Source organism: Cuculus canorus, chromosome 1 (assembly GCF_017976375.1).
Source record: "Cuculus canorus isolate bCucCan1 chromosome 1, bCucCan1.pri, whole genome shotgun sequence".
Lineage (NCBI taxonomy): Eukaryota > Metazoa > Chordata > Aves > Cuculiformes > Cuculidae > Cuculus > Cuculus canorus.
Genome location: NC_071401.1, coordinates 12,082,742 through 12,371,099, shown reverse-complemented (window position 1 = coordinate 12,371,099; position 288,358 = coordinate 12,082,742). Strand labels below are relative to the sequence as shown.

Sequence of the window (288,358 nt, the reverse complement as noted above, 5' to 3'; positions counted from 1 at the left end):
AGAAGAATGTCTGTCTTCCTGACTTCTGTTGATCAGTGTTGATTATAAAAGAGAAATGGGTGTATGGTTAAGAGGGTGCTCTTCTTGGAAAGAAAGATCTGTTCCTGAAGGTGTGTAAATGAGTCCATACTAGTGATTTCATTGGAAACACATTGTTCTGCTCTAACTGAGAATTTGGGCCAGCCTCTCTAAATTTATCTTCCAGGTGCCTTTGCAAAAAGTCATATATTCTAAATAGATATGGAGCTCTCTTCAGTCCCCAGTTTGTGTAGGTCATTGAATGAAGAGAAAATACCAGACAGTAATGTTGTGTGAGTGTTAAGAGTGGTAGGATGTGAGTTTTGGAGGAGTGCAAAAGGAAATTGGAGAAGGGCAGGCATCTCTAATATAGGAACACAGGAAGAGTGGGGAACAGGGCTCTCTGAAGAAAAGAAGACTGGTTGAAATGTATTTCATTCATCATCAGTGAGAATGCGGTGGAAAGAAATGTGCCATAAAGGAGATAACTCAATATTACTGGAAGCAAATTTGTTAGGGGGAAAGGTTGAAACATATCAGGTGGAGAGCAAGACTATAAAGGAAAAAAGAGGAATAGTATGGACATTGCAGCTGTGAGGAGACAGGATACTGCAAAGTGGAGTTTCAGTAGCTATGTATTGAGGGACAAAGGGAGGAATTCAGTCAAGGTCAGTGTGAGGGATTTTAGAGCCCATCATATCATCATCTCAGACACAATAAAGACAACCAGTGGGAAATATTCTCATCAGGTACGTCCTGTGTAGAGCTGTTACATATCATTCCCATAGGACTCTCCTCATGATGAGGAGAACTGATCCTAGAACTGATGCCAGCCAGAAACAACAGTACAAAAGGCTAAACCTGCTCCATCTCTATCCTTCACTAGCCTTGAAGTCCTTGGGCTGGAACAGAGAGCACCAGCAGGTTTGTGCTTTCCTCCTTTTGTGAAGGGATGAAAGGCACGGAGAGCAAGCCTGAGGCTGGAAATCTTAGTTAGCATTACATGTTCATTGTGAGACTCGCCAGGCAGAAGCCTCTAACAACTTTCCAACATGCAGGTTCTCTTATACAGAGTCTTGCCTTCAGGTCTTCATCTCAGATATCTTGTTTCCTAGTCCAGATAGGTTACTCCTATCTCATGCCAAAGGGATGTCTGTGTGCAATGATTCTGCTCCAGTCAGGGACTTTACATTGGTTTTAATATGGTCATAGATCAAAAACAGTAGGGAATTTTTTCACTGCTATCCATTCTGAGCAGTCTTATATACGGACCAAAGCCAAGGAAAAAGACACACATGCTGAAAATAGATACATAGCTCTTAGAGGGAGAACAAGTTTGTCACTCCTCAAGCTGCTAAAGAACAACTGATTATTTATGTCCATGCTCAGAAAAGATTTTATTCCTAAGCTGAACCACTAGCAGTTTATAAGACTTGTCTGCTACGCTTTCTTGTTAGAATTTCTTTATACATCTTTATCCTAAATATTTTCCTTTTATTCAGTTAACGATGGCTGCTCTGTTCAGTTCCATGCTCTGCCTAAATTCTTCTCATCCTGTTTTGTCTATATGCTAAAAGTATTTGTAGTTATTTTTGAGAGAGAAACCAAAAACTAACCAATAACTCTACCAGACTTATTCTGCTCAACCTCCCACTACAATGTAACACTTGATGACATTTTCTGTTCCTCTCTTACATACTGATCTAGTAACAGAAACATCTACCATTATTGTTGTAACGTGGATGTCTTCATGGTTTTCTGACTTAGGAGCTTCAATGCTAGAGCACTGTTTGTCACTGAAATAGATCCCAGATGGAAAAGAATAATATTTCATGGTAATTTTTTGGATCTTCTCATCCATTCTATTGACTGTCCACAGTGGAAGACATTAATTGACTTTAAGTGTTATAGAACCACAGACTACAAGGGCCAAAGTCCCCTTCCCTTGAAGAGTTCTGCTGCACAAATGACATGCTAAAGAATTTCAGTATGCTAAAGCAATGCTTCTTAGAGTTTTATGCTTTAAGGACTAAATCTTCCATTCTTGTGACTTTTTCTATTTTCCTGTTTCTTCAAAAAAACTTGTCATGTGTTTCAATTCAAAGTCTTGGAAAGCAATCACTGTAGTGACAGGTAACTGAGTAGTGTTTATGAACACTCATTAACGAATTATGAAACACATTTTCTGTTGAAATTCAGCATTTCAGCTCATACAGAAAAAGAATATATTTTTAAATTTGGGAAGAATAAGTTCTTTGCCATTGTTGTAGTGAAAAGCCAGACTTAATAAAGATTGAAGACTTAAGGTTTATTCAGCATACACTGCAATCTTCCACTTCTTCTGTACTCGTGGACTCATATCATCTGCTTATGAAACATATGCAGAATCACATAATGATTTTTCTCAAATAGTTACATCTCTTCTGAACGTTTGTAGTTCCTGGATTATCTAGAAAACAAAGACAGGGAAATGTTCTTTTGATCTGCATCATTGCATGACACTCTTAATATTAATGAATATTTTCCCTCAAAAGTGATGATTTTCTGCATTCATGTGATTTCACTTTTTTGTGTAGGCTAGGGAAGAATACGTCATGCTACTAATATGTTGGAGGTCCTTTTAAGTTTTCAGCAGTAACCTTTTCATCAGAAACTACACAAGTCTCCTTGCAATTGTGTGTGTTACTACATTATTAATAGAATATCTTCGATAATTGTGTTGCTTCTTAACATATTTTCCAGCATGCAATTCCAAATGTTCATGGCTTGGCTTCATAGGAGATATTCTGATCTTTTACAGATAACAAAACCCAGCTGTTTTCCAGCATGGTCAGCATTTTTATTCACTTAATAAATCTATCAATCATATAGGTTTAATAATATAGGTCTATAATCTTAGCAAAGCTGTCAAATGTTCAGCTCAGTCCTGGTGGCTTTATAACTAGGAGGTCATTTTTATAATATCATGTAAAATTAGTCGTTCAAAGTCATTTCTCAAGCTTATAGAATCTACATGTGAGTGTCCTGTATTTCAGATAGTTATTTGAAGAAGAGAAAGGAGACAGCCACTGATGCTTGATTTGTGGTCTTCCCATTCCAGAGTGGAATTATTTGAAAGACTGCTAGAGAACACGCTATGTGTCATGTTCAAATGGGGGTTCCTTATAGACTCATTGAACTCAGTAAAATCATACTGAGGAAGACCATTAACAAAACTGTTCTTAGAATCCAAAATGTTGTTTGGTTGTCGTATTGACAGCATCAATCGTTCTCACACTTTCTTACAAAAAAATGTGTAAATTATGTCTTGTATCAAAGTCGCAATAGACCGCATATTGGTTACATACATACTGTCAGACAATTGTAAATGTTCATCATGAGATTTGACTTCCATTGGTGTCTCTGTCCTACATCAGCATATCAACAGTGTCATAAAGTCTGCATGGTAGTCCAATTATTCACTGGCATGTTCCCTTTTGAAAATACTGTAATACTAATGAAATACAGCAAATAAAGCTGAAGCAAGAAAGTTGAAACGACATTTCTGTGCCAGCTTTGTTGATCTGCTTCTTCCAGGTTTCAGTGGGTCTTCATCTATTATGACACTGTCTTTTTGTAGTATGTAATTGTTAATGAAATCTGGGAGATTACTTCTGTTGTTGCATCAGCTGATCATGTCCTGTGGCTCCATTCCTGCAAAGATATGAAACCCACAGACAATTCTGTCCCACACACTCCGACCTCTCAAAGGACACAGATGAGTCATAAGCAGATGATGCCTTGCTTCCAAATAGCCTATTGTTGTAGCAATTGCACGGTAGATTTTGGGTATTTTCCATCAGAATCAGTATGTACTGGTACTCATTTCTCTGAAACCTTTATTTCTGACAAGATAATTACTGGTTTTAGCTACTCTTCTGGAACATTTAATAGTTTTACTGATAATACGCAAAGAGAACTAGTTATTTTGATCATCGAATGACCAGACAAGAGTCAGCCCCTCTTTAGCCCTAAATTTAATACTTATACTTTTGTACACATATTTATTGGCAATATTTAGGAACATATACAATGCTTCTTTATGTATGCTGTATCTCTGCATCCTCCATGGCAAAGGACTGAAGCTTTGGCAAAGGACTACACAGATAATCTGGACTTCCTGGTTCTTATTCTCCCAAAACTGCTTTCTCTAGCTCAGGAGGTGTTTCCTGTGCCCTCCTAGGGCTGACCGCAACCTTTCCTCCTCCCCCTCTCCAAGATGCCTCTTAAAGATTTTCAGGTGGAGATATATGCAGACTCTTGATGCTGCCCTGTGCTAGTCATTACCAGCAGATGTAATGGAATAGAAGATTCTTTCAACTCAAAATGTGCCATATAAATCTGCACTAACTTTGATCAGACTGTTCCTCTTCCATCTACAGAGGAGTAAGCCAGAACTGTGGTACAGATTTTATATCTAATTACCCCTGTGATTTATAATAAACCTATATAATCATGTAGTTATCAAAACAAAGTTTAGAGCTCAGATTTTCAAGCAAGATTTTTACATGTACAGAAAATACCCTACATGTTGCTCTAAAGACTTAAAGAGGCCTTAGAATGAAGTTCATTGTGGAACTTAGAAAGGGTCAACCCAGGGACATTTTACCAGGGAAGACAGGATATTCTTGTCTCTTAGGTCTTCCTGGAGTCAGAGTGTTCCTGTTCAGATGAAGCCATCAGCTTACTCTCTGCCTCCACTCAAGCCTGGATGCAATGATCTTGCATTGTTAGATGATGAATTTGTGTGCTGCTCTAAAATGCATTTTACACTGGTACAACTGACTGCACAAAATAGTGTTCCCAACCTGAATTATCTTCAGATCCTGTGACTGCATAATAACTTTGACTGTCATCAAGCAAAAGACTGCCTGTGGTAAGATTAACTTCACGTGCAACCTAGGGCATTTATAGAGGACAAGTCACTAATGGCATACAGCTGACTCTGTGAGTGAGCTCTCTGATTTAGCTGCATGACATTTGTATATTTATATAGGCAAATCATAGTCTGGTGCTGTCCCTTTTTGCAGCGTTTCAAATATGAGCATCTGGGAAAGCCCATACTTAGTCATCTTTCTAGATATCTTCTTCCAGGAACTCTACAGAATGGCCATATGTTACCCTATCAAAAATGGCATTGCAGTTATCCACAGAGTAGAGAAACAGTAAGAGGCATGTTCAGAAAGCCTGATGCTAAACAAGATCTTATTTAAGTAACCCAGGTCTCTTTTTAATCTGTGCTATCACTAAATCTAATCTAAAGTGTGGCTCAGTTAAATTATTTAACAAATGAAGCACATGCAGCTCTGTGAGGCTGTTTGATACTTTCTGAACTCATACATTTGTTTAAATCTCCCCAAGTAACAGAGCAATATCATATATCTCTCACACAGTTTTTTCAGTTACAGTAACCAGCCAAGATGTAAACACGTGACTTAATTTAAGCATAACAAAATGATATGAGCATCTAGGAGTGCTAGAATCTGTAAACATTATTTTTAAACACTTAGGCCAACATATGTTGTCCTGCTTACTAGGAGAGCATACGAACAGCAATACACCTAACTGTAAGTGAAAGGTTGGTTTGGCTTTTTAGTGATGCCTGTCATTATACACAAGAGAGAAGTATGTTTTCTGTTAGTATCATTAGAAACATAGGAGAACTATGAAACTAACTGATGAAGTCTCTGAATTACAGAGAATTTTTTTCATAATGGGAACATTAATCTCCTTGACATCTGCTGGAAAAACAACATGATGGGATGAAAGTAATCCAGAAGATTTCTGAAGGGTGTCAGGTCTCTGGCTGAGTCAACTAGGATGATGAGCAGCTGAATCTGCTATTCACTACCAAAGAACTACTCGGGGAAGTAATACTTAGTGGAAATACTGGCTGTAGCAACAATGAGATAGTGGGTTTCAAGGGTCTGAGGGACAGAGTATAGAGCCTGGACTTCTGGCAAGCAGAATTCAGTTTGTTCAAGAAAGTGGGAAGTGGAATCCCAGGGGAGACAGCACTGAGCGAAAAAGATGCTCGGGGCAGTTGTCAGGTCTCTAAACAGAGATGTAGATAAACTGGATCAAGTCAGCATGGTTAGGAGAGGGAACACTTGATCTATGAGAAGAGGCTGAGGAATATGGGCTTGTTCAGAATGGAGAAGAAACAGCTTTGAGAAGACCTAACAGCAGCCTGCCAGTACCTATGTATAGGTTTTTGAGGAGGTGGAGCCAGGCTCTTCACAGTTGCATGAGGTCAAGAAACAATGGTCATAAACTGAAGGAAGAAAAGTTCCAGCTGGATATTGTAAGAAATTTTTTAACATTTGGACTGGAAAAACTGATCCATAGAGGCTGTGGAATCTCTATCTTTAGAATTTTTTAAAGATCCAACCGGAAAATACTCTGAATACGTTAAAAAAAATGATCTCCTGGTTGACCCTGCTTTAGGGAGCAAGTAGAGTAGTGATTTCCCAAAGTCCCTCTCAACTGGAAGATTTTGTGATTCTTGTGCTTCTGTCATGTTTTGTTGCAATCAACGAACAACTCCAGGCTGTGTCAAATTCAGGGAGCAATGAGGTACAATTTCCTGTGATAATACAAGAGATATACAAGAACAGAAGATCTGGAAGTTACTGAAATAGATGTACCACAGCAAACCATCCTACTGAAGAAGAAAAATATAGAGATTGTTATGATTGCATCACAGGTCTTTATAGACTTGAAAATCAATAGAGAATCATACCGAGTGGGAACTAAAAAGCATGACTATGGCAAGGGATAAAGAATGCATAAATTTATATGAATAAAAGACCAGAACACTGAAAAAAAATGAGTTTCCTTTAGTGGGTTATATAAAAGCAATAAAAAAGACTCTTACAAATATGTTTGGAATGAGAAAAACAAAGAAGAGCATAGGTCTAACAAGACCTGATTTTATTTGCAGAGCAAATAATAGATGATGCAGAGAAGGCTGAAATACTCAGTAGCTTCTTAGATCTTCGTTTCAGGTAAAAAAAACTTAAAAATGATTCATGTGAACTTCAACAAGGAGATCAGAATGTGGGCTAGAATGCAGAAAGGACATATTAAATAATGAATTTTAATTGGCAAACCCCAAAGGAGTTCACACCTGAAATTAGACAGAACCTGTCAACTCTGAACCAAGTTTTCCTAAGAAGTGGAGAGAAGCAAAAACAGCTCTTATGTTGTAAAAAGGAACAGGACACTCACATAAATAAAAGACCCACCATTTAGAAAAAAAATTTGAAAGATTTGACAGTTTGAGCTACACTTTTGTAAGTTAATAGCACCTGACTTCGGTGGAATCAGGAGTAAAGAATCAGCCATGCAGTATTACTCATAACTTGAGTCCTGATTAAAAACAACCAATGGAAAAAAAACTTTTATTGAATTCAGCTTTTTTAACAAGCCAGGTTAAGTTCTTATAAATTTAAATTGAAATCCAGTTTATGACAAAGATAATAGAATCATAGAATCACTAGGTAGGAAGAGACCCACCGTGTCGTTGAGTCCAACCATTCTTAACACTCCTTAAACCATGCCCCTCAGCACCTTATCCACCCATCCCTTAAACACCTCCAGGGAAGGTGACTCAACCACCTCTGTGGGCAGCCTGTTCCAGTGCCCGATAACCCTTTCCGTGAAAAATTTTTTCCTGATATCCAGCCTGAACCTCCCCTGGCACAGCTTGAGGCCATTCCCCCTTGTCCTGTCCCCTGACACTTGGGAGAAGAGGCCAGCTCCCTCCTCTCCACAACCTCCTTTCAGGTAGTTGTAGAGAGCAATAAGGTCTCCCCTCAGCCACCTGTTCTCCAGGATAAACAACCCCAGCTCTCTCAGCCGCTCCTCATAAGACTTGTTCTCCAGCCCCCTCACCAGCTTCATTGCTCTTCTCTGGACACGCTCCAGAGCCTCAACATCCTTCTTGTGGTGAGGGGCCCAGAACTGAACACAGTACTCAAGACGCGGTCTCACCAGTGCCGAGGGAGAATCACCTCCCTGGACCTGCTGGTCACGCCATTTCTGATACAAGCCAAGATGCCTTTGGCCTTCTTGGCCCCCTGGGCACACTGCTGGCTCATGTTCAGTCACTGTCAACCAACACCCCCAGGTCCTTCTCCTCTAGGCAGCTTTCTAGCCAGACTTCTCCTAGTCTGTAGCACTGCACAGGGTTGTGATGCCCCAGTTGCACGATCTGGCATTTGGCCTTGTCAAACCTCATGCCATTGTTCTCAGCCCAGTGGTCCAGCCTGTCCAGGTCCCTTTGCAGAGCCTCCCTACCCTCCAGCAGATCCACGCTTCCACACAGCTTAGTGTCATCTGCAAACTTACTGAGATGTTCACTTGTCAATTACAAAAGCTTGTTCATACAATTCTCTATAGACCTGCAGGTTCATAAAGAGGCAACAGCTAAACACCAGTTTAAAGAAGAATGAGCTAATGCAAAACACCTAGACTTTAGTACCCCTCAAGTTTAGAAAATCTTTGCACCAGGTACATTTTTTTTTTCTGAAAGCTTATGTCAATCTCTATTTTAAGCTTTATTTTGAATATATTGCTGATTTTCTATTTCAATGAAGCCTAAGCTACAGAACATATCACTTTGGATGCTTCCTACTCCCAGCTGATTTTACATGATTCAACATAGATCGTTTTGTGAGGTATGTTCATTTAATGATCTCATAACTGATTAAATTCTGGGACTGAAAGATATCCTGTAGCTCCCCTTAATAGAGCCCAGAGCACATGATATCTGGTTACATTTTGATGCTTAGGTCAACTAGTAACCTCAGCAAGTCCTCCAATCCATACATACATTCAACTTCCTCAACCAGTTCTTCAGTTAAACAAAAGATTTTGGCACAACTTAGCCAAAAGAGACCTTGAATTTAAAAAAAGGTTTGAATCTGGCAGATTTTCCTCAACTTCATTCCAGAATTGATCTTGCCAAGTCCAAGAGTTAAGTCATTTCCTCAGCTCCTAGAAAAATCAGAAGAGATTGTAAGGTTATGCCATAATTTTTGTTCATTCACTTTTCCAGAACTGACACATTAATACTCTAATCCTAAGCAAGACAAATCAAAAGTATTGGGCAAATCACCAGCTGGCATATGTTACAAGTAAATTAAGCTGCAAGAGTTTATGTCAGCAGAGGGTCTAGCATTCCTCCTGAGATAATAAAAATTAAACAAGTGTGATCATCTCATAGCTCTGAGTCTTATTACGCGCTTACAGCAGCTCCTGCTGTTTTGAATGCTAAGTGCTAAATACCTTTAAAATCTCTGCGACACTGTGGATTTTCATAATACCAAAGAGTCTAGAGAAGCGTAGTATCAGCACACAGTTTATCAGATAAGTGTTATTTGCCTGTTAGATGGTAATTGCCATTTTAGATGATTGCTGGTGGATTAAATGCTAAAAGTAATCCCCTCTCATATCCCTTTCTCAAGTGCCTTCCAAAAGCCAAGTCTGATTAAGTATAACTTAAATTTTATGGATAAATCAGTTAAGAATAGCTGCAAATAAGCATAGTGATTTTCAGACTAGCATGAAAATACATGTCACTCTATGAAGATTCTATATGGTTTATTCCAGTTCCTTAATTATGACTTATTGCAGTTTCTGGAGCTTGAATAATTTTTTTATGCTCTGGGAAATAATAACAAAAACACTACAAAGACCTCAAAGTACTTAGAAAGTCTAATTATATCAACATTGAAAACAGCTCCAGTGACTTATTCTACTAAATATCCAGCAGATTTCATTGATTTTAGCTAATGTAGTCATCCTAATATCACTAAGACATTTTAAAAGTTAGGAAAAAAAAAAAAAAGAAAGACTCCTAACTCATTTATCTTATCGGTCTTTGAGCAGTGCATTATCATACAAACAGTAGTCACATTAGAGAAAAAGTAATAAAAGATTGTACCAAAAAAATTAAAATTTTGTTTTATTTTCCTAGTATGACCTGACTGAATAGCAGAGCAAACATCCAACACCACTGTGCTGGAAATAGGGAAGCCTGAGGGGCCATTAGGTCCAGCAAAGCAGATGAATGGCATTCCTGTAGACTGCAGGCCTGAATCCCCAAGGACACGGGAGAAAGAAGAGAGGATTCAAAACAGGTATGCAACGGTCATAACTTACAAACCACTCCAATTCAGCACTGGCTTGAGAGACAGCAAACATGTTTCCAGCCTGCATCTTGTCTGGGTCAGTCTCTCCAGGTATGGGGGTGCCTACAAGGCACAGCCTTGGCAAAATAACGTGGCGAAGAGTATCTGCTGAAATAGCAATGTGGGTACAAAAAATCTGTGTGTGAACGGAATACCCGAAACTGCTTGCGAGGGTGTTTGCCCAAAAATGGGTGATGCTAAAAAGAAGGGCAGCCATTCACTGAATTAAACAGAAACTAAAGAAACTGAAAGAAACTTTTGAACAAAATAAAAATCAACATGAAAAGAAATACAAAAGAATGATCCTTTGTAACAGGGAAAAAATCTGAAACTTAAATAGCAAACAAAGCCTGGTTTGTCACTGATGGAAATTTCTCCGCTTGCATCAGAACCTCTGTCAAGGCCTGAGAGCATTCTCCCCTTGGATGCTATGAGAAGGTTTCATCCAGCTGGTAGACTGACGACATGATGTGCAACAAGTAGGGACCCATGTAATGGATATATAACTTTGTGGGTTGTTTTCTCACCACTGTGTGGATCAATGGATTGCAGGGAGTATCACAGCTGTAGGTAAAACTAGAGCACCACATCTCCACCGAGTCTGAGGTGGCCAATTCCTGTGGGCTACAAGCTTCAGTGGGCTTCCTCCTGTCGCAGTGGTATTGATGGAGGTTGCTGCAGCTCTGTGTCCACATAGGATTCGGTAGTACAAGCGTGATGACCAGCCCCTACATCTTAGCTCCTCGTTCTCTCTTTCCAAATGGTCTTTGCTCTCCGTTCCATCCTGATCCTCCCATTTTCTTGCTTTTGATTCTTCTCCTAAGCAGACCATAAGTCATTTTACACATTCCCACAACTCTTTTAGACATCCCAAAAGTTATACACGCTACCCCTGTAAGCAATAATCCACTCAGTCTTCACAGCCTTCTAGGCAAAGATTTCCTTTGGCTGCCTCAGGTTTGATGAGCTGATTTTGCTCCTTCGATGGTCCTCTAGGACAACAGTTTAGGGTGACCTCCTGATTAGATTACTAGGGTTCCTCTGCCTGTCACTGCTCTCCCAGGATCTTTATATTCATTGTGATTGCTCTATCATTCCATACAAATAAAGGACCCCACACCCCAAAAAAGGAGGTTCATACTTGTAACCCACACTTCCATGTATTTGTGTCTGGAAGTGGTTAAAACGTTTTAGGATTAATTATGGAAATATATTTATAAAGGGAGTTACCACCTGGATAAGGCAACCCCGGAGCAGAGATTTTGAAGGTAATTAACAACCTGGATAAATACAAACAACTAGTGCCACCTGGAATTTCCAAGTATATGCTGGCTGGCCTCCAGCTGTTGTACCTTCCAGCCCCAGATACTGATATCTCAGACATCAAGGCCCCTCAAATCAATGCTTAGATTTACAGAGCTTTTAATTGCTGAATTTTGTTCCTAAATAGAAAGCTTAATATTAGAGGATTTAGTTGTGCATTTGGTTTGCATGGCAAGATTTTGGTAGTGGGGTTGACTAAAAGTGTGGCTTCTGTGAGAAGCTGTTGGAAGCTTCCTCTGTGTCCTTCGCTCATGTCCAATGGAGCCAATGCCAACCAGCTCCAAGATGGACCTGATGCTGGATGGGCAAGTCAATCAGTGACAGTGGTAGCACCTCTGTGATAACATATTCAAGAAGAGGAAAAAAAACTTGCTGCACAGTAGCATCCAGGAGAGAGGAGTGAGAATACGTGAGAGAAACAGACCTGCAGACACCAAGATCACTGAAGAAGCAGCAGGAGGAGGTTCTCCAAGCACAAGAGGAAAGATTACCCTGCAGCCCACAGTGAAGACCATGGCTGTCCTTCTGCAGTCCATGAGGTTAATGGTGGAGCAGATATTCACCTGCAGATCACAGAGGATCCCACACTAGATGAGGTGGGCGGATGCCCAACAGAAGGACTGTATTCTGTGGAAGGAACCCATGCTGGGGCAGTTTGTGAAGAACTGCAGTCCATGGGAAGGACTCATGCTGGAGAAGTTCATGGAGGACTGCCTGCCATAGGATGGACCCCACGATGGAGCAGGGAAAGAGTGTGAGAAGGAAGGAACAGCAGCAGCAGAGACACCACGTTGTGAACTGACCACAACTCCATTCCTCATTCTGTTGCATCATTTGGTGGGGAGGAGGTAGAGAAAATCAGCAGTAAAGTTGACCCCAGTGAGGAACAAAGTCGTGGGGGGAAGATGTTTTAAGATATATTTTTCTCATTTCCCTACTCTGATTTGATTGGTAATAAGCTAATTTCTCCAAGTTGAGCCTGTTTTGCCAGTGATGGTAATTGGTAAGCGATCTCTCCCTATCCTTATCTTGACCCACAAGACTTCTATTATTTTTTTTCCTCTTCCCTGTCCAGCTGAAGAATGAGAGTGATAGAGTGGTTTGGTGTATACCTGGCATTCAGACAGGGTCAACCTGCCACAGTTGGGTGAGAGCAATTACAGGCTGACTTCCAATCCTAAACACTTCTGTGCGTGTCTGCATAGAAAGTAAGCTCCCTTTATAGTCTGGGGGCTCTGACAGCTCAAGTTGTTTGTATAAACAATATGCTGTAGTGCTGTTGCAGATACTCTGTGGTATTCAAGATACCCATGTGCAACTGGCTAACACAACACAGAACCTGTGAAGCTGTGTTGTTCTGGACTTGTAGCTGATAGCAAACCAGGATACCTTGGATACTCAAGGGAGGTAAGCTGTCTTTCAATAACTGAATTGAAGTCTCCATCAGTGCCATCAATAAAGTCTGCTGAACGACTAGCCACTAGGTGCCTGCTTTAGGATTAAATTAATTACTCTATGCAGACTTTCCTGACTGAAATGAAAAAAGGCTCAATTTGTCCATGGAAGTAAATGTGTCCAGTGTCATTTGAGGTGCTATAGGGTTGCTGTTTGGAGATGCCACCACAAAGGGGCACAGATTTGCTGTATGACCATTGTCACCTCTGCCACCCCTAAGCAGAGGGTTTGTGCAGCCTCAAGGATCTCAAATAACAGCAGGTATTGGAATGAAAACAACTGAAAGGAGCCCTAGATCTCTCCAAACTATAATCAGTGCCTAGACACAGCTCACATATAGGCATTTGGGCAAAGACACCGTAATTCAAAGAACGTATTTTCAAATTGAATCCTTCACAGTTTTGTCTTAACTCTGGTGTGTACTTTACAAAACTTGGTGTACCCAGATGCCATAGATGAGATCAGCCAACTTCAGAAAACTGTAGGATGATCTCAGACAGTCAATGATGCTTAAAGCAAGAGAAAGAATAACTACTAGCTGTGTAGGAGAGACAGAGATTACACTCATGCCCATTATACGGTATAATGAGGAGAAGTGACACTCAATGTAATGAGCAGTGGTGACTGGTACATAGTCACACTCTCACTGGCAGTCTGAGGAAGAGAGCATGAAATACATGAACCCAGTGACCTAGTGATCTTGAGTTACATGTCATGTCTCACTCATTAACACCTCTGTGAGTCATTAGACCATGGTGAAGTTACATGAACTTTTATGCACTACCTGCTGAAAACTGCATTATTTAGCTGTTCTTCTGACTATAAAACTCATTTCTACTGTTCTAACTATAAAACTCATTTCTACTAAAAGCTGTGAAAAGAAAAATGTAAAAGAAAAATGAGAGTGAGAAACATTTCTGTTTGTCAAGAATAAACTGCCAGTCAGATACCCTCTTCACTGTGGTACGTATCTGTCAGCTTAGTTAATTAGCAAGTCATCAAAGAAAATAACTTTTCACCTTCCACATAGCTTAAATTACAGCTATAACTTGACAGGGTGGACTTCAGTTCAGTCATATGTGTGACAAATGCAGTTATGTTGTGTGAGAGATTTTTCTCATCATCATTTCAAGGAGTAGATGTTATTCGGTCTCTAGGTGCCAAACTTACACAAACCATGGCAAAATGGTTTACTGATTTGTATCAGGTATATACTGACAAAAGATTCCTGCTCTGGTGAATCATTCTGGACATACTGCATTTTTTCCTTCCTACAAAAGGATTTTTGTAGTTTGGGGAAGGAATTGTATGGACCTACAGGTGTTATGGGACCTTGTGCTTTTAACACAAGTTACACAGCTCACCTCATTTCATTTCATGACCCCATTCCTGTGTTCCTATAAAACAACAGAGCCCATGCTCATGTTGTTGTACTGACTAATGTTTGGGCATTGGCTATAATCTTTTTTAAAACTTCTTTTCTAAGTCTAAAAGGTAGATCAGCAAAAAACCCTAATAACCTAGGAGAGCCTTGAGAAGTACAGCCCATGTTTAAGCATGCCTGAACGCAATAGCATATGCCTAAGATACATTTGTTTGCCTAAGATACCCTAAGGTTGAGATTGCAATCTTTAAAATGGTGAAGAGCTGAACTATGCAGAACTGTGTTGCTGTTTCCTTGTACAGAAAAATAAATATGTGGAGAGTGATATTTATCACAAGCTGTATTATAGGAGGGAAGTGCTGTTTTTACTGAAGCAAGATATCTATGGCATGACATGTTTGCAGAAAGAAGCTGAGTTAAGAAAGAAGTGGTGGTTGTGGTGTCCTCAGATCACAAACAACTGCAGCTAGAGCACTGGATCTAGGTAGCAAAGGTAGATACATTCTTTTCCCACTCAGTGGACATTTGCTTCCCCCCTCACTTCGGCCAAATGCTGCCTTTCTCACCTCATCTACTTCATGCTGCCTTATCTAAATTGAATTTAATCTTTGCAGGTCATAAAAGTTTGTAATAATAACTTAACACTCTCAGAGACAGACTCACGTTGCTTAACTTTAGAGTTAGTGATACTAGGCTTCCTTTAAAGAGGGAAGCTGGTTTTTCAAGCGCAGATGTCAATCTAGGCAGTCCTTCTCCCTGTATTTCTGCACTATCAGACACTAGCTAGTCTGGGTTTCCTATCCAGTACTTGCATAACACAGTACAAAAGCAGTTAAATGCATATCACTAGTTTAACAATATCTGGTATGTAATTATTATTTTAAAAAAATGCATACTTCCCAGTTTTCCCATTTATCTGCTTCTCTGAAGGCCTATGCTGTGTCCAGAATGCCTCATCTTGCACCGAGCCAGAGCAAGCAATTAGTCATCATAAGGAATTACACTAAAGAAATGTCTGCTTCACTAATTTGTGGTTAAAGGGATTGTGAACAAGTAGTTCAACAGTAGTTGAAAATGCCCACACTCATTCAGATTAATCAGCCCTAAGTTTCTCTGATACATTTTTTGCAACGCAGAAGGCACTTAATCTGCTGTGCTAAAGAATGACCTTATAAAAATGGAGATAAATGGAATTACACAGTTCTCTTAAGCTTTATCCTGGTTTCATTGTATTTATCCACACTGTCTTCAAGAAAAGGGTCAATAAAAGCTATGGAAATGCATAAATAAATTGTGATAATTTTTATTTTGGAGTTTCACAGCAAGATTATATATTGCATACCAGATTCCTTTAGGATTTAAATTTCTAATTGCAATGAGCAAGATACCTGCAAATATTCATAAATACTCCACATCACCTTGCAGATATTCTGGAAGAACAACAACTGAAAGCATCAAAGAATTAGCATGAGTAAGAGTGCTGAATCAACACAAATACCTTCTGGCTTGTTGTCTGTTTATGGACAGCCTGTCATGGTTTGCCTGCACTTAGGTTAAAGCAGATGGAAAATAAGAAAGAATGTAATGAAACTGAAGAATCATTCTGCTCCTCGGCTTAAATATGAGTTCACAAGCTTACCTTAAGGGAAAAGATTACTCACGCTGACCTCAGATTTACTGTTCAATCATTCTGCCCATGGCAAGAGGGTTGGAACCAGATGATCTTTAAGGTCCCTTTCAACCCAGACTCTCCTATGACTCTATGATTCTGAAGCATTGGCATTCAGGCAGGTTGACACTAGTAGATAGACTTTGAGACATACATTAGCCTATCGTAAACTTTCACTGAGATCATGAGGCCTTGTCTTCACTGGATAATAAGCCCTCTGTTTTTAGCATTTCTCACCTTATTGATAGAGGAGCATCTATGTACTGCTGTCCTCTGGAAAAATGTGTTGATACATCTATTATAAGAGCAAAATGTGAGAAAAAAAACACTTTGTTTTAAACATGATTTCCTTAATTTCATGAATTCACTGATATAATGGTTTGGTCGACGGTGGGACTGAGTTCTTCAGTGCACAAAGATATACTACAGCTACTTTTCTTTATATTAGTAACTTGGACTTTTTTTTTTTTTTTAAATGTAAAGGGATTTTAAATTATGTCCTCTTATTCTCTGCTCTTTAAAGTTCTTACTGCAATCTACTGATCAAACAAAGCATACTCATACACGTTCTTACATCTATAGCTCACAAAACAGCTTTACTTCTGGAGGAAATTTTCCTTTGAATGTATCAGAGGCAAGATTCCACAAACTTTGGGAGTTCTTCAAACAATAACTAAAGATCCACATACCTGACTCACACAGATGTCAGTTCCCCTCATGTAATTCAAAGTTGAGCTAACTGGCATTTTACCCATTGTATTTACTTATACATCATATTTCACACTTCAGAAGACTCTTCCGGCAGAGAGCTGCTCCCCACCAAACATCAGAGGTGGTTTTCTAATACAATTATCCATCCTTATAGAATATCTCACAATAGTGTAAATGACACACATTAATTATCTTTTCCAACACTTGCTGTTCTCTTGTTACCAAAACCCAGCTAACTTTGGTTGACAGAGAACCTGTCCTTTCCTTCTTTGCTCCTAGATCCCTCCTTTCGTCAATAAACCCAAGTGTCTTTTGTCACATAAACCTCCTTGATAGTTGTATTTCATCCCTAGTGGCATTCATAGACAGGCTCAAATTAATCAGTGTTAATTTGCAGGTAATACCACTTCCAACTAAAGGATCTTGTAATAGCTTAGTAGTCCTTCCTCTCTTCACAGGCACACACATTGCAGTTGACTGCAGCCCAAAATACAATGTCAACTTCTCCAATAGTTTCCTTTCCAGCTCCACCCTTTTCCCTTTCCTATTCAGGCTGATTCCTGATGTAAAATGCGAATGGAACAAAATGGGAGCACAATTACAATGCAAAGAAGAGTACTAGTGAAGTTGTGTCATCTTGTGCTCTGCATTTCCATTCATTGACTATTCCTTGTTTAATATGCATTCTGCTCCATATCAGGCTCCATGTTTCACACTGTGTGTCACTTCTTATACAGTCACTCTCTTTAATATCAGCATCATCAGGCACATGAATAATTAATCGCACATTTTCAAGGCTTGTCTATGGGAGGACATGAATGAATTATGACCTTCTTTGATTTGTACTTAAGAGCCTCCACAAATTCTGCTTTAAAGTACAAATTCGCCTTTTTCCTAGGACCTAACTCTCTGTTAAGCCTCCTCTCTGAGCCTTGTTTGCCTCTCTTAATCTAGATTTTTCATCATCTCCACACAGAAAGATGTCTATCCCCAGTTAAAAACTTAAAACAATAACTCAATTTTCTTTACTGCAATTAATCAGATTTCTTGTTCCTGTCTCCCCCAATAACAGTGAATATGGAGAACAATTGTTTGTTGTCTATTTTATAACAACTTATTACAATCAGAATGCTGCCTTCATAGTTTCTCTCTTGTTTTCTTTTCTTGACTAAACACGTTGAATTTGTTTAGGCATTCCTTTTAGGTCATGTTATCTAATCCTTTAACTATCCTTGGAGAGAGCTCTGAGAGCAATGAGAATTTGTCTACATTTTATTTAAAATATGACTTTCAGACTCTACACAGTATTTCAGTAAGGCTTAGCCTAGCTTATGCTTAGTAGACTGAAAAAAATATTTCTATCTTATCATTTCCTCTTCTGTTAATGCAGAACAACTTGGATTTCTGGAAAAAAAATTGCAATGTGCCTCAACCTCTCTGATATGTTAACTTGTTGAGTTTGTTTCTGATTTATTGCACCTCTAAATCCTTTTTCCGCAGTTCTTCTGATTTGCTCACCATTTTTATATTTGTGCATTTGATTTCTTCCTAATGGCCATTCTCCACAACTGCCTTTATTGAATTTAATCTTGATTCTAAATTTTGCTCTCTGCAGTCTGCTGGGATCTCCTCACTTACAGAAATTCTTGCAAGTAATTTTTAATGGTTAAGTTCTTCAATGACTTCAGAGTGAATTTCAGTAGGTCTGAAGAAATTTAATCCATCTAACTTATCTAAATGTCTTTAATGCCTCCCTGCTTTATCTTGCTCTATATTGTCATTAAAATTGATTTAAGCACCTGGTGACACCGACATTACATTTTTTACATTAACTCAAATGAAGTACTGCATACTTTAGTCATTTCTGCAGTAACAATCATATGTATCTCTTCACTGTACTTTTATTTCACTTGACCATTGGGAAGACACACAATACAGGTAGCAAGCAATTGCTCAAATTATCCTCCCCTTTTAAAATGAAATCTAGCTCTCTTATCACAATGAGACATCAGCCAGCTAAAACACATATTTCTCATCCCTAGCATGATTAAAATGTAACCAAGGTCAGACAAGAAGATACCTAATCATGTCACTTTCTTACTTAGCAGAGTTTCCCACACACACGCACACCATGTTTTTGAGATGGTAGAACACTTACTGAGCAAAAGATCTTCCTTTTCTAATTAAGCTGCATTGGTTCTGATGTGCTAAGGAAGAGAAAGACACACTCAGCTCTCCTGGATTGAAAGCAAAATTCTAATGAAACAAATTACTATTATTATTATTAGTAGTAGTATTACTATTACTACTGCTATTGTGAAGATCAAGAAACGGTCAAGAGAAGAGTCTCATTTTCCCTTTTGAAGATTTTGTGTCTGTTGCTGGATACCAAATACATCTTTTGAAATCTGAAAAACATAGACAAAATATGGAACAGCATGTGACTACCATGTTATATCATCAGGCTTATATTCATTGGTGTCCTGATTCTGCTATGAACTAATTATGGGTGCATTTTTGTACTTGAAAAATTCTCATCACACAGAAATCACAGAGTCCTCTATATTGGAAAAGATCTTTCAGATCATCGAGTCCAACCCTCAACCTAACACTGCCAAATCCACCACTAAACTATGCCCCGAAGCATCACATCTGCATATATTTTAAATACCTCCAGGGATGGTGACCCAACCACTTCTTTAGGTAGCCTATTCCAATGCTCAATGACTCTTTCAGTAAAGAATTTTTTGCTAATTTCCAGTCTAAACCTTCCAGGCACAACTTGAGGCCACTTCCTCTCATTTGTTACTTGAGAGGAGAGACCAACACCCACCTCGCTACAACCTCCTTTCAAATAGTTGTAGAGAATGATGAGGTCTCCCCTCAGCCTCCTCTTCTCTAGGCTAAACAACCCCAGTTCCCTCAGCCACTCGTCATAAGACTGGTGCTCTAAAGTAGCCATGGGCTAGAACAACAAATGTATGAATTGCCTCTGAGATGTTCAAAGATAAATATATGAGAGTCTCATAGAATCACAGAATAATTCAGGTTGAAAGGAACCTCAGGGAGGTCTCTAGGCCAACCTCCTGCCCACAGCAGTGCCAGCTACAAGGTCAGGTTATTCAGGCCTTTATCCCATCAACTGCTGAAAATTTCTAACAAACCTCATGCTTGGACTTACAACTTCTCTGGGCAAGCTATTATAGTGCTTAGTCACGCTCACAGTAAAAAAGCGTTTCCTTATGTTCAGAGGAAACCTCCTGTTCCGAAGTACTGACAAACCAATACAGTTTAACTGGAGGGAAAGTTATTGGCTTGCTGCCAGCTAATAACAAAACTGACCAAAACAAGTAGCTACGGTGGGTGATAACAAGGATGTTTGTAAAGTCATCTTTTTGTGTCTTGTTGCAGCCTTGATTTATTTTGTATATACTACCCTGTTGGCTGCTTTTCCTGCCACCTCTCATCACTCTTGCTTTCTCATGTAAATTACATCAATTTATTAGATTCCAATTTTCTGGCATGTAAAAAACCTTGAATAGTATCCTGAACCTAACTCTGATGAGACAAAGTCACAGGCACTCTGTCCATGGTGGAGGCAATAAAAATATATGGCCGTAACAGTGTGATAAATCACATGGTGATAAAGTAGAGCTAACAGCTGCTTGAACCCTCCACAATGAAAGCACAGCTATGATCTATTAGTTTTGAGATGACCTTGAGAGCAGTTTTGCAATCCATTATCTATAATCCTATAGAGGGAAAATTTTTATTAATTTGGTTTCCCACAGTTTTTGCAAAACCTTGAACCTGTAGTGTATAGTCCAAGGAAGTCTGCAAAACCCTATTAAGCAGTAGAGTCTATGGACCTGCTGTATGTCACAACATTGAGAGCTCATAAGAAAGTCTGAGGTGTCCTCTGAGTTAAGAGTTTCGCATGTAGGACATTCTCACAGTCAGTCTAATGGAATCTGTTCACCGTCTTCAAAACCTTTATTGGTACCATAACTTTGTTAACGATGCATCTAAAGCTAAGGTTGACTGAAAGATTCTTCCTTCTTCTTTTTCTGATTAGATAAGGAAAAGATAAGATCTTGAAAAAGTGCTGCTTGTGACACTTACTGATTAAATAAAAACAATTCCCTGTTTTGAGAATGCCCAGTTGGAACAATTCTTTCTGAATCACAACTACACGCAGGTTAGCAGGTTAGAATAATAGAGCTTGGAGCAAAGGGAGTTATTTGCCTGTTCACAGAGAGAATTTATCACAAGCTCCTATGAGACCCTTGTGATCTTTGTGCTCTATGTTCAAAAAAGTAGAACTAGAGAAGTAGCAAACTACTACCCTCTAGTACACTTTCCATGTTTGTTTTTTTTTAAATAAAAAATTTAATGCCTTCCAGAACCTGATCTCCTAACTATTTTGTGGAAAGGAAGAGCAGCTTCTGAAGAAACAGTAATTGAAAAACATTTCTTTTCTGATCCAGTTACTATCTAATCTCTGAAGCTAGTAGATAAGGAATGTGTCTTTTTAAACAGACTGCATGTAGGTGCACTGGCCTGTGAAAATGGATGTAGAGGATCTGCATGAATTCTGCCACTATAAACAGTGATCCCTTGTCTAAAGGTAATTAGCTTATTTAAAACAAATCATCCTTTTAGCTTATTAAAATATATATGAGAAAGCAAACCAGGATATGTAATTTGGAGCTTGGCATTAAACAGCCTCATGCAGGGTTTGTTCATCGGAGCTCACATCTCTGCTCTGACCGATTCAGATCACTACCAAGATTACCATTTACCTCTTGTGGAGGTATTCAGTCACATAGTCAAACTAAAGTATATTCAAATGTAAATACTACTTTTCTGGATTAAAATTGGTGCTAAATCAACTTAAATATTACAGAAATCTTCAAAGTGTTTGGAGTTCTGTGTTTATCTTTGATTGATTGCAATAGCAATTTTCTTAGCTCTAAGTTTTAAAAATGACGGGGCTTTTAAATTGCAGGTCCTGTTTATTCAACAGGGGCTCTGAAAATCGAGATGAGCCTTCTCCCTGCTAATCATAGTCTCACAACGAGTTCAGAAATCTCTTCATGGAGAAGATAGGAGACTATCAGGGCAATTTCACAGGTAATAAAAAGAACATAGCATAGTGGAGTGCATTTCAAAGAGTTTGCTTCATTAGTGGTGGTGAAAATTGGGTAGTCAAGAGCCCAGATGACTATCAGAGTTGAAACTGAGTTTGCTGGAATAAAAGTTAGACTTTTTCTGTGGACTCAGCAAACCTGTCGCTGAGTCAACAGAGACACAGAAATATGGCATCTCCTTGTTTTTCCCTGATAGACATTTTTTCAACCTTTTTGGTAATGGTTCAAGCCCATTAGGGATAATATGCTATCATTTAATAATTAATAGCACAATAACTAGTTTTACTGAAATCTTTCTGCAACAAGCTGTGAAACTGATGAAGGAATTAATGTACTTCCAGTCATTCATGAAAACCTATGGTAAAACTCCATTTCCTACTGATGAGACAAAATCCTCACTTTTTCATATCCGTTCTACCACCAAAGTCTTGCAACATGTCTTCAGATTTGTATTCCACTGCAATACAAATTAATCTAAAATTAACCTTCATTTGCCATTTGTGGGCAAGCTGTATAAATATTAATGTGTGAACGCATTCTATTTATAATCAGTTGCACTCCCAAAATTGGTGATCTCTCCCCCTCACACATATCCCCTCTGACAGCCCACTGCTGACCCCACTGACAGGAAAGAAGCAAGTCAGGAACTTGCCGAAGACAGGAACAGCACTTTGCTTACTTTTACATTGCTCCTCTGAGATCAAATGCTCCCTCCTCTTTGTACACCCTCTGCCACTCAGCCTTGCCATTTCTGTTGGGATGTATTTTTCAAAGCAAAAGTAAATCCAAATGTTTGAGAGGGCACCAATGCAGGAAAGCAGCATTTGTTTGTTCTTCTAGTGAGACAAGATGCAGGCAGGACGGAATGGTTGCCTGAAGGTAATGTACATAGCAGTGTTGCACATGCTTCGTTGCATCTAGGGTTGAGACTGTTCCTCCTAACACTGTTGAACTAGAACTTCATTAGCGTCATTGTGAGGATGCCACCAGTTCCCAGGTGTTTGATGGCAAGTGGTCAGGTGCACTTAAGTGATCCTGGTCAGAGGAGACATTTTAGAAAAACAGGCTTGAATTTAGAAGAATGTACCAAACTGGGAAGTGCCATATTTAACATTCCCAAGTGGGAAAGCGGCTGTTTCCTCAGGTTATAAATATAAATGGTGTAAGTTGTCTAAGTAAACCTCCTAGTACATTCAGTGAGGGGGAGAAGTATGAGAGAAAACAGAAAAGACAGTACCAGAGGCCCAGGTTGTAAACATAAATCACAGTAGGGAATTACTGGTTGCTAAACGAGTGCACCCTTCTGGGTCAGGCAAAACTGGCTTAGGAAAACAAAAAAGCTACCAGATCAATAAGTTTAAGGCAGATCTGGGAACCAACAAGGGAAGTACTAGCAATTTCAAAGTCATAACAGGTTTGTTACAGCTCTTTAGGAGGCCCGGCACACTAGGATGGAGAGAGACAGAAATCCAGACCCTTCCAAACTAGGGACTGATTATAACAGTTGTGAAGGGGAATCTGCAAAAGAGTGGTTACTCACCACAATAGGCACGTTTGCAAAACCAGATCTGCAATATACATAGTCATGCAGAGAAAACCAATTGCTCTTTTAACCATCAAGGCTGTAGTAAACAGGAAGGGTTAGAGGTGTAAAAGCAAATTGTTGTCACAAGGAACTGAGGTCCAAGACAGACTAAAGCAATAACAAAAATAACAGCACTCTTAAACAGGGATATCTCTATGGAGAGACAGGTTTAATGAGAGACAACCATTGGGTAGCAGTATTGGAACCTAGCTTGAGCAGCAGCAACCACTGAATCAGACTGGTAAACATTTCTCCATTTGCATTAGCACAGAGGTTCCAAGAACCAAGGTAAAATCTGAGGGATGAACAAAAGGCTCAAAGGGATAGTAAACACAGGAATGAGTCAGGGCTTTAACATTTACTAACAACGATCTGCAGCAACTGGACCTAAGAAAGAGGGATAAGAGTGAAGCGGTGTACAAATAGGAGACCCACATATGGTATGAATCCCAGAATTAGAAAACAAGAAGAGAAAAGGCAGCATCAACTTTGTGGTTCTAACGTGCATTCTGAAATGGTTGGGAAGAAAAAGAGAACCACATACGAAAGAATAATTAACTGGTAGAATAGGTAAAATGTTTAAAACTCCAGAACAAGCCAAACAAATGCAATACAATTAACATGAAAACAACTAGTTCAAGCTCACAGAAAGTATTGTTCAAGTCAGTCACTCATGTGAGTATATGCATGAAATGTGATCAAGAGTAACTATGAAATTGTCCCACCTATATCCAATCAATCTGTAACTGTCTACACAGGCTCCAATGTTCTTTATGTGTGTTTTGTGTCCAAAAATACTGTATGCTCTCTAATTTACTGTATGTATATATGTATGTATAAAATCTATGGAAGGACATTATTTCTTATACGCTTTAAAGTAACACTTATTAAGGAAGTCATTGCAATTGTGTGCTACAATATAAATTTTGGGGTGAAATTTAATCAATTGCAACAAATGCTAAGGGTACTTAAAAGGTGGACTGAGTTGTATTTCATACCTGAAGAATCATCAGGGTGATTTTGGTAGTTCTGCAAATTGTATAGACTATAGCAATAATCAATACTTAAAGATAAGGATGAGCTCTCCTCAGACCTTTGCAAGTTATCACATCACAAGACCAGACAGGAAAAAGTGAAAGCCTTGAAGAAGAGCCATTGTCCTGCCCTGATCCTGATCTCAGGTACAACAGTTTAGAGTCTTAATATTAAAAACACTTGATGGGATCTTTGTTTCAGTAAAATCTTTGTTTTATATAAACATGAATTTCAGAAAGGCTTTGCTGATGTAAACATAAATTTTAGACATACACTCCTTTCTTTTCCAAACAAGTAGAGCTCTCACAATTCATTTTTAAATTTACTATCTGGCATGAGATAGCAATACCAGAAGTACAAGTAGGCAGCGCTAGCAAAGTGCAGGTTAAGGGTCACAGGCACTATTGATTTCTAAGTACCAAAACCTCATTGCAACTTGGCAGTAATGGCATAGTGAACTTGCAGTATTTCTGCAGGAGTTACAACAGCAGGGAAGTCCTATGATATGGCAGTGCAGGGCTACTTTTTCCTTTGTTTTGAAGCCTTTCTACTACAGAAGACAAGAAGATCCTAATTTTGGTGAATAAGAGCATATCTTACACTAAGCTCCTTAACCTCTCCAATAAGATTTTTTTTCACTGTTTTGTTATGTTTCAGGGACACATTTTTAATTAAGACTGCCTAAAGTAGCATAAATTCTGCCACTCTGCTAGACCCATTAGGCTACCCTCCTCCAGCTTCACCTACTTGGTCCCATGGTCTCTGAAACAATGCAGCCTCCACCCTTCATAAATGGAAGACTTAAAACAGCAAATTTACATAATGGCATGAGCCGTCATAATTCAAACACAGGATAAAAGATAGGAGAAGACTTGTCATTTCAAAGGTTTCTGATGAAGACTTTGAAAGACCTTTCTAAAATTACACTGATGGGGAAAAAGAAAAAAAGACAACCTCAGGATCAAAAAGTTATGTTTGGTCCGTGATCAGCTGATGGGCAGCAAAGGTGGGTTGGTGATTTTCTACTCTTACAGATCCAGCATTAGCATTGGCTATGACAAGCTTGATGTTTACCATCCTGAAGTCTGGCTGGCTTTATGACAAAGAGTAAGAAAATAAAGGAAATCCTTGTGAAGTTATGAAAGCTTTGTCAAAGACTGGGACAGAAATTCAGAATAGGAGAAACTCTCTACTATAAACATAAGGATAGAAGGATTGTGAAGCCAAGAAAGGGTAATCACAGTTACTAAAAAGAATGGATGAGAAAAGGGATCCAGTTTGTTCCAAAAGGTGACAAAAAGAAAGAGCTTTATGATGACAGAGCAGGCAGACATAAAAAAACATATGCCTGCAAGATGTCAGATTAGAGACACTATGGATAGTGCTTCAGAGAGAACACTAGAGCTGCTGTTCCGTCTCTACCTTCTTTTCCCAGAAAATGCAGTAAACTCAAGGCTCACAAATCCTTTTACTACAGATCCTCCAAAGGACAACATTAACTGAACCCCATCACAACCCCACACCATAGAGACCTGTTGACAGATCCTGTGGAAGTGAGCTGCTCAGATTCAAATTTTAGGTGAACATCATTCTGACCCTAAAGCAACAGGGCAACCCTGTCTGTAGCTCCTATTCTCCCCACTTATGCATGAGTTTTCTCTCTTATAGAGATTCCGCACTCTCCCCTCTGCCACTATGGCATATGTCACCTCACCCAAGTGATTGAATGTGTTTCATCCCTTCCTTATCACTCACACAGATCTGACTGTTCAGGCTACAGGCTCTTCCAAAAGTCTCCCCTGAAATGGCTCTTGAGAGAGACTGGACTGGGTTTATGACCGGAAATGAAAGCAAAAAGACTTCTTTGTGCTCATTTGCCTCAAACCATGCTAACATTCTTAATGCAAAAAGGAAGTTTTCTTTACTTAGTATGGAGAGGACAAAACTAAATCCAATGCAAGTCAAAAGCAGGACACAGTAAAAGGAACAGGTAGGTTTGGAAAATCTGCCAGGCAAGGCTGGTGCGAGAACTAGACTGTTCTAGAAGCCTAGGCCATAATTTCATAAATGAAAAGTAAACAAAGCAGTAAGACAAGATACTTTGAGGTGCAGGTATCTGAGGAGAGAAAGAAGGAGCAGCATTAAGATAAAAAAAAATGAAGGACAACAGAGTGGTGAGATTGGGAAGCCAAATAAGTAAAGCAAAGGCTAAGATGAAATTTTCATGGTAGTGAAAGGAGAACTGAGCTTTGGTAGGCAGGGAGAGTTCCTGTGCATGAGGAAAGGGAGGTACTGGGATCTCAAACAGAGATCCCAAGAAAGGGGACAAGGACTGAGAAAGCAAACAGGAACAAAGCAAGGAGGGGGAAGAAAAGAGAAAAGAGTAGGAACAAGGCATAATGCAGCACAAGGGAGTAGATATAGAGGAACAAGGCAAGATAGAGCAGAAGGAAACAAATATAGAAGAAATAGGTTGAAAGGTCAGAACTGTTAAAGCAAATCTTTTCTCAGCTCCAGAATGAAGCTCAGATTCCTAAGCATCTCCATTTTTCTGCTGAAAGCAAGCAGTCATGAAAATCAATAGCCTCAGACTGATTTAATGCTGATGGAAAAAAAAAAGAGAATGACAACTAATTATGACTAGTCATTATCTCATTAATTTGAAGGGAAGAGAGCTGTAGAGAAAATTTAAATATATAACGTTCACTATCAGTGACAGCCCATACAGAGTTCAATAAATCCTGAATGACAGAATATTTGATGTTTAATTTTCCTTCTTAGAAAGAAATCTAGAACATAATATATAAAAAATTCTAGAAAATTGCAGCATAGGGTTGCAACTGAAGAAATTGTCAGACAAACAGCTAAATTAAGGTTAGTAAAATCTGAATTCAACCCTTTTTGTGTTACCCTATGACACAGTTTTGGATGACCACTTATTATCTGTAAGGGACAGAATTGTTCTACAAATGAATGAAGTTTGGAGTGTGCCAGCAGTGGGGGAAGTGATTATTAGGCTTCTTCTGCCAAAATAATTGCTTATTGTCAATTTGAGTATCTCAAGGGCCTACTGTTGGTTTTGGTTTGTTTTTTTTTCCCTTTTTGTTAGCTTTAAACACAGTGCCACTATAACATATTCCAAATTACTTCCTGAATTCTTCATTTTGTGTTCTGCTTTCAGTTATATTCTCCATGCCAGTGATACCAAGTCTGGCAGTATTTCATTTCTTATTGTTTGAGTTAATAGTCATACCGAGTTAAAAAACAATTCTGAACCACTTCCACAAATATACCTCCAGGCATTCGTCCAGCTAATGAATTCCAGTCAATGCATGAATAGTTAACATTTACCATAAATATAACTTTGTACTTTAATATGATTTTGCCCTTTGTGCTAGGAGACTGCCAGAAGAAAGGCATGATTATTACTGCACCCTAGATGAAAAAGTAGTTTGAGAATCTTTGGAACCCTTCTGAAACCAATATGCTAAAATCCCAAAGTAGATGTGTCCTTTCAACATTAAGCAGAAGATTCTAGTGCAGTGAATGATTTAACATCCATTAAATCACACTTCACCTTAAAGACCTTGATAGCTAAAATTCACCTAGAACGAAGACCATCACAAGAGCTCTACACCACTTCAGGTCTCACAATAATGTTTCTCCCTTAAACACTATTACAGTAACTGAAGTGGTGTTTAGACTCTATGATGACTGTAACTGAAGAGAGATACATGGCTCTAAATGCATTACTCCCAAACAGCAGCTACACCCACGGTGGTAGATAATTCAGTGGGTCAGCTTTTGCTATTCAAGCAAGGCAATGAATCCAGACAATAACTTTGAATTTGCACAATGATCTATTGTTCTGTTTCCCAACCCTGAAAGACGTGTTTCATCTCATACCTTAACTGAAAAGCACCATGCCATCAACCACTGTTGACTCACCGGTACTCTTGTCAGTTACCAGAGTGAAAGGGCTGGGTTGTTGCCTCTGACTCACAGGTAGCAATGGAAATACAAATCCAAAATTTGTTTGGTGTGATGGTCGTTGTCAGGAAATGATCTATTCTAGTCAGGCTATCCCCAAGTGTGACTTGCTTTTTTATTCCCATCAGTCCATCATGTTCCAGCTCCATTCCCAGTCCTTACTTCCCTGGCATACAAGAAACAAGTGGATACAGCACCAGGTAGTCTAGATGAAGGCACCCTAAGTACCAGACCACAGTAATCTAAATTTCCTATGGAAATGGAACTTATGATAACCAAACCTTTTACTAATACAACTGCACTTTTGTTAGCCCTTCCCAATAACTTCTAAAATTTTGCTGAATTCCACCAGGTCTGAGTCATGACCTCAGGCTTGAGGTTATTATACTCCTAGAGGTTTTGTGAAAATCAGGAGATGGCTAGAGGAGAAAGAGGCAGACTTCCACTCCTTTGAGAAAAAGGTAGTTGTAACTCTGTGTCTTGCACATATTGTGTCAGCCATCTGACTGACCTCAGGTAAAACCTCATACCTCAACCGATACCTTGACAACAGAGCTTAAGACAGCACAGTTCATACTGTCTTTGCGACAACACTGGTGAAAACTGGTGGTGAAGAATGAAATATGACCTCTTTCTTCACAAAAAACTTGTACTGAAGTTGTGAACTTCTTTGATACACCAAATTCAGTTAGTCCTTTGTTCTAAATTTCAGCTCATGTTGAACTCAACCATGTGAAGTAGACCACCTGTTACTGCTGGTAATGGCAGAGCATTACAAGCTGTTTTTTATGCAGCTTAGGCCACCCATGACAGCTTTGCATTAACTTAAACAAAAGACAATAAGCTGCATAGCAAAATTTAATATATTTTAAATAATTAGCCAATTAACTCTCAATTTCCTAGCAAAAAGTACATAACAGAATTTCCTTAGCCTCACTTTAAGATGGCAAGAGACAAAGAAATGAAGTTAGTTATCCCCTGTGTTGTGGCAAATCCATGGGATAGTCACTATTAGAACTTCATCACCTCCTGAATGCCAGTGCAAAGCTCCCTCCCCAGCCCATCTTGGCCTTCTAGCAGTGAAAAAACTAGCAGCTGCTTGCAAAACAAGCTGAAGGACAGAGATAAGAGCACCTGAATGCTACATGAACAAGGCATTGTGATAGCTCCTTCTAATAATATAAACCAATTATTTTCTTCTGGCTCTGTTTTCCATCTTAAAAAGGATTACTCAAAGGGTTATGTGGGATTATGGAATTAGCCTTTCACCTCTGAAAAATGTAAGTTCAAATATTCATTTGGGTTACCAATGAAAATTAGCTTTTTCCATTCCAGTCTGGCACTTTTATGTTAGAAAAGAATAACAGGAAGTGGCAGAAGAGTCCCAGGAGTGGAATAGCAACAGTAGCTTGCACACAAGTACGTGAAAGTGTGTGTGTATATATATATGCATATAGTATAGAAAGTATATATAAAAAATATAGAAAGTGTATATATGTCTATTAACACTAAAGAATAGGGAAGGTGGGCATGTTTAGAGATAGGATAGTTTTGAAATGTTGAAGCTGAATCTAAATCAGGAGATCAAAGGTTAGTTTTAGCCTTGCTATGACTCCTTGGAGTAACCTTTACCAAGTAAGAGTCACCTGTAATCCCCTAACACTCAAGTATCTGGTGTAAACTAGTCATCAAAGCTCCTCTTCAGTTTCAGCAGAAAGACATGCACAAGGTTATCCATTCCACCTAACTTCAAGACCAATACAGTAATGACAGTACAATGAATGTACATAGTCCTTTGGAAGTTGATATATCTCTCTCTCTTAGGTTGAGATGTACCCATTCTAAATCCCTTTCCACTCCTCATTTTTGTTTTGCCCAATCTACTTAGATTAAAGTTTAAAACCCAGCTGACTTTTTTTATTGACAATTCACAGCAAAAGGATTCTCTAATGTGCCATGGAAATTCATTGTGACTAAAATACCAATAAATCATTGAGAATTAGATGACAGATCTCATTTTATGGGCAATTTCCAGCAGGAAAAAGGGGCTGGAAAATTATGAACAATGAAATAACCCTTCCCCGCTAAGGCTATAATTTCTACCTTAAATGTATTAACATTGCACAGGGGAAAGATGAAACTCAGACTGGGAAATATTACTAGGTGGGTCTTCTGCTTCTGTGGAAAAGATAGACTTCTGTATTGAAGGAGATACAGCTTTTCTGTACAGGCTCATGACAGCAGAGGAACGGCAATCACACTTTCATTTAAACAGCAGTACTGGGGCTTGAGTTGACTCAAAACCAGATAGAGAACCATTTAAAAAAAAATCTAAGTTGTATAGAAATGGAAGAGGTATAGAAGTCCAAACTCCAGCCTCTTCCATGATGTACACTGTCAAACAGTCAGCTCAAACTGAGATAGTTAAAAGTAGGAACATTATTTGGAGACTGTATTTTACGCCTGAGCCTCCTTCGGTCTTGTAAAAATGTGTGATTACATAGCAAACATAGCCAACATAGCAGAGACATAATTTCTTCCTTTGCTCTGCTGGGATACCCAAAATTCAAGAGATTTTACCAAAAGGAATATGTGTCCTGAAATTTCATTCATGATCATGAAGAGTTTTGTCTTCCATGACCCAGTTACAGGTAAGTCCTTCCAAAAAATCAGACCAACAAAACACAGAAAACAAAATATATGTGTATCTCTAGGAAGCAGTTATTTGTCCTCAGGAAAAAAAAAAAAAAAAAAAAAAAAAAAGACAACAAGAGGCTCAACTCAATCACTTCACTCAGTATAGGTGGATGCATGTTTAAAGTCATATAGACACTTTCTTACCCTTGATCAGAAAAAAATCAGTGCACACCAGTCCACAACTCATTGTCTGTGAAGCACTTTTTAGCTAATAACAGCATCACTATGCTTTAGCATCCACCCTGTTCGACATACCCAGCTCCCTCTTTTCAATGATCAAGCTGGTGCCCAAATCAGCCCGCTTTTTGTCAGAGGAAGATGTGAAAGCAAAAATAACAGAGATCCTCAACAGCCTTTCAGAAAATGATCTGTGGAATTGCATTGAATGTTGGCAGCACAGTATGCAGCTGTGTGTCAGCTCAGAAGGGAACTATTTTGAAGGTGATCACAGTTGATTTACTTAATTTAATAAATAAAAGGAGTTACAGGCAGAGTCTCAGGTTTTTTGTGTCAGACCTCATTGTTTGCCTTAGAAAACTTAGATTGGTTTCAAAAAGAAAGACACAACAGTTAGTATTCCAGCACACAGAATTAGAAGAAAAAAATCCCAAAAATTAAAAATAAAAAGATCATAAAAATTGAGCTGTGAAGAATATACCACTTTCTTTGAGATGGAGTGTTTTCTGCAAAGAGCTATTTCATATTGACCATAACAATCAATAGGCTCAAACCCACATTTTTGAAATAAGGCTACTAAAAAGCTGAATAAGAACTTCCACAGATTGTTTAATGCAGTTTGATCAATCATTTTAAAAAGCAAATAAGATTAACATTTATAACCTATCCTTTTATAGATTACCCTAAATAAGAATTCAGACCGATGTTACTGATAGAACTGAAGAGAGCAGTTCAGCTCAGATGAAGAACCTGCTCTTCACAAGTTGCTGAGGCAGAAAAGCCATCATTTTGATTCCTACCTACTTGTTTTCCTACTGTCAAATGCCAGTGCAGCCACAAAAGACAGACTGTTGTTACAAAGCCAGCAACACTTATTTTATTTAACATTGTAGTAGGCTCATGCTTCAGGCCAAATTCAGGCCATAGCTTTCTAATTTTTCTCTAAATCACTTGGCACCTTTGGGGAGCTATAAAACAAAATGAGTGATGATACATAACAATTGTGTGTGGCAGGGAAAATATATAGTGTTCTTTTTGTGTGGACGAACAGCAAACTGGAGAATGCCAGGAGCCAAGCCTACCTTGAAAAGTCACATTTATGCTCAGAGACAGTTTAAGCTTTTGACAAACAGTTAAAGATAAATCTTTAGTAAGTAATAGCAGACAACAAAACGGTACATTTCTCCTAAAAGCACTTAGACAGACTCTGGAAAGATACCAGAAAGAGCCCAAGGTATTAAAAAAAAAATAAATAAATAAAAAATGATAATATCTGTAATTTTTCCATAAAATTCAATAAGACTGGAGCAGTACATAGATAACGGGTAGAGAGGATACCAACTTTCTGAAAAGGGAAATTGGAACAGAAGCAGATAAAGGGAGACACTGTAATGCGAAAGCTCTTCTCAAAGGTAAATTATTCTTCACTAGAGGAAAATCCTTCTTTGCACTGATGATTACAGAAACCAGGCATTTCCTTGGATAAACTCCTTTTGGAACTTTTGCTTCCATCAAGAATGAGCATGTTCTGTCAAGTGTGCAATTATTACTTTCCTGCTGGGGAATTCAGGGGTGATAATTCTCAGAAGACAGTCCTTGGGTTCAACCCATGATAACTCCTTTTGTAGTCTGAAAAGGATTATGATGCCTTACGTATTGCCTACAGTAAACAGAAAGCATCTGAGGTATGATTTTTTTACTTTTTTTTTTACCTCAGTGTAAATAAGACTGGTGCAAAACTCTACATGTGCACTTTTGTGTTCATTCCAACCAGGACTACTTCAGAATATCTAAAATTTATAAGGATGCATTTAAATTGAACAACAATAAACTATTTGTACTTTGGAAAAAGAAGTCCACACATAATTTGTAGTATTTTGATTACACCGGTGCACATTTGTATAGAGATAAGTCTCAAAGAAACAATGTGCTGTAATAAATTAAATGCTGTTAGAAAGGACAGAAGCTTGCCCCATTTTTCCAAATTAACTCAACAAGACAGGTAATCTCAAGATCTAATTCATGGAATCATAGAATCATTTGACTGGAAAAGACCTTTGACATCATCAAGTCCAACCGTACCTGTCCGCTACTAAACCATATCCCTGAGCACCTCACGTACTTGTCTTTTAAATACCTACAAGGATGGTGACTGAACCACCTCTGTGGGCAGCCTGGTCCAGTGCCTGATAACCCTTTTGGTGAAGAAATTTTTGCTGATGTCTAATCTGAACCTTTCCCTGGTGCAGCTTGAGGCCGTTCCCCCTTGTCTCATCACCTGTCACTTGGGAGAAAAGACCAACATTCACCTCGCTACAACCTCCTTTCAGGCAGTTGTAGACAGTGATAAGGTGTTCCTTCAGCCTCCTTTTCTCCAGGCTAAACAACCCCAGTTCCCTCAGCCTCAGATTATTATTATTTTTTCTTGATACAGCTACAGAGTGACCTCTTCTGCAGGTATGGTTCCTGCATCCTTCTCAAAAGTGGGGCAAAACCTGGGAGCAGGACAATGATCCGCTGTGGTCTGATTGTCCTGAAAACCATGCAAATTAGGACACAAAATCCTTCAAAGTTATGTCTGCCGTGAGCAGCCCTAATTGTCAGCATGCTCTGTGTGAATCCACAGATCACTGTCAGTGGCATCTGGTAACTATGCCAGCCGTGCTGGGGGCCAGGCAGGGTCTGTCCTTCTCTGTCCCACACATCTTATTTATTTCATGCAAGTGAGCATATGGCGTCTGTCAGTTTGGGATCCCAAACGAAGCTATATGTTTCAAACTTAATTTCAGAGTGAAGTCCATTGATTCCCTGCTGCCTACGCCTGCAGCTTTGAAAGGAAAAACCTCTGACATGCACGCATTCTTTAAAGATGATACTGGCTTGGAGCATGCACTGTCTGTGACTTTCGCAGTTATCTACCTCCAGGCATTGTTCTTAGTGTCGATCTGACAGATTGTTTTCTTCAATTGCAAAGCACGAGGGCCAAAGCAGCATCAATGTAAAATCTTTGTGGGTCAGTAGCCCAGACTAAAGGAAGGAGGATTTGAGTACCCTTGAGGGTTGCTCATTGATGAGAACATTCTTGCAGCCCAAAGGCCAACCATATCTTGGGTTGCATCCAAAGGAGAGTGGCCAGCAGGTCAAGGGAGGTGATTCCACCTCTCTGCTCTGCTCTCATGAGACCCCACCTAGAGTATTGTGTCCAGTCCTGGAACCCTCAACATACGAAGGATATGGAACTGTTGGGACAGGTTCAAAGGAGGGCTACAAACACAATCAGAGGGGCTAAGCACCTCTGCTATGAGGACAGGCTGAGAGAGCTGGGGCTGTTCAGCCTGGAGAAGAGAAGGCTCTGGGAAGATCTTTCAGCAGCCTTCCAGTACCTGAAGGGGGCCTGCAGGAAAGGTGGAGAGGGACTGTTTACGAGGGCACGTAGTGATAGGAAGAAGGGGAATGGCTTTAAATTGGAGGGGGGAAGATTTAGACTAGACATTAGGAAGAATTTCTTCATGACAGCGGTGAGGCACTGGCACAGGTTGCCTAGGGAAGCTGTGGCTGCCCCATCCCTGGAGGTGTTCAAGGCCAGGTTGGATGGAGCATTGGGCAGCCGGATCTGGTGCGAGGTGTTCCTGCCCATGGCAGGGGGGATGAAACCGTATGGGCTTTAAGGTCCCTTCCAACCCAAACCATTCTAGGATTCTAGGATTCTATGAGTGTAGCAGGAAAACCTGTCTGAGCCTCTGCCCGTGGAGAAGGGCAGGGGGTTCCCTGGCCTCGCAGTGCCGGTAACGCGCTGGACCGAGATTCGAGGGGACAAACCCCAAAGGTTTCCCCCTCGCGGGAGGCGGAGACGGAGCTGCTCCGAGAAGAGGCGCTGAGGACGGGGGTTTCCCCGCCGGGCTGGAGGCGGGGCGTGGTCTATGCGATGCCCCCGCCCGCGGGCTTTCCCCCGGCCCCGCCTCGGCTGCTCGGCGGGGGAGAGGGAGGTTAAAAGCCCCAGCGCCCTCCCTGACGAGCAGAGAGCCGGGCGCGCAGCGATGCTGGAAAACGGCTCCCTGCGGAACTGCTGCGACCCGGGCGGGCGGGGCCGCTTCGGCTCTGCGGAGCGGGAGGCGGCGGCGGCCGCGCGGCCCGCCTGGGTGGTGACGGCGCTGTCCAGCGTGCTGATCTTTACCACCGTGGTGGATATCCTGGGCAACCTGCTGGTCATCATCTCCGTCTTCAAGAACCGCAAGCTCAGGAACTCAGGTAAGAGGGATCGAGAACCTGCGCCCACAGGTGGGAACGAGCAGTCCAGAGCCACATGGACAACCCTAGTCCTCGCTTCTGGCTGCCCTGGCGGGGACCGGAGAATCCCCGTCTGCCTGTGCTCGCCTTACCACGCTGCGCTCCCCTCGCCTGCCCTAACCCTTAAGGGGGGAACGCAGGTCATTAAGTGGCTCTTAATGAGGCGCTATGTAGTCTCTACGGGGCTCCCAAGGAGGGGAATCGGTGCCACCGAGACCAAAAGCCTGCCCGGAATGATCGGAGGAAGGAAGAAGAAACTTTAAAACTTGCTCTGAAGTCGAGGTGCGGGGAAGCGGCTCAGTCTATGCTCCGGAGTCTTCATCGGAATTTGCAATAGTCTTTCACGAAATCGTCTTTTTTTCTTTTTTCTTTTTTTTTTTTTTTCGCTTGTCTCCTCAACCAGAAGGCAGCAAATAAAGTGGGGTGTTTTCCTTGAATCGTGTCTATAGTTTTTCTTAGTGTGCACTAAAATGTGGTTCTGCATGATTTATCTGCTCAACTTTATAATTTGCTTTCCCTTCTACTCTTTGCTGGGTTAGTTACACGTCTCAATCTTCAAAACTCTGCAGTTAGCACTCACCTCTTGCATTTGCCTCCCAGCCAACTTGTTACCCGGTTCACGTGTGTCCCACTGCTTGGGGACACTCTTCCCTGCAGCCGGCTGCAGGATGCTGGTTGGTACCATCAGGTACCAACACAGAGTTTAGCTACTGTTCGCATACCTGCACTTGGCTGGCTATTGCATATTGGTGCAGTGGAAGATGCTGATCCCAAAACAGCAGTGTACCTACAACAATTCTCATAGCACTAAACAGTTGCCAAAACTGCTCACTTCTGCGGGTGATGCATGTGATTGTTTCATGATGCGCACACAGGTCAGGGTAACAAAACTTTGCTGAGAGTTGAGGGAGGAGAGGTGCACAACATCCCCGACATTCTCAGGGTTCTGGTCCAGCTTCTGCAAGCAGGCAGTGATTCTCCCTTGTTCTATATTTAATGATGCTTAGGAACAAAAGCAATTTATAAAGGGCTGAGACTTCCTAATCATGACACGTCCTGCTGCACGAGAGGGATGACAGCGGGTCCCATTTACTGAGAGATCCCGAACTTCAAGACGTCTGAAAGTGTGGTTTGGGGACGCAAGGGAAGAAACGGAGATAGACCCGCTCGGTTCTTCAGCTTGGATTTAGTCTGGTTTCAAGGAGCCGACCCGTGCTGACAGCAGCAGAGCCGGGAGAGGTCGGTAAAGCCTTACTCGGTGCCGGGAGAAGGGCATCGAGCCGGGAGCCGCAGCCACCCGTTCCCCGAGCGAAGCCGCAGCGGGGCAGGGAGCGCCCCCCCGCTTCCCGGGGAGTCACCGGAGAAGGAGTATTCCCGTAGGGAACCCCGCCTGGGATCCGCAGGGGGGCGGGCATCCCGGGAATAGGTTCTCGGTGGAGAGTGCACTCTGCCCCGAGCCATCAAATCCGAGGGCGGAGCGAGAGAAGGGCTTTCTTTTAAACCTTATTTCGAACGGTAGCAAAGAGGAGGGTTTGGACTGGAAGAGGATGCCTGGAAGAGTAAGTTCCTGATCAATAAGATAGTGATGAAAGTACTCCGTGGTGTCCCAAGACTGTTGAAATAAGATATCTAATTTAAATTAATTACCTAATTTAAATACCTCCTAATTGATCTCCTTCTAGGTTCATCCTTAATGTGATGTCACTGACCCTGTTCAAGGATCTCTTCTTCTTTGATAAGTACCATGAAGAACAGCAGGGACTTCCTTCTGCATAATCCCCATAAAGTTAAATAGCTTTAATTAACAGTCTTAGTTTTCCATTAGGGGCTCTTGAGGATGAAGCTGAAAGAGGGTAGTTTGGTCAATGTCCACAGAGGTCTGAAAATTTCGCATGGAAGAAGGACTGGAGGAATTTCTTGAGGAATTTCTCGAGGAATTTCTCATGGAAGAGGAGTGCGAACTGATATGGGTGGGGTGATGGGATGGGGAGAGCTAAGGCTGTGCTTGGGAGCCCTTAGCCTCTGACAAGGAGAGAAGATGGACAAGCAGGTGAACTTACAGATTTTCCTTTCTGAGCAAACCAGAAGAAACATGTTCATACTTGCAAGGGAAGCAGAGGTGATAGAATGAAATGATGAGGAAAAATGACATGGGAAGGGTTAGACTTGTGGTGATCAGTGCTGGAGAGAGACGAGGTGAAGCTCTTGTAATTGTTGTGACAAGAGACAGGATGTCCTGGTGACTGAAATAAAAAAGGAAGGGCTGTAGCACCATGAACACTCATTTCTCTTTGAAGAAGCTAATGAGAGATTTTCTTGGATAGAGATGAGAGTTTGGGACTTATGAGGAATAAATTAAGCAGCTCTGCCTACTTCTCTAGTACAAATAGTAATCTTCCCTTCAGAAAGCAAAATAGGGCTTTCGTGTACTTCCAGGATTTATTAACACTGTTTTGTCCCAGGCTTTACAGAGAAATCTGGTAATTGCAAACAATGTAATTATGCATCACTTTCCTTAAAATTAAAGCGTGATCAAAAGCAAATCCATTTTAATGCTGTTATATAATATGAGGCATAAGAATAGAGTGAAATAAAACAACCCATTAGCCTTTGCCCTGGTAAGTATTATGCGCAGCAGGAGAGAAGTGGAGAATGGGTAGGACTGGTGCTTTTAGAGATTGCTCATTCACTCCTTAAACAGTGGGATTTTTGCCAGCCTTATAACAGGAGGATTGTTTCATAGCATACAGAAGTCTCTTTCTCATGTTTAAATTTGGTTTTGGAGGGAGAAAGTTGTGAAGGCTTTTCCAAGTAATGCATAGCATAATTGGTATGAATAAACACACTTGTCTTCTAGTCTTTCTGTGAGAGACTAAGCAACTTCTGATCTATAAAAGTGTTTCAATTTACAGAAATTAATGCTTTTATCATTTCTAATTTGGAAGGAAGGTAACTTCATCCTACACGCTATAAAATTAAATAAAACTTTGTATAATGAAATAATAAAATAAATTATCTTGTCTTTCTCTTTGAAATGTCAGAAGTATTCTGAATTTTCAAAAGTGACTATTGATTTTGGGTGTATTCATTTAAGCATGCCCAGCTGACAGCAGCTTTTAAAGTGCTAAGCTTTTGAAGTGTTAAAGTTTACGTATGTTCAACAACCACTGCTGGATGGTCAAGTGTCCTGAAGGTGCATCAAACCAATCAAAGCCTCTAAATGTCTTTAAGATTTTCAGGATATATTTGTATAGCCATAGCTGTCACCATAACATTGTGAGCTGGGGTAAGAACCTGGTAGGAAGCACTTCAGAAGATGGGAACTGGCAAGGCATCTCCCACAGGAGAGAGATAAAGTAAACCATTTGTATTTCATTGGCTTTAAAGACTGCATCAAATCAGCAAGGGGTGAGAATTAGGCACATTAACTCAATACTGTTTCAAAGAGCAGTGAGGACCTGGGAAGCTTTTACTTTTGGTAGAAGGCCTAATATTAACCTTGGTGCTCTACCAAAGAATACATTAGCAGAAAATTATAAATTTAGAACTTTGCGTCAACCCTCTTCACTCTTCCACTACTTTATTTTCCACATATAACAACTAACACAGTACAATGAGAGCTTGATATTAATTTGAATGACAAGGTGCTCTTGCAACACAAATTAAATCAAAATTCATATTTCTTTTACATGTAAGAACACGGATGTATTTGCATATTTAGTTCTATGTAATGTCTGTGAGGATGTAAAGATAGGTAATACTTCTCATATGATCTTCTGTACAGGATAAAATATTCCTGCTCATAGAATTGTAAATTTGGTACTTGTTTGCCTACTAAATAAACATGGTGGGCAATACAACAAAGTCTTGCATTCTTTTTCTTTGCTGTTTCCCTTTTGTAGCCTTCAATGCACCTCTTTGTAATATAAATGAGGGTGTATTTTCTCCTCTGTTACATACTTTTTTCAGTCATTCTTTATCTCTTTGACCACAACAGTTCTCTTTCTCTCTTTAATTCCTCCCCTATTACCATTCCTGGGAAGAGGACAGTTGTCTGTTGGGGTGGAGTTCATTTCTTAGAAGACTACAGTGGAGATACCAAGTTTTGAACTTCTTCTTTTGTGCTCCCTTTATAATATTGGAGAAAAATAAGCATTCTGAGGGCATAGTTAATTAACCTCTTTTTGACATCTACCTTAGGATGACATGATTCAGCCCATAGAAATGTGTATTTCTCTCCACTAAAATCAAATTGATTCAAGAGTAACTATCTCAATGCAGTCACCTACTTTTAGGTGAGGGAAAATCAACATATAATGTCAGAAGTCATCTTTTAATTCTTCTAGTAACTTATCAAACTCCATTTTTAAATTTGCATATTTTCCTCCTCCTCACCATCTGTCTTCTGAGAGATCATATTGATCAAGATAAGACTGATATCCACAAAAATACCATTATTGATACAACTGAAATATTCAATATGTTTTCTGGGTCATGAAACTGCTCTGAAAAAATTGTCTTTTAATATCAGCAGTGATACTGATGAAGATATATTTTGATGAGCAGAGCACAACATCCTATGCTTATGGTTTCAGCTTTCGAACCGTGGATCCATGTACTCATTAGCCCTGCGACTGCGTGTGTTTGGCCTTCACATTCTCTCACATTCAGGATCTCTAGCTTTGGAGCTTCCTAATACTAACAAATTTGTGGTAACCGGACTTCAACATTCAGAAAAGTTCACTGAACCCAACACTTAAAATAAAGCTCTTCTATATGTTTGTAATAGTACTATGGTTCAAACGTTATTTTATTTTAACTTTGTGCTTGTTGGTTTCTTACTTATACTGGATATTTTTATTTGTAGAACTGTAATTGTTATCTAACTTGCATGGATTGTTTCTCTACCTAGTGACAATTCCGGTGCTGTACTATTAGAGAATAAACACATATTTACTTCTCAACCTTCCATGGTAATAAAAAACACCAATTCTTTTAGTTTCCTCTGTTAACCAGGCTTTTAATTTCCCTGATTATTTTAGGCCTTTCAGGTCACATATCCCAGCTTAATTAATCTGTCTTGAACTAGCGAAAACCAAACTGTTCACAGTGATGCAGCTGAGGTATCAACAATACTTTAAAGAATATAATAACATTCTATTCTGTCTTGTCCTTCTCTGGATGGGCAAAATGAACCTGATGTATCTTGGAGCCAGATTTTTCTTTCATGTTATAGCATCGTATAGATGACACTTCTTGGTCCAGCCACTTTCTTAATGTTGCTCTTCTTTCTCTTTTGTCCTTTCAGTCCACAGAATCACAGAATGACCTGAGCTGGAAGGGACCCACAAGGATCATTGAGTCCAACTTCTATTCCTGCATAGGACAACCCCAGAATTTACATACAATTGTTATTCCTTTGGTACCTGACCTCATACCTCATACACTACTGACTTTCTGCTCTTTTAGTCCTCAAGGAAAAAAAGATCTTGAAATTTCCCTGTATCTATGTGGGCTCTCAACTTTTTATTATCACAAAATTTCATTAGTTCTTTCCTTTTCTGACATAGTACTTGTGAATCAGATAAAATTAGTTCAATATAGTTTATCTCCTTCCAGCCCAACAATTTTCTTTCATCATCATTCAGGCAGTGGTAGTTACAGACAGTGCGTGGTACCCTAGCATATGAGCTTCCAAGGCGAGATCAGTTTAGAGTGACCCTCCAGATACTGAAAGTCCAAGTGCAGCTTTTGCTAAATAAAGGTGATCATATTAGTTGGTACAGCCACTTTGCATAAGCTCTTATTGAATTTTATCCCATTTGTCTTTACCTGTATCTTTAATTTGCCTTTCCTTCCCAACTTGTTTCTGCAGCCTTGCCTACAATTAAGGTGATATTAAGAAGCATAAAGATTTCTCAATTCATTCTTTTTTTGCAGCTAATCCACGACCTTAAATACGAGTGCCATGTTAGCACATACTCTAAGGTAGACAAAATAATCTTCCAGAGGCAGTAACATCATTTTAGTTTTTTCATTATTCTCTGACTAATTGTTTTTCTGGCTTATTGTGAGCACCATTCATACAAAAAGAAACAGCAGTGGTGCCAGCACTATAGCAAAGGAGGAGGAGAAGGGTAGTAAATTCTGAGAGCACCACAGATGCAGGTGAGTCATGGCAAAACTGCTCCTTGGGATGCATATGGAAGTCATGCTCTGTGCCACAGCCTGGGAGAAATCAGCTATTCCCTTCTGGCAATGAGGACCATAGAACACATTTGGCTCCCTTTTACAGGTTCTTCCTGTCCTTCCAGAGCCACAATGCTATCTCTGAGATAACAGATGTTAAAAAATTCCTCCCATCAAGTATATTCAATCTCTCTGACATTTTTTCTTTATTGTAGATATCTTAATTCCTCACCTGCCAGCCTGCCTTGTCCCTAAGCCCATCATTACTTTCCTTATCAAAAACTGTAGCAAATGTTCCTTCATACCAGCAGTCATTTTATGTTGATTTCCAGATTTCCCCTTCCCCAATAACACCTCTTTTATTAATGTGGTGAAAAGGCATTTTATTAATTTTAGAGGCCTTCATAAAGCCAATTAAGTTTAGGGCTTTTGTCAGCACCCATTTTATCAGGCTTTTTCTTTCTCTCTAGCAATTTTCTTTAGTGGACATATCCTCTCCTTTTCCTTCTGCCCTCATTTCTTGCCTCTGGTATCCTTGCTGCAACTCTTCCTCCACCTAGATCTGGAACTTCTTATATTTTTTCCATCTTTTGGATGCAAGTTCCAGAGGATATTTTTGTATCTTTAATATGGAGAAATGCCAGACTTCCTCAACATCAAAGTCTCTAAGCTCCTCAACACAGTTGACTTCACTTTCCTAATTAGCTTCTTTTATTTATAAAAATGTGCAAACCCCCTTCTAAGTTATGTCTGTTTCATGTATTCTTCCATTTAATTTAAACAAAATAATCTCATCTTCTTCCAATACAACCTTATTTTCCATGACAAGCTCTTCAAGGATGCCTTTGTTTTTATCAAAACAAAGGCCAGAGTATGTTGGCAAGTAGACTCTGTACTGAAGAAATCTGCTGGGTGTATGTCCAGAATTCAAAAGTGATTAATGTATTTGTTATCTCCTTTACGTATGAGGAACTGCATCGCCCTGTCATTAAAATGTTCCTATTAGTATTTCCCTACCTAACCAGAGGTGATCTCATCCTACTGCAGTTTTCTGCATATTTCATTGCACATTATCATTGCAACTCTTCCCAATGTAATTTTGGCTTTTACCAGAACATCATCCTCTATCTCTCCCCACCTTTCCCATTTTACAAAGACTACACTCCTTGCAGTTAATATTTCTCTTCTTTGATCATTGGTTCAATTCCATTCTAATAGAATTATTTCCATAAAGTTTGATTTTAATTTCTCACTGGTTTTGGATCCCCTATCTTGTGTCATAGGTTCCTGGCATTCTTTTACTGGCTCTACTGCTTTTTTAATTACCACTCCAGTCAGACTGCTCAGTTTTTGAGCTCCTAGTTTCTATAGCTGCTGCCACCACCTTCCTGAAGCCAAAATTACCCCTGCCCTGGCGGTTAAATGAAGAAACTATATGATTCCTTCTCAGGCTCAGTTCCCATCTCTCAATTTCAAATTCTTTTTAGTCATTCTGCCAGCTTGGATTGCAAGCTGCTGTCCCATATGCTTAGGTGAATTCTGTCCGTGAAGATATGAAACCTTTTCTCAGAGAATACCTCCAAATGATCAACACATCTAGTCTTTCTATATCATTTCTAGAATTATTCAGTCGTGTGCCCATGACTCATCTCATGCTTCTAGATACACTTCTGATCTCTTCTTGGAGAAGAAACAGAATAAGTTCATCATCTATTCCATCCTCTGTTCTGTGAGATTTGGTTCAAATGTGACAAAGGCTGAGGTACTTAATGCCTTCTTTGCTTCAATCTTTAATAGCAAGGAAAGTTGTTCCTTGTGTGTACGCACCCAGGAGCTAGAGAAGCAGAACAAAGAGGAAGTGGTTAGAGACTTGGCCAATTAGACACACAAAAGTCTATGGGACTGGATGGGATCCACCCAAGAGCATTGAGGGAGCTGGTAGACATGCTTGCCAAACCCCTTTCCATCATCTTCCAGTAGTCCTGGCTGACTGGGGAAGTGCCACTTGACTGGAGGCTGGCTGATGTTATATCCATCTGCAAGAAGGGTCAGAGGGAGGATCCAGGAAACTACAGGCCTGTCAGTCTGACCTCAGTGCCAGGGAAAGTCATGGAACAGGTGATCTTAAGTGCTGTCATACGGCACATCCAAGAGAACCGGGTGATCAGGCCCAGTCAATACGGGTTCATGAAAGCCAAGTCTTGCCAAAATAACCTGTGACAAAGTTACTCCACTACTGGGTGAGGAAAAGGCTGTAGATGTAGTCTTCTTGGACTTCAGTAAAGAATTTGACACAGTTTCTCACAGCATTCTGTTTCAAAAACTGTCTGCCTCTGGCCTGGACAGGCGCACACTCTCCTGGGTTGAAAACTGGTTGGATGGCCGGGCCCAGAGAGTGGTGGTAAATGGAGTTAACTCCAGCTGGAGGCCAGTCACAAGTGGTGTCCCGCAGGGCCTAGTGCTGGATCCAGTCCTGTTCAATATCTTTATGAATGACTGGATGAAGGGATCGAATGCACCCTAATTAAGTTCGCCGGGTGACTCTAAGCTGGGAGGAAGTGTCAATCTGCTGGAGAGTAGGGAGGCTTTTCAAAGGGATCTGAACAGGCTGTACCGCTGGGCTGAGACCAATGGCATGAGGTTTAACAAGGCCAAATGCCGGGTCCTGCACTTGGGGCACAACAACCCTGTGTGGTTCTACAGACTGGGGGAAGAGTGGCTAGAAAGCTGCACAGAGGGGAAGGACCTGGGAGTCTTGGTTGACAGCCGTCTGGACATGAGCCAGCAGTGTGCCCAGGTGGCCAAGAAGGCCAATGGCATCTTGGCCTGTATCAGAACTGGCATGACCAGTAGGTCCAGGGAGGTTATTCTGCCCCTGTACTCGGCACTGGGGAGACCACACCTTGAATCCTGTGTTCAGTTCTGGGCCCCTCACCACAAGAAGGACGTTGAGGCTCTGGAGCGTGTCCAGAGATGAGCAACGAAGCTCATGAGGGGGCTGGAGAACAAGTCTTACAAGAAGTGACTGAGGGAACTGGGATTGTTTAGCCTTGAGAAGAGGAGGCTAAGGGGAGACCTTGTTGCTCTCTTAAACTACCTAAAAGGAGTTTGTAGAGAGGATGCTGGCATCTTCTCCCAAGTGTCAGGGGACAGGACGAGGGGGAATGGCCTCAAGCTGTGCCAGGAGAGGTTCAAACTGGACATCAGGAATAAATTTTTCCCAGAAAGGGTCATCACTGGCAGAGGCTGCGCAGGGAGGTGGTTGAGTCCCCATCCCTGGAGGTATTTAAAAGACAGGTAGACGAGGTGCTCACGGACATGGTTTAGTGGTTGATAGAAACGGTTGGGCTAGATGATCCTAGAGGTCATTTCCAACCTAGTGATTCTGTGATTCTGTGAAACAGTAACTAGCAAATAAAATAAATATTCAAAGTTAGTTATAAAATGCTAACTGTTAATTTCGTTAGCCTGTTAATAATTCCAAAAGTAGAAGAGCAAAGTGGAAATGCAGTATTGTTCTTTTGCAAACTAAGAAAATTACTTTAACAAAGGAAGTATCCTTTCACGAAAGGAAGTAAATCTTTTAAGTAAATTTGGAAAAAGTGAAAATCAGAGACCCAAGAAAGTCATAGATAAGAAGAAATCTAAAGAATATAGAATTTTAAAATATTTTGGAAATAGGAATTTTGTAAGGAAATTATCAACCTAAAGGGATTGAAAGAAACATTTAGGAGTACAGCAGCACCATAAAGGAGGAAAATAACTTTTGCATCAATCTGCTTTACAGGGAATCTTGAGGAGACAAACAGTTTCTTTCAAAGCAGTAGGAGATGACTTTACAGGAAACTGCATATAAAAAAATGGATAACCTTAGAGAAGATAGACTAGAATAATTTTTTTTTTCCATGATCTAGAAAATCTTGCCACTGGTATCCTTGCTGACACAAGAACAAGGATATGTTCAACATAATCTGGAGATGGAGGGTATTAAAGTGGAAGTCACTTTCTGAAAAGCTAAATAAACTGTGGAAGTAGGGAATTTCGTGAATTTAAAGAACTACTTTTCCACTGACTTTTCAGTGGATACTTCGAGAGTTCAGAGACATAATAGCTAAAGCTACGAGAAAGCGGAGAAAGCATGGAATGTGTTAGTGGCAGGTATAAACCAAAACCTAGCAACTAAGGATTAGGGTAAATTTGTAATCTGATGCAGGTTATTTTACTGCTATAGGTACTTTATATCCTCCTTTGAAGGATCTGGCAATACCATATCTGGTGATAGCTTGAAATTATAATTTTCTCTTATCTTGTAGAGGAAGTGATCGATATATTGATAAGTGATTAAGAAGTATCACCAGGATCTGCTCCAAGACACTTACATTTTTGAATATAATTTTAAGTTCTATTCCACTTGGTAAACTCAACTATTGATGTACTTCTCTTTAGAGGAAATAGAATGATGATCATTTAGTCAAACTGGAAAAGTGTATGGGCTTTCTTGGACATGTAACATCAGAATCTAAGTGTATATTTGTGCTGTGTATTTCATTTGGCACAAGTTCACTCTACCCATGTTCTGAACAGAAAGAAAACCAAATGGTGATGTTAGCGTGACGCTTTGCCTGAAACACCATAGCCAGGCTCTCCATAGGTCCAAGTCTGACACAGTCACACAGCTTTTTTATTCGTCTCAGAGTATGAATAGGTTTCTTTTTATCTCCTCAAAATAAGAAATGCAAACACGACCTCCAATACAGGAAAGTAGAAGAACATTTTAGCAGCTGCAGCATGGCAATTCCAACGTTTCTTAGCAGCACTCCCTTTGCTGCCAGCTCTCTCCTGGACTCTGGACTGGTGATTCTTTTGCAAGACTCACCGACCGTATGAGATATGACCTCTCTGCAGGGAAGCTCTATTATTGGATGGACCAGCAGAAGCAATTCAAGGTTCATTATAGTCTTTGACACAATCAGTCAAAGAGCTAAAAGACCAAGTCTATTCACAGAGAGCCAGGATGGCTCATTTTAGAAGAGTATTTTTTTCAACTATCCCTAGCAGGTACATATTCACCATGTGACTTGAGCCATTCTGTTGAGGAGGTTATGGGAGACTACATTCACCTCATTAAATCACTGATAATTTGCTCTTTGCCTCCAGGAGTATATTCTGAGTCCATCCATACTCCCATTCAGATCTATTCTGAGTACCAGTATGCTCCGCATTTTAGCTCCTTAGAAGTTATCCTTTACAAGCACATACTGGTACCTTGACATAGACAGTCTAGTACATTGCCTTGTTTCCGAGAATACATGTCAAAACAGCTATGCTATCCCAAGCTAATAAAACAAGAACATATTTTTCCTTTGCAGAGAGTTAAAAATGCTATGGTAATTTTCATCTTTCTAAAAATCAGTCTGAGCAGTTGTTCTAGCTTTTGAATTCCCACCTTATTGTGGGCATTAAACTGATTTACTGACAACAAAAGCTAACAGAACTATGTCTAAATCACTGTGGCTGCAACTTCATTGTCCTTCTTAACAACTGCAGCTGCATTGGAATATTCTGGTTTACTTTTGGCCTCAATACTGATAAGGACTGAGCTCTATCACAGAGTCAACATTTTTACTGTCATTTCAGCTGCATATGGGACAGCCATGTCTTGACATGACAAAAGATAACAACAGTCTAAACACATTCATGAAATGGCTATGATATCAATTGTTTGGATTATTTTTAAATCATTTATTAAATATAGAGATATTTGGTTATACTGTTTAATAAATTCTGCTTGAATTATGTCTGAAGGAAACACATAAACCTCCTCACAAAGTTACTGTTTTTTTCAGCTGCTTTTTATTGGCTTGGCTCATTTTCAATGTTTAAATATCCATATGAAGACTATAATAATATTGCATGACACTTCCACAAACATTGTCATCTTTCTGCTATAGAACAACATCTGTTCATCTATTGTTTCAAATTGCCATATTTGCACAGTAAGGGCAACAACTGTCAGAAAATATGACATACAGCCACTGGAGCCAGCAATCTGACTAACAGAAAAAATATCTGCTTGCTATATCAGCCTTGTAAATATAATTATGTTAAATAATTATAAGTTCAGAGTTAGCATTTCATTGTAAAATATATCACTGCAAAAAAAAAAAAAGACAGGGACTTATAAAGGGCATCCTTGTGTTTCTTAAAATTTTCTCAAATCCTGCCTGAAATTCTCAGTATCCACTCATTCTAAAGCAAGTGCAATTTTTCTAATTACCTCGGCATATACAGCATTTCATTTGAGTTCCAACAAGGAAAAGGACCTTATGTCAGACCACTATCATCTGTGAATATGTGTAATCTACTCAGTCCAGGTGTTTTTATTTCCTACTTTTCATTCAAGTGAAGATAATCTACTTACTGAATATTATCTGCATAGGTTTTTTTTAAAAAAAACGTGTCTATTCAGGCTGCTCCTGCTGTGCAGATCCTGCCCATGATGAAGTTCATCAGCATTGTAGTCTTTAGGGCTTTATAAAGATGTTCTGAAAAGTAGACAACTCTTCAGCTTTTCTACTGACAGGTTAAAGGATGTTGCATTAGAACACACTGCTTCATTTCAGGACAAGTAAAGACACACAGGTGACATAGTCACTACCTGCTAAGTGGGAGCTATCCCATTCATCTGTTCTGTGAACTACTACTTACAATTCTGAAGGCTCTCAGGAATCTATATTCAAGAGACTGAACATTCCAGCCAACACATTTGAAATCAGATGTTACTCACTGGAATGCACATCGTGTAATCTTTGGATAGTTACAGAGGAAAAGTTTCATGCAACACTTTAGCTGGAATTTCCGTCTTCACTTAGAAAAACATTCTAGTCTGCAAACTCAAGACAGCATGCAGCTCTGACACACCTTTCTACTTTCTTCCATGTTATGTTTTAAAAATAGAATGCCATCCTTTTTTAGCCTATCAGGTGAAAGTTAGTTCTACAGTTTTCTTAAAAGCTCTTTGGCAAATCCCTTCTGATGTAGTAACAGCAACTGCGCTGTTGCAGTTACTGAAGTGAAGCCACTTGTTGCTGAGAGCATTTTTAGCCTCACTCATTGAGGCTGTTAACAATTCTGAGTTCAGGCTTAAGGATTGCATCCTTCATGTATCCAAGAGCTGCTAAGAATGATGGCTGTTACCCACTGTACTGAGCACAGAGATACACAGATGTCTGCACGCCATTGTTTCTACGCAAGCATGAAATGAAATTACCAGATTTCTCAAAATGTTCACAAGCCAAAGAACTTTTGGGCATCAAGCTGTTCCAAAACAATCCCCACTTTACACTGATGTAAAAAATTGCTTAATTCTATTTTCTACAGAGTTAGAATTCACAAAAAGCAGACGTGAATTGTTTTACACAAGGAATACTCATGTACATTCTGAAGGAAAGAGGTGACCTTTCCCAAATCTTTCCTATAGGAACCAGCTAACTACACTACTGCAGTATAGCTAACTACCAGTTAAAACTGGTACCTTCACTGGTAGCTTCACTAATACAGATAACTAGCCAGGTAACTAACCGGTAACTACACTAAACCAACTAACTATACTACTCAAAGCTCCACCAAAGGTGACCATGCATTCTTTTCTGAGTAAAATGCTGTGATCATTCAAATCCCCAGTGCTTCATTCATGAAATGTAAATAAAAATTGCCAATGAAAGACTGAGAGGTGTGTACTTCTGAAACAGTAAGAGATGCAGCTACATAGTATTTCTTTTGCCCCCAAATACTGCCAGTCCCACTGAGACCAAAAGTGCTTATTTGAAGAGTTGAAATGTCTTTCACAACATTTCCAGAAATTTCATGTATAATTTATTTTCATGACAGGATTACAAGCCTGTGGGTAGCCTTAGCTTATATGTGACATGTTTCCATTAGTGTCTTTCTTGCCTATTGCTTTTTAGATTAATTATATCATAAACTATGCAAAGTTTGATTTAATTAATGGTTGGAAGACAAGCAGTCAATAAAATTGCAGGATGTTATAAGAAGGTACTACGGCTGATTCATTAATAAGGTAATGAATAGTTGATGGAGTAACTAATCCTGGAAACCATTTCCAAAACTCTGAAAGACATGTAAGTGGTAGTAATCAGCGTGGATTTACAAATGGAAAATCATGTTTAAGCAATGTGATAGCCTTCTACAGTGAAATGATTAGATTGGTGGCTTGTGTAGGAAGGGTTGGGTTAGGTGATCTCAAGAGTTGCCTTCCAGCCTGAAAGAGTATGTGCAATGGTGATTCTGGAAGGCTTGAGCATGACACCGTAAATTGTTGTAAAATACTTGTATTTTGACCTAAATACTGGTGGAAAGATCTTCATTTGACAGAACTGGCATAACTCTATTAATAGCCCTGGCTTGCCAACATTTAGGCTCTAAGATTCATCCTGACTTTTGAGATCCCTGGTTTGTGAAAATCTTGTGGGTTTTTTTCAGTGTATGTTTAAAGGTGATAAATATCCCATGCCTATGATGTGGTCATTTATTGCTTACTGTCACTGGCTTTTGATTCCTTTGGAAAAGACCAAACAAGAAAAAAAAAAAGTGAAGTTGGAAATATATTTTCAGTAGTATTATTGCCTTTGTTTGCACATCATCTGCTAAGCACAGGACAGCCTTTCGATAAGTAATAGGAAGTTAATATTTTTTGGTGGCAGAACTCTGTATTTGAGCTATACAGTAACACCGAAAGCAGCTGGGAGGAGAACTCTAACAAATCTTCTGCATCGGTAGGTCCAACCCTTAACTGAAACATAAAAATAAATTTCAGAAGAAAAAAACAAAGCAGCACACCTTTTTACACTTTTAACTGCATCGGCACAGTCACCTGACAGAAAATGTTGTATTTAAAGAACTTCCTGTTAAATAGAAAGACCTAATACTAAGATAATGCACAAATCTTTGATTATTAGGGAACTCGTATCCTCATATGCTTTTGTCTTGTTACATTAGAGGTCATGATAGAAATAAAATTTAAAATTCAAGGTCCCCTGCTTCAAGTCAGGTAGTAAACTGGCATATTCCAAATCTTTTACAATCATAAAATATAATGATATAGAACTACTGTTGTGCTGTGGAAATACAGAGCAGTTCTACTCAAGGACAGAGAGTCTACCCTTGAGACCTCTAATATGACTGCAGAAATAGTTGTTGTTCAGTTCACAGGTGGGATTAGAGCCCATGGTCAACAGATTGTTTTCTGAATCAGTTTTCATGTTAAAGAAGAATTTCCTTTGGTTTTTTTTGTGCTTTCTTTTGCAGTCATTAGAAATAAATTGTGTAAATTTTTTAATTAGATGCTGGAGCAAGCCTTGTAAAAAGATGGTTTAATGATAGTCATTTGCCTAGAAAAAATTACCTACTAGTACAGATGGTAAAACAATTTAATTTAACCTATGGTTACAGTTCTAGGTCCGAAACATTAACCAAGCAATCCAGAGTCTAATTTCAGCACTGATTTTTTGTTGCATTAAAGTTTACCAAACTAATTTGAGGTACTGTTATCGTGCGTTTTGTTAGGTAATTTCAAAACAATACAATTCTCTTCAGTCACTCTTATGAAACACCTAGAAGGCTAGGACTATAAAAATTGTAAAACTTGTTATACGGTCAGCTTCCTGGAAGCAAAAATATCTGGTCTGCTCACAGAAAGCAAATAGAGTAGTGAAACACATGACCCTGAATCTCAGAATTCCCATGTAATATATACAAAAATGATTTCCATTTGAGCCTGATACAATAAAAGTTACATTGATTTGTTGCAGTTTGTAGGTGTTTTTACCCAGCAAAATAGAACTGCCCATAGGTGTGACTCGGTGCACTACGCAGACAGAAGTCACTCGCTACTGTTTCTGGACGACAGGTCACCCGGTTGCTCACTTGCTTTACAGCTAGGTCTGCCACAAAAAGTGAGTCTGAAGGGCTAGTTTCAGTTAAAAGTGCTCAGATATCATCAAAGTAGCATGTGGAAAGGGATTCTGTATTCTGCATCCTGGGCAAGCTGAACCTCGTGTTTGAATATCTAGATAAGGGAGGAAATTCTGCCCTTGCTAAAGCCAGTGGAAATCTTTTCTACAACTATTTTTGTTAGGATTTGGTGCCTCTTCCTTCTTTCAGTGCAACCGTCAACACCTTCCATGGTCCCAATCTGTAAATGTTTGTTGTTTCAGAGTCTCTGTTGGACTCAGATTTTTATGTCCATTCAGAGAGTGTTCAGATTCTGATGCCACAAGGGGTCTGACGACAGAAGCATGTCCAAAACAAGGCCCCACCTACTCTAATCTGTACTTCTGACCAAGCAACTCTAGCTCATTAATGACCACAAAATTTCTCTACCTACACAGTAGCAGGTATGATCTTAGATGCTCTCTGCTACTTCTAGTAGATCAAGTAAAGCACTTATCTGGTCCAAAGTCAACAAAATATCTCCTCTCTTTCCTAGAGAAAACTGTTAATATCCTGTATAAATACACATTCCTTACTAGAACAGTTCACCCAGATAGGCTGTTGAGTCTCCACAGTGGAGACCGTCAAAACCTGACAACACGGCCCTGAATGGCCTGCTGCAGTTGACTCCTCTTTGAAAAGGAGAGTTGGACCAGATGATCAGATACCCATTTCAACATAAATGATCTTGTGCCTATCACCCTTCATTTAACTAGCTAACTAGCTAACCAATATCATGACTCCCAGTCCCAGCATGAACAGAGCTTTTGTCTCATCATTTTGAAAGGCTTTTATTGACTCTCAGAAAAGACCTTAATTCAGGAAATGATCATTGCACACTTTGAGTTGAAACACAAACCTGACAATGCTTTGGAAGAGAATAAACAATCACTTTTTGTAAATGCATGTTATTCACTCGTCTGTTTCCATGCTACTTACAAACCTATGAGTATCATTATAAGATGAATCATATCAGTGTACTTTGGTTTAAGACCTCGTTTCCAAAAGAAGTAGATGGAAGAGACTCACAAGAACTTCTGAAGACATTCATCTCCCTATGCATGTACAGTGATGAGACCTTCCAAAAGCTCAGAACAATAAGGGTAAGACTTTTCCACACTGAAAATTTATAACGGCCATTTTCATCAAGTATCATCTATTTTCTTGCTTGGCTAAATAGGAAATAAAAAGGAAAAAGAAGATTATGACAAAGAGACTTCAGAGAATGTTAGAACCATTGGCAACTTGTCAACGGAAGTGTTTCCCATATTAGAACTTCCCATAGGATATATTCACAGCAGTGTATCAGATTCCATTTTATAGGATTCCAAGACCATCTTAGGATCCCCCTCCATGTCTGGGAGTTGAACATGGGAACCCCTAAAAATATATAGCAACAATAGCCTGCTTAGATTAGATTTCTTTTTGCAGCTGTAACCAGTTTGCACGCACGTGCTTTGTATGTGCTTGTTTCTCGTTGCGTAGCTGTCAGATGGGTCTTTCATCTGTAGCCACACTGAACAGTTGAGTAAATCACTGTGGAAATTGCCACTTGCTTATCTCCATTTCCATAAGGAGAGATCCCAACATTTTTATTGGTCAAAATTCTCTGTTCTGTTTAAGCGAGTCTACAAAGCAAAGCTCAAAGACACACCTTATCATAGCTAACCAAATCGCATTTCTAGCAGGTGCTGGGCGTGTCTTATAGCCTGCAATGGGGTCAATTTTATTCACTTGATATATATGATATATATGCTGGATGTTTTTAATATTCCTGTAATATCTTGAGCTTTATATTTAAAAATACAGTTATTTTGTGTTCTGAGTTTTGTTACTTGTTTGTTTTTCTTTTTTTTTTTTTTTGGTGTTTATTTTTTTTTTTTTTTTATTTTTTTTTTAAGGTAGTCTGCTAGTGAATATTTTTTAAAAAAACAACAAAAAACACAATGAAACAGCTTAACGAAACAAAGCATGGGTTTTATTTTCATTCTTCAGTTTTCTGACCTCCTTTCTAAAAGAAGGTGGAAACTAAGTTCTTCTAAGGACCTGAACATTGATTTGTTACCATAAGAGAGAAAAAAAAAGCAATGTAATTTCCTTTGACACAAATTCAAGCTAAAGACAGTAGCAAAGATGAAGTTGATAGAAGGTAATAGTGACAGTAATAGAAGATGAACTAGTGTTTCACACAATATAGATTAATATCTGCCAGGATGCAATAAAGTTTTGCCCAGAGCTGTTAGCAGTCAAAGGGCCATACTTTGTTTTCTTCCACACACCAGTCTTTTTTAGTTGATCTGAACCTAGTTTCAAGTTTGTTTTTTTTTTTAACAAAATAACATCCTACAAAATGCTACATATTTCTTTTTTTTTTTCTATGAAATGCAGTATATTTTTGAGGGACTGAAAAAAATGTTATTAACAATAATAGGTTTCTAGTTATTTATAGGATTTGACTAGGTTGCACCTATTGGGTTTTACATCTTTTCCTATCAGCCCCTTTGTGAGCAGCAAATGAGTTTTCATACTTGAAGTTGTTCATGTAGGGTTCCTGTTCTTTGTTGGCTGAAGAAATAAACAGCTGTGGTTACTGCAAGTGAAGAAAATTAAGCTGATGTATACCAACAGGTACAGTAAATATAGTTCCTTTAATGAATTTATGAAAAAACGACCTGTTTTTATTGTTATTCAGTGATTGTGCTCAGCAACTGGAGATTTTGAAGCTAGGCCGTCAGTCACGCCTATGAAAGTAAGCGCTCAGAGTAAGTGTCTTGGCTTCATTCCCTGCATGAAAAGCAGTAGTACCCTAGATAGAGACATTCTCTCAGCGACTACAGGGGCTTTTCACCATTCTAGACTAGATAGCTTCAATGTGAGGGCAGTGGTACAAGGGACCTTCACCCCTGAACCTTCTGCAAAATGCAGCTCAATTGCAGGTATTACAGCTAGACAAAGCGAACAAGGTTATTGTCCATTCAAAAATTTTGTCAACAAAACCAGATTGGTTACATAGAGGAGTGTCTGAAAAGGACCTGAATTGGAATGTTGCATCGTACCACTCAGATCAGCACAACAGGACAGCCCAAGAAGGACCTGTGCTTCTGAATGGTATTACTGAAACCTACTGTCCTCATCATAAAAGCATCTGTATTGGTACAGACCAAGGGCATAGCTAGCTTCATACTCGGCTTTAACTATATGTAAACAGGCACTTCTGAGAACAAAAGAACAGAGCAACCCTATATGATACTTCTGTATTCTCTGAACTTGTTATTCCTGCCAGCTCAGAGTATTTCCTGAACCTAGCCTGTTATGTCTGTTTGGTAACCTTCAAATGATGTCTCTTTCAAGTACTTTTCCAGCCTTCCCTTGAATATAGGTAAAATTTTGCATCTGCAAGATCTTTCAGGAGTTCCATAGGTTTACTTCATATCACAGAAAACATCCTTTTTTGTTTGCTTTGATTTTGCCTAGCTTCACTAGATAGCTCCAGCTGTTCTGTAGGAGCTATGCCTCAGTGCCGTTATACCACTGTAGTGTCATATTTGAGCAGTGAACTGGACAGGCACTGTTATTTTTTCCGGAGTGTGCCTAACAGGGGTGACACTATCTAACAGAGAAGAGCAAGGCTGATGAGCTAGAGTGTTCTTCCTAATCTCTGTCTTGGAAGAGTTCTTGCACCAGTCCATCTCAGTTTCCCAACCCGTCAAATCTTATGAATGATTTTCCTTTCTTTCTTTTTCTTTGAAACTCGCTGATCAAGAGCTCTCTACAATATAAGTGATAGTTTGTGTATTCTGGTTCTAGGGTGAAATTATTGAACAAAACCTAGAAAGAGACAAGCAGGCTAACCCCAGAAGAACTGCAGGGCCGGTGAGTAGGGCACTCTCTTGGGACTATGGAGACTTAAGTCTTAAGTCTTCTTTTCAAAGAAGGTCTCTTCTACCATGGAAGTGTTCTAATCACTAGGCAATCGGGAATTCTCCAGAAGAGCCTGTCTTGCCTCATCTGTGTCCCCTTTTCTCTCTGAAACCATCCAGTACCAGGAAAGCTCCTGCAATCTTAGAAAGTATCAGAAGTCTAGAAAATAATTTATTACCTTGCGAATTTACTATCCAAGTATCAGTAAGACTTTTGCTCTGGAAGAACCAACCACTTGCTTTCACCTTCTACCATGCTAGATGGTGCAACGTATTGTCTCTGTTGTGGCTGGTGCTTTAGGTGTAGTAGAGTCACCACTGCCTCTACTCACACCAGAGGAAGCCACAGGTAAGCAAAATTGCAAATCTCAGAACTTTACTAAATTTTTAACAGCACAGCATTGGAAATATGTTTTCATGCCTGCAGTCTGTTATGAAATTCATGGCAGCAAACTCTCAGCAAGTACCGGTGCTCCTGTAATTAATCACAGGGAGAAGAAGCTTAAGCACACGGAAGAGAGGCTTTGCTCATTGTATTATACTCACACCTAGCTGCCAAGCATGCCAAAATTACAAACAGGAGCGGAGACATAGACATGTGAAGGCAATTTTATACCAATTTTCTGTTAGTTGAGTATGCTCTTATTTTATCTGGTCTATACCTTGAGACTCATTAATTCAATAGAGTCGGGAGCCAGGAAATTATATTTATGCCTGGTTGTCAAAAGATGGCATTGAACAATAAAGTTCAAGACAATACCTCATCAGAGCTGCATAGTTTGAATTACTATTTAGTAATTACAGACAAGGGGAAATTAAAGAGGGACAACTTTCTTGACTGAAGGACTGATCAATATCTTCATGACATTTTCTACACCTCTTCAACCTCCACATTGGTCTAGACTCAAACAAAAGATCCACTAAACCACTTGCTGTAGTGAATCTTGTCTAACATGCCTTGGGATTAACGTGCTGCTTTTTTTCTTTGTCTGAAGGTAAGATTTGCTCCTTTAAAAGTTGTTGAAATTATGAAATTATTTGATTTTTCTTCTTTTATCTCCAGTGACATAGCATGACACAACATGACATGACATGACACGACACGACACAACAGAATAGAATAGCATAGCATAACATAGCATAACATAACATAGCATAACATAACATATAACATAGCGTAACATAACATAACATAACATAACATAACATAACATGGCATAGCATAATGCAATATAATAAAGAAGTAATTAAGATTAAATCTATAAAATAACATCTTATTTCCACAAATTGCTGGTAGTTAAAAATAAATATTGTAAGCCCCCAGCAATAGCCGTACCATGCCTAGTATCAGGATCAAGGTTACCTTTATTAGAAAGAAATGATGTCACAACTGAGAGAGGATTTTGTATGCAAGCTGTGTAGCACTTGCAGAGACTTAGAATTATGATCAAGACCATAAAACCTTTTTTTCCCTTTAACGACTTACAGAAAAAAATTAAAACATTGGATTCCTCTTGCATATTTTGTGAATGTTTTAAAAGCTACAGAAAAAAGCCCCATTTTGTATGCTTAGTGTTTATATAAAAGTAACTTACAGAATGGATGAAAGCATGCATCCCTGAAGTGGTATCTTGTCTTTGACTATAAGACTGCCTAGAAATTGAGCTTTGTTTCTGTCTTTATACATCAACCATAACAAGAAAGCTATTGGGAGCCTTCCAGAATTCTCCTTTTTAAGTTCATTTTGAGTACAGGGGCTATGGAGTCTGGCAAAGGAATAAAAACAGGGACTGAAGAGTCAATTAGCATTAAATAAATGCCTGTCAGCTCAGCCTCTTCTTGAGGATGTGTATTGTGGTGAACTCAGTAGAGGAATGATTGGCTTCATTTTGTAGTGTGATAGAACTCCTATTCACTTCATTAAAGTCAAGACCTTGCTCCTTTTCGTCTAGTACAGACAAATAGCTACAGGTAGTTGTCAGAGTTGCCATTGAAAAACTCTAGTTCTTGTCATTCTAAGTCAGTAAAAAAGGCTATTTAATTATAAACATATCACTAATTGTTTGAGGGATTTTTAAGACTTAAGCCCAAACAAAGTGCTTTCTGCTTACATCCTAACTAAAGACATAATGAAGTAAGAAATGTGAAAGTGTGACTCTGAGTTTTCCTTTAAGATTAGGATATGGAAATCGAAAAATATATAAAATAACTATCCTGGGTTACCAGTCCTCAGTATTGCCAATACTTCATAGTTATATTTATTCACTTTCTGCCATGCCTGTCCCTACCTATTCCTTACATTTGTTGCTACACAGCAACCCAAGTTTGACAGTAGAAGACGAAGGACAGCAAAAAATTAGGACAGTCTGCACGATAGCCTGTGTAGAAACAATTTTCCCTAAACTAGGCCTTTGAATGCTGAAGAAGACAAGAGTAACAGATGCAGAAGAAGACAAACATGACAAGTAGAAACATGACTACAGCCAGTGGGAAATAGACCCAAGAGGATGGTGTTTGTATGTAATGGGTGGGAACTTGTTAATAAAATGTGCAACAACCAAAGCATTATCTGGTCAAAAATCAAACACCATGTATATAATTAATTATTTTATCCAGTTCAAAATCAAGAAAAGAAGCAAAACCTTTAAAAAAATGGAGGTTTTTTGCAATTGCTTCTGTTTCTTCTAGAGACAATAGGACCCAATTTTCTTTTCGCAAGGCAGATGCTCAGCCCTTAAAAATCTTGACTTTATCAAAAAGTTTGTGCCTACATCAAGACTGCAAGATGATATGAAAGTTCCCTTTCACTTGTTAATTGGGGTAAAAAAAATCATGCTAGAATGATATTTCAGACTAGTTCTGTTGCACCCAAAGTCAATGTAAGAACTTATTTGATTTTCTATGCACCCAACTATCAGTGTTTAAAACAATGCAGATGTGTACCCTTTCGAGTTCCTTTGGCTTTTAGTAGCTTCTGCTTGTAATTAGAGTCTTTCCATTCCAGTGAGCAAATGTATTTCTTATAAATGAATATAATCTTCTGTTTGATGAAACTGAAATTTAGGAACAAAGTCCATTGGGTGTATGTGGCAATAATAATTCCAACTACATGAGCATTTGGTGGTTTCTGTTTTGTTACAGACAGTAAAAAGTTACCTTTTGTATTATCTTATTAATTTAGTCACTCCAAATGGTATGTCTTAGGTGAAACAAGGAACATGTACTTCCTCCAAGCCCTTAAAAAATATCCAAGATCTTTGATTTGTCAGAATTTTGACTATGTATTTTTTACAAATTAGAAAAGTTTATCTCTACTTCTGTGTCTTATTCATTGCAGTAATATGATACTAAACTTCATCCCAGAGTCAGCCAAATAGAAAAAAAACAAACATTGGACAGTACTTTGTAATGCACAATGTGAACACCTGACCCTGAAAGCAGCCATAAAAAAGGCTTGAGGCCTTTCTAGATGTTGCACCGTTTTTCTTCTATATTGTGAAGTGGTATGCTATGTTTTTGACAAGTTCATCACTAATTGTCTTTCCTCATTCCAGCTGGAACTTTCAAGAAGTCCTAAACAGCACCAAGATTTTCAAGTTTTCTGGACAAATATATTTTTCAGTACATTTCCAAATATGTTTGAAAGAGCTGAATGCCCACATGATTTTTACTGAAGAATTGCATCTTAGATATAACTGACGCAGGGAGGCTTTAGAGATTAGATTAATCTCAGCACATACTCTGGACTGCACTCTATCTTTCTCTAAAAGGCATTCTAAAACAGAAAAGTCAGTATTTTTTTCTTTTTTTCTCTTGACTCCTCTATCTCCTAATGTCAGATACAATGATTAAACAGAGGAAGAGAAATTGTTGTTGCCATAATGTAAGTAACGTTCTGATAAAGAAGCCTTTGCTCCTTTGTAAGTCTCGTCTTTTATCCAGTTTATCAAATGGCTAGAAAATGTCTTCAAAGTCATCTCATCCTTCCCATGCTCAAGACAGGGGTCCACTGTAGCTAGGCCAATGTTGACAATATTGATTTAACTTTTTCTTACAACCTCTAATGGCAGACTAAAAGTAACATGTTCCAGCATTTCCTTCTTCTTGCCATTAAAACGTTCTTCTAATTTGGAATACTCTCAGTAATGTCTGGAGTTTGTCGGTGTTCACCAGTCATGGAAATGGTTTATGTAATTTTTGCTTCACCTATTTGAAGTTATTGTGTCTTCCTCAACACTCTATTTATTTTGTTCAGTCTTTCCTCACAGAGTGTAAAACTAGCAGATATTTTCTTTGATCTAGAGCAGCTCTAATTAGGGTTTACTTCTTTCTTGAAGTGCAAAGTCCCAATCTGGAGTAATTTTTTTAATGCCTTAGCAATCGTGACTAAGATAGAAAAATTACTTTATGTGGGTTTGCATCTAAAAATTATGTTTACCTTTTTCACAACAGCATGACACTCTATTACTGAATTGTATTCAGTATAGTGCATATAAAACAACAAGAAATGTCTCCTTGTGCAGGTCCAACAACATACTCTGATAGACCTGCCTCAGCTTAAAGCAAGGAGTGACTGTGGCTTGGGGGGGGCATGAAAATCAACAGTACTATTTGTTTTGCATCCTACTTCTAAGACAAATAGCATGGAATTGCCTTACATCCAGTAACACATCACTGAGGTGTAGCTATGAAAATACTTATATCGTCTTTGTAGTATAAAGAAAGTGTGAGACAGGCTGGTAAATTTATGACAAGCAACTATGTAAAATAAGCTGTACAGCACTTCTGAGATGAGCTGTGTTTCTAGCTACACATGGATAATCCTCCTTTCTGTTAGGTTCACCAGCTGTTTTGCAAATTCTAATGAGTGTGGTCTTCCTGTTGAAGAAACGGAACTGCCCCTTCCTTAATTCAGCCTAAGCAAGCCACAGATGCAGAGCAGGTGGAGCAAATGGTTTGATTCTACAAGGGTGTTGGATTTATGGCTTCCAGCTAGTGAAATCCTTATCTACAGTATTATTTCTGTGCTTAAAATGAAATGGAGAACTGCTTTCCTAAATAATGGCTAGAAAGCTCAGAATTTGTAGGACTGGGCATCTAATTGCTCTTTCAAAAAAAATAAATACATTTACACACACTATTTCAAAATGTACTTGGGTCTTCTGCACATCTGTTCACACTGTGAAGGACTTTAAGCAAAAAAAAAAGTGAGCATGCAAACTAGAAACATGTTTTATGCTACCTAAATGACAGGAATTTAAAGTTAGTATCTCTCTTTTCTGTCTCCTGATAATACTTCCATATTTTTCTTAAAAAGCAAGGAAGGCACTACTTATCATGATAAAAATCTTGGTTTTTTTCAGGAATGCAACTTAATATCTCACTATTTTGTTGTATCCTTAGATACAATGAATAGAAATTTCAAACTGATTAAAAGGACACTATTTAAAGAGACACCTTTAAACAATGTAGCTCTAAACTACATCACTAAAATGTCCTTAAACGTCATCATCAGAAAATAATCTAAATGCTCCTCTCATAATTTTGAATACTTTCTCTTGCATTCACCCATTTTTTCTTTATATAGTTAAATCTGCCTTTCTAATGAAGATGATGAAGGTAATTCACTCTTCTTTAGTCAAGCCAATGGGATGATAACTGCAGTGTGAGTAACTCATTGGTGCAGAAACTATCTATACTACAGACTATCATGTGACAATTTAGACATAAACTAACATATCCTTCTAATACCTACAGACTTAATATTTGTATATCCTTCCTCTTAATACCTGTTGAGTCTGTTGTTATTGCCCAGTGAAAGGTTAGGATGGAATAATAGCCTGCCTACCTGGCACAATTTAGACTTTTTTTTTCTTTTTCACCTTATCCGGTCTAGCTATGGAGCATGTAAACAACTCAACACATGCTTATGTAATAGCTCACTGATTATTACTGTTTTTTTAAAGATTAAAATAGAAAAAAGTCCAGTCACCAGTAGCTTTAAAATATCATGTTACTGCAGGTATTTCCATAGTATTCAACTTAGAAGTTGAATTGTAAAATCAAATTATTTCTCGTAAAGACCTGTCGGACCTACATTCTTCCTTCTTGCTGACATCATCAATAATTTAGCATCGTAGATATCCAAAATAAAATATATTTTCTTCTTGTTCACAACTCTGCTTTCTTTTAGACTTATGTCTATATTTTTTTCTTTTTTTTTCCCCAGGTAATGCATTTGTGGTGAGCCTGGCTTTGGCTGATTTGGTGGTGGCCTTGTATCCATACCCACTGGTGCTCTTAGCTATTTTCCACAATGGATGGACTTTGGGTGAAATGCATTGTAAAGTGAGTGGCTTTGTGATGGGACTAAGTGTAATAGGCTCTATTTTCAACATCACTGCAATTGCAATAAACCGATATTGCTATATATGTCATAGTTTTGCCTATGACAAAGTGTACAGCTGTTGGAACACAATGCTGTACGTCTCCTTAATCTGGATATTAACAATAATTGCAACTGTGCCAAATTTTTTTCTTGGTTCTCTAAAGTATGATCCACGCATCTATTCGTGCACATTTGTTCAGACTGCAAGCTCCTACTATACAATAGCTGTTGTGGTAATTCACTTCATCGTCCCTATCACCATTGTGAGCTTCTGCTACCTTCGCATTTGGGTTTTAGTGCTTCAAGTTAGAAGACGAGTCAAGTCAGAAACAAAGCCAAGACTGAAGCAAAGTGACTTCAGAAACTTTCTCACCATGTTCGTGGTTTTTGTGATTTTTGCTTTTTGCTGGGCACCTCTAAATTTCATTGGACTGGCTGTAGCCATCGATCCTATGGAAATGGCACCAAAAGTTCCTGAATGGTTATTCATTATAAGCTACTTCATGGCCTATTTCAACAGCTGCCTTAATGCAATAATATATGGACTTCTTAACCAAAATTTTCGGAATGAATATAAACGAATTTTAATGTCACTGTGGATGCCAAGGCTTTTCTTCCAGGACACATCCAAAGGAGGAACTGATGGCCAGAAGAGCAAGCCTTCTCCTGCTTTAAACAACAATGACCAAATGAAAACTGACACCTTGTAAATATGTGATAGTCAATGCAGAAGTCTGTCAGGAAGACCTCCAAGAATGTAGTTGTAATGTTCCAGCCATTTTTGCTTACTTTGGGGGCTTTTCATTTGGATGGCACTTTGTGACTGGAATACTGTATTCTTGATAAAGCACATTGCTCTTAGTTCATGATTTATACAAGATATCAATTGAAAACACATTTCAGAATTAAAGCAGCAGGTGAAAGCAAGCTGGTTTAGTTCTGAGAGTTGAATTCTACTCCCAGATACATGCATGAGGCATTTTTCACTTCAGTGTGAGTTTTGTATTCTTTATACAAGGTCAGAATTCATTTCTTAGAAGACGTATTGATGGTACTTTTCTATGGGCACAGCAGCTCACCAGGGCTCTGGAGTGATATATTCCTCCCTCCTGTATCTGAAAAAAGAGGGTGAAGTAGATATACTGCTCTTCACACATAAGCCAACAAGACGTTTCTGTGCATGTACTGATGGCAGCAGTAGTATCTTTGAATCACACTTGTAAATCAAAGAGAACAATGTTTGTGTGAAAGCAAATATTAACACAAGGGCCTTTCCAGATAGTTTTTTTTGTGCTTACGTACACTGAGATTAGGAATACAGTTTATTAACACTATTCATCTTCTGTGGTCAATTTTATGGTAGATAACATAATACAAATGGTTGATTTCTTACACATTTGCTTTAAAATATTTTTCCTTTAGAGAGGATTGAATTTTCATTGTGTTCCATTTATTTATCTAAATATATACATCCAGTGTCATCTGATGCACTATAGCACACCTTACACATTTGCAGAAGGTGGAAATTATGGTACATGACCTGTGATTGTCTGGAGTGGCAAATGGACACCAGGCAGGATAACCTAGATCATCTCAAATGATGCTAGACCAGAAAAAGCAGCTTTTTTTTTTTACTATAATAGTAGCTGAGATATTTGTATTACTTGTCTACACCTAATCTTGAACTAAATCCACTGTTGGTGTCTAAGCCAAGCTAACCTTCAAGGTTCCCTGTAGAGGAGATATATTTCCTTCTACCTGTTACAAGCAGACTTCCAAGGATGAGATTAATTGCTTTGTGAGGGTACCAGTCTCCTTTAATAGACTTTAGATGAAGCTTTGATTACTAGTTCAAACATCTCACTTTGGATAGCTAGACTGGGATTTATCTGTCTTGCTTAATTTGAGATGTCTCCTGTGCAGGTGTTTGCACACTACTTATTTTCTAAATTCCTACCCTAGGCCATGGAATTCTAGGAAAAGATTAATTTTATCTTGAAACAGCCATCTTTACTGTTCAGGAGAACTGATTGGCAGAACTCACTGATTGTATCTTCATTGACCATAACAAAGATCAGGTAGCTCGTGTAGATGCATTTCAGGCAAAGACAGGCAATCTCAATCCCATTGTTAGTGTACCTACAGTTCATATTTGCACAGTTCATAAAACAAAAGGATGATTTTCCATTTTCTTTTCAAGCTCAGCTCAAATTTCTTCTTTTTCAGGCAACACATTGTAGTAGTGCCTGTTCAGATCAGATTACAATTGGTGTCGTACTCCATAGCATCATAGTAATTTACGCAATGTGATCTGCATTATCTCTAAATTAGATTAGCAATCTGTGTGCAAATATATAATCAGTGGAGTTATTTTATCATTAGGCTTGAAATGCACATTACTCTTACTAGCACTGTTCAGGGTGGAGGAAAGAGGCCAATTACCTTTTCCCCTGATAAAATCATCTCAAACATTGAAATAGTAAAAGAAGAATTTAGGTTGCTATCACATTCCAGTTTGGGCTTCCTGACTTGGCTAGTATTGGAAATATTTCTGCGGTAATGTTAATTAGTACAGTCAATATATTGCTTCTGAAGCCACAAAGACATGTTAAACATCAGCCGTATGTTGCTATGCTTCTAGAAAAACATCAAAGAACAACAGTATTTTAAATGCTTTATTTGCTTGCCAGAAGTCTATCTAAAATACAGCAAAGTAACAAATGTGATGATTCTTCTAGCTTCTTTCATGTTCTTCAAGTAATTTCTGATAATTTCTGAAGTTCAGTACCTTAGGACTCATATAGTATTAGCCTGATGAAAGCTGAAAACTCTGTGAATAGGGATGAGATCTTTCTGATGGTACAAATTTAACCTGGTAGTAGATGATAAGAATATTGTAGCTGAAAGTAGCAATCATTGCTATGTAGGTTCTACTTGGAACACAATTTTGGAAGTCCAACACTGTTCCAATACGCATTGTCTTTCTTCATGACATCTACATCAAGATACTGAACAGAGAACAAATATACACATATGTCTATGTGTGACACTTCCCCCAGAGTAAATAAGGACTTTCAAGACTCTCAAAAACTTGCACAAAAGAGCATCAAGTTTGCTTCATTGACAATTCTGCTTTTTCTGCCTTCAAAATTTCTAACTAAAAATTGTGACATGAAAATCAAAATTTATTTCCTGACTTGTAGATGAACTAGTAGTAGAAGGAAATTGATTGACCTTGGTTTTCCACTTGCTGACATGAGTCAGAATACAGTCCAGGATCTGGATCAAGTTTATTGTTTTAGCTCCATAAACCAGATCTAAACAATGGAATCACTTGCTTATCTGTATAAGCGAGCAGCTATCATTCTGCATACTCATGGGAAGGAGATTTGAAATTTTTATGAAGTCATTTTACAAATTATCTCTGCACATTAAAAATTAAAGATCACTTTTAGGAATCCTTGTGCTGGTATCTCCCCAACTGTCCTAAATGATGTTTGCATGAGTAATAGCGTAGAAACATGTAATCATAAAATCATGAATTGGGAATGGAATTCAGTGATCTTTAAGGTCCCTTCCAACACAAATCATAGAATCATGGAATCATAGGCATAGATTTGTAGAATGGTTCCACCCCCCCTCCATGAGCAGGGACACAAGATCACCCCCCTACCCTTCCACAAGATCAGATTGCTCATACCTCATCCAACCTATTCTTGAACACTTCAGGAATGGAGTATCCACTACTTTCCTGGGGAGCCTGTTCCAATGCCTCACCACCCTCACAGTAAAAAATTTCTTCATAATATCTAATCCAGGTCTGCCCTCTTTCAGCTTAAAGCCATTACCCCTCATCCAATCACTATGTTCCCCGATAAACAGCCCTCCTCATCTTTCCTGTAGGCCCTCTTCAAGTACTGGAAGGTCTAAGGTCTTCCTAGAGCCTTCTCTTCATCAAGTTAAACAATGCTAATTCTCTCAACCTGTTCCCATATGGGAAGTGCTCTAGCCATCATCATCTTCGGGACTCTCTCATTTGGACCATTGAGCAGGTCTATGTCTTTCTTATGCTGGAAGCCCCAGAACTTAGCACAGTAACATATTATTCAGAGAAAGAGGTTCCAAAATTTTATCCTTCCTCACAAATGATGGGAAAAATTTGGAATAGTGCTTTGTTTTTAGGTATGGATTCTACCACCACCACGTTTTCTGAATGGGATCCTGCTCTGCATAGTTTCTGCAAAGCCAATGGTACTATTTAGTGTGCCAGACACTCACGTTTATTGAGTTCTGATGTGTAAACAATAGCTCATGTTTGTTAAAGTAAATTTTTATGCCATGTATTACTACAAAGAGTTGCATTTGCATTCGATTTGACTTGGAAATCAATCAAGTTCATAAAAATAAAATTTACCTCAAAATCAATGAAATACAAAAAAAATTATATTAATTTAGAGGAGTAAAAGAAAATCTGACATGGTAAAACTTGTTCATGTAGCAATGTTTTATTTTTCCTTATACTGAAATATCCACCTACCTACATCAAAAACCTCACATTAATTTCCCCCCCTGTTTTGTTTTAATTCGAAATCTATTTTCCCTTAATTAATGTTTGAAGAAAAAATTAGAAATGCAATTTAAAATGTAACTGACTATCAAGACAGGTGTTATGGTTATAACATGATCTGAAAGTATATTGAGAAAGAACATATCAGCTCTGTACAGACTTATGCATCTTTGCAGAAATTATGATTTCCACTATATAAAAGCATTTATACCAGCATATCAAATAGAGACACTTCAAGAAAAAGGAGGAAGGAAGTCAAGTACACCCTATGTTCTGCACAAGGTTACTAGTGACAGAAAAACTAGGGCCTCAGGGACAAAGTCTGTTTCCAGGAAATTTTGAGTGTTTTCAAGCATTTAATATTATCTTCATTAAAAAGTGGTGTGTTTTCTTTTTATTAAAAGAAAAGAATGTATTCTAGAATTGCCCTTACACTAGAACTCTAATAAGAAAAAAACTTATGCTTGTATGAATAGGTGAAGGCCACATGTAGATTCTATTGCAGTAAAGAGGGAAGCGGAGATCTAAATGACACTGAAATGATGTGTTAGTCTTATCCTGTCTCTCTGTGCAAATGAAAATTTCACTCTCAAGAAAGAATCAAAACTAAAGATTCAATTCTATTACTGTTGAGTTCAGTGAGATCAGGCTTTCACACCAAATTCTTGACTGAATAGAATAACTCTGGCTCATTCTCAGGCCCTCTTCACTTTTTCCTTTAAGAACATATTTAGATAAAAATTATTACTTTTATTTACCAATTGCATTTTTAAATAAGTGCACAAGTCTGGGAATTTCACAATGAATAAATATTTATGGAAGATTGTATATATTCCTCCACATGTACATAACACCATGTTGGTCATCTGAACAATTTCTTGCATTTAAAGGCATTTAGACCCTTAATTGAAAATGTAGAAGACAACTTATTTTGAGTCATCTATAGATGTGTTGCTACTTCAGCTGGATCTTGCACTCCTGGTCTATGATAATCTGTCAATATTCTGCCTCAATTTATAATGAGCATGCAGACAGACCACTACAGATGTCAGTTGTAGAACACATAACTGATTCCTGTTCATCTTCATATTAGTAACACCTTGAGCTGCAGTAAGAAAGAGATGACTAAAAACATTTTTTAATTCTAAATTTTTAAGAATATTTTTGTGGCTCAAATTTACCCTGTGATAAGAACCACATTAAATGCATTGTCAAAGAATGTATACTCTGAATTTAACAACTGCAGCTGGAGGTTGAAACCACAAAGACTATGACCCATTATGTGCCCCAATGGACCTGGTCGCAGAGGTGTGACTGTCGAACAGAATGAAGCCTTGAAATTCCTGTATAAAGAATCATTCTTTGGGAGAATAAAGAGGAGCTGGCTTAGGGTAACAGCACTTTAAAAATCATATTTTATGTCTGAAATATATGCCAAAGAATATTACTCTTCTGTAAACGTATTGAAGTTCTCTTTTACCTACAATCACATTATAATATCAACTAACTGCATGCCAATAATTTAAGCAGTGATAAGTCAGGTTCATGGATGTCAGCTGCAATTTTAATTTCAAACTAATGAAAAATGAGGGTTTGTCTTTAGAAAAGAGACAACAACAACAACAAAAAACCTGTGAAATCAAACCATGTGATCACAACTTTAAACTGCTTCAGAAACAAATCTTGTGGCAAATCTCCTGCTTACATATTTGGTGTAAATGTAACCATTGCATCCTGGAAAAAATAATCAAAAAGGATTTGCAGAATTTAAAAAAAAAAAAAAAGTAAAATAATCGTATCCTGTTGCAAGGCTAAAGTTACTCTACTGTAACATGCACTTTGTAATTCCTAACTTTCAACAGTCCCCATAAAACACTGAAGACACATGGATTAAGATGGCAGCAAAATGTGGAAGACTGCATGACGATCTCCAGACACAGAGACTTCCAGTGATTTTATTTTGTCCACAAAACAGAGCTTGCCTAATTGCTATGAACAGAAAAGTTAATGAATATGCCAGTCCCACGAAGCACTCTGGAAATCAACATTTTTGCAGAAGCTGCTGCTGGACAGGATGGTGTCACACCCCGAGGGAGACAGAGTAAGACCCAGAACTGTATTTAAACATTTAGTTTACTACCTATAATGTTACAATCCTAAGTCAAGAATATTAAGCTTAAGTCTAACCAATATTAGCATCCTAGAAGGATTTGTGAGTGACCACACGACCTGCACGGAGTTCGGTGATAAAGTCTTTAGATATTTCCCTGAAAAAGTTGCTGCCAGTGAAGTTTCTGCAAACATTCTGGTGTTCGGTGTTAGTAGATTGTTGATGTTGATGGGGGATCTCAGACCAGCTGAGAGGGAGCTCCGATTAAGGCTTGCTCCTCTCATTCTCTTATAGTCCATTCTGGAGTGATAACATCTTGGGTACCAGTCGGCCCAACTCCTTCACTTTGGTCAGTGGCGCCTGATGGTATGGGACACAGTAGATTGCTTAATCCCCACCAACCGTGTAGGAATACAGAAAATCCAGGGTCATAGACAGGGATGTTTCCATCACAAAACCTCATAGTCTAAATCACCCAAGTGCAACATATGTAGATTTCTTTTCACAAGTCTTACTAATACTTCTGTTTTAAGGATCACCTCTGAGTCTTTGTTCTGAAATCTATGGTGTAAATCTGATAAGGAAGGGGATGACCAGGCACTAGTTTAGTCATCCTGGTAGGCAAACCAATGTCAGAGACATAATGGCTCATTCTCCCCGACTCTTTCTTGCTGCACAGGTGAGCTCTGATATGGACGCTGATGTGGACTGGCCACCAGACCTCCATCTGGCCCCTCTCCACACTGCGACTCAGAAAGACAGCAGCCCTCTTCAGCAGCTTCAAGAGGGGGAGGGATATGTCAGATGGTTTATGGGAGGATATGGCCACAGGTATTGCTAATAGGACTGTGGTTCTTCTAGCAGATATTGTGATTGTTCACTCTCTTTCCTCTGCAGACAGCAAATTTCCAGGGCTCTATTTTTTAACTCTTCACTGCTTCACTGCATTTGTAACTCTTGCTTATGCTACTTTTTTTCACGTCAGGAGCACCTTGGTCTAGCCTTGTTTCCCTGGTTTTAAGGAGAACAATTTCCTTATATGGCTGAGGAGCTTTAAGCTTCCTCTACAACTGGCAAAAAAAATCCTTTTCTAGGAAGAACAGTCTGTCTCACAGTCTCTTGCTTTCAATGTCAGCACTTTTTCTGGTTTTGAACAATTACATATTACAAATATTTTCTGTCCCTCTTAGTAGCAGCCCTGCCCTTCAGTATATTGATGCTTTCTCCGATTTGGTGTTGCAAATATATTTTCTAAGGATCTAGGGACTTCTAGAAGAAACTCCTGACACTGAAAATATTATCATGCACTGCACTTCTCTTTGCTCTCAAACAGAATCTCACCAAAAGTCCACTTCATCAATCTGGTTCCAGCAGTTTTTTGTTTCCTAATGTCAAATTTGCTCTTAGCCAGAGAAATTGCGGCAAACATATTTTCTATTTCCTTTCTTATTCACTTTGTTTAAAAGGTAAGGAAGTAGAAATATTTATATGAAGTTTGTGTAATACATATAATTTTCAAAATTCAAGACAGATTTTTCCATTTGTTAATGTATTCACAAGCTTCACAATCCTTAGTTTTTATGTGATAATTCATAAATCCAAAAGCTACTGATCTCAACGTATTTCATATAGTAAGCTGTAATTAAGCCTTTAATCAACTGCGACCTTTCTGTTACGCTTTAATTGCTATGTCATTGGAAATCAATGCAAATTTTATGTTCATAGGGCTAGATTCCTGCAAGGGTTAATTAGTCTCAGTGCAGCACTTCACACAATAACACAACAGGAAACAGGAATTTTGAACAACGATTGAATAATTGAATACAGAGCATCAAAAAAATCATAGAATCACAGAATCACCAGGTTGGAAGGGACCCACTGAGTCATCGAGTCCAACCATTCCTAACACTCCCTAAACCATGCCCCTCAGCACCTCATCCACTCGTCCCTTAAACACCCCCAGGGAAGGTGACTCAACCATATCCCCGGGCAGTCTGTTCCAGTGCCCAATGACTCTTTCCGTGAAAATTTTTTTCGTGATGTCCAGCCTGAACTTCCCCTGGCACAGCTTGAGGCATTCCCCCTTGTCCTATCCTCTGTCACTTGGGAGAAAAGGCCAGCTCCACCCCTCTCTACAAACTCCTTTCAGGTAGTTGTAGAGAGCAATAAGGTCTCCCCTCAGCCTCCTCTTCTCAAGGCTAAACAACCCCAGTTCCCTCAGCTGCTCCTCGTAAGACTTGTTCTCCAGCCCCCTCACCAGCTTCGTTGCTCTTCTCTGGACACGCTCCAGAGCCTCAACATCCTTCTTGTGGTGAGGGGCCCAGAACTGAACACAGTACTCAAGGTGCGGTCTCACCAGTGCTGAGTACAGAGGGAGAATCACCTCTCTGGACCTGCTGGTCACGCTGTTTCTGATCCAAGCCAGGATGCCATTGGCCTTCTTGGCCACCTGGGCACACTGCTGGCTCATGTTCAGTCAGCTGTCAACCAACACCCCCAGGTCCTTCTCCTCTGTACAGCTCTCCAGCAACTCTTCTCGTAGTCTGTAGCACTGCATAGGGTTGTCGTGTCCCAAGTGTCCCAAGTGCAGGACCCGGCATTTGGTCCTGTTAAACCTCATGCCATTGGTCTCAGTCCAGCAGTCCAGCCTGTTCAGATCCCTAAATCCGTTCACTTTGCTCTGAAGTGGCACTAATCTAAAAATGGTTGTCACTGCACACCATGAAAGCCTGTTCTGCTTCTAAATTTCAAGCAGACATTTAGTATTTTAGAGTATTTTATATAATTACCAGATATGAATATCAAAAAGCTACTGGAGTGATCGATCTGGATACTCCTCAGCCATTGGTTACAATGCCCAACTCTCAGCTGGAAATACAAAAAGTGAATATAATGGCTCTCAAAGCCCTCTCTGGTGTATATCACAAATTAATATGGCATTCAAGTCTTCTGTATTAAAGCAGATTCTGAATTATTTTTCTTTATTTATTTGAGTGGAGAACAATTAAAAAAAAAAACACAACATGGCAAAATCTTATATGTAGAGACCTTATTTCAAATGCATTACATGCAAGGAACTAAATGGCCTCAAATACCATTTCTTTTGGGGGAGAAGTATACCAGTCCTGGAGTTTCATGCCTTGTCTCATTCTCTAGCTATTTTGCCAAAAGTTATATTTGCTTGTTTGACAATTTCTGTCATCATCAGAACTTCTCCTATGCAAAAAAAAAATTAAGAAAAAAATTGTGGATTGAACTGAAAACGAATCAAACCCAGTGTTATTTGAAAGAATTTGATGTAATATTGATGCATGGAGTTCTGTGTTCCCCCACCTTACCTCAAATGACTGCATCTTTATTATATCATGGCTTTCATCCTGTGCCCTTTTCAGCCTGACCCATGTGTGCTCATTTTCATGCATCTAGGAAGGGATTTTTCTGTAAATTTGAATGTGTCTCCCTCAGCTAAATATAATTTAAAAGCATGTCAGAATAAGTTATGTATTCTTCATAGTTTCTTAATAAAAGACATTTGAAGTTGCAGAAATTACCAAAGAACATGAATACAAACCATCAACCTTTCTGTTTGTCTGTAGCCCAGAATGCAACCAGCAGGAGACAGGGAATTTGTTGTTGTTGTTATTAAATAATATATCTGTATTCCTTCCACGAAGGTTCTCTCTAAAGAAAAGAGTGGTTAAATGTCTCATGATTTTTATTCATGACATATGAATAAAAATCATAAAAGGTGTCTCTAGAGCCTTAAAATTCAAAACATGGGATGGGAATCTCCTAAATGTCACACACCATGCATATGTGATTACTTGCATACACTGAATACTCTCCAGAGCGGTAGGAATCTCTGGTAGCATAAAAAGTCCTACATGGCTCACTGAAAATGAATTCCAGGTAAGCAGATTTTATGACTTTGCTTTTTTCCATTGATCTCTACAGATTTGCTGACATCATAAATCATACTGCCTTATAGAGCAGAGATCCAAATAAAAGGTCAAATTAGACTGGCTATAAGGACAAATTTTTTTGTGAGCTGCTGTAAGATGAATGTTCAAACGAACAACATATTTCTGTTCCTTAAAGTAATAAGAAGCTGGTTCTTGAAATGGCCTCTGTTCCCATCATATTCACAAAAATAGACACCTTGGAATCTCTATGAACTGCTGACTTCCTCCTCTGAGGGACAAACAGATGTCTGCAACACAAGGTTGCTCAGAGAAAAGTTAAGTAGGCTCAAAATTCATCAATGACTATGTATGTAATATTTACTGTCCTCCTGCTTTAGTGCTACCATTAACATTTGTATCATGAGATTGAGTGCTAAAGAAATCATCTAATTGTCATGAGATCTGTGATAAAATCGCAAATGTTAGAAACAAACAGAATAAAATGAGAGTATTTTGTTTCTTTTTTTTAGACATTTCTTTTAAGTCGTTTGAATGGGATTCTTAGTTTAATGACATGAACTAAGTCATGCAGTTATTTTTCTTGGTCCCGTGGAAAACTCAAAGCAGAGAGTATTGGTTTGATGTCATCCAAGTGTTAGCATTCCCAACTTAGACAACGCCTCCTCATGACCAAGGTAAGTGCAAGAAGTCAGCTCTTCTGCTGGCTTTCAGTTCTGGCTTCCTAGATGTGCTCCACGGAGGTCCCGGGCTCTGCACACACACAAACCCTAAAGGCGCTCTGTAACCTCAGGCATTTACAGGCCACGCTGAAGCAGCTGAAGAGAGAAGAGGTGCGCAATGTGCGGTTCCTTATTCCTCAGGATTTGGAGGAACTCGAATCTTTTGGGGATCTGTGATCCTCACTTAGCACTGTGCTGTCCACACGTGCACGAAGACCTAGCATGCCGAGCTGCTGTAAGAGTTTAGTATGCGGGCAGCATATACACAAGAAATATAGCATATAGCTTAGAAATTTCAGCTATAAATATACGACAACATACAATCTCATATATAAACATACAATCTCCTTAGAGTTATTATTCTGTGAAGACTCAGCTCAAGCAAGATGGGATTAAACTGTTATTTATTAGCTTGCAGACCACTGTGAGTGACACAATTTAAAAATCGAAATGTACTGGCTGTTAGAAGGTCTAATCTTAGAACACCAACTTGTCCTATAATGTAGAAAATCCAGTTTGAAATTTCCCACTCCATCCTGTAATTTGATTTTCTCAAATTTAGGATAAAAAGATCACTTACGCTGGCAGAAATGGGATAAAGGTATGAGCAGTTCTTTAACAAAAATGACATCTTGCCCTCTTTTATGTCTCAACAAAACCATGTGGAAATAATCTCCTTTTTCCCCACTGGAAATACAAAGACACCAAAGTACATTTACAAGCATGAAGGTAAAAACCAGTTTTTTTGTTCTTCCCTCAAACATCACTGCCTATTTTTATTTTTAAAAAGCAGTATAGGTATTGACAATATGTAGCTTTGATTTTATAGAGTTTTTGTATTAAGTAATTAGTTATTTCTTTGGGTTCTCTGTCATGAAAGATGTGTGTGTTTTGGAGGGTAAGCATAATCTTATCTCCTTAGGCTATAAGTAATTAACACACTTTGTCTCCGAGTGGCTGACAGCTCGTCTGTTGTGTTTAAGCAGTTTATTCATAGTCTTAATTGGATAAATTGTAAGACATAGTATTTTAAAATAGAAAAAAAAAATTTAAATCTTTTAAAAAAACCCACTTGACAAGCACATTTTTTTATCACCTCATACTTAAAGTATAGGTTCTCTTGCCTTTGGTTGTGGCGGTAGACCTCTTCACCTGCAGTGTGAAGAACCAGGACAAGAAGAAATAGGCATCCATGTGATGTTTAGGAAAGCAGGATAAAATATTATTTGTAATGTTCATATTTCTCCTCTACTACATGAGATCTGACAGCAACAAGGGCTGAATCATTTCCCAGGGTTCTTCAGAGACATTAGCTGCTAGCAGTATAATGTCTATCTCCTCATGCAGAGACAAATGCTCTGGATTTGACTGAGGGTCCTCTCATCACCCGAGTGTAGCTTATTTTGAAAGAATTAGTAAACTAAGCCTAAGAGACCTTTTTCAGATGCCTTTATTCCACGTAGCTATTGCATAGGTCATTATGGAGCCCCTGTAAGTCTTCATCTTAGACCTTTCTGTTTGTACTTACTGGAATGGCATAGGCTGCAAGTTTTACCTTTCTTGCTTTGAAGATGAAAGTGCCCTTTGTAAAAAATTCACATCCTCAACTTCGAATTTCAGCAGCAGTCCATTATTTTTTACACTTCATTTAAATGTTAATGTGTTATTTTCTGGAGTTCAAACTTCTAAACTGCTGCACAACTTCCAGACTTCACAATGAAGGTTTCCACGTTGGAATGAGTTTCCCTCTAGATTACACAGAAACAAGTCTCCACAGTTACATGGACAAAAGAGGAAGAGAAGGGCTTCAACAGAAGAACGTATACCTGTGGTCACAGCCGAGTTGTTTACTGATTAACTACACCAAAATTAGAGGGCAGTCATTCTCAGGTTATATTTAGTATTTATCAAAGGCAGCCACAAAACAAGCCAGAAACCTCATTCCATGCTGCATAAGAAATAGCAATCTATTGGTACAGTTGATGCATTTACACAAAACACAAGTACAGTCTCCAGACACGAGTAAGTCCAAGCTACCATTGGTACTGGTAACAGTGATGCTGCCTTTGCTGCAAGAGGGAGACTCCACACTACAGATTTCATTTTTCTGTAAGGTAGCAGTAATCACACGTGGCTACTACATGGCATCCATTCTGCTGCAAGCATGGGTGTTAAGCAAATAAAAAGCAAGCAAAACCACCATGGGATTTCATCCTATAAATAAAAATAAAAAAAGAAAATAGGAGGGGGGCCTTTTGATCAGTGTAGAATCAAGAAAAAAATCTTCAGAATCTCAAAGATAACATAAAAAAAAAAAAACAGTTGCCAATTCCTTCAATTATGTATTTTTTACTTCAGTCAGCATGTCCACAAAATTCTACCTCTGTTTTCCTGCAAGAGAAACTAACAGCAGGATATATTTGGAAAATCTAGCTACAATCTGCGTTTCTCCCTGAATTCAGGGCTTAGCTACAAGGGCACAACAGTTATACTTACTATGCATCCTTCATCCAAAAGTCTGGATTCGGGAGCATCCACAAGCAAACGTGGTTTTAGATTTGCTTGATTCTTGTGCATAAGGCTGTCATATGAACATCCACCAGACAGCGTGTTAATCTCGTTTTGCTAGTGGATTAAGCCATCTATCTGGCATATTAAGCCACCAAGTGCACCAAGGTATACATGGTCCTACAGATCTCCTGGTATCACCTCCTGGTTGCCACAAGGCCACATTTGTAAGCTGCATGATGAATCTCCACACAGTCTTCAAGATGCAGTGAGTAGATTCTCAGGTTTTAGCTTGGTTTTTGTTCACCTACATTTTTGTGATTCGTCTTAACAGGCTCCTGATATGAAATACCAGGTCCAATCCTCCTCTATGGATGAATTCAACCTCCACGTAAACTGACAATTCTAGAATCTTGTTGGTAGAAATCCATAATAAAAATCCACTGCCAACCCAGTACGATCAAACATATTTCTTATTTTCATTCATCCTTATTTTTAGGTTTTGAACTCATGGACACATATACGCATCTTTAATCTTAAACTGAGGGTATTTCACAGGCTAAACTGATATATCAGTTTCATGAAGGTGACTGGGTCTCCTTTCAGATTAAATTACTATTTACTATAATCAGGAAAAAGGACTGAACCCGTATTTACCAAAACGCCTACTCAGTCCCTCACAGGTTCTTTCATTTCGGTCAGACATAGGTGTACTTTGCTATAGGCCATGCTCTCCTGTGCACCAGAAAAATCCTTTCTAGAGGACAGCATTTTCACCGTCTAGAAGATAAAACCTCTCTACAAGCCAGAATGACTCCCAGGAGCTCAGCATAGAAGCCAACTTATTCCAATGTCATAAGACTAGGAAATCACCCCCTGTATGGCACAGTCTCTGTCACTACACTCACTTGGAGATGACGTACATCATCAGGCAACAGTTTGGGCGATTATTGAAAGCAATACTCCTGGTATTTTTCAGCCACTTAAGTGCTAAGTGACAAGTCCTGCACTTGGGGCACAACAACCCTGCGCAGCGCTACAGACTAGGGGAAGACTGGCTAGAAAGCTGCCTGGAGAAGAAGTACCTTGCGGTGTTGGTTGACAGCAACTGAACATGAGCCAGCAGTTTGCCCAGGTGGCCAAGAAGGCCAATGGCATCTTGGCTTGTATCAGAAATAGCGTGACCAGCAGGGCCAGGGAGGTTGTTCTGCCCCTGTACTCGGCACTGGTGAGACTGCCCCTCGAATTCTGTGTTCAGTTCTGGACCCCTCGCTCCAAGAAGGATGTTGATGCTCTGGAGCGTGTCCAGAGAAGAGCAACGAAGCTGGCGAGGGGGCTGGAGAACAAGTCTTACGAGGAGCAGCTGAGGGAACTGGGGTTGTTTAGCCTTAAGAAGAGGAGGCTGAGGGGAGACCTTATTGCTTTCTACAACTACCTGAAAGGAGGTTGTAGAAAGGAGGGTGCTGGCTTCTTCTCCCAAGTGACAGGGGACAGACAAGGGGGAATGGCCTCAAGCTGCACCTAGGAAGGTTCAGGCTGGATATCAGGTAAAAAAATTTTCATGAAAAAGGCTATCGGGCACTGGCAGAGGCTGCCCAGGGAGGTGGTGGAGTCACCATCCCTGGAGGTGTTTAAAAACAGGTAGACAAGGTGCTCAGGGACATGATTTAGTGGCAGATAGGAATGGTTGGATTTGATCCTAGAGATCTTTTCCAAACTAGTGATTCTATGATTCTATTATTCTAAGATAAAACCACATATAGATTGACTTGCTTCTCATCTTAGTTTCACAGCATACGTGGTCCTTTCTAGCTACAAGAGCCTGAAGAAAAATTGTTACTCATTATGGAAAAAGTAAGGTATCAGTCCTGAGAAACCTCAATTTAGGTGCGAATATCTGCATGTGATCTGTGTATCCAAGGTCTCATTACACAAAGGAGTCTGTACATCAGTTCACCTCACTCCACAGTAGATAACCAACATATCATTCAGTTGCCTAAAAATAGGTATTTAATTGTGTTTTGACTAACTTGAGATATCTGAGGCTATATCCTAAGGCATCTATGACAAAGGACCTGTGGGAAATGGGTACTTTTTCTGCAGAAACTCTAGGGAATTCAGATAATTTTGATATCTTAATTTAGAACAAAACACTATTGCTAATGACTTCATCTGATGTCAGATATAACCCACCAAATTGTCAGTTATCTGATCCCACTGAAGTGTCAAAATCATACCCAGTCCAGAAAAAAAGAAAGTTAAACCCAAGAAATAGCAGATTTTCTAGTGACCAAGAGGGACGGATGGACAGGCAGCTAGACCCCCTCAGAGTTGTTAGTTTTTTTCTTTTCAAAAGCAGCAACAAAACCAAAACAAAAACTCATCATAGGAATAATTTTTGCACTGGATTAATAGGGAGGTTTAGTCATTATAAGCAGAATTACAGAGTTCTCTGGAGGGTAGTTAAATGCTTTCTGACATACTGTGCAGTTGTAATTGAGGTCTGCTGCAGCAAAAAGCCTTTGAACAATTATTATTTACTCACTAATTCAGAAAGGTCCTTTTTATTTACAATCATTTGGGTTTATTAAGTAACTACACAGAATATTTATAGTATCCACAGTCTGTTCACTATTCGTTTGGAAACAAATACAGCACATCCATAGTATGTAAGTTAAAACCCTGTATTATGCCACCAGGATGGAGGCAAGAGCCTTTTACGCAGCATTTAGGGACAATCCCACACAGATCTGAATCATACTGTTTGAGGAGATGTGGGCAGCCCTCCCTGTTGCCTCTGCCTGGCTGACTCAGAGGGGTGCTCACCCCCAGAACAGGAAGGATTTTCTGCAGGGAATCTAGCAAAGAATCAAGTTAAATCAGGTAGGAAGCTGACATGAAAAAATCAATTGAAAAGGTTAGGATATTAAATCTTTCCAACATTAATAATGAAAGTATAACTTTCATTAATTAGCAACATTAACATAAATTTGCAACATCAATAATGAATGACTGACACCAAAGAGCTCCTGAAATTTACACTTCCGTATTGTTGTGGGCCCTGGAGATTTGGAGAGTGATGCTTAACTCCATAGGCAACAGACAAGTTAGTTCTGAGCGTTGTCTCTAAGTGGCATTTTCAACTTTATCTGTGTTTTTAAATCACCACTTTCCTTGGAGAGAACCATTCCGATAATGAGTAGTTTTTCAGATTCATTTCACACAAATATCTTTAATGCAAACACCTAGCAGCACAGCAGCTACATTTAACAGGTGAATGACTTAAAGTGATTACATAAAATTGACAATAACAATGTCTAATGTAATTTAAAGCATGTCAGTGGGTCTTCTATTTTTTTCTTATGAAATAGCCTCAAACCTCTAAAACATTTTGCAACAATATTGTGGACCCTTACCAAATCAATTAAGCTGCTCCTCATAAGACATATTCTCCAACCCCTTCACCAGCTTTGTTGCCCTTCTCTGGACACACTCCAGGACCTCAATGTCCTTCTGGTAGCGAGGGACCCAGAACTGAACACAGTATTCAAGGTGTGTTCTCACCAGCACTAAGTACAGGGGCAGAATCACCTCTCTGGACCTGCTGGCCACGCTGTTTCTGATACAAGCCAAGATGCTATTGGCCTTCTTGGCCATCTGGGCACACTGCTGGCTCATGCTCAGTTGGATATCAACCAACACCCCTAGGTCCTTCTCTGCCAGGCTGTTTTCCAACAGTTCTCCCCAAAGCCTGTAGCACTGGATGGGGTTGTTGTGTCCCAAGTGGAGGACTCTGCACTTGACCTTGTTAAACCTTCTCCTATTAGCTTCAGCCCTTCAAACCAGTCTTTTCAGATCTCTTTGCAGAGCTGGTTCCCAAATGGTTCCCAAAATAACCGAAGGAAATTCCTTCACTCTTTATCAGGAAGGGAACTATCCTAAAGTTGAGCATGAAGTTTCTATTGCTCATGTTCTCCCTTTAGATTGCCTGTCAGGCTAGATTCAATCCCAAAAATCACTCAGTGCTGACTTTTCAGTAATTTATATTAATAGCTCAAAGTCAATTTTAAACCTTGCTGTGCGTTCAATAGTAGGATCTTTTCTCCAAATGTCTCTACATCTTTCCTATATGGAAAATACCATAAGATAAGTGTCAAACATCCTGTCTTTGCCTGTGGCTGACTGATTAAATTTTTCTGTCCTTGGCCTGTGCCTAATAGCTAGTCATTGTTCTTAACATTCACTGACATAACTTTCAATGTAATTCCTTCCTAGCAGAACTCATTCAATACAATTAGGACCACAAGAGATCTATTTTAAACTGCTTAAGAGATGGTAGATCAGGTTTAATTAATTGCACTAGTTCCACAAGCCTTTATGCTGGCAGATCAAAGGCTCAGCGTCAGCACCAGTATCTCAACGAAAGAAGTGAAGCTCTACAAAGACCTGGACACATCTGAACTCAGGTGAGAGACAGCATGGGAGAATCCTTTTATACAGGTAACTCGTGTGGTATGAAATCACACAGAACAATCTGCTTTAAGAGTCTCTCTTCAGGAGTAAGAAATTGAAGAAGAATAATTTTAGTTTGGAATCATAGCAGGAAAAAACAGCATCCTTCCACATGCCTTCCAGGCAGACTGGAGTGCTTGGGCTTGGTGGCAACTTGTCCTCCAGGTCGGCACCTCTGCCTGATGGTAGGAAGTGCAGAAGCAGGTGAACATAAAATATTATTACGTGTTGTTGAAACATCTTCGCAGTTGCCAAATAGACTGTTTCAAACTGTCTTGGGTAAAAGTATGAGTTCAATTTCCACTTTATTTCAAGGTTGCGAAGAAAAGAAAGAAAAACAATGTTAATGCAGGTTTAGAAAAATGCAGCTTAGTGTGCAGCCTACAACTCTGATAGCATTTATTCTTCTCAGGAACGTCTCTGCTGTCTGCTTAGAAAAGCTAGGAGGGACCAGAATATGTCTTCAGACTCCTGTTCTTTAGTTCTGAGATATCTAACCAAGAAAAAGATCTGCCACTCAGCAGCAGGTGGTATGTGTTTTCTGAAAAAGTAGAGTTTATTCTTTCAGCACTAAATAGGTAGACTTCAGAAGTCTAATAGTAACAGTTTCAAGAGTCAAGGGTCCAGCCACAAGCTCAAGACTGAAATGGTGATGTCACTCCATCAAAGTCTGAGGAATGAAATGTGCAGTCTTATAGCTCAACCTGCCCATTGGAATGTTGCACAGAGGTAGAGTTTCTGCTATTTATCTGTCTGGCTTCTAAAAAGTTAGTGGTAGTGGTTCAAGTGCTAGGCTACAATGATTATATATATACCGAGATTCTTGCTGGTGGTCTTGCTCAATCATTGTCTCGTAGATGAGTCTTAAATCAGAACAATCCTGTAAAAGTAGTAAAAAACAATGGAGCCTCCTACCACATCATTTGTTAGAAAGACATGTGAAACTGATGAGCTCTAAGAAATGACTGGCCAGATCATCTCTTGCACTCTTTGCAGGGAGCTGAGATCCATCTAACTGAAGAATTTACACTCAGTCCACATAGACGAAACCACTTGTAATTTTTATAGAGAGCCTGACAGAAAATCAGATCAAAGGAAGAGTTTGGGCTGGAAGTAAATCGGATTCAGGCTAGGAAGATTAAATGCACTGATTGCTGGTGTTTAGCTTTTCAGGTTATTAGCAGAGGTAAGCAGAGGTAAGAAAACCTAGTCTTCTGCTTCATAGGACAGAGACTTAGTTGACTTGAATTTGGAGAAGAGTTAAGTGTTCAAGTTTCAGTCTTTGGGTGACATTTGACACATTGCTTCTGATGTACAGAATTACAACCAGAAACATATTTCTATTGCTAGAGGAATAACAATGAGAAACATTCTGACAAAACTAGGAGACAATGAGGCAGAGTAAATTTACCTCCAGCAACAGAGCTCTGAACTCAGCATTCACTCAACCAGACAATACTGAAGGCAGAATAGAGAAGGGGAGTAAGGAAGAAGGAATCACAAGTGATAGGCCCATAGATTTATAGTGACATTAAGAAGGACCCAGTAAATTCTCAACTCACCTTTGCTTCTTGTCTGGGTTGCTAAGTGGAGCAGAAATGTGCTCGACCAGCTTTCACTTCCATGTCCCTTTCTCTTCTGGTCATGTGCAGCCGTTTCCAATGGCTGCTGACTGTGTTAAGGATTAGGCTCTACAATCTGAACTCCATTGCTTCACTATGTACAGCACTTTGTCAAACAAGATAATCATCCAAAGCCACTGATGGGCATAATGAACAAAAGTGTCTATATGGTGACACAGACACATTTGTGTTAAGAATACATTTTCAGTGTGCTGTGATGTCCTTCACAAGACAAAATGAGGGTTTATTAAAGTGTTTCTTATTTTGAAAGAAATTTTATGCAGTTTAAATGAATGTTGCTCATCATTCTTACTTTTTCCAATCTCTTTTTGAGGTAATTGATCTTCTCCCTCTATTCTACTCTGCTCTGCTCTGCTCTGCTCTGCTGTACTCTACTCTACTCTACTCTACCCTCATGAAACCCCACCTGCAGTACTGCATCCAGCTCTAGGGTCCTTAGCACAACAAAAAAACCTGATCCTGTTAGAGCAGGTACATAGGAGGGCCACAAAAAATGATCAGAGGGATGGATCACCTCTCCTATGAAGAAAGGCTGACAGAGTTGGGGTTGTTCAGCCTGGAGAAGAGAAGACTCCAGGGAGAACTTATTGTGGCCTTTCAGTACTTAGAAGGAGCTTATAAGAAAGGTGATCAGTAACTTTTTACTAAGGCTTGTAATGACAGGCCAATGGACAATGGTTTTAAACTGAAATAGAGTAGATTTAGATTGGAAGAAAGGAAGAAATCTTTTTCGACACAGGTGGTGAGACAGTGGCACAGGTTGACCAGAGAGTGGATGCCCCATCACTGAAGTGTTTAAGGTCAGGTTTGATGGGGCTTTGAGAAACCTCATCTACTGCAAGGTGTCCCTGCCCATGGCAGAGCATTGGACAACGTGATTTTCAAAGGTCCCTTCCAATCCAAACTATTCTATGATTCTTTTCCTTACTCAGGGTTAAATTTACCAGATGGTGACAACCCAGGTACTCTGTGCATAAGGCTCTAAAGTGACAGTTCTGTGTTTCATTACACTGGAACAATTTCTTCCCATCAGACCAGAAGGGCTGACAGCATCAAACAGCTCTCATCATCACAGCCAGTGGCTCACTGACTAATAGTGCTGTCACTGTGCATAGGAAGGCGATAATGATTCTTTGAAGAATAATATTACAGCTTTGAAACTACCACATTCGTTTCCAAACCACGTAGATCTGCATGTAGATACTATTTTAATATCCATTCAATTAGCAGTTAGGGGAGGAAACTTCAAGACCACTTGTGAACTGTTGGAGAACATGAGCACTACATTTTGCAGAGACTGAAAATGAAACGTCCCTTGAGTAACTTCTGGCATTGTCATTCCCAACTCAGAAGCCTTCACAGTGCTGGACAGCAGGTAATACTCTCTTGGATGGTTACCAACCTCTTAGCCAGATTTGTTATACCTCACCTCTACATTTTACTACTTGACTAAAGCAAAATGAAGATAAAAACTTGCCTTTAGAAATAAACTGTAGAGTAGGAATGATTAATCTCTTCAATTGCTTTATTTCTATGTGGAAAACACAGAAATATCTTCTACAACAACAGAAAAATAGCACATGCCTTCACATCCTAGAACACTCTAAATCCCCTTTCCTCTTGTATGGTATCCAAATAAAACTTTCTTCAGGCTTGCTAGGCCTTCCCAACGGGATACACTACTTCCCAACAAAATTATTGTGGTACCTTTTACATTCTTCAGATTACCAGAGATCTTATACATCAGTACCTCCAAAGGTGCCATTTTAGGTCATCTCTGCAAAGGGATGCAATTAGATATTAGGATGTGCACTAAAAAACCTGCTGTGAGATAAGAGACTGATAACACAGAGTTGTGTGATATCAGCTGCCGATTTAGAAACAGAGAAGGACCACGAGATAGTGGAAGAAGAAGGAAAGAAGAAAGGCTATTATACTAGGGCATATGCAAGACTTATCCACTGTTCAGGGACGTTGGTTTCTTTAAAGAATGAAGCACTCTGCCTTTTCCTAAAAATCTCACCACCACACTAATGGATCAAACCGTGGCCTTTGTACAACATTTTCCCTCTTGACTCTTTCATGTGTTTTTCATGTCCTTTTTTCCCGTGTCTTTTTACTATACAATCAATATATTTTCTTGGTTTTCAGTAGAAGAAAATCTCTAGTATTGTAATAAAATGCAGCCAACTTCAATACGCTGCAGAAAGCTATCAACACGCTATGTTATGTAGCTGTTACTGAACTTTATTAGAGAAAAATTTACACCAAAACGTGTAAAATTATTATTATTATTATAAATTTATTGAAGGAACTTTGCTTATGTACTGCTGTCCTGTCTAGTTTAGCTGCTAGATATTAAATATTGGCCAGACTTTCAAACTATCTTCTAGAGCAAAAAGTCTCATTTTGCCTTGAACTTCTAGAGGTGCTTCCAATACAGAACTAACAGTTCACCAGCAGTGAAGCAAATCAGGTCAAATCAAATTCTCAATTGCTGCTATTCACGGGTGAGAAAAGTGTAGGCTTAGAACTTCCAGCTACATTGAATAATTCTCTTTTTCATTCTTCCTATTGGTATTTGAGGAATTGAGCTATAAATCAACAGTGGTATAATTTGGTCCAGAGCAGACCATATGCAAGGCTTCCAGAACATATTAGTAAGACAAATCTTTGCTCACTAATGAGCACACTGGATACAAGAAAGGTTTATAGACAAAAGGATATAATCAAATTATGTACTTTCAGGCTGAACTGTGGTATAATTGGAAAGAAAAGAGCCACAGCTCTTGTTTGTGTCTTTGACATTGACCTGCAGACAGAGCTCAGATCTTGAACCAGACTCCAAGAATAAATGTATATTTGATCTGAAGGTCAGCTCTGGCTTAGAGGTGGAGACACTGGCCTGAAAAGCTGCAAAATGCCATGAGTCTGAACGTTGAAGCTTATCAAGGACAGCAAACATTAGCTGGATACACTTGCTAAACAGAGGAAAAGCAGAGAACCTGCAGACTTATAGAGGACAATGACTACTCTTCTCCTTTCCCTGTTCTGAACAGAGGTGATAAGTGACTGTGAGTTTTTATAGTAAAAAACCCACATTCTTAAAAAAATGACTAATGACATTCTTAGCCCAGCATTTACGACTGTTAGGACCATCCTGACAAGCTCTGAAACTTGTCTTGGTTTTGTGACTGCTTGGCCTTTACTGGGTTTTTTTCTTTGGTTGTCATGGCATTCGAGTGGTCTAGTCTTGTCCAGAGAGAGTGAGGTGCTGTAATACAAATACACATCAAAAAGAGAGTCTTTTCCTGAAGAGCTCCCTGATAAAATGATTTGAGAAAGGAGCTAATGCTTATTTACTATGCTTATATTTTTTTCTTCTTTGAGCTTTTATGTTATTAAAATAGGATAGAGGTTTAACTAATTTCAGTAAATTATCTGAAAAGTGCATTAACCTGAAATTAACCCGAAAGCCCATGACAAGTAGGTAAAAAGCTTTCCACAATGCAACACAACCAATGCTAGAAGAGAAAGCAATGGTGACTGCAGCAATGTGACCGGACCCAAGAGTCATGCAAAAGGCCAGAGATACAACTATTGTCTCAATTAACTGTTTAGTTAAGTGCCAGTTCAATTTTAGAGACCTAAGTTTCTGTCCTGCTGTCACTCAGCATGTAACAGAAACCTTACATAACTATACACAGCGTTATAAATTGTTCAGTGTTTTTATATTGTATCTCCAGTACTTGTTGACGCATCTGATTTCAGACCAGTTCCTTTCTTACTTTTAATGCCTGATCACATTCCTAGACTTCTAACAATGAATGCAGTTTCCAGTTACTATAAAAATATTTGTGGTCATCCAAAGAGTGTCTCTTCACTCCTAACTATCAAAAGAAAATAGAGGAATCACTGAAATTTGAAGAAGAATAATTTTAGACATATTTCCAGCAGTTGTGAGCAGATTGAGTTTGCATAAGAACCGCTCCCTCTCTTTAAGTCCTTCACATGGACCTATACTGGTAAAACCAGTATTTTCCTACGCAGACCAAATGATTCTGTTCAGGTGTTGAGGAAAGGGGAGATTTTTCTGACTCCACAATTTAGGAATCTTAGTGCTGAAGGACAAAGGGAGTAAACATATTTGTTATGTCTCATAATCGGGACATTTATTTAAGAGTCTAAATATGAAAGCAAAATTCAAATAGGCAGACTAAACTGACCAGTGTGTACATGAGATTCTTAGAGGCTTGACACATTCTCAAAGCACTCAGAGAACACTTGCCTGAAAGCCCTATACCTTGGACACAAAATGCAGTCCCTTGTTATCCCATAAGACTTCTCGCATCTTTCATAATGACATTTGTAGTCTTAAAATAAGTTCAGAGTTTGTCCCTGTGACTCATATTTGAGGACTTCTGTAGAAATGGTGGTGAGAAGTGCTCCATTGTAGACCTTTATGACACGCACTAGTTTCTAACGTTTTGTTGTATTTGATGGCACCATTCCATCAGTAGAAGATTTCAAAAAGATCTTCAGATCATTTCAATTTCTAAAAATGCTCAGAGGATTTAGTCTATTGGTGATTTGGATTAAGTCTTGATAATTTGGATTAAGTCAGTGGAAAACTCCTCTTACTCCAGCTGAAGCAAATTGGGGAAATATTTTTGAAAATTCCAACTTTGGACTTTATAAATCTGATTGTAAACTCATTGCAGGCTGATTACCTTGACATGGTCAAATCATGAAGCAAATTATAAAGAAAAAGTACTAACTTTCATTCCATACATGTATTGAGGATCTTTTCTGGTTGTATAAGCTCAGTTTAAGTCTTTAATAGCTCTTTGCCTATTAGCTACAGAATAAGAGCTGTTCTTCTCTACCTTTCACACTTATTTCTCAGTAACAACATAGAGTTGAAAAGGCAAAATCCATACAGAACTAGAAAATACTATATACACTTTTGACAACAAAGGAATTGGGAAGTAAGCAGTTTATGAAAGCCATATAGAAAGAAAAAAAGAAAGACTAGAACAGAGTAGTCTTTCCTCTTTTGTATAGGAGACAGCATCCCTGGTGCTGTCAGATTACCACGGCCACACTCCAAGTGTTGTACATTTACAGAACTGCACAGCCTTTCATTTTTAATTAAGTCAAAACTTGTGTTGCTCAGAGGCTGGTGACTGCAAGGATGCTCAGAACCCTGTTGCGCTCAAACACTATCCACACAGCACAGTCTGACCTGCAAAACTCACATCTACAGCCTGACAGCAGGTGGAAGAAAAACAAGATTATAATCCCTCTTTCATAAACAGGAAAGAGGGTTCAGAAAAGAGCAAGCATTTTGCTCGAAGTTGTGCAAAGCTGTTGCAAAAGTAGGAAGTGAATATGGATTTCCTAAGCTGTAGGCTACTGCCTGGGAGCTGGTTGTGCCCCTTCTTGTCGAGAGGAATCTAACCTTTGAAAAGCAAATTCCAGTCATTTAGTTATGTCCCCTTGTTACTGAGTAATATGGTGTAGTTGTGACATTTGTTATAATGATACAAACTGTACTCACCCCGAAAAGTCAGGTATCACGCACCAGAGCATGACATCATGAGAGGTAGGTAGGTCTACTCACTATGAAGAAGATCGTGAAGTTTTACAAGGAAAGAATGCTAAAAAATAAATAAGTCTTTGCATTCTGCTCAGTTCTCCCTGTGGGCAAGTGTTAAATCAATATTTTAATTAGCTGTAATGTGTCACTTGCTCTTACTTCCGTTGAAAATAATTGCCTAATTTCCTTATCACAGACGGTGAAGGAGGAGAGCTGGCTGAGCTAGTTCTTTGTATAAGAATGAGTAAATTACACTGTGAGTAAAGATAGTTCTTGATGATTTTGACCTTTAATCATTATAACTTTTCTTAATATTGTAATTAGAATATGTGCTTCATTTAACAAGAATGTGATAAAAAGTAATCCCTTCAAGGGTATTTTTATGCACAAGAGATGATTGAGAATTCAGTGAATGAGTGGTTTTCAATTTTCTTTCCTGTATCCTCTTTTTCAATGTGTTTTAATTTCATCTCATGAGAACTATAAAGTTAGGGGAAACCTCAAAATCTTCTATCCTTTTACTTGGCATATTGAAAGACATTGCTAGGATCATTTAGCCTAACTCCTTGGGATCATCATTTGGGGCAGATAAGACCATCACATTTAAAAAAAAAGTAATGGAAAAGGATGAATCGGGGCACGTAAAGTGCTCCACTGGTTGAATAAGGGAGGCAAATCCAATACAAAACTGAAGAAGCCTGAGATATGCCAAGATAATTTTCGAAGTATCTTGGCCACTTGTAAAAAAATTTAAAAAACACCTTCTGAAACAATCTTTTAATCAGTGGTGGAGGTTTGCTTTTCATTCATCACGTTAAAGATTTCGCTGAATGTTCAGAAATTCTCTTGATTCCCATCTAATATATTACCTCATGCCTGCAAAATCTAAAGTAAAGAATCCTTTGTCAGTTGCTTGTCCCAAGACATCTTTCCTAAATATATATTTCCATAAAATTGTCTGTGGATGTGGAAGTGCAAATTGGAGATTTTCCTCTGTTCCTTTCTTATATCTTTTTTTTTGTTGTTTTCCCCTAACAACACCATTTTTTGACTTTGCGGTCAGCAAGTTTCACAAAGAAATGACCTTACCTGTTTTTGAGGCAGATGAGCAGGAGCAGAATCACAGTATGGAAATCGTGTGAGTTGTGCATAATATGAAGCATCCCTATTCTCCATCTATACAGAACTACGAAATTTTTTCTAGTTTACTTTAAAGTATTGTGTAAAGTATTGTGAGGAAAACCCTGATACAGGAAGAAATTAAGAAATACTAGTTTTATCTGAAATTACCAGACACAAACCTAAATAATTTATGTACCTAAGTAGAGAAACATAAAATTGTAAATTACCCTGCTTGTGCCACCTCACTCTTTTTATTTAGAAAGAGCTTAAATTTCTCAGTTCTAGAAGTGTGTTATAAGACAGAGGCACCACATTCAATGCTTGTGAAGTTTATCAGCAAAGCATAAAGCATTATCTAAGGCCCAGGGAGAGTGTGTATGTCTTCTCTAATTATATTGCTTAAAACGCACACTAGTCAAGTATGTACTTTGCTTTACAAGAGACATTTTCCTTGGTAGCAGACACGAGTGCCCCATCATTAATTCTGGAGCATCCACTCCTTTGAACTAAGGGGTTCCAACTAATTTTGTGCTGCAAAATTCTGCTTGCTATTTCTAGTAAATCACTGCCTTTTTATTTTCCTTTTCCAAAGCAGAGCAGTGCAAGTAAACCAGTTCTTCTCATGACTAGAAGGATGAAGCAGCCAGCACCAAACATCAATCAAATATTGAACACTGTGGAAGGAGGGTCGCAAAGCCAATCCATTCTTAAAAACTAGTCTGTATATCTTTGCTGGACCTGAGAAAAATAGTTCAACATGCAATCCTCAGGAAGATGTTTGTCAAATGTGAGGCTTCCTAACAGTTCTCACCATCATGACTGATGAAATAAAGATATTTTTAATGGCAATAAGTTATTTTTTAACAGAAGAAGATGTCTAACAATCCTTTCTTCAGACAATCTCTGTATAGTGCAAAACTATTAGCCATGTAAGAGATTGTGTGGAGTACAATGCAGACAACTATTCTAAATCAGTTTCTTGCCAGGACAGGAAAGGAGTGTCTGGTTAGTTGTATCAGCCTCACTGCAAAGCTAGTGGGAAACTCACCTGGCTCCAGCCTGTAAAGTGGGGAAAAGCATGCTATGCCACAGTCTGAGGTAGTTGTACACAATTTCCAAAACTAAGTTAGACAGTCAAGATAGTGCTGGCTTCAGAAATCTCCTGAAGTTGAATAGATACAAGACTGTGTTCAAAGAGAGGAACTCTTTCCTGCAACCCTTGAACTGACACTGATATCCTAATAGTAGCACAGGTTTTCCTGAAGACCAGACCATTTAGTAAGAATTTAGATCACTGTAATAAAGGCAGAATCCAGACTCTACAGTGATGACAACTGCATGGTCTTGGGATTCTCATAGGCTGCCTTGTTGGCGAGCTATACCTGAGGAATTTAAGAGGAGCATGCAGACCCATGCGGTGGTACCAATTGTCTTTTAGTACACAACAGATACACAGATGCCAAGTGATGGCCCTGCAGTAGATGGGTCGGTAAAAGTCATCCTCTTACAGAAATGGATATTGTCTGTGTCGAGGGAGATATGAAGTTTCTTCCTCTGAACAGAGCATTAGTGTGACCCAAGAAGCATTACTGGGAGACAAGTCAGTTTGCGTTCGTTTGAAATGAAGGTGATTAACAGTTCACTTTGGAATTACTTGTAAGAATATCTATAGGTGTGTATCAGTACTGTGCATTCTGATTACACAAGGAAAGGTACCTGAGCCTCTAGGGTTTTGGTCTTACCTCTATTTTTCTCAGTAGCTAAATTCAAAATTCCCTCTGGGTTTCTTGGATCCTTTAGAGAGTTCATTTATTTGTAGAAATTTTTAGACAAATAATAGAGCTACCTTGCTGGTGCTCTATGCACTTTGTACATTAAAAATAGAACACGAGTGCAGCAAACAGACACAACAATCTCCCAAAACACACATTGATATCACAAATGCTGATAACCGTTCTCTTTCCAAAAGCCAAAAAAAAGATAGAGGTTTTCCATATGTCCTATTTTAAACCAGGAGTTGCAGGGATTTGGTGAGATTTCAGAAAACGCGTGTGTACAAAGCCCAGAAAGAATGCATAGACCCCCAGCTATGGAAAAAGAGCAAAAAAGTTAAACGTTGAAGTGGGAAGGTATGAAACATCCACATTTTAGGGACATTCATATTGTCGTATTATTTAAGACTTTCTGACCAAGAGTTTGTCACAGAAAATTGTTTAGCAAAATATCTTTTTGTAGGAGAACACCTTTATTTCACTTTTAAATTTGTCACTGGAAACATAGAGATGGTTTTACATTTTTTTTATTTAAATTGTTCTTCACCAAATTCATAGTTTTATTTTTATTTAATTTGTAAATTTTCTTCTCTCTCGTCTCCGGTCGCCCCCTTTTTTTTGGTCAATAAATCAAGGATTATCAGGAAAACAGAGATTAAGAAGCTACCTGGGTTTTACTGCTCTTCCAAAGGAAGGAACACCTAACCTAAACCCCACTTGACAAATGACTGTGTAACCTGTTTTTGAAGTCCTCTACATTCATACATTACCTCAGGGTAAGCAGCATGTGCTCTGAGTTTCCCACTACGAAAGCACCAGCCTGATGAGTGATAACAGAACCCTTGCATTATTTCAGATACATTGACTTGCAAAGGAAGATATCATACAAATTTATGATTATGCCTTCGGCCACAGGGGATCACAGTAGACTCAGGATCGAGTGCTGTGAATTGCAGATGCTGTCCATCTGCTCTAAACGAGGTTTTTCCTCAACAGTAAGGAAGCAAATCAGTGTGCATGCTTGTCCTCAAAAGAAGAAATTTATCTGTGTCTCCTCCTCTTCAGCAAAAGAGGTATAACTTCTATGTTCTTTTATTCCTTTCCCAGCTAGTGAAGTTTCCCCACTATATAAGATTTGTGTTTGGTTGATTGTGCTTTTTTCTCACAAAGGCTCATCGGCGTTCTTCATTTTGTGGCCCACTCTTGTGTCATATGTATTTTTTTCCTTTTCATCCCTACCCAGAGATTTTCAGCACAACTCACTTCCAACTACATACAAGAACTCAGATATGGCCTAAGTCTTTGATACTCAAGGAACACTTCCTTTTCTCCATGAACACAATAAGCCCTTTTATACTGATACATAATTATGTGAATTTTCTCACCAAGTCTGCTTTATAAATTAGGCCACACTCTGATCATCTGTATGAATAATTACAGGCTTGCAGATATATTCCCCAAGGTTCTTATCATGTATATGGAAACCTAAAATGTTTGACAGCCTACTTCATGTTCCCCTTTGTTACTCCTACAGTCTTATAGTGAGAAAACATCAATTCTAGATTCTCAGCCTTTGTCCAAACTGCTTATACTTATTTGCAGTCTACTGTACCTTATTAGTCTTGGTGCTGAATTAAAATTCTACTCAACAGATTTGCAGAGAAATGTTGAAAGTTCCTCTTCCCTTTTAATGTGTTTTAGACTGTCATCAGTCAATGAATGACTCATGAAATATTCTTGGATAAAGCAGCTGAAAGCTCTTCTGACTGTACCATCTGCTCAGCCATACATTTGTCTGTTGGATGCCTCTTTATGAGGATGTGCTTTGTCCCATCACTGGAGGGACAGATGGGAGTCCCCAGTCCTTCACTTTTCCTTCCAACACCTTGTGGTCATTTTGGATCAGTGTAGGATCATTAACAGGGCTCACATGACTGAGCAGAACCGTACCTTGGCCAATGGTCTGGATGTGCCTCAGCAACCTTCAATAATATTTCATCTACCAAGTGCTCTCTGGCACATATCAAGGAGTCTCTGTGCCTCTAGGTAGAGGCTTTCCCAGTCATCCTCACAGTGCTGACTTATTCACTTGAGGAAAAGCTTAGAAACTAGAAGAGATATTTGCTAGCAACAACGTTTACTCATGCCACTGCAGTTTAGAGTAAAGAAATTCCCTCAAACAAGGAGACATTTGCAAAATGCACTGTCTTGCAAATGCCTGACAAATATGAAGTCTGGCACAAAAAATACGTGAGACTAACCCTGTAGCTTGGGAAATAAGAGTGGGAGAGGAGAGACAAAGAGGTGGTTATAGAACATGTTCTAACCTGTTAAAGTGATATTAGGCTCAACTTGATTGCTTCATTCAGTACAAATGTACACATGTTTAAGTATAGATGTTTTCTTATCCTTGGCTGGGAAATGTCAGTGTGCAAGAGTGAACAGCGAGTAAATATCACTTTTCTTTTGCCGCTGAAGACATCCACAATGGAAACTTTTCAGTTATTGACTGAGGCTTATGGTGGAGAGATCCCAGATGTCAAGGCAGTCTTCAAAGGAAACTAGTTTTTATCGGTAGAAGACACAAAAGAGAAAACAATGGAGATCCTCAACAGCCTTTCAGAAAATGATCTGTGGAATTGCTTTGACCGTTGGCAACACTGCATGCAGCTGTGTGTCAATTCAGAAGGGAACAATTTTGAAGGTGATCATTGTTGATTTCCTTAATTTATTAAATAAAAGGATTTACAGGCATTGTGTCTTTCTTATTTGTTGGACCTCGTATCCTTCTCTGAGGTCTTCAAGATGAAGCTCAATGTAAATAACACTACGGTGATTAGTGGAGCAGAAACATCATGGATCGCAGCGACTGTATTCAGAAATCTCCTTGGCAAGATGAGAAATGAGAAAGTACTGTGCTTTCATATGAACCCTAGTGGTGCTGAGGGAAGCGAGATAACTCTTAGCCATCTGCTACCAGAAGGAAGAATGCTTTTGACTGCCTGTTGGGAGGACTACCTCCCCAAAAACAGGTATCTGGTAGTGCAAGCTCCACTCATATAAGCACTTCTCATATGGATCAGTTCTGGGGCATCTTCTCACTACACTGACTCACGGCCACTGTGGAGGCAGTGCACTACTCATGCCATACATCAGTTGAGGTTAAGTAGTTCTGTTGTTGAATCAAATCTGGTAATAACAACTGGGTTAGATAATACTGATTATTTTTCTTGTATTTGTTTCTCACAATTACAGCAAAATTTTTATCAAGAGGATTATAGACAAGTATTGATCAAGAGGTAGAGACAAGGAGTCAGTGGCATCTGTAGCATCCAAAAGGTTTTGGTTTGGATACCACAGTTCTCCAATTTGGAGAATATATTTTTATTTTTTATTTCAGACTTTTTATATTTCTGTTGCTTCCTGCATGAGGTTTTAACAGACTAGCAAATATCTGTTAAGTAACTGGTACTTTGCCAACAGTTCCTCTAAATTATAGGATCCTAAGTCTACTAAACAGCATAAAAGACACAAGTTAATATGCTTTTTATTTCCAAAATTAATGTTATTGCCTCCCATGCCAGTACCAAACAGTCACAACTAAACGAGCTTCAGCTTTCATCATTATTACAGTCTTGCCTACCTTGCTAAGCTATAATGCAGTGACATGGATCCACTTCACCTTGGAGAAACTTCCAAAGAAAATCTGTTTTGAAATGCCTCTCATAACTTATTTTATATACCTTATATTTTGTCTTCCCAAGATTTTTCCAAAATGTATTTATTGAGCAATATATTTTTAGATTCTAGAGTACTAAATTCTCATAGAAGAACCAAACAACTAGCTTCTACTTCATCAGCCAAATATTTGTCACTATAGTGTGCTAATACCATGAATTTATTACTGTATTACTGTTTCTTTCTACTTTGTTGCTAGCCAAAAGCAATTCCAATTAACAATTCTAGCTTAATTCTCCTATGCAGTTAATATATCTGCCGCAGGAAGCTGTTACCCTTCTGTGGGTAACATGCCAACTTCAGTGAGTCGTGCCAAGAATTCGTTTATATCAAGAAGATAGAGTCTTAATGAAAAGGATCTTTTAAGGTCTGCTTCATTTCTGTCTGCTTTTCTGTTGGTCTAAAAAATCTTTGTAAGGTTAATGCGTTGAGCAACACGTATCAAAAGCACCAGACTGTCTGCAGTACAAAACTGAATTATCTGTTTTCCATTATTTGGAAACTTCAATCTCTATGCAGTTAATCAGAAGTACAGGCATAATTTAAAGGAACATTCTTGTTGCTGCCAGGAAGATTCTTATTTATAAATAGCCTTTATTCCTCACTGTAGATGACAGAAGCTCACATACAGCCTCGCCAGCAGGTGAGTCCTGGCTACTCTGAGTTCTTGCTGAAGAAGATGCAATTTAATTACTGACAACAGACTGGCAAATTAACAGTGGCCACTCAGGTCTCAACTACAGTTACAGGAGATTGTTTCTACAGGATCATCCCATTAGCGAGGGAAGAACCTGTGGCCCACAGACCTTGATACAAAACTTGTAGTTTTATTCTTTTGTGCAGCAGAGATCTAATACACTCACCTGCCAATTTCTTGTGGCATTTTGGTGGTACACACAGGTGCCTATGAAAACCAAAGTTTTCAGGGCCTCATATGTAATGCTCCACTGTTTTCTTTCTGTCGATTAAGTACTTTCCTTTAAGAATCCAGCAATCAATTAGTTTCTTTCAGTGCTCCTCCAGACTCAACATTGGTGTAAAATCTCCTGATTCTCTTTTAGCACTGTTTTCCAATTCTTACTGGGGTACCATCCGTTTTTTTTTTTTTGCACCCCTGCCAAAACGCCGAGGTACCACATTGTTAGTGACACTTCCATGGTCACACGCAGTACACACTGTTACTTCCATTGCTTTCAGTAACCCCAGTATTAGTGAAATTTCCACTAATTCCTGCAAAAAAAAAAAATTGAATTTGTCACAGAATTTTAGAAATATTTAAGTTGGAAGGACCTCTGAAGGTCATTTGGACTCAACCCTAGCTCAGAGGAGGATTAGATTCAGAGATGTCAGGGCCATGTCAAGCTGTGTTTTTAATGTTTCCAAGGATGGAGGTCCCTCAATCTTTCTGGGTACCCATGCCAGCACCGCACAACCCACATGGTAAGGATTCTTTTCCTTAAACTGAATGAGTATTTCTCTTGTTGCAACTCTCACCAGTGCCTCTTGTCCTTTCACTGCACACCTCTGAGGAAATGCTAGCTGCATCTTCTCCACAATTCTCCTTAAGAGAGTGAACTGCAACCAAATAATCTCTTAGTTTCCTTTTCTTCAGGCTAAACATATCCAGTTCTCACAGCCTCTTTTTATAAGTCATACTGTCTCCATGTTAGTGGTCCTCCACTCTGCACTCTTCATTTTGTTGATCTCTGTCTTGAACCAAGGACCCCCAAATTTAGCAGTATATTCCAGATTTAACTGTTTATCTTCCCTAGTGTGGATGTAAAACCTCAGAAGTTCAGTGCTTGGAATTGCAACTTGTTTAAATGCTGCATTTGTAGAGCACCCAATACGATGAGGGTCCTCACCCACATGGACTTTATCGAAAGAGGGAAGGGGTTCAGGATAAAAGGGTCATGAGATTCAAGCCTGAAAGTGTTTAACATCATGCATGAAAACTATATGGACAAATGTCATCAGGACTAGTGCATCAGACAAGCACAAGAAGACTGAGACTATTGGAAGAAGCTTCATTAAATAAGAGAATAGAAAGTCATTAGGATATCCAAATTGTGGAAGATTTGTAAAATATGAAAGCCACGTCCACATGCTGACATCTGTCAAAAGTAGAGAGGCCGTAAGTTAAAATTAATCAAGCATGTCTTTCCTTTAGGCAGAAGACAGTGATAAGCGACCCCGACCTCCCTGCTGAAAGCCGTGCTCACTGCTGTGTACATTTGCCTTCTACTGAAAGATTCATGAGCCGTTTCTCAGCCAGATGGAAGAGACTCAGTGCTTCATCCACAGGCATGGGGGCACCAGGTGAGTGGTTCAGGCTGCAGGTGAGCACTGCAGCCAAACTGGAGAATTCAGAAGTTATTCAGGGCATCATGGTCAGTTCAAGTGTAGCAGGAGATACCTAGGGAGAGCAGCTTCAGCCGAGGAACCTCCTCACCCAGCTGAGGACCTGGGGAGAAGCTGGGCTCAAACAATGCATCTCCTTCTACAGGTTGTCAACAGGGTCATATTTATAGATGCTGCTTAAAATCTCCCTTTGCAGAAGGGGTGTACATGTGGGAATTACATTCTTTTCTTTCATTCTGATCCAGTTATTTCATCATAGCAAGAAGTCATACAAAAAAAAAATTAAAACATGTTTCTGTTGTACTATAAATTTCTGGGTTTTTAATAATATGGTTCAACACATCTTACCCTTAAATTCGACTCTTTTTCTCAATAATAAAAGTAGCCTGCTACTTATTGTTGTATGTGTAAATAAAGAATTGACAATGAAATAGGATGTTCGTCTACACCCTCTGACTATGACTGACAGAATGTACTGTGCAAAGGTTCATTTTCTTCTACAGCATGAGATGAAAAATAGTTGTCATCACTCTCCTGTAAACCAGACACTAAAATTTCTTTTTTGTAAAGATATAATTATTGTGAGATGTTAAGTCCCCACTAAAAGACAATTGAACTCAATGAAGGGCCATTAAAATTTATTAACCTCATATTACAGAGATCTTGATGATTTTTCTGCCTTTTAGTTTCAGCTGATGTGGTCTCATTGACCTGAAGTTTCATTTAAATGTCAGATTAGGATTAGATCTCCAGTGTGGCTAAATTCTGACCACTCACTTTGGTGTGAAACTATATCGTTAGTTTGATATGACCCACAGTTATAAACATTTTATCTTTTTAAGTACAGAGGGAAATAGTTTTGTCTAGAAAGAGCCAAAAAGGGACAATAATGCAAACCGGGTCAGGATAGGAATCCCAGGCGATAGTCATCCAGCTCAGTAAAGAGAGAAGATGCAGAAAGCAGTGTCTTTGAGAGACACATTTTTCTCCTGTGTTAGCAGATAAAACAGTGCAGTTTGACTCATTTTAGACTCAGTATGTTTTTATCAGTTTTGTTTGCAAGTTTTCACAGGTTAATCAAGCTACTGCCAATGAAAATCTCCGAACAGACATCTCACAAACTAATCAAAGAATCACAGAATGGTTTGAGTTGGAAGAGACTTTAAAGCCCACCCAGTTCCAACCCTCCTGTCATGGGCAGGGACATCCCACTAGATCAGGCTGCCCAAGGCCCCATCCAACCTGACCTTGAACACCTCCAGGGATGGGGCATCCACATCTTCCCTTGGCAACCTGTGCCAGTACCTCACCACCCTCATAGTGATGAATTTCTTCGTTATATCTAGTCTAAATCTTCTCCCTTCCAATTTAAAGCCATTCCCCCTTGTCCTATCACTGTCACTATATGCCCTTTTAAAAAGTCCCTCTCCAGCTTCAGGTACTTGAATAACGCTATAAGGTCTTCTCAGAGCCTTCGCTTCTCCAGTCTGAACGACCCCAGCTCTCTCAGCCTGTCCTCATATGGGAGGTGCTCCAGCCCTCTGATCATACTTCTAGCCCTCCTCTGGACCTGTTCCAACAGCTCCATATCCTTCTTATGTTGAGGATTCCAGAACTGGACACAATAATCCAGATGAGTTCTCACCAAACAGTCCACCCATCAAATCCATATCTCTCCAACTTAGAGAGAAGGATGTTGTGCGGGACCGTGTCAAAGGCTTTACAGAATTCCAGATGGATTACATTGATTGGTTTACCCATGCCCACCGATGTGGTTACCCCATCATAGAAAGCCACTAGGGTGGTCATACAGGACTTGCCCCTGGTGAAGCCATTGCTGGCTGTCTCAAATCACCTCCCAGTCCTCCATGTGCTTTAGCATAGCTTCTAGGAGGATCTCTTCCATGATCTTCCCAGGCACAGAGGGGAGGCTGACAGGTTGGTAGTTCCCAGGGTCGTCTTTTCTACCCTTTTTAAAAATGGGGACAATGTTGCCCTTCTTCCAGTCACCAGGGACTTCTGATTGCCATGACTTTTCAAATACTATGGAGAGTGGTTTGGCAACCACATTGGCCAATGCCCTCAGGACTCTGAGATGCATCTCATCAGGTCCCATAAACTTAGAATTGTTCAAGACTATTACTCCTGGTCCCCATCATGTTGGCCATTGAGCCAGGAAGGGTGAGGAGAGGGTCTGGCAGCAAAGACTGAGGAAAAAATTTCATTGTGTACTTCAGCTTTCTCCTCATCTGTTGATACGAGGTCATCATTTTCATTCATCAGTCAGGGTACACTTTCTTTAACCTTCCTTTTCTGGTTGACATACCTGTAGAAGCCCTCCTCGTCAGTCTTTGCTCCACTTGACAAGTTCAGCTTCAGATGCGCCTTGGCCTTCCTCACCCCATCCCTACGCCTTCAGCTTAGACAGAGTATGTCTTAAGAAGACAGTTTTTAAAAGTGAATAAAAACTTACATATCTGAGAGAGTAGATAGATATTGCCTTTATAGCAAAGGGTAGCATGGCTGCTCAGCCAGTGCACAAGAAGTCCTGGCTGGTAGACCTTATGGTCAAAGTGTCTTCCTAATATGTAATCATACATGCTGATACAGTCGACTTCCTCAGCTCAGTTTAAAATCCAGCTGGTTGTTTCAAGTCTAGGTTTTAGATACAGGCAGTCAGTAGCATGAACTGTCTGGCCAATGTTAATAATCACAGGTGAAATCTCCCAAATACAAAGTTTTAAAAATCATGATATTTAGAAGCTGGCACTTCAAAGTTCTGCTTGTTTCCTCTAGGAGCCATCCATCTTTTAACCTCCATGTTTTACACGCTAATGTTTGTCACTGAAACAAAAAGGCTCTTTTCTGCTTGTTTGGATAGGTCTGCATGTATTTACACAATGCCAGAGATTGTCTCTTTTGAATTTCTCAAAAAAATTCAATAACCCCTAAATATCATATCAAGAAAAAAAAAGAAAGGCAATGTAATGGTTCCCATGGAGCTTTAAACTATTTTATATAATAGATTATTGAGGAATACCTATGCTTCAGTTGCCAAAACATAGGATCACTGACTGATTCAGCTGCAGGAGCTGACAGACTAGAAGTCTGCCACCAGAAATTATACTCAGCATCATCCTACTATTCTTCTTCCTGAGGACATGTAACCTAGATTTTTCAAAACAAAAATGTCATTTCATGTAGTTTTCTTTTATCATACTTGTCTGTATCTGTAAGTGAAGTTATCTCCTTGCACAGGATGTGTCTTCAAAGCAGACAATAAAATTCTACCCTTCCTCCTGCAGTAAAGCTGAGATGCTCAGATAACCTTGCATGTCAGCTCTGTCAGCCCCAAATACTGCCATCAGCCTTACACACAAGAAGAAAAATTCAAATTGTCAAAAACTGCTGACTTCTAACTCTCTTTTCTTATTGCAGACTGCTCTCTTTTTATACTCGGTGCCAAGGTAAACGTTTATTATGGGGTTTTCTCTCACTTGCTGCAATACGGTGCTAAACACATTCACTCTAATCTAGGAGTTTCTTAGCTGCATGCCACAGCCTGCTGCACAACAGATACCTCTGTGACCAAACACAGGCAGGGAAAACTACTCAGTCTGGATTTTCTACTCTATAACTCATTCCTTACTAGAGGCAAATGAAAAGGAGCATCCAGCACCACCAGGATCCAGGAGTGGTGCATGATGCCAACTGTATAACATGTCAATAACCCACCACAAGGGTTTGCATTACAAAAGTTCACACCAACAGCTTTATCTTTCATTCATTCAGATGCATTAATCAGGAGACTGAAGTGAGTGGAGCTTAGCATTCATAGTATTAAAATCTATTCCCTTGCTTATTTTGTCATATATTTTTCCTACCTGGCCAGGAAGTAAGCTCTGACTTCACAATGTACTGAAGCAAATTGTTACTGATGTTCCTAATGGAAAGCTCCTTCAAACAAAACCCGTTTACAAACACAGACCTTATCAAGCACTCCCTTCATACCAAAATTAAATAATCACAGCCATCCAACCCCTGAAGTTAACCCAAAATACAGTCTTGTGCAAGGATGCCCTTCTCCCCACCCCGTCATACCTCATTTTTCTTCTCCTTACCACATACACAACATATACATACATTTCAGTGACCGCTTCACCTTAAATTTATATATGGATGGATTTTTCCCATTACTCACACCATTTGGAGTTAATAGGTCTGTACTCCCACTTCAGGAGTATAAAGCTATAGAGAAGTGAGAGTTTGCTATCTTGAGGCACCAGAACAGCAATGGCAATCTACAACTTGCCTTCTAAATGATATTTCCTAATTTAACCCTCTCTCAAAACAAGAAAAATGGCTGTCTGGTCTGTGGATATTTTTGGCTGCCATTTGTTTACGTGAGTCTTGAAGCTTGTCCTTGTTTACTGCATTGAAGCAGAGCTGGAACACATCAACCCTCATTGCTGTTCCTGAGGTAAATTCTTCTCCAGCTTTCAATTCCCCTTTGGTGCCCTTCATTTGACACCCAGCTCTGATATCATGTTTTTCATTTGTCAACAAGTTTCAGACCATTAATTCCCTACAAATCCAGGACCTACAACTGTCATACTGCCAGGATGATCTCATGTCATGGAGTTCACTTTGCATATGGGTTGTCAAATGGTCCCCCAAAAGTCAGTTCAATTAAATAGTATCCTGTATTAATGGTTCACAATACTATGGATCAGATGCTGTCTCAATGCTGGACCTCTATAGGCTGGAGAAGTCATCTGACAGCTACCTAATGAAGTTAGACAAGGAGAAGTGTATAGTCCTGCACCTGTGGAGGAACAACCCAATGCACCAATACATTCTGGAAAGCAGCTTGTCGGAAACGGTCTGAGGGGGGACTTGGTGAACACCAGGTTGAATATGAGCCAACGTGTCCTTGCAGCAAAGGCAATGAATGGTATCCTCAGCTGCCTTAAAGAAATTATTGCCAGAAGGTTAAGACCGGTGATCATTCCCCTTCAGGCCACATCTGGAGTACTGGTGTTCCTCAGTACAAGAGAGAGATGGACATACTGGAGAGAGTCCAATAAAGGGCCACAAATATGTTTAACGGACTGGAAAGGCTGAGAGTTAGGACTATTTAGGGGGATCTTATAAATGTCTATAAACACCTGAAGGCAGGAGGCAAAGATGACAGAACCAGGCTCTTTTCAGGTGCCTCTTCCAGGACCAGAGGCAATGGGCAGAAACTGAAACATAGGAGGCTCCCTCTGAACTTCAGCAAATACCATTCTGCTGTGAGGGTGACAGAGTATTGACACGGGTTGCCCATGAAGGCTACGGATTCTCCATCCTTGAAGATATTCAAAAAACATCTGGACATGGTCCAGGGCTTTGGTTCTTGAACTTGCTTGACCAGGGGTGTTGGACCAGGTGACCTCTGGACCCCAATTTCAACCAGTTTGTGATTATGTTTGAAAAGAAATAATAGTTTCTTTCCCTTACATAATCTTTGAACCAACCTAAGGGACAGTGTCAAAATCAGGACAGCTTGTTATTAGAAGTGGCAGTGGGAAGATTCGAATCATTAAACTGGGATATTGTGGGTGTTTTAATCATTGGAAAGGAGCACCATGTGCTGCGATGAGGAGAATCAAGATTGCCAGGTTTTATTGCTAGTTCCTCTGCTGCTTTGATGAATGAAATAGCTTAACCTCTCTGTGCCTTACTTCATCAACATGAATAATGCAAACACATTTTATTCCCATACACAATTACCACTGGATGAGGCTTATCAGTTAATGTCCTTAATATGCTTTGAGATCATTATATGAAAGGCACTACACGTGGTACTAACATAAATTATTGAAGTGGGTATATTACAAGGAGACAGAGATTAGCAGGAGAGAAATGCTAAAGGTGAAATTAACACCTGGCTTTATGCGGTTGTACAACTGGTTGTCATAGATATCACTTATTAGTCAAATATTGCCTATAGAAATTCATGTGTTGAACACATCACAGGCTGATTCTTACCTCATAATAAGAAACCGAGACAGTATGTAGGAGTCTACTGGCCATGGGCAAATGTACTTTCATCCGCTTTCAGGTCATTCTCTTAGAAATTACTGAAGATATAAGGGGTTTTAACTAGTTATTTTAGTCTGCTTGAAACCATAGAAAAAACATTCTGAGGCACCTTGTAATTTGGCTGTTTAACAACATGTCCTGTCTCTGGGAGTCTTCTTTTCAAAATAATGTTCCAAATTAGTGCACCTGAGCTTCAGAAAAGCTATCAATAAAAAGACAGTAATTAATGCAAATTAATTGGTCATAGCTGCACCATTTTTTAAAGTAGTCTCTTCATATACAATCAGTGGACCAGTCATCTTCAGTAGATGATGGCACAATGCATCTCAACATTCTCCAGAACTCTGGAGTAAGTGACTGGATAGAATTTACTGAGGTAGGTTTGAAAATGTCAAAGCTGAATTCAAGCTATTATCCCTTTGAGGCACTTTTTCTTACTTGTTCAGGTTCTGCAAAGCATGCTTATGGAAAAAACTGTCATCAGAAGACAAGTAAACTTCTGGGTGCTTTGCTGGGTCCTTGGAGTTGCAGTACTGATCACAGGAAAGAGTGCACGTTAAGAGGTTTGTCTAAAAGAGATACTGCAATTTGACCAATACTAAAATTAATTTTCTGAAAAAGGACTGTCACTTCCCAAAGACTGAATTTACACTTACTTGGGCAGGACTTAATGAATCAGTTGAAGTATATTTGGGTTTGATCCTATAGTATAAATAGCAGAGGTTAAACAAAACAACTATACAAGCCAACACAAAAGTTGTTTGCAAAGCTTCATAAGGTAGGAGCTTAAGCTCCTGCTGATGGCTCATGCACGAAGATTCAAACATCAGCTCATTGCTGGCTTCTGTAGCAGAAGCTTCTGACACTGAATTTCTCAAAGATGGGAAAAGAGCACAAATAAAAGCGTATTGGGTTTATCTGGCAAGGTTTTTGTAATGGAAGCAGGCTGCAGAGGTGTATTCTGTGGGAAGAAGCCAGAAGTTCTCCCCATGTCAGGCAGAGCTCTTTTCAGCCAGCTTCAAGACAACAGTGTTGGAGTAGGCTTCTGGCGGGACCAGTGCACCTGTGCAGAGGAGCCCACACTTGAATAGGTTTTCTGTCACAACTTGTAACTCCATGGGGGACCCACACTGGAGCAGTGTGTTCCTGAAGGACTGCACCCCATGGGAGGGACTCACTTCCCTGTGGAAAGGAACTGCAGCCTATGGGAAGGACGCATGCTGGAAAAGTTCATGGAACACTGTCTTCCGTGTGTGGAACCCCATGCTGGAGCAGGGGAAGAGCATGAAGAGAAAGGAGCAGAGACAACATGTGGTAAACCGACTACAATTCCCTGCCCCCCACCCTCCCTGTACCACTCAGGAGAGAGGAGGTAGAGAATTCAGGAGTGAAATGGAGCCCAGGAAAAAGGGAGAGGTAAGGGAAAGGTGTTTTAAGATTCGTTCTTATTTCTCATTATCCTACTCTCATACTAATTAGCAATAAATTACATTAATTTCCCCAAGGGGATTCTATTTTGGCAGTGATGGTAATTGCTGAATTATCTCCCCATCCTTATCTCAACCCATGTAAGAATCATAGAATGCTAATAATCATAGAATTATTCTATAATCATAGAACGCATAGAATTTGGTTTTCCTTGTATTTTGTCCTCCTATCTTGTTCAAGAAGAGGAGTGATAGAGTGGTTTAATGGGCACCTGGCAGCCAGCCAAGGTCAACCCACCACAAGCAGCTAATGTCTCTTACCAGAACAGCGGCATAAGGAGCTTTACCATACTCATCCAGAGAAACAACCTGACCTGTGCCCATGAGACTTGAGCCTGTAGTACCAAAATCACAACATTTCGTTCAGCTTGGAATTTCATGCTTTTGAGGAAGCTTGAAGTGCTACGTGGTCATTAATCAAGAATGTTAGCCCAGATTAAAAAAAGAACAGATGTACTGCTGTTTCCCAGCAGACTGTCTTTCCCCTGGAGGGAGACTGTTTTGGAGGGAATCTGTTTGTTTCCTTTAAGCAAAGGGCAGGCTTTTGAACAGGAAGCCTCCCAGGGTGTATCGTATCTTAATCCCAGTGATCATTAGTAGTTAAATGAGTAGTCTTCTTCAATCGACCGCTTATTTTATGTTAAAACAGTGTCTAATTAATGATTACCTTTGAACACCAGACTCATTAAGTTCATTTTAAATAAACCAATAATGGAGACAAAACTCCTTCTGGTTCAGGCAGGCTTCAAAAGAGGTAATTTAGAAAATGAAATTTCAAGGGTTAAACTCTAGTAATTGACAGTACAAAAATCATTCAGCTTCCATTAACGACATTTTACTGAAGAGAAAATAAACAATTTTCTGAAGAAAAAAGCCATTTTAAAGAATGATTTTGCATTTCCTCTTCTATCTTTTAGAGAAAAAGTTGGAATGCAGGTGAAAGAAAATTGTAAGGAGAGAAAATAACTCTTTAGGGAAATGTTAATACCTAACATCTGCATTAATATTTTTTTCAGCTAAGAGGCTTCTGTGTATGCTATAATACTATAAATGAAAGACATAAAATCTTGTTTACTTTCATGCCTAACTGCTAAATCCTATTAGTGAGGAAAAAATATGTTTGACTACTTTTTATAAGTTTAAACTGATAACTCTTTTCTTAATTTTCAAGTTATGTGTTAAAAGCCTATCATGGTCTAATGCAAGGACCCCGATTGATTCTGAGAGTCAGGCCACTGATTTGTTTATTAAAAATTCCCTAATAGCTTACCATTAAGGAAAAATTAACACTTAAAAATGATTAGGAGCCAAATTTTGACAACCTAGATGCAAGCCAAAGCCCTGAAACTGGGAAGTATTCTTCTGTGTCCTGAAGCAAGGCATGGGCTTTGGGTGTTGTCTTACCAAAAGTCTGGGAAAAAGGCAAGACCATAACCTTATTACCTTACATGGATTGATCCTTTACTTGTTACACCAGTGTTCCAGTATCTCTGACAGAATCACTCATAGGGATTTCATCAACAAGCAGAACAGAGAAACACACTTTGCTGCAATGGCTATTACTTCTGTGTTCTCTAATGAGACACCCCTGCCTGAGCTGAAGTGTGACCCAAATACACAGTCATGTTTCACTGAATGCCATAATCAGTGCTACTATAATTATCCAGATAGTAGGCAATTCCATTCAATTTCGCATTTTGTTCATGCAGTCTCGTCTAAAGCACACCTTTGCAAATGCCACATTTGATGTTATCCCACTGTGCTGTCCAACCAGCATTCAGAATTAAGCATGCTAATTGAAATAACAGGTGAAACTCCAAATTACACTTTAACACTTCCTGGTGATTTCTGTGGGGCACATTGAAGTTCCCTGGTGTGATTAATTGGCTGGTTGCAAGGAGGTAGGCACTTGAAATGGCACAATGCTTTCCAGCTGACCGTTAGCACACTGAATCATTATCACAACTTGAAAGCATTTAGATGTACAAGTAACAGGATATTGCTGTCAAAACCCCAGCATACTCACTGGCTAACACATAAGAAAGTATGAATTTTTTCATATTTTAGCATGTAGCAAAAATATCTGATCACACAATCCTACTATATATAATGTTCTCTGATTCTAACAGGTTAGCCTCTCACTGATGTTTGCCAGTATTCACTGAGATAGTCCAAAGAAAGCAACAGAATTTACTGTGATGGGAACTCCCAGTTGTCACCTGAGTCTCTTACTAGAGACTACCACAAGAGACTACTTCATACTAAGTTTACAAAAAATCTCAGGGAGCTCTTCTCTGGGAAAGTGAACAAGCTGCATGGTGGGTGGCTGTTGCTTGTAAGACTTGAAAGTTGTGTACTAGACGAGACAAAAAGCTGCAAGGTGAAATGTCCCTTTCCCTGACCAGATAGGTTTCATGACCTAGACATTCACAGTATCAGATCAAAGCTAGGTTTGTACCTCCCCTGCTCCATCTCCATGTACTCGACTTGGTAGGTTTTCATCCCACTTTCCTCCTTCATCTTTGTTTTTTTCCCAGTCCACAGCTCACATCTTATTTCCCATTTGTTTTCCTTCTGTCTTTTCCTCCTTGGTCCCAGCTGAGACTGCAGGAGAAGCAGACTCCATGCTCTCATTTTCAATGCCTAGCCTAGTGGAGACAGTTGCTGAGCTACAGCCTTGAGGGATTTAGGAACAGAGGAATATAAGCAGATGCATACTTGCTGAACTTTTGACACTGAAGATTTGCTGCTGAGCATGGATGGAGTAAACATTTTTATAAAGTCCTGAAACAAGTAACCAAGCAGTAGCTGTTCATACTGAAATCCTTCCATTCTGGAGCGCTCTGGAACACACAAGCATCGGGAGATGCTTGCTCTCAGGACACAGGCTGTTGCATACAGAGCCTCTTTCGTGACTCCTTAGTCACTAGCTACAACTTGTGGCTTCCAACAACTTTTATCTGCAACGGAACTTCATTCAGGTTCTTATCTCCATGGCTTGAAGCTTAAAGAACATTAACTCAGAAATGTTGGTAGTTGGATAAATACAGCTCTTGCCTTTCAGCCAGAAAGAGTCTTAAGAAGAAAAATCAAAGAGATTTGCAGGTAGGGAGATTACAGACCTTCTCAGGGTCAAGCCACAGTTTCATAGCACTTCACTTGCATCAGTGTACAAGAGAAAGACATTTCCATAGAATTATAGAATCATAGAATATTAGAATAGTTTGAGTTGGAAGGCACCCTAAAGCTCATCCTGTTCCAGCCACCTGCAATAAGCAGAGACACCTCCCACTAGATCAGGCTGCCCAAGGCCCCATCCAGCCTGGCCTTGAACACCTCCAGGGATGGGGCAGCCACAACTTCCCTGGGCAACTTGTTCCAGTGCCTCACTGTTCTCATCGTAAAGAAATTCCTCCTTATGTCTAGTCTAAATCTGTCCCTCTCCAGTTTATAGCCATTGACGCTAATACTATCACTACATGCCCTTGTAAATAGTCCTTCTCCAACTCTCTTGTAGGCTCCCTTCAGATACTGAAAGGTCACTATAAGATCTCCTTGGAGCCTTCTCTTCTCCAGACTGAACAACCCCAGCTCTCTCAGCCTGTCCTCAGCAGCACAGTTCTCAATTACGTCATCCACCATAGTGTAGTGAAAACAGTAATTGCCCTTACGCAGGTGTAGGATCTCGTTGAACCTCATGAGGTTCTCACAGGCCCACCTCTCCAGCTAGTCCAGGTCCTTCTGGATTACATCCCGTCCTTCCAGTGTGGCAACTGCACCACTCAGCTTGGTGTCATCTACAGACTTACTGAGGGTGCACTCAATCTTGTTGCCTACATCATCGATGAAGAAATAAAACAGCACTGGTCCCAGTACAGACCCCTGAGGGACACCGCTTGTCACGGATCTCCATCTGGACATCAAGCCATTGACCACTATTCTCTGAATACAACCATCCAAACAATTTCTTATCCACCAAACAGTCTACCCATCAAATCCATATCTCTCCAATTTAGAGAGAAAGATGTTGTGGGGGACCGTGTCAAAGGCTTTACAGAATTCCAGATGGATCACATTGGTTGGTTTACCCGTGCCCACCGATGTGGTTACCCCATCATAGAAAGCCACTAGGGTGCCCCTGGTGAAGCCATGCTGGCTGTCTCAAATCACCTCCCAGTCCTCCATGTGCTTTAGCATGGCTTCTAGGAGAATCTCTTCCATGATCTTCCCAGGCACAAAGGGGAGGCTGAGAGGCTGGTAGTTCCCAGGGTCGTCTTTTCTACCCTTTTTAAAAATGGGAACAATGTTGCCCTTCTTACGGTCACCAGGGACTTCTGATTGCCATGACTTTTCAAATACTATGAAGAGTGGTTTGGCAACCACATTGGCCAATGCTCTCAGGACTCTGAGATGCATCTCATCAGGTCTCATAAACTTAGATATGTGGTCAGGTGGTCACAAACCTGATCTTCCTTTACAGTAGGAGGGACTTTGCCCCCTTGGTTACCATCTTGTTGTCCATTAATCCAGGAGGGGTGAGGAAAGTGATTGTCAGTGCAGACTGAGGCAAAAAATCTGTTGAGTACCTCAGCCTTCCCCTTATCTGTCGATACGAGGTCATAATTTTCATCCATTAGTGGGGGCACATTCTCTTTGACCTTCCTTTTCTGATTGATGTACCTGTAGAAGACTGGAGGGAAAGCCTCACTACCACAAGAGGCTCTTATGTCTAGGGTCCATTTAGCTTAAGAACAACTCTATGTTATTTTCTAAATCCTCTCTAAGTAAAGATTTTCTGAGTAAAATTAGCATACAAAATTATTTAGGTTAAATTACCAGTACTGAGCTACTAAGTTATTAAACATAAAAATTTCCAGACTATTTCCTACTTTGTATTTTATCTTGAACTAGAGGTATATACAGAAGAGGTGTTTGAATTCCTACAAGGTATGTCCATGAGAGCACACCACACATGTGAATTTCACTATTTAGCTACCAGAACCGAAAACTCCTGTAGACTTTAGGATATTAGTTCTAAAGGCTTATACGCAAGTTTAACTGGAAAATTGAACTCATTACAAGCCTAAACCCTTCCTCTCCTTTCCCTTGTAGCAACCCCATCACCCTCAAAAAAAAAGTTTAAACAAAAGCTAGCAAAAAAAGACCATTTGCATTTGTACCTTATTGCTCAGCTAAATCCCTTCAGCTGTAACACCTATCATAATTCTTTAATTTAGCAGCACTTTCCAGAGGATTAAGTGTGACATTGTCAGCTACAGTTGATTTTTTAATTCCAATCCTACCTTTGCCACTGATGTTTTTACAGCCCTTATAACTTGTCTGTGACTGGACAAATATGCTTTGCTTATCTAATTGGAGCACCTTGAACACGAGAGGCTGTGAGGCTCAGCCTGTGTTCATGGATCAGGAGCCTGAGTGTGAGTGGCAAGTGCAAATGAGGACAGCTGAGGCTGGCTTCTGTAGGTCCCTTCCCTCCCATTTGAATCCAAGTGCAATGTGACAAAAGAACAGGTGTCGGCTTGTTTCCTTGGTTTGAGATAATAACTTGGCAGCCAGGCTTGAATGATTTTATCACCCAAAGATGCCCTCTGGAGTGCAGAAGGTGCATTTCTGTTGAAAGGACACTTCTATCCCTTCTACCAGGACATGAGCAGGCTGGTGGCTGGAAGATTGCAAATACAATAGAATCATAGAATCATAGAAACACCAGGTTGGAAAGGGCCCACCGGATCATCGAGTCCAACCATTCCTAACACTCCCTAAACCATGCCCCTCAGCACCTCATCCACCCATCCCTTAAACACCTCCAGGGAAGGTGACTCCACCACCTCCCTGGGCAGCCAATTCCAGTGCCCAATGACCTTTTCCATGAAATTTTTTTTCCTGATGTTAAGCCTGAACCTCTCCGGCAGAGCTTGAGGCCATTCCCTCTTGTTCTGTTCCCTGTCACTTCGGAGAAGAGGCCAGATCCCTCCTCTCCACAACCTTCTTTCAGGTAGTTGTAGAAAGCAATAAGGTCTCCCCTCAGCCTCCTCTTCTCCAGGCTAAACAACCCCAGCTCTCTCAGCTGCTCCTCGTAAGACTTGTTCTCCAGCCCCCTCACCTTCATACCCAACTTCAAAGGCAAGAGGACCACTAGAAGAAAAAGTGCTGCAGTGCTCCACTGTGATTTCCACCACCAGTCAGCAACGGGAGTGATGGGTTTGTCTCAGACTTGGGGCTTTTTAACAGTTTTCTCAGAAATATAACAACTACAGTGACAACAGCAACAAAAAACCAAAGCTCTTCCCCTGCTCCTGATAAATGTTTTAGTAGTTTTGAAACCTGCGTAAACAGAGCTAGGACTGTGCTTTGTGAAATGCTTCTATTACTTGAACCAAATCTCTATTTCCTGAAGGGTACATTCATTTTCTTTCACACCAGGGATTGCACAATGAGATCCCACAGCATCTGCATCGAATGAGATGAACTGCACCCTAAAAAAGCCAACCCTTTCTCTCTCCATTAACCATAAAGAAAGCAATGAATGACTAGCTCACCTACAGGTGTCTCAATTCAGCATAATCAAAATTGTATTCACAAGGGATAGTCACATAAAAAACAATATTATCAGGCCCTTTGAGATTTCCTTTTCATCTGCATTCTGTCTTCCTTCTTCTTTGGCTATTTGAGATGGAGTGACTCACCACTGAACGCTCTGGAATATCTTCAGCAGTTAGAAACAGGATTGTTGAAAACTAATTTAATTAAAAATGACAGAAACGATGGGTTTACCTGTCTAATCTGATTTATTAGTGGTCCTCTGCCAAGTAATTTGGATGAGTTTCCAACCACACGAGCACCTTCATGTGCTTAGTCTCTTAGAAATATTTAAGAAATAGTCTTTTCTTATGGAGTTCGCAATATGAGAAAAAACCTAGTGAATTCACTTTCTTTCTTTTTACTCAGTTTGCCCTTTAACCCACCACTCCAATGATGGAGCACACAATTAATTTGGGGCAACTAAAGAACAAAGAGAAAGGCAGACTGAATACAACTTTTCCGAAAAAATTTAATTTCTTCTTCTCTTGAATTATATCAAATATTGAGGGGTTTTATATAGAGAATTCATAACAGGCCCATAAGTGCATACTAAAAGAGTGGGTAGGATGTGCCTTGAAATATCCCTGATTCAACGATTGGATGTTGCATCACGTTAATGAACTTGCAAGTTCATGAATGGGCAAGTTATTAGCATATAAACCCATACTATAGTAATACACCATTGCTTTGAAGAAGCCACAGGTTTTGTACTGAGATGTTAAGGCCTCAGGAGAAGGCTGGTAAGGTTTGCTCCATCTGAGCTTCCTTTGACCTGCACAAGCTGGACAAGCTGGAGATAGATAAAACTGGCTTTAGGAGTAACAAAGAGAACTAAGAAGTAGTATTTCCAACACATGTAAAATACACCATATATAGTAAATCTGGATGTAATGTGGAGTTGCAGGGCAATGAAGAAGGTATAAAACCTATATATGAAACTACCAAATTAAGACCCAGAGGAGCAGGGCGAGGCCGAGGCAGAAAAGGTCTAGAAATTAATCAGGATGAGAATAATAATTTTAGCTGTATTACTATTATTATTATGTTATTAATCAATCTTTTTCTGCTTTGGAAGGATATTAATGTAATAATTAGATCTAGACTACTATTGATTCTTGGATGACTTTTAAGATTTCACTCACACAATGAATTATTATTTTATATAAAAAAAGTTTCTTCTGAAATTCCCAATACTCTACACACTCTCTATCCCTACCTCATCTTTTGGTTCCCCCAACTGCCTCTACAGTGTTGGCCACACTGGCAAAGAGCAAATGTCAAATACAGTGTTATTTCCAGTGTTCTGTTCTGGGAGGGTGGACAAATTTTACAAATGCATCACAGAGAAGGGAAGATTAGTACCTGTTTTATTAATGCTGGAACCCTACTCAGTTTCACTGAGTGTTAACTAGCATTTAAAAACTACCTCATTCCAATAGAATGTAAAATGCAATAAGGACTACCTGTGAAATTCCTGTAGCTATGTCCTGAGAGCAGTACAGCAGCAGCATTTTTTCTACTCTTATTTATACCCTCCTATTGTACATATGCATCTGCTCCAATGCCCCTTCCTTGATTATTTTAAGGAATATAAAGGAAGCTATAAAGGAATATTATATAAAGGAAGCTGCATTTAAGGAAATAAAAGTTTCCTGAGTTTCAATGCTTTTTATATCTGGAGCAGAACAGCGATCAAAACAAAAAATTGTATATTCAATGCAGATTCTTTCAAAAATTACTATTCTCTCTGTTTTCATACCTCAATATTTATTGTAGCATGAGGAATAAATATCACATATGCAGAAACCTAGAATTAATCCTTTAATACTCTTTCCTTACCTAAAGCACATTTCTACAGCATGTCATACAAGCTAATTCTAGCCAAATTTACACATATGCAACACTACCTTTCTTGATGTATGTGTACAAAAAGGAAAGCTGAGGGATGTAGGAAATCTAAAAAGACAAAGTAACTTATTAGGTGATTTGCAATAAGCTATTAATTCAATCAGAAATATTAAGGGACATGGCATCTGAAATAGCTGTGCAGGGTATTTTTTGAAAACATCCACCTCAAAATAAAGAAAGAATTGAAGGTGTGCAGGCTAAAATTATGAACTTCTTTGGGCAGAGATGATTCTTTTGATTTTTGCTTATTCAACAACTATATAGAGGTCCTAACCCATTGAAGTCTTCTTATAACCACAGCCACTAGAGGACAAGAATTATATATTTATTTCTCCTCTAGTGCAAACTTATCTGAAGCCATTGGTTTGCTCCTAATAAAGAAGGCTTCAGCCTTGCACATGATGCTGTTATCCTGAAGCATAAAATCATATTGAAGCTTCATGGCTCTACAGTGTCCCAGCTGCAGTTCCAGCTGAGGCTACAGCCACCTGGATCCCATTGCAGACAAATGCCACACACAGGCTGAGACATTTATTTCCAAGTTTCCAACGTCTTAATGCCTGCAATCGTTTCTTCCTTCAGTAACATTTCAAAGGTTTGTCCTCACTCTGGGATTAGATTTTCTGAAAAAAAAAAAAAAAAAACCCCAAATAAATGTTTTGCCTCACATTTCCTTTTCAAAAATTTCTTTATTATCGAAGTATATGGATTGGACATGTAAAGCATCCTCTAGGGTACAGGTTGGATTTTTCAGGAACAGAGAAAAAAAAAATCATTATTTTTCAAAGTCATATGTTTCTACAAATATATGTTGTTTCTGGCTGTCCAAGCAAGTTGTTAGATTTCCTGTGGCTCGCCAGTAATTGGCTGGTTCTGAGTACCCCAAGTATTGCTCAAGAAAGCTGGGGGTCAGGGCTAACACAGGGTCTTCATCTGACTTCAGTGGGTTATTCAAGACTCTGAGGGGAAAAAAAACCCTTAAACTGGTAATATCATCCTGTGATTTCTCACTTTTGCACCCTGAACTCTGCTTCCCTGTATGCATGCTTAGAAAAAGAGCATCCCTCTACACCCTGGGAACCACCCAAGCCCACCAAGGCAATTCACACAGACCCAGCACTATGCCTACGGGGTTTTGTTACCACCCATCTCATAAAGGTGAGTTATTCTGATGACAGCAGGCTTTTCCTGATCATTTATCCTGGCAGCAAATGGGGATGTGGCCTCAAGGCAGGCAAGGAGTGAAATTTATCTAATGGTCAAGAGTGGATGGCTGGAAAATCCAACATATCCCAGAAACATCAAGGCTGTGGAGCACATCCAGACCACCTGAAGTGTCCAGGGCACAAGACTTTCTCTGCCACAAGAAAACACAGCTTTTCATACCATTGCTTTACAAAAAACTTCCCAGTTTTAGTCTGGTTTTGCCTCTCTATTACAGGAATAAGCATATTGTTATGTAGAAACTGCTTCTGACAGTGTCATGAAGGCCATGGCAGAAAAGTCGGTATGAAATCACTTTCTCCAAATGAGAAGTGAAATAATTCCTTTAAACTGTTAAGTCAGGAACTGAAAACGTGTTTGTCATCTAATTTCTGTTCTCCCACATGTACTCCCAATGAAGTCACTGACAGTTTAGGCATCTAAAAGCTATTTTGGATTTACTCTTGTCTTCTAATCTGTCAAGAAGGATGAAAGAGGAGTTCTGTACTTCTCCAATAAGAAGTGATCTCATTGTAATTCAATTATTTCTGCAATTACATGTAGCTCATTAGGAACGAGTTATTATACTTAATTCTTATCTCTTACCAAGAAAAGCCCATTAGGCAGCCTAAGGTAGAAGTCAGCAAAAAAGCAGTCAAAATAAATTTTTATTTTAAAAGAAACATTTTTTTGCATGCTGAGTTTTAACAGTTATTCATCCTCAGATTTTCCACTCAAGAGCCATCACCCAAACTTGTATCCTCATCTGTTCAAACTTCTAGTAAAATATTTTGCAGAGTTCACACTCCAGAACTTGTTAATCTGCTCTTTGCGACTGACTCTCAGTTTAAGGTTACTAAAATGACAGTAACTTCTGCGCTGCTGTACAGTTATTGACTTGGGGTGTTGTGTTGCCTGTTGATCATGTGTGGGGAAAAGAGCAGTACCCTAAAATTAAAACTAGAAGGGAGGAAACAAATGACAATGAAACAGAAATTAAGACTGTTGCCACTCCCTGGCAGCGGTTACACTGATGCCAATAATCACACAATTTCAGTTCCACACAAAGTTCTTGCCTCTTGGTAAGGTGTCTGAGTTCATTGGTCTGTGAGGTTGCAGGGCCCCTTGGAAGCCAGACTCTGACAGGCATTTCCCATGCACCTTGCATAACCTTTTCCCTCTGTTCCCAAGGTCTTGCCCTGCACCCTTAGCTTCTTCTCTTGCAGCAGAGTCATTCTTCCCTCTTAGCCTGTGGGAGAATGACAAAATCCTCGTTCTGCCTCAGTTTCAGGCTGTTATTTTTCCAAGTAGTTTCTACTAGTCAACCCCTACTCCATTTTTTCTTATCCAGATTTATATTATGCTTTCAAGAGAGATGACAGCTAAATGAATGGCTTCAAAATCATGCTGTAGATCATCCTGAGAAAAGACTTAATACATTTATTACAGCCTATTACCCAAGGCTTTCTTTCTGGATAAGGTCAGAAAAGCTGAGCATTTATATAATTCAATAATTTATACTCTGTTCAAGGAAAGAAACATCACTAATTAGCAAGTAAGGATCTCCATTAGAAGCTGGTTATTCAGGTCAGATTTCTCTAGTTGGTAACTTCAGGACAAAACATCCCTTTATCACATTTGCCCTTCTAGCTAAATTCTGGTTACCAAAGGGGAAATTAGACTCCTCTTGATTCAAAAACAGAAGGTTGGAGATGAGTCATCTTGTTTAAACTAGTTATCCACAAACCCTCATTAGGCAAAAGAGGTACGAAAGAGCCCTGTGTAAAACAGAGTTATCCTGTCTATGTATCTTTTCTGTCTTAGGATGGCTTGAGTCATTCTCCAGAGGTGCACAACACTCTTCCAATAACCTGAGCAGGAGACTGTCTTAATCTGGATTCCTAACACTTGAAGGGCTCAAACTAGCTGAAGTTAATTGTTCATAATTATACTTGCATATCCTGATTGACAACATCATAAACAATGGCATCAGAACTCCTAAATTCTTCAACAGTCAACAGCACATTATGTATATGGGCTTAGTGCCACCAGACAGCCCAGTGGACTTCGCTGGAGACCTGCTGTCAAGCTGTATTTCCCCCTTTATATAAGAAGTATTTATGTCTGCACTGACCCCTAAGCAACACCACTATCCCCATATTACACCCTTGCCATCCCCAACGCAACTCCATCCTCAGGTTTAGCAGATCCCTGAGTTGTGGGCAAAAGTCAAAGAATCAGCCGGTCATGCATGGGAAAGCTGCAACAATCTTGCTCCCCAGGCTTTGCAGGGCTAAGAAAGAAACTGTAAATTTATCCTTCTCTTTGCTTTTCCTCCCTTTGTCCTCCCGCCCTGCCTCAGCATCAGTAAAAAGGATGCTGAAAACAGAGTGGGCAGAAATTTGCTACTTTTCAGCAAGCCCTGCATTTTTAAAAGTATTGATACCAAAAATGCCAGCAAATAAACTCTCTAAGTTTGGGGTTTTTTTGACCATATTGTAACAGCACCGTCATAACCATGATGTATGACTGCATAGTGCCAAGGGTGGCTAACTGCAAGTTATGCTATTCATACTCAAAAGACTGATGTGTTGGCAGCAGACCGTGCCAAAAACATATTGGTTTTTTTTATTTCTCACTAAAGAGGTGCATTAAGGAGATTTCATCCAACCGCTCTGCAATTTGTACTAAGACTGAAGTCACTGAAAAGCAGTTTTATGGGTTTGCCTTTAAGTTTTTCAGCACACAAGGGATAAGTCTTTGTGCCCACCTGACTTCACACACCCCATCCTATCCTGTCTCAGTATCTTTTTTATATCATTCAGGTGATGTAGTTTTAGAGAGGATGCACCTCATCCTCTGAGTGCTGGAATTCCTTCTCCTGGCCTTGAAAGCAGGTCTGGAGCAATTTGTTTGAAAATGCTTTTGCCATAACCTGCCTATGGACAGCTGCTCCGTGAATCTGGAAGTAGTGTAAAGACCAAATCAGTGTCTTTGTTCCCCTTCTACACATGTGGCAGGGAAGTGACTTACTTCCAGCTTAGGTTCTCTGAATCCCATGCTCTACCCTTTTGTCTACACAATGCTAGATCAACTTGATTTTTCTTAAGACATTAAAAAAAAAATCCCTGAGGGACTGATAAAGAACACAAATCATATTTGCTAACATTGAGGTGTATTTGCATCCTGCAGAATGTGAACCGGTAACATTTTATGGTTACTCAGTATGAATAGCAATACGGGAATTTAATTTAGTATAACATCATTCAAGTGACTTATTGCCAAACATTATTTGCCACATGACAGAGAGAACAGTATATTCCTAAATTTATTATATCCAAGCTATCTACTAATCAAACACAAATTAAATGTGGTAGGAAATATTAAGCAGTAGGTTATGTTTCCTGTGTCACAAGTGTTATGTATGTAAGCCTCGGCTAATATTTGTTCTTAGAAAACATGCTTTTATTTTTCTGCTGCAATACGGTGACACATGTTAAGTGGTTCCATTTGAAAAGATTAAAATATTGTAGTAAAATTGACATATACTGGATAGATATCATTTAAAAATGACCTCAATTCTGAAATTATTATTGTTTCTATATTCTATTGTGGGAATTTTTTATATGTTTTTGAGGATTTTTTTAATAAGAAAAATATATAAAACACTAAGCACATGAAAAAAGTTTTACCACCACAGAAAATATGGTCCTGGGTGTATTACACCCACAGGAGCAGTCAGCAGGACACTGACATTGACTGGGTCAGAATCTCTACTACAATAACAAGGAGCTTTATCAGAGATTGGAGTTAGAGTGGCCAGGGCATGTTTTCCATTTTGGACTACATTGTGTAAACAACACTGAAAAAAAATATGTGCCTCCTTCCAAAAGTTTCCAGTCTAAATGGAGATATTCTGTAAAGTGACAGATGGAACCCTTCTGCCTTCTCCTTCACTACGGAAAGTAACTAAATTGAAGGTTAAAACTGCCAAAAAAAAATCTTCATAATGCAGATTAAAGAAAATATCTTCCTTCCTTCGTTGGGCCAGAAAGAGAGCAATATCTGGCTTATTTTTCATGCAGGACATTCATTATATTTGAAAGCTTTTGCCACATGTATTTCCCTATAAAACTGACAGCACAAAGACAATGCGGTGAGGTCAATGCTGATGGAAAGATGATGTTTTCCTAGAATCATAAAATCACTAGGCTGGAAGGGACTCACTGGGTCATTGAGTCCAACCATTCCTAATACTCCCTAAACCATGCCCCTCAGCACCTCATCCACTTGTCCCTTAAATACCTCCAGGGAAGGTCACTCAACCACCTCTCTGGGCAGCCTATTCCAGTGCCCAATGACCCTTTCCATGAAAATTTTTTTCCTGATGTCCAGCCTGAACCTCCCCTGGCAGAGCTTGAGGCCATTCCCCCTTGTCCTGTCCCCTGACACTTGAGAGAAGAGCCCAGCTCCCTCCTCTCCACAAACTCCTTTCAGGTAGTTGTAGAGAGCAATAAGGTCTCCCCTCAGCCTCCTCTTCTCCAGGCTAAACAACCACAGCTCTCTCAGCCGCTCCTCATAAGACTTGTTTTCCAGCCCCCTCACCAGCTTTGTTGCTCTTCTCTGGACACGCTCCAGAGCCTCAACATACTTCTTGTGGTGAGGGGTCCAGAACTGAACACAGTATTCAAGGTGCGGTCTCACCAGTGCCAACTACAGAGGGAGAATAACCTCCCTGGACCTGCTGGTTACACCATTTCTGATACAAGCCAAGATGCTATTGGCCTTCTTGGCCACCTGGGCACACTGCTGACTCATGTTCAGACGGCTGTCAACCAACACCCCCAGGTCCTCCTCCATGCAGATCTTCAGCCACTCTTCCCCCAGTCTGTAGCACTGCATAGGGTTGTTGTGCCCCAAGTGCAGGACCCGGCATTTGGCCTTGTTAAACCTCATCCCATTGGCCTCAGCCCAGCGGTCCAGCCTGTTCAGATCCCTTTGCAGAGCCTCCCTACCCTCCAGCAGATCCACGCTTCCACCCAGCTTAGTGTCATCTGCAAACTTGCTGAGGGTGCACTCATCCAGGTCATTGATAAAGACATTGAGCAGGGCTGGACCCAGTACTGAGCCCTGAGGAACCCCACTTGTGACTGGCCTCCAGCTGGAGTTAACTCCATTTACCACCACTCTCTGGGCCCGAACGTCCAACGAATTTTCAACCCAGGAGAGTGTGCGCCTGTCCAGGCCAGAGGCTGACAGTTTTTGAAGCAGAATGCTGTGAGAAACTGTGTCAAAGGCTTTACTGAAGTCCAAGAAGACTACATCCACAGCCTTTCCCCCATCCAGTAGTCGAGTCACTTTATCATAGAAGGTGATCAGGTTAGTTTGGCAGGACCTGCCTTCACGAACCCGTGTTGACTGGGCCTGATCACCCGGTTCTCTTGCATGTGCTTTATGATAGCACGCAAGATCACCTGTTCCATGACTTTCCCTGGCACTGAGGACAGATTGACAGGCCTGTAGTTCTCTGGATCCTCCCTGCAATCGTTCTTGTAGATGGGCACATCAGCCAGCCTCCAGTCCAGTGGAACTTCCCCAGTAGCCAGGACCACTGGAAGATGATGGAAAGGAGTTTGGAAAGGACATCCATCAGCTCCTTTAATACTCTTGGGTGTATACTAAAATGCTAAGTAAAAGATGAGTATGAGAACAACCAAATTAGCTTTCTAGCTCAGATACAAAAATAATCTCATTGCCACCTGGCAAATGTCACAGGACAGCGAAGAGATAGTTTTCTGTCAGAGTTTTTCCCAAGAACGTGGGTAATGGCAATTGATGCTGCATTGCCAAATAGTGAAACAGCACTCAGCCATGACAGACAGCTTTGTTATCAAAGTATTAGGGAGTCAATTAGCAGCAACCCAATTTTCCAAGTTACGATGTGAGGGAAAATTGTGCACGAAGGGCTGCAACAAACAGCCCTCAAATGGATTTTAGCATCCCCAAGGGATGCTTTTACTGTTCACAACACGAAATGCTATTAATCCCTTCCATGAGAGTAAGAAATATTTAGAATACTACCAAAATATTTCCTATTGACTCACCAAAGGAGAGGGTCACACATTTCATCCAGGAGGTCATGCATGAGCTGGTGTTGTATACTTCCTTGAGTCTCCTTAACCAGAAATAGATCACTATTTTACCCTCTGGTGGCTCAAAGACTTCATGAGTGTTGCTGAAAGTTCATCTTAGTCATGGTGCCAGAGAGCCAGGCTTGCTGCCTGCGGCCTCCCAAATGCAGCTTACTCTGCCCGCTTTCAGTGCTGCGTCCACGAGACCAAACTCTAGTCAGGACGTTACCTCCACTGCCTGCCCTTTCACCTCTGTGACCTTGGTGTCCTTACACCACTACCACCCTTGAAAATCTCTCCAGCATCCATCTGGTGGAAAATTCCTTTTCCTTATGACATACATGTGGAAAAGCCACTCTTATCTGAGTTTCAAATCTGCTTATCTTCTTTGTGCTCCAGTTGAATGAGCTACCAGTTCATGAAAGCCTCTGGGTGCTCAGCACTGCTGCAATCCTGGGGGATGTGGAGTATTCAGAATAAGAAGAAACACCACTGAATTACTCACTCTTTCCCTCTTGTGCGTGGAATTTGAACATCTGGCACTCTGCAGTGATTACGTTGCCAACCACCCTGAAGAATATGAATCAGACCTCATTTTCCCAAATCATATATTGTAAAGAAGGGGGGAAGAGGGGAGTTAGAATTACAATAAATAAATGCTGATACTTTTGCTTAACTTTTTATTTTCAGTTTTCCTCTCTGCCTCTGAAATTAAATTCTTACAATTATTTTGCCTTTGAGAGTAAACAATTGAGTCAAATAAGATTTTGTGATAAAAAGAAGGAAAGTGAGTAGAAATGTCACCAGCTTTGAAATCTGATAACCTTATAAATGCAATTACTTCTAAATCTTCTAGTGATTTTCTAATTATTATTACAGGGAATAATAATTTATGCCCAGGCACAGCATAGAGTTAGAATTGCTGAAAAAGTAGTCAACACTTTGTTCAAGTGTCCCAACTTGAGCTCCAAAGGAAGAAAAATCTCTGTATTTTATTACCAAAACTCCTCTTCCCCAGCTTCCTCAGGAAAGGCAATGATTTCAACTGTATTTGATTCCATGGGAGCTCATTTCAAAATCTGAGCGTGGGGAATGAGACTTTATCAAATAATCTGAAGAATAAAAGAGAAAAGCAAAAACTGACTAAAAAGAAAGAAAACACTTTGTTGCCCCCATATGAAAAAAAGCGTGCCTCAATAAGCAGTGAAGAAAAACAAACTATAGCCCACTGAATTAACCATTACCATTTGAGACTTAACATAATGGCAGCAACTTGACAATTTTTAATAGAATCCAATCACTATCAGTGAATATGTGCAGTCAGAGAGGAGCTGTCATCTAGAAGGACCCTCTGTTTTTTATTATGTGATATACTTCATTCATTTTGAAATACAATGAGAGAAAAAAGGCAAAGATAAGCCTTTCTTTTCAGAAAATGATGGGATTTTAAAGAATGTCTGAATGGAAAGCATATTTTGGGTATCACTGACAGATGGCTGCAACAAGTATAGTAAGCATTCAAAGGTGTTTGATAGTCCAGGGGTAGATCCCCATGTTTTTAGTGCTGACAGCCAAGTATCGGTCCCCTGCAATGTGCAATCAGCACCTGTTACAGAGAGGAATAAAACAAAGATAGATCTGAAAAGTTTAGGGAAATTCTGCCATATCCACATTTGACCTTATAAAAAACAAGACAAAGTTATCCTTTTTTTTTTCACTTAATGAGTTTGGAAATGCTGACTTTTTATTTTCATGTGTGTCATCAAAATAAAACATTTTGAAATTCACAATATTGACATATACTCATTGTTTCATGAGTATATACGCATTTCATGTTTCATATACGCATTGTTAGAAGTCTTTTCAATGTTAATAACAATTTTGTTTCAGCTGTTGCCTTGTGTAATCTGTTCATCTGTCTTCATTGCCTCCTTTGATCATACTCCCTGGGCTACTTTCAAAATATACTCAGTGCCCTTGATAAATCTCATAGCTAGTCAGACAAAAATCAACACATTATCTGTGAGTCAGACAACTATACACAGAAGTAAACAAAATAGATTCCTGTAGCAGGGATCCAAAAAGAAAAGTGCCACAGATAAATGCACTGCATTGTTTGCAATTGATTCAAAAGTCAGTGCCTTGAGAACACTGACTTTATTGATGTATTTAGCTGTTAGAAGGACATTTTGCCTAACAGCAATCTGAAAAGAAAGGTTTCATTTTTATTTTCTTATGAAAAAATGTTATATCAAAATTTAAGTTTTCCTATGACAAACTTGCGGAAAAAAAAAATCATATTATATTCTGAATTTCTTGACTACTAATGTCAGTGTCCATGGATAATAAATGGGCAAATCTGACTGCACTCAGAGGAAGGCAGCAAGCTATGTGTTACTAAATCCTTTATGGTGGCAGTTGACTGAGCATAAATGCCCATAATTAATTGTTCTTTCTTGCCACCCCTTTGATTCTCAGAAGTCAAATTATTTCCAGCAGGATATTAAAGAAACAAATTCAAGTGAAGACCATGACACCTGAGACTCTCCTCAGGCTGAGGTTTTTTAAGGAAGAGAACTGCGGGTTTTGGATCCAGCAATGTCCAACATGCAACTTGAATTCAAGAGTCTGGGTTTTTCAAGCATCAAGAATTTCAAACTTGACTTGCCAATAAGAAATCAAAGCAGGTGCAAGTCTTGTTGCTGGGAAGTCCAGTCTGAATTCATCATCAGTGTAATAAATCAAGATTCTTTCAATTCTGACAATGGAGCTGCAGAAAACAATGTTTTTTCTATGGCAACCTTCAGCTTCTGTGACTAAGACAGTCATAGTCTGTCTGTTACATGATCCTTGTATACACTGGAAGAATTTTTTTGATTGTTTTAATGACTTAAAGGGTGTGTCTTTTTTTTCTTCAGCAGATCAGTTCTAGCTTTCTGAGTCATCTTGGACCAGTCATTGTAACCACTCCATGGTTCTTAATCCACTATAAACAGATAGATCTCTTCCAAATCCTATATTAACATAATGCTTTTATGCTTGTTTAAACTGAGTTGGTGAGGCTTATTGAAGGCTTAAGTAGGTGGCTCACATTGACCTCTATTACTATTTGTAGAACCTCAACTGAAAAATAGTCTTCAACTGCAAAATATCCTCTCGTTGAGACTGAGTTTCAAAACAAACCCCCCACACAAACTATCCATAGCAATTTTTTGCTTTAAAAACACAGCAACAAAATACTAATTGTATTGGGTTTTGTCATTTGCTCCCTCTTTCATTCATACATCATTTAGCTTCTTTTTAGGTGGGGAAAACATTAGCTAGTCTGTAGAAGGAAACAGCTGACTTGAACTGATTTTTTCCTATAATATTCTTTCATATTTTCTCTGGTGTGTCATCAAGGTAATCCAATAATTTTTATAGCATTTAATTACTCAATAAGGCACAAGTGGTCCAATTTCCTACAACTGTTCTATGCACATCAACAAGGCCTTGTTCCTTTAAGGCCTTGAAGCATGTGCTTAATGGACCCATGAAAGTTTCCCTAGAGTACATTATTGCTCTTTTAATTTATTTTGGGGTGCTTCATTTTTTTTCAGGTCAAATCTAGAGAATACTCTTATTGTTTTGGCTTCATCCTTTGTTATGGTTGAGTATGTTAATAAATAATACAGCGCTGTTATGCACTGAACTGCTTCTTAAAAAAAAAAAACCTTACTTAGGCTTCACAGGAGCATACAGGAAGCAGAACATGGAATCTCAAGGCAGAAAATCAGAAGTCATTAGGTTTGTTCCTTGGTACTTTAGACAAGACACATCTAGATGGTTCCGTTCCTGGTATATCCTTTGCTTTCAACAGGATTCTTGGAATGCATGAGGCTGTCACGATCATGCTCTAAATCATTCCAAATCTCATTTCGTTAAAGAAGCCAGTCAAAAAATTTGCTATCACTCTTCCCAACAGAAAATGCTTTCAGAAATTGATTTGTTATTCTGACAAAACATTTTCTCTCTTTAATTGAAATCTAAAACATTTCAAAGAAAACTGACAATACAGATTAATCTTCCCATGTGTTTGAAGCTAAAGCTTTCCTGGAAAAAAATGAAAAGTTTCCCAGTCAAATCCATTTTTCGTCCAACTTTCAATTCCCTTCCCCCTTCAATAAACTAAGCAGTGACCTCTTTTTGCAGTGACCTCTTTTTGCCCAGAAGTTGAGTTGTTTTCTCTAATATCATAGAAATTGCTCCCTTTTCACATCAAAATAAACATTCTCAGCACTACGGCAGCGCCTTACGACACACAAAGAGTTGTTGCTGTTCAGTACTGGATTTCCACACTTAAGAACTATTTCTCTGTTAAAATAACTACAGATTCCATTTGCACTGATTATTTAGAGCCTATGCTAAACCTCCCTCAGGCAAAATTTCTTCGTGGATATCATACATGGTCTTTTAAGGTCCACATACAACTCTTCATCCACTGCCACCAACTGAACCCTCTGTGACGGGACACTACAATAGAACATGTCTTATAATGAAGTGTCCTTGTGTGGATGGTCAGTCTTCCTCAGTGAGCTGCCTCCAGGCCAGTGCTGAGGAACCAAGCAACATTTATTTCAGGCAAGCTACTGGAAGTGTCCTCCAGGATAAGACCTCAGGAAAAATATTCATCTGGAGGATATTGACTCTACAGCCTGCACTTCCATCTTCAATAACTGCGGTGATATTGGCTGATATCTGATTGAAAAATTTTAAAAACAAACATACATTTCTTTAATAAAATTTAAAGTTTTCTGTCACGGAAGAAATTAGCAGTTAAAAAAGCCAACAATAATATAATGCAAGCCTGCACTGCTTTAGCAAATCCATTATTTTCCCATATATTTTAATATTTTCACACTCGACCTGTAAATTTTTTTGAAGTGTTTTATTTTAACAGCACAGTACCATGGAAAAAGGTGAGAAAGAATGGGATTTGGGCACCAGGGTGCATAGAGGGACAGCTGCTGCTGAAAGGAAGCCAAGAGCTGAGCGTGATCCCAACAAAGCCCATTCCTTCACTGACTGGCTGTGGTTCTGAGGGACCTGAACATGGCATACAGAGCTGGGGACTGGTAGCAGAGTCCTTTGACAGTTCCAGACACCACAAGTAATAAACCAGTGTTGGAGTCACAGAATCACAGAATCACAGAATCACAAGGTTGGAAAGGACCCATTGGATCATCGAGTCCAACCATTCCTAACACTCCCTAAACCATGTCCCTAAGCACTTCATCCACCTGTTCCTTAAACACCTCCAAGGAAGGTGACTCGACCACCTCCCTGGGCAGCCCGTTCCAGTAGCCAATGACTCTTACTGTGAAGAATTTTTTTCTGATATCCAACCTGAACCTCCCTCTTGTCCTGTCCTCTGTCACTAGGGAGAAGAGGCCAGCTCCCTCCTCTCCACAACCTCCTTTCAGGTAGTTGTAGAGAGTAATAAGGTCTCCCCTCAGCCTCCTCTTCTCCAGGCTAAACAACCCCAGCTCTCTCAGCCGCTCCTTGTAAGACTTGTTCTCCAGCCCCCTCACCAGCTTTGTTGCTCTTCTCTGGACACGCTCCAGAGCCTCAACATCCTTCTTGTGGTGAGGGGTCCAGAACTGAACACAGTATTCAAGGTGCGGTCTCACCAGTGCTGAGTACAGAGGGAGAATCACCTCCCTGGACCTGCTGGTGACCCCATTTCTGATACAAGCCAAGATGCCATTGGCCTTCTTGGCCACCTGGGCACACTGCTGGCTCATATTCAGTCGGCTGTCAACCAGCACCCCCAGGTCCTTCTCTTCCGTGCAGCTCTCCAGCCATTCTTCCCCCAGTCTGTAGCGCTGCATAGGGTTGTTGTGCCCCAAGTGCAGGACCCGGCATTTGGCCTTGTTAAACCTCATCCCATTGGTCTCGGCCCAGCAGTCCAGCCTGTTCAGATCCCTTTGCAGAGCCTCCCTACCCTCCAGCAGATCCACACTTCCTCCCAGCTTAGTGTCATCTGCAAACTTGCTGAGGGTGCACTCAATGCCTTCATCCAGGTCATTGATAAAGACATTGAACAGGGCTGGACCCAGTACTGAGCCGTGGGGAACCCCACTTGTGACTGGCCTCCAGCTGGAGTTAACTCCATTTACCACCACTCTCTGGGCCCGGCCATCCAACCAGTTTTCAACCCAGGAGAGTGTGCGCCTGTCCAGGCCAGAGGCTGACAGTTTCTGCAGCAGAATGCTGTGAGAAACTGTGTCGAAGGCTTTACTGAAGTCCAAGAAGACTACATCCACAGCCTTTCCCCCATCCAGTAGTCAAGTGATTTTGTCATAGAAGGTGATCAGGTTAGTTTGGCAAGATCTGCCTTTTGTAAACCCATGTTGACTGGGCCTGATCACCCGGTTCTCTTGCATGTGCTTCATGATAGCACTCAAGATTACCATCAAGATTACCATTACTCAAGAGTCCATCCAGGGATTCTAATCAGGAGCAAAAAAAAGAATGTGGGGACAGAGATAGGGCTGGAGTCAAAGCTACATAATGGGTCAAAGAAGTCCATCCAGGAGATAGGGCCGGAGACAAGTCTGCAGTGTGAGTCAAAGAGGTCTATCTAGAAAAGCAGAAGAGCTGGAGACCAGCACAGTTGCAACACAGCTCTAGCACATACTGAGGGCGCCAGTTTGAGCTGAAGTGGCGGGGGCAGGTGTGTGGGGGAGGCCCATGTGATGTTGGTCAGGGCAAGTGAGGCTTATTGGTGCCCTCAGAGCCCTGAAACTAGGGATTCTCAATGCAATTTCTATTTCTTCCTCTGATTTGAATGGTTTTCGAGTCAGAAGATAACACTGTGTTTCTACCATCTTTTGTAAAATTAACATAATAAAAACTTGTTCTAGCTACAGACAGGTAACCTGAGACTAATTTACGGTGTTTCTGAAGCACTGTTATATCTTCAGGCCAAATGTGTGTTATTGGGAAGGTTTCTTAATTTTATAAGAGCTAATCTGAGCAATATGCAACAAATTCTTACTTTTCCTAACACCACTGAAGACAGAGATCAAATACTGCTCTTATACTTGTTCGCTTCATAGATCTGATCACATGACTCTGTAACTCAAATCTCTGCAGATGAGTATTAGAATTCAGACCTGTTTCTGAAAAAAGAATTAGCTTTCAGCAATAAAAGTTGAGCTGTATTCAACTAAACACATAATTATGCTTGGCCCAGTTTCCAGTAAACATCCTTGTCTTCACCTGTGACACACATTCAATGTATAAATATGACACAGCTACAGACAACAGATGAACATCTGCAATATTCAAGCAATTAAAACAGGAAGAGCCAGGCACAGCCAGGAGAGCAGGAAGGAACCACAGCTTCTGGTAGTTGTTTCCCATTCTGGTACCATTGCTGCTGTACAACCTGCCACTTTGTCTCTTCATTCCACTTTGTTGTGGTTGTTGTCCTTCCTATATTCTATTTAGATGATAAGATCTACAGAATTAGTGTCATCTACTTATGTTGATATAATACTCTGTGCAGTTGTGGACAAGTGCACTTGGAAATACTTGGGGTTATCATACAGCTTACTACAAATAAATAATGACCACAGAAGGAAAGCAAGCTGTGTGTTTACACAGTACGTAAAAATTCAGTATTCTGTAGAGTGAAAGTTACCCAAAACTGGAATCAGAACTCTATAAATATGTGAACTAAGCACAGAATGACAAAAGAAACACAGTAAAATCACCATAGAAAACAGAGTTGATTGTGTCAGGGCTTTGCAGTGCTTGGAAGGCAGGGAAGATAAATACAAGAAGTTTTTTGGCTTTATCAGTGATGAAGTTTTACAAGAATAGGGAGAGTCAGGAATACTTAAGAAGGTTCTAGAGACAAAGCTTGGCCCAGCATCCTGCATACCAAGCTACAAGCCCAGCTTTGTATATCAGATAAATGGTGTAGAGGAGTCACCTGGATTCCAGGTGCATAGCAGTACAATGTTACGGATATTCTGTGCAGGCTTTCCACAACTGAGAGTTTCAGAAAAAAATTCTGAACTTCTTTGGAAACAACGAGTTACTTCCTGAGCCCTTGCAGAACAACAGCGATGGGCTAGTTAGTAAACTGAATCCCTATTCTGCTCACACGGGGGTGTGTTCCAATCTTGTTATTTCTGTGTTGTCTCCAGTATTATTTAATTAAAAAAGAAATTCACACAATAACACATTTTGGGGAGACAAAAAGAAAACCAAAACAGTTCTGCAAAGGGAGGTCCATTGATTTTGAATTAATGTTAAGGATTTTAGAACTTTCTGCAAGAAGTTTCCTGTATTGTAACTATCTACAGGGCACAACCAAAGCAGATGGGATTTACAGCACTTGTCAACATTTTAAGACTCTTATTTGAGGAAAGCAAATTAGAAATTACATTTCATTTTCTATTGAAATTCACAATAGGAAACATTTCCAAATTACCTTTGGAAGATGCAGATCCCTGTAAACACAGAGCCCTCTTTGGGACCAGTGTGTTCTACGATGATTACTTGGCTTCCCCATCTTGTTCCTTGGCCAAACAATCAATTTGACAACATGTGATTGTTAAGCTTTTCTTTGCTAAACTTATTGCCGTCTAACTCAATGTGCAGTGAAGATATGTGACCATTCAAGCTGCAACAAGAAGGTAAGAGGGTTAATAATTTTCTAAGTTGCATTTTTAAAACCCATCTCCTTGGCCTTGGTGTACAATGACATTCACTAATTGACTAAGTTAGTGAGCAAGATTTTAAAACTAAAAAGCCAAGGAAGGGTATATAAAATCCCTGATGTTGATTCTGGCGCAGGAGAGAATTTAGAGAGGAGAAGGACATATTAGCTTCATCATTATCACATGACAAGACATTACAGGACACATCCATGTTTAGCGACGATGTTATTAATAAAAGTGAAGTAAATGTAAGTATCTAGCTAGAGGGAATGAAATTACAAATGAAATTTATTTGCCTCCTCATTTTTTCACCTTTCTCACAACACTTGCTGTTGCCCAGTAACTGTAACGGAATGACGGGATTCATGCCCAGTTTTGAACTATGTCCTCTTCATTGTGGATATAGAATCGACACTCAGCTCTTGCAAGAGCACCACTGGGGGTCTGCAGTGCAGAGCTATTAAATCTCATTGCAATTTGTTTTTTCTAATCACTGAATCATTTTCCTAATTTCCTCTTTAAACATATACCAGATGTATTGCATTTGTCACCATACTAAGCTGACAGGAATGCTTTATAACATTCACCCTTTGCCACATCTCCAGAGGGGTGGTAGAAATCTGACTCCAGATTTCTAGAAAGAAATTTTCAGCTGATTAGTCATTCATATTGCTTCTTTCCTAATGATACAAGCATTTTGTCTTTGTATTTAGGGGGGTCATACATTTGCTCAGTGTGGCTAAAGACAATATGTATAAATAATCATAACTTTTATTCTCCTGCAGGTCAGCAAGACAATCAGCCTAATTTAAATCTCATCTCTCATATGATATTCATATGCCACTCATCTTTGGCCCAGGCACTCATACATACCAGTAGAAAGCCATTCTTGTGATCTTTGTGCGTGCATCTGCCCATGGACTAAGTCATCATCAGTGATTCACACCTCCCACTCCTGAGACATAGATGACAGGAGTTCTCTGACAGGGAAAAGGAGAATGGGAACACCCTCAAAATCTTATGTTTGTGACCGAAAAAAAAATGTTAAATAAAGGCATTGTCTAACATTAAGAAATTGGGCTAGACATGAAAATCAAACTCCAGCTTCATTTTTCCAGCCAAGATTTTTTGTCAGTAACGTTTGCGTCTGGCTTGAGAAGTTTAGAGTGGAGGGTTACCTGAAACTGCAGGTACATGTATTTAAGCAGATCATCTTGGGATCCCTTTGTAGCTGATGAAGAGACCTCTAAAATAGTAAAGACAAATCCTAATTTAAAAAAAAAAAAAATTTTTACTCATCACAGTTAAAAAGAGGGCCCAAGGTGACTGCTTTAAGCATAGACACCTACAGTGCTCATAAGAGAAGCTGAGATGCATTGCACCTTTCTGTAGTCTCAAATTTGTTTCTGTTTGCCTTGAAATCCCCTCTGAAATATTGGGAAGAACATAATTTTTCCTGTTTAATTTGCATTACACTCTAGTTCACATTTATATGGCAAATCAATTTAATAAGGTCTAACCGAATTCTTATCTATATCTTCATGTAGAATTATGAGCATATTATGTAAGACAATAAAAATTAGCTACAGATTCTTGAAGCTTCTTGTGCTTGAGTGTCCCTTGGTAACTTCTGCAGGGGCAGCTAAATATGAGCCCTGCTGTAAAAAAAGGGAGGCAGAGCAAAGAGGAGAAGGGTGAAGAAAATACACAGCAAAACCAGACTGCCGATGTAAGAATACAGTAGTCAGCATTATATGTCTAGTACCAAACTGCACACCAGCATGTCTCACCTGATCTTGGGATGGAAATGCGAGCTGGATTGGCAGCTACAGCCTTGGTTGTTCCACAAGCCAAACTTACTAACAAAAAGGATACTTTCTGAGTTCAAAGAGTGGCTAGAAACACACCTGACCACTTCTTGCAGGTCCTAATTCACAGTACACAACTATGTCTCATTTCCACTTGTGTTTGCCATCTACAAATGAGCTTGGTCCTTGCCACAAGGACATCCTGAGGATCCTAGGGATGGTGCACATTATCTGGGACAGCATTTCAGCCGATCACAGTTGAAGGTGAAGATCATTTGTACACATGTCTGTAAAAACATCACTTCAAGCTCCTCTTTGGCAGTTCTCTCTCCTGTTCGCTCCAGATATTTAACTCAAAACAGAAAAGATGTTGATAACGCAGAAGCCGGATCTGAGATGTTTCAAGAGAGAGAGTGCAGCACATATTATAACTGGTGAACTATAAACCAGTACAGTTAAAAGGATAATTGTTTGGGTTTTTTTATATTCCCTCTTTACTATTTCTTTGTTTTCAATTTTAGGCACAGTTAAATTAATTTTTGTTGTGGATTAGTTTATTTGAAAAATAAGAATAATTTATCAGAAGGAGATTTATTAGACTAACACAAGATGACTGTAGGAGCAAAATTTCATATCCAAAGATCAGTAAAAAAACATGATAATCACTTCGCCATGAGCAAAGTGCCATTTCATTTGAAAATGTGAATTGTCTAAGAGACATGAATACAACCTGAAGACATCAATAAATCCTCAGAAATAGAACATAGGATACAGGATATTAATGAAATAATGATGTTGAGACTTTTCTTATTACTGACTGGAATGACAACTAAGGCTGCGCTGGCCATTACAAAATGCCTCTATCATGAGGAAAATTTTGCACAATGAAAGGTACAGTTTTAGGGAAAATGAATTCAAGTTAGCACACTAATTTCTCTATATCACAACAAACTGACATCATTGTAGAATCATGCATCAGGTTTGTCTGACATCTCTTGATGAAATCAAAAATAATTTTGACAGCAAATGTAAATTGGGGAAGAATTTAAAAAGGCTGAAGTCCAAAGAATCAGAGAGATTGTTTTGAGGCTCACACAACTCTTAACCTAAGATGGAAGGATGTGAAACACTCTTTTTTTTTAAGCTAATGGTAGGACATGGAACACTACCAAAGTCTAAATTTGACTGAAAGCATTGAGCACTAAGAATATTCTCTGTACCAGAAAAAGATATTTTTAAAATGTTTATTAAAAACTGTTAAGAGGTGGTTTCGTCTCTAGTTTGCAGATGTGCCTCATCTGATACTTAGCCTTTTTCAGCTGGGGACAATTACTTTGCTTGTCCACACAGCACCAAGGCATATGGAGGATAGCAAGATCACTGAAGCTGCCCACCTTACCCCTACTGGCTGTTTTGACATCAGATCTACCTTCTGTGTCCTGGTGCACAGCTGCTTGTGAAGCACTCACCAGCCTGTGTAAAGAACCTATGACCCAATCAATACCAAAAGCCGTGAACTACAATGTGCAAAAAAAAAGAGCAGGCAAGATTGAAATCACACCTGACAAATTTGGTGGCCTTCTATGATAAGGCTACAGCATCGGTGGATAAGGAAAGAGAAACTAGCATCACTTACTTGGACTTGTTCAAAGCATTTGAAACTCTCCTGAATGACATTTTTGTCTCTAAACTGGAAGGACATGGATTTGACAGATGGACCACTCAGTGGATAGGGAATTGGCTGGATGGTAACACTCAAAGGGTTGTGGTCAATAGCTCGGTGTCCAAGTGAAGACCAGTGATGAGGGGCATTCCTCAGGGGCTGGTATTGAGACCAGTGTTGTTTAACACCTTTGTCGGAGGCAGGGAGAGTGGGATTGAGTGCACCCTCAACAAGTTTGCCAATGACATCAAACTGTGTGGCACGGTAAACGTGCTGGAGGGAAGGGATCAGTCCAGAGGGACTTTGTCAGGCTGGAGAGGTGGGCTTGTGTGAATTCCATGAAGTTCAACAAGGCCAAGTGCAAGGTCCTGCACCTGGGTCAGGGCAACCCCAAGGACAATTACAGGCTAGGCAGAGAATGGATTGAGAGCAGTCCTGAAGAGAAGGACTTACAGGTGCTGGTGGATGAGAAACCCCACGTGAGCCAGCAATGTGCGCTTGCAGCCTAGAAAGCCAACCGTATCCTGGGCCATATCAGAAGTGTGATCAGCAAGTTGAGGGAGGTGATTCTGCCCCTCTACTCTACTTTTGTGAGACCTCACCTGGAGTACTGCATTCAGTTCTGGAGTCCTCAGCACAGGAAGGACATGAATCTGTTAGAGGGAGTTCATAGGAGAGACAGGGAAACAATCAGAGTGCTGGGGCACTCCTGTATAAGAACAAGCTGAGAGAGGTGGGATTGTTCACCTAGAGGTGAGAAGGGTTTATAAGGGAAGACCTTATAGTAGCCTTCCAGTACTTAAAACAGGCCCAGAGGAAAGCTGGGGAGGTGATCTTTATAAGGGAGCGTAGTGATAGGATGACGGGTAACTGTTCTAAGCTGAAGGAAGGCAGATTTAGATTAGATACTAAGAAGAACTTATTTGTGTTTTTTTTTACTGGGAGGATGGTGAGGCACTGGAATAGATTGGCCAGAGCTGTAGATGACCCATTCCTGGAATTGTTTGTGGCCAGGCTTGGTGAGGCTCTGAGCAACCTGATCTAGTGGGATGTGTCCCTGCCCTTTGCAAGAGAGTGGGAACTAGATGGTCTTTAAGGTCCCTTCCAACCCAAACAATTCTGTGATTCTATGAATGACAATGCAATCCACCTAACATCAGGGAATAATTAGCTGACGTTAGTGAAGGCTGGCAGGAAAGGGCAGCATGTCCTGCACTATGAATAGTCAAAATTACACAGGTGTCCCTGTTAGACTGATCTTGGAGAAGCTACCTGCCTGACACCGAGTATGCGATTCTGTTTGGTCTACAGACCAATCTGAGAGATTTTAATGGCATTTGAACCATCAATATATCCTAACAGCACGGATTAAGAAGCAGCTAGAACCACGGGAGGTTTAACTCCCCCATCCTCTTTCCGCCTGTACCCACTCCAGGGCTGGAAACCCAGAATGGCAAGGAACTAGAGGTGACCACTGACATCATCCCAGGACACATGTCAGAGATTACGCTTATAAATGCACAAAAACTCATCGAACCATTCAGAGGCATTTTTGGCCATGCCTACAACTGCAACTGCTGTGAAAGTGACTGCATGGAGTGATCCATAGCAAGTCCTCATCAAATTGACACCACATGCTGCAGCTCTTTTCTCTGTCTGTGTCAGGTTGACTTAATGAGACCACAGCAAGGGCACACAGTCCTTGAGCTCCTTCTTCCTTTTTTTTCTTTCTTCCATGAAGTCTGATGCTTTAGAGGAAGGAAGGAGATGTTTCATTTCTTTTTGGTTTTCCTTTAAGACAAATTCTTCTTTTTCTTTCTGATCTTCATGACAAGTTGCCCTGTATTTGTTTTCTATTCACTTTTATTCTTTACAATGTTTTTCTTCTCTCAGCAAAATATGACGTTTTGAAATTTTCTGGGCTGGAGAAGTAAAATTAGTTCTTGCCAGTGAATCAATTTAATTCTCCATCAAAAGAAATTTCTCAGCTTTTTCACAGACAACAAAAATACTGTGCACTACCCAGAACAAACCATTCAACAATGGAATAATATAGCAAAAGCTATAAGATTAAATGCTGTTTGGTATATTGTTTTTGTTGAGAATGCCACCTGTATGCTCGCTGTGGCTTCTTCACAGATGCACAGGAAAGAGAAACACAGACAGGAAGGCAAAGAATAGCTTTAAAGTTAATATTCCATTAATATGAATGTGAGTTTGTCACCACCACAGTGCTCTCAGCGCAAGGGATTTTGCACTGTAAGTCACAGGCTGCCTTCCAAGAATTATTATTTTTCTTCTGATATAGACATTATACTTGGGACATTTGTGGTTTATTGTACAATAGACATGGAAAAACTTAAAATTACAACTTTCCCACTGAAGATAATAGAGGTTTTGCAGACTTCAATTCTGCCCAGAGAATTTATAGGTAGATATTTATCTAGGAGTCAGAAAATCGGATTTCAGCTCCTTAGTTTACTGTTGATTTCTGGCTTGGTGTTAGTATATCACTTAAAGCTTTATTTTAAAGGCAGCTGGTTCTCAATAGTTTTAAATAGCCCTACCACTTCATTCAGGTCCCAAAGAGAGAATTTACAATCTTCTGAAAATTCAGCCATTAATCTCTGCCCTCTAGTGCTTCATCTTTCATAACTCTTCTGATCCTCACATTTTAAGTGACCTATCTCTTCAGATTACAGGACTTCTTTGTTCCTTGCCTCTATTAGAGTACAAGAACTATATTAAATTTTTCTTCCAGTGCTTCACTGCATCAGGCCCACACTCTGTGTTATTAGACTTAAGAGCAATAGAAATAGAAAATAATGATGTAGGTTGTATTGAATTTCACTGAGGCCAGTGAATAGAGCAACTTTCATTTACTCAGAATAATTGTAGAAGTGCATGAGTATAAGAACTGAAAATGAAGAAGCAATACCCCAAATACAGTCCTACAAGATAATCAGAGGTGAGAACAAAGATACAGTCCAAGGAACTTCCCAAGAAACTAATCAAACTGACATGCACATATCTGTATCTGTGTCGGTGCGTTGGTTTTGTGTGACATGGTTCTGCTTGCAGGTAATCTACAGGAGTGGTTTCTGTGAGAAGATGCCAGAAGTTTCCTCCATATCCAATAGAGTCAATGCCAGTCAGCTCCAAGACAGACCCACCGCTGAACAAGTTGAGCAACAAAGTTGATAATATATTGAAGAAAGGTTAATAAATGCTGCACAACAGCAGCTAGGATAGAGAAGTGAGAATGTGTGGAAGAAACTGTCTTGCATACATGTAAGCCAGTGAAGACAGAGACGGAGGATGTGCTGCTGACGCTGGAGCTAACATTTCCCTGCAGCCCATGGAGGTTAACAGTGGAGCAGATATCCACCTGCAGCTCATGACAGACCCTGCATCAGAGCAGGTGGATGTCCAAAGGAGGCTGTGACCCTGTGGGAAGCCCACACTGGAGCAGGCTTCTGGAAGGACCTGCAGACCTGTGGAGAAAGCAGCCCACATTTGGGCAGGTTTCCTGGCAGGACCTGTGACCCCATGGGAGTACCAAGCTGGAGCAGTTCATGAAGAACTGCAGCTATGGGAAGGACACATATTGGAGAAGTTATTGGAGTACTGTCTCCCGTGGACAGGACCCCACCCTGGAGCAGGGGAAGAGAGTGAGGAGGAAGGAGCAGCAGATATAACGTGTGATGAATTGACCACAGCCTCCATCCTTATCCCACTGCAGTGCTGGGTGGGAAAGAGGTAAAGAAACAGGAATTAAACTTAAGCCCAGGAAGAAGGGAGTGGTGGAGGAAAGGTGTTTTAAGATTAGTTCTTATTTCTCACTATCCTCTTCTTTTACTAAGTAGCAATAAATTAAATTAATTTCCCCAAGGTGAGTCTGTTTTGGCAGTGATGGTAACTGCTGAGTGATCTCCCTGTCCTTATTTTGATCCATGAGCCTTTTGTCATGTTGTCTCCCCACCTTGTCAAGGAGGGGGAGTGATAGAATGGCTTGGTCAGTACCTGGTAGCCAAGTCAGGGTCAGCCCACCACAGTAGGGGGGAAAGAAAAAGAAAAATACTACAGAAATAGAAACAAAGAAAGAAGACAGAAGAAAAAGGCAAGGAGAAAGCAAACAGAACAAGTACCGTGAGTGCAGGCCTAAGGAGGAGAAAGATCTTGAGGGAAATCTAGTTAGAAAGACAGGAATTTAAGAAAAGAAAATGTTTCCTCTTGTTTGAATCTTGAATGTCCTGAGAAACAGAAGTATAAACACTCTTGGCTAATAAATGAGGCTGAAGTAATTAAATACTTGCTTTCAGTAACAGTTCTACCTCCTAACACGTAGGACTCTGAACAATGATCAAAAGGGAAAAACAACAGCATGAAAAATGTCACTGTGTTTAAGACTTTACCTTGTGCTGTATCTTCAACAAGAAGGTAGTGAAAGTAAAGATTTCCCATTTGCTTAAAAGGTTTCCTGTCTGTTAATTAAGTTTATACTTGGAGATCTAGATAAACATATTTTATTCATTTGCATAGGGGAAACCCTTAAAAAGGGTTCATCTCCAAGGAGAAATGTTTGCAAATGATTTTTGATAAGTCTACTAGAACAGAGACAAGGGAAGAGGATAGTGTCCAGCTGTATGATCACAAACCAGACCCTGTAAACACAAAGGAATGGAGAAATGCTGATAAACTAATCAGAGCAAATGAACCCCCCGACCCAGCTTTTCCCAGGGCTCTCTCAGGAGAGAAATCTATGAGATTGGGCAACTTCTATCAAACAATATGACAAAAGAAAGTCTTAAAATTAGGAACATCATTACAGAAGAAAAAATCTGATGAAGCTACAGGCAGCAAGAGCAGACCAGAAGTACTCAGATTTTCAAATAGCCAGTTATGGATTATTAATGTTGTGCCTGTAACAGTTAGTTGCTATGAGTGCAACTACCTGGCTTGCAACAAATAAATGCCAGTAGAAAACTGTGTTCAAGTCCTCGTGCGAGACCTCACTCCCTCTCCCCTATTGGGATCACATCTAGCTCCAATCCTGTTCATATCAGCTGTCTCTGCATTTTCTTTATCAATAGGTGTCCTTACAATCCTCTGTCACACTGTCCTTATGCTCTCTAGTCTGTTTTGTAAAGTATGGCCCAATATCTCAATAGCATCCTTATAAGTAGATCCACTGTGCTGAGGCTCTGCAGTAATTGTTAAACAAGGTCTGGAGCACCTTCCAGGCTTTGGCTTGTTTATGATAAAAACTGACATACTGGACTGTTTGCCACTGAGGCCACCATAATGGTTAGGGAACTGAAGTATGTGGCAGCCAAGGAGACACGGAGACCTGGACTTATTCATCCTTAAGAAGAGAAACTTAACCATTGGAGGGGTGGATCTTGCTGCCTTTATGACTTAACAGGAGATATCGAGAAGGCAGATCCAGACACTTTAGGAGGTGCATAGTAAAACAAAAGGCAAATAAGTTGGAGAATGAAACATTCCAGATAGACAACATGGAAGGAGGATGAGGATGGTCATGAGGACAGTCAAACATTGGAACAGAGGCCCATACTTGCCGTGGAGTGTTTGTCCTTGGAGACATCCAAAACTCCACCTGCCAAGGTGAGCTACCTGAAGTGTCCCTGCTTTGAAGACTATGCAATCTATGAATGTCCCTTCCAATTTATTTGACTCTATGAATGCACAGGATTTCAGAGGATGGCATCCAAGCATAGGATAGGCGTTGCAATAACCATTCAAATACCCAACTACCTACTAAAATACTAGTACTGCTATGGGACTACTGATACCTTGTTTATCAATTTACATCTACATAACAATCATGGGAGGCTCAGGGTCAGATGGATTATGACCAGATAGTTCAGCTAATCATACTTGTCCCTCCTGCTCCTTGTGCACAACTTTGCTTTCTTCTGTCAACCTCTCAGCACTTGTCAGCCATTTAGCTGTTCACATATTCACAGGGCCTTTCTAAAAGTGCCTTTCCTTTGAGTACAACCTTTAAAACATTTTTAACGCTACCCACAATACTACCTACTACTGAGACTCCTGCTGCTTTTTTACTCTGTGGCTTTTTTTTTTTTCTGCTCTGCTTCTGGCTCTGGACCAATTCCTTCTTTAAAACTCCTTTTGAAAGGTTCAGCTTGAGAACACCATTCATTTAACTACTGACAGCAAGTTCATACCTTCAAAAACACTGCAGCAGAGTGCAGAAACTCACTAACTTTTGTTGATTAAATGCCTCAGCATTTTTAAAATGGCTCAAAGAAAAAAGTATCTTGGCTTTTTTTTCTCCTCTCTCTCTAATGATTCAGCCACACAAATACACAGCTGGATGTGTGAAAAGCCATGCTATAAATAAAATTATTTAAGCAAAATGAAACCTGTTGTTTTGGTTTTATACAAATCAATGTCTGGCTTAAGCTTGCATGAATGAAGACAACCCTCATTTGCTGCCTGGGATGCTCTCATGAACTCTATGCAAGAATGGCACCCCTGCATTTGTAGTGTGCATCACCAACAGATAAGATTTTAGGGAAAGATATACAGGAGCTGGAAGGATGCAATCATTTGTGCAAACTATTCAAGGATTAAATTGATTGCCTCTAAATCAGTTGAGCCACAGAAAGAAGATAACAAGCTGGCAACTCAGCACTGCTTGGAGGGATGTGAATTTCACAAAAAAAAGTTGGAATACAGTGCAAGATAGTTTGTAACAGCGAGACAATGTATTCCACTGGACTACAAAACTGAAAGAGCTGAAGGACGGTCTGATAACTTAAAGCAACGACTACTTGGTAACTCAGAAAGATTGATAATAAAAGAAAGGATCCAGCACCTGCTTTTAGTCATAAAAAAAACCCAAAACAAAACAAAACAAACAGATTCTATTGACCTTCACACTGAAAAGAACCTTATTCACAGATATTGCTACCGTGGTACGAAGTCAGATCTCCTTGTGGAAGGGTGGGAAGGAATTTGGAAACATTTTTTGACACCTCTTGTCAGTGGGTCACAGACTGGTAGAGGGTGGAAAGGACCTCAGGAGATCTTCTGTATCATCTACAGGGGAAATAAAGTTTGGAACTAGCCCCAGCACCTGACTCACAGACTGCAATGCCATCTCCTCCAGCAGAATGAGTTCCTCCTGGTGAAGTGAAGACTTAACTTAATGTGAGAAAGCAGATTGGGAACTAATCAAAGCTTAAGGAAAGGAAACAGTGACTGTTTCTGGAGGCTGTTCCTCTCCCAGCAGGTATATAACAGCACCAGGATATTTGGCATAAATCAGTGGCCTCTACACTGTGTGGCTAGAGATCACACTGCTGTTTGTTCATTAGCAGTGCAGAAGAAAAGAGCGCTATCATCAGTGATTGCAGACTTTTCACTAGAGGGAGGATTTGTTTATGCTTAGTCCTGAAGTATTTCTCATTATAAAAATCTGTAGAGGAAATTACATTTCTGTTATTTTTTTTTCACCATGTGCGCACAAAATGAAATTATTCTCTTAAGGCATGAATGGGATACATGCAAATAAATGTGAGATCATTGAATCACAGAATACCAGGTTGGAGGGGACTGCGACGATCACCTGAGTTAAGCTTTATTGGCAAAAGTATGGTCTAGACAAGATGGCCCAGCGCCCCTGTCTAATCAGATCTTCAAAGTGTCCAGTCTTGGGGAACCCACCACTGCCCTGGGGAGATTATTCCAACGGCTGCCTATTCTCATTGCAAAAAAATTTCCTCTTATGTCTGATGTGAATCTCTGCAGGAGGAACTTGTACCCACTATCTTTTATCTTTTCCATGTGACTCCTTGCAATAAGAGAATCTCCATCTTTTTTTCTAGTCACCCTTTAAACACTGGCACATAGTGAAAAGGTCTCCGCTAAGGTTTCTTTTCTCGAGGCTGAACAAACCCATTTATCAGCTTTTCCCATATGGCAGGTTTCCCAACCCCTTGATCATTTTTGCAGCCCTTCTCTGGACACCCTCCAGCCTGTCCACATCATTTTTATATAGCAGGGACCAAAACTGAACCCAACATTACAAGTGTGGCCTGACAAGTGCTGAGTAGAGGGGAATAAGGCCTTCTTTATCTCTGCTGGTGATACCTTTGTTGATGCACCCCAGCATCCTGTTGGCTTTCTTTGCCACAGCAGCACACTGTTCACTCACATTGACCTTGTTGTTTACCGGGACATCCACAACCCTTTCCAGAGCGCTGCTCCCCATCCAGGTGGCTCCCAGCCTGTGCTGCACTCCTGGGTTTTATTTTCCCGTGTGCAGGATGTTACACCCATTCTTGCTGAGCTTCATAATGTCCTTATTAGCCCAGCCTTCTTGCCTATCCAGGTCTTCCTGCAGGGTGGCTTTCCCTTCCAAAGTGTCCACTTCCCCACTGAGTTTGGAATCATCCGCAAACTTCATCCAGGTACACTTGACCCCATAATCTAAATCTTTTATGAAGATATTAAACAGCATTTGGCCCCATATCACTCCCCAGGGGACCCTACTTGTGACTGGTTGCTGGTTTGAAAAGGAGCTGTTTACCACTAACCCGCTGGGTGCAGCCTGTCAGCCAGATCCCCAACCCACCGCACAGACCACTTGGCTGTATGCTAACAGATCAGTGTCTCTAGGAGAAGGCTGTGGGAAACTCTATCAGATGCCTTGGTGAAATCCAGGTAGACCATGCCCACCGCTTGTCTCTCATCAAACAAGCAGATTACTTTGTTGTAGAAGATCATCAGGTCTGTCAAGCACAATTTGCCCTTGGTGAATCCATGCTGTCTTTTTCCTAATCACGTGTTTAATTTGATTTGTGATGGCCCCAAGGAGGCTTTGTTCTATAGCCTTCCCAGATAAGATCTGTGAAAAAAACAATGGCCCTAAAAATCTGCAAAACTGTGGTGAGGAGATTGGGCAGACTAATACAAAAAAAAGTAATTTCGTTCAGATACTGGAGCTAAGCCAATCTGATTTTTATTCCTTTTTCTTTTTCCTTCTTTCTCCCTCCAGGGAAGAGTTTATTCAATATAAAATAGGGTTCTGCCAGGACCAGGTGTTATTAAGTAAAAATCCCTCATGTCTAGATAAGTGTGTTACTCACTAAGCTATTATAAAAAAGTTGGTAGTGCAAATACTGCCTTTACCTTCCTGAAAGGAAGGAAATGGTCTATTACCCATTCTTAAAAGGATGACAGTTGCCTTGACTCTGAGACTTTACGGGATACATTGTCTCCTTGAGATATTCATATAGTGATAATGTCAAGAAACCTAGAACTGGGGATATAAGTGCGATTCCAAGCACATTTTTCTTCTCTGCATTGCACTTCCCTCAGCTCTGTGAATTCATCAAGGGGAGAGATGCTCAGTGGCATGGGAACAACTGAGATCAGTCTCTGCAGGCCTGGCTCAGGCAAGATACTCAAGGTCACAGAGAAAGCCTGCAAAAAAAACCCAGCCATTTGCCATCTGCAAGAAGCACTTCAGAAGTACCACATCAGACATGTTCAGATACTAAGATTTGGGAGTCACTTTCAGCTCATTTCAGACACACAACTATTTGAAATGCAGCTCTTATGTCTCCTTGTCTTCCTCTCTTCACCAGACCCACACTAAGGATGTCTGCAGTGATATATCCATAAGAATTAAGGAGTCTCATAACCTCTGTGCTAGGAACCTAGTGCCCAAACTCTTTAAAAGTCTTAAGCTCTTTAATAGCATACGTGTAAGAGAAATCATCAACTTAAGCAGCAATTCCTTGGAGGTCAGCCTACCTTTCTACCGTGATATGGAGCAATTCGATGTAGTACAGCACGGGTTAATATACTCTCATTTTACGGTTTTATAGGCTAGTTTTGCTGAGTTTTCCTCCTCCTTTCCAAGTAAAAAACAATGCTTCTCAGTGGTGCTTGGGCACAACCTGCCTCTCAGAACGAGCAGGATTCACCAACCACTGTAGAAGTTAGCAATGACTACCAGGGCATGACTGGTTTCTGCCACACTTTAAATTAAGTGTTACAAGATAACTTCAAATACCAGCAACATGCTTTCTGATGGCTATACAAAAATCAATGACACTATCGATTGCATGAGAAGATGGTTTAAAAGTTTGCTAATTGACCCATTTTCCTAAAAGTATAAGCACTGCTGGTCCTTTCGCTGCTGCCAGTTTGACAGCAGTCAGCTGCCTGTTAACAGACACAAACTGCAGAAGAGGAGTTGAAAATACCACTTAATTTTTAAGCAAGTATTTAACTGGCACAGTACTCCTTACCCAGACAAACACTTTCAATTTATACCTTGAACAGTTTCTGCTACCTGTCTGTAGTTCCTGTATTTGAAGTCAGGCAATAAATTATGAATGCAACTTCAGACAAAAAATACATTGTTTGCCCAACATGATTTGACAGAGATTCTCTGGGCATAGTTTGATGGATGCCTCCAGTTATGCCTAAGGGTTTTGTCCATCCTCTGAAAAGCAAGGTGATGTGGATAGTTAACCTAGGAAAGACACAAGACAGCAATTCCACAGGCACATAGTGCAGTGAAAACCCAGAGCAAAACAGGATGCAGATCAGGTGGGAGTTAGCCCTGTGCTGAACTGGAGTTAACAAATGCTAGTTCTCAGCCATACACCACCAGTTTGTGTGTCCTATTTGAGCTAAGTCAGGGTTTCACTAACCCAGGCTTCCCCAGAATACACTCAGCACGGACCAAACCGGGGAATCTGCCTGCAGCCTCTGCCTTGCTGACATATTTTGGAAGTGATCAAGGAGCTTTCCAACCCACTGCCATCAGAGGTCCATCTCCCTCCATCAGGTATGTCTCCAAATATACAAGGAGAACAGAAGCCAGTGCCCTGATCTCATTAAATGACTACAGAAAAGCAGAATGGGAAGAAAGAAACTTCTTCCTTAACATTTGCTAAGCCAATTGGACTATTTCTCACCTAAATATTTTCCAGGCTCTCCTATGAAGTGCCAGCAGTCCTCAGAGCTCAAGCAAAGTTAGTGAAACAGAGCTCTGCACTTAATAGAAAAGCTATTTTGACTGAACAAGTGTATTTCCATTAGAAAAAAAAAATCTATTACAGAAATTGATTGCAGTCTTCATCCTTGGGCACATAAGTAGAAAGGAGATAAAGAATGAAAGCTGATCATCATTTGTTTATAGATGCAGCCTCCTCAAAGGTCTAATTGTGCTTTAATGATAACAAATAAGTATTCTGTAATGGCTCATTTAGGATAGCCTAGCAGAAGGCAGCAGTGACTAACAACACTTTAACAAAATGTCACACACGGCTTTTCCTTCAAAACATGCCAGAGCCTGCTGAAGTCAGGGCAGTGAAGTTTATCTTACTTAAATACACATTTCCATTCAGACATGAGGTTCCTTTTATAAACTACGGAGAAAAACATCCTTTCAGATCATGATTCGTGGAGAGTATTTTAGTCATCTGCTTTAATATGAGACGCATCATTCCAGCAGTGCCCATCTCTCCCTGTAGCATATACCAGCAGAGTTGTATGAGCGCTCAGATATGAATGTCTAGGTATGGTCAAATGAATTCCACTCTTCCTGTCTTTGCAACAACTTAGCTTGCTCTGGATGAGAGGTCAGCAATATATTCTAGGAGGGTTAACCAGTTTTGAGAATTCAGTCCTGAAAATAAACATTGCATTGCAGTATTTCACACTTGAAATAAGCAGTGTCCTCTAGCCAAGCCACAAGCTGTTTTGCTGGAGGACAGTCTTTCCGCATTGCACTCCTTATAATAGTATCAAATTCAGTGCTGCTTTTGGCATGTTATATTTTTCCTGGACTTTCCATTTTCTTTCATTTTTCTCATTTCACTTTGCCTTCTCATCCTCCTTCTTTATGTTTCCCTTACCTTTTTCAGACTTCTATCTTCATTGCCATCATGTTTTCTCTTCCTCTTTTCTTATTGCTTTTATGTAGTATCATTATCTATTAATTTTATCAACAATCTATTCTTTTAATAGACTTCTTAAACTCATACCTTCCAAAAGCTTTGGAACAGAAAATCAGAGCTATTCTTGCCCTGCAAAACATCTATTAAATATGTTAATATATGTTATATTTCTAAACAGTATAACAGATAATACATATACTTACAGCAGAAAATCCTTTACATTCAGACTATTTCCCATGTAAAGGTAAAACCTTTCTGAAACCTACACTCTCCTTAGTGAAAATAAGTTATTATCCCCTGCTATCCTACTTTACACTTAACCTTTATTTCCTGGCTCATGTTCACGCTTCCCGAAATTATTTTCTTCATACAGCTCAGCTCAGACACTCAGAGTTCTTAGAAATCAAACCCGCCTTGTTTAATCTCTCTCCTGCTTAAGGAGCAGAGTTTCAGCTGAAGAATCAGCCTCAAAAATAGCTTTGCTGTTTTTCAGAATCTTGCATATCAGTCCTAAACACAACTAATAAAAGTCCATCTGGCATCTTAATTGCTCCTTACCTATTATCCAATGCTTGCAAATCAGCTGCAAGACTTTGTAAAACTTGGAAATCTGTTTCTTCTTCAGTGGAGTTAAAAACAAATATTATTTCTTTGTATGCAGTTCAGAATGCAGGGCAAGATTGTTCCTGGCTAATTAAAGCTAAAGACTTGGACACAGGGACTCTGGGGATCTCTCCACACCATGTACTGTTCAAGATATTCAAGCTCACTTCAGAAAGGCGCACAAATCAGTCAGGAGAGCACTACTGCTTCTGGGAAAAGTTTATACACTGTGTTTTGCCATGAAGATACGGGAGCTCACTTAGTGCCAGTTCAGCTCTCTCTAATCTTTATAGTGCTGTATGTTATAAAGCATAGCCCTAAGCTCTGGCCTTTATGGTAATGTGATAAGAACAGAGAACCTCACACATTTCCTGCAGCCTGATGTGTGTCAAATATGGGCCTACGTATACTTTGAAGTGTTAAAATAAAATCTCCAGAGTTCTTTTAGGTCATTGCTAGTGAGGATCAATGGCCTTGTTATCATCTGTGCCTTTATGTACTTGGGAGTCTAATACAGAAAAGCACCCAAGTGCCAGCACTGAGCATCTGACAAACCCTCTCTTGGCAGCTGCCTTCCCCTACTGCTGGCCACAGCCTCAGTGTGCGGACATTTTCAATGTGTGGACATGCAAAATCCAAGTTAGATACTGAGAACCCTCAGCCTGGATAAGCCCAAACTCCAACCCAAGCCCAGACAGGCTGTTTAGCCCTCTTATCCAGGGATCCTCTTCCTGTGGGCTTTCTCCTTGCATGCTTACCCAACCCAGCCAACTTACTACTTTCACTACTTGCCCAGTTCTTTTCTACACATTTTATTTCTTCTCTGTCCATGTACTTCCTGAGTCTTCTCTTTTCTGAAAATTTAATTTCGTATCATTGATTTCAGACCATTTTTCTAAAGAAGAGACATGGGAATTCTAAAACTGTTCTCAGTGGTGTCTACAAACATTCCTGGGCAAGTGCTACCTGCAAATTCAATTTCCTTACACCATTGAAAAAGGTGATTAAAATTATGACATTATTTCAGTTTGCTGCTGGACTTAATGTCAACAGGCGTCTACCCACCCTATAATAATGTAACTTGAGCCATATTCCTCTCTGCAATAGGAGAGGAAAGGATTTTGGCACTAATATAATAAAATACCTAATAATAATGGCTTCTCTCTTATCAAGTAGGCAAATCACACTGAAGGAAAGGAAATATTCTTGGCTTAACAGAAATTGTTATTGGCAACATAGTCCCATGTCTCTCTTACCTCACTTCTCTCCTTAGAGTTTACAAATTTATTGTTTAATCATTCATACCGGTCTCTTTCAGGATTAGCAATAAGGTTGACTGGGTTGTTATTCCCCAGACACCCTTTATTCTGTTGTTTTTTAAAGACAAGAGGTATATTTTCCTTTCTCCAGTACTCTTCTGTCCTCCACAGCTTCTCAAAATCGATAAATATTCTAAGATTACTTCCGCAATCAGCAAAAAACAGATTTTACCACATTAACTTTTCTAGCGTACTTTACAGATGAATTTAGTGTGTTTAACCTGTCTCATCACCATTGGTCCTGCTCTTTTGCTAGTTTGGGCTCTGTTCTGAATTTCACTTTGTTGTTGGTGTTAAGGATTTAGTAGCAATTCATTCTTTTCCTGAAAACTGAAGCAAATGAAGTCTTTAACATTTCAACCTCCATTGTGCTTTTTCACATTTCTATCATCTATTTATATCTAGTGAGCCTCTGCAGCTCTCACTCCTGTTTTTGACTCCCCCATCAGTCTCGTTTCTCATTTGCCTTATCTTGATTAAGGCTCTTAAGGAAAGTGATGACTGAATCAGAGCAAGAGAGGCATCAGCTATTTATTATAAAGTGCCATTTGATATTCAATCTCTCATCACCAGTCAGGCACTGTAGTTTTCGTACCCTCACTGGAGCTAATATCATTTGCCAACACCTCCATCCAGGGCAAGGTCTAAAGGTTAGCTCTATAGCTGCTTTATAACAGCTTTCTTAAAGTATGGAGAGATGAATGGATAAAGAGAGAAATTTAAAATCTATCTTTTGGTCTCTGAATAAGTTCAATATCCCAAAGGAAAAGACTGCTTGATATTAAAATAATAGCTTCATGTAATTTAGCGTTACAAAATAAAATGTTGCAGTGTCAGCAGTGCTATTATATCATTGAGACATTCAGATTTCCTAGAAGATACAAGATACACCTAATGTAAAAAGCTGAGACAAAGGGTAAAAGTATTGCATACATTTTTCAGAAAAGGGAAAAAATAGACTGTTTTCAAGCCGGGGCAGTGGTAGCTCACAGTGAGAAATCATTGCTCCTCAGAAATAAATAATTTAGAAATTCAGTCTATATATAACTTCTGAAGAATTTATTTCTAAAGATTAGAAATACTGCCAGGACATCAATAGCCTAGAATTAAGATAATATCAGAGAGAAGATAAAATACATTAACAGAAGTAGCATTCTGGCACAGTAGTGATTTCATACAACCCATAGTCAGCCTGCAAGCCACAATGCAGGTTCTTCTGAAAAAGATCCATAGCAATAAATGAAAGTAATTTTGCTTGCAGCATTTGCTGCTGTAATTTGGAAGGAGAATCTGAATCTTCCAGTGCAGATGGCACTGCCACAACTTCATAGTTTCTTGGCAAACCTTTGACCTTTCTGAAGTTGTTTCAAGAACTCAGTCAAGTCTAAGCAGAAAAAAATCTAAGGCTCATAAAGTTTAATCCCTCCTAATATCCCAATCTTATAACATTTACAATCCTTCTGTTGTTTTTATTTTCAATTACAAGGCAGTAATCTTTTGCTATCCAACTTTGGGTTTGCTCCCAGGGACTTTATGGGATAACACAATCATTGCTCATTTGCTGAAAATGATCTGAATTCCAAGTGTGCTGGAGTTACTTTTCTTTCTTTCCCACCCATGTTCTTAAGGGCCAGTCTAACTTGTGCGATCCCACAAGCCATTGTTAACTTTGTTCTCAGAGTGCTGATTCCCCTGCTGGACTAGTCCTCTCCTCCAGAGAAGAAACACTGAGATGTTTTGCAAGGCAGTCATCTTCAAGCCAGTGAAAACAGTCTAAAACAGGCAATGTGGCACCTCTACTTACCAAACAGAGGAAACAACTGGAGAAAGACTTTTTGAGGGTATCTTCTTATATTCTAAGATATGGAGGGTAGGGTAGGTGAGATTAATTCCTCACCTACCTGCTTGCATTTTCCCTCACCATTGGTTGTAAAGTAGGTCTGGACAGCTTGCTCAAACTTGGTAGCTATTTTCAGCTGACCAGAGTTAGGTGGGGCGAATGTTTAACCTGCTTTGACAATGAACAAAGTCAATAACAGTCTTTCCATTGACTTCTGCTATCAAATGATTGGCCAAACCTTGCAAGAATTTGACACTTTCTGAAAAAAACTTTGTGAGCAGAATTAGGAACTGTGGCAGGATTTAGGATTACTCATGCACCACAGGAGCTGTTTGATATCTTGCAAGAATGGCTCAGTACAAGGATACAGCAATTAAAAGGGATGGCCACTGTTGACTTGCACTTATGACTTAACTGTTCTCCCACTTCATTCTGTCAGTACAAAACTCTTGGAACCATAAATTTAAATGTATTTAGTTCTTCACTTTTACATCAAATAATTAAATGACCCTTTCCTCATCATTGAATGCCTTCCATCTAAGGCATATACGTGTGATGAAAATCATATCATTCTAGGCATTTGGCTGTTGTGTAAAAAGCTTTGTATTGTGAGCTGTGTATACTTCCCAACCTTCCCTGTCTCCCATAGTGATAATGCCCCTCTCTGAGCTGTAAGTACCCAAGTTCATTCAGTTAGTCTAGTAAAAGGATATCACTTATAAAACCCAGCTAACAGATTAGCTCTTATGTCTGTTAGAAGTGAGGGTCTAGACATTCCCATAGACCTCTCTCAGTTTAGTGCAGTGCAAAGCAGAATTGCTCTTGCTTAATTTAGTGCATATACTCCAAGTTGTCTGCAGTCTTATCCTGAGCGGAGAGAAACAGGCATCTCCACAGGCTTGTCTTACCTATGGGTTGTATGATTTGCTTTCTGAGGTGCCTGTGTCTCTCCACTGGCAGCAAAGGGAGATTACTGATTTCTTTTTAGATGGCCGCCATTAAAGAAGTTGAAAATAGCCCATAAGTTGCTGGCCTGTTTCCATCACCACATTGCTAAACTTGATCTCAATGGGCTTGCCCTTGTGACAATCCTAGGCTGCTGCACCTCCTTGTTCCACGGAACACCCCTTCTGTGTCCCAAACTAGGGAGGAAGTCGACAACATATCTGCCATGTCAACTAGTGTGTCTTGTCATATTGCTTCTACTACGCGGCCAAGGATATCACTGCAAAGCAGGAACAATATTTAGCTTGAAAAGGACATGGACATGGAATCTACTTTTACCAATGAAGGACAAAAAGAAAGGGCATAGCTGAGATCAAGTGATGAGATGCTCAAGTTATGAGAAACTATACATTTCTGATCTGTATCTTTTCCATTTTTCACAAATTGAATGTTACATTTCACAAGGGAAAAATCAGGATATGTTGATCAGAGAACTGCTAGCACTAGAGTCTTATTAATAGTAACTATAGTACAAAAGCAGAGGTTTCCAGCTCTCATGCAGCATTACATTTGCTTGATGCAGATAAAGAGAAATTACTCATGAGACAATGGAAAAAAAAAAAAGACGTAGGAGGATGAATCACATTGGAAGAATAGGAAAAAATGAAAGTGGGAGCAAAGTTTCTTGAGTATGCTGTGTCATCACCATTGAAAATTACTTTAATTTGCTACCTCAGAGGAATACTATTAACTCTTGCTTGGTAGGACATAATGCATGGTGGAGGAGGGATTTTTTTCAGTCAGATTGAATGACAGCATTTTTTGGAGAAAGAGAATGGCTCTCAATAATTACTTTTTTTTTTTCCCCGAAGGGAATTCATTGACATATTTACATCTAATTCTGATTTGCAGCCCAATAGTGAGCAGTTGCACAACCAGAGCCAAACTCCTCTTGCTGTTAAATGTACTGCACAGCCCAGTCGCCTAAGACTGAAAATAAGTGACCATAGGGAGAACTCAAGTTCTGTAGAGAACAGTATTATAAAATCTTACTGAAGACATAGCTTATTTGTTAATATTTATTTAATGATAGGTTTTCTTTTTTCTCCCAAAATCTTATGATTATATTATCCAGACTATTCTTCTTTTGAAACAGGAATAAGCCATGCTCCAGAAAAATCTTTGCTGCAGGGATACCAGCCTTTGATAATTAGAACTAACTAATCTAGTATTCCTCCTAGATAAGAGGAGGGTTGGCTGTGCATATTTCACAGGACTGATCATCACAATGGATTTTTATGCAGGCTTATAGCAGAAAAGACCTGCCTGCGTCATCCAATTTCACCTTTATTTTTTCAGGATTACATCTTTCCTCTCTCTCTCTCCATAGGGAGACCACTAATTCTTTGTGCAGAGACTGCAAAACACATTTATTCATGTCAAAGCCAAGGGGAAAAAAAAGTCTAACATTGTGCCACAGAAGCTAAAGTTAAAGGCTTAACCCAGACATGACAAGTGACATTACTTACAGGCACACTCATTTTTCATGTGTGGTTTGTTTCCCGTTTGGTGTGACAATGTATCTGCCTCTGCCTGGAGTCTAAAGTGCTGTTCTCACCAGAGAAGACAGTGGCCTGGGCTCTCTGTGCTCCTTCATATCGACTTCACTATTCTTTACCGAATCTTTTCCTAGCACTCGATATACAAAACTGGGTGGCATGTTCCAAAAATATACAATGATCCTGGTAAACCTATCAAGACTTCTTTCTCATTCCTACTATTGTGAGGCACAAAGTATTCGTGTGGCATAACCCAGAAAAAAAAAAGATCACCAAAATTGTCCAGTTGTGAAGGTGGATTTGGGCTATGTTGAAATTCAGGTAAGTAAAACCCATAGGTTGCCCCAAGTGCATTTCCCCAGGCTTGATCTCTAAAAGCAGTGCTGAGTGCTTCCACCATGAGGCCAGGACCAATCCCTAAATCTTGTTTTGTCTCCTGGTTGTTGCTGCTCAGTGTGGTGTTTTCACAGCAGGTAACACCACCTTTTCACGTGGGCTGCATCAAAAGAAGCGTGGCCAGCAGGGTGAGGGAAGTGATTCTGCCCCTCTATTCCTCTCTGGTCTACTGGGAGCTTGTGGGATCCATCTGTCAGAGAAGGGGAAGAGCATCTTCGGTCATAGACTTGCCAACCTACTGGAAAGGGCTTTAAACTAAAGTTGCAGGCAGAGGGGAACCTCAATCCACCCCACTCCTATCAGTTTAATGCCAGTGCCACCAATAGATGCCCAGTGACTGAAGAAGGATCACAACTCCACAGGAGAGCACCTGAAGAGTGACACAAAGGATCTCCAGCCAGTAAGACAGCTTCGTCAGGGGCCTGACTTCAGTGTCTCTATGCAAACACACATAGCATAGGGATTAATCAAGAGGAGTTACAGACGTGCATGCCTGCAGGGTTATGGTTTCATTGGCATCACAGAGACATGGTGGGATGGATCTTATGATCGGAGTGGTAGAAGGGAGGGATAAAGGCAATTTAGGAAGGACAGGAAAGGGAGATGAGGAGGGGGTGTCACCCTTGATGTCAATGACCAGCTGGAGCGCATGATTGGCAGGGCTGATCTTTAACGTGCCTTCCAACCCAAACCATCCTATTATTCTATGATTTTGTGCTATGTAGGTCATGTAGGAGGGCAAAATATACACTGCAGTAGGTGTGGGTTTTAGTGTATACTTATTAGATTAAGAAGTTGATGTTATATCTCGTGCTTTTTCTTCCATTTTAACCAGCTATCATAGGTTTTCTGAATCCTCCTCCTGAAATTGTCATTTGTACTTTGACTCCAAAACCACAAAAAAGTATTCCAAATTTCAATTAAATTCAGACTAGAGGTGTTTCAGTAAATGAAACCGTACTTGCTTTCTCACAAGATACAACTGCACATTAGTCTCAGAACAAAAGCTCTCTTCTTCATCTGATATTTACATAATTACTTCAAAAAGTGGCTGCACAGATGACCTGAGCTCAGGAGAAGGAAAATACTTGAAGCCTTCCCAGCCCCTTCCAAGAGGACAGTTGTTTCCAGCCTGTCAAAGAAAGGAGATGATAGGTAGAGCTACAAGCTAAGACAAATTTTAAGCTACTAAAACAGTTGTGGAAAAGCTGAATTTTGTCTCTATACAACATAAATATTTATTCTGCCATAGTGTTTACATCTATGAGTTGATACTTCTTGCCATCAAGTCACTGTGTATTCCCAGATATCATTTGAAAAATAACTCTAATTTTCAGAAAACCAATCAATTAACAGAAGACTGCTCCATAAGAAGCTAATGATAAGCCTTTGAGACTTGCTGACCTCTGGCCCTCCCATCGAGGGGACATCACCAGTCTTGTAGAAATGCTTTCTGGACTTTTTATCAATCAGTAGAAGGAAGACTGTAAACACTCTGTTCTGCCTATGTGAATCCAATAGTATAAACAACTTATTTTTACTTCACAGCTACAGCACAGAAAATTTCCTGCCAAGTTTCTCCACATTTCTCTTCTGGTTTTGTGACAATAAGATCAAAGTTGCTGTTAAAGGGACATTATCAACAGAAGTAGTCCTTTTATTTTCAAAACCAAGTTAAAAACTATGCAGAGCCATATACCTCTTCCCCATGTTATTGTAGTAATTTTTTTTGTTCTCTGCAAACACATTTTTCTATTTTACAGTCTATCTGTTCCCTCTCTTTCCAGATGAAAGGCTATAAATAAAATACGACTTCGAAGTGAGGCCTGAGAACAATAAAAACCACCAAGTAAACTAACTTAATCCACTTCATCCCTCTGGTTATCACAGTTCATGTTTACTGTGTAAACAGGTTCCTCCATGAAGAATAAATCTAATGAAGCCTGATATCACACAGATCTGTGTTTAATGACGCTTATAGCCTCTTGTTTCCTTCCCTCCTTTAGCAAAACTTCCTACCCATCTCCTAGAAACTGAAGGGGCAAAGGTGGTGCAAGCTGTAGTTGCTTGCAAGGTTTGGGAACATTTTTGCTGGACCAGCATGCTCCAACTAAGTGTGATAGTCAAAGCAGATGACAATTGTACAGGATTCACTTGAATGCCTTTTCCAGAGTTACTGTTTTTCACAAATTTTAAAGAGTATCTTTGACAAGACTTTAAAGGCAATACCTACTCCCTCTGCCAGCCCAGTGAATTGGCCAGAATGTGTTGAGGTCAGTAAAAGGTGCTGTAACAGGCAAAGATCTACATATGCAACTATATAATTCATTGGCTTGGCATATCAGACTAAAACTCTCAAATTTCCCACAAGAAAATGTCTCCAGGGAGAAAATAGTGCAGTCCATACACAATCTACTCTACAGAGAGAGAATAGAAACGTTACATATTTATCTATCAAAGTGAAAATGAAGCAATTATTCAGGTGTGATTGCCTCACATCTTCTTGAGGAGTGGATGCAAAGGATCCCATCTATAACAGATAAATGCCATAGCAAGGCACAAAGATTATAGACTGAAGCTAGGACCATAAGGCTGGAAATAAAATGTGGGTTTTAAGAAGTGAGGGACAAATAACAAACAGCAATTGGCATGGCAATTGCCATAGGTGCAGAGCTGAGAAGGCAAATTCCCTATTGTATCTTTAAAACAATAATAAGTGCTGTTACAAAGATACTTGATGTTCCACTCTGAAAACAACTACAGGAATTATTTGATATTAAACACCTTCAATGTTATACTAAAAGTTGATTTTGACTATCACAAGGCTGTATTTTGGCCTTAGCATCTAGAAATATACAAACCAGAAATACATAGTATTTCCCTCAATGAGCTCATATCCACAATGCATTCTGTGCCATCACACATGTCCATGCTGACATGCAGGACTTAAAATGGGACCAACACAAGGCTGAGTTACCCTGCTTCGACCTTAAAATGTTCAAAATTCAAAATTACCTGCATAGTGTAAAGATTTCCAAGCAGCTTGACAATGTGAGTAAATACTCTCTTATTTCTCCTAGTAGGGTACCAAAGGCACAAGGCATGTAGGGAATTTACCCAAAGTCCTGCAGAACAGTTGCAGAGTGGAGGGCTGAACCATACTCTCCAGACTCCCGTGATGGTACCTTGTGGCTAAAAAGCCTTTAAACCTTCTGTCCGTGATGGTGGCTTTGTGAGACCACTAAATCACACTGAGTTTACGCAGTACAGGTGCATGCAGCAATGCATCCTGGTTTCCACTAGCAGTATCGTCTGGTAACACTGCCCCAGAGCTTTCTCTCACTGCCAGCTTCACATGCACCCCAAAAGCCTTCTGGCCTGAACCTTTGACTAGACCAGTCAGAGCTGAGCACTGCCTTGTCATCCTGAAAACGTTTTAGCTGTCACAGCTGGGTATCGATGCTAGACATGACACTATTCAACGTTTTCATCAGTGAACTAGAAGTAAATATAAAATCACTGATAAGTTTTGTAGAGCTGATGATGAAAAAAATAAAGCAAAGTGGAAAATAGCAATAGAGACTGGTCATCATTCAGAGCAAGCTGGTCTTGAGGAAGTGATTTCACTGAAATAAGTGCAAATTCATATTCCTGAGAAAAAGAAATGCGATAACTATGCACCAAGGGGAAACAGTAAAACCTGTAAGGGTTGCAATATACAGGCAGTTCAATATCAGCACACACTGTAGATCTATTTTGAAAGCCTACAAAACCAAAATATCACAAAAGGTTATTCTTCAGTGAGGGACTTAAGAGTTCAGTCTGTTTTCAAAGATAATAAATCATCTTATTCAAGTGTTGAAATACCTTCATGGCAGAAAAAAACCAGCATTCTAAGTCCTGAACAGGGCTTTAGTCTGGTGGGGAGTAAAAGAAACTAATATTAAAAGATATCTGGAAGTGTAAAGAAAACAAATATAAACACAAACAATATTCTATGAGTGAGGGAGACTAAACTCCTGAGCAAAACACCAGCAGAAGGGTTGGATTTTCAGCCTCTTGATGTTCTCACATAATGCCTTGATGCCCTTCTGGTTCAGGGCTGAAGTCTCTGGATGTCAAGTAACAGTCTCTAACGCACCAGGCTCAGGTTTGGTGCCCTCCTGACACCTTTTTCATCTTTAAGCTCTACATGAATATTGTTGCCTTTACACTTTCACAGTTGCTCATTTTCTTGATTCTGTCTCTAGCCAGATTGAGAAGGAACCCAATACTTTTTGTCTAGCCTTACTAAAAGCACTCCGTGTTTTATTAATACGTACACATTTCTGCCCCAGCAGCTGAACAAGCCAGTAACAAGCAAAAGAAGAGGTCTCACTCTCTTACTCATACTCCTCAGCAATCTAACTTTTCACATTCATTTTTTGCAAACGTCAGTTAAACTCTGTGAAGCATCAATTGAAACCAGCAAAGTTGAAGTGTATTCTCTGTGTATTTATACAGCATTTTGCAAAATATGTTCTGCAGGTTTTCCTCTTACATTGTCTGAGAGGGTTTCCAGCCGCATGTCATTATATCAAACTGCGTCATTTCTTGAAGATATTTATTTTGTCTCTATAAGTCAAATAAAAACTCATTTAATAGAAAAGTTTAAAAAAAAGCTCAGATGTGTGAGCCGTAGGTAATATATATTTTACAGGAAAGTTTGAATGCATTTGCCTCTATCAGGCTCCAATTAATGACATCCTTTAAAAGGCAGTTGATAACAGCAGTTTTCAGTGAGGCTGCAGGAGATTCACAAGAAAAGAGGACACAAAAGAGAAATGTTTTCCTAATGAACAATTCAACAGGCAAATCAGGATCTGCTGACAGAAAGAGATGTTGTACTGGATAAGAGCTTCCCAACTTCCAGCTTCCAGTTATTTATGACTGAAGTAGACTAAGTAGGGGAAAAAATATTTCCAAGCAACAGTTAAGTGTTGGCAGGGATGAGCCTTATCTTGTGTTTCTGCTTTCAAACTACATTTGGATATACAAGAATAATAAGCCCATCAGACTAGTCTTGAGAATAGTTTCCATCTTAAGCCTGAGCAATCCCACCAAAGGCAAGAGCTAGCAGAGCTGCTGCTGCAGGAGCAGGGAGGAAAACAGCACAACATTCCCAGAAGAGTATGCGATGAGCTCTGTGACAGAGGAGCACTTCAATAGTGCATTTGGTGAAAACAGGGAAAGAGAAGATCAGAGCAAGAGGAAAATATAGCATCTCAGGTGCAGAGCTGTGCAGATCTTGTTGGAGACGCTTGACTGGAGAAGTGCAGGAGAGCTGCTGGAGAAGCAGGCCTGTGAGAATCTCATGAGGTTCAACAAGGCCAAGTGCAAAGTCCTACACCTGGGTCGGGACAATCCCAGATATTAGTAGACAATGAGGGATGAAGTGATTGAGAGCAGCCCTGCAGAGAAGGACTTGGGGGTGCTGGTCAATGAGAAGCTTGACATGAGCCGGCAACGTGCACTCACAGCCCAGAAGGCCAACCGTATCCTGGGCTGCATCAAAAGAAGCATGGCCAGCAGGGCGGGGGAGGGGATTCTGCCCCTCTATTCCTCTCTTGTGAGACCTCATCTGGAATACTGTGTCCTGGAATATTGTGTTCTGGAATCGTCAATATAAGAAGGGTATGAAACTGTTGGAATGGGTCCAGAGGAGGGCTACAAAGATGATCAGAGGGCTGGAGCACCTTCCCTACATGGACAGGCTGAGAGAGTTGGGGTTGTTCAGCCTGGAGAAGAGAAGGCTCCGAGGAGATCTTATAGTGACCTTCCAGTAGCTGAAGGGGATACAAGAAAGCTGGGGAGGGACTATTCATAAACAATTGTGGTGATAGGATGAAGGGGAACATGGAGAGGAGCAGATTTAGGCTTGATATAAGGAAGAATTTGTCACCACGAGAATGGTGAGGCACTGGCACAGGTTGCCCAAGGATGTTGTGGCTGCCCCATCCCTGGAGGTGTTCAAGGCCAGGTTGGATGGGGCCTTGGGCAGCCTGGTTTAGTGGGATGTCCCTGCCCATAGCAGGGGTGTTGGAACTAGATGATCTTTAAAGTCCCTTCCAACCCAAACTCTATGATTCTATGATTCTATGACTGTGTAGGGTGACAGGCCCATCTCCACTGTTCTCCAAAGCTGGGGAGGAAAAAACTCCTCAAAAGCCCCACAAGTTTCTCTGAAGCGATAAGCATTCTTAGATATTTCAAAGCTATTGTGAAATCAAGAGCTCCCCATATGGCTGCAGAGCACAGTGATTATTCACGAATTAAGCAAATGAAGAGCGAAGCTACACTTGCAGATGAGGTATTTGAAGAAGCATAGAGGCTTTAGCTGAACATTTTCCTTGCTACTTATAAATCCTTCATACTGCTAATGAGAATATGCCCCACACCACAAACAGAGTTTAGCGAAAACATAGGAGAGTCTTACCAAAGGCTTCTATAACGTTCTTTCTGTTCAAAAAAAAGAAAAAAGGTAAGTTATTAGAGAAATGAATGCTAGGGAGGTATTTTGTAACACAGAGCAATGACATTTGTTCATTACATAGATGAGGCAAACATAAAAATGATGCTGCCTGACAATGTTTGATGGAGGTAATCAAACATGGGACAACAATACCCACTTAAATGCTCACGTACTACTTTACAGGGGAGAATCTGTTGTATGACGAAGGCAAAAGCTAATAAACACCTCTAGCTTGCAGCAAACATTGCCCGAAGTGAGCAACCCACATCCACATCTATGTATGCAGAGCACCAAACACCTGCCGTAATTACCTGGTGGACAGTCCCTTCCCAATTATAACCGTGTTAGTATGAGCCAAGAATTTCAAAAGTCAGTAGCAGACCTGGGGATCTAACTTGTGTGCCTGACTTGAGATATTGCAAGAAAGAGCTTTTCAGACAGTTCTTGTATTTGCTCCCTTATGTTTGCTCTTTCGATAGGAATACATTGCATTATTGCTCTTGAAGAGTCTTCCTTCAATAGCAGAGAAGGGAAAAAAAGAAGAAAGATATCTGTTATTTTCACCTGCTTAATTGCTATGGTGAGCCAAACCCTTGCTGAAGCTGATACAAATCTGAATTATTTCCTCCAAGCACAGCACACTGGAGAACTATACTGCAGAGGTGCGTTCAACACAAATCACAGTGAACTAAAGCTGCTTATAAGTGAGAATGCTGAAGACTTTAGAGGAGGAACGCTCTTGAGGGAAGCAGATTTAGTTGCTATATTTGCCTGCCGAGCCCAGCACCTTGTCTTAGGTGCCAGCAAGAGCTTACTTTATGTCCTGTTTGATTTCAGAATACCGTGATGGCTTTATATCTTTTTATCTTTTGATTAACATATTTTTATTGAACATTACTATTTCTCTTGCCTTGCCATCTCAACAACTAACTCTACCTCAACATGGAGAGGGAGATGTAACCTATACAGCCCCACTTTAAAAAAAAACAAACCGATTTCTCTTGCAAAAACAGAGATGTGACAGTAAAGACTGAAATATGGTAGTCAACAACCACTACAGAAGCTACACAGTCTGAAGGGAACGTCTCTAGGCAAGTCAGAGTCTTGCTTGCTACCGCAGGGTAGTTTACCTCACTGCAAGACAAACTGCACATTTCTTCATCTAAGCCTAAAAAGAAAAAAAATTGCATTGGGAAAACATTGTTATATCAATAAATTCAACTGGCACTGCAATGCCTGTAAGAGATCATTTCTCTCTGAGTTTAACAACATGACTGCAGTAGAAAAACTGTGATGCCAGCCAGGCCTCCAGCAGTCCAAAGATACATAGCCCTGTTCTATATAAAAAATTAAGAGCATTATTATTCAGGACATCGAGAGGGATCATCCTGCTACATTTATTAAGAAATGTCACACTACAATTTAACAAAGGCAAAAAGTTCCATACTACGAATACAATATCTCCAATGTGTCCTGAAGTGAAGAGCTGGGGCCACTGCTTGTTGCCATGGGATTTTCTCAACAGAGGATGAGGTCTTCTGGGGTATGATGGATTGTCCTCATGCACTTGGACTACATCCAGAAAGGCTGTTCATCTTCCAGCCTGGATCTTCATCTCAGCTTTTTCAGATGCATTTCAGCTGAGACTTGGCCCACGCTGTTCTTGTTCTCCTCCTATCTCCCCAGCTCAAGCGGTAGGATTTCCAGAAGAGAACCATGGCCCAGCCTGGTCAGCTCTTTGACCTGAGCGGTTGGAAAAACAGATGCTAGTGCACCTATAGATATTTGAGGTACAGCCTCAGTGAATAACCTCTGGGGCTTCCTTGAGGGAGCACAACAAAGCAAACCTTTTTTTTGAGCTGCCTGTGCTGAGGGCGCAGGAGCACTGGTATTTTATCAGGGGTTACCCCGAGAGACTTCTTTCATGGAGTTCTCACCTGAATACTTCCAGGCTTTTTAAGCTAAACTTTCTACTAGTGTCTCGAGTTATTTCAGGGCATGCCAGGAGATCAACCACCCAGTACCGTGAGCAACTTTGTAGGACTTGGCAGGACATATAATGCTTGTGTTGTAGGCAAAAATAGCTTAAATTGTGAATGCTAAGAGGCAATAGATAATTAGGTGTATATATGTGTTGGGGGATCCATGCCAAAACCTGAGCTTTTGAACTCTGGAGAAGGCTGATACTTGTTTGCTGCAACTGGTATGGATAGGCTGTGAATTTTCATAATAACTAGAGTAAACAAAGTGGCAAATCCTGAATTCTCCAATTATTAAAGAAACCTGAGACAGAACCACCAGTCAAGAGGCTGATTATGCACGTAGACTATTCAGACAAGAAAAACTGGGAGCAGTGGCGGAAAAGGTGGCTTCCTGAAAAGAAGGGGTCTTGGCAAGAAGAGGACCAGGGAAGCAGCATATTCTTCATCACTGGAAGAGTTCGAGGTCAGGTTTTTCAGGTCTTTGAGCAACCTGATCTAGTGAAAAATGTTCCTGATGTTGTAGATGATGTTTAGGGGTCTCTTCCAAGGCAAACTGTTCTATGATCCAATGATTATATGAAGAAGGTGTTGAAGATCTTGGCAGGAGGAAGGATTCTGGAAATAGGGGAGATATATGGAGATAAATGTATACGGATGCTCAGGATTGGTAACTGTGAGCATTAACTAACACAACTTTGTGCGTGACCTCCCTGCTGGGAGGGGAAGTCAGGACCTGGTGAACGTAGCACCACAGGGGAGAAAGAGAATGGACATGTGAGAAAACCTAGTAGGGTTCAAGTTCTGATCTCATTGGCAAATAAACCCCTGTATTCAGACTCACTACAAGTTGTCGCTTACAAGCATCACGCTTGTGGGGAGCAGGCACAGGGTCTCATGGTTGTTTTTGGTCTATCAAGCCAATAGGTACCTCACCAGGGATTGACTGTGCCTGTAACCATTATGCTTGTGCTCAGAAAGCACATGGGTCCACTGGCTGGCTCGGGGCTACCATGCCACTGTTGCATATTATCTTCGCAACACCATTGTTAGTGTGGTCTTTGGCATCACTTAACAGAAAAGGTACACATGGCTTGGGAAGTCTTCCAAGAAATTTTCCTGCTTCCCACCTAAAGTAACAACCACAACAACAGCTGAACATCCCTTGTTTCATTTCTTAGATAACTCCACTGATTGCAAGCACATTTTCTTACTAGTATCACTGACAATGGAGTCCTTTACCTACCTCTGATTCTCAGCTTTTAAATTCAACTGTGCCAACTGGGTTTGACAGAACAAGAAATTTGAGCGTCTGGAATAAATTGAATTCAGATATGCATTTACGGTACAGAAGTGTTTCGAATGAAGAAAGCAGAGCATAAATAACAGCTCACAGCATGATGACAAACAGCACGTCTTAGTCTAGAACTGAAAGTAAGGGACAGAGCAAGCCTTGCCTTCTGAGCCAGGAAAGATGAATAGTTGCAAGGCACAGCAGTGACTTGCAAGAAAATTGCATAACCATACTTTTCATAAATGGGTAATTTTCATAAATATATAAGAACTTTATTTAAGTATCTTTCACCCAAGCTGACATGAGTTCAACAGTTATAATAGCAAGATAGAACAAACTGCAGATGGATGTCTAGATGCTTTCATCCATCCCAAATGGCACTAATGCCCACATTTAACCAACTTACTTGAGCCCTAGATTCTTTCTAAAAGTTCATACTGATACTCTAAGACCATGACTCAGCTACCTAACCTGGTGTTTGAAAGACTTTCATTTTGTGCTTTACACTTGTGAAATAGTAGTTTCGTCTCTAAGACATCTAAGATATAAAAGAAAAAATAAATCTAAAATGTGAAGTGTTTGCTATAACACGCATTTCTGCCTAGCCTTTTAGAATTACTTTTTCTCCACATATTAGAGGAAAATAATGGAACTTAGTGTTCCAAATAACTAGCCGCCTAGGGCCATTTTTTAAAAGAAATAAACAGATTTTAAGTACACACAAAATTTAGGAGCTGAAAACTCAGGTTAAACGGACTTCAGAAGCAGGAGTGCTGCTGAAAGTCAACTTGTAAAAGTACATGTCCCTAATAGCTAGGCTCAAGAGGGAATTTGGCCATATGTGTGCTTTCGCTCATCCTTTAGGGAGATATGGATTCAGATTGTTCTTAAGTGCCAGGAGACTGAAATTCATCTTTTCAGTCTAACAGCTACAGTCTTTGCTGGTGTTAGAGGACTTTCTCACCACTCTAAGTTTCTTATATATAAAACAGGGGTCTTTTGGTGAATCATTCTCAAAGATATTTGTACACCTCTTCTTTCTAAATTGTTTTTATACAGGCAACTCTATAATGAGTTGGGTGTTTCTGGATGCCTCACTGAGCACATCTTCAAAGGGTCTTGAATTAAAATGGGGAATACAAGCATTTCAGGAAAATTAAATCTCCAAATTTGTATACAATAATAGGTGAGAATATGAAAGCTTATGCTGCCCCTTTTGTTTCCAATTAGTAATTTCAAATTTAGATAGAAAGCACAGACCTTTTGTATCAACTTCTTCTATACCTAATTATCCAACACTCCATACATAAAGTTAAGGCCAAGTCCATACCAAGTACAGAAAGGCTTGTCCAATTTTTAAAAGTCTGGCTGTTTCTTTGCAGTTTTCCAAACAGAACTGGAATTTCAGTGGGAACTCCTGGCTGCCTTTGTAGATTTAGAAACGAACGCACTTATTAAAGCTCCTCTGAAAAGATGCAGAAGCCCAACTTTAAGTGCACCCTCATGAAAAACCTTGGAGTGGATGTGGGATTTTTAAGAGTGGTTACGTGATTTCAAAATGAGATTTGTTATCAATTAAAAGTCAAGTCCTGAACATGTCTGACAGTCTCAAGTCACTTGCTTGGCACTCCTCAGATAACTTCAGAAAAACAAAGGTAGATTCTGCATTAAGACTGCTATTTCTTCCAGTGATGCAGCAGTGGTAACAAGCAGGTAATAGTGAATTAGCAGGATAATACTAGTGTAGTCTTTATTGATACAGAATATTTAAGTTACAGAACATTAGGCAAACCCATCTTCATACTTGCCCGATATTTGGATGAACAATTACAGACAAGAAAACGATCCAGTTACCTATAGTGCAGCTAATGATTAAATTACATTGAAAATGCTAATGATATTACATTGTAAAATATAAGTGCATATAAAGTATAAATAAAAGAGCTTTCTGTTCCTTGTTAGGAACATAAACCAATCACATACATTTTTCAGTTTAATTTACATTGTGCTAAAGTACATGTCTATCTTAAATATATATTAATGTAAACCATACCTATTAAATCTCTCAGTTTCACTCCTTGCAATTCATATTACAGTACTTTAAAAGCTGAATGAACACTCTTATTATTCAGAGGTTTCTGTCAGAATTTCCTGTCTTTAAAATCTTTGGCAATGTTTCACAGGAACAGCCTTATTATTCAGACTTAGCAGTTTTTTACTACATGACATTTCAGTCTAATCCAAAGCAAGATATTCCAATTCCTGACTCCTTCTATTTGAAAGAGCAGGCCATGCAAATGCACTATATGATTGTTAAAACAACAAAAATCCTACATTGTAGGAGAAAATCGACATTGTGCAAAATACATTAATAAACATTTTAAAGATTCAAACGATACAACATTGTTAGCCATGGCAACACTGGTCCACTACATAAACACTCAACTTTGTACCCGGCCAGTCAGTGGCAACACATCAGTCTGAAAATCTGCTCATGACAGGTTGCTCCCTCATCAGACGCAGCAGCAAGAGGTATAAAGGTTTGTAGTTGGGCCAAATTATCTGAAGTATGATGGCTAAGATTAGTTTCCTGAAACTTATCAAGCTTCTAAACCAGTCGTCTGACTTTCAAAAAGATATGCTGCGTTCACCAGGACATCAAGGCCACCTGTTTAGTTCTAAGTACCCAGGTCAGCAAATCTTCCTTAATAGTACCATGTAAGTATTCACTTGCACCAGCCAAAGAATCACCATCAAACTCTGACCTGTTCAAGTCCTTCTGCACCCTGGCAGAAGCACTTTCTCAGAGCTGCTCACAGTCAGTGCAGAATAGATGATGTGAATGGACCTGACAGGCCTTTATTCTCCAAACACACATAGGTAGGTAGGTAAGATGAAAAACTAACAGGAAAAATAACTTCCATTTAAATCCTATCAGTACTACTCAAAATGTTCCACGTAGAACTGTTTAATGTCAAGTAAAATATGCTGCACAGAAATACATTCTACCAGTGTGCAGTGTATGATTTAGGTAAACAACAGATTCATTATGAAACATAATGAATGGAAACACTGGGTTGAATGTCTTTTAAAACAGCTTAAAGATTAGAAAACCTTTAAGAAGAAAAGCTGGATACTTTTGCCTCTCTGCTAACTACCTGTGTTTGCTCTTCTGCAGCACATTCATATGGAAGGTTAATTCTACAGTATCATTCCTGCAGCGATTCATCCTTTTAAAGTGCCTGCCAAGTATTTAACTTTGTCCACACTAAAATGATAATAAGAGCATTGCCTAGAAGTATTGCTTGACCAAATACGTGCAGTTTGAACTACATGCTACAACAAATGCCTATCAGAAATGCCCTCATTACATGGAGATGAAAGCGCTCAAACACAGTCACCACAGGGTAGATGACTGGGGAAATATCCTGAAGAGAAAACACAAATATGGATATATCTAGCACAATATAATTTTAGGACTGTAATGTCAAATGGTAGATTACCAAACGGTAGATTTCTGGGGAATATACTCAAGATAAACAAAATATGACCTAAACTTCTATCTTCTTCGTAACAGGAAGGAGTATGATAAATATAGTTCTATTATTGTATAAAATATAGACTGGTTTTAGAAAACAAGACCAAAAATATAGCTTTAGCATCTGGAGTGAAAATCAACTATGAAGTGCAAGCCAGAAAGTCAAATATGAACCCTGAAAATCAGGATTCCGGCTGGAGACTCAGCCCACAGGCTTGCTGAACAAAACTCATTTCCTACCCAATTACCAAGTTATCAACTTGTTCTTTTTTTAATTCCAAAATGGAAAAAAAGAAGCAAAAATCAATAAAGGTTATGTTAGATCCCATTTAAGGCAGAACATAAGAATGCAAATATAATTATTCTGTGTTCCAATAGAAACATAGATAGACAGTCTACAGACTTCTAGAATCAGGTAAAAAACATACAGCATTTCATACATTTGTATAGTTGAAATCAAGGACAAAGAAATGGTGTAAAAAATGTGTAAGGACAGCAGTTACCAAAATGTACAAAAATAAACTACTTGTCATTTATGTTGTTGAATGTTTTTTCATCATTAAAGAAAGTAGTACTGCTCTGATAAACAACATCTTGTAACTTTTCATTCAAAATCCAAAGTGGAAATATAATTACTTTCTAAAAAATATCATATTTTCACATGTATAGCCTACATCTCTTATAAACTGTACCATAAAGTACCAGCAGCCAAACACAAGTTCTGAGATAACCTGCTTCTTCAGCCAACCTGCAGGCAGGTGGTGCCCTGTAAGAAGGAAAGGCTTCGAGGCAGACCTCCCTGGTGCCCCCAGCTCACTGTGCTGTGGAATTACCAGTTCTTCCACCAACAGCTCACGGCATACACGTGCAAATGTATGGCACAAGCTCCACTCTAGAAAGTAGTGTCTCATCCTTTCCTTTCTCATATAGAATTTAACATAATGGATCTTTAGGCTGCTCTGGACAGTCAGACCTCCATGGCTCTACTACATCACAGTTGCTATTTTCTTGGAGCAGTAGTCTGGCTGTGCTGAACAGCTCATGGTACAGGAACATATAGTAACAGATCATGCAAGATGGCAAGAACACTCCTAGGTATGTAACTTTTGGTCTTAATAAAAGATCCATCCTTCACCTCTAAACCTTAGCTTATGGTATTGTCCATTCTTCAACTTAAATGTTAAGATGGTTGGCAGAGAAGAAAAAAGCTCTTATGCTCATGGGGACATAACCCCACACCAGCAGGGGTCTGCTATGCTAATAAAGGAGGGCATGGCCCTTCCAAAACCCTCACCTTGGAGCCAGCGTGAAAGGACCGAATAATGGTCATAGTCATTCTGCTTAGCACGTTCTGACTCCAGATGTATTAACTCCCAGGAACCAGAAAGACTACCCAAAAGCTTTTCCACAGTGAACATTCAAGTCCCCAGAATGAAAATCAAATTGTAATGAAAAAATACAGCTGCTTTTTTCTAAAACTATAGCATCTCTGGTTCACTGGGTGCAATTCCCCCTGTCAGAAGCATCCAAGAGAAGGTTTATACATCATAGAGCTGGAGTGAGAACAGTAGTTTGTAGACTTGGTGCTTAGATATGATGAATGGACTGACTACCATCTTTTCTGGGCAGGAAGGCATCTTGATTTCCTCATTTCTTTTCTTGCAAATAACATAAAATCATACCTCCCTTCCATATTCATGTATATATTTTAAATTTTGACATCAATTCATTTGGAAAACTAGTGAAAAGTAGAAGAGCAGAGGTCGAGAGCAAACGGACTCATTCAGGTAGCAGATGGGAAGGAGCGAAGTAAAGAACAAACAATAAAGCGAGAAAGGTCAGCATGCTATTTTTCAAAAATTCATTTAAAATCCCTTGGAATTTGTCCCACACGTAGGTCTGCCATCCATCCAGGATTTCTTGCTAAGGAAAAAAACAGTTCACAGTGCCTGGTTATTACTTTAAACCAGTCACCCAGTTTGTAGCATTTAAATCTGCAGAGATGCGCTCTGTTGAGTTTGCTAGAACTGTGGATGCAGGATAAAGGATTTCTTCAACTGTCACGTAAGTCCCCGTTAAAAATCCAACAACTCCAATGACGGCTATAAAAACATCTTTAAATATCATCCATAGACTTAAGTTTTCCTTGTAGAAAGTGAGGATTTCAACGAGGGGTGGCAGAATCAGTGCTAGAGTGCTGCTGCTGACGGCTCCAACAAAAGAAATCACGAGGTCTAGGCGAGGGATCAAAACTGCTACAGCACCTAAAACACAAGAAGAGTAACAGTGGCTTCATATTCAACATCTTCATGAAAAACAAACGTGCAATAAATACATAACCAGGTGGTTCAGGCTCTTTAAAGAGTTCTATTATTCACTATTTTTCTAGCTACACGTGGTGTGCACTATATAGATTAATGCATGTATTTGTAAGATATGTCTTCACGCTCGTATGAGATAGTCAGTTTCCACTCTGAATTTCTGCACCATCTGGCAGAGCTTCAAGTTCAAGCATTCTTGTACTTCAGGGCAAATAAATTTGGCTTCCAAATCTCAGAGAAATGAGAAATATGGAATTGTATGGAGATGTTTTACTTTTTTGGATGTTGTTGGGTTTTTAGTATGAAAAAATAAAATTCAGGAAGAGCAGGGATGGGGTTGCTGCATGCTTCCCAGGAGACAGTGGGCAAAACTATATTACTATTAATTACTACATATTACTAATGACCTAAAGTGATATAAAATTATTCAAAATTAACCAAATTTGCTGGCCACTTGGCAGTCTCACAACTATTTAAAGTCACTTTTATCTACAAATTTGCCTCTGAAAAATCTTTGTCTATAGAATTGCATTCAGTTTATAAAACACCATTATATTAGCTGCCCAGTTAACTAAGCGAGAACTTCTCTTTGCCAAGGGACGAGTGTGAATACAAGGTCCATGAAGCCTTTTAGCACAGCATGGCCAGTTTCACCTCCTGAAATCATAGCATTCATAGGAACAGAATCCATCATGTTGACCCAGAACCACTTTGGCATTAACCCCTTTGGCTGGCAAGTCTAGGCGCGGCACCCTAGTATTAACTCAGATACACGAGTTGCCATGTAATGTTCAGTTCTGTATTAGAAAACAGCTTTTAAAGGCCAGGTGAGCACAGGCCTCTACATGAGCCCCTGTACGTGCTAGAAATGTCTGTCTTTTCTTCCCTTCTGTGAATACATTGCTTTTTAACTGACAGACATTACCATAAACATCCACAGCACCTGCCCGCTTGCCATTTTTTAATCACTTCTCATCAATACAAGGAAGCAATCTGGAAGAAAAGGAATGAGGGAAAAGCCATGAGCAAATAAAATATACCCCATAATATGCTGCGGTTCTTCCATTCCTCCCTTCTTAAATCCTAAGCCATAATAAAAGCACATTTGGCTTTAGAGCAAGCACTCCGATGACCAAATACTATGTAAACAATGTTTTTGGCAACGAACAAATGGAACAAGCAGGAAGGACATCCTCACATAACACATGGGGTCAAACACCAGAAGGTGCGTTATCAACTGTGTAATTCCTCAAGATGAGCTTTCTATTTGCAGAGTATCTTTGCTGTGGGCTGAATGCCCTCAGCTGCCTCAAATTTTGACACCTTCTGATTCTGAAAGGCAACATACTAAAACTATGTTTGGGTTGACGCTCTTCATTGAGAACATCTAACTTGGGGAGAATCACATTGGCAAATGCACTCAAAATTCACTTGCAGAGCACAAGAGTTACCTGCTGCCACCAGGCAACTGTTTGCTACACACTTTAATAAAACCCCTAACTGCACAAAAAGAAGGTAAGGAGCCCACAGATGGATAAAGGATTCCCCAGCCATTCATTTTGAAAGAAGCATATCATGCACAGATCTGCCTAGAAAAATCATTTAACTTGGTCTTGCTTGCATGGCCACAGTTTATTAAATTTTTTGTGATTCTATATAGATATAAGAGGTGCCAAGTGGCCAACGGAAGCTTGGGCAGAGACGGAGGTGCCTTTCAGGAAGTATGAGAAATTAATTGATACTCAAAAATAGATTTTTATCCTATTAGTTTTTTATCCTACTATTGCAACGGACCTACTCAATGCCAAACATATTGCACGAATATGACACATAAAAAATGGAAATGTCACATATTTACAAATTACCTTAGGAAGAAGTTGAATGAAAAGAGAAAGGAACTGTGCCAGAAGTTAATAAAAGCCACAAAGGACCCAACTCTATAGTTTTTGTGGCCATAACTTCTCTCAAGCCATAAAAGTAGGCACTGCATGTCCAAACAATGCAGGATAAGCACTCGGACCAGCCTGACTGACACGCATACACGATAGTAACAGTGATGCACAGTTCATAACTAACTGAAAAGTGCAGTTGAAGTATATTAGCAATGACTGCCAAAACTCTCAGCTAATGAATATGTTCAATGTGCTCTTCTGAAGCAAGAGAGAGGGCTGCACATCTGTTCTCTCGCCAATTTAAGAGATGTAGTGGGTGTATTCATTAAATATTGATTTTCAAATTCTGTAATAGACATCTTTCAAGTCTATATGTGACCAGGACTTAGAAGGTACCCATTAATTTATAGTTCATAGCTTTGTTTGAAATGTTCTCCTTTGTTACAAATAATGAGAATATTTTTCATACATTTTTAATTGGAGAAAATAAAAGTACAGTTCATAATTGTTTCAGGTTATAGAAAAGCAAAATGGTGTGTGTTGGTTTGGATCTTGTCAAAAATCTGGCTCATATGAATTTGAATGAATCTGGATCCTGCTGTGGGAGGAAGTCTGGAAATGTGTTTCAAGGTTTTAATTAGTGTCCTATTTATCCTCTAAAAATCCAAGAGAAATACAATTCATGTTTATCATCTACCAAAGAACATTGTCAAGAGTTAAGAAAGGGTCCTGGTTTCAAGGAGAAGTAAACAAAGGGCATTCCCACAGGCAGAGTGTCTGATTTTCCCAGCCACACATAGGTTTTAAAGTACAGAGTCCAGAAGAAATTCTGAATCTTTATTAAGTCATGGAACTTTCTGGTTTGGAGCTCTGGGAATCCCAGCTGGAGAAAGATATCTAACAATACCAATATGAGACACATTTATTGGCCAACAGTTAAGTTGCCTTCAGGCTTAAATGAAAGAGCAAGAGTCACACGAATAAAGCACCTCATAGAGATAATGAGAGCTTGCAACATATTAATGATACCTTAAACTACAGTCTTATCTCAAAACCTAGTAATAATGGATTCTGCAGCCCGTCTCAGCCACGGAGTCACCCACCTATGTCAGCTGGGGCTTTCTGGTGGGAGGAATACTTTAACAGAATGTTTCTAATTTCTTCATTGACATATTATCTCAGTGGAAAGATACTCTTATTTTCACTCTGTTTATATTATTGTGCTACTTCTTTTACAACTTTCTCTTCTTGTTATAGACTCAGCACATCACTAGTCAGCCTTGCTTGCTAACGTGATTTCACGGAGATCACTGACAAAAAAAAAAAAAATAGTTTGCCATTTCTTTACTACTACCCAACCTTAAGTGCCTTATAACTGCAGATAAGATAAATACATGATTACCATATTCCTCTAGTTATCAAATATTGAGCAACTTCATTTTTATCAAAAAGTAATGCAAATGCCATGCTAAATCCTTGAACAAGGTGAGCGCTGCAATGGAAAACTATGGACCTAAGTAAATTATAATTTTGGTCCTGCCCAAACACAGATCAAAAGCAAAACATCTTATGACTTCATCAGATTTTAATGACACATAGCATTTAAAAAGCCACGTTTCTTACAGGACTTTATATATTTATAAAATGTTAATTGTTTTAATTGTGACATAGTATGTTACTGTTTTATAAGAGAGAGATAAATCATGGAATCATAGAATCACTAGGTTAGAAAAGATCTTTGAGATCATCAAGCCCAACCATGGCAGCCAAAAATTATCTATTGTGGCAATGTGGAGGAGACAACACTTAGTATTTCAAGGAAATTCACTTAAATAAATAACAAAAAATAACGCCTTCCCTTAGAGTTCCATAGTGCTTTGTAGTTTGATAAATAGATACAAAGGAATATGAGACCAAGTAGAAATCTGTTAGTAATCTAAAGATAAATTAAGGCAAAGAACCACTTAAGAGCATTTACAAATAATTTCCAGAGTGTTGCACACAGGTAGAAAGAAATCTACATAAGGATGGTTGAAGTTTAAAAAAAAAAATCTGGTTAAAGATCCTGATATTACATAATTGTGAAGCAGAAAATTATTTTTTCTGGCTAAAAATGCTAATTAACATAGGGCTTGAGGTGGTGTTTGGTTTAGCTGTTCTTTGATACATCAAAGGACTATAAGATACATAACATAATTTCTTTAAAAATTATTTAGAATCAGACTTCATTCAAAACAATTTCCTTAACCCAGTTTCTTAAAAAGTATGCTCTTAAATGCCAGCTCAATCTCAAAACCAAAACCAAACAGAAAAAGGAACAATGCAGAAGATAAATTGCAGTTACACTACAAGGTGACAAATTCTACTTTCACACTGGAGAGAAAAAGAGACACAGCTTGCATGCAGGACAACCACACACATCATATGGTTTGGCTTTATTCCCTCTGGAATGAAAAACTCTTTCATCATTACCTTCCTGCGACAATCAGTATGCAGAGACAGAAAGTACTTCACATCATCTGCCCTTACACTACAACTCACCGTTTATGACTGCTTTGTCCTATATTAGCAGGAGAGACTAGACTCATACAGGAGGTGGTTTATATACCCTTTCCTTCACAACGAGAGGTAATCAAGGACATTGTCCTGACATGCAGATACACATGAGCCCTAATAACCTGCTCATGGAATCAGCAGACCCATTCCTTCCCCACAGCCCTCCACATCGGTTTCTCAAAGATGTGCAAGTAAATTAATTTTTTACAGTACATCACAGATTTCAAAGCTCTTAACAAAATGTTTTCTATTTGAATACTTTCTGTTCCTTACGCAGAAAGGTGCATAAAGAATGATGTCAGACTAAACAATTTTCTTACCAGATCACCTGAAATACTTACAGCCAGAGCTAAGGATTGTCACGTACCACTGGTACAAAAGCCCCTCTATGCTCTACTAATACAATTTCTCCTCCACCTATCTGTCTGCACTTTATATAAACCCAAAATTCAGGCAGTGTAATCCATTCAGACTTCAGTTTCCAGGATCTGTACCCATTTTAAGCAGAAACTGGTGTCACAACAACCCCATGCAGAAGAGGCTGCGTGAGCAGGTGTAGATTTACAGGGATAGGGACGGAGTAGCAGTGACATGGCTATAAAGTGATTCTTCCCCCAACTCAACTCCTCAGGACCACTCAGAGTGACTTGCTCACTCCCAGTCAAATGTCAGTGACAGGTAATAAACTACTTGGCCTCCTTATCCTGTTCTGTCTGCCCCTCATCAGATCTTCAGAATGAATGACCTTTTTCCTAAACACCCCTCGGGATGGCAACATATAAAAGCAAAGCAGGCAGCAGGACACTAAGGGAGTTCCTCAGGCTGTGGGTTGCAGGGAGCTGCAACACCAAGTGATCCTCATAGAACAAGCACAGACACCTGGCACAGGGCACGGTAGATTATGTGCAAATGTATTTCACCATTTAATTAACTATAATCCACAGGCTCACAAATGACATCTGGCTGGACTGCTGTGTTTGAAGCATTGTATTCATTCGTCTCTACAGTAAATTTATTTGAGCTTTGCAATTGATACTTCATCATATAAATCTTTTTAGACGTATTTCAGTGAAATAATTTAAATAACTGCTACATGCAGCTAGATTCAACAAATTAATGTAAAGCACAGGGCAATAAAACATTAACATTGAACTCTAATTGCATGGTTCTATATCTTTACAGTGCTGACACTGTTCCCACTGCCAATCACTCTCCTTCGGACATCTTGTTCTATGGACCCACCAGAAAGAGGACAGCAATTAAACTTCTGTCCTGTTTGTCTCAATTTCTTAAAACAGTGACTCTGGGACAGCTGAAGGGCTCCCAACAGTGCAAGCAGAAATTAATGTTAGCTCATCGAAGTACGAGACTGTTCTTGCTATAGGGAGCAGAGGTGGATAAAAGAGCTGAGAGCAGTGGCTAAGCCTTAAGAGCCAGTCACGTCGTTTTAAATGCAACAAGAACGTTCCATTTCCCTCTACTCACCATCATCATTCCCACTTCCTCAGTCTTCCTCTGGGATGCACTATGTATATCAAGCTATGTCACAGGAAAGCAAGCAGTGATCATTAGCTACATTGCTTCCTCATAACAAAGCAAAACTCAGGAAATAATAAGGAAAAATAATTTTATATAAAAAAGTTCAGCTTGTTCTCACCCTTGGAAATAAAAATTTCATTATATACCTCTTGATTACTACACAAAGTGAGTAAAATATAATGGAATTAAGATTAAATTGGATGTACTTAGCTTTAATCTTAAAGTACTACACTTTGCTCCATAAATAATAAATAATAAATATGTACACATGTAGGAGAAACATTGCCAAGGACACCTTTAGGAATAGCTGAAATTACTTATCTTTATCCTTCAGGCTTCTTGTCCTATTTAACAGTCAAATTTTACATTTCTTTATTGATTAAAGGAACAGATGATTAAGACTACAAAAAATATTCATATTACTGTGGAATCTGTTTGTCAACATAGAATCCATCAGGACACCATAAATCATAACAGTTGCACAAGATAAGTTATCTTCTCTGATTACCAGCTAAGGACTAAAAAATTTATCAAATAACATTAAATTGCCTCCCCCTCCTCCTCCTAAGTATAAAATAAATTATAGAACAAGGATATTCTGCTCTGGATAACTGTAATAAAACTTTTGAGCTAAGAGTCTTTAGCCTGTGTTTTGGGAAGGCTGTAAATCCTAGTTTCCATGGAACACATAAATTTGCAAAATTTCCAAACAAGAGGTACCAGACCAGCTTGCATAGGGAGGGAACCCACGTCAGAGCTCGAACCTAAAAAGAGAGCATAGAGGAGATGGAAGCAGGGATATGTTACAAAAGAGAAACATCACATGGACATGAGCTGGTCGATGAGAAGCTCAACATGAGCCGGCAATGTGCACTCACAGGCCAGAAACCAACCGTATCCTGGGTTGCATCAAAAGAAGCACAGCCAGCAGGTCGAGGGAGGTGATTCTGCCCCTCTGCTCCTCTCTTGTGAGACCTTATCTGGAGTATTGTGTCCAGTTCTGGAATCCTCAATGTAAGAAGGATATGGAACTGTTGGAACGGGTCCAGAGGAGGGCTACAAAGGTGATCAGAGGGCTGGAACACCTTCCCTACGAGGATAGGCTGAGAGAGTTGGGGTTGTTCAGCCTGGAGAAGAGAAGGCTCAAGAGGACAACTTATAGTGACTTTCCAGTACCTGAAGGGGCTACATGAAAGCTGGTGAGAGACTATGCACAAAGGCTTGTGGTAATAAGACGAGGGGGAAAGGGTATAAACTGGAGAGGGGCAAATTTAGACTTGGTATAAAGGAGAATTTCTTTACCACAAGAGTGGTGACGCTGGCACAGGTTGCCCAAGGAAGTTGTCACTGCCCTAGAGGTGTTCAAGGCCAGGTTGGATGGGGCCTTGGGCAGCCTGATCCAGTGGGATGTCCCTGCCCATGGCAGAGGGGTTGGAACCAGATGATCTTCAAGGTCCCTCTAACCCAAACTATTCTATGATTCTATGACATGGTCTGGATGGCCTCAGGAAAGCCAAAGTTCCGCTGATGCAGAGACATTTAAGGGATGCTAAGGGCAATAAGAAGAGCTCTTACAACCACACTGGTAATAAAAGGCTGTTATTTAAATAACAGCACTGCTAAGTAACATACAAGCTAAATATTTCAGCCTCCCGAGAAATTTTAGCCATTTGAATGGCTAAAATGTGAAGTCACACTCCTGATTTCACACAACATTAAATGTTTTTCATAATAAGCAAATGCTTGGATTTTCACATGGTTTTTAAGAATCTGATCTTACCTGCTTACTTTGGGCTGTGAAAACACAGAGGTACATTCAGTACCTACTACATATGGCATGTACTATATTACTACTGACATGCTATAATTAATGAATTTAATGTCCATAAAGAGACAACAATCATGCTGCAGTGGGATGACCAATGCATTTCCAAGACAACGCTTTGCAACAGCTGGTGTCACAGGCACAAGTTTGCTAAAGCCTGCCGTGTTGATTGATGATACAGAACAAACAAGCTGCCAAGTGCCTCGGCTTCCCAGAGAGAATCCTGTGCAGTACCTAGTTGAGGTGCAGCTCTCTCTGTCGACCAGCTTGGGCAGATTAAGTACTGAATTATGTCTGCAGTTGAAATCCATCAAAAAATGCAGTCACCTGCAGATGTTTTTAATCTTAATTTGTTGTCATTTCACCTCGCAAAGTGAAGTTTGGAGAGAGCAGTTTGCTTCATCATGTAGGAAAACTCCAATGCCAAATGCATAGCTGCCCACAGCTCAGCACTGGGAAATCCAGGTGCAGAACGTCTGAAGCATCATCCTTTCCCAAAGTCACATCAGCTGTACTCGCTGCAGCCTGGGGCTTTACTGCACAGGTCATTCTGCAGATATCTGGAGACACTCATTGTACGCTCTGCGCACACAAGAGAAGGGGTCAAGCCTCCTTAGCATTCATTTTTATTCTTTTGTTACCCATGACTGCATATCATAAGCCTCTACTGCTACATACCACCCTTTAGCTGCAATTTTCAAAACTCACTATCATCTTTTCAACTTGATGAGATAGAGGAAATAATAACCTTATGCTTACAGCTGTTACATAGGAAGACTCAGGTTTTATGCTTCCCTCAGGGAGATGCATTTTAAATCCCACTTTGAATGTCCCAGACACTGAGTTTATAGTTTTCACTCACAAAATTAGCTTTCAGTGGGTTGGGGTTTTTTCCCCCCTCCTAACCACAATAACGTTAATTAAATCACCCAAGAAGTTTGTCAAAAAATTAATTTTACTCCAGAGTCATAGGATTATTCAAGCTGTTCCTGTTTTGGGGGTTTTTTTTGTTTTCTTTTTTTTTAAAAAAAAAATCCCTAAGTTGCTGATTCACTGAAGTTTTGCCAGAGGAATTCTTAGATTTTATGCAGGTTTTTTAAAACATAGTTCCATTTCAACATTTCTAAAGGAAAGAAAACATTTTAAAACCTGTGTGTGTTATAAAAACACAAATGTTCTAGCTGTTAAAATCTCATTATGACTTCTTAGAATGCAGTCTTCTGAAATAAACTCTTTCTACTGTTGCCAAGCGAACTTAAAAGTTACATTTCAAATGAGCTTTTTACTTAAGAATGAAGCAGTTTAGCTTCCTGCCGTATAATTGTCAACGTAAAACAACAGGAAGTCTTCACATTAAGAAACTTTCTGTTAAAAGCCGTACTCAGAAGAGCCAGTGATTTGTAGTCATATGGAAGGTTGGAACCAGATGATCCTTAAGGTCCTCTCCAACCCAAACTATGACTCTATGATAGGACGCAGGTTGCTCGGAAACAGCAGTGCACCAAACAAGCACTTATTTGAGAAGGAAACACAGCAAAGAAGCAGAAAACACCTTGGTGGACTACAAATTGGAGTCTATCAGGAGACAAGTAGCGCAGCTGGATTAAAGGATGGGCAGTGAAAATGATTTTCAACACTGCAAAAGTATCAGAACAAGACAATCTCTTGAATAATTTACAAATGCCCCATGTCTGGGATCATAGGCTCTTTAATTATCTATCTCTGTAGGGAAAGGGAAGTCACTCTATCCCTAGTAATAAAAATTTTAATTTGAGCACAAGAAACCTGCTTTCAGGGGGCTTCAATCGCACTGCTCTGTTTAGTAACTTTGGGCATACCACGACTGCTCGCCAGGCCTCAGCTTGTTTGTCTGCAAGGGGGCAACAATAACAGAGCTCCTTAGTAAGCTACTTTGACAGTGATAGTTCAAAAAAGAAAAAATAAGAAAACGCTTTAGTATTATTGCAGTAGCTGTTACAGCTTTAATACTTATGCTGGAACTATGATATCAAAAAGCATTACTTTTAACTGTCCATGTGCCTACACAATAAATGGAAAATAATGAACTGAGCTGGTGTGATGTCATCAGATATCTTTTTTTGGCTATCCTCAAACGCCTTGCATTCTATTTTAAGGATGGGTTTCTTCCTTTACCAAATCCTACCATAATCCTTTGGTGATGCTTTTATGTGAAACAATTATGTGAAACAATTACGTTTAAACATACTTTAGAAAGCACTATGGACTCCTATAGGATAAAAAGCTATACTAAGCATCAACCACAAGATATTATTGTACTATAACACCCTTTTTAACTAGCAGGCATCACAACCACTGCCAACATCCTTGAAAGTTTCAGTTACCTGAAGGAAAAATGGTGCTTGCTGGTAGCGTTCCAAATAAAGATGCACAAACCTGGCTAGTCAAGCAAGTATGCTTCCAGTCATAGCTCATCTGAGATGAGTGTGAAGCATGGTGCTGATGTTTATCCTACACCTCTTTAGATAATAATTATCTAACTTTCCACAGGAAAAAAACCCAACAACTTCCCCCCTCCTAAAAGCTACTGTTGAGTTAATGTTTACACACAATCTCCCTCAATATCCACAAAAAAAAAGTGTCTAAAACAGGTAAGATTTCAGATAAAAGACATTAAATAAATTTTAATTTAAATTACGTATTAGTTTTTTACTTACCAGCATAATTAAACCATAAACAATAGGGTAATAGGGTATATAGGTAATAGGGTTCCTTTTGCATAACATAAAGTACTGTTACCCCAAAGTTCAATGTCAACAAGAAAAGATGTGTGAAAGGAGACATGGAACACAGACATTGGCTTCAATTTACCTGTCTTAGCACAGGCGCATATTAGACACATCTTTCAGAGAACATTCCCCCTTGTTCTTAGAAAAAAATACTGTGGTACTCTTTAAACTTGACCAGAGAACAGACTGGAAATAATTATCATCTGCCCTCTCTTTAAAATTGACTGAGAGAAAATATAAACTACAAAGGGTATAAGATTAAAGCAATTTCCAGGCTGAGTCTCCCAATGTCCTAGGCTACATGCTAGTCATAGAAATTTCACTGAATGAATTTACACATTTGAAATTAAATTTCAAATGAATTTACACTACACTTCTATTTACATGATACTGTAAGTGTATGCGTGCCTGCACTTCCTCACATAAAACTCACAAAATTGAATACCGAGAAGACACTCGCCCTCCATAGGGGAGCTACCTGTGTGGTCGAGTACCCTCACCAATAGGAGTTGCACTTTTCAGTTTTCTAATAAGAATTTGTGTGAGTCAACTTCCAGACACGTAACCTTTGTTATCTGTTTTTGACAATTAAATCTCTATTCACTTCTAAAAATGTCACTTAATTATTTCTTGGGTACAGCTAATATGCTGAACGTTGTAATACTCCTTCAATCAAGCATACTTTCCATCATCTTTTTTCTTGTCTACCCGGCCTAAACCTCCTCATGGCACTCACCTCACTACAACCTCCTTTCATGTAGTTGTAAAGAGCAATAAACTACCCGAGTCCCCTCAACCATTCCTCATAAGGCTTGTGCTCCAGACCTCTCAACTAGCCTTGCTGCCCTGCTCTGGACACGCTCCAGCACCAAAAGGTCTTTCTTGTAGTTAGGGGCCCACAACCAAACACAGGATTCAAGGTGCAGCCTCACCAGTGCAGAGTACAAGGGGAGAATCACTTCCCCACTTCTGCTGGCCACACGATTTCTGTTACAAGCCAAAAAGCTGTTGGCCTTCTTGGCCACCTGGGCACACACTGCTGGCTCACCTTCAGTCGGCTGTCAACCAACACCCCAGGTCATTTTCTGCCAGGCAGCTCTCCAGCTACTCATCCCCAAGACTGTAGCACTGCATGGGGTTGTTGTGATCCAAGTGCAGGACCCAACACTTGGTATTCTTGTACCCCCCTCCAGTTGGCCTCAGCCCACTGATCCAGACTGTCCAGATCCCTCTGCAGAGCCTTGCTTCCCTCAAGCAGATCAACAATGACACCTAATTTGGAGTCATCTGCAAACTTACTAAGAGTACACTCAATCCCCTCATCCATTGATAAAGATACTAAGTAGAACTGGTCCCAACACTGAGTTTTGGGGAACACCACCTGCAACTGGCTGCCACATGGATATAACTCCATCCACCACAACTCTTTGGGCCTGGTCACTCAGTCAGTTTTTTACCGAATTAAGAGTATGCCCATCCAAGCCACGAGCAACCGCAAGAGAACAGTGGGGCACACTGTTAAAGGCCTTACTAAATTCTGGGTAACCAACATCCATACATAGATCAGATGGTGGAGAACTTCCTCTTGTTAGTTTTCCTCATGAAAGAAACAAGAAAAAGGAATTATGAAAATACTCACAGGAGAACAGTAATGTCAAACAGTATCAGAACAGACTAGGAGGATTTTACAACACAGGTAAAAGGATGAAAAATTACAGTAGATGTGGATTTAAGTAAGAGGTGCTTATGGTAAAGTACATCTGTTGACTGTTACAACAACTGGTGTATCTGTTGACTGGCCTTTAGAGATAAAGAAAAACTTATGGTTGGATCAATCTTGAATATAAGCAGCATATCACTGAATGAATGAGTTATCCTGTATATTTATTGGGTAATTATATTTAATTCTTAAAATATTTTATCTATTTTAGTTTATAGAATTTCTTAATATTTTTTGCAAAAATTATAAAAAGTATACTTAATTTCAGTTATTGTATGAAAAGTAAAAAGGCATAGCAAAAAAAAAAAGTAGTTAATTGCACTGAATATGGACAGATGAGGCACACATTCAATATTGGATTGCTTTTCCAGACTTGATCTCAGTGAGTTCTATGAGATCATCTCCCAAAGACCTTGAAGGATTTATTACAAATGAAATTAAGAACAGGTTTTGTACTAAGGACTGCTCAGATTTTATCCCTCCATTTGTTATCACGAGATATCTTGTATCCTCTTAAGGTAAATGATTCTTTTCTGGGGGACAAAAAAAGCATTTAGGAAATAGTATAAAAAAGAAAGTCCTTCAATGAGGAGGAAGTGTCAACGACGAGGTTCCAAACCCCTTTCCACCACCTTCCAGCGGTCCTGGCTGACTGGGGAAGTTCCACTAGACTGGAGGCTGGCTGATGTTATACCCACCTACAAGAAGGGTTGCAGGGAGGATCCAGGGAACTACAGGCCTGTCAGTCTGACCTCAGTGCTGGGGAAAGTCATGGAACAGTTGATCTTGAGTGCTATCATGAAGCACATGCAAGAGAACCGGGTGATCAGGCCCAGTCAAGATGGGTTCACGAAAGGCAGGTCCTGCCAAACTAACCTGATCACCTTCTATGACAAAGTAACCCACCTACTGGGTGAGGGAAAGGCTGTAGATGTAGTCTTCTTGGACTTCAGTAAAGACTTCGACAGAGTTTCTCATAGCATTCTGCTTAGGAAACTGCCTCTGGCCTGGACAGGCGCACGCTCTCCTGGGTGAAAAACTGGTTGGATGGCCGGGCCCAGAGAGTGGTGGTAAATGGTGTTAACTCCAGCTGGAGGCCAGTCACAAGTGGGGTTCCTCGAGGGTCAGTACTGGATCCAGCCCTGTTCAATGTCGTTATCAATAACCTGGATGAAGGGATCAAATGCACCGTAAGTAAATTTGCTGGATGACACTAAGCTGGGTGGAAGTGTCGATCTGCTGGAGGGTAGGGAGGCTCGTCAAAGGGATCTGAACAGGCTGGACGGATGGGCTGAGACCAGTGGCATGAGGTTCAACAAGGCCAAATGCCGGGTCCTGCACTTGGGGCACAACAACGCTATGCGGTGCTACAGACTAAGGGAAGAGTGGCTAGAAAGATGCACAGAGGAGAAGGACCTGGGGGTGTTGGTTGACAGCCGTCTGAACATGAGCCAGCAGCATGCCCAGGTGGCCAATGGCATCTTGGCCTGTATCAGAAACCGCATGACCAGCAGGTCCAGGGAGGTGATTCTGCCTCTATACTCAGCACTGGGGAGACCGCACCTCGAATCCTGTGTTAGGTTCTGGGCCCATCACTACAAGAAGGATGTTGAGGCTCTGAGGCGTGTCCAGAAAAGAGCAACAAAGCTGGTGAAGGGGCTGGAGAACAAGTTTTATGAGTAGCAGCTGAGGGAACTGGGGTTGTTTAGCCTGGAGAAGAGGAGGCTGAGGGGAGACGTCATTGCTCTCTACAACCACCTGAAAGGAGGTTGCAGAGAGGAGGGAGCTGGCCTCTTCTCCCAAGTGAAAAGGGACAGGACAAGAGGGAATGGCCTCAAGCTCTGCCAGGGGAGGTTTAGGCTGGACATCAGAAAAAAATTTTTCACGGAAATGGTCATTGGGCACTGGCAGAGGCTGCCCAGGGAGGTGGTTGAGTCACCATCCCTGGAGGTGCTTAAAAGACGGGTGGATGAGATAGTCAGGGGCATGCTTTAGTGGTTGATAGGAATGGTTGGACTTGATGATCCAAGAGGTCTTTTCCAACCTAGTGATTCCGTTATCCATTACTTCCACTTACGGCATGAAGTTAGCAAGAATATCCACACGAGCAGATTATACAGCCATTCATAAGCATCCTCCTCTTCAGAGTGAACTGCAATATTTCAATAAGGTAGAGGAAGGCAAATCACATAAAAGTAAAATAAACCAGTAACGTGAAAATGTAAGACTGCAAAGACGTAATTCATTCAAATATGCTACATATTTTATCTTAATTTTGCTCTGGCAGTTCAAGGCTGTATATCTTTATTATGGTAAGCAAGTCCTAATTCTACAGCAGTTTGGTGAAGTCACTATAATGAAGTCACAGAGGACTTAATTTTCATGCAGTTCCATGTGTATCTCAAAAGTTAACTTTTCTGCGCATTATACAGTGTAAGGGCAGAGGACAAAAAAAAAATAAAACTTAAAAAATTGCTAGTTTTGACTGATGGCAGCTCAGGAGACACAAGCAGCTGCTAGCAGCCAGCAATCCCTCTCCAATCCTTTATAAAACAAGACAGACATTTGAAAGCCTGTTGTGAAGACCACCTTATCTAGCCACTAATCATGAATAACAGTAAGGCATCATTAACACTTTTGCTTTTATGCTTATTTGAAGCACTAGCAAAGAAAATGCCTGGAGCGACTAATTTCAGCTATGAAGTAATTTTTTAAGAGACAATTTAAAGCAAAGCAACATTTCGCTTATATTGAATGGAAAAAGAAGCACTAGGATGCCACTATACAAACTGTATATACAAACTGAAAGAAAGCTGTTCTTTCATGGACCTGAGTATTATCTTTATTGTTAATTGTTTTCAATATACAGTCAAAAAGCTCTCAAATATTTCCAAGATATGCTTTCCCTAGCTTTATCCTTTGCAACTTTCAAAAGGCTTACCTGCAATCTGCCTATCATTTCCAGCTTCAAAGAAAAGTTCTGCACATTTGGCTTTCCACAAAACAATCTACCTGTGCATGAGGAAAAATGTTTTTCCCCATTTACAGATTAAGAAATTATTTTGACAATAAAGGACTTTTCTAATTAGAAGTCTGCATTCAGGACCTCCCGCTGGTTGCAACCCAACCTTAGCAGCAGATGTCCTGCTGGGGCTCATTTCAAGAATTCAATTTCTGAAAATTTTTCACTCGTTATGCATTAAATATGATATTTCACTATTCACATTTTAACTATTCTCATTCTAACCTAGCAATACAGATAGGTAAGAAAAGTCTTCACTCATTTTTATATGAGCTCGCATAAGACTACAGTGGAGATCCTGACTGCACTTCTATCGCCTTCCTTGGGAAAAAAAAAAAAAGAGTTTGCTCTCTACTAAAAAGTGCTGCTAAAGGAATGCAATCAGACCCTCTGTCATTCTTAAATTTTGATAAAGTCTCACTTAAACATCTCTTGTTAAATCAGCTAACAAGTGATTTCCAAAATGCCACGTACACGTAACACATATAAGTGTGTGTCAATTCTCCAGTGAACTGGACCACAGTTTGCTTCTACTAGAACCACAGCTGATTATCTTGCTGGTCTACTTAGAGGTAGGAAAAATAATTACCACTAGAAAATGACAACTAAACGTCAACAAATTCATAAACATGAAACGTCTCAAGCTATGTTTAGCTGAGTCATTTCCTTATTCCTCAGTAATCAAATCTTTCCATGTGCTGCATTTGTGGTTAACACATCAAAACATGTGTACATCATTGCTTGAAACATTTTTCTAATCAGTTAGCTGTACTAGTCAGACCATTTTCTTCTACAAACTTATTGTGAGGACAGCATGCTCAGAAAGAAATGAAATCTCATAAACCATAGCTGGGTTATGGTTCTCTTTTTGTGCTGTTTCCTCGTTTGAGTTAAAAGCAATACTCCAAAGGAAAAAAGGCTTCTGTATGCAAGTTGCAAAGATTGGTAACAATATCTCTCAGCGTTTTGCTCCACATTTTACACACATTCCCGAAGGGAAACAAACACTTCCAATGTACTTGACAATACTTTTAAAATTCTTTTCCTCACAGAATTACTTTACTCCCCAGTTGTATTCATTCTCTTGCTTAGTAGCATGCTTGACAGGTCTTGTTTATAGCATGTACCTGAAAACAAATTGAAATTGGATCTAAATGACTTTCAAAAGTATATTAAGTAACATCATAAGTGTCCCCATTAAGTACTTGATAGACTTCAGTGTCAATTAGTCAGAGGAATTTATTTGAGCAAATATTGCTTAGCTGGCTTTGCTGAATTTGTTTGTTACTACTTTTTCCCAACATTGAACTACCCCTCAACTAAAATGTTTATCTTTACAGAGCTGCTCCTCAGCAGGAGAGGGCAATGTTTGGCATCTTCCAACTTACTTACTAGTCTGCGTGTCTCTGCTGGTTACATAGAAGTCCTGTCTGCAAAGAGGATGATTAAATAAGGGATTCACTGGCTAAGCCATCCCTATTTTAAGCGAGACTGACAAGGAAGACCACTTGACCAAACACTCCAGGTTGACTGGATGCCACTGAATACACAGATACAACTTGGTAAGAAAGAGAAAACAATTTGAGATAAATCTCCATGGAATGAGGGAGAAGTATGAAAGTTGGGTTCCTCTTTACTTAAGCCATGTTCTTAAGGGGATACTGCAAGAGAAATAGACCAAATTAGCAGCACAACAGTTGGAGACAGGGTAAAGATGCAGAAGATACAGCAGCCCTAGGCAGAATTCTTGCATCTAAAATTCCTAGGACTCTACCAAGTAAATTATTTAGACTTCATTTTTTCCTATACAGAGAAATATAAATAAATAAAAACAGAAATGTATGGTTTCTTTAACAAGACAGCTTAAAAAAAGTAGACTTATTTATTTAGTGCTCTAAAAAAGAGAAGTGATCCCCTGGGTAACAGATTCATTTGTTCTTTTGCTGTCAACTGGCTTCCATGAAGAGATAGGCACATTCTGTGAAAATCTATTTTTGGTCATAAAAGTAAATATTTTTTTTTTTAAATTTCTGAAACATGAGCTGTAACCTACCCTGAAAGGACAATGAGACACCACTACACTGAGAAGTAGCATCAATGCCAAACCACACCAAATCTAAAGGACAGTTTCAGCCATGATAAAAGCAATCACTTCAGCTAGCTCCTCAAACACTGAAAGAGATTACTAAGAGCAGATTACTATGTAAGTTATATTATATCTGTGATATCTTTATTTTCAGAAAACACGTCTTTAATATTTTATCCTTTCCATTATTATGGTGATTTCATCCTTATTCATGCTAGTTTAATTTTCTTCAAATATTAGCTCTTAAAAAGCTTCCTCAAAACCTCTTTATTAAAAAACTAAAGTCTTGTTTTCATCTTCACTCCCATACCAAAACCAGTTCAGCACAACATCCTCTGGAGCTACATGCTTTAGCTCTGCTAAACACCGGAAAAAAAGGTTTTACCCCAGAATGGCTTTAAACTTTGCTACAATCTTTAAGATTATTTCTCTATGTAATGAATACTTGTTGTTGTTCAATTACCAACTTATAACTTCAGTAGATTTAAAACAAAAAAAAAAAAAACCCAAACCCCCACAAAACAATAGACACTGTGTGGTTTTTTACTTGATCTTTGGAAATCTGAAAACTTTCTAGGAAAGCACAAGTATCCAACACTAAGACCAGCACATCTTTAACTAGAGAAGTCTCAGACCTGCAACACTGGCACTAGTTACAGAACGTTACGTGGTGTGGGAGAGCAACAACCATGAGAAGTCAAGGATATGGTTTGCTGGCAGATAGGAATGGTTGGACTTGATGATCTAAGAGGTCTTTTCCAACCTAGTGATTCTATGATTCTAAGTATCTACAAGTTAGGGTGAGCAGGTCCCAGTAATATCATAGCAAAAGGGCTCCTACATTCATTGGAGATGCACCCGGAAGATAAAAGTCAAGACAGAAAAAATATTTTACATCTGCGCACAACATAACTAGACTAGGAAAGGGGGAAGATGGCACAGAAGAGTTCTGTCAACTATTTAGATCTGGTACAAAGCAAGTAAGAAGCCAAGGCCAGATACACCTGGAAAATATTTCATAGTACCATATTTCCACCTTGTTTCAGTTTAAGACTGCTAATCTAAGAAATGTTGTAAAGTGCAACACAGCTCACAAGAACTAAAAAAAAATAATACCCCTCCCCCCCAAATAATTCAATTAATCAGCCAGTGTTACTCATTAATTCAGATTGATCAACCAATAGTCTCTTCTGGTGTAATGTCTAGAGAAAGGAATGCAAAGAAGTCATTGATATCAAGGGATGAAAAGTCAGAACTCGAGGTTTTAAGAGAAAAAGATCAATAACCATTGACAATAAACAAAATCAAATAAAAAAGAAACAAAATTTCATGTTTAAGCCATTAACTTGTGACTCTCCTGACTCATAACTGTTCATACTTGCAGCCAGCTATTCCCTTAAATAAAGTTAACTTTGTGGTAAAAGCAGTATTTGTTATTAGACTAGCTGATGTAGCTGGAGAAAGCAGGGAAGTTTGGGGATTAGAATCCCTCTGTCACGGGGCAAATGATAAAGCCCAATTTTGAACTCCACCTTTGAAGAATTTACTCCCAGAAGCTTCAGTTTACATTTCCACAAAAATAAAAGCATTATGATTTGGGCCAGCTGTCCACACTATATAAGTAAGCTCAGGCAAACAGATCATGCTAGAACTTCTGTTACTATAGGGCCATATTTATGCCTTTTTCCTGACCAAGTGAGGAGTTCAGCAATTCCTTCTCCCAAGGACAATACTCCAATCATCCTTCAGAACAGATTTGCTTATTCTTCATCACGAAGATGAAAAGCAGCTTTCACCCACACACCATTGCAGAAGGGATGAGAGCTTGCTCAGCTCTTTGAAAAGTTAGTAGATAACTGAAGAAATGATTACTGTACCTCTGCAGAAACTCTGCAGTCCCATCAAATTTGTCCACAAGCTGTGATCTGATGGCCCGGCTTTAATAGAAGGACTAATGAGGCAATTACTCAAAAGCTACATCATGGGCAGACTTTAAAGTTTCTTAATAAAAAGAGTCGGGGTCTCAAGCAGGAATCTCAACAGAAATCCACATTAGCTACTTATTCAAACTGATTTGGCATCTTATCCTTAGTTGTCACACTCCAAATAACATTACAACTTTTCAACTGGAAGCATAGATAAAGCATATCTATTTTTACAGACTAAATAATCAGTACCTTAACGTTTAAATAGAATATGAAAGTTGCACTAGGCTTCCAACATAACAGCCTAATTTCCAAAGGAAGATACACCCACTTAAGTTACAAGCAGGCAAAAATACTTTTGTTGGCTGTTGTAAGAAACTAAAATGAAAACCAAATGCACTACTGTGAGGTACAAACTGCCGCCATTGATAGCTTTCTGTATAAAGTGCAATCCCTGCCTATAATTTAAAAATATATCAAGCAAAATACAATTAGGAAATGGAACAAAACGCACTGTCAGAGACATTTTGGCAAACAAAGCTTAACACTCTTAATTACTTACGGCTGCATTGTTCCATCTACAATCAGGTCACGTGTTCTCTCTTTGTCTCTCACTACGATGCCAAAAGGGAATAAATAAATGCCAGCTTTTCTTGCAGTCTTGTTATTATGTTTAGTAAATAAAGTGTTTTTAAGTAAAAGAAAAAAACTTTAACTTTTTTCTTGAAGAAGGTTAATAAATTATATTTTTAAAGTGTCTTTGACGAGTCAGCTTAACATTTCACGAAAAAAATTTCAGAAGAAAATTTAAGGGAATGTGATAAAAACACATGGTATAATTTCCTCTCTAGATAATATGCAATCAAAAGAAGCACTGAGGAGAAAGCATCTGAGAAGGAGTTGAAGAGGCAGCAAGATGATGCACCCAGAGAGCCTGTCAAGAGCGCTGTATCATGCAGTTCTATTGCAGTGCAAATGCCTTTCAGCTCATACACTCTCAATGTTGGTAAAGATAAACACATTTCACTGTTTCATTTGAACAGTCACCACTTTTGATGCCAGCAGACTTGTCACTCTTCAATATACTGTTTAAATATACTGTCTAAAGTTACAAAGCAGCATCAGTATGAGTGGTTGAAAACAACAGTGCAATGACTGATTCAGGTTCTTGCCATAAGTCTTGAATTAGCTGCAGTAAAAGAAAGGGAGGTGGAAAGAGGTGAAAAAAGAAAGTAAAGATTCTCAAGGAAAGACAATATCGGAGTGAACGCAACAAAGTTAAGACATTGTGATGATTAATAATTAGACATCTATAATATCAATGTGTCAGGAGCTCACTGTGCTAAGTGCCATATAAAAACACTATCAATTTTATTCCAACAGCCCTATTTCCTTCCAGAAAATCTCTCATGCCTTCAGGTGAAAGAGAATCTCACTTCTGACTTCAGTACAATTTTTCTTGTAAATACATATCAACAGAGAAACGTGGAAAGACTCCCAGAAGAAGGCAATTTTACTTTTTATTCTATCATAGAATAAAATTGATGCAGAATGATGATATTTTTTCACAAGCTGCTTTATACCTATTACACAGCACCTTCTGTCCTGTAGAATTTATAATCAAACATGTGAGGCTAAAATAAGATGCAGTAGTTGCACATCAGGAAATAAATAGCTGCCTAATTCAATGGTAAGCATTTTTATATTTTGTTAGACTTGCATTACAGTGTGAGAAATAAAAAAGTAGTCAATTCTACATTCTTGTTCAACTGTCCATAAAACTGTACACTAAAAATTAAACCTTTCAGAAATTACATTGAAGAGAATCCAAAACAATTTCAGTTCTCTATTTGAGAAAACAAAAATCAACTTAAAGAAAATCTTTTCCTGTACAATACTATAATTAAAAATGGTATAATATAGACACTTCTGAAATTCAGTGGTATTGCTGGAGAACCATACTTTTAGAAACATATCTACTTTGGTTAAATATAGAGGAATATACTGAAATGCTTGACAAGCTGTAACCAACATAGTAGCACTGCTTATTTACGCCTTAACTATGTGATATGTGATGCAGCAGGTGCAGAATGGTGACAATCAAACACCATCCAAATAAGCTCACTTTTTACAACATAAGTGTCGGCACAGTAACTTATAGCAAACATAGTACAGTAGAACTTGGAAGTCTGAGCCATTATTCAAGCTTAGAAAGGAAAAAAAAAATTACACGTTAGAAAGGAAAAAAAAAATTACAACTGCTATCCATTTAAAGCTCAAGAGATTAATTTGATTTTCTTCTAAAATTTAATTTAATATTTAGTTAGTAGTTTGAGAATTACCTTAGGGATGAGACTTATCCTGCCTCTTCTGCTCCTCTGTTGACTACACTGAATTTCAACTTAAGTAACTACCTACTTTGTACCCTAAAAGAAGTCTGGCTGAGCACAACTGCTAATACCCATAACACTGTCACATATGTCCAACAGAGATTTGCCTCTGCACACTGAGGAATGAGACACAATCTGTTTGTTTTCTCAACAGGTGCATATTCAGAACATCTATAAGCTTTGTAACCGTTTTTATTAAATAATGTCACATATGTCAAATGAATAAATAAAAATAATACAAATACATTTAAAGGTCACATCCCTTCATAATCACATGTGTTATATTCCATGGATGTTCGGGAGTTAACCAAATACTTTACGGTACTGGTAATTAAATGGTCTAAATTTTAACAAAACATCGTAGAATCATAGAATGTCCTGAGTTGGAAGAGACCAACTCAAGGAAGTTATCAGGGAAGGATTATCGAGTCCAGTTCCTGTCCTGGCATGGGACAACCTCAACATTCGCACTATGTGTCTGAGGTGGTTGTCCAAATGCTCCTTGACTATTGTCAGGCTTGTGGCCACGACTACTTCCCTAGGGAACCTGTTCCAGTGCTCCACTACTCTTGAGTGAAGAACCTTTTCCTAATATCCAACCTAACCCTCCCCTGGCACATTTGCCTGCCATTCCCTCAGGTCCAGGTCCTATCATTGGTCACCAGAGAAAAGAGATCAATGCATGCTCCTCCTCCTCCTCCTCCCTTTGTAAGGAAGCTATAGGCCACGATGAGGTCTCTCCTCAGTTTCCTCTACTCTAAGCTGAAGAGACCAAGTGAATTTAGCCAGTCATCATGCAGCTTTCCCCCTAAACCCTTCACCAACTTCACAGCCCTCTGGACATTACAGAATCACAGAATCACAAAGTTGGAAAAGACCTCTTGGATCATTGAGTCCAACCATTCCTATCTGCCACCAAACCATGGCCCTGAGTATCTCATCCATCCGTCTTTTAAATACCTCCAGCGATGGTGACTCCACCACCTCCCTGGGCAGCCTCTGCCAGTGCCCAATGACTCTTTCTGGGACATTTTTTTTTCTGATGTCGAGCCTGAACCTGCCCTGGCAGAACTTAAGGCCATTCCCCCTTGTCCTGTCCCCTTCTCCAAAGTCCCCCTTTGGAGAAGAGGCCAGCTCCCTCCTCTCCACAACCGCCTTTCTGGTAGTTGTAGAGAGCAACGATGTCTCCCCTCCGCTCCTCTTTTCCAGGCTAAACAACCCCAGTTCCCTCAGCCGCTCCTCATAAGACGTGATATCCAGTCCCTTCACCAGCTTCATTGCTCTTCTCTGGACACGCTCCAGAGCCTTAACACCCTTCTTGTAGCGAGGGGCCCAGAAATGAACACAGGATCTGAGGTGCGGTCTCATCAGGGCCAAATATAGGGGGAGAATAACCTCCCTGGACCTGCTGGTCACGCCGTTTCTGATACAAGCCAAGATGCCATTGGCCTTCTCGGCCACCTGGGCACACTGCTGGCTCATGTTCAGACGGCCGTCAACCATTACCCCAAGGTCCTTCTCTACCATGCAGCTTTCACAGAATCACAGAATCACTAGGTTGGTTCTCGGGTAACTTCATATCATTTTTATACTGTAGCACCCAAAACTGCACACAGTACTCAATGTGGGGACGCACTAGTGCAGAGCAGAGTGGGACAATCCCTTCCCTCAACTGGCCAGCAATCTTCATCTTACCTTACCACATTCTTGTACAGACTGGAGTATTTCTGTCTGACCTTACATAGTTCTTCTAACAATAAAAAGCAAAGTACAGATTGAAATCTAAAGCAATATCTTATGACCCTAGAACACATTGATAGTTGTTCATATTAATAATTTAAATTAAAGAGACACAAATACTACGGACTTTTGAAGAAATCAGACTAAAATTATTGCTTTGCAGTTGACCTACACATATACTGAACTACAGAAGGACTAACTGAAACCAATGCAATGATTTCCTCCTACAGATTTGCTGTGCCGAACTGTCAGATTTCAGTCCTCAAAGATAGTCAATATTATATCTCCCCAGTATTTTATCTCTACATTATGGCATCTAAACAAGTAGAATGCTTTCCTCATAGCCTGATCACCTGCAGTTGTGGAAGACAAACTAACAAAATAAATCTTATTGGCAGATTGCACAAAAATATCAGCTGTGTAATTCTGAACATCAGAGTGTTTTCATACAGTCAAAGCTAAACACCACTTAGGCACCCCATCAAATCATAAATTGCTTCCTATAGATGAACTGAAATTTAAAATTAGTTACATGTCTTAGCACAAGGATAATTAAAGACAAGTATCTGAATGACAGCATTTAACCTAAGTGTCAGACAGAAAGCAGCATGACTTGAATTAAAAAATAAATCCTCAGAGATTTGGAATACTTTAGGATAGCAAGAGAAAAAAAAATAGAGGAAAAACTTGTCTCAAAGGCATCTAAACTTTCTCAAATGTAAGTGCTTTTAGTATCTGAAATTTTTAGATTTAGACTACTTACATAGATCAAATTTTAAGTTCTGTTTTCCAAATTCTACAGGGAACTTGGGCTGCCGAGAAGTGAGTGGGTTCATGATGGAACTTTAACATCTCATTCAGCATTAACGAAGTAAACACTTGAATGCTGAAGTAGAGATGGTGAAAACTGGAACAACAGTTTAACATGGAGATCAGAGGGAAAAACAGGTGATGGGAAAAATTTAAAAACTGATCTGATTAGGCTGTATTGAGAGAAAAGAAAATGTAGAAAGTCAGTCAGATTTTGTAGAGGATGGCGTTTCAAAAATTCTATGTCTGAAATTGGACAGAAGAGAAAAACACAGCTTGACAAACCTTACTTAGGCTCAAGCTTTTGCTTAAAATGACAGAATATTCCATCTTGCTCCAACAGACACTTGTGGCTTTGATATGGATTAAAGTATCAATCCCATTCAATGAAAGAGATTTCAATAAATGTGAAATATTCTATTCGAAGACAAAAATCATACGTATCACAGCTATACTTGGGAGAGATAAAGAGACTTTAAAACTGCAGGAGTTCTAAATAAGTAAGGATTACATTCCACATCCTTATTGCACTGACTATTGCTAAGGCCCTGTTCTTAGAAAGCATAATATGAAAGATTTAGTGCTGTTGATCTCACTGCCCTAGTGGTCTACTCATGAGAGTAGGAGCTCTGACTAGATTTTTAATATAAATGCTTTTCACAAATCAACCAGAAGAGCATGAAGGCATAAATAAAGAGTACGACATTATACAAGTATATATATCTGTAAAGAGAAAAAGCAATATGCTCTTTAGATAAAAGGAAGGATTAAGACTCTACAGACAACCTTGTTTTTTTGATTTCTTGATGTCAACGCTATATGGCAAAACTAAGGAATAGTACTGGATATGGCAATTCAACACCAGTCTTGAATACAAAACTGCACCGACATTGAATATGATTGACTTTTTTAAACTAATGGAAATTTTCCAGATAGAAATGCACCTAATTTCTCAGCATTCATGCTATCATGGACATACAAAAACTATGCTGCCTATGAATGTTTGGGATCATCCAGACAAATTTATTTAATAAAAAGAAAAAATGTTGGACAACAACACTAACATGAAAAATCATTATTCCTGGGTTTTATTTCAGAGTATCTTGATAAACGTTCTTTTTCTAGTGGCTGGATTTAATTAAAACATCAAAACCCTGTATTTAATCCATTTTTCATTTTCCATTCTCTTCGCTTCAACAAAAAACTAAAATCACATACTTTCAACTTAAGTAAGTATCTCTACTGACAGATCTTGTCACGTTCAGGTGTTTTCTGCTAACACTAGCTTTAAATAATTTCCTCATCAACCTTAAAAGGTCAAACAGGATTTAATTCACTAGTACAATTTAAATGCAGAATTCCCATGTAGTTTGTTTTAACTGGAATGGTAAAGACTTTCAATTAAAAAGTAGCACACAAAGTAAACAGCAGGGAGACCTAAACTCATTTACTGCCTTTAAAAGAAGATGCTGCAAACTTGTGCTTTACTTGCTTTCAGTCACTACTCCTTCAAATGTTTCAACCAATATTTGTGAGTCTTTTCTCTAAACTGGTTTTGGGAAACATTCTATTTACCACCGTCCATTGCAATTATCTTGCAAACTGTCAGTGCAATGCAAATGCTTTTGTTAAAGCTACATATTACACAAACCATCAAGTGCTCTACAAGGCTAGGCGTATCACTGAAACTTCTCTAATTTCTCCACTCGAGGTCAGAGGAAAAGTCAAGGTTTCTGTTTCTACAATAGCCTTAAGCTTTCCCTTAGGCATGATAATTCTTCAACTGACACCCAGAAACCCTGACAGCTTGTCAAACAAAATTACGACCTGAAACCTAAAAGGAAAGGCCAACTGTACTTCGAAACAAACTTTCAGATTGAAAAATGCCATCCATGACACCACAGCCCTTTTCTCTGCATTGCAATTCTCAGCTTTTCCCTCAGGAAGAGTCAGAACTACTTCTAATTATGGACAGGGACTGCCTCTGCTTGCAGCCAGTTAGCTTCCTCCTTTTTATTTTCTTAATTTAGCCATCAAGGCATTACATGGTCTTTTAAGGTCAATCAAGACAGTACCATAGGTGTATTTAATTTCTAAGGCCATAGGTAAATTCTTTTCTGAAATACAGAACCATAGAATCACCAGGTAGGAAAAGATCTCTTGGATCAACCATTCCTATCTGCCACTAAACAATGTCCCTGAGCACTTCGTCTACCCATCTTTTAAATACCTCCAGGGATGGGGACTCAACCACCTCCCTGGGCAGCCTCTGCCAGTGCCCGATGACCCTTATACTTATAATTGAGTATATTTACAAACCACTACCACTAAATCCCACCCCTCCAACACATTTTGTCACACAGCATTTCCCAGTGATCAGCACTTGGAATGCACAAAAACCTTCCACAGGTCTACCAGATATTTGCTATAGGTTTTGCTTTCCACCAGTACATTGAGAAGCCAGTGCTAAGGGATAACTCATGATTCTCTGCCGATACAAGTGTAAGAGGAATAAATTTTCTACTTTATTTTCCAATGTAAATGGAAGCCTCCTAATGAACTCACTATACATCAATGTTATGTAATTAATAGACAAATTATACACATACCTCAGGATGTCAGAATTATGGGCGTTTTCTTCCTCAATAGTAATGTGCTGAAAATTAAGCATACTAAATCTATTTCTGGTTATCATTTTGTCCTTCTACAAAAGCAACCCAACAACAGTCACTCCTGTCAGAAGCATTGGCAAAGATCAGTACAGATATGCATCACCTGTTTCTCTTTCATCTCGTTATCTGTTTCTTCCATCTACCAGCTCAAAGAACTTCACAGCATCAGTTTTCTTTGCTCCTCTGGAGTAGAAGAGCATATGAAATATATTTCACTTTGATTATTTTATTTCATTTGTGGATATTTCTTTTTGTGCAGAAAAGAAGACCTGGCCATGATTTCTTCAATGCCACAAGCGTCCTTTTTCAGCTCAAGCAGATATGCTTAAGAATCATGACTGATTATTCATAAGAAATACTTGGGAAAGACTTTCAGCTTCACTTATTGGTTTAAGAGGCTTGAATTCAAAAAAATGCAGCAATGATGCCATGGCTCTAAGGTGCAGAATATATTTCTTGCTACATAGTAACTTCTAACTTGAGTGCAATGAAACATCTCACAAATACTCTTTAATAAGAAATCTCTTTTCTAACTTGTGCATGGCAAAGGTGATGCCAATAAACACTTTCATGACATTAAAGAAGAAAAATCACAATACTATGAACCACTACAATATCATTTAGACAACAAGGTTTTGAAGTGAACAGTTCCAAAAAATTGCTGAAAATCTCTCCCCAGAGAACTCTGCTCCCCTTGATAATCCATTCTGCTCCTGAAGCTCACAGCACAGCTCTGCTCCAGCATGCTGTTAGACATATCACCTCACTGCCTCCCCTTCTCTGTGTTCTCACAAACTGAGCAATCAAATATAAATCATCGCCGATTTTTGTGTCAAGTTTTGTCCTCCTAAGTCTTAAACAATGTGCTGCAAGTTATTTTAATTCTTTGGCTGAAACAGTTTCCTCTACAGCGAGTTCATATATCATACTTTTTTTTATTTCCCTCTTGACAAATTTGCAGTATTTTTCACAGGTATTTTCATTACACCACTACTATATTTAATCTCAACATTAATTTCAGACAGATATGCACGAATGTGCATGGAAAACAAATCATTTAGTAGAGCATGACATTTTATTCATGGTAACTGAGCAATCAACATCATTATATATATATTTATATATGTTTTAGATGTATTTTTAAAATTACATGTTTGTGTATTTTTTTGTCTGCAGTCATGTATTTCACTTTATCAATTAATACCTGTTTCTCAAACTTCTCGATACAACACTGCTTTAGCTGAGTATATCGGAGAAATCACAGACCTCGAAGCAGAAATTAGTGCCCCCGGGATTTGAAATTGCATTCACTCCCTTCAAAGCACCTTAATGGCACTGATGTTCCCAGTTTTACCATGAGAGGTAAGTGTCTGCTGTTAAGCTGAATGAGTCTGGTGTTGTGATTTAAACTAGATTGAGTAGACTTGTGTGACTCAGAAAAACATAAGCCATAATGTTAAGTAGTTCCAATATGAACCAAACCAGCAAATTCTGAAAAGTTTTGAAGTTCGCAATTTTGAGTCTTTCTTGAATGTTAACAGGCAACTCATGAAGAAGCTCTAACTTTTTTTGTTAGTAAAAAGATACCCAGTTCACTCTTATGACACCATTCCCATTGCCTACATAAACAGGAACTAACAGATTCAGCTGTAGGGCTGTTTTTTACCAAAGTCTCAAGGCAACAGGAACAGAAGTTAAAGGAAAAAAAATGTTAAGGAAAAAGGAAAGCCTTGCTCTTCTCAACAGGATGGGATAAAAAAAGCGAGCAGCCCAGAGCAGCCCAGGACGATGGAGCTCCAGGTCGTGTTTAATGGCAGAGGAAGGTACACACAGTGTACACCCACTCTTCACCTCTAGGAACTACTCAGAAACTACAAGTATTGTAAAACATGAAAGACTTGATTCAAACAGCTGCAACCAATCCATGACAGCTAAGTGCTTTTATCTCCTCGGCTGTTCAAGTGCACGTATTGATTTTACAAACATTTCCAAATGACTGCAAAGCTGAAGGACTACATCTATCTTGCTGGTTAAGGGTGGATGCTCCTATTTTTCTGAGTAAATTCACAGCAATAACAGCAACAATAAAAAAAGAACAGAGGAAGAAATTTCCTCCTTTATGGAAAATATCAGGAAGTAAACTAAGAAATCCATATTCAAATATCTACCGGATGTCAGAAATGCCAGTCACCAAAGAACCACCACTTTTCTTCAGTTACATTTATTGGGTGGCTCAGTGCTTCAGAAAATCAGGTAACTGTCTAGATCTAGCCTACATTCATTGCAGGTTTTCATTCCTTAAAATCTTGTAAATTTTATAGACCCAGACAGTAAGTACAAAAATAGAAAAGTATGTATAATATAGACGCATTCTATCGTGTTAAATACTTACCATTTGGCTGGCCATAAATATTAAAAAAAATTACGTTAATATGATGAGTCCACCATTATAATGGAAAAGGAGTTTAAGAACTGTCTACCTCGTGTCCCACATCTCTCTCACTAATCAAGGTGCCACCTTCTAAAGACTTATATATCCATTGCTCCAGTGGGTTGTGGCTCATAGATTTATAGAGAAAATACAGGGATTTAAAAATATACTGATATTTATCCTTCTGACCCTATCTTCTTTGGCATTCTCTATTTTACTTCTATAGGAGACACGAATATCTCAGACTGTTAGGCTAAATTTTCAAAGTGCTGAAGCAGCTTTGAGAAGAACTGGAATCTAAAGAAAATTTGTTCTTAAAACACTTAAATGCATTTTAAAATTGTATTTTTAGATCTAAAGGATCTGCACAGTTCATGAACATACTGGTGTGTGTTTGACAAAGGACTGCAAAGATGACTAAGGGATTGGAGCACTTTTCATGAGAGGAGAGCCTCGATAAGAGATGTCTCAGGAGCATCTTGTCAAGGCATACAGATACCTGATCGGAGGAAGTAAAACGTATGGAGCAATGGGCACAAATTGAAATACAAGAATTTCCTTTTGAACAGGCCACCCAGAGGACTTGTGCACTCTCCATCCTTGGAGGCAATCAAAACCCACCTGGACACAGCCCTGAGCAGCCTGGTCCCACTGGCCCTGCTCTGCGCATGGAGTCTGAGCTAATGATCTCCACTGGTGCCTTATCGCATGAGCTGTTTTGGAAGAGTATTTTGTCATTTACTTATAAAATGGAACTGCTTATATACAGGTGCTATACGTATCAGTTTTCCCAGATCTTTCCTTCCACCACCCCTTGTTGGAAATAATACCTGGAAAGGGGCATAAAATAACATACACGCTGTATACATATATGTATATATGAACACTTGGAAGATAAATAGTTTCAAAGGCATAAAAAACATATCAGTTTAGAGTAAAAATAATTTGTCCATATGAAGCACCGAGATTTGCACAGGCTGATTAGAAGAGCACAAGTAATTTAAATGGTAGTATTGAACACAAAGTAAAACAGAATAAAGATTAACTTTATAACGTCCAAATTGAAGAGCACAAGAAGTACTTGCATTAACTCTGTAGTATAAGCACTTGTCTTTTTTAGTGTGACATTATAACTAATGAAGGTTTAATGGACTGTGTGTTTTCTCTAACCTGATTTCTGTATACTTACAAAATAACTGAGTGAAAGAAATCTAACATACTGGAATTATGGCCTTTATACCACATTAGGAGCCTTTAAAAACTTGTATGATTGAAAAACGTGCAATTCTGAAAGGCAGCACTTGGAACACTAGCTTTATAAATAACAAAATCCATATTTTATATTTTATACTATCCTAGACATTAGGATAGTCTAATTATCTCAACACAGATTCTTTGTACATGACCTAAGAGTGTCCCTTTGTCTCTAAAGCCTGAACCATTCAACTAGCAACAGGGGGAAGGGGGATTAACAGCACTGTAAGAACATTAAGAAAAAACAGAGTTATTTGTAATGAGTCATATGCGTGCTAAATGGCACTAATTCTCTAGAACTCCAAAGCACCTAATAATTATGATATCTCTTGAGAGCACTTGGATAAATAAGTAGGTGGCAAGAACGTAAGATAGTAACAAAGGAACATCTAATTTTCCCAGTATGTACATGCATCCCCAGCTCAGTGGCCATCTCCTACAGAGCAGATAAGCACAATGAAGACAGTATAAGTACCATGTTTTCTATCTCCACTAGACAAAAACATACACACTAGCACTGCTGCTTCATGGAGGAAAGAGGCTATTGATGTAGAACTGGGAAAATAGAAATAACTCTTCACATTAGAAAAATGAAACTGAGATTTAGCATTGATGTAGTCTCAAACCTAACATCTGGGCTCAGCAGAATGTAATGTTCAGATCTTCCATGAATGTGTCATACCCCAACAGAATATTGTAATATGAGAACATGGGAGAACATTTTACAAGTTAGGAAACAACAAAGTAATGGTATTTCATCCAAGCAAAGAGAAGATTTCTGTTGCTACAAAAAGATGGGACAGAATTGTGTTGTGAATAAACACAAGTATTTACTGCTTAAAATCTCTGATTCATTTAAAGTAACTTTTTTTAACAGTTTTGTATGCAACTAGTTAGCATCCATAATGATATTTTGAAATATAATTTAATTAAACATCTCAGCCACTAAATATGATTTTGGTATTACCAGAAAAAGTCTAGACCTAGCAGTGCAGGGTCTCTGGGCTTGTCTGGGTCTGTATTAAGATGAGCTGATTTTAGCTTGTGTTAACTGTGACAGCAATTCTCTACACATCAAGTAGTCAAATTCATTTTTACCTAACTTATTCTAGCTTAGTTCTGTGACTACAATATACATTAACAATCTAGCAAACTCATGTACCTACTGAGTAACTCTACATTGTGTATAGCAATTTCACATTTTGTATAGCTTTTCTGCAATAATTCATTTGGATTATGAGTATCAATCTCATAATTAACTGGATTAATAACAACTGTGCTGTAGTTTAATTATCCTCATAAATTATTGATTAGACTTAATTATAAAATCTTTGCATCTGTGTATAATGTGTTCTGTCTTAGCCCACAGTAAAGTTGCGAGTGAAATAAAGAATGAAATTTAGGAAGAAATTCTAATGGAGACTTGAGCTGACTGTACATATCATTATGTGCTCTGCTATTTTATCAAAATAAAGAAGATATTAATGATTACAGAACTTCAGTCTTAATACAATGTATGTTCAATTTACAAAGCTAAAACACTGACAATTTCAGAAGAAATTTCAGATAATTTCATTTGATCAACAGCATCTTCCCATTTGCACCAGTCCACTTCCATACCTGTAACTACAGTAGCTGATAAATATTTGCCTAACATATCATCTCATATGAACTATGAGTCTTAACCCTTCATAACAATGAATATTTTTCTTTTCCCCAAAATAAGGGTTCATCTTTTCCAATTCCTCCACAGGAAACTGCTACAGCTCCAAGATTTGTTCACCCATCTCACGCCTCGGGATCTATGAAAAACACACATGAAGGTTCAGTCCCAAACCCTTCACCCATTTCATTGGCTTGGGATCAAGTCGATATGTAGGAAGATGATTTTTGCTAAACAACTAACTAAAATTGTCATTTTAAGTTTTTTTTACTATCTATTAATAAGCATCAGTATTTACAGAACAGAATAACCCTACAATTACATTATCATTATCAGCTTTCTTGTATATGTAGACCACTGGAATCAGATGGAACCTGAAAGATAACAGTGATTTGATTCACAGCACATATTACTATGTGATTATACAGCATTGCAGTATAAATACAGAGTAATTAAACGAGACTTAATACAGAAGTTGCAGCAACTCTGCCACTGCCAGCACTGTTCAGCATAACCTGTTGTGACTGTTTTTTCTGCCTTCACTTCTGTACTGTGAAGACACTGTCTTTAACAGAACTCTGTATTCTACACTGAAATGTATATTTTTTGAAACAATTGATCTTCCTATAATGTTTTAAAAATATCCTCACATGTCCTGGATTGTAGTAGTACTCTACTTTCAGACAAACTTCAGAAGAGAGCAAAGCTTCACTCTAAACACCTGGAGATGCAGACAGTGCTGTTGAGGGCACAGGGCTGGGAGTCAAACGAGACTTGTGCCCTGCTCCAGATGCTCTTCATGTATGCTGTTTTACAGGTTAGAAGTCACTCACTAGGAGTATATGGAGTGTTTTTAGTGCAACACTACTACAGCACTTGACATTTCAAAATAAAGTTGAAAACCACCATACGTATGTACTTTATGAAACAACCTGGAATGGATGGGAGTTACTGGCTCTGATAGCATGAAGCCTGAATAAATGCGCAAAATCATAGGAAGCTGGAAGAAAAAAGAAAGAAAAACAAGGTTCCTCAGTCTGATCTCTGCGTTAGACACTTTGGAAAGGAATTCTAGTACATGAAATCCAATCATATTTCCAACACAAGCAGTTGAAAGAACAATTCAAATGCCTATTATAAGAAGAAGTGATACTTAGTTTTGAATCCTCTGCTGCCTCTCAGAAGGATAAGTAGCTATTGCCCATATCTGTAAAACAAGTTATTTGTGACTAGTCACAGAAGTTTAACCATTGTTTAAACTACTGTAGAATGTTTGTTTCCCATTTAAGGAAAGCTCAGACCTTGAAGACTACACTTTTAAATGAGATATCCAGTTGCAAAATTTAAGGCTCAAATTTGTTTTTCCCTCAAACCATAAGTACAACACTAAAATAGATTGTGCATTTTGTCTCTTAATCTCCAAATAAACACAGCAGATGATGTACTTAAATTTTATAATGCAGAAGTACAGAAATACCATTTTTGTTTGGTTAAGGGAACTGAGATTGTTTAGCCTGGAAAAAAGAAGGCTGATGGGAGACCTTATTGCTCTCTACAACTTCTCCCAAGTAACAAGTGAGAGGACAAGAGGAAATGGCCTCAAGTTGTGTCAGGGGAGGTTTAGATTGGATATTAGGAAAGATTTAATATACCAAGACAGTGGTCAAGCACTGGAATGGGCTGCCCAGGGAAATAGTGGAGTCACCATCCCTGGAGGTGTTCAATAAACATGCAGACACGGTATTCTGTGACATGGTTTAGTAAGATTAGTGGGTGGACAGTTGGACCTGATGATCTTATAGGTCTTTTCCAACCTTAATGATTTATGATTCTATGATTTGAACTTGTAAAGAAAGAAGCTAAATCCATCTGAGATGATCAGTTCATATATTGCCCAGTTGTAAAATACTAACAATTATATAACATTTCTTTAGCATCTCCATCTGTGTTAGTAAGAGTTAATTACAAGGGAAGAGAGTTCATTTGGGATCAGAAAGAAACACTTCCAGTACCATCAGCACTCCCTCAACTCCTGGAAACAACAGCTCTCCAGGAAAAAATGAAGGTACCATTTCTCTCCTGCTATTCAACTGTTTGGCCCCACTGCTTTGGGCACAACCTTTCCTGGAATAAACATTCCTTCCCTGCTTGAACTCCAGAAATTCCCAAATCCCCAACAGATTGTTTGAAGCTTTGCCATCACCTCCCCTCTTCTCACAGAATTGGAGGTCAGGCAAATACATCACCTACTCTGCAGGCTCTCCGCAGTGGTGCTGCAGGCAATACCAGCACCCACTATTAGAGAGCAAATAAAATTACCAGCATTTTTTCTGAATCTTGCTCCTTTGCTTTATCATTTACTCCATTACAGCCCTATATTGATGAAAAAGCTTGCGATCAAAAAGTGTAATTTTCTGAAAAGGCTATGGAATTACGAAATTATGGGAACTAAAATTATATACTCAATTACCCAGTTTTGTTATTTTAAAAAGCCATCATGAGCTAAGAAATTCAGTTCTAAATTACAAGCTGTAGTAAACTACTTCATCAGACATTCTAGATCGATTTAAGGTCAAACTAATTTACACTGTAAGTAACTCAATGTTTTTTTACTTTCAACAAGTCCCAAGATACTAGTGCAACCTTAGAGTTCCAAAAGCAACTAACTTGATAATGACATTATCAACCTCAAAAAGTTTACATATATCCATAAATAAAAGATTATACACTCAAATCAAAACAATTCCTGTGCTCCAAAATTTAAACAGTACCCTATGCGCAAAAATACCCCAATACAAGAGCACAGAAGGACAGCTCCCAAAATAAAGACAGATAACACACAGTTAGGTTTAGTTGTCTAGGCTTACAGGTACTTACGAGGGAAGATACGGAAGCTGAAAATGATATTTGCCTTTATAAATACTCATACTCTTAAAACACATTCCTATTACTAATGATTCAGTACCAATATTTCTGCAAGTAAAACAACTATAAATATTAAGACAGTTTCTCTCTTTCAAAATGACTTTTTTCCATACTTTTTAATTTTAACACTATTTATGGCGGAATTTCTTTAGAAAACATTGAATTTCTATATTAGGAAACTGAAAGTGGATAACCACTTATGTGAAACTCCAATTTTCCATGGTTTCATGCACACAAAAGAAATGAAAGATTTTAAACTGCTGTGCACTGTAAGAATTTCAAATAAATGAATTTTGTGACCAGAAAGAAGAAAGGCAAGGGAAAGAAAGAAATTGTTAATAAAAGAGAACTTGAAAAGACATACAAGCACAATTTCTTCCAAAGTACCTCAATACATAAAGGAAGCTAGCTGAAATATTAACACTTGATAAGCCCCAGCAACACTGGAGATCACAGCACAAATGAGTTCCAAGGAGAAGACAACAAAAGTATAACAGCTTTTTTAAAAGTGCAGGTGTTTTCATGCAGAAAAGAACAGTAATAGTACAATTCTTCCTTATCTTTTTATTTCCTGTAGTCCAGTGAACTGTATCAAATCACAAATAATACTTTCCTAAGTATCCCCATGTAGAAGTTATTCTTTCACAGTCAAAGAGTTAAGTGATTCTTCAAGCAATTATTGACACCTTATATGCATTATCCAACTCTACAGAACATGCTCTACCCTCATATGTCAACCACTAGTTTCTGTCAAGTCTCTTCAACGTCCTCTAATTTCAGAGCTACTTGTAGTGCGTGCACAATGCATGCACAAGAAACACAGTGTAAGGACTTTCAAAGACTCCTGATCCAACCAAGGAATCACCAATTTCATGAGCCTATCCGCCCATAACGAGAGATTTCTGGTATCAGGGCTATATTATATGAAGATTTTTTTTCAGTAAATTTTATAATGTCACTGCAACCTCACACAGCACCTCTGGAGAAGCTCTGTCACTAGCGTGCAGCTCAACTGCACTCTGAACTGTGAGTACTAAAGACACAGGCTATACACTATAGACTAGAGGCTACAGTGTAAGAAATGCTCACCGACTCTTTAGTGCTGAGTGAGATAATGAACGCAGCTTTATACAAGAGTGCTTAGAGTCTGCTTCATAAATTTTCTCTCGTTCTAATGTTTTGTGGTCTGCATGAGAAATATACAGACATCTATCTGAATATATGCAAAAAAATAAACCATTACATAATGTATTTTGCAATTTATTTTACTGTGATATTAGAGAAAATTAATTTGATTCTCAGCTTGTAGGATGACTTTATGGTTGTACACAAACCAGCCGGCAGCTTTACGGAAATGCTAACCCTTTTCAAAATATCCTAGTTGGGAATAGCAAATATTAATGACATCCTAAATAGAAACTCCTCCTCCAGTTTTCTCTGAAGTATTAAAAGATATTCAGCTTGTCTAGCGTTGGCTAACACACCTCAAAGAAAATCAGCCTTAGATGAACTATGATGAATATAACATAACCATACTGTTTTTTCTAGGATCTTTCATTTGCAGACCTGAAGCAATATGTTACAAAAACAGATGGCCATAAATTCTCTCTGTTCTCTTTTATTTAAGAAATGACCTTAAGTACCAAGTAGAAACATTATCTTGCCTGCCTGCCTAAGGCTGTAATTTGTAATTACATTCCTTATCCTGGCAAGTAAGATGGGTAATAGTGAGCACTGTGAATTGACCTGAACTTGATCCGTGAATGCTACTAGATCCACAGCTTTTAGATTCAAGTCACAGCACCAAGAACCACAGAATCCAAGATCCTTTTGAGAGAACCTATCCTGCTATTTTGTATTACATACAGTCCTGTGTTACAAAGAACTTTAAGACTGATCATATTGCATGAATTTAAAACGCTATCTTCACTTTGTTAACTAAATCAGTAATAATGTATTCTTGTTTTCTTTTGCTATCAAGCACTGTGTTCATATTTAATCATAGCAATTATTTCTATTGCTCTTACCCCCTGTAATTTTATGTTATACAAAATGACAGTTATTTGAGCTAAAACAATTGCTCACAATAATTTGTGTGTTTGCTTTTATTGTGATTATTGTCATTCCAGCTATTTCATTGAAGAGCACAGCACTCAAAGTTATGCATATAAAGACCATTCAATATCTAACGTCCTTTTCCTTGGGGTTCAACCACCTACGAATGAAAAAAACAATAAAAACCGCTATGCAAAGAATGAAAAAGTAAATGAAAATAATATTACCTCCTTATCCCTCCAATTTTATTGCCAAAAAAATTTGTAATAGTAGTATGAATGGCTTTTAGAGAGAGCTACATTTACCAGCATGCACTAATAAGAAACAGAATCCCACAGAGCTGAACGGGGCTGAGGTCAGAGAACACTTGCTTTTCATGTGTGCTCTCTCTCACCCCAGTACATCCTTGTCAAAATAGAGATTTCATATCTGCATCGATGCTTAAAGATGTGTGAAGCCAAGTTTTGTATGGCAGCAAAGCAATGCTATGTGTCTTGTTCTCGGGCAATTTCACTAGCCTTTTTACTGTTAGCAAATACTGAGTTAACAGTTTCAGAAACCTCTTGACAGATAGTCCAAGATCTCTTCTCAAGTTCTAAGCCCAGCACAACTGTAAGCACAACTTAAAATACTTTCTTTTGATGCATTACAGAATCACGGAATCACAGAATGCCTGGATTTGGAACACCTCTGGAGATCACCTAGTTCAACTCCCCTGCTAAAGCAGGTTCACTCACGCCAGGTTGCACAGGAATGAGTCCAGGGAGGTTTTGAATATCTCCAACGAAGGAGACTCCATGACCTCCCAGTGTTCCATCACCTTCACAACAAACAAGTTTTTTTTTTTTTCCTTATGTTCCTGTGTTCCAGTGTATGCCCACTGCCCCTTGTCCTGTCACTCAGTACCACTGAAATCATACATCTGCTCTCAGTCTTCTCCAGACTAAACAGATCAAGCTCACTCAGCCTTCCATCACAGGAGAGATGTGCCCATCCTTATTACCCAACAATTTATCTAAAAAGAATTTCACCTGCCAGCTATTACACGCTTCTCATTTTTGCACACACTTTCAACAGTTCCTCAACATTGTCACAGCATTCTACTACCCTCAAGGTGTCTGATTATCATCTCCACTCCCAGCAGACCCTTCTTTTCTTTTTCTTTTTTTATACCAAAATTAGACCAACAGCCTGCCAATCCTATGGCACAAGGGCTATTTGTAATATTAGTTCACGCACAGCTCTGCATTTAGTACTAAGTTCCATCAAGACTTTCAGGTGAATAAACAGAGAAAAAAAAGAATATGGAAAGAGGCTAGCTCACCATCTTGCCACGGAAGAAATCATATCAAAGTAGAAGAGAATTCTTCTCACCTAAATCTCTGTGCCTACAGACAAGCTAGTTGTGTAGCCTCCGTTATATCAGGTAAGGATCTAGTCAATATTGTAAATTGAATTTTGGGTACAAATCACCTAATCAAATAGGAAATTCTGCAGAAAGCAAGGTATCACCCTCCTACACTCCATTTATAACATGGATTAAGGCTTAATTTACAGTAGTGGGAGCTGATGCAACAAATTTAGATGTAAACACACGTAGAGACATGCAAGACAAACTGCATCCTTAGATACATAATCTTCCAATAGTTAAAATTGGTTAAGTAGACTTTTGTGCTTTATGACTGAATTTACTACTTATGGGACAGGACAAGAGGGAATGGCCTGAAGCTCCGTCAAGGGAGGTTCAGGTTGGATATCAGAAAAAAATTCTTCACAGTAAGAGTCATTGGGTACTGGAACAGGCTGCCCAGGGAGGTGGTCAAGTCGCCTTCCCTGGAGGTGCTCAAGGAACGGGTGGATGAAGTGCTGAGGGACATGGTTTAGGGAGTGTTAGGAATGGTTGGACTCGATGATCCAATGGGTCCTTTCCAACCTAGTGATTCTGTGATTCTGTGACAATTTTAGTTATACCTTACGGCTGAAATAGAGATATTGATACTTAATCCACTAAAATCACTAAAAGCACGACAGTACATGTAAATCTAATGAGGCTGATAAGGATCTAACTTGACCATTATAGACCAACCTCTCCTGGTGAGTTTAAGCTCCCTCTTTAATTCATATGAGAACAAGCATTGCATCTATGCATAAGATGACAGAGATGCTGCCTGTGAGAACTTACATACCAAATAAAACACAACAAACGCACTTCAAAGGAAAGGAAGGGAGGCTGCAAAAGTGCGGAGTACTTGCAGATGCAGCTGATGGCACCAGAATCTGCACAAAGAGCTATATTCCATTACATAATGCCAAATATTCTGAAAAATAATATTTTAAATGTTTAAAATTAAGCACTTACAGTGAAAGAATGTGGTTGACAGTAGTTTTTCCATCTTAACTCTCTCCTTTCTCTTTACATTGTGTTTATAATACATTTAAAAACTAGTGTGAAGAAAAAAAGACCTTGGAAATTATTCAATTTTCAGACTAGATTTGAAGGTTTAGTGTATAATGATTTGTAGTTTGTCAATAAAACACCATCTGTATTATGCCCTAAACGAGGAAAACAGTCTGCAGAAAATCCACAATCTCAAAATTCCAAGAGTGATAAGTAAGGTGAGTATTAAAGGACATCAGACGTAGCTATGATAAATAAAAGTATCTATGCAGAACCACAGATGACTGAGTCTACACATGCAAGAAAAATAATATGTTGACACCGATCTGCTTACTAGAAAGATTGTGGAATTCTGCCACAGCGCATGACCTTTATTAACTCACTTATTAAAAGCTAATGGACACAGCTAGAGTTGAATGACATGCAAGCAAGCAGCACATTATCTTCTCCATATTCTACAACATGTACCATTAAAAGGGTAATAAACAAACTAGGAATGAAAAAATACTATTTTCAAAATACTACAGTAATATTCTTCCCTAGTATCTCATAAAATTCAGTGGTACAGTAGGCCTTTTCACAACAATTTCATTTTTAAACTTATTAGCAGAAGTGAAGGTGCCATATTTAATTTACAACATTTTCCTGGGGAAGCATAAAACCACTGTGGAGCATCGGATGGGACAAAACAGACTTGATGTGAACATCAAACACAACAGTACAGCAGAGCTACAATCAGACCAAATTAGAGGTACCAATAAGTATGACTGACAGGGTAAAACTTTCAGAAAGTAGTAAAACATCTGAACTCCACAGTAATTGATTTCTGTCCTACAGTAAGGAATCATACACCACACTCTTCGGTAATTGTGACGGACAGATGTTCAGAAAGAACTGTTTGTGACACTGAATAATTAAGAAATGTTTACAATTAGCATTACTTCAGAATACAACTTGAGTATTACATCCATAAAGAAGTGGCTTATTCTCTTCTGACACCATAGTGAGTTAGATGCACAGTTCTCATCCACGTTTATGCAAGTCCTGCATTAACTCAGTATTCCTGAAGAATACAGCTGTTACGAGTTAACAGTACAATTTAGTTGCTGTTTTAGTATGCAAAAAACAATAGCTAAATGGGTCTACAACAGTTAAAAATTAAATACTGATTTTGAAAGAATTGTTTATTAAAAAAAAGAACTGTATTCAATTTAGTTAATACTGTACTGCACAGTGAAATTTGGAATGAATAAGTCAAAACCTTAAGGTTTTTAATTTAAAATTTTGTGCACGACTTAACTTTCAGTGACATGAGTCCAAGGAGGCAATTCTCATAGTTAATGCTCTCTATTCCCACGGTGCCATAGATGTGCACATACTTCACACTCAGAGCAACAAAATGGAATTTTAGCCAGGGAGAAGATGAAGCATCACACAGAAAAGTGAACCTGTGACAGTGTAACTACAACACAAAGACCACACCTGGAACAGTGCCCAGTTTTAGGCCCCCTTGGCACAAGACATACATTTATATAAATCGGAGCAAGATCTGAAGCGGGTGACCGAGGTGGCTGGATTAGCTGTCCTGTGCAGAGAGGCTGGGGGAATTAGGCTTGATTGTACTGAGGATGAGAAGAATGAGAAACTAATAGCAGTCATCCACTACCAAAATGGAGGTTACTCAAAAGATCAAGCCCAGCTCCTTACTGCAGTCAAGTGTGAAGACGAAAAAATGGTTATAAAACAGGGTATTTTCTGACTTGAAATTCTGGTCTTGTGGCCAAAAACAAAACAAACAAAAAAAATCACCTTTGGTAGTTAAGCACTGGACCAGGTTGTTCAGATAGCCTGTGGAATCTCCATCTGTGGAGGCTTTCAAGACCCAAGTGAATAAAGCCTAATGACGTCTGATCTCAATTCAAACACAGCAAACCTGATCTGAGTAGTAGGCTGGACTGGATAAACTCCTGAGGCCACCTGCTTCCTACAACAGGCAGTGGAATTTTACACGACAGATTCCCCTGTCAAACTTGCCCACGACACTCCATTAGTGGCAATCTCATTTATACCAAAACCAGAGGCTGCACTATAAACTAATATTCACTGCTTGTGAAAAAAATGACTTAATGTTCATGCTCTGTACCTGCATTCATGCGTTTACACGATACTTCACAAAACTATAAAAAGGGCTGCAAGAAAAAAAATTAAAATTAATCTTATCACAAATTCTTCTTACCTTTTAAGTGCAGGGAGATGAAGGGTAGAAAGTTGCAGAAGTGGCTAACCAAACAAATAAATATTGAGATTTTCCAGAACTCTGGCTCACCTTCTACTGGAAGAAGAATGCTGCCCACTTTGGATAGCCTCCATCTTAGAAAAAGGAAAATAAATCTCCTGGGAAAGTGGTCTAGAAACACAGCACCTAAAAACCTGCAAAACTAGTAGGAAGGTGAAACAGCAAATGAGTAGGAAAAGAAAATTTAAGGAAAATGAAATAAAGGCTGTTTTGATGGGCTATCCCCCATCTGCTACAATAAATCACTAAAGTATTGTGAGAATCTGGTCAGGCTGTGAAAAAAAATAGAAGAAAAATCAGCAGAGGTAAGGAAGGATAAGATTTGCCGAAGAGGAATGAAATAAAAAGAAACAGTACTCAATCAGATTACCTGTTTTTATATTTCCAACAATATGTAAACAAATCGTCATGAATGTTTCTGATTAAAGTGCTGACAGATAAGTACAGGTACTTCATCAAATATTATTTGATGCAGTAAAGAGAGATTAGCTTTTAAAAAACAAATTACTCTAGAGAAGAGCTGCTTTAGTACAGGATATCTTAATCCAAACAGTTTGTCATCATGCCAACACTAACATATCACAGAATCTCCAGAACTGATAAGAATTTCCTAACTGGAAACTGTTGCATCCAAAAAGAAAGAATTCACTTTTTGGTATCATTTTGACAAAAAAAAAATACTGATCTCTGAACTACTCATTAGTGACTCGTTAGTGATCATATCGTCATTGCCAACTACCAAACAGCTATTTCCAATGAATGTCAGTTGGTAAACTTCAGTCATCTAATACTTCTATCCTGAAGTTGGGTGGGAAGGCACAAACACACGACACAGATGAGAAAGTAGTCCTGAGACTTGGGAAACAGGGCACAGGATCCAGCCCTAGGACTCCAAGTGTAGAACAAAAGACTGCTTTACCATCTTGGAAACCATGCTCATAAACATGAAAGGATATAAGTCAAAACAGGGAGGTTACTGCACATGAAAATTGTTCCTTTTTTGGCAGATGTGAAAGAGACTGTCTGGGTATTCTTTTATACTCTGCATAAAAAAAGTATTATCTTAAACTAGAAGGACTAAAAAATACCTCCTACACTCAGTCTATTTAGTTTATCAAAGAGTACACCAACTATAAATTAATGGTAGCCTGCTTGCACTGGGAACAAAAAAAAAAAAAGTGTTACGAAAGGATTCTTAAACCTAACAAACAAAAGATAAAAAAAGGAACATTTTTAAATACACCAATAAGGCAGCATGGGTAATCAGCCACTAGAGTAATCTTTATAACTGAGACTGATATGCCCAACGCTTTAAGTGGTTTTCTCCACTTTGAAGCAGACACAACCAGAGTTAAACAGGATGACAAGTCCTACTAACAATTTAAAAAAAAAAAAAAAAAAGCTATAAAGAGCCATTTCTAAAACACTGACTGACTTATAGAAAGATGCTCAATAAGGCCCAAAACACAAAAGTCCCTTTTCTTCTACTGAATAAATGTTAACATTGCCAAGCAATGTCTCATAATACTACATCAGACTGCTGTACCCTCAGGAGGCAGGTTAGTTTATCATTACTCTACAGTTTATTTGGCACAAATCTGAAGAAGAATTAAATCTAAGATATCCAGCTTAACAGAGCCACAAAATTTAATTATTTTAGTTTTCATTCATGAGACTTTAACCTTTCCTTAACCTCAGCTAGCTGCCTTGCTATTTCTTCCTCTTTAAATATTATTTTGGACTTCATTTGTTAAAAAAATATAAAAACTTACTTCACTGCACAGACAGGGATTTAATTTAAGCAATGACATCCAAACTTATTACCCTGTTTTCCCAAGAGTGACAAATCTAAAATATGTGCTTCTGCAATGAAATTTTTTCTCTGAGCTGCATATTAATTCTACTGGACATTTCCACAAAATACATAGCTTCTAGATGACAACCTTGAAACAAGAGGAAAATTTTATATCAAACTCCACCCACATACATTGGGAATATACCATTTTACACTGAACAGAAGAGTAAATTATTTTAGCCTAGTCTATACATCTAAGCACCAAGTCTTACAATTAAACCCTTAACATATTCTCAGTGGTGCACTTCGAAGCAAGTACTTGCAATCATTTCGCCTCCATATTCCAATAAGAAACATAGTCTATAACTATCAAATAGGGATAATTAAAGGAAACATAAACCATGTAATTGCAGCACTCTCAGCCAAAGCACTTAGACTTCAGACCTAGAATATACTGTCACATTGACAGATTGTCACATAATAACAATGTCTCAATCCACGAATTTATATTAATCATCTCCTAGCTCCCTGTCTAATACTACAGATTAATTATGTCAGACAATTAAAGCATAAAATAAAGGGAAAGGAATATAAATAGAGATTTAAAAATTTAATAAATGCAGGAAAATTAAAACCCAAATGGTTTCTAGGTACTGGATAAACAGTGGATAAAACCAGAATGAGTGTGAGTGATTTTCCCAATAAACAGTAAAAAGGAGGTAGAGGTCTGAAAGGGCACGGAGTACACAATTAGCAAGACCATGGGCAGGAATCAGTAGAATGAAAAAGCAGTTGTTCTCAGAAATACAGATGACCTGTGCAGAAGAACAAAAACTGTACCACCTAATCTTAATTCAGCAAAGACAGAGGGATCTAGCAAAGGAAGAAGTGTGACAGGATGACCAGAATTCTGCTAAACTAGAGCATGAGAAGCAACACTGGGAAGCAGGAAAGAGGGAATGAGAGTTCACTGTGAGAGATCATGATACAAGAGAATTGGATTTATTCCTAACAAAGAGGTCAGTCAGATTTTTCTGCTATACATCAAAAGTCATGTCAGCAGTAAACAAGGGACTGAAAGTGTCCAAAGACAAAACAAAAAACTGAATACCTACCACATCGTATATAGTATGTAGCTAGTTAAGGTACTAAAGCATGTGTCTTTCATTCTGCGTGGTAATATATTATACATTATAATATATATATTATACATTATAATATATATATTATAATATATATATATCTTTTTAAAAAAGCAAAACGTAGGATTTAAATGTTAAAAATAGGTCTAGTAACTCCCAGCTGCATAAGACGCACTCCTACCGAAGGACTGCCAACAGATTGCAGAGATGAAAGTGCAATCAAAAAAGTAATGACTAGCTCTGTGGCTTTAGCCGGTGCTCCTGATCTGCCACACTCACAAAAGAGTTTAAAAGCAAAAAGATGCAAAGTGGGATCTGTTCTCAGAAACAGCAGCCTCCTGTAAGTGGCCAGATGCAATATTTCTCTATTTCCAAGGTACAAGCAAAAGCTGTTCAGGTACCACTATTCAGAATACAGTATAATTAAACACATAAATAAGACTTGCCCAGGGAAAAATTGTTCTGATCTCCTCTCTCTCCCACCTTCCTTCCCCCCTAGCAGGCATGAGCCAGATTCTGAAGCCAGATTTACCACCCTACGGTTTTCAGATACAACAAGCTATTCAACCCTAAGAAGCATTTTTCATTTTTAAGATTTTTTTGTTGTTGTTCAACTGTGTCTCATCAATTTACTTGATATTGGAATTTACTCACTTAAGAGAAATACTTACATAGGAGACAGTATCAGAACTTTTTGTTGTTGAGCCTAATAATACAGTGCAGCATGCTTACAACAAGTTTCAACAGGCTCCCTGAAAGCAATGCATAATTGTCCCTCCTTGTAAAGCAGGGGCTGAGCTTTCCTTACAGGAGACTGATGAACAAGTAAACCAAAATGCAACATGCTACCTTAGTATCTTCCTCAAAGGAAGATTCTGCTAATGCTGCCACTTAACTTGAACATGGATTTATAGCTTTCAGACCAATTTGCCTCCCTCAGTTTCTCTTCCACACATTCCCACTGACCTCCCAATAGGGCAACCCTACTAATAGCCCAGAGTTAAGCATTCAGGCTAAACATCTAATGTTGAACAAAGCACACAACATTAAATTCCACCCATCTTTCCAGAAATGGAAACACTTGGTTCTCCAATCCATACTTAAGACAAGTTGTATCAAAAATTTGTATTAATTCAGTCATCATCCAGACAGCAGCCTTGTTTCCAAAGTGGGTGAGAAGTTGGAAGTAAGGCTATCTTTGGAGGGGACGCTTGAAAGGCATCTAGTCCAACTTTGTGCTCAATCTTAAATCCTCCTATTATTTTAAGATTTTAAAAGCTACTGGTGGTGGGCACATTGACTGAACAATTGTATGCACCTAACACCTTGGGAAACCTGACTTTGAGCAAACCAGCCTTCAGTAATGGAAACTACATTTCAAACTAATCAGTCAATGTTTGTAGCTAAATCATCTTATTTGATTAGACACACCCTCCTTGAAGACCCTTAATTATTTTTTATTAACTTGTTTTATAGAGTGAAGGCAACAAGCTAAAATATAAACAACTCATTAGAGTGGGGCCAAGTCCTCCTACAGGAAGAAATTGCTTAGCTTTTCTTCTGCCCCGTTTTCTCCTTTCCAATACAAAACAACCTTGGCATCTGTTACATCCTTCTACTTTTCCCTTATTTTTATAAGCTACTAATATGCCTGAACACAATACCTTGTACTTTAAGTAGAGCGCAATTGGCAAGAAGTCTCTTCATTATCTTGGGGTATTATTCACATTTAAAAGATTACAAAATTCTGACTTTAAGAAGATAAAGAAGAAACTAAAATGTTACTTTAAAAAGAACTTTAAATATTTACTGTAACACTGCAAAAGCTGTTTAACCTCTCAAAAATGAAACAAGTATCTACAGAGGTAGATTTAAAACTTTACGTTACACATCACAAATGTAATGCTACTCCAAGTATCTTAACTCTTTGTCAACTTCTATAAAATAAAACCAAATGAAATAAAGAAATCAATGATGAAAACAATCCAACAAACAGCTTTTATGAATATTCTTCCAAGAACGTCTCCTCTCCTATCCCCAGAATAATGTCCTCCTTTCTGGCATGTCAAAGAAAGTACGAGACTGATCTATAGGAAATATATGGTTTCTAAAAGGGCACTACACAATTATGCAAAAGTAATCAGTTCACATCAACAAAATTCTTAAAAGATATTTTGAAATTAAATTTCTCTGAATTCCTTTCAAACATTACAGGGAAGTACTACCAACATATATTTCATGTAAACATGATAATCATAATATAACTTCTTATTGTTTTCCGAGCATAGCATGGTCATGAGAAAGACAATATTTATACAAGCACAAAAATTTATCTGTTTAATATATTGCAATGGTGCAATAATTCAGGTGCATACCATGCCACTGAAAGGACAGTAAACATTTGGAATAACTAATTAAAAAAAAAAATCAACTCTCATTTCAAACAGGTATTGTATTACATGAAGTAAGTAACATTTATTTTATATGGAACTTTCACCTATAAGGAACTGTTTTTTCCTTAAAAACTATATATCCATACTGAATCAGATGAAAGAGGTTCTTCAAATTCAGCTCCCTCACAGATTTATACTTTCCTTGTCCTTGAAAGACTGTAATTTATTAACTACCTGGCCAGACTATGAATATGGCACAGATTGGAGAAAAATCAAGACAGAACTATTGTACAAACCATTACAAATTTCAGATCTGCATAACAGACTTGTATACTCCACTTAACTTTGAACAATTACATTATTGTTTCCATAGTATTGAGCTTCAAAGGAAACAAAAGAGTAGAAAAATAATTACAAGCAATTAAAAGTAACGTAACTGTGACACGCATGTGGTGTTCAAGATAACGACAGGTCTTACTTGACAGTTGTACCAATGCTCTTGGTAGTCCTGAATAACTGACTTGTTGAAGGTCTCACAAAGAGCAAGAGCTATAGCCAAAATGGTAATTTGTGGAACTCTTTCACCCATTTTATACCATACATTTATATAACATGCATTTTAATATATCCTAGTTCTTGAAAGAAGACAGAGGACAAATCTGTTCTGAAAGCTAAGTTAACTTTTTGACTCAAACTGTAGAAGTTCCACTTTGCTATCTTGCATTGACTGTCTTTATGAGCCACGCTATTATACACAATTATAAAGCCATGCAACTCATTTAATTGAAGTGATGTTGTTTCTGTAACAAAACATTCATTGCCTTTACAGAACTGTTTTGAAATTTGGTAAAGCATTAGGATTAAAATAAAGAAATGTTTGCTAAAAGAATTTTAAAATTGCCTTGCTCATAAAGCAAACAGAAATAAAATGAAACAATATGTACTTTTTTAGTCTTATAACCCAAACTACTGCCTCCTCCCTTTTTTTCCTCTCTGTGCGACACAGTAACAGAATTTATCACCTACATTTAGCGATGCCATTATCTGCAATTACGGAAAATAGTAGATACAAACTTAAGCATAACAAACACGTTAAGAAATTCATCTGGAGGACAAGGCTCCTGAAAGTTAAATAAATAAATAAAAACCATTTTGGTCTTAGATCAAGTCCTTATTGGCCACAGTGGAAAAAAAAAACCCAAACTACACATCCATCCATCCACTACAAATCACATCCATCTTGGAAGGGGGGCAAACATAATCAGTTTCTTTTTCCTCAACCAGTCAGGACTATGGTGAACAGAAGTCACCACACATCAGTGCTGCTCTGATCTGAAAGTTCTTCAACATGTGCTTCAACTCTTTAATATTTTGTCAATAGGACACAAGGAAACGGCCTCAAGTTGTGCCCCAGGAGGATGTACACTAGGAAATATTACTTCACCAAAAGGGTTGTCAAGCATTAGAACAGGCTGCCCAGGGAAGTGGTGGAGTCCCCATCCCTGCAGGCATTTAAAAGATGTGTAGATATGGTATTTAGGGACACGATTTAGTGGTGAACTTGGCAGTGTTAGGTTGAGGGTTGGACTCAACGATCTCAAAAGGTCTTTTCTAACCTAAACAATTCTATGACTCTGTGATATTAAAATGAAATTTTTATTGCTGCACAGACATACTTCCAATGTCCTTTTAATTTAAGCTTTCTTATTATAGTAATTCTGCCCCCCAAATCAGCCAAAATGGTACACAAATTAAGGCACCTCAACCTTAATGAAGAATCAAAGCTTTCGGTGTATCTACCAAACAGCACAAAGGCCAGGTGAGGACATAACTATTAATAATAATAAACAGATCCAGTCAGAAGTTTACAGAAAAACCTCCTTTGGCATCCTCTAGCTCTTTAGGCACAGTTGGCCTGTCCTCAGTCATCTTGTCAAAAATGTCCTCTGATAACAGTAGGTAGAGGTTGAGCTAAAACACAGTGGAATATATAAAATACCAAAAGGAGTCTGGTGCAATTTTCAAGCTTCTAATTTAAAAGGGACTGCCTGACATGGCATGATTGTCAGCGGCATATGCCTTGTTTTACCACAGAAACACCTTACTAACGAGTAACCAGTTTATTGGATAGTAATGCGTTTCAAGATAATTTTTCCTGAAGGAAGAACTATAATATAGAAAAACTTACCAGAAAAGTCCATGTGAAATAAAAGCATTATTTAACTTCAAAAGTATTAAACACAGAATTTATATTTTGCTGTGTTACAGAACGGCTTCAACGAATGAGCAACTGCTACCAGTCAAAACACAATAAAATTCTTGCTAAGCTGAAAAACACACAGAAGAGTTAAACATAGAATAAGGGGGGGTTGTGCAGATTTGTGAATCGATCTGCTCTTTTCTGATTGAATGCCAGAGCCAGCATGAGGAAGACTATGGGATTACTTGCCAGGGTAGGTGTTCCTGTTTGGCCTAAAGCAGAAGGTTTTTCTCTTTGACTCTTCAGCCTGATGGTTATGACCAAGGTCATGGGCCACTGGTGTGTGGAGAGGCCACTACTCACACCTATTCCAGCGTAAAATAAAGCCATCCTAGAGTTGCTGGAAAATTTCAAGTCTATAAACAACTGGATAGATGTAAAATGCACAAGGACTACATGGAGGTAGCTGCTCCACTGAATAAGCACAACAGAAAAATCACTGGTATATGATGATAAAGACGGTACCACCTAAACGACCATCTCTTCTAAGCCAGTTCATGCATAGAAATAAAATGGACCAAAATCACAGAGAGATACAAAACCATGAACATATTACAAATAAAGTTCATTTTCTATTAGCTATAGAATATATATATTATTGTTACTTAGACAAGTTATTTTCATATACTTTCATTATATTTGTAAGCAAAGAGTGGAAAACAAAGTGGGGAAAAAAATAAAAGCAGCCTTGTTTAGTTTTAAAATTGTTGTTAGAAAGGGAAGATGGGACTGAATTGCAGGCAACTCATCATGATATTCAGCATCCCTCCTTATACTTACTGAGAAAGATTTATCAAACCAAATGTTAGATGTGTTTCTCAGCTATAGTCCCTCAACAGCCCACAGGAGGAAACAAGCACTTCTTTGGCCCAGCTCAACTCCTCTAGAAGGAAATATGTAAAACAGATCAGACTAATTGTGCTCTTTCAAGCACCTGTTTCTCTCTCTTGCTGACAAGGAGTCTAGCTAGGATGACCATTGCAGGTGCAGACATCCAGAGAACACCCTTCTATACGTTAAACGAGATGACTCTTAACCCATGTAGCATCTTGCACCATATGCCATGCACCACCTAAGATCTTCAGAGCTCAGAGTAGCAGTAGGTTTATGATGTGAATGGCATTATGGAACTTGCACTTCACAATAAGTCTCACTGCAGTTAAGTAACTAAAAATATTTGAAATTAATAAGCATAGCCTGGTAATTTTTATTCGAAGTATTTGGGTGAGTTAGAAAGGAATCGCTAAAACTGTTCAAACAGAATGTCTCATCTCTTTTACTGGCTTCCTTTGTACTAACAGCATCTAAACTACAAAAACATATACTAAGTCTTAGTTTTGACAATACTTTCACTTATCACCACATAGGAATTGATCTTGTTAAAGCGTTTAAAGAAGTTATGTCCTATACATGAATTCTTAGAGACCCAGATATAAAACACCTAGATATCTATATTATGTATTACAATAAGTAATTCCGGTATTACATGGTGCCATCCAAATTTGCTGCACTGTTTCTTTTACTGTACTCCCTTTCATTGCAGTACTTGACGACCTCATAGTAAATACACACATATGGCTTTGGGATCCTTCTAAATACTAAGTATTATATGTAGGAAGATCAACTGAATTTTTCAAGTAACACAGAATATTGCAGCCTAAAACTAAACCCATCTCTTCTAAACAGCAGCAGGGCAACTGAGTACGTGTTACTCCTCATCAAGTGTAAAAGTGTACCAAGAAATCTGCTGCGCTAGAATTGCCTTTAGGAGATAATAAAAAGAGTTAAACTTTCCATCTTTTTTCCTAAGGTTCAAGTCATAAATTTAGAAAACACAAGACTCATGACTTTTTTTATAGCTAAACTGTCGCTGAACGTTAGCAAGATTTGTATTTTGGAGATACTGATAGGGAGTAATAAAAAAGATAGCCCTGGGCTATTGTATAAGAAAACTCCATATGGGATTTTATAGGTTAAAATTATATTGATATCGAAACCTGTCTGATGGAAACTGGTATAAAACATGGAGAATAAAGTTCATCGCATTTAAAATTACACATCTACAAAATAAACTTGAACACGTACAAGCACGGTGCGATGCTTCTCTGCCTTCACTGCAGTGCATAGACCAGGCTCTTAACTGACTGCTCATCCCAGGACTGCCAGTACTATCCATCTGTCACCAGCTCTCCCGAGGAACCCAGCCAGTATCAGTGCCTGGCACAAAATCCATAAGGCATTAGACAAAAAGTAGCCTTACAATTAGAAAGAATAAACATCATCAAATTTCATATTAAAAACTGTCAAAGGTAAGCTGGAATACATTAGATATTTAATTTTTGCAAAGGAGCCTGTAAAAGGAACCATAAAATCAAAAAAAAAAAAAAAAAAAAAAGAAAAAAAAAGAAAAAGGCTTTGTTATATACCAATTTTCAATTAAAATACCATAATGTTTTTCCACAAGAAATCCAGCAGAGTTGTAAAATACATATTTAATGCAAACACTAAACTGTGGCAAGTAATAAGGTCTGTTTACTAGGAAATAATTATTGCCCCAGAATAGGATAACCTATTTCAGAGTACAAAAATGCACTGCTAAACTATTTGTTCTTAGCTTGTTTTTTTAACTAATAAAACAAATGTCTCAAAAAAGAAAAAGAAAGCAAATTTTATGAGAAAGACATTGCTGTTATTTTAAAATATTTATAATTTTTTTTTATTACTAATCTTGTAAAATTTTCTGCTTTGTCAATCACAAAGCCCACACTTTTCTTACTTTCCCATACCTACAGAAAAATTCTGGATGACCCCTGCACTTCAAAATCTGAACTTATTCACAGAATCCTAATTAACACCTAAACTGGTCCAATCTACACAACAATAATTAAAAAAAAAAAAAAAAAAAAAAAAAACCAAAGCAGGACACATTTAAAGCTTTCTACAATTTTCTTCACAACTTTACCTTTCTGAATAAGGTTTTAAAAACATAATCATTTGCAAGTAATATCTTGTTTGGGTCCATATCAGAGTCACTGTTAAAGACGATCCGATGTCTGCTGAAGCAAAGGACCAAAAGGTAAAACTAAACCAGTTGGCTTCCTAAGGGTTTGATGAATACTGACATTAGACCATTCTGCTGGACCCTAGTTACTTCTGAAGCAGTCCGAGTTTTAGAAAGAAAATCCCCAACCCATTATTTCATACAAGTTATATTCACAAGCTAATGTCTCTAGAACAAACAAAATACGAAATGCTTCTAGCACTATTCAAGTAACGCATAATATTTAATCATTAATCATAATTCATGCACATTTGGTATCCATGTGTTATAATCAAGTAAAAAAAAAGTTTAATATTCATACTGTGAGAAAGAACATTAGTTATTATACATACATAAAGTGATGCCTACACCAAAGGCAATTAATGAGAAGTGCCATAATTCAGAATCGCACAACAACAGTAAATCGTTATTGGGATATAACTCTGACACTCAGAGACCCACTCTTCTTGCAAAGTTACTCGAGAAGGTTGGAAGAAACTTGATTTCACAGCTCTATTTTTCATGCCTAAACATATGCCCAAAAACCACACAGTGATGCTTGTTCTCATCTATCAAATCAAAATCACGGCACAGGATTTTCTATTAGGAATTAAGAATTATGCTCATCAGCCACAAAACCCATTATTTTGTGTTTAAGCCCAGTGTGAAGGGCCTCCTAACAGTCCATAAATATTCTAAATCCCATGTGGAATTTTTTAAATAACAAAGTTAACTTAAATTTATCTGCCATTAATATCATCCTTTAAAATTGACAAGTTCTTACAAAAAAAAAAAAAAAATCTGTCTAATGATTGATACACAAACCACTTCTATATATATTATTAATCCTAGAAGTATGTATTAAAATCTATACAGATCTTAAAATTCCTACATGTTACTTCTGCTGCAGCTATTCTAAATGAGTATTTCATTGGCATAACATCGTTAAGCAGTGTAAGATATCTGGTAAACATCACGTTATCTTATGTCTAATTGTTCAGCCTCGAGAATTGTTCTTTCTTAAAACCAGGTACAGTTAAAACAGGGAAATATTTAGACAAGCTAACTGATAAGTTCAACTGAACAATGCATTTATTCTCTTGGTAAAATTATACACTAAAGCTCAGGCTAATTTATTTTTAGAGGAAAGCAGCTCGCTAACAGCTCAGTTCATGCTCAGCTGAATCAGCCATTCAATTAAATTTGTTTCATTTCAAGCTAACAATCAAAACTGCTGACAATTCAACCAATATCACCACATCCACATTCAAATGCAATATTTCTTAATTTTCATTTTAACAGGAACATCATGGCAGCAGGAATACCATCCTAATTTAAGCTATTAAAAAAAAATATTTCTTTTGTGGATGAAAGACACTATTAACTCTCCAATGTTCTCCATTATATTTGCTGATGCTCTTCAGCAGTTTTTATCAATTCACAAAAAAAATTCTTTCACTGCTATCTTGAAACTAATAAATCAAATGCAACTTATCCTTTAAAACCTAACTATTGCTTAATTTTTTCTTTTCTATTTTATTCCTCTGCTTTTTCAAGGACTTGCTGCCACCATTCAGATGAAAACTACTTTCTCAATACTTCATTTTTTTTAATCTTTCCAACACCTCCAACAAGCACAATTTCATTTTAGTTTTGTTCTGGCAGAAGACATTGGTAAGCCTCTGTAGACAGTAAGAGACAAATTTGCATTTACATCCTACTAGAACCTTACATTCTTGCCCCATTCTTAATTTTTTAACTACTGTTCTCACTGAGAGGCATCAATGGAAGTGAATATATTTGAAGCCATTTAGCATGAATATTGATTAATGCTTGGCAGTTGAAGCCAATTACCTCCAGAACTCCCATCAATTCCCACGTGGTCAGCACATTTTGAAACTGTTAACACAGGAGAATTAACTGTTTAAGCTCAACAAAACCTCTCCAAACTCTCCCCTTCCAGAATTACCATGATCTTAGTGCCAGGTAAGCAGGGAAGAGTGAAAAACTCTCATGATACAAAGACTGCTTATTTCAAACAATGCACTAAACAGGACTTATTTAGGTAGAAGGTTTTTGTCTTGTTCTCCCTAACTGGTATCTCAAACAATAAAACTTACTCTGTTCTACATAAAGATATTAAGAAAGCTTTTAAAAATTCAGCCAGGATGGTCCAGTTCCTTTAGACGCAAACTAAAAAGCTTCACACTCCCAATATGTAGTAGCCAACAACCCCATCACGTAACAGGCTCAGCTGAGGGCTGAACTACAAGCACAGTGCCCGACCTGCATCCAAGCAGATGCAGCAAACACAGGTCCAAACTATTTTCCTGATGCGTTTCACAGAAAGGTTGGGGTTGGAAGGGACCTCTGGAGACCGTCTAGTCCAATCCTCCTGCTAAAGCAGGTTAACCTACAGCAGGTTGCACAGGAAGATGTTCAGGTGGGTTTTTATTACCTCCAGAGAAGGAGACTCCATGACCTCCCTGGGCAGCCTGTTCCAGTTCCCTGTGACTCTCATAGTAAAGCTTTTTCTCATGTTGAGATGGAACTTTCCGTATTCCGGTTTGTGCTCACTGTCCCTTGTCCTGTCACTGGACACTGTTGAGAAGAGTCTGGCTCCATCCTCTTGACACCCACCCTTTAGACATTTATAAGCACTGATAACATCCCCTTTCAGTCTTCTCCAGGCTAAACAGCCGGAGCTCTGTCAGCCCCTTCTCAGAAAAGAGATGCTCCAGGGTAACCAGGGTAAATAGTTTTAGCAGTATAAAGCTTCCACCTTGACAGATACTTCAAAGTAGCGCATTTATCTGACATTCAAACAGCCCAAAACTAAGTAATCTGTGAGAAAAACAAAAACATTTACATTTTCAAGAAAAAAGAAAGGCATAAGTTACAGTAACAGAACCTACTGAAACTACAAGGATGTGGTTGTATTATCTGAGCATTATTAGACTGATTCTCTGTCCTCTTATGTCTTACAAGGCGTGTCTCTAACTGTTACAATGAGCTGAACTGCTCCACTAAAGGACAACGCTAGCAATTCATCAGGAAGAGGCTGCAATGCAGACAGCTGCTGGAGGGGATTAGGACAATTTTCCATGACCAGCTTTCCATGGGACACCTCTACACAGCTGATTCTCCGCAGGGACAACTTTACTCAGAGAAACCACCAGTGTTCAAGGGTTTTGCAGAGTTTGGCATTGCCTAGTGGGGGAGGACCAGTGGCACCTGCTGGACCACTCACTGCCAGGCACTCAGGACTCCACGTGGAGAGCTGGCCAGAGAGGCATGTCCCACAGAGAGTTGGTTGCCAGGGAGTGATATCTCTTTCCACTGCTGAAGAACTTTAAGCATGTGCCTAAAGGATTCCTGTAGTGATGAACTTCCAAGCATGACCTGAGTGCAAACAGTGAGTATCTACACAGCATCACACCCCCGGATTTCCTCTCGGTGCTTTCCAAATCCTAGAGTGGCTCTCATCCCGTTCCTTCTGTTTGTACGTGTTCCTGATTTCTAATTTTTCCCCCACCCCAGTGATACTGAGTCCAGCTTTCAATCATATTTCTGCCTAGCTAACTACAAGACTAGCTCCCACCTGCTTTCAACAACTACCAAAAACAGTCTCCAGCTCTAGTCTGGACTTTCAACAGAAACAAAGCTCAACCCTCCAGACAGTGCACAAGGTGCTCACCTGAGTTTGTAAAACAACTGTTTAGTGTTATGATTTAAGACATACTCCGTGATTTTCCAACTTGCTACACTACACACGGTGAAATCCAAGCAAAGATGAAAAGATGTATGTCTCTTGCAAATAAAATGGAGATAAGTGTTCAATATCAAATAAAGTGGAACCCCCCCCCCCTCCTTTTTTCCTAAAATTCAGAAGTATATGACTTGCAATACTAAGATGTTATTTTAAGACTAAATGAAATTGGAAGAAGGAAGAAAAGCAGCAGGGAACAAGGTTTGTCAAATCATTTCCAATCACCGTTTCCTTGTTCGAAAGTATAAACAAGGGGCTATACACAAAGGAAAAGCACGCTTTTGCCAGTCCAGCATTCTCCCAGCTAAAATGCTCCTTAGTATTTGCTTTTATCTTGAATAATAACATGTCTTGAAAAAGCTGCTATGAACGGATGTGAAATTTCAGAAAGCTACTGCAAACATTGTTCCTAAATCTATTTGTAACTTCCTTTCCAATAGGGTAAAAACAATCTTTTGAACAGCTTTAACTAACAATTCTGTCTAGAAAAAGTGTCCAGGTGACCTCACTGCTTCTTGGGAATGGCTCAGTGAGCCAAGACTGGCCTATTCCGAGAGTGACAATCACCCAGCCCCATCCATGCACTTCCCAACAGCTCAGTACATTCCTCCCCAGCCCCAAGCTCATACTGGTGTCATTAGGAGTCAAATGTGTTTTCCGTAGCACGCTTCAGATCAGGTCTCTTTTGTTAAACAACAGCACAGGAAAGCAGAACATGCAAATCTAAAAACATGTAATATACTTTTGATTGTTCTCCTGCAATACTGTGACCAAAGTCAGCAAGTAAGTAACGACAAACCACAAGCAGGGGTTTGGGTTCACATTGCATCTCCAGTCACTTGTCAAGTCCTCACTTAAAACAAACCTTACCAAATAAAAAAAAAAAACAAACCCACAACAAAACCAAACACTCCAGGGTATGCTTCTTCCCAGCAAAGTTTCTGATTACACTGCAGTGATTAAATAATGACCTAATTTTTATTTAGGGAATGTAAAAACTGCCAAAAAATCAGCAATAACTGATTTTTCAAGTTTTCTCTTAAAAACCTAATGTGTTATTAGCAACAGAGATGAAGTTTTTCTTGTCAGAGAATTATTCTCAAGCAAGAAGAGTCCCTTTAATCAGTGTATGACCTTTGAATAGTCCAGACGTTACAACATATTCTGTAACTGATAACAAAACCATTTCTTTTTTAAAACTCAATTTAAAAGGTTTCGGATTGTTTCTTTCTAGTCAAGAGACAATTTCTGAATCCTTTTAGGAACCATGCCCTGCACTTACTGAAAGTGAAACTTTATTTAAATCAATTCTTTTTGTAACCAGTGCTTCAATTAAAAATGACAAACAGAAGATGAGTGTAAGTATGGGAGCTTGTTGGCGAAAAAGTATTATAGATACTGCATGCATACAATTTGTAGAAACCACTAGAAAAAGACCTGAAACCGGACAACTAGGATAAATACAAGATATCACAAAACAGCCTGGCAAATATCAAACATTTAAGAGCAAACTCTTAGTTTTAATTTTCTGTGCCTTGCAGCAAACAATTTAATACTCTCAAATATCCCAGTAATACCAGTAACACTTCAGCAGGTCCATTTTAGAGATTCGCATCACAGATGAGTTTCAATGGCACAAACAAGGTCTAATTTTACTACGCGTTTTGTCAAAGAAATAGAGATACAGCATTCACTTTAGATTGGATTACTTTGAAGCACTTATTATGCCTTCAGAGAAGAAAGACCATTAGCTGTTGTTTTAAGGTAAAAAAAGAAAAATCTGAAAAATTCACAATGCCCAACTGCATGAAAACAAAAAGAAGATAGACCAAATGCCAACATACCTGTGGAAAAAAAGGGACCCTCCACAATTCATGTTCTATTTGATTCTTCCTATCTCAATTCACCCAGCAAGCAATCGCTCCACTTCCAAGTCCCGCTCACAAGGCACCCCCACCTCTGATTTGCTTTAATTTCTTTTCACAGGCTCCTCTTTCAGATTTTAGAGCTAATTTTCTTTCTTTTTCTACTTCATTTTCTTGGAGACTCTTCTCCAGCTTTGTCTTCCCAGACCACCCAGTAATTAAAGCTCAATAATAAAATTGAGAAAGAAAAGAAAAACACAACTATGGCTGAACATCATGGAGTAATTCAACATTTTCCCAAGTCAAACAGGAAAACGTGCTTGCAAACATATTCACCACAGGCTCTGCTCATCACAACTTTGAAAACATGTTTCACCTATAAAACTCTTCAAACCTTCAGCTGTAAACAACAGTTTGGATCTACAAGAATTTTAGCTTTTCAAAACTATTGTTGTATCATTCAAGGGCAAGTGGTATGGGACACATAAAGGAGGAAAAAAGAATGAGTGCACGTCGAGGGCGTCATGACACCAAGATATGGCTAAGACACGAGAGTCTACTGGGGTCCTCAAGAGATGCTAAAAAGCATTTCGGAGCTTGAAGCATTTTGATCTAGAGGTCTATCAGGTATCACAAGAGCGATTAAAGTATCCTCACTCTTAAAATCTTCAGAGATTTGCCATGTACCATGAACACTTGGAAGCTGAACATCGGCTATATAGTGCTTCAAGATTTGCACCCCATTATTCAAGGAAGCTTTTTACTTTTTTTTTTTTTAAGAAAAATTTCAGGTACCAGATGTATTTTAAGACCAGCAAGTAATTAGATCAATGCTATTTCTCTTTTCTTACTTCAGTAATTAAACTGCACCAACCTTAAACTTTCTCTCAACAGGCTTGACCCTAAGAAGGTCTCATTGGATGTTCAAGTGCTCTTTGACAAGAGTCAGTGAAGCTGGAGATATGAAAGTACTTTGGAGCATTATCACTCAAAATAAGTGGCCCTCCATGAGCACTCTTGAGTAGGGACCTGTGTTTGCCAGTGTTGTTTCTTGGATATGGAGCAGCACACTTTAGGCTTAATCCTCACACCAACAACACAGAAAACAGATTTCTCCATAAGCAGCACATAGTGGAGATCACATAGAGAAAGGCTGACACAAAACAGCAATGTGTGTCTATTACTTAAAAACTTTTATTCTAAGAAAATTATTTTCAAGTTGGCAGCTTTAGAATATCATTGGCAAAATAATGGTTGTCAAATAGTAGGTTACGCTTACTAAAAGAAGTGTGGTTAAAATACAAATACAACATTAGATTTACTTGTTCATGAAAAACAAAACATACTGAATCATTGAAACAAAATTCCAGCGTTACTAGTCTCTGGAAAAATACACGAAACATGCATTTAAATAACCAGCCCCCAATAATGTGTAATAGCAAGCTTTTTTATGGATGTTCTGTACATACTTACAGGTTGAGCAGACTAATAATGCTCTCGCCACAAGCTCACTGAGTAACTTCCATTTCTGCTCCACTTTGGAAGTGACAGCTGGAATGAGAATCTCCGCAGGGACATAGTACTGAATCGAATAGGTCACAAAAATCCCAAAGGAGTACAGAATTTTTACAGACTGATACAACCTGTTGAAAACATTTACACAAGTTCACATAAGTTGCAAACTCTTCATAAAAAGATCAGATTGCTAACAGCACTAAGAATACACATGTATATATATATATATCTTTTTTTCCCCCAGCAAAGAAGAAGATAATGTCATCTGATTGCAAGTTATAACCACCTATGACTTTGCAGAAGATAAGCACAGTAGCAAAAATATGGACACCTCCCAAAAAAACAATATTATGCGGATCTAAATGAATAACCTTAAAGAACAGGTTACATAGCAGACAGTTATTCGGTAAAAAAAAAAAATCCAAATTCATATCGAATATAATCTGTACATTGATAAATCTTTCACAGTGTCAGTAAACATGGGACATTTTAAAGACCAAGCCAATATCCTCCAGATTTCTGCATACTCACGAAGTGTTCCTAAAAAGACTTTCTATACTGAGAAGAGGGCACCTCGGGAAATTTTACTTATTAAAATTGGAAGAAGCACCTTCTAGGGCTAGAAAATATCTGTAACCAAATTTGCATGCTGTCCATACTCTCCTCTTTAAAATCACCAGGTGCAGAACACCGTTAAATTACTATACCATGACATAGTATTTCATAGCGTTTGTAGCAACACAAAGGAGTAGCAAATTCTACAGACCCACATTGTGCCAACCTTATGTCAGTGCCTGACTGGCAGGACTGGCAGGATACGTTACTAAGAAAAAGTAACTGGAAAAACACGCATGCACATGTTGAAGAGAGTTCTTTCTGATGCAGGTCTTCCCCACCATGCAGGAAAAGAGCTGCTGTAACTAGACAAACATTTTAGGGATAAAGACATTTATTTTTTTTCTTATAAGAGACTGTGTATTTTGTTCAAAAGTTACTTTAGGATGGCTTAAAATTCTGTGCCAGACAAAGACAAGCTGCTGCCTTATACCACTTCAGGAATTCAGTTACACTTTTATGCAAAATTATTTCCACAGGTTGGTAAAAGGCACAAGCTAATTTTGAGATGAGGGAAGAATTTCTCTTGTCATTAATCTCTTTCCATTCTGGTGTTATTCCACCTTGTGTGACATCAAATTATAAATAAAAATGTTCAAAAAATATAACATAGTAGGCAGTTTCTTTAGAACATATAAAACTCAGCTACATTTAACCTCCTTCTGCCTAAATGGGTTCAAAATACTCATTACTGTTTCAAAACTACTAACTAACTTCATACAGCTTTCATTTTTATGTATTTTGTTCAGATCTGCAGGACCAGAAAACTTTATTTTGTGAGTAGAAGAAAAGATTATTAGTATTTATTAGGAAAAAAAAAGGCCATATTAACCATGAAGAAAAAAATCAAACAGGAAAAAGGTCACATGTACCCTCATACAAACTCTATCTCAGTAAGAAATATAATAGAACCAGCTGTGAGGCTCAGGTATAAAATGAGAAAAATATTTTTTTTAAAGGATGTCTGAATGAGTTGGCAGCCACTAAAATTTTGTATGGACTCGTGCATCTAGCCTCCTTATATATGTTGGAAAATAACCCGTATAATGGCACTGTCTTGCCAAATTTTAGACAATAAGTATTTCCTTTATTTCTCAAAGATAGTTAAGGGGTTTTAAATATCATGCTCATGTTCTTATCTCACTTATCTTAAGACAATGAAATCCATTGTTACATGGTTGTAGCATTATTGTTTTTTTCCTTCATGATCTGTCCAAAGGTTGTCCTAGATCTCCATTTTTTTTCTAAGCAAAATGTCTGCAAACCTATTCCAGGAAAAGGTCTCAGAGAAAGTAGATTGAGAACTTTCATTAAGTTCTCAAAAGACTAGAGTAAATCTTCCAAAAAAAAACCCCGTAAAGTTCAGACACTTTTACCGTGGTTACTTGTGCCTGAATAAACAAGTGACAAAGAATTATCCATGCCACCAACAGTTTTTAATATAGATGTATTTTTAATATAAAAACCTACATAAACTGCTGCATAAACTACAAGCATTTGTCATCAGTTTCCTTACAGTCAACTGATAGAAGTTTCTTCGTATGATCTTCTTTCTAAGACTGGAGCTAAGAACACCATCAAAGCTTTTGCGTAAAGTTTTCATTCATTTGCCATGGGGTGTTGTGTGTTCACCAGTGAGAGAGGAAACATTTCTCATAAACAACTTGTGATAACAGAACATGATGCCAAGAAGACCAAAGCATTGAATGCCTCTTTTTGCTTCAGTCCTCAAAAAGAAGTACAACTGCAACCAGAAAGCAAAGGCAACTTGCAACAGTAAATAAAGGAAAAACAGCAGCAAGAGTAGGAAGAGAACAAATTGGACCTTTGTCTCTGTATCTCCCACAGCCTGGTAGGGATCTCCCTTTGAGTATTGCAGCCTGTATCTGTATTGGTAACAGGCTGCCCAGGGAGGTGGTCAAGTCGCCTTCCCTGGAGGTGTTTAAGGAACGGGTGGATGAAGTGCTTGGGGACATGGTTTAAGGGAGTGTTAGGAATGGTTGGACTTGATGATCCAGTGGGTCCTTTTCAACCTCGTGATTCTATGATTCTATGGTAAACAAAATTCAGCCAAAACTGCTCTTAGCTTCTCATCCTGTGGCCAAACGGCAAGACACTGCAAAACTTCATCCATACAGTTCAGCTCTTTCCCACCACAACAGGATTTTTCCATTATCCTTCCTTTAACATTTTGAATGAAGTGTTGAACACACAGTCTGTAACTGTTTTGGTACAATGGAGTGGTTTTGAGCAGAGAAATAAAACCAATAAGCAGCTCTTTCAGCTCAGTTTTACATGCTTCTCATCTCACAACTGCAATCCAGTTTATCAAATTTTCCATTTTTTTAAGATACTGAAAGGCTGCTAACATACACACACAAAAAAAAATGAGCTTCTTTTATTATTCTGAAAGAGGGAAGATTTAAATTAGATATTATATTTTTTCTGTTGAGGGTGGTGAGGCACTGAAACAGGTTGCCCAGAGAAACTGTGGATGCCCCATACCTGGAGGTGTTCAAGGCTAGGCTGGATGAGGCTTTGAGCAACCTGATCTAGTGGAACACATCTCTGCACATAGCACGGAGGGTGCAGGACCTAGCACTTAGCCCTGTTGAAATTCATGAGGTTCACACAGGCCCTCCTCTCAAGCCTGTCACGGTCCCTCTGGATGGCAACCCTTCCCTCCAGCACGTTGACCACACCACATAGCTTGGTGTTGTTGGCCCTCAATCCCACTGACCATGTCTCCAACAAAGACTGTGGAGAAGACCGGTCCCAACGCGAACCCCCTGAAGGAATGGCACTAGTCACTGGTCTCCACTTGGACATTTTCAGCACATGCTGATTAATACATCATGCTGAGTGACAATCTGTAGTCCAAAACACAATCTAAACTGGAACTGAAACAAGTCTCTTCTGCAAAAGCTTTAATCTAGCAGAACATTTTTAAAAATATAAGCAGCCTTCTATTTAAATTACATTTAAGGACTTAACTGGTCTAGGGCCTGTGTATGCCTTCTGGTCAACTCATCCACAAGAACATCAAATAAAACTCAGAAAGCAGCAGAATTTTAATTTACTTTATCAGGAAAGGCTTAGTTTTACGACAGGGATTGTCCAGCTGGAATTAAACATATAAGCCAAGTGTCACTGCTTAGCTACATTTCTAGCTCTTTCACATAACTGCTTTCTTGTAAAATCTCATCTGCTCCTTGTGTTTCTCTAGTTCAATCCAGCCACTTCCTGGCTTTTTATGTGAGGACTAAATAACAAAATGTTGTCATACAGTTCACTGGAAGTTTGTTTTGCTAGCACAGTTAATCGCACATATTTGCTCATCAGTACTGTATCGAATAGATCCACAGTACTGCACAGCAATAGTATCGTACATCACAACCTACAGGCGTACCACTGAGCCACCTCTCCTCCCAATTTATTTGGCACTCTGGAGTAGTATCCAGGGTAAGAAGAAAATAGATGACTTTGTTATTTCTACATATATGCCCTGAGCAGCTCTGAGGTTATTAAACTTATAATGCCAATTCTCCACCTTATAGAGCCCCGGGTTTTCTCTCTTTTATTGTCTCTTTCTTTGCATTAAGGTCTGTAAAGCCACCAGGATAAACATCATCATCACAACTGCACTGTAGCCAAGAGATATTTGAAAACTCTTATCTGAACAGCCCTGTTAGACAGCAGGACTGCAGAACAAAGCGGAATAAAGCTCACCCTGTTGCTTGCATGAGGTTAATAAAAAGCAATAGAGTGAGCAACTTTACCTTATATACCACATTCCTCTCCCTCCTCCTCTAAGAGCTCTTCCTTTAAGGCACAAATAAACCCAGATCTACCATTTAAAACAACCATTTCACTAATATCAGAACAGTGAGTAATATCATGTAACATTACAAATAGGAGTATTTTTCCCTTTCAAATGCATTATACAGACAAAATGGATGCAGTAAATGTTTGAAGACTTCCAGATTTTTAATGCATGTCCAATTAAGGGGCATAATTAAACATATACTATGAGCATTATGCCTCAAAAAACTAGAAAAGCAGGAAAACAAACAATCATTTCAGTTTTGTTTTGTGCTCCCACAACAGACACCAAACAAGATGTAAGCATATAACAGGTAAGATACCACATAATCAGAATGAAAACATTAAAATACTTCTCAGATTTTCACTTGTGCACTGCTCATACACCTAATTTTAGGCCCATCAGATATAAAAGCACTAAAAAATTGTTATATTTAAATAGTTATAGTAGATATACATCCAAACATAGCTACAGAACTAACAATGCACCAGTTGAAACAGCCTTCAGCGCTTCTTCAGCTCATGACACATGGATCTTTCATATCATTAAAACAAAAAGCTAATGCAAATTTATAATATCCCTGAGACACCGGTAAGCATAAGCTTCACTTTCCTGATAGGAAGCCATTACTACACATTATCCATGGACTTGCATCTGAACTACAAATCTTCTCAGTTTTGATGTCTTTTATTCCAGTTGTTTACATGCTAAGCTCAGCAATTCCACTGAAAAAAAGGCCACTATATTACTAGGACGCCCAAGGCAAAACTAGCTGGTTTCAGAACTGCAATACAGTTGGTTGCAAACCACACATTTCTTCCTTCTGTACACCCAGAACTAGCTTCCAAAAGATCATTGATCTGTTTCCATATGTAATTCCTCTTAATATGCAAGAAATTGCTGCCTACGATCATAGCTCAACTGCAGAAGACAGAGATACTATATATACTATATTTTTGAAAGAGTTTGAGCACCTAGCAGTCATAAGCACAACAGTGCTGAAGCATGGAACAACCTATGCAAACTTTTTCCTTTTTAGATTACTGTTTTTAAGTCACATATGCACTTACCAAATATCCTGTGGCAGGTTTAAAGTTATGCTACCTTTAATTTCATCCCCAAAGCGCAGATACCCTAGAGTGGCTAGTGAGATATACAAGGTCATAACTATTCCCATGCCAATGTTCAGTGCCTGTGGGAAACGTGTGGTGTCCTTCATTCTGTTTTCCAATGGGAGTACCTGGAAAGAGAGGAAGAAGCAATTACATTTTATGTCCTCATAGTAAAACTATTTTTCTCCCCCCTTTTAAAGCCAATTTCCAAAATTTGTGTTATTTTTTTAATAAATAGGATTACTCGACAATAATGTTTTACAGCCTGGAAGACCACAATGTTTTATGCACTCAATAGAAATGTTCATTTACTAAAAAGCACCTATCTTGGTTGGAAAAAGCATCAATGTGGAAATATAAAGCAGTATCTATAGGTCAGAAAAAGTGACAAGAGAAACTCATGGTGCTCAGATGCAAATACACACGCAATACAAGTAACATGAATTATTTTGTACCAAGTTGTTCAGAATCCAAGAGTAATTCTCCTGTTTTCATCAGGTATGTCTGCACTGTCAGCCTCCATCACAGACAAACCTACCATGCACATGGTTGACACACAAGCTCATGGTCAGCAGTCAGCCTCATCTCTCCTCAAGTGGAGAGAAGTTTGAGACCATGAGTACCAGAATACACACTTGCACTCTTTCATTCTGCTGACAGAGACAGGGCCAGGCACACTAATGTAAACGTACTAAATGTAGTGCAGGTGCTTTGAGCTTGAACTATGGCCAAGGGAACTTGCTGGTCTTCCCATCACTTCAAGGTGAAGACACAGGCATTACTATCACTACTGCTTGCAGTTTGCTGGAGAGATTGCCTTTTACATGTACGTGTAGTGTACGGAAAGATATACTTAAGTAAGTTTTTAGCCACTTTCAGAAGAAACTGTACACTCATCTCAGATATTCAATATGGGACATAGTTCAGGATTAAGACTCTTAATTTTGTAAGCCTACACATATGTAAAATGTCTAAGCTTCTGTAATGAAGATCAGAAAGGAAGAGCTAGTCAATACAGTCAGTGGAATAAAGACCACAGCTCAGCTTATCTTTCAGTAGACACACAAGTTATATTTGAATAACAAGTAATTAAACAAGCTTGTTGTCTCTGGGTAACACATCAAATCTAACACAAACAAAACAATTCCAGGGCAACAGGGTTGTGCTGTACAAGCTACTGTCTGTCAAATAAAATTGCTTTTTGAAGGATTGAATATTTACTGTTTTCAATCTATGTCATGGAAATCTTCAATCTAAGTCATGGGAAAAAAAAAAAAAGCAGATCTCATCCTCTAATTAACAAACAAATTGGTCAATTTGAATTGCTACCATATTATTTTCTATACGGCAATCATTCCTTTCCTTGCTGGGTCACTCACTGATATTCATTTCCTGACCTATCAACAAATATCACCACTGCCAATCCATCCCACACTGTTGATTTCTCCTACACTAGAAACCCTGACGTCATCATTTTATATAAGGGGACAAAGAGAGGCATTTCAAAATTTTCATTCATCCTCAATTAAAATACATTATACATCTTAACTGGGGATCTTCTTTATACGATGATGATGGTTTTCCTCCAGAAAGCAATCTGAGCTTGCACTGTACACTTGATCTGGTGGAAAATGGAAAATTTAAACCGGGAAGAGTTTTAAAACTTAAATTATTGAGCAGCAGAATATAATACAAAAGGAGACATGTAGTTATAAGTATTAATTTACCACCACACAAATAAAATATGTTCATTCCTCTTAATGAACTAAGCATGTGCATCCATATAAAAAGATGACTCGGTAGGTACTATATGTCACATCAAAAAAAAAAAGAGAAAACCAGACAGCACTGCAGATTCTTTTGTCCTGAGTTGGAATTAGATTGTTTTAACATACTTCATTATAGAGAGCTTTAAAGGACAAAGATCTATGCAATTTTTCCTCTCATCTGAGTTTTCCCATTCTTGACTCCCTACAGATAGCATTTGGGCCAGGATCAGTAATAAAAATGCTCACTCTGCATGTATCTGTTAATTCTCTGGTGATGATAACTGAAATATACTTTTTGCAGAAATTTTGTCATGTTCTACAGCTTCTGGGAATCTTAACAAGCATAAATTGTTACACTAAGATATTATACCAAGCTATATTATTTCTGCAGAGGTTTAATGGCAATTGCTGGTCCAGCTTACAGATATCTCGAGTCTCTTAAAAACTTCACTGAACCAGAGATTTGATTTACTGAGTCCCTGGCATTCACGTTCCTGGCAGAAGCAGGGCAGTGAACTCAGACACACATACCAGCCATGAAAAGAACCTTCTCGTGTTTTTCCATCATGACTCTTAGCAATAAAGGGATCCTGAAGACTGCCCGCCCCTCTGAAACCACATAAACAATCTGTAGGGGGCTATTAATAGCGGAAAAAAAATTCCCATGGTTTCACAGAGGGAGCTCAAGCCAAAGACTATAGGACTGTTCATGATGATGCCTTCTCTCAGACAAATAAAGCCCAGCAGGCCACTCATGAAAATGCAGAAGAGAAAGAAACTGCCTACTTTCTGGCTTCATCTTCAACTGAAGTAGCAAAATGTTATGTATGTGTGACAAACACCACCTACAGCCATTCTGGAGGAAAAACATTAAAAGAAAAGATATGTTTATATGATTTTACTAAATAGCTAGTATTAGCAACGACATTTTAGACATTTGCAGCGTTTTGTATCAAATGGCAGAACAGCTTCCATAGCCTGCCCAGAGAGCAGAGCAGGAGGAAGATGCCGGCAGCAGCAAGTGGCACTCATAAATGAGGAGTAGTTGGGATCAAAAAGACAGTTCCTGCCTGCTGAACAGGAAATGCTGCAAGGCAGTGAAGGGACTTGGTCCAGCCTCCTAGGGATTTCATTCCTAGGGAGCAACCAGGACCAGACAGTCAGCACAGCCATTGCTGAGGCATGGGGTGCACAGGAAGCCTGTAGACATTGCTCAAGACTGTGCAAGACTGCTAGATCTGAATAACAGAGGTAGTGGCTTGCTGCAGGGAAACGTCCCCAGCACCAGCTTGAGCAGCCACCCCTAGCATGTCAGGGGACTGGACCAAGACAAACCCCTGAGGGAAGACAGCAGCTGGATCTAAGGCTACAAGGAATACGAGGTGCTCCTTCCTCAAGTCATGGTGGAGGGCAACAGTCACCTCATCTGCACAAAGCATGCTCTGAATTGCTAAGCCAGCATGGATTTATCAAGGACAAACCATACTTAGTCAACCTTGTGGCCCTTCCTAATGAACTGATTGGCTTTAGGGATAAGGGGAAAGCAGTGGATGTTATTTACTTCAACTGAGTAAGGCATCTATGCAGCATCCCACAGCATCCTTTGTAACCAAATTAGAGACATATGGAATGGATGGCAGGATTACAAACTGGGTGAAGAACAGCCTGGACTCAAGAAGCTCAAAGAGTACTGAGTTCAATTGGAGACCAGTTACTTATATTGTTCCTGCAGGGTTGCTAGCAAGGACGCTGCTGATTAATAAATATCCTCATTAATGACCTGAATTATGGGACAGAACGTACCCTTCACATGTTGGCAGATAACATAAAGTTGGTAATATAGTTGATACAAAGGACAGTAGAGCCTCAGTTCAGAGGCTCAACAATCTCAAAAAGCTGGAGGACTGGGCAAAGAGAAAACTCATGAAGTCTGACAAATACAAAGTCATCAACACTAGACAGACTAATGCCATGCAGAAGTAGAAGTTGAGGACTGTCACGCTAGGAAGTAGTTCTGCAGAAAGAGACCTGGGCATTCTGACTGAGAAAAAGCTGAACACGAGTTAGCAGCCCACATTTATGCAGGCTGTACGTGCACACGGCATATACCAGTAAAAGAATAGGCAGCAGGTTACAGAAAGTGATTCTTCCTCTCTGTGGCACTTGTGAAACTGTACCTGGATACTACTTCCAGTTTTCGTCACCCCGTACCAGACAGACATTGAAATATGGGGTTGTCCATATTTTCCCATGTCCCTATGTCCAGCTGAAGGAGGTCTCAAGGTGGCTAGCAGGCTGGAGCACATGAGAGGCTGAGAGCTGATTTAACTCAAACTGAAGAGAAGGTTATGGTAGGGAATCTCTTTGAAGAGAATGGTGGCAGAGAGGACCGAGCCAATTCCTAAGAAATGCACTGTCAAAGAATGAGAAGCAACAATTACTAATTGCAACAAGGAGAATTTTGCATTGGACGTAAGAAAAAATAATTTTATAAAGTGAAAAGCTTATTGCTGGGACATGCTACCAAGAGAAATTGTAAAGCCTCCATTCCCTCAAACTTTCATAGTTCAGGTTTTGAGGAAACTAATCCAACTGCAGGCAGACCTTTTTTTCAGCAGTAATTTGGATTTGACCAGCTCCAGAGGTACTTTCCAACTTAATTTTTCTGTGGGTACACATTTTTACCTGCAGCAAGATGCCATGATTTCTCATAGGCCATATGTGAAATTGAAAATGGGATTATTATGAGAAATTCAATCTAGACATCGATATGTGAATCGAAATAATGTGAAATCAATAGAATAAAGAGCAAGTACCATTTACAGTTCCTCACAGGCAACCTACAACTATTACCATATCCTATCCTATCCTATCCTATCCTAGTCTTAACAGCTGTTTGTATCTTTTTTTTTTTTCTAGCTTTTAATCTGTTCACATTTTAACAAACTTCTTTTTACAGGCAGACAAGATTATCATACAACTGTCTTTCTGAAACACAGTTCATAAAGGAAAACAAAAGACAAGTGACACACACAACGTTCAATGTGCTTGAGTCCCATACTGCATTTTTTTTTATCTTTTGGATTGATCCAGGGGGTCCTTTCCAACCTAGTGTTTCTATGATTTAAACCCAGTCAGTCCGAAGACCCAAACAAAGATTTAATTAAAAAAATAAAAAAGCAATTTAAAAACATTTTAGGACAATGCTCTTAAGCATAATAACTCTTGCTTTTTAACTATCCATTTAATCAAGTTTACTCATTAAACTCAATGTTGTCACTTCATGCACACTAATGAGTAGGTCAAAATGAAATACACCACATCTAAACAAGTGTTCCCACATTATCAACCTCATTTCAACATTACCATCTTCAGTCATGCTGAGTTTAAGGAAACAACATGCAAAAAGAAAGACAGGACTATAAAATCATTAGCCAAAGACACATTAACATACTCAGGTCTCAAAGCACGCAGCACACTCCAAGCTAACAAGTAGCTCTGTTAATTTAAGTGGGAAATGCTTCTCAGTTACTAACCAATAGCTTTGCATGCTTTTATTCAGTGTTGGTCCTTAAAGCCATGAGAAATTATATTTTAAAATGCCAATTTCTCCATGCTTATCCTTGAGTTAGCATCAGGACTAGATCCGCCTCCAGACTGAAGAGATAAGGAAGCTAATGCAGCCTTTCCTGCATCACTCAGGTGAGAGTGTCCCTTCCCATCCAGAGTGGCCAGCATTCCCAGCTTTAGGCACTCTCTCTGAGCAGCAGTAGGAGTCTGGAGCCAGTCATTGTCACTGTAGGAGACGATTCCCTTGGCAGAACTGATTGCCAAAGAAATTATGCAAAGAACTTGAGGCAGAAATTATGCAAAGAACTTGAGGCAGGTTTTATACAGTATCACCTATTCCAGACAAGTCGAAAAGTTCTATACTTCACAGAATTAATATGAAGGCAACTAACAACCAATTACACATAAAGACGCAAACTCCCTGTTGTTAAATTCCATCACGACCTAAAGGATCCATGAAGTGTTCATAAAGAGGCAGAGGCTGACGAGAGGCATGACATGAGTCAGTCCTTGTTCTGACACTACACTACTGCTGGGCAGCACTTGCATAGATTTTCACCCTAAATTTCTTTCCAGTCGCTGTACAATCCTTGTTGCAATGACTCCAGAAAAGCTAACATTTTAACTGAACAAAAAAGAGAGGAAGTTATTCTCACAAATGGTTTTTAGCTTTGGTATTATGCTTCCTTCTTGGAATGCTGAAGCTGAACACACTTTCTTGTCTTCTTTTCTGAAGGTAGAAAGTAATTTCACTCTTCAATTCTTTTACATTATTTTCTTAAAAAGCTAAACATCCTACCTAGATGATCGAATTCCTTTGAAAGAGCCCCACATCTCTGATTCTCTCTCTTTGTCCAATACTTGCATCATAACATCTTCTCTCAAAAGGGATGTAGCATCACTTCAGTATTTCACTCACACTAAGGCTTCGAAGTTGCTCTGTGCTCTGATACTAGGATAATCTTCCCTCCCACGCAAGGTCACCAGCAGCAGAATGCTGGAGGCAAAAGAAGCCCGAGATCCATGAGATGACTAAAGTTTCAGAGTTTTGAAGACTTTTTAAAAAAATTTTAATTTAATGGGTCTTTCCCACACTCTGCTTCCTTCATGCTCCTTCTCCCCAGTTCCCAGTTGGCCCTTTTCACACCCTTAAATACCTATAAAATCAGATAGTTTAGACAAAATTGATCCTTTTCATAATTCCTCATTTTCCATCATTTTTCTCTCTCGTCAATTGAACACATTCTCCATATTCTTCTCTGTCATCTGCTTCATAGACAACTTCTTATTGGTTCTGAGACATCGGCACATGTCACTCCTATTATCTTCCCCAAACTTAATACCGGATTCCTTTTGTAACCATCAACCTTCAGTTTCTTCAATTTACAAAACAAGCATAAACCATCTTGCTTTCATCCACCAAATAAAACTCAGAAGTACCCACAATGTACGGGCAGATAAGCATAATAGAATCTTTGAAATAACCTCACTAATCTACCATTATTCACCATGCAAAGTAGCTTCCTTTTCATTTCATGCTACATGAAGTAGGTATACACATCCCCACATAACATAACTGCCTCCTCATTGCTTGCCCTGAATACCCTGCTCCACTCAGTCTTTCTACAACTAAGCTGCAGGGGACTGTGTAATCCTAAACAGAAATCTCTACTGTACGTTTTATAAGACTGGACCAAAAGAACCCACAAGATAATTCACCCTGCAGATAATCAGATAAACTGTGATTTAATCGGCATGGCCAAGAAAAACTAATCTTGTCGTGGGTAACTAAATATTAAACATTCCTGCTACTGAAATACATATAGTAATCTTTCCCTTTTTTCCAGGAAATACCATTAATATGGCCAGAATGAAGCAATTCTCTATCCCTCTCACTTCTAAAATAAACATTTTTATATAGAAGACAGTGATACAGATGTTTTGACTAGCTTAAGGTACAGAAAACTCAAGAGTTTTGGAAATTTAAACCAATATATTTATCAACATTTACTCAGAAAAAAAACCCCGTATCTATAATCATATCATAGAATCATCGAATGGTTTGGGTTGGAAGGAACCTTAAAAGATAATCCAGCTGCAACCCCCCTGCCGTGGGCAGAGACACCTCTCACTATATCAGGCTGCCCAAGGCCCCATCCAACCTGGCCTTGAACACCTCCAGGGATGGGGCAGCCACAACTTCCCTGGGCAACCTGTGCCAGTGCCTCACCACTCTTACGGTGAAGAAATTCTGCCTAATGTCTAATATAGGTCTTTCCCCTTCCAGTTTAAAGCCATTCCCCTGACCTATCACTACGTGTCCTTTTAAACAGTCCCTCCTCAGCTTTCTTGTGGCCCCTTCAGGTGCTAGAAGGTCGCTATAAGATCTCTCCAGAGCTTCCTCTTCTCCAGGCTGAACAACCCCAACTCTCTCAAGCCTGTCAACTGCAGCAAAATAAAGCTCTGTTCATTCAAAGCAAAAAAGTTGAGGAAGCGGATATCAAAGATATTCAGTGAATGTAAACAAATTCTACCATATAATCCACGAAAGACAGAACAATGAATCCTCAGCGCAGCTCAGGTTTGGCCCATTCCTTCTTGTGTGCAGAAGTTATCAATAAATCCATTTGTTCACTGAAAGGTGGAGCTACAAACCTACAGCGCACTGGGGAACTGTTGCAGAAAGAGTATGGTTTCCCCAGGTAAAATGACAATCATAACATATGTCTTTACATTGCTGTTTCCCTTGCCTGTCCGTGTCCATCTCCTCTTCCACTGTACAGAAAAAGTTATGCAATATTTTGAACAACAAGCTTTTATTCTATCACTTTTAGATACATTTTCAAAGCTCCCTCTCTTGAGGAAGACGTAGAACACCACTATTTTTCAACAAGTGCAATAATCTCATTTTCCTTAATACCCCTCATAACTGTAATCAAAAGGATGACTACTATTACCCAAGGAAAGATGCAAGCCAACTGGTGACTGTACATCAGTTTTTATAGCAAATGTTATACAAAATAAATCAATCCAGCAGCCAATTTCTCTTTACAGAACACTGCCTTCTGAAAACTGCTGAGCAATTCAAATCACTCCAAAACCCAATCTTCTCAGATTACAGCAAAGCAGCATCCTATCTGTTTCAGCAGGAAAAAGAATTACTCATATCCACAAAAAAAAACCCCAAACCTATCTATTACCCAATTCTGATGGCCTTGATTTAACAATACTTGAAGGAATTACATAAATCTTACTTAGCTTGCCATCTGAACCTAACATTTTCTCCAAAGGTTCTTTTTTTCTTTTTACTTTTTCATGCTTAAGAGCTTATTTCTCATGCCATTATGACATCTATTTAATCGTTAGCTCGCTCCAAAATTTAACAGAAGCTATGCAACTTGTGTACTATCTCGTCTTATCTGACTTTATCCATGAATGAAATCTAAAATACTTTCCTACAATGCAAACTGAAAACTGAAAAAGCAGCACCTTAGTTCTGTCACTAATATTTTCAAGTACTTGTCCTGTCAAAATCATTGAAGTGTTAGGTGATTTACTGTCCTTTACCATGGTATGCAATTTTATACAGCAAAAGATATATGCCAACAGAAAATTACTTGTCTAATTACTCAGACAGTTGCAGCCACATTCTTTAGATTTACTCCCCCACAACGTTGCATTTGGAACTGCAGCCTACAGGCTACACAATAGTTTATTCTAAGACATCCTCTATAACTTATGTACTCTCAAAATTTCTACACGATTAGTGGTAAAAGAAAATATGAGTTAGGAACAACAATTGGTACTGGAGTATATCTTTCACTGCAATAATACATAAAGGTATAGTTCGTGGCCAAGTATTTCTGTACCCTTTCTGTCTCATGAGTTAAAAATTAAGTTGCCCAAAGCTGCAATACTACTTAAACCTTTCTGCCAGCCAAGGATCACATGCACATCAAATTTAAATCACCTTAAAATAAATTATAATGATCACAAAGTTCTCACTTAACCCTATCTGCCACTTTGCAGGCAGGAGCCAAACAACTTCTGAAATTCAATCTGTTTCAATGCAAATGAATATAAAATCAAGGTGTTTTGACATGTATCCAAAATCATCTTCCATCCATATGTTGCTTTACCTTTTAAATTGACATGGGACAAACTATATATGTATTATAAGGTCCTGCACAGGGCTGAGCAAACTCCAGGACCGCAGAAGTGAAAAAATAAATTACAATGCTTTCCATCTAGGATTAATGAGTATCACAGGAAATAAACAAGATTAAGGATTCCACAAAGTTTTAAAACACTAAATACAGAAATTTCTCTATCCTTGGATAAGGAACATTGAAAATGGCCACACACACTCCTGGACTGAGACAGTTAAAAGCCGGCAGGACCTCAACGTACAAAGGCTAGAAATAGAAAGGACTTTGCAATTCACAACTTACATTTTAACATGAGCACCGCTGAAAGAAATAATCATGCTAGTCTGAAAGAAATCAAACCATCCAAATTGGAAGGGAGGGAAGACACTGGCAATTGCATTGTATTTGGTTTTCTTAGAGAACAAGAAATTTCATATACTTTCATTTGGCATGAGAGCAGGGCACCCTGACAGCTAAAGTACTCATCCCTTTTTCTCCGAAGCATTCAAACAACTCAAATACAGGACAAGCTGAAGAACACATAACAGGCTGGTTCCTACTATAATCTTTCAAACCCCTTCACCCTTATAACATTTTTCCTTTCCACCTGTCCTATTTCCTTTAGGACTTTTTTTTTTCCTACTGCTCTTGACAAATTGATATGATTTGTAAGCCACAATGCTTATTAGGAAGCCACTACCGATGCTTGCAGAAGTATTCAACAGTGGACAATAACGGCTCTTTCAAATCCAGGAAAACATTTATTCATAAAAATTTTTCGGTTTAAGCACACGATTGTTGAGTGAACATTCAAAAAGATTACTGAGTTTAAAAGTCCTTTGACAAAACCATAGGTCTATTAGTAGCTAGTATTTTGAGCCATACAATAAAATCGGTTTTTTTGAAGTGTTGTCTCCACCATGATTGATTCAATAAATGAAAATTATTCTATGACCTGCAATAGATTTAGTTCACAAAATAAATATGTTGCCAAAATACTTAGGAGGTAAACTAGAATTTCAGTTTTATTTATGGTAACATACACACACAGAGACACACACGGCAATGCTACTTTCATCAATTAAAAGGCTGTTCAGAGAGTATTGAAAAAAGTCTATTACTGATGATAAAGTTAAGACGACAATTAAATGACAGATAAGAAAGACTAAAACTAAGGATACAAGCATTTATTCTAGTTAATTGCTCTCTCCAGGAAAAGTTATGAACATTTTTGGCTTGTCATTGAATCACGGATTCATAGAATCATAGAATCACGGAATCATAGAATCACGGAATCATAGAGTAGTTAGAGTTGGAAGGGACCTTAAAGATCACCTAGTTCCAAGCCCCCTGCCATGGGCAGGGACATCCCACTAAAGAAGGCTGCCAATGAAGATTTGTATTTAAATGTTACCTAGTTCCATACGCTACAGATAAGTACTCATTCAAAACATATTGGAAAGGAGGCGGAAATCTTACCTGAGAACATTATAAATAAGTGCAAAAAAGCAGTAGCTCAGAAGGATTACAGGATGATAGGCCAGGGGTAATGAAAAAATCTGACACCAAAAAAGGAAAATAAACTGTTTAAAATATTACTACGTGGGATTATTTAACTATGCCACTTAATTATGCATTTAATTACTCTAAAAGTATGCATCTCTCTCTGGCTCTACTGCACATCTACTTAAAGACAGCTAAGTTTTCACATGTAAAGCATCACATGTGAACAGAAGAATCAGATTTTGTGTCTCACTGAAGCCATGTGTATCAGACCCCAAAACCCACCCGTCACAAGCTGGCAAAGCAGAATGCACGACAGCCTAGTACACTGTCGCTCTTGCTCTTTTCCCATTTCTCCAAAGTCACTGAATCATGTAAGAAACATTTCAGGCAAGCAAGTAGTAAGCTTAAATGCCTTTATTTTCCTATTCGTGTAAATGCCCATCTTAGGTTTTCTAAGAAAAAAGAAACATTGGAATGTCGCACCATCAGGTATGGGATACTGCCTGAAAGAAAGTTATAGTCAGGAGACTTCTGTTTGTGCTAGCAAGATTCATCATAAATATAGGAAATATTAAAGTCAGAATATGCACAAATAAATGGTTCTCCAGGGTTAAAGGAACTTTCTCCATACTCAGGAAGTACAGGATACTGGTAAGGAATATTTAACTTGATAAAGAGGTAATACGAAGTTGCTTGAGATTTTATCAACATTCAGCTGACTATGGTAGATGATGAATTATTTACAGTCATTATTTACAGTTATTATTTACAGTTAATATTTAGTTTTATTTACAATATTTTCTATCTGCTACATCTAACAATATTATGTTTCTACACATTTGCCCATAATCTTTTTGCTCCTCTCTTACATCAACCATCTCCAGGAGACATCCAAACCAAGTGTTTTTGCACAGTAGCTATAACATGCCTTTTGCTGTACATTTACCATGTACATTTAGAAGTAGGTCTTCTCCACAGTTATCAAATCCAGTCGCTTATACTTGGATGAACAAATCCAAAAATATTGTCTGAGAACTCCTATATTTTATGTTTTGATGATACAAGCCTTTGCATCATCTCAAAATGAAATTGAAACACCAATGAAATTGATACACCCCAGTCCAGAAATGCCCCAAGCAGATTTAGATGATGTCATGTTACCCGCTAAATGTCTGTTTCTGACAAATTCATTCTGGTCTTTAAGACAAGAGAAGAGTGCCATTGGGATTCATTAATTCTTTTAAAGCATAATATGAATTTGGCAAAAGAATTTTTGACAATGAGAGGCTTTTATCTCAAAGCCACAGGCCTAACAAGCTCATCTGCATCAATTTCAAATTCCAAATAATGACATTTTAAAATCATAATCCACTTAGTTTTCTCTTTTGTAAATCTCTTGGAATTGGTAAGCTGCTGTCTAATGTGATTCCAGAGTCTGTCTTTTGGTATACAAATCTACCTATCTACCTTCTGCTGTGACACTGTGATATCCAAGTTCAAAAGTAGTTTGAATAGACAACTTTAAGTAACAGGCTAAATTACCAGAAGTCTTACTTTTTCAAACCTCAAATTATTAATGTTGAAAACTAACATTTTTCTCTTTGCTAGGCTAATTAGTCTGCAGCACTCAACAGGGGAAAAGAACTTATACTCAATTGTATAAACCATACTTAGCACATTTATATGCAATAGAGAAGAAAAATTATCTTTCTTGTTTAAATGTTATGAATCTATTTCATTCTCTTTCCCCCTGAAGCTTATATTAGACTACCACTTACGCATTTGGACTTAGTTTTTAAACCTCAAACAAGAAAGCCAACCAGACCTACACTTAATAATACTCTGCAGTGAAACTGCTGTTATATAAGTGTAACATTATGCAAAGCTACTACCTGCACATAGCAATGCTACAGACATACCCAAGCCTGAAGGCTTTGGGTTTAGACTTTTCTGAAAGGCGCGTTCAAGAGGTTTGACAACATCTTGGACACACTCAGAAACACGGGCTGAAGTTATTTCGTAATATAATAACAAAACCTTCACATTCATTATTAAAACAGACCTATTCACCCTTGGAATATGAAAGAGGCTCTCAAACATGGTTCTTACAAAACAACGTTACGTGTTCTGTGAAAGACACGTTCCCTTCATTATATCACCTGCATCTTCTGTCATCAAGCAGCAGTGTTGGTACTCTCTTCTATTCTGTGGCCTGAACACTAGCCCCACGATTTGCCAAGCAGCAGCATCCAGCACAGGGAACCCACAGCCAGAGAGAAGCTACAGCACAGAGGGCAAGAAGCAGCTGCAGATTCTCCCATCCCCAGCAGAGCCCTGTACTAAAAAAAAAGCTCCACTGAGCCTGAATATACACTTTCTCCATCTCCCAATCAATTATTTTTGCCTTCTGAACCAAAAAATTCACTTTAAAACAAACTGAAGTATCTTAAATGGTCTGTTATGAATCTTTGGGGGTACTGCATTTCTGTTGTTACTGTTGTCCCACAAAATGTACTGATGCCACTAGTCAATAGGATTTTCACAAGATCACCCTGATGATCTTAGAATCTTAACATACAAGTGTTGAAATCCCAAACCAACTCTCAACGCTATGAATGACAACCACCAGACTGACAGAACTGCTGTTTACTAACTCGGTATTAAGGGATCAGTGGGTAACCCCGCTGCCAACTCCTCCTGTTAGCACACAGCGACCGTTACCACCTGGTTGACAATATCCGCTGCAAATTGTGAATGTACCTCCTACCAAACCACAGTGACCCCATTTTTACAAGCAGCTCAAACAGGGAGCACAGAAATGAACAGCACAAGCAATAGACTGCAGCAGGTTATAATCCTCTTACAAGTATCCCTCAGAGTGTAGGATGCCTTAACACTACTCAGCCCTTTCATAGCACTCACTTATTTCTGCTGTAGTAGTTGTAGCAACAAATGAACGACTTGCTTGGACTTGCTTGGAGGTGCTGAGAGGCATGGTTTAGGGAGTGTTAGGAATGGTTGGACTCGATGACCCAGTGGGTGCCTTCCAACCTAGTGATTCTATGATTCCATGATTCTATGACTTCAGTTGTTCAAATCTGCCATCAAATAAGAGATTAAATTGATCTCGCAGGCAGATATGAACAGCTCAATTAATCACATTCATATAATCAATTCATCATATTAATTATTTTTATTTTTATGAAAATCTCTCAAAATTTGTAACACTGATGAAATGTCTAGCTCTAAGTGTTACAGGAGTACTAGTTTCTAGGCACTGTCTTGGTTTATTTGAGATTTTACATTTCAATTTTAAATAGGTTATCTTCCCTTCTTTGAGTTATTACAGACACAAGACTGTAAAATTAAGGTTCTTAAAGTCTATTCATCTAGGGATTAATAACAGCCAAAGAAACAATACTCCAAATTACTCCCATACAGCTGATTTTCTTATTACACAGGGACAACCTGTGTAATAATAATCAGTTCTGAACTAATGACAGATTTTAACTAAAACCCATGTTTGTATACTCACCATCTAAAAGAGAAATACGATCTCCCAACATCAAGAAAACCCTATTAGGAATCTAGGAACCACTGCATCTCCCCAAATCACGTTTCCCGTAGCAAACAGGATGTTAGAGTCCTCTGTTTAATTAGTCTATCTAATTTTAATAGAGTTACTGAAGAGCTACAGTCAAACTTTAAGTAACAAGAAGTGCTAAATTAAAGGAAAAAAAAATCACTACATAAGAAGTTTTCTGGAACAATGGGATGGGGGAAAAAAAAATCAGTGCTAGAGTATTTCCCCTGCAGTCTATTATTTGGTTCAAAGAAACCAGACAAACGTGCTTTCATATTGAGTATGGCATGACAAACTGACTATTACTCTGTCTACATTAGCCACATCCCCATTAATAAAAACAAAATCAATTCAAGTATTTATGAAAATAAATCTTCCTGACTGCTCTGCCTAAGGTGCACTTTTTTTTTTTAATAGTGCACCTTATAGATCATTTATTCCTACTTGAACTGCCAATCATTAAATATTCCTAGCAGGAAAGACCATTTTACACAGAACATTGGTGGTAGAAAAAACATGCCGAGGGCATATTTTAACCTCTCTTGCCAGGTTCTGCTTAAGATGACTTAACTAGCCCCAAAAATCCGGAATTTTCATTTGCTGTCCCTGTTCATAACACTCAATAATCTAGCAGGTCTCAGACAAGAATTAGCATAATGCACGTTTGGATTCAAGGTAGATTAAAAAATGAGGCCTTATATAACTGTTTAAGGTCAATTTATTGCATGAAATGATTCAACTATCATCAACTTCTCTAATAAAATGAAGACCTTAAAGTTGCTTATAACGCAGCTTCACAGTAATAAGTGTTATCTGCAAGACACTCTGGAAAAAAAATCTAAAATTCAGTTTCTAACAAGACTAAGGTTATGTAAACTCATTTTGAGTGCCTGATGTCAGAGAGAGCAGACTAAGGAGCCCACCTAATTAAATGGTGAGGTCTTTTTTGCTTACTAGAACAATTCAACCACTTGAATAAAGGAATGAAAGTAAACGACAGACACCAGATAACAAGTCTTCACACATCAGCTAAAGAACTGACTATGTCAGAATTCTTAATCCATTGTAATGTGAATTAAAACACATTAGATTACATCTCAGTGAAAGAATTTTAAACTACCATGTTTCACATCACATTTGCAAGGGTTCATAAACACCCATACACATATATCACAGTTCAGTATACAACGGTAACTTCCTGAGCTCTAATAACGAGTTATCAATTAAATCAATCACCAACAATTTTAAGAAATTTTAACTATGTAAAGTGGACATGCCTGTCTTGCTTTGCTTCACTCATCTTTTTTATTTCACACTTAAACAACTTTTTTTTAGTTCTGATTATTCAAATCCATAAAACCTTTTTTTTTAATTCAAATCTTCTATATAGTGCATACAACTACAGTATGGGAATGCACTGCAAATGTTCTGCATGTTCAAAATATCCCTGAGAAGCGGAGACGTATTAATAGAATTGTACGTATAAGGAACAATAACATTTAATTGGAGATTTTCACTTTTACATTAATTTTAATTTGTAAAGGTAGCCATGATATTTTAATGGTCTTGTGCAGCATATGCATGCACAAAGTACATAAAACCAGAATGGACATAAACATTTAATTAGTTTGTAAACACCAGTAACAAAAAATAAAATGCATTTCTCATTTGCTTTCAAGAGTAAGCAAATTATGATCAAGTGAGAAACAGAGATAGGCTATAAAGAAATACATGAAATGACTGTATAATGCTAATATCTAATAATATCAAGTAGTCCTTTTATGTTTTAATGTTACAACTTGATGAACCCTACATTATATCCCGCCCCTGCTCACTGCAGAGAGGTTGGACTAGGTGACATTTAAAGGCCCCTTCCAACTCAAACCATTCTGTGATTCTACGGTATTGAATTAAAGAAGGAAAAAATTTGGAGTCCTTAAAGATGTCATTAGTAACAATCGGGGATTTAACCAAGCACAACGCGCTGGGCAGTTCTTCAAAGATTTACATCAGAAGTCAACGTTACTACTGCTGATGTAAATTTAAGGAGCTGTCTAATGTGGGATCTAATGTGCCAGAAAATAACTACCATAAATCGGTTCCCTAACTGTAATGCAATAAACTATGGCTACCAAGCGGTAAGTCTTCCACACCTTCTTGAGGGTCCCAGGACTCTCATTGAGGATTTCCTGGCTACAAATACACACCTGTGTGCTACGCAGTACACAAGCAAGTGTAGTACAACTGAAATATGTATCAGACCTACCATACATGATTTCCATCTACCCACAAGCAGTTAAGTGCAGGTTGTCCCAGATGGGCTACGCAATTTAAGAGCAACAAGCTTAGTACAGCCCAATCTGTCTGACATTGAGCATATGCTTTTCATCTGAGACTTGTAGCCATCAAATAACCCAAGACAAACAACTGATTTCCTGTGATGGAACTTCCACCTGACAAAAGGAAATTTGTCCAGATACACTGAGATATACAGTAACCAAACCGCTGCATCAGTCAGTTCTCAGATTGAGAAATAGCTGAGGACAGAGAAATGGAGATTCATAGTCGCTACATCCACATGCCCCGTGTGTGAAAACACACTTCTGCAATGTAACAGGAGTTAAAGCTTTCGCTATTCAGCTCCTTTGGCAGTGATAAAACAGTAGCAGAGTGAAACATCCTAGTTTAACTTGGAGCTGAAAAAGCCAGAATAGAAAAGAAATTTGAAATATCTCCTTTGTTATGTCAACGACTGAGACCCACTTCAGATTAACTGCAAGCTGGTTTTATTGGAGGAGGACAAGGAGGGACTGTTTCGGGGTTTTAGGTGCACAGTAACATTTGCTGAAGTATGTAATTATACTACTAACCAACAGTAACATATACAGTAATTTCCTAGCAGTTTAAAGGCATTACAACCCACCATTCCCCAAAGGCTGTTTGGCTATTTTCTGAAATACGCCATGTGGAAAAAAGTGCAAACCATCTCACAAGCTATGCTAGTGCTAGATGCAATCAGAAAGCCATTAGAAACAGTAATAAGTGAATGAGACATGTAAAAGTTCCACTTTTAAAAGCCAAATATTCAGACTGATAAATTTATTTAATTGCCTTTTTTCTGGAAACAATGACGAATTGCAGTCCATAGTCAGAAGGTCATGAATCAAAAAAAAAAAAAAAAAAATTTCTATCCTTTTTCCTATCATTTCCATCTCTATCCAGTCACATCTATTAGCAAGTTTGAAGCAAGAAGAATGATATGTCTCTAATAAATCACTTTGTCTTCTGTGATCCCAAAGGAAAAGGAGGAGGCTGAATAAGTTTCTATTTTTACACACTCATCACCTAAAACTGAGCTGCTGAATCATAATTACAGTATCATCATATTATTAGCTGGGTATTACATTATTATATAGCATATCATGATACTACTTTTTATAACACTACTGTCACAATCTATTTGGAACTAAAGGCATTCCTGCAATTTGGGAACATGCTAAGCGTCCAAGTAGCAACTGGTATTCACCAAACGCACCTTGATGAGGATGCTGTGCCCCAACTTTTACCTTACTTGACAAGATAAATTAACCCTTTTCATATCAACACGGGAGATCAGTGCTTCAATAAAAATGACAAAATAACAACAGAAGCAAAACTGCCCATATCCCATCATCTAGCACATACTCAGCTATCTTGAGGAGTCAGTAAAGGCACTTACCACACCAATTCCTTCAAAAGCAAATATTGCAGTCCCAAAAAACAGTGGGTATTTCTTCCAGCCAACCATAGGAGGCAGTTTTCGAGGATCTACTATATCCTAAGAAAATAAAACAGAACAGCGGTATGTAAAGCACATTAGCTGTCCCTACAGTTGTGATTGATACATTATACTATAGGAAAGAAAATTCAGTACGTGTTGACAGTGACCTGTACATTGCTATTTACAATTCCTGGTTCTTCTCACAAACTCAGTCCTTTATACAGTTTTATTGCCACCTTCACACACACACAGACACTTGCAGATATGTTTATTCTAGGTTCACATGGCTGACACAAGAAATTTTCACATTTGAAACATCACACTGCTGTATATGAGTGAGTATCGATTAAAACAAAAGGCAAAGCTCACACCTCAACCTTAATCTTCAGCAAACTCGCAGACTACTGCATTTTCTAATTTGCTTTCATCCTGCACAGTTATTCTTCATAACCACAACAGACAGTAAATCTTCTTAGTACAAGCTGAGTTACTGCAGAACAATTAATTACTCTCTATCTGCCCTAATCTCTTCTATGTAACTTCTGCCTCGTAACCCAGCCAATATCTCCCATTGGCTTTTCTACCTTCCTTCACATCCTCCATTTCCCATTCGTCCCATGACACATGTGGAAGCCTTCTCAAACAATAGTGGCACTCACCACTTACCTACATTGTGTGTGCAACAGTGTCTTTTCAAAACATCTTTCAAAAATTACAAGAAAGAAAAATAGAAAGGTTTCTACACATGATTTTCTTACAGCCATCAGCTAAATTTGTTCCATTATTGAATGCTTCCAAATATGAAAAAGAGCAGCAAGCTAGAAAACACAGCAAGTTAGGAGACAGAAGCCTAAAATATGTATTTTTAAAGGGCAAGTCTTAAATTTTTCCTGACTGCACTGGAGAAACATTAGAAATAAACACTGCTGTTGAAATTGTTCTTCTGTTGCAACAAAAAGATTGACATAGATTAGACCCTTGCAAGTTCTGTGTGCAACCCCTAAAATTTCACATACCCTTCAATCCAAGGACTCCAAGTCATTACAATATATATTTTTATTCTCTTAAGTGCAGCAATATCATCCTTTCTTTCAAAAGTCCACGATCACGTCTCAAGCACTAAGGCATTGCCTTAAGTTAAGATGTCTCAATTAAATAGAAGATAATTCTGCCATTCAGGAATTGTCAATTAGTATGTATCTATCACAGCCTAACTGCCACATGCAACAAATACAACTTACCACACTAAAAAAAAAGGATAATAAACTTTTTTTCTACTCACTCTAACAATATACTGATAAATGATCACCAGGCTGACAGCCATGGACATATTGGCAAGCAATGAAAGAAAGGACAGGCTCTTAAGGTCACGAATGAAGACCAGGAGGATCATGAATGGCAGGAAACACAGCATGTATATTCGTAAATCAGTACTCCTTTTCTCAGAAGAACTGCTGGTGGCACTGATATTTATGGGAGCAGTTTTGTTTTCCAAGAATCCTTCATGGACCTGTAGAAAAAACAAATAAAGCGTCAAACAGTGGTTGCACTGAGTACACAGTCACATTGCCGTTTTTCTATAGAGAAATTGTCCTCTGCTTTCCTGCTGAGTGTCAGGTATTTGGGATCCCTGTATCCTTGGTGCAGAGGGGAAGACAAGGCACTGTTAACAAAAGTTTCATCCTTAAGACAAATAATGAAATTAGGACCTGAAAGCATCTTTATCCCACCAGTGACCAAAGAGAAATCCACATGAGCAGTTTAAATCATATTCCTTTCAGAAAATGAGAGGTTGGTAAAATGAGATGGATCCAGGCCTAACTATTCAAGTCTGAATTTTCCTATGGAGAGTATGGAGCTCAGACAACAAACCGATATTCTGAGTTCAGTGCCTTTGCCATGCACCTCATAGCGGTACGCAAAATAATGTTAGAAAATGAATCTTATTTTAATCAAATGATTTTATTTTTCACTCTTCACTCTTTTATTTACCTTTATTTACCTTAAACTTTATTTACTCCTTCAAGAGTATTGAAGGAGCTGGTGGATGTCCTTTCCAAACTCCTTTCCATCATCTTCCAGCACTCCTGGCTGACTGGGGAAGTTCCACTAGACTGGAGGCTGGCTGATGTTGTGCCCATCTACAAGAAGGGTTGCAGGGAGGATCCAGGGAACTACAGGCCTGTCAGTCTGACCTCAGTGCCGGGGAAAGTCATGGAACAGGTGATCTTGAGTGCTATCATAAAGCACACGCAAGAGAACCGGGTGATCAGGCCCAGTCAACACGGGTTCACGAAAGACAGGTCTTGCCAAACTAACCTGATCGCCTTCTATGACAAAGTGACTCGACTGGATGGGGGAAAGGCTGTGGATGTAGTCTTCTTGGACTGCAGTAAAGCCTTTGACACAGTTCCTCACAGCATTGTGCTTAGGAAACTGTCTGTCTCTGGCCTGGACAGGCACACACTCTCCTGGGTTGAAAATTGGTTGGACGGCCGGGTCCAGAGAGTGGTGGTAAATGGAGTTAACTCCAGCTGGAGGCCAGTCACAAATGGGGTTCCTCAGGGCTCGGTACTGGGTCCAGCCCTGTTCAATGTCTTTATCAATGACCTGGATGAAGGCATTGAGGGCACCTTCAGCAAGTTTGCAGATGACACTAAGCTGGGTGGAAGTGTGGATCTGCTGGAGGGTAGACAGGCTCTGCAAAGGGATCTGAACAGGCTGAACCGCTGGGCCGAGGCCAATGGCATGAGGTTTAACAAGGCCAAATGCCGGGTCCTGCACTTGGGGGACAACAACCCTGTGCAGTGCTACAGACCAGGAGAAGTCTGGCTAGAAAGCTGCCTGGAGGAGAAGGACCTGGGGGTAATGGTTGACAGCTGACGGAACATGAGCCAGCAGTGTGCCCAGGTGGCCAAGAAGGCCAATGGCATCTTGGCCTGTATCAGAAATGGCGTGACCAGCAGGTCCAGGGAGGTTATTCTCCCTCTGTACTCAGCACTGGTGACACCACACCTTCAGTACTGTGCTCAGTTCTGGGCCCCTCACCACAAGAAGGATGTTGAGGCTCTGGAGCGTGTCCAGAGAAGAGCAACGAAGCTGGTGAGGGGTCTGGAGAACAAGTCTTATGAGGAGTGGCTGAGAGAGCTGGGGTTGTTTAGCCTAGGGAGGAGGCTGAGGGGAGACCTTATTGCTCTCTACAACTACCTGAAAGGAGGTTGTGGAGAGGAGGGAGCTGGCCTCTTCTCCCAAGTGACAGGGGACAGGACAAGGAGGAATGGCCTCAAGCTCTGCCAGGGGAAGTTCAGGCTGGACATCACGAAAAAATTTTTCACAGAAAGGGTCATCGGGCACTGGCAGAGGCTGCTCAGGGAGGTGGTTGAGTCACCTTCCTTGGAGGTGTTTAAGGGACAGGTGGATGGGGTGCTGAGGGGCATTGTTTAGGGAGTGTTAGGAATGGTTGGACTCGATGACCCAGTGGGTCCATTCCAACCTGGTGATTCTGTGATTCTATGACTCTATAACACTGTAGTAGTTGCCTATGATGGAATTCAGAAGACTGAGTTGGGCACTAGTCATAACTTCCACTGCTTCTTTTGGAAAGATCATTAATGTGACCATAACTGCCATAATTTGGTTTGTGTACTGTCAGACATACAACCTCTATAGCCACAGTCTTAATACTTAGTCTAAAACTGATCTCAGAGGAAGACTGTGTAACCCTACAATACCAAAGACCACAGAATTGTAGTAACTCTTAACAATTATTATCCCTACCACATAGTTCACAGGCATGGTACAAAGACTAAATAATTTGTGGGCAATTCTTTAAACGTGTTTAAAAAAAAAAAATGTCAGTTATTATCCATGCCAGTGAAATAATAAGACATAGATCCTGCCTCAAAAATCCAAACATGTTAAGCAGTTACAGTAAATGGGGCAAGTACTACCATTACAGTGTAAGCTTTTAGGTAGCCATGGCCATCCTAAGAAAATACCACATTTAATAGCACTTAGTGCATCTATTTTATTTTATAGGTCACAGTAACTCAGATCTATTAATTCTTTACTTTGAGGAAGAGGACAAAGTGGAGAAAAGAATCATAGAATCACCAGGTTGGAAAACACCTCTTGGATTATCGAGTCCAACCATTGCTATCTGCCACTAAACCATGTCCCTGAGCACCTCGTCTACCCATCTTTTAAAGAGGACAGGCTGGAGACATGCTGAGCAATCAAGAGACCATAGGCACTACAAGACGCTCCTGAGGCAGAAGGAGTTAATTGGTAATGTAAAACCAAGTATGTAAGCTAAGCCATTCAAACTGGCAAGCCTGCCATAACTCAGACTTCAAGTCTAGGAGGAAAAAAAAATGGCACATTCCACTTTGTTTCCATTATTTCAAACAATCCACAGGCTTGGGAAGATAGAATTCTTTTCTCTCTGACAAAACACCAAAGACAGGGTTTTTCATTATTAAAAAGGAAAAGATAAAAGATAAATTTTTGTAACAACATTTTCCAGAAATCTCACTTTAAACGAAGACAGAGAACACCATTCATTATACACTGACAGCTTCCACCTCGCAACGTTTAAGTGTCACTTACAGGACATCTAACATCTGCTAGTTTTGATTAAGATAACATTTCTGGAAAGCTACAAAGAGCTAAGTACATCAGAACAGAATTCCAGTGAATTCACACAGCTACAGTAACTCCATTTTGCCAAGCAATATGTCAAACACTTAACCAAATTTCTTTCCTAATGCCACATAAAGTAAAGCTCCCTGTAGTCCCACTGTGCTTAAAATAGAAATACAGAACAAGCACTTTAACAGCCTTTCACTTTAACAATCATCTCGTATGTTTACTTGCTCGCACACATTCGCAGGCAGCCAGAGCTGCTCTGCACACAGGACATCTAAGAGGGTTTTCTAAGAATTACAATATGATACAAGCATATAAGTCCCATTGGAAACCTCAGCTACAATAAATACTTAAGCTAGTATGCCTTCAATTCACACGAATATCTGAGGCTTGATAGGAAAAAGAATAATAAAATGTCTATTCCTTAAAAAAAAAAAGGAGAAATAACAGCAGGCAGAATACAGTTCAGATTCTAAAATACTTTTTTTAAAAACATCACAGTGTAAACCAGCTTCTACTCAAATAATTTCAAGCATTCAATCACTTTAGTATTCTCTTAAGACAGAGACATTCCATTTGTATAAATAAACTCCAGGAAAGAGTTCCTAAAATCATAAATAGTTCACTTTTTTTTTCTATTAACACCACCAAATTCCAATTAGGTATTCAACTAGAGTTTAATAGCTAATACAGCCAGAAAATGCAATGTAAAATCATAGAATGATAGAATAGTTTGGGTTGGAAGGGACCTTAAAGATCATCTAGTTCCAACACCCCTGCCATGGGCAGGGACATCCCACTAAACCAGGCTGCCCAAGGCCCCATCCAACCTGGCCTTGAACACCTCCAGGGATGGGGCAGCCACAACTTCCCGGGGCAACCTGTGCCAGTGCCTCATCACTCTCACGGTGAAGAAATTCTTCCTTATATCAAGCCTAAATCTGCCCCTTTCCGGTTTATACACGTTCCCCCTCGTCTTATCACTACAAGCCTTTGTGAACAGTCCTCCAGCTTTCTTGTAGCCCCTTCAGCTACTGGAAGGCCACTATAAGATCTCCCCGGAGCCTTCTCTTCTCCAATCTGAACAAGCCCAACTCTCTCAGCCTGCCCTCACACAGAAGGTGCTTCAGCTCTCCGATCATCTTTGTAGCCCTTCTCTGGACCTATTCCAACAGCTACATATCCTCCTTATGTTGAGGATTCCAGAAGTGGACACAATACTCCAGATGAGGTCTCATAAGAGCGGAATAGAGGGGCATAATCACCTCCCTCGACCTGCTGGCCACACTTCTTTTAATGCAGCCCAGGATATAGTTGGCCTTCTGGGGTGTGAGTGCACATTTTCGGCTCATGTCGAGCCTCTCACTGACCAGCATCCCCAAGTCCTTCCCTGCAGGGCTGTTCTCAATCACATTATCCCCAAATGTGTACTGAAATTGGGGATTGCCCAGACGTAGGTGTCGGACCTTGCACTTGGCCTTGTTGAACCTCAGGACGTTTACACAGCCCCACTTCTCCAGCCTGTCCCTCTGGATGACATCCCATCCTTCCGGTGTGGCAACTGCACCACTCAGCTTGGTGTCATCTGCAAACTCGCTGAGGGAGCACTCAATCTCATTGTCAATATCATTGACGAAGATATTAAACAGCACCAGTCCTAGTATGGACCCCTGAGTGACACCACTTGTCACTTATCACACCTCAATGTTGTATTAGGTAAGCGTGATCATATGCCTTTATAATCATCTGCCTTTTACTCACACAGAAATGCTGAGGAAAGCCCAGAAAAAAGGACATACTACAGCAGAACATAAACTCTCCACAACCATCATCCGATATTGGTGCAGAATCAGCCAAACACAGCCAACTAAAACTATCAGACCGTGACTCCTTGACCCCAGCTTCCAACTTCCCACTTGCATGTTTCAGATATGAATTATGTTCCTATAACAGACCACAACACTGTAGCCTGCTTTACAATACTGTAAGCATGGTAACCTTTCTCCCCACAGTTCCTTGCCCAAGCATTCACCAGAGAAAGGAAATAGAGGCCAAATGGATTCTCAAAACTGTCACAACTTGCAGGAGCATGCATCAGATCCTGCTCCTTGAAAAACAGTTTAAAGAAAGAACTTGGGGCATCAAGACATTCTAGTTACATGCACCATGTAACTGATATTACAGGCACAGTTATAGTGATATAAAAACACAGGAGGACAGTTTATTCCCTTTTGTGGAATATATATATATATATTTAAATCAACTTCATATCAATAAAGCAGCTTTAATGGTATCAGTCAGGGCAGAATCATTTACAGGTTTAGGCAGGACTGCAGGAAACAGCCATACCGCAAAGGCATATTTTGAGACACAACGAAACAGCAATTTGGCACATGGACTGGAAGAGGCACACCAAATAAGATCCAGTAAAGGTTAATCTTGTCGAAGAGGCTAAACAAACAGGCAGGAGTGATAGACGGGTAGAAGAAAGCTGAATAGGAAAATGAAATGCAAAAATTAGAAAAAGTAAGGACCATTATTCTCCCTCCAAGATTACAAGATTAGAACAATTGGCTGTGGGATATTTGACAGTAAAGAGCAGCAGAGAAAAACTCTAATGAACATGAGATTATACTGATTTGTTCAGGTGCATGCTACATCATTTTGAAACTGTTTATTACTAGACCTATTTTTTTTTTTAAATAATCAGATAACATTCTAGCAAGTAACAAAATACCAAGCAGCAGGAGGACTTTATCCTTTTTGAAACACTCTTCGGAAGCAGTCTAGCTCAGTGCAAGTTTACTGCTGATTGTGTTAGGGCAGACTATGACTCACCATCTGTCTAACCTAGTCTCTTAAATATTAGAATTAATACAATCTCAGATTCCTTTCTGGACAACAATCACTTTCACTCTCCTGCTGCTCTCTGCTAGTGTATCACTGCATATGACAGTCTTTTTCCTAAACAAGGCAACATAATCTGAATTGTCTGTGGAATATCAGACAACTTAGACAAATCTTGCTTATCCATCCAGTGGATCTGTTCTTGTAAAAGGCATACACACATACATACTGGTTTGTGTATGCCACAGAGCCCAGTAAACATTGTTCAAGTTCCAATCTGAACACACATGATCTGCATTTAGCTCTGCATTCACCATGTCTGTATCTGGGAGTTTGACAAACATTTCCCTAAACCACATGAGGAAATAACAATTGTCATTTTAGAAAGGAGGTACACAGCCACTGAAATCACCAGCAATACCTAGCGATGCCCCCAGTCACCAGGTAACTTCATCAGAACTCACTTCAGTTATTCAAGCATTAACTTACACGGTGGTGTCATCTGAAACAGCTTTCTTTCCAAGAATGCTTCAACCTAATGTCTCATTTACGTAGCCTAAGCACAGCGTCCAGCAACTTCAGCTGTATCTAGGAAGATCAAGCACTTTGCAAAACTGGTTATTGGATTTCTTTTGTCAGGCACTCAAAACAACTGAAGCACAACTAGTGACTGCAGAAAATTCAGTTAAACTGATAAACACACTTACAAGAACTATATCTTCCATTTCCTTAGTGTCTTCAACTGAGACCACTGTTTCCTTAGCTGTATCCCAAAATCCACTGCTGTCATACTGCCTGTGAACTTTTCGAGATCTAGTGGGATCAAAACAGTAATCTTTGAAGTCACTGGTTCCTCCTAATTCCTTCTTTTTTCAGCTCAAAGCAACAGCCAGTACACTAGGCTAGATCTAGCACAAAACCAGTACATTATCAGACAGACAAATACTATATTGAATCTTGTAATTTGGCATGAGCACACAAAATAAATGTTTCACAGTTCATTTAGTTCTGGTATTTTATTACTACTCAGCATCCAGCTTTGCAACATTTTAAACACTTCTAGTTTTATGTTTAAGTAAGTTTTCCTAAGTTTAGGGATTTTTTTTTTTCCTTTTTACAAAAACTGGAAAACAAAAATCAAAATTCCATTATGTAGCATCCCACTGACGGGTCATCCTCAAAGTACTAAAGACCTAATAAAGTTCTCCCACACAGCAAGGAGATGTTTTCAATTTTTAGCTTTATCAGCAAACAATAAGAAAAGGTCATTTTTTTCTAGAGAACTCAGCAAATATTCACAAGCAAGCTGATAAATGCCAAGACTCTTGACTAACAGTCTTCTGTTTCTCAAGCACAAAAAGCAAAGTAACTATAGCACGAAATGGGACCATTCTCTTCTGAGCACAGATTCTTCTTCTTGTCCCAGTGTGCTCACTGCTCCACTGTTCCTGCAGTAAAACCTCAAGCTCTTTGTTCCAGTTTCATCACTCTTCTCTAATTTTAGACACCACCTATAAGCCCCTTATTGCATCCCGCCAGAGTTAACTGGAACTCTCTCCACCAACTTAAGTTTATTCTGTGCCTCAGGAAAGTATTTCTTAAGAAAAACTTGATTTGAAATTTGACATAACTGGAGAAAGCTTCTTATAGCACAAAGTATCTGGAAAACTCTTCATGTAATGCAGCCAACATTGTTATAATCCCACAGAACTCAATTAGAAAAGATTTAGCACCAGAAGCTATCCATTAGTGAGCAGGATATAGCAACCATTTCACAGAAGCTAAAGTAACACCACTGTGTCTCTAACTAAATATTCACCTCAAAATAGTGGGACTCACAAATACTCAAGTCATGTGCCAAAACCATTCTAAAACGTTTTGCTGCTTTTTTGTTCTGTGATATAGAAAATAAGACGAAGGAAGAGACTAAGTTTCGTTTGGCATCAGTTTTAATTAGGAATATCAAAGAACAGATCTCATTGGAGGTTCCTACTGGTTCCTGCGGACTATTAATCGCAAACACACCAATACACAAACATAATGAAAGTACAGAGCGTAATGCAGAGGTATTGTTCAAGGAGTGGCATTGCTAACTTTCATTACTATGTTTTTCCCTTTTCTTAGTTCTCCAATTCCCATGCCCTCTCTTCACTTTCCTCATTCTCCCACTACCCCAAATAATTAAGAGATTTAAAGCAGTAACAATGTGTTCTTTGGTGCCCTCTACAGGGCAGATTTCTACAACAGAAAGCACCCAAGAAGAAACCACAGCCTTCACCCTGCCAGAGGAAAGAGGACAACTCAATCTAAATCAAATACACCTGAAAGTGGAACTTCTGAATTGCTGGCAACTAATTCCTTCTCTGGGTACATCACGGGTCTCTACAGCTACTGCTTTGGCAGAAGCTGCTTTTCTGTAAGATCTTTCAACTCAGAAGGCAGCAAAAAAGTTTCCTGAAAAGGTTTGGGTCTGGTTTTCTTTCAAAACCTACAAAAGCCCAGGTCAGTAAGTGTTCGGTCTCATCTTTTGCTTATGGTCAAAACAAATATATAACAACTTGTTGATCAGCTGCATCCTTGATAGGAAAGGTTTTGATTTGAACTTACATTACAAAGGATGCAATAAATCCCCTCTTCAGAAGGCCAGCAAAAGGATATCAGATGTAAAAAAGGATTCTAAGGTACTGAGATAGACTGTGAAAGTAGAACTGCTATTTTTAACATTGTTGGGTTTTGTTTTTTTTTTTTTCTCTAAGATGCAAATTACAGAACATCCAGTTTCCAAATATACAAATTTGCCTTGTCTTGACAGGATCTTCATCTGTGGACCTTGTACTACTTTTTAATCACAGTATACTCATCTGCAAGGGGGAAGGGGGAAGGTGGGGGGGAGTGTTGGAATACTATCTTCTATGCGTTAACTGCCTAAGCAGACACCCTTCTCCCTAATTAAAGTAAGTTAAGCTATGCCAATACACCTTTACTGCACCTTCTATGAAGAATAAGAGTCCATATGGAAGATTAATGCTCAGTAACCTGCCATACCTTATTCCTCACTCACTTTGCTAATTAAAGAAGTGCACTTTAGACACAGGCCCAGGTTCACCCTTATTAGCTTTACATCAAGTGAATAACCATAATCTTATGAGCAGGAAGCACAGCAGGGTACGCTGGCAGAGTCCTGGGATCTTAATAAGCCCTCAGAGGAGACAGCACCACAAGCTCAAAGTGCCTGTGGCTCCTGTCTGAGCAGCCAACCTGTGTTGGCTGACCACCCGTGGACCACCTGCTCAGATACAAAAACTGCTGATGGCAATCGTGAAGCGCGCAGAGGAAGGACCAGGAGACATCAGGGACTCCATCAACAGAAAAATCTCCAGCGATGAGAAAAAGAAGAGCTTAGAAGGAATGGAGAATGAGAGACAAAAAAGCTGAATGAAAGCAGGAGCCGCTGTCATGAAAGTGATAGCCATGGGTTTATTTGGTTTTGTCAATGATGGATGGTTGTAAGGGACAAAAGGGGCAGTTAGGTTTTATAGGAAGGCTTGCGGTTTTTCTGCAAGATGCACAGGCATTTGCGGTTGTGGGGATTCATTTGCCGTTTCTAACTGACTTTTTCATAAATATGGCATGACTAAATATTTGATTTTTAGACATCCTTAAATAAATCAGCTTGCACAAATGAATGTTTTTCTAATAATTAATATCCAACCTATTTAAAAATCTATAACACATTGAAATGTGTTCCCACATATTTAATACTACACATTATAGATGTAACAGTGTTTACAGTAAAACCAATGAAATGCTACCATGCAGAGTGCTATTTAGTATTTTTATTGATAACACAGATGATGATGCAGTAAGCAGCATTTAAACAACTATTCCCGACAAAAAAAAAAACAAAGAATATTGAAGAAAAGGATTAAAATTCAGCTTCGAGAACTGTCAAAAATCAATCCAATGAGGAAAACTAAAGGATTCTATGGGTAAGCAGAAACATCTGTACAGAAAGAAGAATGAGAATAATTGCCTACAACGCAGCTCTGCAGTAAAGGATCAAATGATCACAGTGGATCACAAGTCAATCATGAAGCAGCAATCTAATGCTCTTGCAAAATTACCATTATACTTTCAAGCCTGGAATATGCTCTGTAAGACCTGTGAAATAACCTTTCAGCTCTACTTCTCACAAGCAAAACTCCAACTAGAATAGCACAGCCAACTTCATGGATAAAACCTGGAAAAGAGAGATGTGACCAACTGCAGAGCATTCACAGGAAAGCAAGAGAATTATTAGATTCTATCCTGTCTCCCCTCTATTAGATTTCTATTTCCACAAATTACTTCTTAAATTCAACAAATCAGAGAGCGATGAAGCCACAAACACTTGCACAAGGTTTGAATTTAGTTCACCTTGCAAACTGCTCCTTTTTGCTGAAAGCTCTTTTGTGGAAACCATATTAGAAGCCATTTGGTGCATCTCTCAGCTTTGCATCTTACAAGTGGTTCTGTTGGACTTCATAAGGATAGGAAATAGAAGTAAGGAAAAAATGAATCTAAAATCGTAACTGTTTCCATGCAGTAACATTACTCACTTGTTTCACGTTTTCTGCCAAGAACACAACATAAACGCTACAAAATCCCAGCTGTGTTATCACTAGGAAAAAGTCAACAATATACCTGAGGAAGAAAAAACAAACATACATTATACCTAGGCTCCAAACACTTAAAGTATTTCTACCTAATACGCAGTTACTACTCCTTTCTACAGTAGTCAAAATGCTAGATTCAAATGCCACACTAATCACTGGAATATAGGTTCCTCTTATGGCAAAACAGGGTGAGTTCATATGTTTTTAGTTTTTAAGGTAACATTGAGTAACCAAAGTTTCTCAAAAAGAAAAAGAAGTTAATAACATTTTAAAGTGGCATAAAATTAAATTCAAAGTCTTAACAATGTCGTACCAATACAAACAACAGACATATATTCAACAAGCACATAAATTCTGCTGAGGTCTGTTAGCCCCTCCCTAACATATCAGTTTTCCACCAGGACCAGAGATTAAATGTCTCATACAGTCTAAGTTATATAAACTTCAGCAATTAAAGGTAACAAACATTTTCACGTATTATTAAATGAGTCTGTCTCGATGTATTCCAATACACATTCAGACGCTGTATCTCATTGAAAAAACACTCTAAACTACGGTTCAGATTGTTTTTGAAAAATGTAACGCACTATGGTGGCCTTAAGACACGCTGTAATGAAAGTTTTCTAGAGTCAGGCATACAGCAGAGATCTGCCTCAGAGAATGGATTTGCTGCAGCAGAGTGTCTCTGGAAACCAAATTGCCATTTGCAGCTTTTAACTCTTTGGTGCATTACAGAATTGTCATTATATTTCACCACAAAACAATTTTCCCTCTAATTGAGTTTTGCTCTACTCCTATGAAGTCATCACAAAAGATCTTAAAGACTAGCTCATCTTTTTCTTATTTGAAACAAACTAGTAGCCAAAACACATGATGCAAGATGCTGCATCCTTGAAAACAACAGGACCAAAAAAAATTCCTCCTCAAGTAAGGAAAACTCATTTTAAGTTAATGTTCAATAATATGTTTGAGGTTTTGAGTTTCACTACTGTGTTGTCACACCATAAACTCCATAAACAGCTATACAGCAACAAATGGCAAAGAAAAAAATAGTCTTTTTTAAAAGAGGGAAAAAGTAACTGAAGAAAGACAACAAGGTACTAATATCAACATGTCATCATTGCAAAATATAGTAAATGGAATCATAGAAACATAGAATCACTAGGTTGGAATGAACTCAGTAGGTCATTGAGTCCAACCATTCCTAATACTCCCTAAACAATGCCCTTCAGCATCTCGTCCACCTGTCCCTTAAACACCTCCAGGGAAGGTGACTCAAACACCTCCCTGGGCAGCCTCCACCAGTGCCCAATGACCCTTTCCGTGAAAAAAATTTCCTGATGTCAAGCCTGAACCTCCCCTGGCAGAGCCTGAGGCCATTCCCCCTTGTCCTGTCTTCAGTCACTTCGGAGAAAAGGCCAGCTCCCTCCTCTCCACAACCTCCTTTCAGGTAGTTGTAGAGAGCAATAAGGTCTCCCCTCAGCCTCCTCCCTAGGCTAAACAACCCCAGCTCTCTCAGCCACTCCTCATAAGACTTGTTCTCCAGCCCCCTCACCAGCTTTGTTGCTCTTCTCTGGACACGCTCCAGAGCCTCAACATCCTTCTTGTGGTGAGGGGCTCAGAACTGAACACAGTACTCAAGGTGTGGTGTCACCAGTGCTGAGTACAGAGGGAGAATAACCTCCCTAGACCTGCTGGTCACGCTGTTTCTGATACAGGCCAAGATGTCATTGGCCTTCTTGGCCACCTGGGCACACTGCTGGCTCATGTTCCGTCAGCTGCCAACCATTACCCCCAGGTCCTTCTCCAGGCAGCTTTCTAGCCAGACTTCTCCTGGTCTGTAGCACTGCACAGGGTTGTTGTCCCCCAAGTGCAGGACCCGGCATTTGGCCTTGTTAAACCTCACGCCATTGGCCTCGGCCCAGCGGTACAGCCTGTTCAGATCCCTTTGCAGAGCCTCCCTACCCTCCAGCAGATCCACGCTTCCACCCAGCTTAGTGTCATCTGCAAACTTTCTGAGGGTGCACTCAATGCCTTCATCCAGGTCATTGACAAAGAAATATTTCTCCACCATTTGTATGTTAAAGTAGGAATCAAAGAATTGCTTTGCTTCCTTTCAGAATAAATATATTGAAGTAATTCACATTTGCAGTGTCAATCTGCTTAAAGAGTGAACTCTGATGTAGAGAAATGTGTTTACAGCAAAAGAGAATGAAAACTCCAATTACTTCACTACATTAGACAATACAGAATGCAAGTGTGGTTATACCACATCGCTTCCTATGTTGTTAAACAGAATCCTTTTCTTCACAGGTCTTGTAGAACTGAAAATTTAAATGCCTAACAGAGAAACACTCTCAAATCCTCCCATGTCAACACTACAAGCTGGCTGCAGGAAATAACAAATCACACTGCATAAAAATATTTCAAGCACAGAGAACATATTCTTAAAAGAAGTACATCTTAGTAAAAAGGAAACCTCCTAACCGGTCCAAGTGTAGCCACTAATTTTCAATAACAGATTTATTAAATTAAATTCTAATGCAAACTTACCGTCCCCAAGAAGCTCGTTTTTGAAGAGCAGTCAGGGGCCCCACTTCCATGGCATAACTCACTGTATCGCTATATCCCAGTGAGGATTTTTTCATCCTAAAATCAAAGAGTGAAGAAGGAACAGATTTACTAGAAACTAAGGGGATTGGGGGGTAAAGGGTGGGGGCTAGTGGCCTCCCAGGATAATAACTAATCAACAGTGGTACCATTCTGCAGCTGCTGAATTTTAGAGGTCTGGTTTGGGCTCCTTTCCCCCAGGAAGGGTTATTCACTTTGCTACAAGCATGTAAACCATAATGCTGCTTCCTCGTAATTCAACAGTACTAAATCAGTTTCTTATGGAACAAGTTTCACAATAAATTATTCCAAAAATTGACTCCTATAATATCAGCTTAAGAAATTAATCTCAAACCTAAAAGACACAAAGAACTTCAACAAGATTCAACAGATTTTGCAGGACAAGCAGTCAATCACAGTTATTTCAGTGATCTTAGTTTTATGTACACCTTCACAGGCCATTCAAAACTAGAGGGAAAAGTGAAGAATTCAGAGGATCCCTTCACAGTACAATATCACACGAAACTGAAAAGTTAGTTTTTCCAGCCACAGGGACACAAACAGTTTTGTCTTTCTATTCAGTTCAGAAACTTCACCGCACTTTTTAAATACCAGACCCTCCCACTGCTTCTTGTTAACTCCTGACAGTAAGAGAAAAAATGTTTTATAGAAGTGACTATTAATGAAAATATTCTATCAGTCAAATTTTATTAACTGCTTCCCCCCAAGTACTGTACATCTCATTTGGCTGAGTATCCAGTGTTTATATGCTCACTTGCATCATTTTAATGCATTTGTTCAGCACAACAAATTTGGAAGAATCAAGGTGTAAAGATCCAAAGAGACAGAGCTCACATATAATCATGAAAGATATTAACAGCAATTCTTAGTTTATCTTCTATTGCTTTATAAGTACTTATAAGCTGGTTATTTAAAAATTGGACACACTCAGAAGCTATAAAGATTCAGAAGCTATAAAGATTCAGAAGTAATGAAGATAAAGAAGGACTAAAAGACTGAAGGTAAGCAATTAAAACTCTAATGATAAAGACCTGATTATTTGCCAGCAAAGACAGGGAACAGGATACTGAAGAACACTAGTTAAACTGACTTAATTTTGTGTATTGAGCGGAGAACAAGTATTTTTTTTAATGTATTAATGTTGCACAAAGCATAGCTACATGATAAGGATCTGAGTGCCGTTTCTTTGAAGTACAAAGTTCTGAACTGAAGAGAAGAAAATGCTACAGCATCAGCACATTTCATAAGCCTAAAATCAGAAAAAGAAAAGATAAAAAAAAAAATACTCAAACTCAGCAACAGAATGAGTTACTTAACATTTACCTCTGACAGAGAGAGTGGCTGCAACGTACCAAGATGTGCATACAATGAACAGATATAACTCCTATGAACACCAGGCTGATTGGTCCAACCTGGTATGAAAAAAGAAGGAAGGAAACAAGAGTTAAACTTTCACTGAAATATGTCGGGGAAAACTCTTTACATGCAAACTTCAACATTATAGCAAATAATATAAGAATATAAAGTTTTACGCAACTGCTTTTTTTTGTTTCCTCCTCTCACAGGGAAATCTGCTGCTCAAGTTTTATGGAATTCCTTACTTTTTGTTTACTACTTGACAGAAGGCTACTCAGGGGCAATCAAGCCTAAATAACAAATGAGCACTAAGAACTTCACTGCTGTAACAGCTTCATTAAGATATCTGTCAAAAAATATTTGTCAAGAGAGAAAACTGCATATATTTTACAATTCAAAACAGTGGTTTGAACCAATTTAAAGTGGTAATGACAATAAAGGTTTCTTCCCCTTACAATAGTAGAATTGATGACGTGCAGTATGAAAAGAAAAAAAGAATACGACCACAACCCTGATAACTTCTACTGTTACAAGTAGTAGATAATCTTCAAATTATTTGTTTCAGAGTATAAGCTTGACCAAAAGTTTTCACAGAAGCTACTTTTTCACATAGAACTTTCATTCTTAAACTGGACATCCTGTAATAAAGAATTACAGGATTATTTAGTCATAAAGTGAAAAATTCACTCGATTAAATGTACCCTGCACTAGGAAATGTATTGTTTGTTAACAAGTACAAACAAGCTGTGCTATACTCTGTTTCTGCAGAAACACATTATTGATTTAACAAGCTGACACTGCATCCTAGGACATATGATCTGACTCTACAGAAGTCTGGACAAAGACAAGACAACCCCACAGTAACAATTCCCAGGGGACATCATAGGAGCCTGCGTGAATCAAAACCTTTCTTTATTCTGACAAAGTCCTTGTCTTCCCCAGAAAAACACATTGGCTAAGCAAAAATACAACACTTGATACAAAGCTTCCAGGGTGAAGTAACAACTTTTAAAAAATAAAAAATAATATTTAGTACTAACTTCACCCAACTAAAGACAAAAAATTAGAAGAGAACTCTGTTGAAGCAGGTAGTGACAAATAGAAATATCAAGATTTTAGTTATTCATGGTCAGACACAAAACTGTAGACCTTCCTGGATTATTTTTCTAATCAATGAAAAATCAATTCTTACCACAATGCCAGCATTTCTTATTGCAAGCGGAAGACCAAGAAGCCCAGTTCCAATGTTTCCCTTCAGGAGGTGCATAAGTGTTTGTATAAACCTGAGGATAAAAATATAAGAAGTCACATTAGAAGTACACTCAGACTAGGGGAGGGGAGCAAAAACAAAACCACAACCTCCATGATTTATGAATAGAGGGATAAACTGTGAGCTTCAACCACTTCAAGGTGGTCCAGCTACTTTAAAGAAGATTCGGCACATTCAAATACCATTCTTATTCATCTTTGCATGTGTGCTCCCTCAAACAGAAAGTAGAAGTCTGATCTTCAGTACCTTCCACCAGCTTGTGAAAGGTTACTTTTTGTGCAGTTTTTTTGTCCTCTTGCCTCAGAGTCAAAATGACTGAGTTTCGTCAATTCTATTTTAGAATCTATAACATTCAAAACAATTACTAGCTGCAACCCACAAGACTGACAGCCAAAGGTTTATCAAAGGAAAAACAAAAGCCTTTACATGTTCTTCTATTGAACTTCAATAAACAGATCCAAAGTCTTCTTAAATTTCTTTACTAAAAAATGAAATCAAAGCTATCTTTAAACAGAGCTTGCATTTTGAGTGACCCAATCACCTCACAAATAGAGACCTTGGAATATTTTATGGTCAGCACTGCTAGTTTCCAAAGAATAAAGAACCTACTCAAGATCGGCTGCTTTTTGGCAGAACTACGTAAAGTCCTGATGTATAACCACAAAACTGTACCACAGTGCAAGAAAATCCATTAAGAGTTCAGTAAACTGCTCATAAGAAACAAGTCAGAATCAATAAATTTTAAAAAGCTGATACTTAAGAGTAATACATACGTAATGCCTTCTTCATTATCAAGCTGATAATGCTTCTCAACTGGCAAGAAGTTATTTTCATGCTCTTCATCTGAGATGCCATCTGAATTTTGTTCATCAATCAAAGGTTTCATTACTTCCATGTCTGTACAACAGAGTTCACACTACATCAGCATTAGAAACAAACACAGTTTAGAAATAAAAGACAACTCAAACTTCCCATGCCATGAAGTTTACCTGTGTTCTAACTGTAAAGCCAATTTAGGCAGATAGATACATACAGCACAGGTTTGCACAGGACATCCTCTTTCTTTAAAGCAGCACACCATCTCATTTTCATTATTAGTAGCACTATGGCCAAACACTACAACTTTTCATTAATAAAAGCCACTTTGAATCATTAGAATGTTGATGGTTTAGATCATTTTGCGAGCTAAGAAAACACAAACCAAAACAGAAAAGTCATCCATTGTTACAAAAAGATAAGATTCTTCTTACCAACCACTAGCTACTGTGAAACTAAGCATTTAGTCTGCACCTAGAAGTGGCAAGCAAGGGCAAGACCCCCAGACTCATCCCACCCTGCTGTGGATATGTAAGCCAGCCACCACCGAAGACGTCCCCAGTGACTGGCAAGACAACTAAGATAGCTTTCAAAGCATGCAGCCTAATTCCACTGCAGTTTCATGAACCTGCTAAAGTAGCATTAACTGGCACTGTAGTCAACAAACGCAATTCCACCATCCAGCTAAATAACAGCACCAAGCAATAGTAAGCAGCCAGCAGTGAACAAAACTGCCTTCCAGGCAAAACTAATAGCTTATGCCAGGTTGATATTGATCAAACTACAGCCATTTTTTAAATTAATAGTTAAGGAAAATAAATCCTGCTAATAGCAAAAAGGTTATTTACCTTACACTTGCCATCCGCAGTATCCATTCACAAAATGTGGTAAATAAGTCTCAATTGACAATATTTTCACATCAAAACATGTTTCTCTACTCAGTGAGCAAAAATACTTCATTATTGAGTGAACATTAAAAACCTTAACCATAACAAGCTTATTTCTTTTGCAAGAAAAACAGACACTAAATGAACACCTGTGAAACACCTGAATACTTGAACATCAGTGACAGGCTGGGAGATTTGGGGCTGTTCAGCCTGGAGAAGAGAAGGCTCTGGGGAGACCTTATAGCGACCCTCCGGTACCTGAAGGGGCTACAAGAAAGCTGGAGAGGGACTTTTTACAAAGGCTTGTGGTGATACAAGAAGGGGGGAATGGCTATAAATTGGAGAGGGGCAGATTTAGACTAGACATTATGTAGAGAGTCTTCATGCTGAGGGTGGTGAGACGCTGGCACAGGTTGCCCAGGGCAGTTGTGGATGCCTCACCCCTGGAGGTGTTCAAGGCCAGGTAGGATGGGGCCTTGGGTAGCCTGATCTGGTGGGAGATGTCCCTGCCCATGGCAGGGAGCTGGAACTGGATCTTTAAGGTCCCTTCTAACCCAAACCATTCTATGATTGTAGGTACATTTAAAAGAAGGTATGGGCAACTGTCATCTTCGAAGTACACAGCGGTAATGAATCTACCAAATACAGGTTTTATTTTACGGAGTTGTTATAGCCAATTTGATAAAAACTGCTACTTAATTTGAAAATAAGATACATGCATAAAACCAGGCAGGACGTAAAGAACACAATGAAAATTACCCATTGTATAGGGTTTGCATGACAAAGTTTTGGTAGCAGAGGGCTACGGAGGTGGCTTCTGGAGAAGACACCAGAAGCTTCCTGTGTCTGATAGTGCCAGCAGCCTCCAGGACGGATCTGCTGGTGGCCAAGGCCAAGCCCATCAGCAATATTGGTAGACCCTCTGTGATAACATATTTAAGAATAGGGGAGCAGTGGGGAACTGCACAGCAGCAATTGCAGCTGGAGAAAGGAGCAAGAATATGAGAGAGAAACAACCCTGCAGACACCAAGGTCACTGAAGAAGGATGGGGAGGTGGTGCTCTAGGCACTGGAGCAGAGATTGCGTGGCAACCTGTGGTAAAGACCACGGTGAGGCAGGCTGTCCCCTTGCATCCATGGAGGTTAACAATGGAGTAGACATCCACCTGCAGCCCACGGAGGACTCCATACAGAAACAGGTGGAGGCACTCAAAGGAAGTTGTGACCCTGTGGGAAGCCAACACTGGAGCATGTTTTTTAGCAGGGATTGTGGACTGATGGGAGTTCCTAAAGCACTGCACTCCCATGGAAAAGGACCCCCACTGGAGCAGTTTATGAAGAACTGCAGCCCATGGGAAGGACTCACATTGGAGATGCTTGTGGAGCACTGTCTCTTGTGGGAAGGACCTCACACTGGAACAGAGGAAGAGAATGAGGAGGGAGCAGCAGAGACAACTAGGAGTGAAGTTGAGCCTGGGAAAAACCAAGGGGTGGAGCAAAGGTGTTTCCACATTCATCCTACTCTTATTTGATTGGCAATAAATTAAAGGCACAAGCCTTTCGTTATATTTTCTCGCCCCTGTCCAGCAGTGACAGAGTGGCTTGGTGGGCACCTGGCATCCAGGCAAGCTCAACCCACCACAACCATTCAGCAAATGGTTAAGGTTTTTAATAAAACTTCAAGATGTCTAACCCACCAGCACTGCACTGAAACCAACCCTAAGCAAGAGGCACTTACGAAGAAAAACTGTAGAACAACTGTAATACATCCTGTAAGACAGATTTTCCAGGTAGTTAAAAGTGAAAGCATATAGCTCAAACTCTCCTGAAAACAGCAAAGGGTCACCTGAATCTGGTGTCAATAAAGTTGAAAGCCAGTAATGAAAGAAATTGACAGAGACAACGATGCCTACTGGAGAGAAAAATCAGAGGTCAGAGAGACTCAACCTGAAAGTGTTCTGTAAAGCAAATTTTTACTTGGTGGTATTCTAATTTTACAAGTCAAGACAGACTGAATCATCTTTCACTACATGACATAAAATCTTATGAATTGATCAAAAGAAAGGTCAGCAAAATTCTTTCTACTCCCACAGCATTTCCATGTTAACTAGTTCTTGAGGATGACACAACCACCCTCCCTCAGCTCTGAGTCACTGCTGGGCTCATTCAACACTCAACTACACTCACCTACATACTCTACTTCTTGTATAAGTGTCTGTGCCCTCAGAGGCCAGAGGAAGCAAAGTGTCAACACTGGAAGTTTTACCCAGTGGGCGAGTGATTAGGGTCATTTTCATTTTATTAAATACTGAGTCCAAAGTAACAATCTGAAGTGTTTTCACTTGGAATAAAACAAACTACAAGTGCACAAAGTCTGTGATCACATGAGATTCAACAATACATAAAAGAAATCATCAAATTACTTTTCCATTTTTGACTCCATCACATTTTCTAGCATGCTGCTCTTAATGTGTGTTGGTGGAATTTCTTCCCACCCAGCTAGCCACACAGACCACTCCATGCTGCTTTGCACAACCTCTTTCGTGCACTTGGAAAAGCATCTTCTCTCCCCTCTCTGGGCTACAATCAGATCCAGTAGAACATAGGCTTCATAGGAAGGTGGAGTGGTCTGTTTGTACAAAGGCAGTCAGTCAGGGTATTCTTCTCAGCCTACCTGAAACTGCTGTGCTTGGGAAAAACCTCCCCAATTGTCTGAAGAAGAAGACTGATAACCAGTCATCTCAACAAGGCTCACTGGGGAAAGAATACCCATTGTCACCATGCAGCAATCCAGAGCACTTGGGCACTCTCCCAGTATCCTTGGGGTCCTCGGTGCCTGGGCAGAGGCATCATCATTGCTTGAGAAAGAGATTCACCATCAGTCACCCCCCCCTGCCCTGGCAACCCAATAATCAGAGCATGGCTCAAGTGAGATGGTCTGATGCAACTTGTGGAAATTTCCAGATACATGACATCTTCCAAGTATGGCCAAGTGAATATTAAAGCATCAAAATTTGAATATTCAAGAATCTGATTAAAGTGAAGATGTCATAGGAGTGAATCTGTAATTAAGTTACTGTTTTGATTATAATATATGTCATACAATCACCTTACTAAATAATAAATTGATTTATGATTAAGTACTGTTAAAGATCCAGCTATTTGATCTACCATAAATTATCAATGAATTCTAAATTGCTGCTAAATCATAACATACTTCCACTGGCGACATAATGCTAAACAATAATGACCACAAGCAGCAAGCAAGGTTCCTGTCTACCAGGATAAAGGGACCAGCATGACTCTTAGGACCAACAGCACTGGTGAGCATCAGCAACTGCTCTGTCGAGGGAGAAAAGTGAATTTCTCTTCTTCCATTCCAGCCTGATACTGAAACATCTGATATATACACACTTCCACACTGTTTGTCACCCAACCAGTTCACACTCAGGAGAATTTTACAGATATACCATTTGACTTTTCTCTCAACTTCCTGACCCCTTTTATGATCTCAAGGGTAGTTCTTTAAGAACAGATTTAGACATCCTGAAGCATTCCCCTCATTTTTTAAGTAATAAGAATTTTCCTAAGACAAGCTGTTTTTTTCTCTCAAAAATTCATTTGCCCATGACTACAGCCATCTAAATCATCTGTTATTGTTATCACTATCCCAACTCTGATAATTACCTAACTCAGTGTCATGTCTAGAGGTGCTAAGCAACTCGCTGCTCTGCAGAAACGCAAAGAAAACCTCTACTCTAAAGAGCTTACAATCTAATCATCCTCAGCTCACCTACTGAGTTATTTTTTAAAGTTTTGGGTTTTTTTTTTAAAACTATTTGTTATTTTTAACTCTTCCTGTGAATTAGTTTTGTAGCTTCCTGAAGGACTGCTTCGGAGCAGGCTCTCCTTAAACAAGTTTGCTTTTAAGCATTCTTCATGGTTTATTCTATAATCTATGTAATATCAGTCTTGATTATTTCAGTACATTCCATTAAATGCACATGAAACATTGTACCAAATAGGCTCAAAGCAAGACACACGCATTTGAGGCAACTGGTAGCTTTAGTTCACATTTAATTCACATCATAAAAAACAAACAAACAAAAATTTAAAGCACTACAGAACAAGATGTCAGTATAAAAAAAATCTTTAACAGCAAGAAATTTTAAACATATTTAGAGAACTTTCAAAGAAGTTCACGTCTATTTTTCCTAGTTATCAGTATTCCATCAGACACTGACAAAGAAGTTACCTACTTAATAAATTTAGACGTAGCTACTTTGTCACCAAAGAACAGCAAGATGTTCTGATCTAGCAAGATGCACTGATTTTTCTTCTCGGTCCTACTCTGGCAGGAAAATAAAATAGCTGCTATTTAGAAACTAAAGCATAGCATCTACATGAATTCCAAGTTACTTTATAAAAAAAGGGTTCTTCCCTGTGTACATTAGAGATATACACAATTCAGTTATTTTCCACTCCACTGTTACAAAATAAATAGAACAAAAAATGTTTATTATACTTTTACTAGACACTTGACCAATACAACCTGCCTACGTCCACCCTCACAGAGCATACTTTAATCTGGAACTTGCCTTCCTTACTTTCAGCATCTTCATCATCCATAGTCACTGCAGCTAAGGTTGCCATTCATCTTCTTGCCTACTCGTCAGTAGCAGAAGCTGCAACACATTTTCCCTAGCTAGCTCATTACGCACTTGCATGAAAATCATCCTACAAAAGCACTCCAGAAAAATCTTCAGTTCCTTGGGTCCTGCCACATTACCTCCCTCATGGATATTAGGTGGTTAAAGTTCCCCATGAGAACCAGGATCTGTGAACAGAAGGCTTTTTCCAATTGTTTAAAGAAGGCTTCACCCACCTCTTCTTCCTGACTTGGTGGTCTGTAGCAACACTCACCTTTCCATGTCCCTGGCTTCCCTTACATCTGATCTTGAGGCATAAGCTCCTTCATTCCACACAGCAGTAGACCGACATTACAAAAAGCAAAGCATTCTTGTATGTAAAAATTAATGGAGTAGGAGAAAGACATATGCAGGTCAGACAATACATACTGTCCTGATTTATTCAAATTCGCTGTATTTGTCACAGAAGACCAAGAAGAAAAGAATGAAAGAGAATCTATAAAAAGAGACGCTGTCCTTCCAGACTGCATCATCATCTGAAGAGAGGTCAGCCTCTTCACCTGTGAGACTGAATGCCTGACCGTTGCCCCTTTTCTTCACCTTTTCCTCATTTGACTTACATCCTACTATTCATCCAGGAGCAAAATTATGGCAGTAACGGGAAACATAAGCATTCTTGAACAGGCAGGAAGAAAGCTCACACTAGAAGATTTACACCAGCAGTCCACTGCAAAAAGCCAGCCTCTCCCTTGCTTGATGGGCACGTTCCATCCTCTCCACATTTCACCCCATACATACCATACCTGCATATTTAAATTCTTAAGCCCCTCCCTGCATCACTTTCAAAACATTAATTCTTGTGGGGAAAATAATCTTTGGCCATCTGAAACATCAATAACCACTGCGCTTCCTAGGAACGCCTCCTGGAGCGACAGCAGGACACTTAGGTGGTAGACAACTACTCTGCCTGCTTCTGATAACGGTGAACTTTAGTTTTTAAGATGTGTACATGATACAAGATGTATTACATGAGCACAATGCAGCTTCTAAGAAGCAAGTTTCACATAGAACTTTCACCATACAGTTCACACCCCGAGACTGCATCCAATCATGTGACCCACTATACTGAAGCAGAAAAAAGATTACTAGCTTCCCTACCAAAGTCATATGAAAAGTTTTTTTGTCCATACCCACAGTCAATATAAACCTTTTAAAGGTTTATGACCTTTAAAAATCACCTTATTCCACCCCTCCTGCCATGGGCAGGGACATCTTTCACTTAATCAGGTTGTTCAAAGACCTGTCCAACCTGACCTTGAATAATTCTAGGAATGGGGCATCCACGACTTCTCTGGGCAACCTGTGTCAGTGCCTCATTACCCCCCGCCTAAAAAATTTCTTTCTTATGTCCAATCTAAGTATATTTTCTTTCAGTTTAAAAGCCTTGCTCCTCCTTCTGTCACTACAGACAGTGGTAAAAAGTCTGTCGCTATCTTTCCTGTAAGTCCCCTTTAAGTATTTGAAAGCCACAAAAAGGTCTCCCCAGAGCTTTCTCCAGCCTGAAGAACCCCAACTCTCTCAGTCTTTCTTCATAGGAGAGGTGTTCCATCCCTCTGATTATTTTTGTAGTCCTTCTCTGGACCTGCTCCAACAGGCCCATGTCTTCCTTGTGCTGGGGGGCCCAGAGCTAGAGGCAGGACTCTAGGTGAGGTCTCATGAATGCTCAGGAGAGGAAGATCACATATGGTGGCAATACAATTTCCCAAGCTGACAGCAGTATCGCAACAGTCCTTTTTTAAAATCTGCACAAGGAGAGATTTTGCATTTCCAATCATACACTGCTGGAACACAGTGAGATCCCCTCCATAAGCAAAAGCTATTGTTATGCGAGTCGCATACACTAACCTTTACTGGCCTTGAATTTTTGTGATGGAATATTTCGTCCTCGTGCTATTTCTTGAGCTTTCATTTAAATGATTTCCCATATAAATCATCCTCAAGCACACATAACTTTTACAACATGTTCTTCTTTTTCCATCTCTTCATTCTCTGCTGCATCCACTAAATTACCTCCACATCAAAGTAACACATAAATACTTCGGGTTTGATTGTTTTCACCATTGTGCATTTGCTTACATGACATTACATTTCTTCTCTGCCTCATAACTATTCTTTTTTTTCTGCATACAGTACAGATATCTATAAAATTTTCTTTGCAATTTCTACTTCTGCATTTTGGTATACACTGTTCTGTACTTGAATCTTTCTCCAGACAGTCTGCAGCCTCAAGATTCATTGACAAGATTCAGGAAGTCCCATAAAACTGCGAAAAACTGCAATGGAATTCGCCAAACCACAGCACAGCACACAGTCTCACAACTGAGAAAAATAACAGCAAGCATGCACTCTTGACGTATTTTCTTACTCCAACTTTAGATCGCTTCAAGCACAGTTGTGCTCCTTCTTCACTGTAAGGTCTTCCACACTATACAATCATATTAACCCAAAAGAAAAACAACAGTGAATTTAATATAGCCCCCACTTTTTAACTTAAGCCACTTGGGTGAAGTACCTGGGCATCCTTTCAGGTTAAAAATGGTGTCCACATACACTTCTCAAGGTAGTTTGAATATTTATTTCAAATCCAAGTTCTGGGGCGGTATGAGCTACATATTTTTTAGTACCTGTTTTACCACACCATTCTGCCATTTTATTAGCATCATTTATGCCACAGAACATCCCAGTTTCAACCTCAACTGCCTTCCCAGCTGAAAACCATGAGCCACCACAGATAACGAGAGAAAAATAATGAGAGAAGTAACGCATCATACATAAAAAATACTTACTTTGAAAAGTGCATTAAAGTTTTACCTACAAAATGGCTCAATATGAAAGGCAACACATAACTGGAGTCAAAATAGCATGGAACCTCCTATTTGAAAGGAGCAACTGGCATTCTGAAGTCAGTACATGCATGCACTGAAAGTTCTCTGCACGTAGCACTCTCTGCTACGCACTACGGTTAGCTACACTCTGCTCTCAGCACATGTCTATCTGTCCTTCATCACTGGTCTACAGGTTGAAATGAATGAAGACTTGAATGTCAACAATAGTTAAAAGGATGGCAATATCTCAGGCATTTCTTCAAACGTGCTTCTTTCAAATACAGCTAAGCAGAAGAAGACAGAGAATATTCATGCACCAAGCCAGTAAGCATCAAAACAATGTTTTTACAGGTAATTTCCTTATGTGAAGCACCTATCACCAGCTGTTCCAGACAGAAAGGAAGATTTCACTTTACTTAAAGTTGCAAATGGGTCTATTTGACCACAAAAAAAATTATTTTCCCCAAGTGTCCCACTAAAAAACTACATTCAATTATAATAAACGCCTGTATGCTTCTTTTTACACATACAATCTTTGCCAACATTCGTTGCACAGCATTCACATTGCATAACTGATTTAATTGCTATTAGTTTAACACAGTGCTGCACTAAATGTAAAATTTCTAAAATGCTGATCGAATTTATAATCCTTAAAAGAAAAAAGTCCATCTGATACATTTCAAAAATACAACCAGGTCTTCCAAAGCTTCAAGACCACTGCTACCAGCTTTTCTCTGAGGTGGGAGCTGGTCAAAACAGCAGCAAAATCGCACACAACTAGAGCACAGTAAGGGGCTTATTTAATTATCTTCTATTTGTGGCCTTTTTTACCAGATGAGAGACATTTATTTTAGCCCAGTTACTATACAGACATCTATTTCACTGAGTATATGCTTGGAAACAAAGACATTATTTTTTAAAAAACAAGATGCAAAACAACAACTTCTAACAATACAGACAGCAATAAAGAAAAACATCACTAGTGTTCAATATACCACTTCATATAACACAAATAATTGTATTATCCTTTAAGTGCGTAGGTGATAGTAAGTCTGGAGAAATTTTGTGCACTGCTGCAGACCAAATCTCTTGCATCTAAAATATATTTGCAGGTCAGCAGAAAAAAAACAGCACAAATCCAAACTATCCAAGGTTAGCTTCTGAAGAAAATAAAAAGAGTGAAAACTCTAATTTTAGACCAAGCACCCAGTAGAATACTGTGCCTATCATATTCCACACCTAATATGAATTTTTTTTTTCCCTGTGCCACCACAAAAAAAGCCTTTTCAGATCAAATGTCATCTTCAGATTGTTATTTAAATATTCCTCACTGTTTCTGCTTTCTCCTGTGAACACCCATGTAAGCAGGATGCCAAAATACTCTGCAAATACCACTACTCCAAAGGCAGGCAACACATCACCTTCTCCCAGAATTACCACTGCAATGTTAAACCGATTCCTTAACCCACTGGAGACATCGATCACTGATTCATTACAGCTACACATCACACTATAATCATGCATAAATGTCAACACTGATTTCTCTCTGAAGAATTTCAATCACTAGTCAACACAGTGAGATCAGATCTATACTGTTTAAATTGTTATGACCTGTATTTCCAGTTTTGTATCTTCAGTGTATTTTTCTATCTCCTATAATCTGCCATCAACTTGCCAACATTTATGGACATGCTGTCAAAGAAACCTTTGAACTGTCAGTAAATGTATGTAATTCTGAAGCTTTTACAGCATACTCAATTAATCTCTTAGTTCAGAAGCTCTGCAAAGACACAAATTTTCACCGATAACTAAAGTTATTTTTCTATACTGCTCAAGGAAGTTACCCTTCCAAAATTAGCTGAACCTCTTAACACCGTAAGGGATAAAACTTTTCTCTATCATTTTCATTTTATGGGTGAAACAGAGGCAAAAGGATGAAGCAGTTTGTCAGGGTTGCACAGCAAGTTAAAGGCAAAGGAGATGCTAAAAACAAAGCCAAATACATCTCCCATTGCTCCTTTGGAGAGGTCATGGGCCAGACTAACTCCCATCTAAAACCCCTTTTCCAAATCCAATTTAGCAATACAATCTGATTATTTTCCTTGAGGTTTTTGAAGTCAGTGCCATTCAATGGAAAGAATTTGATGTGGCATGTAAGCTTAAAAAGATTTGGAGGTCAGGATATAGCTTATTGCTGTTTACATCAGCTGGTTTTGCTCATCTATGGGATAAGGAACATACAGGTCTCATCGGAGCGTGACTTCACATGTGCATCAAACGCTTGGCAAAGAGGGTCTGGTAGATAACTCACTGCTCAGTCGCAGTTGCTGCACAAGAACACACTAACAGCACAAGATTCCCAGCCCAGTGAAATGTGTTTATCAAACAGAATGTGACCCAGTGCCTCTGTAACAGGGATAAAGATTCCATTTAATAAGCAGCTGTTTTGACTTCTGTATAGAAGAGAAAATCAGAACCCCTTAATCTCTACATTGGCTTAAAATGTGGGTTTATGCTAATATTTTTCCCACAGGCTACAGAATGCCATATTCATGATCCAGAGGGCATGCCCAGAGCCTCTGTCACCTAACCAAGCCTGTGGCTGTTCTTATAGGACAAGATTAGAGACAGTCTCTGAATAGCACAGTCAATGAGACATCACTACAGAGTAACACAGAAAACACACTCATAGTTAGGCAACCACTACCGCTGTGACAACAGGAGGGGCTTGGTGTTCTCAGCAATCACATTTGATTTACAGACAATTTATCTTCTTAACACTGTGGAGAAGCTTTTCAATTCAGTATTCTGAACTAGGGCTGTCAAGAAAAGTTTAGATACAAACACCGTCACTAATTCTTTTCAGAACGTGCAACTGGCTCAGTAAGCAGCTCACTGTGAAACCCTCAATTACTCCCTCAACCAGAGAACGAAATGTTTCTCTAGTCCCCAAACTTCAGCCTATAACCAACCTTCCCAGCACTTTTCCAGAAGGCATCAAACTGTAAAGCAAAGCACTGTCCACAACGCTGAAACTGGCAGAATCTGCCCCTTTACGCAGTCACTCGTTTTCAGAACTGCCGAAGAAATGACAGATCAATACAAAGTGACTGTGAAAGGCAGTGCTAGGGGCACACCGGTCCAGACTGATAAGATTATGTACATTTTTCTAGCTCAAGGGAAGCTAAAAGATAATCCTACTCAGCCATACAAGTCAGCTCTCATTTTATTTTCCTCTACCGCAACTCCTAATGAATACGAGAGACACAAGAACAAACAGACAACTCCTCCCGCAACTAAAACGTATCTCCCACAATGAACATTAAAAAGCAAAATTCATCTATTTTAAAACTCCTATTGAATACTAGTAATTACATTTTCCAGAGGAGTAAAAGTTAGCATTACCTTTTTTGTGGGGGAGAAGGGGGTATGGTATAAGTGCTTTTCAAGAACTTTAAAGCAATACTTAGTGCAGTTATTGTAATCACTCTATATTTTTATTTCAAATATATATGTTTGTTTTCTCCATTACAGACTGTAACTTAAGAAAGTAGACTTATTCTGATTCATGGTAGAACTTACTAATCTTGAGAATGGTTATTTCTAAATGAATGCTGAAAGTCAATAATGCCACTCGCTAAGCTGGAAGGATTATTTGCTTTTGTGCTGTAACTGTCAACCCAGAAAATTATAAAAATGAGACACCAGTTATTAAACCAAAGTATACACAGGTCTCTGTAGTTTATTAGACACTTTCAGAGGAGCGCATTTACCCCAACCCACAATAGATCATTTACTTAGCAAGATGTTAGCATTAAATAATCAACTGTCCTGTCTAGACCAAGCTACACATTTCTACAGGATTAAGACACTTTCAAGTGATGACACATCAGTAAGACACTGATAATACTTTTATTAAGTATTCAGTAGGACCAAACATTTTAAACACTTTTGAAACATTATCAGGTGTTTATCTGCATTTTAAATATTTAATTTCATTTAAAAAAATCTGGTTCTAAGGGTTCTCACAGTCAAATCGCAAAGCTGTGAACCACAGGCAAAAAAAACCTGGCATTTCTTTCTGCAACGTTTGCTCCAGAGGTAGCAATCTCTCAATGCAAGATGGATCTGCCTCTCGGACAATAAAATCTGAAACGCTTCTCCTGCTTCCAGCCAAGATGAAATCTTCAGATTGCAGTGAAATGAGATGCTTTGAAATAAGACTTTCAGTCTGCCCAGGTCAGCCTAGAAGAATCAGCCATACTTCATAATTAAACCTGCTACAACTTATCCCATTCATCTACATGATACCAAAAACACTGGCAAATGAAACTCTCTAAGACTCATTTTGGAGTGTTAGAAAAGCAAGCATCCTTCATCAGGCCTGGGAAACAGGAGGGAGCAATCTCCATCAATTGTTTGCAGCGAGCCAAGAGCTGGTTACAGAATATATCTCCAAATTATATACATATGTATACATTTTCCCAGAAATGCCATGCATATTCTATTACTTTCCAAGTACTAATTTTAATGTCATTATGAACTTTACAATAGCCAAAACTCTTGCTAATTCGGAGCTGGCTCCAGCTCTGTCTGACCTTGCAGTTGAGACAGAGAAATGCTGCAAACAGGTGATGACAGAAGAGACATCTGTTCAGCACAGATCGTACTGAATACAAGACATTATCATCTCCAAAGAATGAACAGTGTCTGGAAAAAAACACTGAAAACACGGTGTCAGAGGGATATTCTGTCTGACTTTCAAAAAACTACATACCCGCAATTACAAAAAGTGGAATGTTTTTGATGAAACTGAACTCTACTTCAGCTTTAATCAAAAACATTCTACTTTTTGTAATAATAATTACTCCTTGCATCAAAAGGATACACAAATCAAGAGGTGAACGTAACCGTGCCCTCATACACAGGGGTTTAATGCTCCAAGGAGCAAGAATTGCAGCCACCAACCGAACACGCAGACCAGGAATCCCCAATCTTATAGAAAAGCATCCCCTAACGACGCAAACGGAAAGCGCTTCCTAAATTTCTACGCCAGACCGCGACTTCCCAAGGAAATCGAGAGGCACCAGACGGAACAGACACCCCCGGAGGGGTTGGAAAGAGCCGGGAAGAGCAGCCCCGCGGTCGCCACCCACATTAACCGGCACGCCCCCTCCCCCAGGGTGGGATGGTTCAGTCCGCCCCGATGCGCCGAGCGCTGCAGCGCACCCCCTTCCCCCTGGGCTGAACCACTCCGCTACTGGGAGGGAGTGAGTGGAAGTCGTTTGGGCGCTCTCCACGCTCTCGCCCCCCGCGCCGCCCCTCGGCTGCCCTCGCGCCTCACCCAGCTCCTCCCCGCCGGCGCCGTCCATCGCCCCGCCGGCTGCGCCCTCCCGCCGCCGCTGTGGAGTCGCCCGGTGCTGCGCATGCGCATTGGGCGGAGGGGGCGGGCGCGGCGTGGCGTGGCCTGCACCTCCCCCTGTGCCCGGCACAAGGCTCAGCGCTCGCCCCTGCGTGCGTGGGTCTGGGTGTGCGCGGGCAGGGTGTGTGTGGCAGGAGTTCCTCCCTTGCGCCTTTGCAATCATAGATAGTAGAATCATAGATTATAGAATAGTAGAATTATAGATTATAGAATAGTTTGGGTTGGAAGGGACCGTAAAGCCTATCCAGTTCCAACCCCCCTGCCATAGGCAGGGATACATTCCACTGGATCAGGCTGCCCAAGGCCCCATCCAACTGGCCATGAACACCTCCAGGAATGGGGCAGCCACAGCTTCCCTGGGCAACCTGGGCCAGTGTATCACCACTCTAATTGTGCATAAATTCCTCTGTATGTCTAGCATAAATCTGCCCCTCTCCAGTTTATACCCATTTCCCGGCGTCCTATCACCACAAGCCTTTGTAAACAGTCCCTCCCCAGCTTTCGTGTAGCCCCTTCAGATCCTGGAAGGGCGCTATAAGGTCTTCCTGGAGCCTTCTCCAGGCTGAACATGCCCAAGTCTCTCAGGCTGTCCTCGTATGGGAAGTGCTTCAGCCCTCTGATCATCTTTGTATCCCTCTTCTGGTCCCGTTCCAAAATGCTTTCAAATATTTTGAAAGTATTTTGAAATATTATCAAACACTATGACGTGATTGAGAACAGCCCTGCTGAGAAGGACTTGGGGGTGCTGGTCGATGAGAAGCTCAACATGATCTGGCAATGTGCACTCGCAGCCCAGGCCAACCGTGTCCTGGGCTGCACCAGAAGAAGTGTGGCCAGCAGGTCGAGGGAGGAGATTATACCCCTCTGTTCCTCTCTTGTGAGACCTCATCTGGAATATTGTGTCCAGTTCTGGAATCCTCAACATAAGGAGGATATGGAGCTGTTGGAACATGTTTGTAATTTGTGTTTGCCTTCCAGTGCTAGGAAATTAACTTGTATCCTTTTTCCCCCCCTTCAGAACCTTCCAGGAGCAGCATGGTCTCCCTTGTGAAAACAAGAAGTGGGAATCAAGTGTTTAGCATTGCTTGACAGTTGAGCTTGTCAGTGATTTGTAGTTTAGCCTCCTGAAAGCCAGTTGACTCCAACAAGTTCAAATTATTTTCCCAATGTGAAACAAGAAATTAATCAGAAGGACATTTGTGAGAATTGTCGTAAATGATGGATGAAATGTTGGAATAAGAGGAGAGTTACTAATATGAAGTGTTATCTGTAACTTATCATTTTTTATCTAATTACTTGCTTTCTGAAAATAAAGTTCCATTTTTCATGGATTCCACAGGAACACTGCATCTTCACTGGACACTCTTCTACATAAGAATACTATTTCTTAACAGCTTCACCAGTAAGCAAAATAAACATCAGAGAAACACAGGTAGTAAAACAATGCAAAGCAGCATGGATTTAGAAATCCTCTGCTAATGAGTAAATGTTTGTATCCATATTAAAAGAAACCAGTATTTTCTCTAATTCCTTTTTTTCCCCCTGATATTTGGAAATCAAATTTATCTATCCAGGTCCTAAAATAGATTTCATCCATGCTTTATAATCAAGCCTATCATTGAAGCTCCAAGTCACTCTGAAGTAATAATCAGAATTCTTGTTCTCTAAACCTTTCCTCTAAACCAAGCTTTGTAGATGTGTAGAATATAAGCTTCTGTAATCCCATGAAGGTCCTGATATAGGGCTGTTGGGGAGGGATGGATGTTGTCCTATCAAAGACGGAGATAAAGATCAAAGACAGAGGACGTGGGAGTGTTGATTGACAGCTGACTGAACATGAGCCAGCAGTGTGCCCAGGTGGCCAAGAAGGCCAATGGCATCTTGGCTTATATCAGAAATGCTGTGGGCAGCAGGTCCAGGGAGGTTATTCTGCCCCTGTACTCGGCACTGGTAAGACCGCACCTCAAATACTGTGTTCAGTTCTTGCTACAAGAAGGATGTTGAGATTATGGAGCATTTCCAGAGAAGGGCAACAAAGGTGGTGAAGGGTCTGGAGAACAAGTCTTATGAGGAGCGGCTGAGGGAACTGGGGTTGTTTAGCCTGGAGGGGGCTGAGGGGAGACCTTATTGGTCTCTGCAACTCCCTGAAAGGAGGTTGTAGAGAGGAGGATGCTGGCCTTTTCTCCCAAGTGACGGGTGATAGGACAAGGGGGGAATGGCCTCAAGCTGCACCAGGGGAGGTTCAGACTGGACATGAGGAAAAAATTTTTCACAGAAAGGGTCATCAGACACTGGCAGAGGCTGCCCAGGGAGGTGGTTGAGTCCCCATCCCTGGAGGCATTTGGAAAACGGGTAGATGAGGTGCTCAGGGACATGGTTTATTGGCAGATAGGAATGGTTGGACTTGATGATCCAAGAGGTCTTTTCCAACCTAGTTATTCTATGATTCAGTGATTCTATAATGCTCCAAAAAATTTTTAACTGAAGCTATACTGTCTAGTCTAAAAGAATTATTCTTTGATAGAACCTTCTCCCAGCTGGCAGAGGGGCACTGCTTCACTTGCACTGCTGCTTTAGAGGTTCATCCTTCCTAAATTAAGGTGATTTCTGCTGTAACACTTCCGATAACATGCAACTCCAGTCACAGGTTACAATACTTTAAAGGTATTTCCATGACAGTCTCCACTCCCTGCCCCTTTGGACTAGGCCAGATGGTTTAACGTTGCAGTGGATGCCTCCTGTTACCTCTAGCCTGGCTAGCAGCAAGAGATTCCTGCTATGATTCCTTTGGCATGTTGCAGCCACAGCGGTGCTGACATACAGCATCGTGTAACTGCTGTTGTATTACTCAGAGCATACATTCTTTTCATCCAGGATTAAATCACCTTTAGGTTCACACAGGACATTCCCATCCTGCTGTATTATCATCTGCTATGCTGAATTTTGAACTCTTGGAAACTGATCTTCTACTAAACTGAAATCTACCCTTTAACCTGGTTTTTGTGCTAGTTGCTCCTAGAATAACCCATCAGTATTTTTTCATCAAAACCTTCAAGGTTCTGCCTGTGTCTGTTTTTACTTAAGTAATTAAGGTTCAAGTTGCTGGTTTCCTAAAGCAGAACTTTTTTTGCAATGAGAATGTATGATAAAATAATGTCTTTTTTCAACACAAGAAGTGCAAGAATCTTCTGAAGCCTCTCAGAAGCTTCATTTGTCTTCAGACAGGCATCATCAATTAATTAATCTACCATGAATAAGTTCCAATGGGGAAAACATTCATTCTCAATTGTCAAATCTATGTTTATTTCTGGATACCATACTTCTCCAACCTTTCACTGAAAAAACGAGCCATGTGAGTGAGCTATTAGTTTTGCTTCCTCAAATTTGTTTTGGAAAAGGCTTTTCAGTAGGCAATCTGTGACTGCAAGTTATTGATTTAAAGAACTAACTCAATCATTACAATGTTTGCGTCAAGCCTTTATGCAGAGTGTATGTATTTTCTTTATATTCAGGGGTGTCGTGTTAGTGCCAAAGTTTTCTCAGAAAAGAAAAGATCATTAATGTATATTCAAAATGTGTATTCGGTTAGGAGCGTTCATCCCTGTTGCCTTGTCATTGCATCTCAGGACTTGGTTCACAGTAAAACCTGTGTAGGTGTTGAAAACACGCTAATGACATAATGCAGCTTTATTTCGCATTTTACCCAGTGGAAAATGGTTTTTTTCTACTACTTGCCACTATTTGCATTGAAAATCTTTCTTCCAGGAAGAGGTTTGTTGGGTGTTTACATAGACTTTTCTAATATGCTCTAAAAATTATATCAAGAATATTATATCAATAAATATTCAAAAAATGAGACAATACTGTAATGTGATGGATATTCATGGTTTTCTAATATGCATTTTGTTCCTCTTTGGTTAGAAGAGAAGTATTAGCTTTAATGCAAACATCTGCTTAAATTCAGTCATCCGTCAAGGCAAAATTACTTCATGATGTGAATATTGCAGTCACCAAATGCTTATTTACCCTAGGCTTCATGTTCTGAATAGCATATACAGCTTGCGTCTTAGAAATCATGGATTCAACTCACATTGGTTTTTTGGTTCAGAACAAGGTCAGATGAAGTACAATACCCAGTTTCTTCCATTTTTTTTTTTATTTCAAAGTTAACGCTTGAATCCTTATGGAATTCCATTTTCAGGAAATGTTTTTTGTATAGTTAAATGTTCCTTATTAGAATAGACTCTGCTAGGTTTGTCTAAACCCAAGCTAAACTCTGGCTAAATTTCCACACTTTCTTAGGGAAAAACATGCAAGAATAGAGTAAATATGCAGAAATGCCATTGCACTATACAGTGCCTCCACACAGATACCAACTAGCTTTAGTTTGGGGATGCCTCGAGGCTTGATGGACTTTTCTTCCATTTCTTCATGGACTCTTTTTTTTTTTTTTTTCTGCTGTCCTTTAATTTTGGCTTCCAGAACATCCAGCAGCAGTGATTCTCATGCTTTAATTATGCATTATGCAAAAAAATGTGCCTTTTGAACCTGCTATCCGGTATTCATCTGAGAACCACTAGTTTTGTGGTGTAAAAATAATGGTTGCATTTACCTTCTCCAAGTCATTCTTGGTTTTACAGATCACTGTCATACCATCTTCCCTATCTTTATTCCAGGTTGAAGAGTCCTAGTCTGTTTCATCTCCTCTCACAGAGAAACCATTTCATGCTTTTTATCATTTTTGTGCCCTTCCTCTCTGTTTTCTAGATCTCCTATTGCATACGCCATTTGCGTAGGAGGACACCAGAACTGCAGACGTACAAGGACACTAAAAACCCTTCTGCCTGCATTCGACTGTTTTTTGCTTCTGCTTTTGATGACAATTTTTATTTTAACTTTTACTCAGGTACTAAGTTGCAAGGTGATTATTTTACATGATGTTTTAATGAGCTATCGGTATTCCTCAATTATGTTCCAATCTGTCTGTAGACTATCATCCTGTCTGATTGGCAAATGATTGACATTCCTGCAAGATATATATCACTGGTTTATATCTAAAAGCACATTTTCAAATCACCTTGAATATGAATATGGCATCCGCTTTTCATTAGATCTTGTGTGGCATATTGCTCATCTGTGGATCAAAAAGCAGTAGCTCCTGTCATTTCATCACTGACATGAAAACATGTATCTTTACCTCTTTCCAATTCCTTGGTCACAAGCGTGAGCTTCTTTTCCGACAAATTCTTTATGGTCAATTGTCTGATCCATAATGACCCATTTCCAAGGATTCCTATTTTCGCTTTTTCTTGGTACAAATATCAAACACTGAACATCCTAAAGTGGTGATAAGAAGTCAGTGTCTTAATGGTCAGCATCTTAAAAAAATACAGTTGATAGACCAGGAGACTCTTAAGTTTTTAGAAGGCCTAAGTTTGATCTGTATTTGATGAAGTTTGATCAAGGACTGTTTTGTAACAATTTTTTGCTATGAAGTTTCATGGTTTGCATGGAACAGTCTTTCTTTGCCAAGTCTTTTGGAAGGGGATTGAAAGGTTGATTTTTCCAGTGCCTTTCACAGAATCACAGAATGCTAGATGTTGGAAGGGATCTCTGGAGATCATTTGGTCCAACCCTGCTGCTCAAGCATGGCCGCTTGGACCTGTCCAGGCAGCTTTTGAATTATGTCTGCACAGGGAGACTCCACAGACTCCTCTGGGCAGCCTATGCCAACGCTCAGTCACCTTCACAGGAGAGAAGTATTTCCTTATCTTCAGAGGAAACCTCTTGTGTTTCAGTTTGTGCCCCATCAGCTCTGGTCCTGGCACTGGGCACCACTGAAAAGAGCCTGGCTCCATTCTTTTTGCACTCTCCTTTCAGGTATTTCTAGACATTGATGAGATCCCCCTGTGAGCCTTCTCCAGGCTGAACAGACACAGCTCTTTCAGCTTTTCCTCACAGAAGAGATGCAACAGCCCTTTAATC

At 39.2% G+C, this 288,358-nt stretch overlaps 2 protein-coding genes across 7 annotated transcripts; one reads left to right on the top strand and one right to left on the bottom strand.

Annotated features, from left to right (window-relative positions):
* The first annotated feature begins 35,463 nt into the window (after window positions 1-35,463).
* Window positions 35,464-63,558, top strand: MTNR1B (melatonin receptor 1B). Its single transcript, XM_009566499.2, has 2 exons — window positions 35,464-35,677; window positions 62,066-63,558. Exons 1-2 carry the CDS (start codon window positions 35,467-35,469, stop codon window positions 62,932-62,934), a joined length of 1,080 nt encoding a protein of 359 aa, XP_009564794.2. The 5' UTR covers window positions 35,464-35,466; the 3' UTR covers window positions 62,935-63,558.
* Window positions 63,559-161,202: 97,644 nt separating this feature from the next.
* On the bottom strand, window positions 161,203-282,369 carry SLC36A4 (solute carrier family 36 member 4). Of its 6 annotated transcripts, none has more exons than XR_008448135.1 (12): window positions 282,296-282,369; window positions 268,488-268,611; window positions 267,637-267,727; window positions 266,412-266,500; window positions 265,011-265,106; window positions 262,401-262,485; window positions 251,591-251,818; window positions 250,267-250,365; window positions 231,931-232,100; window positions 226,381-226,550; window positions 208,584-208,785; window positions 166,503-166,619 (listed from the first exon to the last, which is right to left on the bottom strand). XR_008448135.1 is itself a non-coding variant. In XM_054055970.1 (11 exons), exons 1-11 carry the CDS (start codon window positions 282,321-282,323, stop codon window positions 166,312-166,314), a joined length of 1,488 nt encoding a protein of 495 aa, XP_053911945.1. In that variant the 5' UTR covers window positions 282,324-282,369; the 3' UTR covers window positions 161,203-166,311. The 6 variants fall into 6 exon arrangements, 4 of the variants coding, with proteins under 4 accessions (XP_053911945.1, XP_053911947.1, XP_053911948.1 ...); XR_008448136.1 differs by having other exon boundaries at window positions 208,584-208,717; XM_054055970.1 differs by lacking the exon at window positions 208,584-208,785 and having other exon boundaries at window positions 161,203-166,619.
* Between the last annotated feature and the right edge of the window lie 5,989 nt (window positions 282,370-288,358).

What these genes read in the sequence shown, in the direction of transcription:
- SLC36A4 (XM_054055970.1), bottom strand. Translation starts at nt 282,323, where the DNA reads ATGGACGGCGCCGGCGGGGAGGAGCTGG. An exon ending in TGGCAGAAAACGTGAAACAA is followed by an intron (nt 251,819 to 262,400) that starts GTGAGTAATGTT and finishes TTTTTTCTACAG; the next exon opens with GTCCATGAAGGATTCTTGGA. An exon ending in TTTATCAGTATATTGTTAGA is followed by an intron (nt 250,366 to 251,590) that starts GTGAGTAGAAAA and finishes TTATTTTCTTAG; the next exon opens with GATATAGTAGATCCTCGAAA.
- MTNR1B (XM_009566499.2), top strand. Translation starts at nt 35,467, where the DNA reads ATGCTGGAAAACGGCTCCCTGCGGAACTGCTGCGACCCGGGCGGGCGG. An exon ending in CCGCAAGCTCAGGAACTCAG is followed by an intron (nt 35,678 to 62,065) that starts GTAAGAGGGATC and finishes TTTTTTCCCCAG; the next exon opens with GTAATGCATTTGTGGTGAGC.